At 40.2% G+C, this 288358-nt stretch overlaps 2 protein-coding genes, 1 long non-coding RNA gene and 1 other non-coding gene across 11 annotated transcripts; 1 reads left to right on the top strand and 3 right to left on the bottom strand.

Annotated features, from left to right (window-relative positions):
• Positions 1–77343: 77343 nt before the first annotated feature.
• On the bottom strand, positions 77344–237974 carry CLCN5 (chloride voltage-gated channel 5). Of its 8 annotated transcripts, none has more exons than XM_074029481.1 (16): positions 237847–237974; positions 237158–237233; positions 236898–237054; positions 235312–235456; positions 128823–128969; positions 106868–107019; positions 104270–104369; positions 100898–101085; positions 96150–96272; positions 95009–95215; positions 90817–90897; positions 90006–90548; positions 88030–88216; positions 86038–86436; positions 85666–85882; positions 77344–84438 (listed from the first exon to the last, which is right to left on the bottom strand). In XM_074029481.1, the coding sequence occupies exons 4-16, from the start codon at positions 235325–235327 to the stop codon at positions 84348–84350; spliced, it is 2451 nt and encodes an 816-aa protein (XP_073885582.1). In that variant the 5' UTR covers positions 235328–235456; positions 236898–237054; positions 237158–237233; positions 237847–237974; the 3' UTR covers positions 77344–84347. The 8 variants fall into 8 exon arrangements, with proteins under 8 accessions (XP_073885582.1, XP_045240092.1, XP_015298990.1 ...); XM_045384157.2 differs by lacking the exon at positions 236898–237054 and adding an exon at positions 213652–213747; XM_015443504.3 differs by having other exon boundaries at positions 236898–237233.
• Positions 219455–219561, top strand: LOC123571446 (U6 spliceosomal RNA). Its single transcript, XR_006695609.1, has one exon. It is a non-coding gene; the product is annotated as a U6 spliceosomal RNA (small nuclear RNA).
• A 1802-nt stretch (positions 237975–239776) lies between the features above and the next one.
• On the bottom strand, positions 239777–245076 carry LOC135969151 (uncharacterized). Its single transcript, XR_010584219.1, has 3 exons — positions 245000–245076; positions 240541–240625; positions 239777–240418 (listed from the first exon to the last, which is right to left on the bottom strand). It is a non-coding gene; the product is annotated as an uncharacterized lncRNA (long non-coding RNA).
• Positions 245077–282767: 37691 nt separating this feature from the next.
• USP27X (ubiquitin specific peptidase 27 X-linked) lies at positions 282768–285947 on the bottom strand. The gene has a single exon (XM_045383474.3). The coding sequence runs from the start codon at positions 284976–284978 to the stop codon at positions 283662–283664; it is 1317 nt and encodes a 438-aa protein (XP_045239409.2). The 5' UTR covers positions 284979–285947; the 3' UTR covers positions 282768–283661.
• Between the last annotated feature and the right edge of the window lie 2411 nt (positions 285948–288358).

Below are 288358 nucleotides of genomic sequence, written 5' to 3'. Positions count from 1 at the left end.
GAGGTTGCCTAGGCCACGTGGGCGGAGATGCCTTGCACGGGGCGGGGACGGAGCAGGGGGGCGGGGATACAGGGCGGCGGGGAGGAGGCAATGGGTTTTGGCCCCTCCCTCTTAAAGTTGCAGCTTCATTGAACAGAAAAGTAAGGTTCTTCCTTTTCATTCACTTTTGGCTTCTGCAGTTTCCCATCCCCGGTTACTCTTTGCCTCTGCCACCACCTCAACTGTGGGACTGCCTGCTGACAGGGGTGACAGACCACAGGGGAAAAAGTAAAAACAGCACCCGTGTATTTCCTCCACTCTCTCTGAGCATTTTGGATCTCCCCTTTCCACCCCTCCAACCAGAAGTAGAGGGTTTCTACTGAATCTCTGTCTGCACCAGAGACCTCACTTCTGAGTTTCAGGTTGTCTTGAGGTCCTGCTGGGGGATGCTGGAGGAACAAAAATAGTAAACTCACTACCAGTTTGGTGGCACTTTTAATTCTAGCCTCCTCTGGTCTGTCTGCTAATATTTACTTTTCAGAATTCTCAAATAGTTTGGCATGCATTCTGTACAGGCTTTGTACTCAAGTTCAGTAGGCAGTAAAGGGAGGTGTGTGTTTATTCCATCACGTACGGAAAAAAACTCAGCCCTCACTTTTAAACCCATGCCATTGCGCCTCTCCACATGAATGTCCATAGACACTATGAACTCATCATGTGCTAATTGTATTCATCATCTACTCACCTGCCTTATCTCTTCCAGTGTTCCCTGTATCAACCAGTCCCACCATCCTCATTTACCCAGTTGTCCAAGCTGGAATCCTGGGCATTGTCGAGGACTCCTCTCTCTGTCTAATGTCTACATCCAATCATACATTCATTCCTGGCTTCCCTCTCCTTATTTCCACTACTTTAAATTATTCATGCCTTCATTCTTTCTTGCCTGGATTATTGCTTGTTGTCAGTTAATTGGTGTGAGTAGGAAATTGTTTTTCTTTTGTTGACTTCCTACTTTGTAAACACTGTATTGGCTATACAGAGAAAACTGAACAAAGTTATAAGTTCAACACATTATCAATCAATCACCACAAACTGAGCCCACCCATTGTCAAGAAACAGAACATTCAAAGCACTCAAAAGCCCCTCTTGGTTCTGCCTTATTTTTTTTTAGACAGAGTCTGTTGCTCAGGCTGGAAGGCCGTGGTGCAATCACAGCTCACTGCAGCCTCAACCTCCAAGGCTCATGTGAGGGGGGCTCCTTCCACCTCAGCGTCCCAGGTAACTGGAACCACAGGCATGCACCAACACACTGGGTAATTTTTGTTTTGTTTTGTAGAGATGAGGCTTCACTATGTTGGCCAGGCTGAGTTCTGCCTTTTACAACACTTCATAGCTAAATAGAATCACACTGTATGATTTTTTGTGTGTTTGGTTTTCTTTGCTCAACATTATGCTTGTGAGATTCAACTGTGTTGTTGTATGTTGTTTTATTCTCATATTGTGTAATATTCCGTTATACTTATTGTATAGTTGATGGACACTTATTTAGGTTGTTTCCAGTTTGAGCCTATTAGGAAGAGCGCTGCTATGAATGCGCCTATGCATGACTTTTGTTAGCCACAAGCACTTATTTTATTGGATACACACCTACAGGTGATATTCCTGATTATGACTGTATTCAACTTTAATAGATCGTGACAAATCCTGCCACAGTGTTTGTACAAATTTACTCTTCCATCAGTGGTATAGGAGAGTTTCTATTGCTCTATATCTGGATAATATTTTAGGAGATTAATATTTTTTTTTTCTTCCTGTACATTCCTCCTTTTCTTTCCTTCCATCAAGTGGATAGCTGGCTCAGGTCCTCTTGGCTACCAGGAGGTTTGTAGCAGGGCAGAAAATATGGCAGAAAAGTGACTTTTCCTACAGCACTTTAAAAAAATAGAGAAGGGGTTTCACCATGTCCCCCAGACCGGTCTGGAACTCCTGGCAATCCACTTGCCTCAGCCTCCGGAAGCGCTGCGATTACTGGGGTAAGTCACTAGGCCTGGCACCCTACAGCACTTTCTGATTTTGGTTCACAACAGCCTTGAGCCTCAGAGGGGGAAAGTTTGCCAGTAAAGAAACAAAACAAAAACCATCTTGGAGGAGACATGAAGGGAAAAGGATTTTTTTCCACATCAAAAAAGTGATTTCCCTGATAAAAGGGGAGAAGTGAAAGTTCCAGAGCAGCAGAGCCCGGGCTGGCTTCTGGGCAGTGTGCACGGGAAGGCAGCAAGACCCCAAAGAGAAATGATGAGGTGGAATCTAGGAGGGTGGGATGTTAAGCAGAGGACTTTTGCAGAATCATCAGAGTGCTGTTGGGCCTGAAGGGTCCTGCACAGGGGCCAGTAGCTATCTCAGCATTAGCCACTGTGAGTAGACGACTTGATGACCAGAGAGGGCCATACCCCTATGTCCTGGTACATACAAAAATCAGAACTCAGGCACAACTCTGAGTGAAGAGTCCCAAGAATAATTGAGGTTGAGTTTCCCTCCAGACTGTGGGTCCTCAAAGTGGAATTCACTCTGACTTGTAAAAGGATGTGCCACTTCTTACCTGAGTGGTGGACTAATACGTGTACCTGCTACATGGGCCTAGCTTTTCCCCAAGGCTAGTGCTAGCACATATAGCATCTTCGTGAAAGTTGTGTTTGTTGTTGTTGTTATTGTTGATTTTTCTGAAAGGAACTACCTCTGGGCTGACTCATCAGGAAAAGGCTCACTTTCCTCTGAGCTGGCAGTGTTGTGCCGGGGTGCTTGGCTTCATATGTAGAATTATTGGGCTGCATTGCAGCCCACATTCACGTCCATTATACCACACACGATCTGCAGAAATACACATAGCAATCTTGAGTGGCTGGATCTTTTTCTTGCTCTGCTCCGCATTGCCTAGGTCTGCACTGACAAATACACTAGTCCCTAGTTACATGTGGCCCTTGAGTTACATGTGGCCTTTGAGCATTTGAAATGTGGCTAGTTCAGATTAAGACGTGCTGTCACGGTAAAACTACACACCAGATTTCAATGACTTTGTATTCAAAAAAGAGTGCAAAATGTCATTAATCAGTATTCATTTTGATTACATGTTAAAATGATAATATATTTGATATAGTAGGTTAAATGAATTACAATATTAATGTTGATTTTACCCATTTTTTTCATGAGGCTGCTAGAATATTCAAAATTGTGTATGTGGATCACATTATGTTCTTAACGGACAATGCTGATGTAGGTGAAGTTCAAACTCCTGACTTTCACAGGAAAGCACATTGTGTGCTGGTCTTTCCTTCTTTGATAGCCTTATCTCCCCTCCAGTTTCCTCTTTTTCCCTCTCGCTCTGAAGCGTGTACATGCACACTAACTCATCTGTTCTTGCAGCCACTCAAAAATCTCTTATAATTCCCTTTCATGACGTTTGCTTTTGCACAAGCTTTTTCATTTTCCTCTAATGCACTTGTTTCCATTGGGTATTGGGTTCCTCATGTGTCAGACTAAGAGAGAGCAACAGATCTGGAACATTCTTTTCACCCCAGTGGTTTTATAATTTGGTCTTACAGAAGTATACAGTTGCCTGGATGATCCAATGGTCATTTGCATTTGCATTTGCATTCAATGGGAAGAAATAAGGATAGATACTCTGCACTGGTGGCCTACTGTGTGTTAGGCTCTGTTCCCATGGCTTTCCATACCACTTAATCTCATTAGCATTCCTATGGGATGGGTACTATCATTAACGCTGTTTTACAGATGGGAAAAGCTAGAATCAGAGAGGTTCCCTGATTTGTCAAGGTTAATAGAGACTTCAGAGCTCATACTCTTATCACATATACCGTGTTTGAAAAGCTGGGAGTTGATAGCACTTTCCATTCACACCAGGCATGGGGCTCCAGCCTGTAATTCCAGCACTTTGGGAGGCCACGACGGGAGGATCCCGTGAGCCCAGGAGTTCAGGACCAGCCTGGACAACATGGAGAAACCACATCTCTACAAAAAATACAAAAATCTGCCAGGTGCAGTGGCACATGCCTGTAATCTGAGCTTCTCTGGAGGCTGAGGTGGGAGGATCAACTGAGCAGGGGAAGTGAAGGCCACACTGAGCTGCTATCATGCTACTGCACTCCAGGCTGGGTGACAGAACGAGATCCTGTCTCAGAAATAAAAAAAAAGAAAAGAAAAAATTCACACAGTGAAAGGATAACTCAGGAAAAGATGGTGAGCTACCCAGACCTCTTGTTCTGTCCTTATTCTTTCAACATCCCACTATCTGGTCTCCCTTAGACACTAGCCAACAGGTGTCTCTCTGGCTGTTACTGTCTGAACTTCCTTCCATGTTTCTAGTCCTGTAAAAGCTCAATCTAGAAGCTCGGCCTGCACTCCAGGTGGACGCTTTTGGATGCTTTCTCCCCATTCTTGTTCAGCTGTCCCAAGAATCCAAAGGGTCTGGCAAGAAGGGGAGTGTCAGTGTGCCTCAGACCCCTCTCTTCAAGTTTCAGGATTTCCCTGTGTTCTCTGGAGTTAGGTTTCTCAACAGGAAGAAATACATTCACCTGAGAATCCCACCAAGTCATAGGTAAACATGGGAGAAATATGCACATACAAGAGCAAAAGTCCATCCATGCTAACAAGGCCTCTCCTCAACACACACTCATGTGCTCTCACACACACTCATACTTTCTAGATAACATTCTAAAACCAACGTAATGGCAACATTAAACGGGAGTTGTGGGGAAAATCATCTTGGGTGATATAATAGAAAGGCTGTGGAATCCATCAGACATGGGCTCCACTCCTGGTTTTACACACACTAGCTCTGTGACCTTGAGCAAGATGACCGCTCTGTCTGAGCTGTTTTCTAGGAGACACACATGGACCTCTTCTAAACTGTGAAGCCCCCATCATCCCTTCAATCCGCCACCATGTCTCCAATCATGTAGCCCCTCCTGTTTTGGATTCTTTCCCAAACCCAGGCCTTCCTTTAGCTTTTTTTTCTTTTTTCTTTTTTTTTTTTTTTTTGAGACAGTGTCACTCTGTCACCCAGTCTGGAGTGTAGTGGTGCGATCCTGGCTCCCTGCAACTCAGCCTCCCGGGTTCCAGCGATTCTCCTACCTCAGCTTCCTGAGTAACTGGCACTAGAGGCAGGTGCCACCACGCCAGGCTAATTTTTTGTATTTTTAGTACAGATGGGGTTTCACTGTGTTAGACAGGATAGTCTTGATCTCCTGACCTCGTAAGGCACCCGCCTTGGCCTCCCAAAGTGCTGGGATTACATGCGTGAGCCACCATTTCCGGCCTCATTCAGCTTCTTTTTTCTCCTTCAAAGAGTCTCAGGCTTCACCTTTCCCAAGACTGAATGAAGTGTGGGATCCAGGCCTGAAGGTCCCCCCTTCCTTGCTGCTCCCGAACATAAGCAGCTATGGCCTGGCACATGGGAAATTCTGACGAATCCAGTACTTTTCATCATTTTCATTCAAGGATTTGGCTGTTAGCCCCTTCAAGAAAACACAGAGGGATTCACAAAAATCAGTAACACTGGAATTTGGACAAAATTTCCAGAATAATAAAAAGTCTCGACATCACATCCTACACCTTAAATATATTCAATACAAATAGACACAGATAATGGATGTTTGGATGCATAGAAAAGGGGAAAATAGACACATGTATTTTTTTAAAAGAAAGCAAGAAAGCTCCCTGAGTTTCTGTCCCTATAGTTTTGTCTGTGCTGCTCCTGCTAGATGCTACCTTGAAGCTCCAGGAGCCTTCTGTTCAATTCTATTTCTCAAAATAGAGTTCGGGAATTATCTCACTTGTCACTGACTAGCTGCGTAATCTTGAGCAAGTCACTTAACCCATATCTCAGTGGACGTAATATCTCCTACTGCTTATTTCCACTCATGCTTTCTTCTTTTCTCGAAAACGATATTTCTCTATTTCATTGTTCCCCTCATGTGGAACAATCACCCCAACTCGTATTCCCAGTCTTTGCACTTCTAGCAACTTCATCTTTAGGTCTCAATTTAAATATCTACTCCCCAAAGAGGCCTTCTCTGCGTGCCAAGTCTAAAGTGCACCCTCTACCCTGTTAATTTCTCTCTGTGTTTTCTTCCTAGCAATTATCACAATCAAATAGCATCCAAGTTTGTTGTTGTTATTGTTGTTGTTGTTTTTAAGTAACTGGGCCAGGCACGGTGGCTCACGCATGTAAACCCAGCACATTGCGAGGAGAAGGTGGGCAAAGGCTCAAGGTCAGCAGTTCAACACCAGCCTGGGCAACATAGGGTGACACTGTCTCTACAAAAATTTGTTTTAAAAATTAGTCAGGCATGGTGGTACGCAGCTGTGGTCCCAGATATTCGGGAGGCTGAGGTGGGAAGATCGCTTGAGCCTAGGAGCTCAAGGCTGCAGTGAGCGATGATCCTGCCACTGCACTCTAGTGTGCGAGACAGAATGAGGCCCTGACTCAAAATAATAATAATAATAGTAATAATAATTGATGGGAGGAAGTAGAATTTCTTGAAGATGGAGAGACTGAAGGAAAGGTCATACTTTCTCCTCTCTCCCTTACTGTTTCTCTCCTGAGCTATATGCTCTGGCTGCCCCAAGCTCCAAATTCTTCTCTCTCTCTCATCAGAATTGCCTGACCCCCACGTTTACCTCAGTTTTACAGCTTCTGGAGAGTCTTTTTTATCCTGTAGATAACTATGTTAAAACGAACACAGCCTCATTTGCTTCTTTCCTCTGTCCCATTTTCCCTACCCCCACCAGAGGCAAATATTATTATGCATGTGGGATGTAATGATTTGATTCAAGACTGTGGGCTTCCTGAGGACAAGGACTCAACTCTTTCATCCTGCACATCCCCCACCCCAGGCACAGGGCTCAGTCAGTATTTGATGGATGATGGGAAGAGTGGACTTTCTGTTTTCCCTCGCACACTCTTTGTTGGTTCTCCTCTCACAGGGGCAGGGGAAGGTGGGCTCATTCCTGCGAGGGACACAAGAGCAGTGCCTGCCCTTGAGGTACTTAGGATTAATTGAGAAGAGAAGAGAAATGCACAAGGCAGTGTATTCTAAGGGCCGCATGAAGGGACCAAGTACTGTTGGAGTTCAGAGGAAAGACTGGGCTAGGCCCAGGAGGCCTCAGAGCTGAGATAGGATCTAAGTTGGGTGTTAAAGGAAGGGAAGATTTTAATTAATTATCAGGTAAGTAGGGAGAGTATTAGAGGACAAAAGCAACCCAAGCAAATATGTGGAAGAAGGAATAGAAATACTTCCTTGGACACAATGGTGTCTGGTAGGTTTCTCTCTGATATATCATCATCTACAATTAACTGCTGATCTATGCCTGGAGTTCCCAAGGGAGCCTGTTATTCAAAAGTAGCTCCTCTGATCACCACTTGGGGATTCTGCAGGCCAGCTCACAGGTCACTAGTTTCATAAGTTGCCGTAAATTGTATTCTGGATTTATTGTATGAGTCCAGTGGATGTGTACTGAGGTATATGATGGGCTGCTGCACAGGAAATGCCTATCCAGGAGCGTTTATAGCAGTATGACTCGATATTTTATTTAACAAACACTTATATGTTTATCTATAATATAAAGATACAAACACATGGCGTTTACTAGTGCTAGGCATTGTTCTAAGTACTGTATTATGTTAACTCATTAACAAATATCAACCTTGGCCAAGCATAGTGCCTCACGCCTCTAAACCCAGTACTTTCAGAGGTTGAGGTGGGAGGATCACTTGAGGCCAGGAGTTTGAGATCAGCCTGGGCAACATGGTGAGGCCTCTTCTCTGCAGAAAATTTTAAAAATTAGCTAGGTGTGGTGGTGCACACCTGTAGTCCCAGCTACCCGGGAGGCTGAGGTGGTTGGATCACTTGAGGCCAAGACTTTGAGACCAGCTTGGGTAATATTGTGAGACCTCATCTCTACAACAAATAAAACAAATTAGCCCGGCATGGTGGTGGCTCCCTGTGGTCCCATTTACTCAGGAGGCTGAGATGGGAGGATTGCTTGAGCCCAGGAGTTCCAGGATACAGTGAGCTGTGGTCACGCCACTGTACTCCAGCCTGGATGACAAAGCAAGACTTTGCCTAAAAAAAAAAAAAAAAAAAAAAATCAGGCAGCTCCAAGTGCAGTGGCGTTTACAACTAGTGACCACAACCAGTGATAGATTTCTTTGTTGCTTCTTTACTCCCACTGCTTCACTTGACTAGCAAAAAAAAAAAAAAATTAACCTTGTATTGGGCCATAAAGTAGTTGCTATTGTTATCCTCGTTTTAGAGATGAGTAAACTGAGGCACGGGGGGTTAAGTTACTTACTCATGGACTCATGGTCACACAGGTAGTAAGCTCTCGTAGAGCTGAGATTCAGTCAAGTCTTAACTGTTATACCACAGTGCCTGTCTCCACAAATACCTTTGATGAATGGTTGTATTAAGGTCCTTTAAATCCCGTTAAAGGAATCTTGAGACTACTCCTTTTCTTTTTCTGTCTTCCTTCTTCTTTTTTTTTTTTTTTTTTTTTGTCAACTTACTAACCAATATTTGTTTCTTTAAACACACTTCTTATTTTGAAATAATTTTAGATTTACATAGAAGTTGCAAAGATAGTACTGAGTATTCACGTATACCCCTCACCCAGTTTCTGCTTTCTTAACCTGTTACATAACCGTGGTCCTTTCATCAAAATTTAGAGATCAACATTGGTGGATTACTGTTAACTAACTACAGACTTTATTCATACTTTACCTGTTTTGCCACTAATGTCTTTTTTCTGCTCCAGGATTCAATCCAGGATACCACATTTTGTTTAGTCACTATGTCTTTTTACTCTCCTCTGGTCTGTTTGTCAGTTTTTCCTTGGTACTAACGACCTTCACAGTTTTTAAACGTATTGGCTAGGTATTTTGGGGAACGTCCCTCAATTTGGGTTTGTCTGATGTTTTCCTCATAATTAGACCAGGGTTATGGGTTTGAGGGCAGAATACCACAGAGGTGAAATGCCCTTCTCATCAAATCGTGTCATTGGGTACGTAATATCCACATGACTTATCACTAGTAAGTTATTCTTGATCACCTGGCCAAGGTAGTGTTTGTACAGTTTCTCTACCATAAAGTTACTATGTTTCCATTTCTATATATGTTTCTACTTTATGGATGCATTAGTTTGAAGTGAGTTATTAAGTCCAGCCCACACTCAAGCGGGAGGGTATCAAGCTCCACCTCCCGGAGGAAGGGATTATCTACATATATTATTTGGAATCATTCTGTAAGGAAAATTTGCCCTTTCTCCCCCATTTATTTATTTGTTCATTTATTTATATCATCATGGACTCATGTATTTCATATTTTGGGTTATAATTCAATACTATGCTATTTCTTCCTTTTTGTCCTTTCTGCACTTTTGAAAGGTTATCGACTTGCAAATCCACAATTCCTTATTTGGGGGTTTGTTTAAAGCAGAAACTATCTGAATTACATTCTGGTAGACAGTTTGGGGAGGATGCGCATGCATGCACCCACTTTACAGATAAGGAAGTTGAAATTGGTAATGTTGAATGAGTCAAGCATGCTTATACAGAATGTGATGGAATCTTATACAGGAGTCGTCTCTCCAAAATTCTCAATAAGTAGATTTCCATCGTCAGCCTTCGCATTTCTGGTGACATGAAGATCATTAGCTCACAAAGCATCTCTTTTGCTGTAGGGTCTGCTCGATTCCTAGTGGGACTGCGGGCATCCAGGTAGTAGGATTGGGAGAGGGAAAGGGAGATGGTAGCCTTGGGGGAGCAGATTGTGATGGAGCAGCTGGCAAGAAAAGGGATTTGACTAGAGAGGAAGTAGCAACTGAATCTAGGACAGTACAACTGAAAACTGGTGTGTTTCCCAGGATTTCAGGGAAGTAGTTGTCTGCCAGGCTGACAAAATGTATTTAGGGAGAAGACCTGTACTGACCACCCCCTACCACAGCCCATTCCCATCTAGCTGTCCACTGTTCCCCTCGGCAGACAACTTTCAGTTATTTTATTACTCTGTTGGCCGACCCCCTGTATATCCATTCTTAGATATAAAATATATTCACCAAGGTAACAAATATTTCTTAAGCATCCACTATATATGCCGCTGCCATGGGTGAGTTGGAAGGGCAGTGTGTGTGTATGTGTGTGTTTAGGAAGTGTGTAGGTAGGTGTGTAGGAGGTGACAAAAGACTTTCTGTTGCTCATATACACTTGGAATAAATTAATTTAAGTATTTCCCCATCCTTTTATACTTGATTTTAAAATTAAGTATAGCTTTATTGAGACATAATTCACACAGCATACAATTTGCCCATTTAAAGTGTACAGTTCAGTGGTTTTGATATATTCACATATGTGCGTAACAATTGCCACAGTCAATTTTAGAACATTTTCATCACCTCAAAAAGAAACCATTTAGCTATCATTTCCCTATCCATCTACCTGCTTCCCCAATCCCTAAGTAATCACTAATCTACTCTCTGTCTCTATACATTTCCCTATTCTAGGCTTTCATATGAATAGAATCATATAATGTGGGGTCTTTTGTGACTGGCTTTTTTCACTTAGTATGTGTTCAAGGTTCATCCATTTGAGAACATATGTATCAGTGCTTTATTCCTTCGATAGCTGGATAATATTCCATTGTATAAGTATATCACATTTTGCTTATCCATTCTTCTGTTGATGAACATTTGGTTCATTTCCACCTTTTCACTATTGTGACTAATGCTGCTATATATATTCATGAAGAAATGTCTGTGTGGGCTTATGTTTTCAATATTCTTGGGTATATATCTAGGAGTAGAATTGCTGAGTCATATGGTAACTGTATATTTAATTTGGGGGGAACCACCAGACTTTTCTAAAGAAGCTGGACCATTTTGTGTTCCCATCAACAGGTTATGAGGGCTTCCACTTCTCCACATCTTCACCAATACTTGTTATCTGCCTTGATTCTAGCCATCCCAGGCGGTATGCAGTGGTACGTCATTGTGATTATGATTTGCAGCATCCTCGGTGACTCATGATGTCTGAGCATGTTTTCATGTGCTTATTCACCTTTCTTACATCTCATTTGGAGAATTGCCCATTCAAATTCTTTGCCTGTTTTTGAATTGGGTTATTTGTTATTTTATTATTGAGTTGTAAGAGCCCCTTGTGTATTCTAGGCACAAGTCCCTTATTCTTTGTTCCATCACTTGGCTGAGATCCATGTCTGGTAGTAAACTTTACAAAACCTACCTTGCTTTCAAGATGATAGTGTAGAGAGGAAACAGCCTCAAACACAGAGAGCTGGAGATGTGGAGAAAGGACTTTCAAGAAGTCTGGCAGCCCATGAAGGGGTTCCCAGGCCAAGGGGAGTCTATATCTAACTAGCTGGCTAGCAATGCTACTGTACGTAGTTAAAAATCATTTGACCTGCTGGGCACAGTGGCTCACGCCTGTAATCCCAGCACTTTGGGAGGCCGAGGCAGGCAGATCACGAGGTCAGGAGATCGAGACCATCCTGACCAACATGGTGAAACCCCGTCTCTACTAAAAATACAAAAATTAGCTGGGAGTGGTGGCACGTGCCTGTAATCCCAGCTACTCAGGAGGCTGAGGCAGGAGAATTGCTTGAACCAGGCAGTCAGAGGTTGCAGTGAGCCGAGATCACGCTACTGCACTCCAGCCTGGCAACAGAGCGAGACTCCATCTAAAAAAACAAACAAATCATTTAACCATGTCCAGACTTTATTAAGTGGTGCTCTGTATGAGGTAAACCTCACTCTCGCTAGTGCTCAGTAGTCTCAGCTCCTCATCTTGGAACAATAGTGCCAATGCCCTCCCTCCCCCACCCACCAGATTTATCTTCTCCTAGACTAATTTTCCATGCCAACTTCCGTGTGGGTATAAGAGTGTGTAAGTCAAGGGAGAGGACAAACACTCTGCTAAACCAGTGTTCGATTTAAGGGTTTCAAGGAGGGCCCCGGAACTCCGTTCATTCTCTCACCCCTCATTCCTACCCCCACCCCAATCCCCAGCTCAGGCCAAGCTGTCAGTGGTATTACGGGTCCCACAGCAAAGACTTATCTGCCTGCAGGCTGGATACTGGCAAGGGCCAGGAAGAAGCAGCCAGGGAGCCTTGGCGGGGGAGGGAGAGCCAAGTCGAGCAACTCCTCAGAGTTCACCACTTCAACCAAAGCTATTTGGGTGCTGCAGGTCACCTGCACCACCTGTCTCTTTGTCTGTTTCCATGTCCGTTTCCCGCTCAGGAGAGCTGGAACCCTGGAGGATGGACCCCTGGTGCCCCAGGGAGGGTCTGGCACTGACAGGGGTTAATCTTCTCATTCTTGTGGGTCTCATTAGCCCCAGCCATAACCTCGTTTCCTCCATACTTTTCTCCAGAAGGATCTGGGTTTCTGAGTTTCCCTCCTTATGGCCCAAATGCAAATTCAGGTAGGCCAGGGTCTCAAAATGGGCTTAACTGTAACCTAGTGGATGGCTTGTAGTGGGAATGGGACTAAGCTTGTTTGGCCCAGAAAGGACCAATGCAGCAAAGTGGGGCCTCTGGGCAGTCTGTATGCTTCCACCCTGCAGGTGGGGACATTACATACTGCCACATCCTGGGATTGAACTCTGCACCTATGGGCAAGAGCTGAGGATGCACTCAGCATCCCAGAGAACAAACACTTCAGCCAGACTACCTGGGTTCACATAACAACTCCATCACTTACTAGCTGTTTGACTGCAGGAAGGTTACTTCAACTCTGTGTCTCAACTTTGATTTCCAAGGAGTGAAAATCTCTCACTCCACTTCTGACTTGTTGAATAAAAATCTGGTGATTCCCAAAGCGGAAGAAATATTATTTGAGGAGGAAGAGATCAAGAGCAAAGGAAGAGTGGCCCCATCTCTATATTCCCAAACATTTCTGAGCCCTTACCACTCTCATAGGGAAGTAGGAATCTGCCTTTGACTAATACATCAGTGGGGCCCACAAAAGCTCAGAGATAACTCAAATGGAGAATAGCAAAACTCAAGGCTACATGTATAAAAAAAACTAGCTTTTGGTTTTTCCCTCACAAGACATTCCCTAGAGAGAGGAATACACATGCCTCCTGAGATGACAAGCCAGACAAATTTCAGCGTGCATTTCACCCTCCACTCTCACACCCTAAACCAAAGCTAAATTAAACCTATTTATGCCTAGTGTTCCATTATTGGAACACTAAGCATGGGGAGTTATTTATATCCTACTGCTCAATGTCATCGCCAAGGTCAGATTGCAAAAATTCAAAAAAATTGTAACCTAAGGCATAAATGGGTTAAGACTATTTGTTAATATTATAATGGGGGGTAGTTAGTGGTGGTTGTGGTGGTGGTTTGGATGACCAACTTTTTACAAAGAAAACTAGGACACAGTCACACCAGACAAAAGAAAACCGTAATGATATAATATGTAATAAATAATTATACATGTGTTATTACCTTAGCATAAAATATTAAAAATAGGTGTTTATTTAGAATTATACATTATTTATTATTTTCTTTTCTGTGTATCAATTCTGTCATTTAAATGAAACACTAGTAGGACTAGTTAACAGTGGCAATTAGTAGTAATTAATAGCAAGACTAATTAAACCAATAATATGGGGAACAAAAATATAACAATGTTTTTATAATGTTTCTGCCCAATACAGCTATTTAACTCCTTTTTTTAGCTTCTTACTAGATATTTAAATTTTGTAGGCTATAATATTCTGTATTCTTCAGGTACATAAATATAAGACTTATTAAAAAGGAAAATATAAATACAAGAGGACTAATTGAACAGATATTGCCTATATTTGATTTTTCAAAATAGTAATGACATGTTTCTTTTGGTCCATGATATAGTAGGATATATTTATTCTTTCTGGTTTTTTCTGATAATAATTCAGAACTGCCTGTGACCATTAGAGCATTAAAAAAAATTTTATTTCATATAGTAGTAAAATTTCATACAATCAAATAAAAAGTCATTTTGACCTGCAGTTCTGCGCTGATTTTTGGTGTTTGCCAGGCTGCATAGCCTTTCAACAACAACAACAACAACAACCACAAAAATGTGAGCATTGAATACTTAGAATTTTACTTACTAGCAACAGCAGGTTTTTAGATTTTTAGAAATGTCCCACCACTTTCTGTCTACAGGATTGTTTTGGTAGGTCAGCTGTTTGTCAATCAGGCCTCTTACATCTATAAATACATCATATCCATGAGGCTATCCATGTTTTAATATGCTTACCATTTTTAAATGCTCCTGTAGTGTTATGGTATATATTGGTTTGTGTCCACGGTTCCTAGCTCATAACTCCCATAACCCTTGTTCCAGTCTTTTGTTAAAATGTTGGGTGTGTTAGGCTTCAGTAACAGGCCTCTGACCTCCTGTCCTCTTTTTACTCTGATGTTCCCCCACCTTTCTGATTGTGGGTCTTAAGACCTCCCATGAGAACATCCCACCCTATACCTTGGGAGAAGGGAGAAGAAATGCTAATATCATGAAGTTTCCATAAAAACCCGAGGACGGTGTTCAGTGAGCTTCCAGAGAAACGAACACACGGAGGTTCCTGGAGGGTGGCACATCCAGGGAGGGGAGGGAAGCTCCACACCCTTTCCCCCATAGCTCACCCTGTACATCTCTTCATCTGTATCCTTTGCAATATCTTTTATAATAAACCTGTAAATGTGTTTCTCTAAGTTCTGTGAGCCACTCCAGCAAATTAATCAAACTGAAAGAGGAGATCATGGGAACCCCAACTTGAAACCGATAGGCCAGAAGTTCCGGAGGCCCAGACTTGCAACTGGTGTGGGGAAGGCAGTCTTGGGGATTGATCCCCCAACTTGTAGGATCTGACACTATCTTCTTGGAGAATTAGAGGATACCCAGCTGGTATCCACTGTTGGTGTGTGGGGAAACCTCCCCCTACATTTGGTCACAGAAGTTTTCTGTGTTGATGATTTTGGTGGTGGTGAGAGTCGAGGAAGAACATGGTTTGTGGAGAGTTTTTCCCTGCACAACTCCCAATAAATAGATGTTACCACAAGCTAAACTTCTCTTTCAAAGGGAGAATGGTCCCAAGGGGCAGAGGTAATTTGAACTTTTTGATTGCTTTAGGAATCCAGTTGGATTCCAAATAAGTTACAGTTTTATTAGAGAAATTGATGAAGTCTTATTTCATGTTGTTGCCTTTTCCTGGTAACTTTTTTGTTATTGTTGTTCTGAAGCAGTCTTATGATTTCCTTATGAATGAGTCATTTTTTGCCATGTGGTTTTTTGTTGAGGTCTACTCATAAAATGTAACAGCTCAGCTGTAGTGTGCCCATTCTTTCCTAGGCTCCATATAACCTCTTCAATGGTCTTCAAACAGTTTTAGAGGAACAGCTGATAAATTTCTGTTTTATTGTCATCCTTTTCTCCATTTTTATTCTCAATGTATTTCCAAGTTACAGAAGGACATTCTTCTCATACTACACTTTGAAATTATGGTTTTATGGCAGGCTGACATTTTAACATTTTTTTTTTCCTATGGCTGGCAACAATGATAGACATTGTAGGCACCTGTTAAGGAGGCTATCTCCTCCCATTTCTATAAAGTAAAAAAAAACTCACTACATACTTCTGCATATTTTGAAGAAATTAAAAAGTCATCAAAAACTTGCATTATAAAACCTTTAATTTTATAGAGAAGCAGAATGTATCTGTTTAGCAGGATCGTGTGCAAGGTGTGCATGACATTTAGAAGGTAAGGTCTTTTCATTTTTTTAAATAAAAAGTTTATAGACTGAATGGAATTTCACACAATTGACATTTATGCTATCTGCTAAATGTGCAGATAAATGAGAAAAGTCTTGTTTGTATTTTTTTTCATATTTTCTGTGGTTTTATTAATATCTTCAATGAAATCGAGAAGATAATATGAAGCATCTTTTTTTTTTTTTTTTTTGAGACAGGGTCTCGCCCTGTCACCCAGGCTGGGGGTGCAGTGGAGCATTCTCGGCTCACTGCAGCTTCTACCTTCCAGGCTCAATTGATCCTTCCCCTTTCGCCTCTGTAGCTGGGACTACAGGCATGCACCACCACGCCTGGTTAATTTTTCTATTTTTTGTTGAGACAGTGTCTCACTATGTTGCATACGCTGGTCTCGAACTCGAACTCCCGGTCTCGAACTCCTGGGCTCAAGCAATTCTCCCACCTGTTGTCTGCATTCTTACAAAACATTGTAAGAATGTGTTATGTGTTATGGTTGAATTGTGTCCCCCCAAAAGTCATACACTGAAACCTTAGCCCCCAGTATCTCAGAATGTGACCGTATTTGGAAATAGGGCCTTTAAAGAGGTGATTACATTAAAATGTGGCTATTAGGGTGGGCCCTCATTTAATCTGTCCAGTGTTCTTATACGAAGAGGTAATTTCTACACACAGACACCAGGGATTCACAAGCACAAAGGAAAGACCTGTGAGGACACAGAAGGAAGGTTGCCATCTGCAAGCCAAGGAGAGAAGCCTCGGAAAAAAACAAACCTGATGACACCTTGATCTTGGACTGTCAGCTTCCAGAACTGTGAGAAAATATATTTCTGTTGTTTAAGCCACCTAGTCTGTGGTATTCTGTCATGGTAGCCTTAGCAAACTAATGTACATGGTCACAATACTCGTGATGTCAAAGGTTAAACTATCTTGATACAAATCCCAACAGTTGATCCACAGGCAAATACAAAGGCGAACTTATTAATGCTCACAATGTCAATGCACTTAAGTTGCACGCTAAAGTGGCATCAGTCACTGTGATGCAACAATGGATGATCATTGTTGTGAGCTGCAAATTATGGTTGTCAACATCAGCAGTTGGGAAAAAAAATCGTCACAGCAACTACAGAAGTCAGAGAATCTATGCCATATCCATTTCACACTAAAAACTGTGCTGTTTTCACTGCCTGTTTGGGGAGGAGGGCAGGTCACCATATGGGTTTTGTACTTTTCCCCCAATCTTCTGTACTTATCACAGAAAACTGAGACTTTTCACATCCCAGGGAGGAGTTTCCTTGGGATTTGAGCCTTTCTGTGCTAAAAGTGGAACAGTCCAAGGCAAACCAAGACACCTGGCCGTCTGAGGTGGTGCTCCTGGGATGCCGCAGACAGTGTTCTATTTCTTGCCTGGGTGATGGTTACATGGTGTTTACTTTATAACAACTTTTACTTGTACATTTATACTTTATGCAATTTTGTGTATGTGTATTGTTTTTCAGAATATGGATACTTTTTAAACATTTTTTAAAAATCTTTTGTAGAAATGGGGTCTCACCATGTTGCCCAGGCTGGTCTTAAACTCCTGGGCTCAAGTGATCCTCCTGCCTCAGTCTCCCAAAGGGCTGGAATTATAGGCGTGAGCCACCAAACCTGGCCAGAATACATATACTTTAGAAAAAGTTATGCCCACCACTTCCTACTCCATATGTAATTCAAAATAAAATGATACTACACCATAAAATAGATGGAACAAAATCTAACCAACTCCTTATTTTCCCTTGTTTTATATATAATATAAAGTTGATTTACATTTTTGTTTTACCCCTGCTTTGCTAATGCCCTAGGCATCTGACTATTTAGGGAACCCAGTACTGCCCTAGGTAAATGACACATCGAGTTACCAGATGCCACATTGGCAGGCCTTCTGGCGCCAGGCCCATGTGTCCTCTTCCTTTTTATGACTCTTCCAGGTAGAGTTAGTGGTTCCTTGCCACCGAACTGTGTTCCTAGTGCTGAACACAATGAATTGGAATTAGATGTTTATTGTGTGTCTCCCAACATCAGACAACTTTTTGTGAGAAAAATTGTACCTTGTTCCTTTCTGCACCATCAGCACTTTGTGGTTGGGACTTGGTAAACATTTGTTGAATGAATGATGGGCTTTTATTGGGGCTATCTATCAAAGTCATCACTCCCTCACAACCTCCTTCTTACAACTGCATTTTAAGCCTGGTTATGTTGGCTAAATCCTGAGAAAATAAATTTCTGTTGTTTAAGTCACCTAGTCTGTGGTATTCTGTTATGGTAGCCCAACAGAATGACCCAACTGACACCATTTGGGGTACAACTGACACCATTTGTTTTCTGAGCCGACCTATTATCCTAGAATGTAGAGCTGGTACAAAATTCATTTCTTTAGGATGTATTTATTGACTGTCCGTTGCATGCCCTGACCTATCCCTAGAGTACAAAGAGGCAAAATCTAAATTGAAAACATAATCAAATGCTGAATTTCTGGCAGGGAAAATTGATCTCGGTGAGTTATTTACTAAACTGTCTGCATTTGATTGTTCCTGAAAATTGTTGTTTGGCATCATCTTTTCTAGTTAAACATAGCTGAAATTTGAGAGTCTGGACAATGCCTGGGAACATTCACATTCCAGAGGCCTCTCACTGGGTCCTCTTACTGCCATAATTCTCTTTGCTGGTAATAATAATGGATGACCTTCCACAGAGAAGCCTGTTATACCATTGAGGGTAGAGGTTGAGGGATAGGTACAAGCAAAAGGAGGGTGACACTAGAACTGTACAGAGGCTATTCTTGGGTCACCAGACCAGCTTAGGACTTGTATAGACAGGACATTTTTTTAAATCCTAGTTTTAAGTGGTGAGGATAGAGATAATTGCAAATGTCTAGAAATGGGTATGCTTTTATTTAGCTCTGGTTTATTTCTGCTACATAGACTGGCTCTTGGCCAAGCACAGTGAGTCACACCTGTAATCCCAGCACACCTGTAATCCCAAGGCAGGAGGATTGCTCGAGCCCAGGAGTTCAAGACCAGCCTGGGCAACACAGTGAAACCCTATCTCTACAAAAAAATACAAAAATAGCCAGGTGTCGTGGTGCATGCCTTTAGTCCTAGCTACTTGAGAGGTTGAGGTAGGAGGATCAATTGAGCCTGGCAGGTCGAGGCTGCAGTGAGCCGTGATCCCACCACTGCACTCCATCCTGGGCAACAGAGTGAGACCCTATCTTTAAAAAGAGAAAAAATTTAGACTGGCTCCCACAGCCCTGAGTGTAGTGTCAAAGGCTCAAAGAATCCTGTGTGATCTCAGTTTATTTTCAAAGAACAGAATCTTTTCTAGGTAATGTCAGCAGAAAGTAATTTATGGTATTTAACTGGCTTACAGAACCATGGGTAGGGATGAAGGAAAAGGATCTAGGTAGAGCTTCCAGGAGTGCTTCCAAATCCATACCACAGAACTGAGCTACCTTAGGTAGCTGCTATTCCTGCTATGATCAGGAAGCTGGAAAGCCACCATCAATAGCAGCTGATTCCCAGACTGCACAATCTTTGCTATGATCTGCACTAGTAAATGTTTGGCCTTGAGTATTGTTTTTCTCCGCTTAACTCACATCCAAATTCAAGTCTTGAGCTAGTTCTGATTAGTAGAACTTAAGTCTCATCCAGAACCCCAGCTGCAAGGAATTGTGAGAAATAGAAGTTTCAGCTTTCCAGACTCTGAAATACAGGAAGGCATGCAATAAGGGGATTGGAAAGGGTATTGAGTGAGTCAGTCCATAGGATCTGTCACAGGCCCTGATAACTGAGATTGGTGAAGGATTATTGTGTTAGTCAACATACTTCCAATTGCAAGTAACAGAAAAACTCAAACTCGTTTAAAGAAAATAGGAACTTGAACGGCTCATGTGACTGACAAGACCAGAGGCGGGACTGGCTTCAGATGAGGCTTGGTAAGTCAGTGTTTCCTTAGTGTTGGCCCCATTCTCAGGCAAGTTATCCCCTCGTGGTCCTAAAATAGTTGTTAGCAGATCCCAAGTACATGTTTCCTTCTTCATGGCCAGAAGAGAGAGTCTGTGTCCCACCCAGCATTTCCAATAGAAGTGCTAAAGTTGGACCAGTTTATGTCATACGTCCACTCCTGAATCAATCACTGTGGTCAAGTGACTTTTAGTTGTTGAATGACTTAGGCCAGGGCTGAGATCTTATTCCTGAACTTATCACTGTGGCCAGAAGGGGTGTTTGGAGGAAGAGAGAAGAATGGGTTCGTTATTTTAAAAATTATTGTTCCCACATGTAATGCATAAACGCATTATTTTATTTTCTTGTGGAATTTGCTCTTTATTTTGGGACCAGGGAAGGACCACACACAACCCTGCAGCCCAGGGGGAGGGGGCACCGAGATGCGGGTGGAGGGCCCCACCCAAATCCTGATGTGGATGGCCAGGAGGGGAATCTGGGTTTCCCCAGTAGGAAGTAGATACGCAAATCAGGTGGGCGTGGTTAGCAGATCCCCAAGGAGGCCTCAAGGGTCCTCACCACATGTCTGCACCGTCCCACCACTGTCTGGTGACCACGTTGAGGTAGTGGCACAGGGAAGCATAATAGTGGCTCAGCTCCTCCAGGGACTCGTCTTCAACAGGAGCCTCGGGTTTGATGGGGTAGGCATCGACCAGCGCCCGCAGGCAGACCAGCAGGGCCAGAAGTGCTGTGGCCACAGCAGGCCACGGCCTGCACACTGACACCATAGGGACAGCTAGTGAAGCAGATGAGCAGGAGGTGGAAGGCGAGGGAACTCCCAAGGGCTGGACTGCCGGAGGTCAAGCTGAGGCCTCCTCTGCTTAAATACATTCTTATAAAATTTAATAGTTCCTGCGAAGTTGCCCTTCAGAGTGGCTCAAATGTACATACTCCCCATCAGTGTATGAGAGTATACTTTACCTTCACCAATACTTGATATTAGCAAACTTATTGAAAAATCTAGTTATTTTGATTTGACTTTCACTGATTAGTACTGAGATTCAACAACTTTTCATATTCCTTGTGGTCATTTTTATTTTCTATTTTATGAATTTTCTATTCATATCTTTCATTCATTTTTCAATTAGGATGTGTAGAAGCTAAAGTAACTCCATCTTGTATGCCAATCTGCCATGCTGACTTTTGATTAGCCCCAGTTCCAGGAATGCCTCTGAGATTTCCAGTTTATCTATTGTTCCTTGTGTATGAAAGAGCACATTCTTACCAAAAATCCTGGCTTTAGACCAAATCAACTTTGATAAATTCATACTTACTGTCAATCCTGTCCTTAGATCAAACTCTAACCCATTCCCTCTGAAGCACATGTACCCTTCCCTATGGTATATAATCCCTGGGTCTGGGGAGTAATGGCACAAAGATCTACCTGTCTTCTGGCCACCCAAGACCACGCTTCTGTCACTATATTCTGCAGTAAAATCACCCTGTGATGACGAGCTGGACTTGTCCACCTCCTTTGGTTTCTCAGCTCCTTCTGCATTTGGGGATTGCTTTGCATACACAGCTCTTTCACAAAACAGGTTGTTGGTCTTTTCCTTATTGATTTTTAGATGTTCTTTTTAGCATAGTAAAACATTTAATATGGACAGTGAAACATTTTCAACCTTTTACAAACTCTAAAACTAAAGGCAAGTTCTGAAACTGAATACGTACAGAATTCTATTCCAAGTCAGGTATGCCATGTGCATGCACACACAAATATTTCATATAGGCTCACATTTTTGTTTTTCTGGAAGACTTCCTTACAACCAGGTTCAGAGATCATGGGTAAACTAAATTCATACAAGTGATTTCGGCCGGGCGCGGTGGCTCAAGCCTGTAATCCCAGCACTTTGGGAGGCCGACGCAGGTGGATCACGAGGTCAGGAGATCGAGACTATCCTGGCTAACATGGTGAAACCCCGTCTCTACTAAAAATACAAAAAACTAGCCGGGCATGGTGGCGGGCGCCTATAGTCTCAGCTACTTGGGAGGCTGAGGCCGGAGAATGGCGTGAACCCGGGAGGCGGAGCTTGCAGTGAGCCGAGATCACGCCACTGCACTCCAGCCTGGGAGACACAGCGAGACTCCGTCTCAAAAAAAAAAAAAAAAAAAAAAAAAATTCATACAAGTGATTTCTATTATTGCACAGAAATCTTTGAAAAATAAAAACAAAACATGAGTTGCTACAATTGACATTACTTATACCATATTCCAAAGTATGCTTTATATTTCATGTTAATTTGCCCTAACAGCCATTCACTGTCCATACTGCACAACCTCATTGGAGCCTTCCTTTTTACTGGCCCACAAGGTCTTCCTCCCTCATGTCCCCTAGGAAAAAAAGGAAAACAAAACAACAACAAAAATCAGGGCAAATTAGTTATTTCTTTCTATCTATCTATCCCTACCCCACACTAACTGGCTTCCTCAAGGGCTAGTCATACGGGTGTTCATACTAGTGCTATATCTGTTCTATAAATGCTGCCCCCAATGTAAATGTGAAACTGTCTTTGCAAAAATTATAACAATAGGAAAAGTATGACTGTGACAGAGATCGGCCTTCGACTCCATCCTGCTTCTAAAGCTGCCCTTGTTCAGTCCTGGGCATAGGCTGAACTAACTGTGGGAGAAACTCAGTTTACAGTTTAACTTTGAAACAAAGATGATAACAGTCCTTTGCTGAAACAAACCCATTCTTGCGTGGGGAAACAGACTGCTTTTATAGGACTAATAAATCAACTACAAGATTTTCAACTTCCCCAATTACTGCTGCAGATAACACCACTATTACAGAACCCAAGATTGGCCTTTTGAGATGTCTTTTCAGGTTTTTGCATTTCTGACTGCAGATGGCTCCACCCTGAACTGCCAGCTGGTCCTGTGGCCCCACCCAGCAATAGACTTAGTGTGCACTTGAGAACCATTTTGCACATCTTCATGATTACTTCCACAACCAATCAGCAGCACTCATTCCCAAGCCACTCCTCCTTCCCACAAACTACCCTTGAAAAACCCTAATCCCCAAATTTTCAGAGACTGATTTGAGTAATATATCTCTGGTCTCCTGTTTAACAAGTTCTGTATAAATTAAATTGTTTCTCTGTTGCAATTCCCCCTCTTGATAAATTGGCTCTATCTGGGCAATGGGCAAGGAGAACGTGTTAGGAGGTTACAAATTCTCTGACAGATACAGTTGTTTTCCTGCAAGGGATCCATGTTCAAAGACCAGGGGAGTGGCCTCTGACATTGTGATAAAATTGTGAATATATATTGGTTCTTTATCCTTGGTACAGAGTTTATCCTTTATTCTTGGCACAGAGTTTCTAAAACCCTTGAACTTTCCTGAGTGATTGGAGTGAGAAGAGCAATTTTTTTTTAAATTTACAATAAGCTCATTTCGGCCATACCTGAGTTTATGCTAGTGAGGTGACTCTTGGAGGATGGGGGCTGGATGCCACAGGAACCAGAATATGATTAGAGGGTGGGAAATTTCAGCTCCATCCCCAACCTCTGGGGAAGGAAGAGGGATTGGGGATTGACTTAATTGCCAGTGGCCAATGATTTAATTAATCATAACTACACGGTAATGAAGCCTCCATAAAAACTTTAAACAATGAGGTTCAGACAGCTTCTGAGTTGATGAACACATCCATGTGCCAGGAAAGTGGTGCACTCTAACTGCATGGAGACAGAAGCTTCCGCGCTAAGCATCCTTCTGGACCTTGTCCTCTATGCCTCTTCATCTGGCTATTATCTGTATCCTTTGTAATATCCTAGGATAAACTGATAAATGTAAGTAAATGCTTCCCTGAATTTTGTGAGTCATTCTAGCAAACTATAAACATGAGGAGTGGCTTGTGGGAACCCCTGATTTATAGGTCAAAAGTACAGGTGACAGATAACCTGGAACTTGTAACTGGCACGTGATGTGAGGGCAGTCTTGTGGACTGAGTCCTTAACCTGTGGAGTCTGAGCTAACAGGGGGTAATTAGTGTCAGAAATAAATTGTAGGATACCCAATTGGTGTGTGGAAAGTTGAAGAATTGCTTGGTGTGGGAAAAATTCCTGCGTATTCAGTGTCAGAAGTGTTGTGAGTAAAAGAAAAAGTTTTTCTTTTACATGAGTGGACACAATTGGCATCATTTATATCATTTTCCAAAAATTATTTTATATTTTATGTTAATTTGCATTGATTTAAAAAACTTAACCATTCATTCTTTGTACTACACAACCTCAATGGAGCCTTCCTTTTGAAGGTTCACGGCATTTTCCCCTCATGTTCCATGGTAGAAAAGAAAAAAAAAACAAAACATGCTGCTCGTTTCACCATCTGTTATTCCTCAAAGGACAAAAGAATGCAGGACTTTTGCCAAACTGAAATCCTACACTAATAAGAAATTTAGTGAAAAGATGAGTTTCCCAGACTCAACTTAATTGAATCCATAGTACCAAAGTTCTTTTTCTCTTCTCAAATTAAGATCCAACTCTGATCTGGGCACCCATTCCCAAAGGATTTATGGTCTAAACTCTTGTAGCATTGTTTCAGGAATAGAGTGAATAGAAACAGTGACTGCACTAGAAACCAAACTGAGGCAAGCAGCGATCAACTTTGAAGTTAGATATCAGAACTTACATACTCAAATGCCTAACTGCAGCCATGTGGGTCACCTAAATAAATGAAGCTTATAGGGTGGAGCTGGCTTGTGTTGAACTACAGGGCTCAGACCCTGTCTCAACAAGGCAGGGACTTTTCACCTCCAGCCAGTTCTTCCTAGGTGGTAATATGGGCCAATGATGCCATGTCTGCCAGTTTTTTTTAGGAAAGCCAGAAATTTGAATTTGTATGTGAAATCCTCTGACATTTAGATATAGGCAGCTATTTTTTGTTTAATTTTTTTTGGCTTTTTTTATGGACTGGTTCTCACTATATTGCCCATGCTGGTCTTGAACTCCTAAGCTCATGCAATCCTCCCACCTCGGCCTCCCAAGACAGCTAATTTTTTAAAAAATGCTTTAACATACTTTCCAAGCTAAACAAAAAGTGTCTACTAGGCCTTTGTGGTACATGAACAGCCAATTTCTGAATGGTGGTATAGAGCAGAGTAGCTCAGGGTATGAATTAACTACAGGAAAGAGCTGAGTTCAAGGCTGTATTGTTTTCTATTCTGCATAACAAATGACCACAAACTTAGCAGGTCAAAACAACACCCATTTACTATCTCACAGTTTCTGTGGTCAAGACTCCGAGTACAGGTTAACTGAGTATCTCAGTCAGATCAGGGTGCTATAACAAATTACCATAGATTTGAGGCCTTAAACAACAGAAATTTACTGCTCACAGTTCTGGAGGCCGGGAAGCCTGACCACAGGGTGCCAGCATGGTCAGCTTCTGGGGAGGACCCTCTTCCGGGTTACAGACTTGCTGCCTTCTCAGTATATTCTCACTTGGCAGAAAGAGGGTAAGACTCTAGTTTTCTGGGGTTTCTTTTATAAGGGCACAAATCCCATTCATGAAGGCTCTACCCCCATGAGCAATTACCTTCCAACAGTCCCACCTTCTTATACCATCACATGGGGATTAGGGTTTCAACATATGAATTTGTGGGGGAACATAAACACAACATCCAGTCCATCAACCTGGGTCTCTGCTCAGGGTCTCACCAGGCTAAAGTCAAAGCATTGACTGGGGCTGTGATCTCAGCTGAGGCTTGAAATCTTCTTCCGTGCTCACCAGTTGTTGGCACAATTTACTTCCTGGCAGTTGTAGGACTGATAGCCCTGTTTTCTTACTAGCTGTCTACCGGGGACTGCCCTCAGCTCTTAGAGGCCATCCCCAACAGGGTCTCCAGTCATGTGGCTCCCTCCATAGGCCCTCTCACAAATGGTATTTTACTTCCTCAACACGAGACTCTCTTTTTTAAGGACTCACTTGATTGGGCCAGGCCTGCCCAGGATAACCTTCCTTCTTATTAGCCCAAAGTCAACTGATTAGAAACCTTAATTATAGTGGCAGAATACCTTCACTTTTGCCATTCAGAGTAACCTAACTATGGGAGTAATTTCCCATCATGTTCACAGGTTCTGTCTAAAGTTAAGAGGAGGGAACTATACAAGAGGTGTATACCAGGGACAGGAATATTGGGGGCCATCTTAGGATTCTGAGAACCACAGCGACCTAGCTCTGTCATTTGATGTCATCAATTTATGTAATTATTGCTATGGATGCATTTACATCTGCAGTTTTGCTATTCCTCCCAAGTAGCTGGGATTACATGCACCCACCACTATGTCCAGCAAATTTTTATATTTTTAGTAAAGATGGGGTTTCACCATGTTGGCCAGGCTGGTCTCAAACTCCTGACCTCAGGTGATCCACCCACCTCAGCCTCCCAAAGTGCTAGGATTACAGGTGTGAGCCACCATGCCCGCCCAAGTTGCATACTTTTTAACGATCTATCTTTAAGTTCACTGATTCTTTCTCCTGCCAGCTCAAATCTGTTGTTGAGCCCCTCTGGTGAAATTTCATTCCAAGTATTATACTTTTCAACACCAGCTGGTTATATATATAATTAAGCACAACTTCCAATTAATCGTAGGCTGACCATTAAGCTATGCTGGCTCAGTGGTAACCCCTAGAAAGCTTAGCTTTAATTTTAAAATGTTTAAATTTCTAGGGTTTAAATGTGTAAAATAGTAGAAACTATGTTTAAAGAATTAAATAAAAGTATTAAGACATATATATAGACTCTACAAAATGAGTCCAAGTAAGCCACTGTATTAGTCAGGGTTCTCTAGAGGACAGAACTAATATATATGTAATATTATACAGATTATTTTATATATATATATATACAATATATTGTCTAAAATATCCAATTTTCAACCAAAAGATGAGATTTACAAAGAAATAGGAGACTGCTAAATATACACTATGTCATCATACTTTTCTTTAATTCTTTAATATTGATTTTGGGTAGGAGAATATTTTCCATGCTCCTCACTTGGCCATTCTGAAAATCCCCACAATGTTTATTAAGAAGTAGAAAATATATATATATAACATAATTATACATTATGGAGTAGAAATTTTATACATAAAATACAATTATATATATAAATTATAAAAAACTAGACATTTTATATCTATAAAATTTCTTTTTAAAATATCTTTATAATTATATGTAATTATATTTTCTTAAGAAATTATAAAGTAGGAATTTTATATCTAAATATATTGTATATTTATTTATATATTTATATATAATAATATATATAAAATTTCTATTTCCTTATAATTTCTACTTCTTTATTGATATTCTCTATTTGATGAGACATTGTCATCATACTTTAATTCTTTAAATGTAGTTTCTACTAGTTTTTAAAACACATTTTAAAAATCTGCTTTGAAATCTGTCTGCTTTGAAATCTCTCTCCTAAGTCAACATCTGGGTCCTCTCAATTCTATTACCTGCTTTTTCCTATTTCTTTTCTTTTCCTTTTTTTTTTTTTTTTTTTTTTGAGATGGAGTCTTGCTCTTGTCGCCCAGACTGGAGTGCAATGGTGCGATCTCAGGTCACTGCAACCTCTGCCTCCCAGGTTCAAGCGATTCTCCTGTCTCAGCCTCCTGAGTAGCTGCGACTACAGGCACCCACCACCACACTCAGCTAATTTTTGTATTTTTAGTAGAGATGGGGTTTCACCATGTTGGCCAGGTTGGTCTCGAACTCTCGACCCCAGGTGATCCACCTACCTCAGCCTCCCAAAGTGCTGGGATTACAGGTGTGAGCCATCGTGCCTGGCTGCACTTTCCTATTTCTTTGTAAATCTCACATTTGGTTGAAAATTGGATATTTTAGATAACATATTGTACAAACTCTGGATTCTGATTTCTGTCCCCAGTGGTTATCATTTCTGTTTGTTTATTTAGTGGCTTGCTTGGACTCATTTTGTAGAGTCTATATTGTCTACAGTATGTAGCTGCTGATGTCCGCTCATTTTTTTTAAAAAAAGAAATTGTATTCTTAAGCCTGGCTTTCTAGAGGTTACCACTGAGTCAGCATAACTTAATGGTCAGCCTATGATTAATCAGAAGTTGTGCTTAAGCATTTTTAGCCTTTAAGACTTCCACCATTTGCCAATTACTTTGTGTGTGGTTTGGTAAATGTGTTCAAAGTTCAGGCAGTCTGTGCAAAGCTTTTGTTTTCTTTATGTGCAAGACCTCATGTTCAGCATGGAATCAGTAGATGCTAGAGCCCTCCCTGTCTCCCCTGAGCAAGTGTGCTACCTTGTGCAAGCACATAGATTTACAGACCACCAGGGATACATGAAAACCCACTATGCCTGTCTTGTTCCCCAGATCTCCTTGTTAAATTTCTCAATAGTCTGTTAGTCTGTTGCTTTCTCCAGCCTGTAGAGAAACCTCAGATCAGCTGTGATGTTTGCCAGACTCCCACCGTTCAAACCAAGGCTTCATGGTTTTTCTTGAATAACTGCTTCTCACTTTGTTGTATGCATTAAATCTCATCTCTAATGTTGTATTTGATCATGTTCCCTAGTTTTACTGTTGTTTTTTGGAGAGAAAATATTTTCCAAGCTCCTTACTAAGCCATTCTGAAAATCCCCACATTTATTTATTAATTCTTGTTCAAGATTCCGTCTTCATGAACACAGGTATTGTAATTTTCAAGTAGCACCAAAAAACAGAGTCATTGCTGTCTAAAATCATAAGGCAAGATGAGAAATCTCTGTACCTTCCACTCAATTTTGCTGTGAACCTAAAACTGCTCTAAAAATTAAAGTCTGCTAAAAAAAAATGTAAAGTTTGTTTCTTCATTTCTTAAAAGCACAAAACAAAAAAAACTGTTAAAATCATTCTTTAATATTCAACTCATAAAAGACAAATATTAGGAGGCCAGGCGCTGTGGCTCACGCCTGTAATTGCAGCACTTTGGGAGGCCAAGGTAGGCCGTTGCTTGTGCACAGGAGTTCAACACCAGCCTGGGCAACATGGCAAAACCCCATCTCTACAAAAAAATGCAAAAATTCACTGACTGTGGTGGCGCATGCCTGTAGTCCCAGCTACCTGGGAGGCTGAGGTGGGAGGATCTCTTGAGCACAGGAGGCAGAGGTTGCAGTGAGCCAAGATTGTGCCACTGCACTCCAGCCAGGTCAACAGAGTGAAACCCTGTCTCAAAAATCAAAAGCAAAAATAAAAACAAAAACAAGTATTAGGTAATCCGATGGTTCTTGGCCACTGTGAGATATCTTTGTTTTCATGTTTTTGTATTATAGATGACTTTTGTTGTTGTTGTTTGTTTTTTTGGTTTTTTGAGATGGAGTTTTTCCTCTGTTGCCCAGGCTGGAGTCCAATGGCATGATCTCAGCTCATTGCAACCTCTGCTTCCAGGGTTCAAGTGATTCCCCTACCTCAGCCTCCCGAGTAGCTGGGATTACATGTGCCCGCCACCACACCCGGCTAATTTTTTGTATTTTTAGTAGAGACAAGGTTTCACCATGTTGACCAGGAGGGGCTCGAACTCTTGACCTCAGTTGATCCACCTGCCTTGGCCTCCCAAAGTGCTAGGATTATAGGCGTGAGCCTCCGTGTCCAGCCGTCTTGATTTTTTGATGCAGTCAAAATTATTTAGCACTCCACCCTGGACAACAGAGTGAAACCCTGTCTCAAAAAACAAAAAAAACATTAGGTAATTTGAAGGTTCTTAGCCACCATGAGATACTTTTGTTTTCATGTTTTCGTCTTACAGATGCCTTGTATTTTTGATGCAGTCAATATTATTTACCTGTATCTGTATGTTTTATGCTTAGCCTACCTCACAGCTTACAACCCTCTCCTGTATTTTTTTTTTTTTTTTTTACTTATACAATTTCATATTATATGTTCAGGCCTTTAATCTATCTAAAATTTACTTTTATGAAAATTGTGAGGTGAAGATCTAACTTTACTTTTCCTAAATGGATAACCAGTTTTCCTAATACCATTTATTGAATACTTCATCTTTTTTCGTTTGTCAAAAACTGGATTCCTGTACATATTTGGATCTATTATGGACTCTATTCTGATCCATTGATTTATTTGTAAAGCTTGTTCCATTATCACATCATTTTAGTTACACTTTTTTTTTTTTTTTTTTTTTGAGATGGCGTTTCAATCTTGTTGCCCAAGCTGGAGTGCAATGGCACGATCTCAGCTCACTGCAACCTCCACCTCCCGGGTTCAAGCGATTCTCTTGCCTCTGCCTCCCGAGTAGCTGGGATTATGGGCGCATGCCACAACACCTGGCTAATTTTTTTTTTTTGATTTTTAGTAGAGACGGGATTTCACCGTGTTGGTCAGGCTGGTCTCAAATCCCTGACCTCGGCCTCCCAAAGTGCTGGGATTACAGGTGTGAGCCACCACGCTCGGCCTCATTCTAATTACTACTCTTCTATTCCAGGTTTTGAAATCTGATATGGTGAGTTTCCTCCCAATATTCTTTTCTCAAAATCATCTCAGCTATTTTTAAATATTTTCTCTTCCAGGTGGTTTGTAGAATCACTCTGTTGGGTTCTATTTAAAAAATCATTAGAATTTTTACTGGGATTAAATTTACAGATTTTAAGGTAGTTGACATTTTTACAAAAGTGAGTGTTACCGTGTTGAATTATAACATAGCTGTCACTTCATTCAGATATTATTTTTATGACCTTCAGTAAAGTTTTATATTTTTCTTCATCTAGATTTTGTACATTTACTACTAGGTTCTTTCGCTAAGCATTTTAGAGTTCTGGAAGTTATTGTGACTGAGATTTTCATCTATTACACTTTCTGGTATATTATTGCTGATGTATAAAAACATTTCTTTGTATGTTGCTCTTGTATTTTGCCACTTCACTGAATTATATTTATTGGTTCTAATGGCTTCTATGTTAATTGCCTTGACTTTTTAATGTAAATAATGATATATTTAACAAATAATGATGATTTCATATTTTTCTTTTTAATATTGGTATCTCTTTGGCCAAAGATAATTTACTCATTCATTTGATATTTATTGGGTAGCTGCTATGTGCCAGGCATTGTTCCACACTCTGGTGATACAAAACAGACAAGGTTTCCACTCTCTAGAGCTTATATTCTATTCAGGAGAAACTAACAATCTAGGAAAGGCATAAAAAGGTCAGTCACCACTGGCAAAATATTCCAAAACTTAGTGGCTTAAAATAACAACAAATATTTATTAATGGCCAGCACCATGGCTCACGTCTATAATCCCAATACTTTGGGAGGCGGAGGCAGGAGGATTGCTTGAGACCAGGAGTTCAAGAGCAACCTGGGCAACAAAGCAAGATCTTATCTCTACATAACAAACAAACAAACAAACAAACAAAAACACGAAACTAACCAGTGTGTGGTGGCGCACACCAGCTGAGGTGGGAGGATCACTTAAGCCCGGGAGTTTGAGACTGCAAGAAGCTGTGATCATGCCACTGTACTCCAGCCCAGGCAACAGAGTGAGAACCTGTCACAAAAAAAATATACATTTATTATCATACACAGTTTATGCTGGTCAGAAATTTGGGGAAAGCTTAACTAGGTGATTCTGGCTCCGTTTCTTATGAGATTGTAGTCAAGATGTCAGTGGCACTTGCCACCCTCTGAAGGCATGACTGGAGCTGAAGGATTCATTACCAAGATAGCTCCCTCATATGGCTGGCAAATTGGTGCTGTATGTTGGCAGGAGGCCTCGGTTCCTCATAACATGGACCTCTCCACAGGGTTGCTTAAGTGTCCCCATCACATGGCAGCAGGCTTTCCACAGAAAGAGTAGTCCGAGAGGGAAAGACAGACAGAAGCCATAATGTATTTTATGGTCTAGTCTTACAAGTCACGCTCCATCACTTCCACAATATACTATTGGTTACACAGGCCAACCCTATACACTGTGGAATGGGGTTACACAATAGCATGAATACCGGGAGTCAGGAATTATTGGGGGCCATCCTGGAGGCTAGTGACATAGTTTGGATTTGTGTCCCCACCCGAATCTCATGTAATCCCCAGTGTTGAAGGAGGGGCCTGGTGGGAGGTGATTGGATCATGAGGGTGGATTTCCTCCTTGCTGTTCTTGTGATAGTGAGTTCTCATGAGATCTGGTTGTTTAGAAGTGTGTAGCACCTCCCGCTTCACTCTCTCTTCCCCCGTCTCATGTAAGATGTGCCTGCTTCTCCTTCACTTTCTATGATTGTATGTTTCCTGAGGCCTCCCTAGCCGTGCTTCCTGAACTCTTGCAGAACTGTGAGCCAACTAAATCTATTTTCTTTATTAGTTACCCGGTCTGAGGTGCTTCTTTATAGCAATGTGAGAACGAACTAATACAGGTGGCTACCACAGACTATCCACAAATTTTTAGGGAAATGTAAGCTATAAAATAGAGTGTCAGCAGTGAAATGCAGAGAAGTAGAGGCCAGGACATAGCCTCATGAAGAAGAAGGGAGGATTGTAAAGGAAAGAAACTCCAAGATAGTGATTCCTAACCACTATCCAACTTTTGATGGATAGTGATCCACCAAACTCAATGTGTTTTTATAGTAAATAGTTTGTAAAACCCTTTCGTTATCCTGAAGTGAAATCTGTGGATAAATAACCTACCTATCCACATAATTTGAAAAGATGAATACTTGAGGGACAGTGAGGAGGCCAGTGTGGCCAGAGAGAAGTGAATGAGGGAAAGAACAGTAATGGAAAAAGCAAGGCTAACAATGGGGATCAGCAGGTGGGGAAGCACCAGATCAGTGAGGGTCACCAGATCAGTGAGGGTCTTGGAATCCAGTGTTAGCACTTCAACTTTTCTAATAAATGAAACAGGAAACCATCAGAGGGTTGTGAGTGGAGGAGTGATGTGACTTGTCAACTTACATGACATATGCTTTAAAAGGAACACTCTGGCTGCTCTATGGAGAGACACACTAAAAGGAGTCAAGGGTGGAACAAGGAGTCCAGTTGGCAGGCTCTTGCAATCATCCAGTTAAAGGTGATTCATGGTGGCTTGCAGCAGAGCAATGGCATGGGCATGGTCAAAGTGGGTTGATTCTGGATAAATATTTCGAAGACAGAACATTAGGACTCGCTGACAGACCAGATATAGAGTGTGAAGGAGAGAGCATGCACTTACAAATATATGGCCTTTTCTATAAGTTCATGAAATCCCAGGTCTCTGTCCCTTTAGATGCCCTGATAGCACTATGCATGTGACATATTTTAGTGGTAGGATTAAGGCAACCATCATGCAGTAAGCCTCTGAACACTGGACTGCTTGGAAAGCTTAAACCAAGAGGAATCCGTCCACTAGGCTGGTTAAATTCTTGTAGTCTATGCATATACATGTGGAGTGTCTGTATTATATTTCTAACCAGTCCACATGTCTTGAACATCATCAGTTGAGCATAATTCATTTCACCAAGGAAAAGTCACTTGTGATTTTCCTTATTCTATTTCACAGCCTCTGGTGTTGGTGGCAGCCCACTGAAGTATGGGCTTCTTCAAAGAAATAACATATGGAGTGTGTATTCCTAATTAAGATATTTTGGATGTTAACCAGATATCTGGTTAGTGTTAACATCCTAGAGGCCTTTGATAACAAGGCTTAGGTATAACAAGGATATAAATATAACTGGTTAGTGTATATATAATATATATTATGTATAATATTATATCCTATTATATATATTATAGATATCCTATATTAAGTAAATAATATTACATAGTTAATGTATTATAATATGTATATATTATATATTATAAATAATATAATAAGCTATCATACTATACTGGACTATATTATTAATATAATATAATATGTTATAATATTTATATATAATATAATTTTCTATTATAATTATATATCACATATAATACATTATATCATATTATAATATTTATACATTACATTATATATTATCTAATATATAATATTACCATCTTAATATATTAACATATAACAATATAATCTTGATATATATATAAATGTGTGTATATATACATATAAAAGACAGAAAATGTGTGTGTGTGCGCATCCCATTAAATTCTCTTTCTTGAAGTATTTACAAGCAAGTTTCTGTAAAATATAACTCCACTTGGCCTCACCTCCATGGTTCAGAAGCTCTCCATTTCTATAGATCTTGATGCTGTCACAAGTTTGGCTCTGAGAACCTACATTCTTATTGGGAGGATGGGCTCGTTAACTGAACAAGCTTGCAATCCCTTCCCACTTTGTGTTAGTCTAAAGTCCAAGAGTTCTCAGAAAAAACTTCCCAGTGGTGTTTTCCTGCACCACTATCCCACCTCTGCTCCATGCCCATCTCCATCAGGGCTTGTTTTTCCACTTCCTTTGCAAGAGCCAGGATGAACTCTGCAATGCATCGGAGGGGCAGCTGGCTGCCATTCCTCACTCCTCTCTGCTCACCTCCCTCTGGTGCCCTGCAGCTCCACCTCTCTGGGTGGGAGAGAATGTGAAGGGTGGGATGGATTTGCTTAGGTAAAGAGGAGGGGAAACAGCAATTTAAGCTGGGGAAGAGCACAATCAAAGGCACAGAAGTGGAACCGTGAATGGGCCGGGAGACTAAAGGATCCCACAGGGTTGGAGCCGAAAGCCCCCACAAAGAAGTGGGAGATAAGGCTGAAGCAGAGGGAACGGCCATGTAATGGAGGGACCTGAAAGCTTAGCTAAGGTATATGGCCTTCCTTCTAGTAATAATAGTAGTAATGTGCTTGTTGAATGTCTCCAGTGTGCCAATCTCTGTCCTGAGCACTTTTCCTGCCCTTTCTCATGTAATCTCCATATTAAGGTAGAGATTATCTTCCCAGTTTTACATTTTGAGGAGACTGAGGTCCAGAGAAGTTAAAACCCCTTGCTCAAGGTTACCTAGCTAGTGAGCGGTACAGACCAGACTCGAACCTAGGCTCTCTGGTTCTTGTCACAATTTAAACAAGTCACTCTCCTGGATTAGAACCTTTGAGACTTTGGAAAGCCGAGGCCAAGACTTGAATTGAATCTGAAGATTCGATGGGATTGTAGGTTGATGATCTCCCTCATCCTTAACAGCCACCTGCTTCTCTTCCATCCCCTCCAGAAACTCTGGTCCATCCTGAGGAACTACCCCAGTCCTAGCATTATTCCTGCACAACTGGAAGCCCTGAGACCTGCTGTCTCACCTGTACAACCTCATCTCACCTACCAGGGAGAGGCATTCCTGCCCAGCCAGGGTGGCAAGTACTATCTGTATTCCTAGGTCCACTTTACTTCAGTAGCAGGGATGAGAACAAGGAGCCCTTCCTGATGGACCAGCAGCTGATATAATGCATCAATCACTGCACTGATTACCTCCATCCCATTCTACCTCTCAAGGGTATGGTCACAAAGTGTTGGTCACTCAAGATTGGCCTACATGCTGTAGTACAGTCGGACATCTTTGAGCTCAGAACTAAGAGGAGTTCCTTGTGTCTTTCTCATCTCCCTCTTTAGAGTTCCCACACAGGACACCCAATCATTTGGGGGCTTTCCATCTGGCCATGTGATCAAGCTCATGGCCTGGAGGCAGAGAGTAGCCCGACTGGATCACACACCCTTCCTGCACTGTGAGCCCCTAGCAGCAGAACTAAAAGATGTCCAGATGCTCACATGCCAGCATCCAGGCCCACCAACTGGGGCTGGCTTCTGGATCCCCTTCTCAAGACCTCTCCCTCAGGAATCCAATCTATGAGGTCCTGAAAGCCCAGCGTTGTCTTGTCTGCCTATGTAGAGCCTCAAGTCCAGAGGGAACAAGGCTGAGAAGAGAGATGAGGATGAAGAGAGGCAGGAGGCCTGTCCCAGAGGAAGACAGCAGTTCTCACCTGCATCCCCACTCCTAGGGCAGCAGAGCACAGCTGGGAGCTGAGAGCTACATTCGCTGGGAGTGGCCTATAAGACTGATCCCGCTGGGTACCTCCTGTTGGCCCATGTCGTGACAACCTATATACCCTGTCCTTTTCTCCAGGGTACGAAGGGCATGGAATAGGCAAAGTGAAGGGCAAAACAGTTGTTTCACAGCAGGCAGTAGCACGTAGATTCTGTAGAACAGGTAGATGCTGTTGCTGAGGGAAGAGGACAAGTAGGTTCTTGCTGGCTCTCAGCTTGAGACTTGTGCAGCCCCTTGTGTTTATATCCTCTACTATTGATTATGTATATTAAATCAATATGTAAGGCTACAGAAAAGACTTTTGTTGGTGGTGGTCTTTTTTGTTTGTTTGTTTTTTTGAGACAAGGTCTGGCTCTGTTGCCCAGACTGGAGTGCAGTGGCAGGATCTCGGCTCACTGCAACCTATGCCTCTTGGGCTCAAGCCATCCTTCTGCCTCAGCCTCTCAAGTAGCTGGGATTACAGGTGCACACCACCATGTCCGGCTAATTTTTGTATTTTTTGTAGAGACGGGGTTTTCCATGTTGCCCAGGTTGGTCTCGAACTTGTGAGCTCAAACGATCTGCCCGCCTCAGCCTCCAAAGTACTGGGATTACAGGCGTGAGCCACTGCACCCTGCCTAAAAAGACTGTGGTTCCTTGACTCCTTCTTGTTACTTCAGTCTTTCCTAGTAAAACTGACACTGGCCTCCAGATTGTAAGCATTCCCATTGCCTTCATTTCTTCTGTAATTCTCTTTAGACCCCAGGTATCAACTTACTACAAAGGCCTAGTCTTTTGCCTTGGTTTTTCCACTCAATACTCCAGCAACATGCTGGAACTGGGACCCTCTTGCAACTTTACTCCAGTCCCTGAGTTGATCCCTGATCCTCTGCCTGGCTCTCACCAAATTTTCCCCAAGTGGGAAGAATCCTGCTGCCATTTTTCCAGGGCTCTCCTGTGAGTGGGCCAATCATTAAAAACCCCAAGTCTAGCACCTTCTTACCTTAGAAAGAAGATGGAATGAGGCCGGGCGCGGTGGCTCACGCCTGTAATCCCAGCACTTTGGGAGGCTGAAGCGTGCGGATCACAAGGTCAGGAGATCGAGACCATCCTGGCCAACATGGTGAAACTCTGTCTCTACTAGAAATACAAAAATTAGCTGGGCGTGGTGACGCGTGCCTGTAATCCCAGCTACTCAGAGGCTGAAGCAGGAGAATCGCTTGAACCAGGGAGTTGGAGGTTGCAGTGAGCCAAAGTCATGCCACAGCACTCCATCCTGGTGACAGAGCAAGACTCTGTTTCAGAAAAAAAAGAAAGGAGATGGAATGAATATCAGGATAGTTGTTTAATAGGATTTCCATGCAAGAAAACCACGATAAGAAGCATCTGAGAGAAGAGTGAAAAGATGGTTCATGACTCGGGCACAAAGTCTTAAGGCCATACTCCAGTGATAGAAAGTCCCTCTGACATTTGTCGTGGAGGTGAGGAATAAGTTCCTTGAGATTTTATGTAAAGTAACTGACAGTCGCAGGTGCCTAACAAATGCTAGCTTCCTTCCTCCTATCTTCCCTATGCCTTCAGGTCAGGTCCACTATTTTCACCATCTACCCTAGCTTCAGCCTTACTCTGCACAGTAGGACACTACTGTGTCCTAGAAGTGTCCTAGAAGCCTAATAACTTCTAGCCTAATAACTGTTTTGTTTTGTTTTGTTTTGTTTTGTTTTGTTTTTTGAGAGGGAGTCTTGCTCTGTAGTACAGGCTAGCGGCTAGAGTGCAGTGGTGCAATCTCAGCTCACTGCAACCTCCACCTCCCGGGTTCAAGCAATTCTCCTGCCTCAGCCTCCAGAGTAGCTGGGACTACAGGCATGCCACCACACCCAGCTAATTTTTGTGTTTTCAGTAGGGACAGGGTTTAGCCATGTTGGCCAGGCTGATCTCAAACTCCTGACCTCAAGTGATCTGCCTGCCTTGACCTCCAAAAGTTGTGGGATTACAGGTATGAGCCACCTCGCCCAGCCTGCAGTCTGGTAACTCTTGACCCAGTCCTACCCATTCAAAAAGTTCAGTGGTTAGCATCCTCAGCCTTCTTTGGCTTAGCTAAATTCAAATAATCTGAACTTAATTATCATTATATTCTCTATCCCTATATGCTTTCAGTTTTGCAAAATATTTTCCCATCCATCGTTTCATCATTTTGTCCTAGGAATGCTGTGAAATACCAGCTGAGACATTCCCCTGCTTGAGTGTCGTCTAAGAGGTATAGTGACTAGTCTACACTTTAGTTGTGTTGACAGGCAGTAGCAGGTAGATTCTTCTTGATAGTTTCAAATGTCTCAACTTAAGACCTTTCTTGAGCTTCATGTTTATGTCAGGGTTTGAATACTCATTTTTAATGAGATATCTTGTGTTACATTCCCATTGTTTCAAGCAGTACATGCTCATTGTAGGACATTTGCATACAGAACAGTATAAGGAAGAAAATTTTTTAAATCCCCTGGCATCCACCATTTGGACACAAGTATTGTTTCCTTCCAGACTTTTTGAGTAGCATGAAAAATAGTTACTGTAATAAGTCGTGATATTTAGTGAGTACTTACTATATGCAAGCACTATACTAAGGGTTTTGTATTTATTATCTCATTTCAATCTTCACAAAAACCCTATGAGGTACATACATAGTATTATTATCCTTGCTAAAACTGATGAATTAGGCCAGGCGCAGTGGCTCACACCTGTAATCCCAGCACTTTGGGAGGCCAAGGCGGGAGGATTGCTTGAGCTCAGGAGTTCGAGACCAGCCTGGATAATATGGTAAAACCCTGTCTCTACGAAAACAAACAAACAAACAAAAAAAAATCAGCATGCCTTGGTGGCACACACTTGTAGTCCCAGCTATTTGGGGGTGCTGAGGTGAAAGGGTTGCTTGAGCCCAGGAAGTCGATGCTACAGTGAACCAGGATCTTGACACTGCATTCTAACCTGGGTGACAAAGTGAGAACCTGTCTCAAAATAAATAAATAAATAAATAAACTGATGAATTGAGGCACAGAGAGTTTAAGTTACTTGACCTAAGTTACCACAACTATTGACACTAGAGTCAGAATGCAGGAGATCTGTCCCTGGAGCCCTGCTCCTACCCTATGCTATGCAGCCATGCATGTCAGACAGATACTACCTAGTTCTTCTTGCAATAAGGTAGGAAGGTCATGCAAAAAGCGACTTGAAAGTATTCATTTACCCTTCTTTGCTACACCCATTCCTTTTCACCAGAGCTACAGGGTCTCAGACATGTTACCCTTCTAGGGAATAGGCTAGAAGTCATGAATTGCCCCGAAGCAAGCAACAGAAGGAGGACAGAGGAAGGAAATTAGAGGCTGCGTGAGAAGGCCTGCAAGTTGAAGGAAACCGATAGCAGACAGAGTAAACCACAAGAAGTCCATGTCTTCCTAGAGGTCACAGTCTGGAACAGACACTTTTAGCAAGCATTCTCTCTCTCTCTCTCTTTTTTTTTTTCTTTTTTTTTTTTGAGACAGAGTCTCGCTGTGTCACCCAGGCTGGAGTGTAGTGCCACAATCTTGGTTCACTGCAGCCTTTGCCTCCTGGGTTCAAACGAGCACATCTGGCTAATCTTTGTATTTTTAGTAGAGACGAGGTTTCACCATGTTGGCGAGGCTGGTTTCAAACTCCTAACCTCAAGTGATCTGCCCACCTCAGCCTCCCAAAGTGCTGGGATTACAGGCGTGAGCCACCATGACTGGCCAATTTTATTCTTCCATCTTCTTGTTAATAGTAGCCCAACATTGATCAAGTGTTTGACAGAGATCTCTTGATCTCAGGAGGTGAGTCAGCACTAGATGGGCCAAAATCAGTTTACAACAGTTACTGCAATGTTCTTCCCCCTCACAGTGATTGATTCCAATTCCAGCCAGTGAAGTATAAAGGGAGGTCAGCTATGAAACTTCCAGGAAAGGATTATGTCCCCAGGTTGTGATCCAGAGGCCTCCCAAAAGATTTCCCTGTATATCTCATTAGGGATATGTGGCTCAAAGTCAGTAAAGAACATAAAATCCTTCCAACTGTGTAGGACTGACTATAAACATTACTGAACCTGAGGTAAAGCCTAAAAGGGTGGGAGGCCAGATTATGGAGAGGGAGAAGGATTCCAAAATGATGCTAAATGGAACGAGCATAGTGAGCTTGGCTAGGGTATGAGGTGCTATATCAATCCAACTTGGATCATGTGTCCATCACTCATAGCCCAAAAAAATAAAAACTATTAGCAGAAAAAAGGAACAGGTACAGGCAGGCAGAAAAAAATAGATGGCCATTATTGGGATCCTCCACTATTCCTTTTGTCATGCCTTCTCATATATTATCTGCTTTGGGGGTCTGCCAAGCCCCTAATCCCCCTTCTCTAAGAACTGGATCTCTCCCAGCCACCAGCCACAGGGGTGGGTTCCTGGCAGCTGTGTCGCAACCCTGACTCCTGGGTGAAACTGATTGAACCACACAGCATTGATCTAAACTGGGACAAGCAGATTCCATCCTGAAAATTTAGAATTGGATTCAGAGATGCCAGTCAGCCACTTTTGGTCACTTAAACCCGGGACTTATAAATCCAATAGCTGTGGAGAAGCTATATTTAGTCAAGGTCATGGAAAAGCAGAGAAATCAGGATCGTGAAGAGACTGGAGTGGATATGGATAGATAAAAGAACACACGGACTGAGAGGGTGATTAAAAGAAACAGAAGTGCCTTGATTCCTGGTGAGTTTCCAGTTCATGGCTTTAGTCCTTCCTGAAACATGGCTACACTTACTGACCTTGTGTTCCATGAAATTCCTTATATCCTATAATAAGCCTTCCTATTAACTAAGCTAGCTCAAGTAGGTTTCTGTTGCTAGCAACCAGAAGAGCCTTGATGAAGATATTACATTGTTTGGTCCTCAGATCAAATGAAATCAGGGTAGTCATCATCCTCATTTTACAGATGAAGAAACTGAGGACGCCCAGAAGTCAGCCATACAACAGAATATGGTTTCCAATGAGGTATGCCTCATGGAGGCTGTGCAACATTGGGCAACTTCCAGAACCTCATGGGACCTATGTCTGAAAATGCCTGTGAGTCATCTTTATATTGCTTAAGCACCTGAAATTAAAGACCCATGTAAAATCCCAGGAATATGCTATTTAGGTTTTTTCTGATGGAAAACCTCCCATAACAAGAGTTTGACACCATTGGATCCTTCTCTCTATTCCCAGGGCTACCTATGCTTCTCTATTTTAGCACTTCTAACATTGTATTGAAGTTGCCTGTTTACTTGTCCATTTCATCCCCCAGGCTGTGATCTCTGGAGATCATTGTGTAGCTGTTCCTAGCACACATCTGTTGCTCAAGAAATTTATGTTGAATGAATAAAACAACAAATACCAACTTTTGTTTAGTTTCCTTCCTGAGTACATCCTGTCTGAATATTGCATATGACACAGTTGGACACTTGAGAAACAATGCTTGTTGGTAGAAAGAGCATCGAAGGGGCACATGGCTTCCAGGGTCGGCTCTGTCACGAATGAGAGAGCTGTATGACATTAGGAAGGTCAGTCCCCATCTGAAAACCTAGGGGGTTGGATTTTATGGTCTCTGGAGTGGAAATTTATCATTTTGTGACATCTTGGAGCCTTCTTCCTTTGTCTGAGTCCTCTGCTACTTTATAAGCCCACATTTTCCCAAAGCAGGAACCAGACATCTGCATTCCTGCTTCCCTTGCCAATAGGTTACAAGCTTATGACTTCGAGCCTACTGAACCCAATAGCGATTTGGAAGAGAATTCAATTTGGAAGTGCATGCCATGAAAGAGGCCCTGCTCAGAGTCCACTGTGGAGGATGTGGAGGACAGACAGCCAGCTTTCACAGGCAGTGGTGCTAAATTGCCTTGCAGTGATGCATCAGGCCTGCATTGGTGTTGAAGCTACACTAAGCCTACCTACAGAGAGCAATAGTGCCTCTCTCAGAGAAGCTCAATTGGGCTATTGTTTCTGGAGACAAAATTTCTTTGGTTCAGTGGATAACTCAAATTTTCTGAGTTACTTAATATACTTAAATTCTTATTTTTCTACTAAAACTAGCTAGAGTGAGTTTGCTTGTTTGTCACCAAGAACCCTGACCAATAGAGTCTTTGAGACTCCTACTAGCGCTAAGATTTTTTCCTAGGCCCTCTCTCTTCAGAAATGACCCCACAAGGCCGAGCATGGTGGCTCATATCTATAATCCCAGCACTTTGGGAGGCTGAGGCAAGAGGATTGCTTGAGCCCAGGAGGTTGAGACCAGCCTAGCAACATAGCAAGACCCCATCTCTACATACATACATAACCCTACAAGTCCCCAGTGTTTGTCCCAAGAGGCAGAGACAGTTGTACTAGTTAGGGAAACTGTAAGCAGTTCTGTATAACTAGACTGGAAACTTCTAGGGGGCGGTGGTCAGGCCAATGAGTAGGCAGGCATCAGATCAGAAAAATCTTGGTAAGCCTTGGTGCTTAAGGATTTTGGACTTTACTTTTCAGAATAGCAGTTTTCAAACATTTCGGCTTTAGGACCCCTTCACAGTAAATGCCTAAAAATTATTGAGGACTCCCAGAAGCTTTTGTTTATATGGGCTGTATCTATTGATTTTTACTACATTAGAAATTAAACTGAAAAACATTTTAAGTATTTACTTACTCATTTTAAAATAGCAAGAATGGGCTGGGTATGGTGGCTCACACCTGTAATCCCAGCACTTTGGGAGGCCGAGGCAGGCAGATCACTTGAGGTTAGGAGTTCGAGACTCCTAACCAGTTCGAGACACCTAACCAGCCTGGTCAACATGGCCAAATCCCATCTCTACTAAAAATACAAAAATTAGCTGGGTGTGGTGGCGTGCCCCTGTAATCCCAGATACTTGGGAGGCTGAGACAAGAGAATTGCTTGAACCCAGGAGGCGGAGGTTGCAGTGAGCCTAGATTGTGCCACTGCACTCCAGCCTGGGCAACAGAGTGAGACACTATCTCAAAAATAAAATAACAACAATAAACTATATATTAGCTATATTTTAGCATGAATAGCATTTTGTGAAAAATAACAATATTTTCTGTTTTCCAAAACTGAAAAGTGAGAAAAGTGGTATTGTTTACATATTTCCAAATCTCTTTAATAGAAGACAATTGGATTCCTATACCTGCTTCTAAATTCAGGCCAGGTGTGGTGGCTTATGCCTGTAATCTCAGCACTTTGGGAGACTGAGATGGGTGGATCACTTGAGTCCAGGAGTTCAACACCAGCCTGGCCAACATGGCGAAACCCTGTCTTTACTAAAAATACAAAAATTAGCTGGGCGTGGTGGCACACGCCTGTAATCCAAGGTACTCAGCTACTCGGGAAACTGAAGCAGGAAAATCACTTAAACCTGGGAGGCGGAGGTTGCAGTGAGCCAAGATCGTGCCACTGAACTCCAGCCTAGGAGATAGAGCAAGACTACATCTAAAAAAAAAAAAAAGAAAGAAAGAAAGGAAGAAAAATAAATAAGTAAATTCAATCTGTTGCATTATGTTGTTTTGGTTAAAGTATATGAAAAATAATCTGGCTTCACACAGATAGGTGGTTAGAAAAAGGAGGACCTTGTGGACCTGCTTAATGAATCTCAAGGACGCTCAAGGATCCTTGGATCCTATTTTGGGAACTTTTGGTTCAGAGTTAATAGGAATTCAATAAAAGCTTCTAAAAGGGAGTGGCAAGAGTGGATTTGTTTTAGGAAAGTGATTCTGGCCGCAGGGTTCCTGGGACAGCACACATTGTATTCTATGTGAATGGCACCCCCTAGTAAGACCATAGCCTTGGCCTAAGAGAATTAGAGGGAAATCAAGAAGAACAATTAAGAGATCATTGTGTTAGTCCATGAAGGAGATGCTCTTGCCTTGTTTGGCTGTAGATATGGAGAGTAGGGGACAGAAGTTGAATTCAGATCCTTCTGACTTCAATACCCATGCTCTTCTCTCAATACCAGTGACCTCCAAACACAATCAGTTAAAAAATATTGAGAAACGAATTGAGAATATCTCAATTTGAAATTCTAAAATAAGATAAAAATGAAATAAATATTATTTTTAGGTATCTTAACTATCATGATAGCTTCTTACTATCAGTAACTGATAATCTCAAGTTACAAAATCCAAGCACTTAGGGCAAGATTTCTTTTTAATGATCATGAGTGTATATCCAGATTTCAAAACATCTTAGAAGTGCTGAATGTATGCCAAGATTTCATAATGACAAAAAAAAAAGTGCTGAATGTTGGGGTCAGTGTCTTGTCAGATCTCATTAGATTATCAATGCCCTTAACTTGTAGTGTGACTGATAAAGTTCTCTTACCAGAAGTATAAGTGCCAGCTCTTTGCCATGATTGGTTGTTTTGGGTTTTCTTTGTTTTCTTTTGTCTTGTATGAGTTTACATCATCATTATTATTATTATTATTATTATTATTATTATTATTTTGAGACAGAGTTTCACTGCTGTTGCCCAGACTGGAGTGCAATGGCGCGCTCTCGGCTCACCGAAACTTCCACCTCCCGGGTTCAAGCGATTCTCCTGCCTCAGCCTCCCAAGTAGCTGGAATTATGGGCATGCGCCATCATGCCTGGTTAGTTTTTGTATTTTTAGTAGAGATGGGGTTTCTCCATGTTGGTCAGGCTGGTCACGAACTCCCGACCTCAGGTGATTCGCCTGCCTTGACCTCCCAAAGTGCTGGGATTACAGGCATGAGTCACCGCACCCAGTCACATTATTTTATCTTTAATCCGTAGTTTCTTTGCAGGTCTCTTTTGAAGCAATTTGTCCATTTTGTGAGCATTAGTTTTAAAAAACCAAAGTAAATAAATAAATCCATAATTCCATTTACCTGAGCTCGTGTGAATAGAAAAAAGTTGCCATAACATCAGAGAGAGTGTGGCACTCTTAATCCCTATCCCAGTTGGAACTCCCACTCTTTTCTGAAGATACCTCACCTATAGTATGTAACAGGTGGCCATCCTGCATAAGGGCTGAGTGAAAATGCTACTATCAATCAATCCTTATTTTAAATATTAATAATGTATAGTTTCTTATACTTTATTATTTATTTCTTATACTTTATAGTTTCAAGTTAAAACTGAGTATTAAACAAATTCTAATATTTACTCACTACAATTCGATGAATTGCCTTGAACTCCTCAATTTGGAACCCTCTGTTATGTGCTATTGTAAACTAAAAGTAACATCCTAAGCCCCTCAACTGACTGAACAGACCTCCTCTTGGCCAAGGGAACCCCAGAAAAAAACAAAAACTGAGTTCCTGGCCATGATAAGACGGGAGGTCAGACTTAACTCGTTACACCCCCTCTCTTTTATGGTTTAGACACAACAACTGACCAGCATTAATGTTAAAATAGAGATCGTAAGACTGACAGGATAGGCTTTTTGTGACAATAAGATACAAAATTATAAACAGGACCTAAGGCCATGCCAGGCAAGGGTGAAGTCATGCACTCCTCACACTTAAAGAATCAACTCTGTTCTCACTGCCACAAGGTTTTTCTTTTTCTCTAGCAACTAAACAAGCACTGGCCTCAAAATAAGCAATATTAAAACAATTGCAGCTAATCCACCACCAGACACTGACTGACCCCTTCTTCCACAAACCATAACTACAGCTTATTGAACAAGAGACTGATTTCAGTAACTTTCTCCTGATAAGAGACCATTAGCCATAGACTGGTTCTGGCTGGTTTACAGAGGCTGCACACTTGAGCACCTCCATGTCCCTGGTTCAACTTTTCAAGTATGGGGCCTAATTATAATACATTTAAATGTTAAGTCTCCACTACAAAGTGACCATGGATTGTATGTTATATACATGGTTTGTTCAATACACATGCATCAGGACCACCTTCATGAATATTCATAGCTCTTCATGTAACCTGTTAAATATGTATACTTGGCCAACTTGTTCACCTTAAATTCCTGTACAAACCCTTCTCTTTTGAAGTGCCTGCCTCTGGTCTTTGCCACGGGCTATGTTTCCCAGCCCTGTAATGCCCACTTTGCAGGCTGTAATCCCTTATAAAAAATGGTCTCCTTTTTTGGCCAGGCGCCGTGGCTCACATCCCAGTACTTTGGGACGCCTAGGCGGGTAGATCATTTGAGGCCAGGAGTTCAAGACCAGCCTGGGCAAAATAGCGAAACTCCATCTACAAAAAATACACATATACAAAAAGTAGTCAGGTGTGGTGGCACGTACCTGTAGCCCCAGCCCCTTGGGAGGCTGAGGCACAAGAATCACTTGAGCCCAGGTGGTGGGGCAGTTGCAGTGAGCTGAGATCACACCATTGCACTCCAGCCTGGGCAACAGAGGGAAACTCTGTTGAAAGGGAAGAAAGAAAAGAAGAGAAAAGAAAAAAAAAAGAAAGAGAGAGAAATAAAGAAAGAGAAAGAGAAAAAAAGAGAAAGAAAAGAAAGAGAAGGAAGGAAGGAAAGGAGGGAGGGAGGGAAAGAAAGAAGAAAGAAAGAAAGAAAAGAAAGAAAAAGAAAGAAAGAAAGAGAAAGAAAAAAAGAAAGAAAAGGAAGAAAGAAAAGAAAGAAAGAAAGAAAGATCTATCATGCTTAGAATTAGCATTAGCTCTGATGCTTATTTATTCTACTACAAGTGCCTCTCTCACCAGAGATTTTGTTTTTCAGACCTACAGGTATTCTCCCCCACTGACACTGATACTGAATTCAGAAATAAACTAACAGCCTTTTCAGAGGTACCTGCTTATCTTTGAGAACCAAAAGCAGCAAAAGTCAATGTGGGTTTCCGAATAAAACAGGTATGTCCTTGTTCTGTGCCTATCGTTTGCTCTAGGCACTTTCACACATATTAGCTTTAATCACACACCTTTAATCTTTGCAACAGGTCTGTGCAGTAGATGTTCATAGTACATAGGGAGTACAACACAGCTCTCCTAGCACAATGCTGGCACAGGTGAGTGCTCAACAAATATTTGTTGACTTAATCTTTCATTCAAACGTAAAGTTACCCTGCATGAGTAACAATTGGAAGAATTAAACAAAATGCATGAGATCAGCAATCTGCAGAAATAAACCCTTTCTCAGAAAGTGGTATGATGTTAGTAGCTTCTACAATGGAAAGATCCAAAATAATAGTGGCTTCAATAAGATGGGAGTTTATTTTTCCCACACATAAAGGTCTAAGCCATTATAGTGGCTCTACTCTTTAAAATTGTCAGGATCCAACCTGCTTCTGTCTTCTTGCTCCATCCACTCTCTGGCGTTACTCTCATCTTCATGGTCAGATTGGCTCACCACTTACCTTCATTCTAGTCAATGAGAAGGGTGAAAGCTGACATGTATACATTGTGGGGAAAAACACCCTTAGAGTGGAGATGGCTGCATCAGGATAGTAGAACTTGATAATAATCTCAGATCTTGTTACACAGCTCCCTTTGTTTACTACTGTGGAACAGAAGCAGCATTTGTGATTTCTGAAGTAATCTTTCTTTTTGAGGAGAGAATACACTGAGCAGTGAATCCGTATATTCCACTGACTTCGCAGGTATGTTCCCCAACATTGCACCTTGCTCTGTTTGGCAGTCTGTTGGGATTTTACCCAGTGCAAGTCAGGCTCCCAGATCTCTTTTCTCATTCATTCATCCATTCATTCAACCAATATTTAATAAGCATCTCCTATGGGCCAGGTGTTGTTGCAGTCACTGGACCACTCTGGGATTGAATAAGAGCATTGAATTCTTAACCCACCTAGCTGAAGATGGAGCTTGGCTTTTAATGATCACTGAAAGCATGGAATTTGGGGGGATTTGGTACAGAAAGAAAGATCCATCAAGCTGGTGGCATTGACTAATTGTCACATCCACAAAGCACAGCACTTAATCCACTTCTAGTGGAATCCTTGTGAAGGGTTCTAAGCATCACCTTCTTCATACCTCCCAAAATCTGAAAGGTTTTAATACCTTCCTCATGTTATGTTTAAATAAATACATCTGTGGCTCATCCTGTAGTCCCAGCACTTTGGGAGGCTGAATGGCCAGGATCACTTTAGCCTAGGAGTTCAAGGCGGCAGTGAGCCATGATGGAAGCACAGCACTCCAGCCTGGGTGACAGAGTAAGGCCCTGTCTCAAATAAATAAATAAATTTGTGAAACCCATTTTAAAATTATACACAGTTGCATCCCAGAGAACTTAAGGTGGCACTTTATAGTATCGATTTGAGGAGATTTATGTGATGCATTTAATACAACTGGTAACTGCAAAATCTATTTTGTTTGTGTAAGTGAAAAATACAAGCAGTTATCTGGTTAACTCTATGAAACTCTATGCACATATTTAGTGTATAATCTATCTCCATTACATCTGGCAAGATATTCTGCCTTAGCACTCAATTATAATACTCTTTTCCTCTCCTTTTCTATTTGCTATGCTTTAATTCTAAGGACCATATGAGAGTGGAATATATTACCTTTTTGAAATGACAAAAATCTGTGTAGGCAAATTATTTCCTTAAATTGAGCACCAAATTTTTTTTATATCATTTATAATCTTGTCACAGTCCACTTAGCAAAGTTTGGTTGGATTTTAGTAAGGATTATCTTCCAGAGTAGACCTACGTTTCCTCTCACCCTTGGATAGGTGAGGAGTAACTATATTGGTACAGAATTTCATGCACATGAGATGTGCCAAACAGTGAGATAATTTAAGATTTTGTAAACAAATGCACATACTCCTGGTTAGATCAAGACAGCCTCTAGGATCCAGTTTCTTTTACTAATTCACTGATTAGTAAATTTTACCAATCTTCTGTTACATGGGATGAAGTCCTGACTTCACCACTTATTAAGAACAAAAATTGCCCACTTACCATAGGCAAGTAACTTAACTATACTTTGCCTCAATTTCCTTATCTGTAAAATGGGGATAATAGTAGTGTCTCCTGTTAAAAATAAAAAAGATAATGCATGTAAAGTGCTTTGCATAGTACATGATAATGAGTAAGTACTTAATAGATATTAGTTATTATTATTATTGAGTTTTCAGCAAAGGGAATCTAGTTGATCGCTAGATTCAAAACAGTGTGGAGCTGTTGGTCATATATAATAGGACGAGGCAGACTATCCCTATAGATCACTGGGAACAACAACTAAATTAACAAATGATTTTAGCACTCTAAGGAAAGGATGTGTCAACAGAAGATGAGGGGCCAGCATAGAAAAATTAGGGTTCCAAAAGATAAAATTAGATTGGGTGTTTATCCAGTACTATCCTAGGGAAAAGAGATGCTGGATATAGGAGATGAATGTTTTAATCAGTGTTCTTGTTTCTCAAGATCCTATGTGACAGAGCCTCTCCAAATGACTCCTTTTCTCTTGTTTTGACTCCACATTCACCAAGCAAACTTCTGAGTTTACTTCCCAAGTACCTTGATTCTAATTTGGGGAATGGCCCTGGCTAGGGCCACAAACACTGTGGTAACTACAAGGGGATCCTCACACATGTGGAGTAATAAGTGGGTATTCAGGTTTAAATCACCTGTCTAGTGTTAGTGGAAGCCATCACCAAAAGGATAAGAATCTGTGGATGTACTGAAAATGTATTTGGGGGTGGAGGAGTGATGAGAGATAAAACACAAGACCCTTGGTTGATAACAAAATTGGGGTGCTGCCCTTGGGTGTCCCAGATTAAGTGGCCATCCTCCCCCTTGAAAAACAATAACATGATCTGTACTAGGAAATGCCTGCCTCTTAAGCACCTGAATAATGAGGGCTACCTACGAACAACACTGTATTCTGATTCATTTCAGGTCAACAAATATTTTCTGAGTGCCTGCTCTATGCCAGGCTGGATACTTGAACACTACGAATACAAAATTCTTGAAGGATGACCAGGAATTTCCCAGGCAATAAAGGGCTGTAAAGGTGTTCCAGGCAAAGGAACAACATAGGCAAAAGCATGAAAGTATGAAACATCATGCAGGGTGCTAGGGAATTACAAGCATTCTAGTACCTGCACTTATAGGGTCCGTTCAGTTATTCACACATTGGGAGCCAGTGTGGTGGAGCAAAAGGAGTATAGAATGCACCTGCATCAGTGAATGACGTTGGCAAGAACCTGCCCCCTGGCCGGGCGCGGTGGCTCAAGCCTGTAATCCCAGCACTTTGGGAGGCTGAGACGGGTGGATCACGAGGTCAGGAGATCGAGACCATCCTGACTAACACGGTGAAACCCCGTCTCTACTAAAAAATACAAAAAGCTAGCCGGGTGAGGTGGCGGGCACCTGTAGTCCCAGCTACTCGGGAGGCTGAGGCAGGAGACTGGCATAAACCCGGGAGGCGGAGCTTGCAGTGAGCTGAGATCCAGCCACTGCACTCCAGCCTGGGCGACAGAACGAGACTCCGTCTCAAAAAAAAAAAAAAAAAAAAAAAAAAAAAGAACCTGACCCCTTTGTGAGCCCAAGTTTTCCTTGTAAGTGAAATGAAGGTGAAAATCCCTCCCTTAAAGGATTGCTGTGGGTGTGCACTAGAGGTAATGTATGCCCAACACATGCCACATAGTGGGCACTCAATAAATATCAATGATACTGGTTTTTTAAACTTGTCCTGACTTTTTTACATTTGAGCTTTACTTTTTATTGTAAATAAAGAACAAATCTACTTTACAAGCACTTAAAGGGCAGTCTTGGCCACTCTATTAATCATTATTATTTTTTTTTATTATTAGAGACAAGGTCTCCCTATGTTGCCCAAGCTGGTCTCAAACTCCTGGGCTCAAGCGATCTGCCCACCTCAGCCTCCCAAAGTGTTGGGATTACACCACGCCAGGTCAGCCACTCTAAATTAAATACAAAGGCACTGATGAAATGAAGGATATCTTTGAGTTATAATGGGAGAGTTCTGAAAGTGGTTGCTCAGTTCTGAAGAGGTCTCTTAGGTACAGAGAGTCCCACTATAACGGGACATATACAGTCCTCAAAATCACAATGCTATGCAGATTTGTGCAATACAAACCACAGGGCTTATGGGGAAAATAGGGTTAGGGGTACAGCGTTCAAAGCCTTCATTCATGATACACACGAAAAGATAAGAACCTTGGCCGGGCGCGGTGGCTCAAGCCTGTAATCCCAGCACTTTGGGAGGCCGAGACGGGCGGATCACGAGGTCAGGAGATCGAGACTATCCTGGCTAACACGGTGAAACCTCGTCTCTACTTAAAAAAATACAAAAAACTAGCTGGGCGAGGTGGCGGGCGCCTGTAGTCCCAGCTACTCGGGAGGCTGAGGCAGGAGAATGGCGTGAACCCGGGAGGCGGAGCTTGCAGTGAGCTGAGATCCGGCCACTGCACTCCAGCCTGGGCGACAGAGCCAGACTCAGTCTCAAAAAAAAAAAAAAAAAAAAGAACCTAATAAAAATGGTAGCCCAGTTTCACATAGGTTAAATACTTGAGAAATAAGGAAATATTGCAAGTAGCCTCGAAAGCTTGCTTGTGGAAGCAGATGTTGAAGGGATGTAGTTTGTGAGTTGTGAAATGAAACAAAAAAAAAACAGGTCATCTGAAATCAGAAGGAAAGTTGTAATACCAGGTGTAGATGGTATCTTCCCCCCACCGTCCCCTAGACAGTATTTTTGTACAGTTTTTGGTTTTGAACTGTTTTGTTTTTGTTTGTTTTAACTTATTGCTCTAGGGATCACAGTATATACATAACTTGTTACATCCTCCTCATATTGATATTTTACCTCTTCGAGTGAAATATACGTCCATTTAGGTTCTTTTCTGCTCCTACTTTATCATTTACTTATCCTAAATATTTCCTCTACCTACATTGTGAACCACATCAGACAACCTAATTTTGCTTTCAATAATCTAACATAATCTTTAAAGCTCAAGAGGAGATGGCTAGTCTATGGTATTTACATGTATCTTTGCCCATTCTGTTGATCTTTCTTCATTCTCAATGTTTCAAGCTTTCTTTCATTGTCATATCCTTTCTATATGAAGGACTTGTTTTGGTCATTCTTTTAAGGCAGTTCTGCTGGTGGAAAATTTTGCTGATTTTCCTTTATCTGAGAATGTCTTTATTTCACTTTCATTCTTGAAGAAAACTTTTGATAGATAAAGAATTTTAGGCAGCTGGAGGCCATCATCCTAAACAAATCAACGCAGGAACAGAAAACCAAATACTGCAGGTTCTCACTTAAAAGTGGGAGCTAAACACTGGGTACTCATGGATGTAAAGATGGGAACAATAGACACTAGGGACTACCAGACACGGGCAAGTGTTGAAAAACGACCTATTGGGTACTATGCTCACTACCTGGGTGACAGGATCATTCATATTCCAAACCTCAGCATCATGCAATATACCCTTGTTACAAATCTGCATGTTTTACTCCCTGAACCTAAAATAAAAGTTGAAATTTTTTTACAAAAACAATTATTGGTTGACAGTTCTTTGCTTACAGCACTTGAAAAGTTTTGCGCCACATCCTTCTGGTTTCCATGGTTTCTGATAAGAACTCCACTGTCATTTGAATCTGTGTTCTTGTGTAGGACTGTTTTTTAAGATTTCTTTTGTCTTTACTTTTTAGAAGATTTAGTATGATGTGTCTGGAATTGATTTCTTTGAGTTTATCCTGCTTGACTTTCTCTTGGCTTCTTGAATCTTCTCTTCTTCTTGAATCTTCTTTACAATTTTGCCAAAATTGTAAAAATTTCAGCCATCATTCTTTGAATATTTTTCAGCCCCATTTTTAGCTTTTCCTTTGGGACTCCGATGATGTGGATGTTAAATCTTTTATTATTGTTCCACAGTTCTCTAGGCTCTGCTCATTTTTTAAAAAATCTGTCTTCTGTCTGTTAGTTTAACTGGATGATTTCAATTGATCTAAGATATTGACTCTTTCCTTTATTGTCACCATTCTGCTATTCAGTCATTACAGTGAGTTTTAAATATTTTGGTTATCATATTATTCAGTTCCAATAATTCCATTTTGTTCCTTACATCTCGTGTTTCTTTGCTTGAGACTTTCTATTTTGTCATTTGTTTTAAGACTATTTGTTGGCTGGACATGGTGGCTCATGCCTGTTGTCCTGGCACTTTGGGAGACTGAGGCGGGTGAATTGCTTGGGGTCAGGAGTTCCAGACCAGCCTGGGCAGCATGGTGAAACCCCGTCTTTACAAAAAATACAAAAATTAGCCAGGTGTGGTGGTGTGTCCCTCAAGTCCCAGCTACTTGGGAGGCTGAGATGGGAGGATCGCTCAAGCCCAGGAAGCAGAGGTTGCAGTGAGCCCTGATGGTACCACTGCACTCCAGCCTGGGTGACAGAACAAGACCCTGTGTCACAAAAAAAGATACTATTTTCTGTCTACAAAAAAAAAAAAAAACCATTCCAAATATAATCATAGGAGTAGGTTAAAAATAAATGTATGGAAAAATATTCACCAATCAAAAGAAAGCTGGCATTGCTATACTAAATGTCAGATAACATAGACTTCATAATGGACAAGTCTCTTGAAAAACACAAACTACCAAAACTCACCTGAGACAAAACAGATAATCTTAATAGTTCTATAACTATTAAAGAAATTGAATCAGTAGTTTTTAAATCTTCAGAAAAAGAAAGATTCAGGCCCAGATGGTTTTTCCAGAGACTCCAACCAATCATTTACAGAAGAAGTGCATTAATTCTCTACATTCTCTCCAAGGGAAGAGTTCTTATTCATGACATCAAAAGCACAATCTATAAAGAAAAAATGAACCAACTAAATATTTTTAAAATTAAAAACTTTTGCTCTGTGAAGAATCTTAAATGGATGACAAGACAAACTATCGACTAGGAGAAAATATTTTCAAATCCCAGATCTGACAAAGAATTCATATTACAGAATATATAAATAACTTTTTAAATTCAACAATAAGAAAACAAAGGATGCAATTAGAAGATTGGCAGAAGGCTTGAGCAGACATTTCACCAAACAAGATGATAAGGTTCGAAAAACACATGAAAAAGATGTTCAGCATTACTAGTCATTAGTGAAATGCAAATTAAAACCACAATGAGATATAACTACATACTTATTAGAATAGCTAATACAAAATGTACTGACAATACTAAGTGCTGACCAGGATATGGAGTAACTGGAATTCTCATACATTTCCACTGGAAATGAAAAATGAGAGCACTACTATAGAAAACAGTCTGGTGATTTCTTACCATATGACCCAGCAATTATGCTCCTAGAAAAATTTATCCTACAGAAATGCAAACTTATATTCATACACAAAAAACCTGTACACAAATATTCATAGCAGCTTTATGTGTAATAGCCAAAAAACTAGAAACAATGTAATGTCCTTCAGTGGGCGGATGGTTAAACAAACTGTACATCCATACAATGAATTACAACGCGGCAATAAGAAGGACCAAATTGTTGATGCAGGCAACAACTTGGGTGAATCTCCAGAGAATTATGCTGAGTGAAAGAAAGATAATCTGGAAAGATTGCATACTTTGTGATTCATTCATATAACATTCTCAAAATGACAAAATTAAAGAGATGGAGAACATCTAAAAATAGAGAAGGAGCGGGAGTATGTGTATAAACAGCACAGGGAGTTCCTTTGTGGTGACAAAACACTTCTGTGTCTTGATTGTGATGGGAGCTAGAGCCATCTGTACATGTCATAAAATGTAATGCAGTTATACACAAAGACATATAAAAATGAATACATGCAAAAAATGTAAAATCTGAGTAAGGGCTGTGGTACATAATTCTATTGAGTCACTTCATTTCCTAGTTTTGAAATGCACTTTAATTACCTAAGGTATCACCCTTGGGGCCAGGTGTGGTGACTCATGCTTATAATCCCAGCACTTTGGGAGGCCAACGAAGGGAGATCTTTTGAGTCCAGGAGTTCAAGATCCACCTAGGCATCATGGCAAAACCCTGTCCCTATAAAAAAATTTAAAAAAAAATTATCTAGGTATGGTGGCACATGCCTCTGGTCTCAGCTACTAGGGAGGCTGAGGTGGGAGGATCGCTTGAGCCTGGGAGGTTGAGATTGCAGTGAGCTGTGATTGTGCCACTGCACTCCAGCCTGGATGACAGAGCAAGACCCTGTCTCAAAAAGTATATATATCCCCATTGGGGAAACTGAGTAAGGGGACACGGCTCTATGCTAATTCTGCAATTTCTTGTGAATCTATATTAAGAAATAAAAAGTTATCTCATTGTGGTTTTTGATTTACATTTTTTCTGACGATTAGTGATGCTGAGCATCTTTTCATATACCTATTGGCCATTTGTATTTCATCTTTGGGAAAATGTCCATTCAGATCCTTTGCCCAGTTTTTGTTTGTTTGCTTGCTTTGTATTTGCTATTGAGTTGTTTGAGTTCCTTATATATTTTGGATATTAACCTCTTATTGGACATATGGTTTACAAATATTTTCTCTTATACTGTAGGTTGTCTTTTATTTTGTTGAATTTTTCTTTGCCATGCAGAAGCTTTTTAGTTTGATGTAGTCCCACTTGTTTATTTTTGCTTTTGTTGCCTGTGCTTTTGGTGTCAAATCCAAAAAGTCATTGCCAAGACCAATGTTAAGGAGCTTTTTCCATAGGTTTTCTTCTAAGAGTTTTACACTTTCAGGTCTTATATTTAAGTATCTAACCCATTTTGAGTTGATTTTTGTGTATGGTGTAAGAGGAAGATTCCATTTCATTTTTATTGCATGTGGATATCCAGTTTTCCCAACATCATTTATTGAAGAGACTATCCTTTCCCCATTGTGTATTCTTGGTGCCTTTGTCTAAAATTAGCTAACTATATATATGTGGGTTTATTTCTGGGCTTGTTCTATTCCCTTGGTCTATGTGTCTGTTTTTATGCCAGTACCATGTTGTTTTGATTACTGTAGCATTGTAATATAGTTTGAAATCAACAAGTGTGATGCTTCCAGCTTTGTTCTTGCTCAAGACTGCTTTAGCTATTCAGGATCTTTATGGTTTCATACAAATTTTAGAATTGTTTTTCCTATTTCTGTGAAAAATGCCACTAAATTTTTGATAGGGATTGCAATGAGATATCACCTGACACCTGTTCAAATGGCTATTATATAAAAAAAAAAAGGTAAGTGTTAGCAACGATAGAGTATAGAGAACCTTTGTACACTGCTAGTGGGAATGTAAATTAGTACAATCTTTATGGAAAACAGTATGGAAGTTCCTCAAAAAATTAAAAATAGAATTACTGTGTGATCCAGCAACCCCACTTCTGGGTATATATCCAAAGGAAGTGAAATCAGTATGTCAAAGAGGTATCTGCGCTACATGCAGCATTATCCACAACAGCCAACATATGGAAACAACCTGTGTCCATTAACAGATGAGTGGATAAAGATAATGTGGTGTGTATATACACAAGAGTATTATTCAGCCTTAAAAAAGAAGGAAATCCTGCTTTGAGACAACATAGATGAACTTTGAGGACATTATGCTAAGTGAAATAAGCCAGACACAGAAAGACAAATACTGTTATGATCTCATTCATATGTGGAATCTAAAAAAAAGTCAAACTCATAGTAACAGAGAGTAAAATGATAATTACCAGGGATTTGAAAGTGGGTGAAGGTGGAGAGATTGGTCAAAGGGTGCAAGATTAATATGTACTAGAGACTTAATGTACAGCATGTTGACTATCGTTAATAATAATGTACTGTATACTTGAAAGTTACAAAGATAGTAGATCTCAAGTGTTCTCACCACACAAACAGAAAAGGTAACTCTGTGAGGTGATGGATCTATCAATTAGCTTGATTGTAGTAATCATTTCACAATGTATACATATATCAAAACGTCATGTTTTACACTCTAAAGATATACAATTTTTATTTGTCATTCATGCCTCAGTAAAACAGGAAGAAAAATGTTAAAAAAGAGAGAAGAAATCTACAGTTGGCTAGTTAAAGCTATCTCCTAGTGTTCTAATAGTCACTTGGCCCTTGTTTCCCAAAGAGTATTAGTGCAAGGGTGGTGTACAAGGGCATTAACCTTCCACCAGTGTCTCAGTGTCCGGAGAGAGCCTTTAATCTTGAGGCATTACCAGACTGAAGAAATTGAACATTGAATATTTGGGAAGGTTCTTTCCCCTAAGATAAGGGTTCTTAACATTTAGTCCATAAACCAGGCTTTTCAAGTCTGTCAATGACCCATTTGATGTTTTAGAATGGTGTTTTGGTGTTTATTTAAAAGTTATTCAGGCACATGATAAAATATTTGCAAAGTACTAAAAGTTAAAATTTAAAATTAAAAGCTCCCTTGTCCCAGAACTCTAATCCTTCTACTCAAATATAATTTTACTTTTGACAGTTTTTGTGTATTCTTCCAGGAAAAAAAAAAGACACCAATGGTAGTATGTTATATTCAGAGTTTCTTGCAGTTCTACTTAACAGTGCATCATTGAGATCGTTCTACTTCAGCACTACACTCTGCCTTTTGCTTTTAAATAGTCCTTAATATTCTTAATATTACTGGATGAACTGTGTTTTATTTAACCAAACGTTTTTATTTTTTTGAGACAGGGTGTTGCTCTGTTACCCAGGCTGGAGTGTAGTGGAACAATCATGGTTCACTGCAGCCTCGACCTCTCAGGCTCAAGTGATTCTCCTACCTCAGCCTCTCAAGTAGCTAGGACTACAGGCATGCACCATGATGCTGGACTGATTTTTTAAAATATTTCGTAAAGACAGGGTCCCACCATGTTGGCCAGGCTGGTCTCAGACTCCTGGGCTCAAGCGATCCTCCCACCTCAGCCTCCCAAAGTGCTGGGATTACAGGCATGAGCCACCGAGCCTGGTTTAACCAAACTTTAATGATGGACATTTAGTTTTTGTCATTACGAAAAAATTCTGCAGTAAACATTCTCACATGCTTACATCACGACATGCTTTTGAGCATATATCCACACAGTAAATTCCTAGTAGTAGTATTGTTGAGTCAAAGATAAATACATGGTAAGTTCTGATGCACACTGCAAAATTGTCCCCAAAGAACCTATACCAAGATGAACTTCTTGCAACAGTAGAGGTTCTTGCAACAATAGAGTAGCATCTATTCCTCCTCAGGCTTTGTCAAACATGAGCATTATCCAACTTTTTTGTTTTTTTACCATTCTGGTAGGTAACAAACGGCATCTCCTTGCTTATTGCTGGAGAAAACTAGCTTTGCATGATTATGATTCTTCTGTAGCTCCTCTCTAATCTTTCCTATTTGTTGTCTTTTATTTTAAAATAAATAATTGTATTGCTTTTTCTTACACAAGTAATAAATAACATTCATTGTAAAACGAAAAGTGATATAGAAGTATAAAGAGTCGAAAAGGGAAAGCCCTTTCTCTCCCCAACCCTACAGTCTCACTTCCCTCCTTAGAGCTGCAGAGACACTGCTGTGTGCCCAAGTGTGACTCTGCTAGAAACACAAGAACCAGGCACTCATTCTGCTTCCTCTGAGCCATGATTGGATGCTTGTGACAGGGGCATGGCTAAGGTTCAGTTTTTACAATATCCAGGAAGGAAGGGTTTGCCGAGCAAATCAGCAGTAATAAAGACTGCAGAGAACTATTTACAATGGCAAAGACATGGAATCAACCTAGGTGCCCATCAACAGTGGAAAGGATATAAGGAAATCTGGTACCTACACACCATGGAATACTATGCAGCCATAAAAAAATGAAGTCATGTCCTTTGCAGCAACATGGATGCAGCTGGAGGCCATAATCCTAAGCAAATTGATGCAGGAACAGGAAACCAAATATTGCATGTTCTCACTTATAAGTGAGAGCTAAACATTGGGTACACGTGGACATAAAGATGGCAATAATAGACACTGAAGACTGTTAGAGGCAGGAGAGAGGGAGGGGGTAAGGGTTGAAACTATCTGTTGGGTACTATGTTCACTACCTGGGTGATGGGATCATTTGTGACCCAAACCTCAGCATCATGCAATATACCCATGTAACAAACCTGCACATGTAACCTTTAAATCTCAAATAAGAACTGAAGAGAAAGACTGCAAAGAAAATGACTAAACAATTTATATGGACAAAATGGCTTTAAAGTCCTTCAAAAGCTTTAAAGGTACCATTTCCCTACGATCAACATGCAAACTATAAATAACGTGTTTATGAAGTCAGAATCCAGAAACACTTCAAAGAATCAAAGTTTAGTTAATGTATTTCCCATATGCTTTGAAAGTAGTAAGATGGTATTTAAATAGGGAGAAGGAGAAGGAATCAGTAATAAAAGACAAGGGCAGAGTCCACATATCTAGAAACAGACTGGGATAAATTATTTGAGCCTCAGTTTCCTCACATCAATGGGAATAATTATAAGATATCTAGCTCATAGGGCATTGTAATAAATAATTATCCATGCAAGTGCTTCACAGAGCTAGGCATAGAATAAGTACTCAATAAATAGTAGTTACTCTTAGCTATTGTTAAAACTCTTTCCTGGATGAGAGAAGGTCCTGTGGGTGGGAAGCTCAGAATGAATCAAAGTGTCAATTCTGGATTGTAACGGCCCAATGAGTTTATTTTGCCTGCTGCCCAGATACAGTCGATTTATCAAGACAGGAGAATTGCAATAGAGAAAGAGTTTAATTCACACAGAGCTGACTGAATGGGAGACTAGAGTTTTATTATTGCTCAAATAAAAAATTTGGAGACTAGGGTTTTTCAAGGACAAAGGCAGGGGACTAGGGAGTAGGGAGTGCTGCTTGGTCAGGTCAAAGATGAAATCATAGGGAGTTGAAGTTGTCCTCTTGCACTGAGTTGTTTCCTGAGTGGGGTCACAGGACCAGTTGGCAAATCCAGGTGGAGCCATCAGCTGTCAGAAATGCAAAAACCTGAAAAGACATCTCAAAAGGCCAATCTTAGATTCTACAATAGTGATGTAATCTGCAGGAGTCATTGGGGAAGTTGCAAATATTGTGGCTAATTTGTTAGTCCTAAAGGCAGTCTGGTCCCCAGGCAAGAAAGGGGTTTGTTTCAGGGAGAGGTTGTTATTGTCTTTGTTTCAAAGTTAAACTATAAATTAGGCAAGGCACAGTGGCTCATGCCTGTAATACCAGCACTTTGGGAGGCTGGCAGGTGGATCACTTGAGGTCAAGAGCTCCAGACCAGCCTAGTCAAGATGGTGAAACTAATAATGTAGCAGGAGTAGTAATGGTCTCCTTCCTTATGTCCCCTCTTTGAGAATTTTCACTAATTAGTGGGAGTTCTCACTTTTATTTTTACTTTCTGAGTCTCTTTGTGAAACAGAGCGATAGTGTTTTATGTAATACACTTGTGCTGAAGTTTTCTGATGAACCATCGTAGTTACAAAACCTTTTATCACTTGAAGGAGGAAGTGTAATACACAGGAGAGCAGCAAGCAAGTTTCTATTACTAGTAATACACTTACAGTGAGGGTTTTACATTTTCTTATAGCTGGAAACTATTTTCTAAATGAAGACCTAGGATCAAACCTGTGTTAAACCTGTACAGGCACATGTATCAACTTTGTCATGTCCTAAGCAGGTTAGTTTTTTTTTTTTACTGGGCCTTAAACCCTTTTTCTTAGCAAGTAACACAGTATTTTTTTAATAACAGAAGTTTTTAAGAGTCATAGGCTTGAACTTGGGGCGTCTGTTTGGGGAAAGAGTTAAAGTAAAGTTATCTTGAGGCATTAACTCTTTTGCTTCTCAAGGCCACTGGTCTCTTATGTTAGCCTTTTTATAAACATAACCTGAAGAAACATCCAGGCTGCCAGCAATGTTTTCAGCCACTGTGTTGATCCTCCGCGGGGGCCTGCTGTGCACTGCTCTGACGAGGCATTCCAGCAGGGCAAACGCCTACCCGGGAGCGCTCTCAGGATCCGCATCGCTCAAGCTGGCAAACGCCTACCCGGGAGCGCTCTCAGGATCCGCATCGCTCAAGCTGGCCGGAGTCCCCCACAGGGATGCTCTACAGGGCAGGTATAAGCTGCCTAAGGGGCTGCCTCGACCATCTGTTAATCACCTCGCTTCCCGGTCAGGGAACCAAGAAATGTAGCAGGAGTAGTAGTGGTCTCTTTCCTTAATAATAAATAAATCTCTACCAATAATAAATAAATCTCTATAATAAATAAATCTCTACTAAAAATACAAAACTTAGCCAGGCATGGTGGCACACACCTGTAACCCCAGCTACTTGGGAGGCTGGGGCATGAGAATTGCTTAAACCCCAGAGGCAGAGGTTGCAGTGAGCCAAGATTACACCGCTAAACTCCAGCCCGGGCAAGATGGAGTCAGTTAGGTCAGATCTCTGTCACTGTCATCATTTTCTCACTTACAGTTTCTGCAAGGGTAGCTTCAGAATGAGGATGGTGTACTTAGAAGGACAACAGTGAGATAAGACTAGAAGTGGAAGATTCATTCATGCAGTAAATGCGGAATGGAATGATTGTGGAAAGATACTAAAGCAGTACGGGAAATGGAGATGTTTTAGGCAAAAATTAATGTGAACAGTGGGCAGAACAGTTTAGGGTGTGGAAATTGGTGGGTGGGGGGCAGTAGGAGGCTGCTGCAGTACAGGAGAGAGCTAGAGGCTATACTAACAAAGGAGGAACCAGATCACCAAAATGTTATGAATTAACAGTCCCAGGCCTTGCTGCCTGTCTGTATGAAGTAGGAGAACGGAAGGAAGTAGAAAACCCTATATTTGTTTGTTGAATGGATAGAGTTAGTTGGAGGGGCTGGTTTTACTCTAGGTGGAGATCTGAGACTGTGTCACCCGTGGAGGGTGTCCAGGTTCTTGGCGTTCTGAACAAAGAATTGGACAAAATGCACAAACAAAGCAAGGAAAGAATGAAGCAACAAAAGCAGAGATTTACTGAAAACAAAAGTACACTACACAGGGTGGGAACGGCCCGAGCATAAGGGCTCAAGAGCCCCATTACAGAATTTTCTGGGGTTTAAATACTCTCTAGAGGTTTCCCATTGGTTACTTGATATACACCCTATGTAAATGAAGTAGTGGCCCAGGATCAGTCTGATTGGTTGTGGAAAGCAACTATCTGAGGCTGAAGTAAAGTTACAAAGTTATACTCCTATGCAAACGTCTGTTCTGCAACCAATCAGAGATATTTTCAATTTTCCATCTGCCAGGCAGAATACTCGGAGAGGGGGATGGGGTGGGGCAGTACGTGGAGTAGGGGGAGGTTGCAAAAGGAGTAGCCTCCTATCCTTTTGTTACTTAGGTGTGGAAAGTTGGGGTTTTCCTTTTGATTTAGTTCTAAGAAGTCAGCGTTAATTGGCCTTAGGTTCCCTGCTTCCAGGCCCTACTCTCCTGCCTCAACTGGAAGTCTGTCCCCTACATATTGAGTATGTGTGGGGTGACTGCAGAAGACTCCAATTAGTAAGGTTTGACTAGAGGTAAACCAACAAGGCCAAGGTCTCTGAATCTCCTTTCCAGAACTCCTGGAATCAAAACAGTTCCAATTCAGAATGACTGACATGGCTGTACATGAGACGTCCCATTAAACTCTCTTTTGTTATGAAGTAATCGCAGATGCTAATTTGGAAACACTCACTACCTCCCAGTAAACCACAAAGAAAATTCTAAGGCCCCCCAGCCAGGGCGCTCTTATAAACTTTAACCTGAGAGACTGGTTCAGGCCATGACAGAAAGTGGGGGGGTGGGAGGGTTGGACATGCCTTGATGTCTTGTTATACCTCTCCAGCGTTAACATCAACACAGACCTCTAAGTCTGATAAGAAGCATTTACAATCTATTCTCTCTGAAGCCGGCCACCTGGAGACTTCATTTACATGATTGAACTTTGGTCTCCACAACCTCTTAACTTTCCTTTCTATTGATCCCAGGTCTTTAGATAAACTCAGCCAATTGTCAACCAGAAAATTTTTAAATCTACCTGGAAGCCTACCTCCCCCACCCCCGCTTTGAGTTGTCCCGCCTTTCTGGACCAAACCAGTGTATTTCTTAAATGTATTTGATTAAAGTCTCATGCCTCCCTAAAATGTATAAAACCAAGCTGCACCCCAAACACCTTGGGCACATGTTCTCCAGATCTCCTGAGGTCTGTGTCACCGGCCATGGACACTCCTATTTGTCTCAGAATAAATCTTTTCAAATATTTTACAGAGTTTGACTCTTTTCATCAACTTTTTTTTTTTTTTTTTTTTACCTAAAGAGCCAGACAATTTTTTTTTTTTTTAACCTACAGATTCAGCACTGTTTTAAACCCTCAGTCCCATGCCTATTGGAACGGGAGCTTGTTACATCAAGAAGGCTGCTTCAAGGGCCTGACTCCAATATGGTTACTATTCCAACCTATGGCCTCTGGCCTCAGACCAGTTACAGTTCAGAGAGCTAGACCCTTGCTGCCCAGAGTATGATCCAAGAACCAGCAGCACTGGCATTACCTGAGAGCTCATTAGAACCCGCAGAATCTTAGGCTCCACCCTAGACCCACTGAATCAGAATCTGCATTTTAACAAATCCCCACATTAAAGTCTAGAAATACCAACCTAGAGCATGGTTTTGAATTAGTTTTTAAATTTTTTTTTTTTTTTTTTTTTTAGTGAAGAAGAAAAACAACTTAAAATGTAAATGTAAAATGACGGTATGATGAATCCCAGTTTCAGAAATTAGCAAAATAGTAAATCATAGAATTGAGGAAACCTGGTAGTTATATATTCAATAAATCAATTCAATAAATGTATTACTTTTAGGCTGGGCATGGTGGCTCACACGTGTAATCACAGCACTTTGGGAGGCCATGGCAGGAGGATCACTTGTGTCCATAAGTTTGAGACCACCCTGTCTCTACAAAAAATAAAATAATTAGCCAGGTGTGGTGGTACATGCCCGTGGTCCCAGCTACTTGGGAGGCTGTGATGGGAGGATCACTTGAGCCTGGGCGGTCGAGGCCGCCGCGAGCCATGATCACACTACCGCACTCCAGCCTGGGTGACACGACACCCTGTCTCAAAAAAAAAAAAAAAAAAAACTATTACTTTTGTAACACGGGTAGTGATGATGATGATAGTTAACATTAACATTGATTGAGCACTTAACATTGTCTCAGGTACTATACTAATTGTTTTCCAGATATTATTTCATGCAACCTTCAGAAATATCTATAGCCTCACAACAAGCCTATAAAGCAGGTACTATTATCATCCCCATTTAATAGATGAGGAAAATGAGGCATGGATGCTTAATTGACTAGCCCAAGTTCACAAAGCTATTAAGTATTGGAGTCATGTTTTCAATGCAGTATATCTGACTTCAGAGGCCACAGGTTATAATCGCTATACTGTATTGCCAGCTGAGATCTCACTGATCTTCAGAGAGTTTGGTAAAATCAGATCAAACACCCTCTTTACATGCCCTTACAATTCCTGCCCCACTCCCCTGCCGTTGGTGTTTTAAAGTGCCCTCACCCTCAAGTCCCTTCCTGTAGCTCAGGCTTAAGATACACCCTCCACCACTTGAAGCTCCAATTGCATTATTTCTTTGAGATGTTCTGTATTATTTATTTTCTGTCATTCTTAATGTGAAAAGCAGGCTGCCTTTTTAAAAGTTATTCTGTTTTTTAAAAAGTCATTCTTTCAAAGACTATTTAATGAGATGGAAAACACAATGGAATGTTAATGCAACCATTCCTCAAGAAGTTCAGAGCACTACAGTCCCACTTTTGTGTAACCCATGCATATGTTTGCTGAAGTTGAAATCACAGCTAGGGTGTTATTTGGTGCCTCACTTTTGGCCTTTCTCATTGGATCATTATTAATCTCAGACTTTTGTCATCATCCCAGCGTCGATTTGCATTCCCTTTCTCCCTCCACGCAAATCATACAGCCTATGGTTTGGGTTCTACTGCTGTGCTTTAGTAAAGGAGAACTTGACTCTGTGATTTGTGGGCGTCACAGGTTCTAGTTCACTTCTTCTACCTGCTCCCGACAGCCATCATTTCCTCTCACCCCCCTGAGGGAGTTTGCAGGTGAAAACAGAGTTGCTGAGAAAGTCACATGGCCTGGGGAAAGTCTACAAGGGCAAAGCTCCTTTGGGCTTAGAGCCAGGCCCTGAAACAGGCTGGAGCTGACTCAAAATAGGCTAGAGATGAGGAAGTCAAAAGCCCAGGGGAGAAATCATTCTGAAGGAAAAGACATCTGTGGAAAGCAATTCGCTCCAAGAAATGTTAAATGAGAGGAAAAAAGAATATAAGGCACTATGGTTCAGCATTATTCCAATTCTATTTGTGTGTGTGTATACACTGTCATATATAGAAAAATAATAAAAATAAATTTACCCAAATATTAACCATGGTATCTCTGAGTGAAGGAACTGCAGGTAATTTTACTTTCTTCATTATGATTTTGAAACCTTTTAGAACTTTTCTTCAAAAATTTCAAATTTTTTCTTACAATGAACCTACTTTTCCTCTTTATTTTTTTTTTTGAGATGGGGGTCTCACTTTGTTGCCCAGGCTGGAGTGCTGTGGCATGATTATGGCTCCCTGCAGCTTTGACCTCTCAGGCTCAAGTGATCCTCCTGCCTCAGCCTCCTGAGTAGCTGGGACTACCACTGTGCGCCACCACACCCGGCTAATTTTTTTATTTTTAGTAGAAACAAGGTCTCACTGTGTTACCCAGGCTGGTCTCAAACTCCTGAACTCAAGAAGTCCTTCCACCTTGGTCTCCCAAAGAGAGGCAGGAGAACAGGGCCTGGAGGCAAGGAACCTATGGACTTCCTAGAACTAAATCAAATGGAAACACTTTACCTATGACAGGAAATATCCTGTTCATTTACACAGGGCATACACCAAGTCACCAATGGAAACCTCTAAAGGGTATCTAAACCCCAGAAAATTCTGTACCTCTATGCTCAGACCCGCTCCCACCCTATGGAATGTACTTTCATTTTCAATAAATGTCTGCTTTTATTGCTTCATTCTTTCCTTGCTTTGTTTGTGCATTTTTTCCAATTCTTTGTTCAAGACGCCAAGAACATGGACACCCTCCACCTGTAACAAAAGTGCTGGGATTACAGGCATGAGCCACCATGCCTGGCCCAATATGTTTATTTTATAATCAGAGAAAAATGACCACAATTGTTTTTAAATGCAGGTTGTTTCCAGGTGTCCCGATGCCATCTGTTGAGCAGCTGCAAACTGAGAAGAGTGGGTTTTGATCTGTAGATTATAATGGCTTCACCCAACGAAGGTGTCTTAGTCTGTTCATGCTGCCAAAACCAAATATCACAGGCTAGGTGACCTAAATAACTGGAATTTATTTTCTTAGAGTCCTGGAGGCTTGAAGTCTGAGACCAAGGTGCTAGCAAAGTTTATTTCTGATGAGGGCTCTCTCCTTGGCTTACAGATGGCTATCTTCTCACTACAGAAACCGCCTTTGCAAAAATTATAACAGTAAGAAAACTATGACAGTGAAAGAGATTCGATCTAACCAACTCCATCTGGCCTCTAACCTCCAAACTGCCCTCGGTTATTCCTAGGCATGGGCCAATCTAACTTTGGGAGAAATTTATAGTTTAAATGACAACAGCCCTTCCCAAAAACTGAACCACTTTTGTAAAACAAATGAAAGGCAACCAGATTTCTGGTGGTCACAAGATTTGCAACTTCCTCAATTACTCCTGTAACTAACATTACTATTGTAGAACCTAAAATTGGCTTTTTAAAATGTCCCTTCAGGCTTTTGCTTTTCTGATAACTGGATGGCCCCACACTGACCCTCAGCCAGTCCTGTGGCCCTCACCCAGAAGCAGACTCTGCACACAAGGACCATTTTTCACACCCCTGCCCTCCAAACTGTCTTTGAAAAACCCTAGCCTCCAAATTTTGAGGAGGCGTATTTGAGTAATAATAAAACTCTGGTCTTCCATTTAGCTGGCTCTACTTGTATTAAATGCTTTCTCTATTGTAATTCCCCCGTCTTGATAAATTGACTCTATCTGAGTAGCAGGGAAGAAGAACCTACTGGGCAGTTGCACTACGTCCTCATGTGGCCTTTCTCAGTGCCTCCCTGGGGGTGAGGGGGAGAGAGAGAGAACATAAGAGTGAGGAGTAAGCATATACTCTGATGTCTCTTCCTATAGGAACACTAATCCTATTATATCAAGGGCCCCATCCTATGATCCCACTTAACCTTAATTCCTTCTTTGTTCCAAATACAGCCACAATGGAGGTTAGGGCTTTGCCATATAAATTTTGGTGAGGCACAAACATTCAGCTCACGACAGAAGGAAAGGGAAGGGATATGCAGACTGTAAACCAAAAAGTTTACACCTGAGACAAGTCTCAATCAACTTAGAAGTTTGTTTTGCCAAGGTTAAGGACATATCCGTGACACACCCTCAGGAGATCCTGACAACATGTGCTCAAGGTGGTAGGGCTACAACTTGGTTCTATATATTTATGGAGACATAAGACATCCATCAATACATGTAAGATGTACATTGGTTCAGTCCAGAAAGGTAGGACAACTGGAAGCAGGGGCTTCCAGGTCACAGGTGAATTCAAAGATTTTCTGATTGGCAATTGATTATTATCTAAAGACCTGGAATCAATAGAAAGGAATGTCTAGGTTATGACAGGGGGTTGAAGAGATCAAGGTTTTGTCTTGCAGATGAAACTTCCAGGTAGCAGGCTTCCGAGAGAATAGATTGTAAATGTTTCTATCAGACTTAAAGAGTCTGTTCTATCAGACTTAAGGTCTCTGTGTTGATGTTAGTGCTGGTCAGCTGTGCCTGAATTCCAAAGGAAGGAAGGAATAATAAGGTATATCCAAATTCCCCTTCCCATCATGGCCTGAACTAGTTTTTCAGGTTAATTTTGGAATGCCTTTGGCTGAGAGGAGGGGTCCATTCAAACGGTTGGGGGGCTTAGAATTTTATTTTTGGTTTACAGTACCTACTATATGTCAGGCAGCTTCACACATAATCTCATGAAATTCTCACAACCATTTCATAAGATAGGTGTTACTGTTTCCCATTGTGTATGTTGTAATAGCAATAGTAAAATTTATTAAGCATGTACCATGTGGCAGGCACAGGGCTATGGGGGCTCCTTGTTAAGTAGTGGAAAAACGCTTACTGAAACTGTTGCCTGCGATTATGTGGAAAGTAGAGTGTAGGTGATGAATGTGGTTATTTAGTTAACAAGATTTCCAAGCGAAGTGTTGAAGCTGTGGGCTGGTTTTTTCTTGATGCTTATAGTCAAATGTGAGAGGAGAGACATAAATTGAGGGAAGCACTTTTAAACCAAAAAGAAATCAGTACTTGATTCTCAGCCTCTCCAGATGGCAAAATATGCTAAAATTAAGAAATGGCTTCCAAGCACTGTTAAGAAAGCATGGCATAGAGAAAAAAGCCAACAGCAACTGGACAAGCTTCTGTTAAAATCTCAGAAAGATCAAAGGATCAGAGTAGTATTCAGTCACACAAAGGGCCCTTTCGAGAGTTTAAAGGTGTGACTCCAAGAACCTCTCAAACAATAAGGCCTCTCAGGATGCATAAGAATTGTGTACCTAAGCCATGCAGAAGGAGTCCAAAGTAAAGAAGGGCCTATCTCGAACAGATCTGTCGGTATGTCTTTTTCTAAGGGAGCAAACTGCAGTTAAATCCACTGAAGATTCAAAGTTTTAGAGGAAGTTATTTAAGCAGAAACACTGTTAGCTTGGATGGAGACAGCATACAAAATTAAAGCTAGCTGCTGGACCCCCAAAATTCTACTGGCAGGGAGCAGTCTGATAAACTACTTAGCTGCAAACATGGGCTACATTTCATGGAAAAGGAAGGACAATTCAGAAGGCAGAACTAAGAGACCAAACAGGACTTAAGAACTAACGAAGGAACACCCAACATTTGCCCAGCTGGATTTCAGAATTGTCATGGACAAGTGACTCTTGCATGCCTTCCATTTTCCCCCTCCTTTTCAAATGGAAATGTCTATAGCAGTTATCTTAAGCCTTCCCATCATTTTATGTTGGTTTTATGGGAGGTAGATTACATGTCTCTTTCATTTTACAGATCAACAAATTGAGAAGAATTTTGCCTAAAAGACTGCATCTATAGCTGGAACTGATTTAGATCATGAGATCCTAGACTTTAAGCAGATGCTACAATGGGATGAGATTTTGAGGAATATTGAGAAAGACATAAATGTATTTTGTGTGTGGGAGAGACATGAATCATTGGAAGTCAAGGAGTAGACTGTGACAGAAGGACTCTAACATGGCCTGTGTGATCTCTGCTTCCTGGAATTCATGCTCTTGTGTAATCCTCCTCCCCTTGAGTGTGGGCAAGATGTCACTTCTGTGATTATGTTCCATAATCTTGCAAGGTGTCTCTTGTTAGGAGACTCACTTCCTTGCTGACTTTGATGAAGCAAGTGGTCATGTTGGGGAGGTCCACTGTGACAAGTATGATGGTTAATTTTTTTTTTTTTTTTTTTTTAGTTTTCCACATTACACTAATGTAATGATGGTTAATTTTATGTGTCAATTTGGCTATGTTATGGTATCCAGATATTTGATCAAAGTTTATTCTGGATGTTTCTGTGAGGGTGGTTTTAGATGAGACTAACATTTAAATCAATGTGCTTTGAGTAAAGCAGATTTCTTAATGAGGGTGGGCCTCATCCAATCAGTTGAAAGCCTGAATACAGCAAAATCCTGACCTCCCCAGAGCAAGAATGAATTCTGCCAGCGCATGGCCTTTGAACTTGAACTGCAACACCAGCTCTTCCCTGGGTCTTCAGCCTGCCAGACCACCATGAAGATTTTGAACTTGCCAACTTCCATAATCACATGAGTCAATTCCTTAAATCTCTCGATATACACATGCATATGCACACGCACACACACACACACACACACACACACACACACACACATCCTAGGGGTTCTTTTTCTCTGGAAAACCCTGACTAATACAGCAAGAAACTGAGAGTGGCAACTGGTCAACAGCAAGCTAGGAACTGAGGCCTTTGGTCTGGTAGCCCACAAGGAATTTAGTGCTACCAATAATCATATGAGCTTAGAAGTGGATTCTTACCCAGTTGAGCCTCAGATGAGAGACCAGCCTGACCAACACCTTGACTGCAGCCTTATGGAGGACCCAGCTAAGCCATGCCAAGACTCCTGACCCACAGAAACTGTGAAGTAATAATTGTGTGTTGTTTAAAGCTGCTAAGTTTGTGGTAAGAATGTTACACAGTAACAGATAACTAATACAAGAAGATATGGAAACTTGAGGATTCCCATCTATAAACTGAGTGTGATTGGCCTTTACTTTTTCTTTCAAGGGCTCTCCTAGGTTCCAGCAAGGCAGCCCTGTGTAATGCTTCCTTTGCAGAAATATCCTGTGGAAATATCTGAAACATTGTGGTATTGTAGAAAACGACTCAGGAGTCATACAGCTCTGGACTTGAATGTCATCTCACCACTTACTATCTGTGTGACCCAGAGCAAGTCACTTCACCTACCCACTGGCATACCCTTCCTTTATCTGACATAAACGGGTTTAATAACAGTATCTACTTCTCAAGGTTGTTGTGGGGGATTAAGCAAAACCATGGATGTGAAGCAAGAAGTCTAGTGCTTGAAACAGAGCGCTCAATATGTAGAACTTTTAAGAATAAATTGCAGAGAGTTCCTAAGCCTGTAAAACTCCAAGGACAAACATTTTCTCTCCGCCTGCGCCAGATCCAGGGCCACTTGGTCATCTGGGGCAATGGCTGGTAGTGGTATGATAAAAGTCTTGTTGCCATAGTCACCATTTTCTCAAGCCAGAGAAAGCCTAGAACTGCCAGGCCCAATAAATATTTACTGGAGGCATACAGGGAAAACAAATCAACAAAAACTTCACTAGACTGCAAGTACTGTGAAGACGAGGCCCGTGTCTGTGTTGTTATTTGCTGCTATATTCCTAGCACTCAGCACCGTGCCTAGAACAGAATATACATTCAATAAATAGCTGCTGAATAAATGAATGAACAAATGAATGAATGAATGGCTACCTCATATATGGAGCATGAAGAGAAATACGCTGGGTGTTTATTTCCAACATGGGGCACCTCCACCTGAATGGCTCCTCAGGGATCCCTGATAAGAGCACTGGAGTAAGCCGGGGGCTCCCCTCAGGCCAAATTATTTCTACTGCTGTCCTGGAGAACTGCTAATTTCCTCCACAGAGGCAGACAGCTGTGAGAAGAGGAGCTTTGGTTATCTCACTAGAGGGAAGTAGAAAGGGAAATTCCCTTTTTTGAGAACCTACTGGGTATCAACCAGGCACTGCTAAGCTTTTCACACACATTACATATCTCAGTTATTTCTTACCACAGTTCTCTGGGTTAAGTATTAGTATCTCCATTTGGCAGAAGAGATAATTGAGAGACAGAGAGGTTAGGTGCCTTGCCCAGACCACACAGCTAGTAAGTGGCAGAACTAGGATATGAACTTAGGCCTGTCAGACTCCAAAGCCCATGCTCTTTCTACTACACCAGTATTGGAACCTGGCAGGAGCCACAGCCTTTTAGGAAGTCAAAGGGCAGGAGCCCTATCTTATTAGACTTTGTATGTCAATTTCTATCATAGTAGCTGTCAAATAGCAGAGACTCAATAAATGTTTAATGAATGAGCCTGTCAGTGAAGAATTCTTCCCATTCACTCAATACATATTTATAATGTTTATAGTGTGTCTGGTAAGTCTAAGTAGAATCTGGGGATACAAGGGTGAAAAAAAACCTATGGAACTAGCAGGGTGTGGTGGCTCACTCCCACAGTCCAGTCCCAGCTACTTGGAAGTTGAGGTGGGAGGATTGCTTGAGCCCAGGAGTTGGAGGCTGCAGTGAGCTATGACTCCACTGCACTCCAGCTTGGTGACAGAGTAAGACCCCATTTCTGAAACAAACAAACAAAAAGCCTATGGAACTTACATGGTAATTGGGGAAGATATACTATAAACAAACAAGAAAATACCAGATAATGATGACTTCTCCAAAGAAAAACATGAGCATGATGCAATTAAAAATGGCTGGGGGTGGGGGGGCGGTCAGGGAAGCCCTCTGTAAGAAAAGACATTTAAATTGATTGACAAGAAGGAGCCAGTCATGTGAAGGTCTGGGGGAAGTACATTTAAGAAAACTAAAACATACAGTGCAAAGATCCTGGGGTGGAATAAACTTGGTGTGTGTGTGTAACTGGAAAAAAAAAAAAAGATACTGCGCTGAGGGCAAGTGAGAGAAGAGGGTAAGTGGTAAGAGGAGGCACGTTAGTTTGCTGGGGCTGCTATAACAAAGTACCATAAACTGGGGGCTTCAACAAGAGAAATGTACTGTCTCACAGTTCTGGAGGCTACGAGTCCAAGATCAAGGTGTCAGCAGAGTCGGTTCCTTCTGGGGGCTAGGAGGGAGAATCTGTCTCACGCCTCTCCCCCAGCATCTGGTGGATTTTTGGTGATCTCTGCAGTTCTTTGGCTTGTAGAAGCATCACCCCATCTGTGCCTTCATCTTCACATGACGTTCTCCATGCATCCAAATTTCCCCTTCTTATCAGGACAACAGTCATATTGAATTAGGGGCCCACCCTACGTCAGTATGACCTCATTCTAACTTAATTACATCTGCAACAACACTGTTGCCAAATAAGGTCACATTTTGAGATAATGAGGACTTCAACATGAATTTTTGGAGGACACACTTCAACACATCAGGTTAGCAAGCCATACCACATGAAGGACATGGAAAACCTCAGAGAGCAGGGGAAGGGGTTGGATTTGCCTTGGATATAATGGGAAGTCACCAAGAGGTTTCAAATCCGGCAAGTGACATGATCTGATTAATGTTTTAAAAGGATAATTCTGGCTGCTGTGTTAGATTATGAGAGAAAACAGCCCCTGATGCCTGCATGAGTCATATGGCCCCCCTGCTAGGGATGGAAATTCTCGTCATAACATCCACTTACTGGACCTGAGGCTTTAGTTTTCATTGTTCATCATTAGTTCATAGGAAAAACAAATTTAGCTTCCAATTGATGAGATGAACACATCCTTACAATCACATACAAAAATATTATTTTCTTTCCTGCATCTTTACTTCTAAAAAATAAGAAAAGTAATACAAGCTCTTGGTAAAACTCCAAGTAATACTAAGGGAGACAAATTAATACAGGACTCCAGACACTGCTCCTCATCCCCTACCCATTCCTGCTTCTCAATTTCTTCACATTCACATTTTAAAAGAAATCTCTTTGGAGATCCCCTTCCTAGAATTGTTTCTAATCATCTATATGTCTCTATGCAGATTCTTACCCACAGCAAATTTCTAACACTAGGCCAACTGCCCAACTTCACCAGGCAAGCTTCTGTTACCTTCTTCCCATAAATTGGCCTGAAAATGTTCAGGATGAACAGAAGCACTGAGCCACAAAATTAGTAGTAGATAATTGGGCTTGGGGTCAAAGACATCGAGTTCCAGTTTCTGTTACATCACTTCCTGCCTCTGAGTTACTGAGCAAATCACAACCAAGTCTTGGTTTCTTCATATTTTGCCTATATTGCAGGATTGTAGTAAAGTTCAAGGATGTGTAATAAAGCACTTCCGGTATATTCTTGCTAATGAAGACAACCCTCATTTCTACATACACACAGCCATATTTGTTTACCACTTATAGACAAGGGAGTTTTTATTTTGTAACTAGAACTAGCAAGAGGCATCATGCTTGAGGACAAGGTGAGGGCAGATGGGGTGCAAGTGACTTTGTCAGGCTGGGTGATCTCTGGGGCAAGGGTTTTCTGTCTTTGCAGGCTCAGATGTGGCCAAATGGGAGTTGGAGCAGGGGGGAATAAAGTGAGTGTGTCCCTCTTGAAAACCATAAATGACAAGACTGGTTTGAGTGTACCTGGCATGCCCTGATTTAGAGACATGTTCAGAGTCTCAGAGGGAAAAATAGTCGGGAAACGTTTTGGTGGGAGAGAGATGCCCTCCAACACCCACACAGGGTTGTACTTCAGTGGTGATGATCAGGTCGTGACTTGTAATATAAGAATCAGAATCCCCTGTGGCTGGGTAAGTGTGGTGTACCCAGAAGGTGGTATATGACCAGGTAAGAGACATATCTCCAGGCAGGAAACAGGAACTAAGCAGTCCTGTTTTGCACCGCCAGCCAGCGTTCAGCAAGCACCGTATTCTCTGAGGTCCTGCTCTGTGCTAGGCACTACACTTGATGCTTGGGATACAATAGTGAACAAGTAGGACAATGAGTTCTCTCAGGTGGTGGCAGGTGTTAAGATGGTGCCCATACACAGGAGGCTGATAAGACTTTAGGGTGAGATGAAGCCTGGAATGCTCTTCCAGGGTTTTCCAAATACTAGGTCAAGGTCTGAAGCCAAACTGTCCAGGAATCTCATTTTTAATACCCAGATGATTCTGATGCACAGCTAGGTTTGGGAGCCACCAATATGGGTGAGCTGGGCTGATTTCACGGCACATCACGATGGCTCTGTCTCATTTTTCCCAGACTTTTAGATGAAAAGTTCTACTTTCAGTTCAGCTGGGCTCTGGAAGCACACTTGAGCCAGAATATTAAAAAGGGGGTGATCTCCACCACACCCCTAGGCCAATGAGGTAACTAGGAAAACTGCCTCCAAGGCAAGGAGAATCTTGTGGAACACAAAGCCATACTGTGAGATGCAGAAGCCCCTTTTCAAGAGGAGACTACTTATCCAAGGCCAAACGTAGAGATCCTGAGTTTTGTTTCATCAAGGAGGGTAGCTGGTCAGTGGTTCATGCCTGTAATCCCAGCACTTTGGGAGGCTAAGACGGGAGGATCGCTTGAGCCCAGGACTTTGTAGACCAACCTGGGCAACATAGTGAGACTCTGTCTCAGCACACCAACATGGCACATGTATACATATGTAACAAACCTGCACGTTGTATACATGTACCCTAGAACTTAAGTATAATAAAAAAAAAAAAAAAAAAAAAAAGAAAGAAAGGTAGCCAATTCCTCAAGGTAGTAAACCTTGAGTCCAGGTCCTCTGGTATCAAATCCTATGCTTTTTCCATCTTCTCTACCTTCTCTTCCACCTGCAACCTCTGGGGTGAAGATGCTCAAATGGTCGATTTAGAGACACTAGCAGTGGGCAACATATAGGTATGGAAAATCCTCAACCTGGCAGCTTGAGGAGGCCCCAGTGAACCTCTTACCCTGAATGTTACTCTCTGCTCAGAGCTCTATTTTTGTTTTTGAGATATGAATTTTTTACTTGAGGTTATTTGAGCATTTCTCTTATCCCAGATCCCAGTAGCAGTTGAGAGTGCTTATTATGAGGGAGGAAAGAGAGTCCAGGGGAGGGGCCTTGGGAGCTCAAGGGGAGGGCAGAGTCTGAGATGCTAGGAAAGGAGCTTGGAAGGCCTGGAGTTAGAGTCCAAAGGACAGGAGCTGAAGATCCCTGAGGAACAGAACCACTGTACTTCTTGGTTGCCCTGGGAGAGTCCTAGTTTATGCCTGTGGTCCCTCCCACTATCAAAAGTGCCCCAGTCATAAAGCAAATTATATGGCCACCCCTACTGAGGGAGGAATTAGAGCCCTTCTTTCCTCATTGTTTTCACCTGGAACATTGCTTTGAAAAAGAAAATACAACTTTCAGATACCAGGACAGTAAGCTCCTCACAGGCAGGGACTGCCTTGTGATTGATTTCTTTAAAAACAATAAGAAAAGCATAAAGTGTATTATGTACATGAAGAGAACGTCTGATAAAGGAAGAAATACTCATGTGATTGAATTTTGCATTCCCAGCACCTAGCTACATGTATGAACTAACGCTTTCTGCCCTGCCTACCCCTCAGACACAGTTCCCCTCCGGCCGGACCTCAGCCACATCAGTATTTTAATGATTGCACTGACACCTGGTGGCTATTTCCAGCTTTTTCTCTGGGCTGCGCCTGTAAGAGATGACGGATAGGTCTGTACCTCACATTTCATCAAAGCAACTTTTATCTGAGCTCTATAGTGACTAGACATGACACTCCGATTCATAGCAAGTTGTTGATAGCTGGTAACAGATGTATTGCTATTTCTTAAAAGGTATAGAGATTAGAGGCAGGAATGACGGTAGTGTGGAAGGGGTACAGTAAAATGATAAATAACATCAATAACTGAAATTTCATGGGATTTTAGGCTTATGAGGGAGTCATTTTCTTTTATTTATTTATTTATTATTATTATACTTTAAGTTGTAGGGTACATGTGCATAACGTGCAGGTTTGTTACATATGTATACTTGTGCCATGTTGGTGTGCTGCACCCGTCAACTCATCATTTACATCAGGTATAACTCCCAATGCAATCCCTCCCCCCTCCCCCCTCCCCATGATAGGCCCCGGTGTGTGATGTTCCCCTTCCTGAGTCCAAGTGATCTCATTGTTCAGTTCCCACCTATGAGTGAGAACATGCGGTGTTTGGTTTTCTGTTCTTGTGATAGTTTGCTAAGAATGATGGTTTCCAGCTGCATCCATGTCCCTACGAGGGAGTCATTTTCACATAGAGGTGTCCTTCCTGAAATGATACCAACTAGGCCAAAGTCATTAAAGTTCTCAGTAGCAACAAGAAATCAAGTCAACACCAGTGCAAGTGTGATCAAATGTCAACTAGGGAAATTCTTAAAGTAAAACTTGGATACATGGTACACTGTCTTCCTAGTACTGTCTGGCTAACAAAGAGCAGGAGGGAGTGGGGGAGTCAGACACAGGAAAAATAGAGTGAGAAAGTAGGAAAGCTGTACTTCAAAGTGTAGCTTTCCGTGTTCCAGCAAGGCATGAAAATGTCTGCAGATACAACAACCTCCCCATAGCTCACCCCACTTTAATCTACAGGGTAACTTCAGAGGATTTCACACAGAAGACATTTTAATCCCAATATACCATAAAGAGGGTACTAAGAATCCTAGTACTCATGGGAGGACCGTTTTGGTCACCCATCCTCTGCCTTGTACAAAGAAGCTGTAGGCAAGAGGCCTGTCAAAGCCCGCGACCTTACATCATTAAGAGCTCAAAGAGAGAGAAAAATACAACTCCCAGTCAATTCTCACATCATCAGGAAAGTATCACCAATGTATGAGACAGGAACATTTAAGTAGCCATAATGAATGAGGTATCTGGGTATCTGGAACATCTCCAAAAACGCAAGCTGCCTCTCATTTGCCTCCTGACGGTAAAGAGTATTAATGAGTCTGTAAATGTGAAAATAAGTATTTAATAAATCTTTTTAAGCAGTGGGCCTGCCAGTAGGGGTTTGCAGTTGTGTTTTATGCTACCCTCCCCTGAGCCTTCCACTTTGCCCCTGTGGTTTTCTGATCAGAAATCAATAGCTACCAAGTTTAGGGTCTTTAAAAACACACCAGACACCAGGGTGGATAAGGCTGTGCTTTATTACATGCATAATTACAAATCTGTGCTAAGTGGAAATGTATAAAGCAATGGCGACCTGGGTTTAAGCCACACAGAGAAAGGGCTGGACAATCCATTAACCCTTCTGCCAATGTCCATTCCATTGCCTTTAACATGATTGTTTCCATTTCTTACAATTTGCATAGCACTTACTTGTCAACGTACTTTGAATTCATTGTCTCAGTTTATCCTCACAACAACCCTGTGAGGTAGGTAGGGCAATTAACACTATCCCCATTTTGCAGATGGGAACACTGAGGCACAGAGCGGTTAAGATCTCGAGGCTAGTTAGTAGAAGCATAGGGAATAGAAATCAGGTCTCCTAACTCCCCAGTCCACATCTTCCTTTTTAGACTATGTTGTTCCACATGACTAGGGAGTAGACTAAAGCGAGCAGTGAGCCATAGCTCTGGTTCAGGCTATGCCTAAGAACAGGCGAGAACAAAGCCAAGAAAGCATGGCTAAGGGATAGCAACACTCAGATAAACAACTGCTCTAGGACAGCTCAGCACCAAACCTCCTGCAGAAACTTGGGCTCTATTAGCTTTGGTTGAAGCTACTTTCTGGATGCCTACTTACTGCTGATGTCTAGACATTAGCTTCAGCTGAACTTTCACCAACTCTCAGGCATTAAAATGTCGAGTCAGACAGGTTTTCTTTGGCTACTGCAGTTGGAGCCAGCCCTACAAAGCGCTTACTACAGAGAAATTCAAATAGTGGCCCATGGGCTGTAACCCAGCCCCTCTGATCTTCCTGGCCTCATTGGCTCACCCAACAGGTGGTAGTTTTCCCATAGCCAGAAATGAATGGGCAGAGGTAAGAGCAGGAGGCTGGCCTTGGTCAAATGAGGAAGAGTCACCCACATGACATCACTGTCCCCCTTAGCTGATGTGACCAAGGTACTGACAGGGCCACCTCCTTTCTGGCCTATACCTGGTTAGCAGCATAGCTTCAAAAGACAGTTTAAGAGAACAAAATATTAAACACATCATTTTAAAAGCTTGAATGGAATAAATTCTTAATCATCACATAGTCCTAAAGGACCAAATACATAATAAAAAGTAAATACATACTTATATAAAAAGCTGAGTGCTAAAAAGGCAGGACAATGGGAGAGAAAGGAAGAAGAGGGGACAAAGTGAAATGGAGGGAGGAAAAGGAACAAGCTGGAAGGACCATGTATTTTGAGGTACCCTTAATGTGATACTGAGGCTGAACATTCCCCTCTCAGGCCACACCCTCTTCTCAATTTTGCCAGATGGCATTTCACTCACCAAATCTTAGACTGCCCCTGAATTCCAACAGATTTGAACTAGTAGGTAATACAATTTAGCAGTAAATACTTCATATGTCTGCCTTGAGATGCTAAAGCCCTCATCACCCCCGACAAGTATCAATGGCTTTGGCCCTCACAGAGGAGCAAAGCCCTGTTGGTCCCATCAACTCAGAAGTATCTTCCAGTTTCTGTTCTCAGAACAATCATCTCCCTCCCACAAAGTCCACATTCAAAACAACATGCCTGTAATAAAACAAAGAGAAATTTGAATTCAGGGCATGGTGTGGGGAGAGAAAGAGAACAAGACAAATGGCAAGGTGGATGAGGCAGAGAGGAGAGGCAGAGATCTTTTTTAACTCTCATATTTTTATATTATTACATACTGTTTTTCTTCAAAAGGCCAAATTTTAGGCAAAGCATTCATTCAATGAGTGTGCACACAGAGGCTGAAGGCCCTTTGGCAGGAACTAAGAGGTAGGAATTTATGACTGCAAGACTGGGCTGGCTGATCTCATAGGTCCCATCCAAGAAATGCAAACTCCACACGTCATATACTTTCTTTCTTGGGTGATTTGGCAAAATTAGACTACACCATGGAAAAACCAATTTTGTTCCCTACATCTATTCAAACCTTTACCCAGATCCAGATGTTTAGAAATGAGAATATGGCCAGCAAACGTTTGGGGAGTAACTTAAAGTTGCTAACAGCCACTGTTCTCAGAACTTCTCTCCTTGGAGCAAGCAACTGAAATATGAAACAGAGCAGAGTCAGCGATCACCTCAGAACAACTACACCGATTGAACTTCAAATTGACACAGCTCCTGAGCTCTGATCTGAGGAACTCTCACTTTTTTTTTCTATATATAATAAGGACATACGAGGAGGCAAAAATATATATTTTTTAAAAATTGCTATCAAAATTCAAGACAGTCTATCTAAACCTTATAGTTAAGGAAATGGCAACAGATACCACATTTCTTCATGAGCAGATGTCTTAGGTCGGCCCTATCCATAAAACTAGACTGCCCTTGAGCCAAACACTGCTTTGAACCACTCATTTTCGTAGAAAGCCTGGCCTTTGGAGGATTACTTGACTTTTTTTCCCCTTGGGGCACACGATCAAGCAGTTTATAAATGCCAGAACATGTTATAGGGGTGTGGGATGGCTTTCCTTCCACCATCTTACACCATTCAAACATTTTCTTACCAGGGCTTTCTCCATGGCCATAACTCTTAGTTTCTTCTCCAAAGGGAACCCAGGCAATCCCAGAGGTGGCTAAAAAAATCAAGGTTTGGCTGGGTGCAGCGGCTCACGCCTGTAATCTCAGCACTTTGAAAGGCCAAGATGGGCAGATCACGAGGTCAAGAGATCGAGAACATCCTGGCCAACATGGTGAAACCCCGTCTCTACTAAAAATACAAAAATTAGCCGGGCATGGTGGTATGCACCTGTAGTCCCACCTCCTTGGGAGGCTGAGGCAGGGGAATTGCTTGGACCCGGGAGGCAGAGATTGCAGAGAGCTGAGATTGCACCACTGCACTCTAGCCTGGCAACAGAGCAAGACTCCTTCTAAAAAAAAAAAAAAAAAAAAAAAAAAAAATCAAAGTTTTAGGACACTTAAGTTCAGACCACATATTTAGACATCTATTTTTTTTTTTTAAAAAGGACTCAATATTCTACCTCCCACTTACTTTCTAAATTCCTAATTTTTCTCAGGGTTTTTAAGAGCTCAACGTTCTATGAACCACCCAAAAGATGTTCTCCTGCTTCCTCTGAACTGATGGGTGGCTTGCATTTGGCTCTGATCCAGTGTAGGGGACCCAATTCCTCACAAAACAGTGTGGTCAGTCATCAGTAAGTACTTTGGCAATATAAAATATGCTAGCTGTTTCAAGTTCTCACCATTGTCTTCGCTATCATTATTAAAAACTCAACTTCAAAGATTGCACTGTTCATTATTTTAAAAAAACAAAACAAAACAAAACAAGAGATAGTGTGGGATAACAAGTACATCTTCCTACTCATCACTTAGCAAAATAAACAAAAATCAAGACCAAACCACAACAGGTGATTGAACTACTTAAAACATACAGCAGTGGTTAATTTCTATAATGGACTCTATTGCACACGAAGTTTTTGAAAACATATTTGCCCCCTCACACCTTAATGCATTCATAAGATCTTGGTTGTGAATTACTTCATGGCCTTAGATCTCACTAAGCCCTGGTTACTTCATCATGTTCAAACAGAATTGAAGATTTGCTAAGAAATGTATACTATGCTCTGCTCTTCCTGTAAAGGGTTTAGATTCAGCCTTTGGTGCCAAAACAATTCAACTGCTTTTCAGTTCAATCACAAATTAATCGTTTGCTTCACCAGCTGGCAAATTCAAAGTATCATCAATGTCAGCTTATCTACCAGAGGATATCTGTTCTGTGGATCTTACCACCTCTACTCCACAGCTGGGCTGAGCCAGGATGCTGTGGCCAGAGAAAGAGGAGAGCATTGGAATATGTTTCTAACCAAACATCCAAGTAGAAATGATCTTTAAAGTTGCCATTATTTTGTATTATCAGTCCCCTGTTTTTTCCCTTCAATATAACGAATCACGCATTAACTGTTTCAGGTTCTTTAAATTCTTTAAATTGAAGATTTGAAGATACAAAATATAGTAGTTTCACTTTTACAAATCTATAGACTCTCATTCATTTTATCCCTGGATGGCTACCAGCTACTCTTCCTTGGAAAATCCTAACTCCGTTGAAACACTAATTGGCATTCTTTTGTAAACCCTTCCCTTGTGTCAGGCAATTTTCTCATTTAATACCAAAATAGTCTCATCTCGACTCATTAATTTTTAAATCACAAACCATCTAGTCTTCTGCCATTGAGGTATGTGGCCATTTGATGCTACTGACAGTCCTCTCCGTACTGGCTGTATTTGTTGCTTAAGCATGTCCAACTGTTAAAGTGGCAATGGCAGAAAGAACATTTTCCTTTTCCACAAGACAAGAAACAGAGTGTCAAGGTGCTGAGCTAGCAGTTGAGAGCTCTAGCCGCAATTAGCCAAACTTTGAGCCAAACCATAGGATTGGATGTATAGTGGATACCATATACTATAGCTACTTCTAGCATATAAGCTACAAGGATTCCTGAGAAGCTGAAGTTAATGAATGAGATTGATCAGGAGTGAGGTATCAAAGGGATATTGTCATTCTCTGGAGGGCCAATCAGTGCTTAGCATCTACAAAGTATACCTTGGCACAGTGTTATCTGATTTCTCGAATGTATTTTCTGAAGTAGCACCTTAACACTGGCTCATCTGTCTAAAATCAAGAACAAAGCCCAGAAGAAACACAAAGGCAAACTTAAGACACCCTCCTTATCGCTACTGCACTATGAAATATGACCAAACCTTTCATTGTCATTAAATACCAGACATAGTAACATTTTCTGTTTTGCAAACTTTAGTGGGGAAGGACAACTAATAAGACAGGTATTGGACCAGAAAGGTACAGATAAGGACTTTGATTTCTACACAATATACAGGGTAGTCAGTCAAATAGTCTCATATGAAGGAATCAGTGGCATGGAAAGGACAAAATACATAGTTACTGAGCCATGACTATGATATAACATATCCCAGAGAGATTTTTTCTTTTTCATTAAAGTGCTAGAGTGATCTATTCACAAGGAGAAACTCTAGCGACCGCCTTGATTATTTTAAAGATAAAAATAAAATAACCCTTGGCTACCCAGTTCTGAGCCAAGAAAGGAATTTCAGATTTTGGAAAGATAAGAACTAGGGGTAAAAATGTCCTAGAATCAGGGATCAGTAACTCTTAAAATGAGGTACACTGAAGTGTTTGGGGGTAGAGGGTTGGTGGGAATATGCAGAATGACCACCGATTCTGGGCTGGAAGGATGGTGGGAAGTGCTCGGAACAGAGCTATAAAATGATCCAGGCTGAACTCTTACCCCGGCAGTGAAATCTCACTGCCGTAGGCATCCAGTGTGGAAATGGAGGCATGGCAGCAGCAACGGGGCCACATGGCAAAGAAAATGGCTGTGTGTCACCTCTGGTCCACGTGTTGGGAGACTGCTGAGCCTTGGTTTACAATTTAACTAGGCCTGGGAGTTATTTTTTTGTAGTAGGAATGATTAACCAGGAGCAGTGCTCAGCCCCAAACAGAGGATTTGGTACTAGGATAAGAAGTGGAACAGAATGGAGGGGGAGTAATTGCACATAGGTAAAATTACAGAAAATGAAATAGTGGTTAGAATGATGATGGTGGCTCTGTAATTCCACCAAGTGTCCCCAGAGTGTGATTTTTTTTTTTTAAACTGCAATAAAGGTGGTATGAAATTGAGACAGGCACCTTTTCAATTGGATACAAGCACCTTTGGTGTCACCAGGCCTTGTCCATACTCCTGGGTCTTAGGATGGCTCTGCATTTTATTTAGAATTCTAAGGACTCTTGAAGGAGTCACAGCTGCCTATCCTGTTCCAACACCTTGAATATATTTGGAAGTATCCCAAGCCTAATTCATGCTCATGGGGACAATACACTGGCCTGCTACACGTACTTATCGCTGGGAGGTGCAATGAGGTGTCCAGTTATTTTAGTACTGGTGGTCTTTACAAAGGAATGCATGAGGATGCAGATGCAGTTCTGAATCTTCCCTGGTTTACCAGTATGCAGTCTAGACTTGGTTCCCTTTGCTGTTCTTACATATTCCAGAAGCCTAAAGCACCATCATTCATGGAGGTGGCATCTGGGTAAGAGAATTAGTTAGGACCTCACAAAAATGTGAAACTCCTACTCATTGACTTTGCTTAGAAGTTTACTAATTATTCATTTCAAGGAAGCTGGAAGAAATAATTCCTTGCTACTAACAAATTCATGGCAAAGTCCTTGTGTACCAGCTAACAAATGCCACCTGGAAAATTACCCTTTTTGCAGACAAGGAGAAAGCTCTATAACTTATCTTTGTGCACTTCAAAAGAGTACCAGGAACAAGCAAGCTATAAAAGTCAATCTCTCTAAATTCATTTAGAAGAGATTAACCAAAGCAGCATTGTCTTATAATCAAAATTAAAATTAACATGAACATACATACATAACAAACTGATAATGCTAAATATTGTAACAGGAACAAGGATAACATTTGAACTGAATCTTCACAGTCTAGAAAATACCATTACTCTTTTCCTTCTGGCTTTCCTTTCTCTGGTTTGAAAAAGCAAAGCCCCTTAGTTTACACTTTGTCTTCCAGTAACAACAGTTAGATCCCAAGAGTGACGTTTTCATCGGTTTCCTACAGGTTATAGGTCAGGACGGCTGGAATTTTTCTTGCATAGTTTTCAGTGATTGCATATTGGCTAACTACTTTTTAAGTTAAAAAATTCTTTAAAAAAACCAAATATAATTAAACCACAGCAATCTTATTTATTCTTTCATGAGATCTTCCTAATGTAACATCACGGAAGCCTAACTGTAATTTCTCCTAAAGAGAAAATTAATTTCCAGAGATTATGTAGTGCAACTGGTTAACTTGTAGGAAAGAGACAAGACACTAATGTGACTTCACCATCCAAATATGGAAAATATGTTTTGGGTACCCAGTTAATAAAACATATCCATGGTCTGTAATGTCCTTCCTGCTTTATATCCAGAACTCTATGATTCTAGTTGAAGAGAATGGAATCAGGATCTTGGTTCGCCATCTGTGCTATATGCTTTAACACATCCTTTTTGGTAATGATTCCAAGCAATCGCCTAAAAGACAAACACAACACAACAAAACAAAAATAAATCTGTACTTAAAATAGCATTCCCAAAGGTGATACTTGTCCTCCTTTTCAACTTTGTCTTTGATCACTAGCTGCCCTTCCAGTATGGGATCACAGGAGTAGGACATGTGCTCCAGGCAAATAGGATGATGTGTGGGTTCCTCAACGTATGCAAGTGTTTCTACCTCTAGGTCTCAGACCCTGTGATTTCCTCTGGTTTAAATACTCTTCACTACATATCTGAATCTTATCTACTGCAGCCCAATTCAAACGCCCCTATTCCAGAGCACCTTCCCTGATTCTATGAGCCAGCAGGAACTCTGCCCTCCTCACAGCAACAGCATACACATTCTTTGCAGGCCTCCTCAGTGGCACTTGTCTTCTTTGCTATTGTACTATAACCACTGCTAGGTTCTTGCCTTCCCTAAAACACTGCATGCTCCTTGAGGGCACAGAAGAGTCTTATTCATTTTTGTGTCTCCCTGGAATCTAGTGGAATACCTTCTTACATGGAGCAGGGATTCAGTAGATGTTAAATGAACCAGTTAGGGAAGTCCCCTTATTGATTTAAATCCTGCAAGGCATCTGTCACATCATTTAGAAATTTCAGAGGTGAAATTCTTATATAATTGCTGGATTAACATAACATGTTTGGGAAAAAAATCCACCCCTCTCCTCAACCTCCCTTCTTTTCCAATAAAAATAGAAGGGTTCCCTTTACTGGATAAGAACTGTCCCAGGAAGGAAAGAGCCTTGGGTTTGGCAGTCAGAGACTTGTGTTTAAAGCCTTTTTCTACTATTTGTTAGCTAGGGAACCTTGTATAAATCTCACCTCACTGAAACTTGGTTTTCTCATCCTCACGTAATAATAACAAGGAGATTGCAGGGAACAAACACCCAGCAAATATACTACTACCTGATGCTATTGTAATTTTAGTGCTGCCTATGCACAAAACACAGCTGTTTCCTTTGTCAGGGAGGAACTGAGTTATTTATAAGATGCAACCAGCAGTTCATATCTCTCAAACACATGTTCTTTCCCAGACTCCTTTTACACTAATTATGATTTTGAAAACCTACCCACTTTCATCTCAGAGCTTCAAAAAGTCCTAAAAGTGCTACTAATGTTCATTTAAACTGGATTCTACTTCTTTCTCTCTCTGCATTCTCTTTTCTCCCACAATCCAATTTGCCTTCACTCAAGACTTCTTACCCGTTGTGTGTAACCAGGCACTGCCGCAGTCCCAGCTTTCGGAAAATATCCACTACGATCTCCATGGGTGTAAGATCAGTCACAGTGAAGGGGCTGAGATCCAGGATGTTCCGAAGCTTTAGAGTGGGTGGAGTGTATGGTGGCAATGGAGGAGAATGCTCCGTAAAATAAATGATGGAAGTGCTAACAACCCCGTCCTGTTTCTTTCGAGCATTTTCTATTCAAACAGAAAGAAAAAGTAAATTGAAGATGGACGTGCTAGTTCTATCCTTCTGGCTCCTAACCAGTCCCCTCTTCCCTGTCTTCCCCCATTTCATGCATACTTATTGAGTTCCACAGTGGATTCCACTATCCCCTTTCTGAAATCCTTACCAATTGAAATAATGAGATCTCTTCGGAGGACAAAGCCCACAAGTCTTTGGGACTCCCGGGATACCACCACTGGGAAGCCACTGTAAGTGGTTTCACTGATTATGGTCTCTACATCCTCCACAGTCATACTGTCCTGAGTAAGGACAGTCAACAAAGGATCATTTCTCCGGGGTTTCATCACATCCATTGCCAGGGTCTTATGAGCAAACTCTTCTTTGGCTTCAAGAAAGGGGTATCCATTGAGACGGATGTGGGCATCATAGATGCCCTCCCGCCCAAGAGCATCTGCCACCCACTTGCTTGTCATGGCTGCAGCCATCAGAGGCACGATGTATTCTAAGCCACCAGTCAGTTCAAACATTATGACAACAAGAGACACAGTCATTCGAGTCACCCCACCTGCAAAGAAATAGACACAGTCTACTCAGGCAGGCAAAATACAGGATTCTTACAATTATGGGCCTTTCCAGGAAAAGCTGACCTACCAGAAACAATGAGGTCTCACCTACAACTGTGCAGACTCCAGAGATCGCAAGAAAGCAAGGTTACAATGGACACGATTGAGAGTTCTCAAAATAACATCTACAAGAAGCCTTCTGTTTTTCCTTTTTCTTTTTTCCTCTTTCTTTTTTCGAGACAGGTTTTGTGCTCTGTCACCCAGGCTAGAGTGCACCGGCGTTATCACTATTAATTGCAACCTCCATCTCCCAGGCTTAAGTGATCCTCCCACCTCAACCTCCTGAGTAGCTGAGACTACAGGCACATGCCACCACACCTAATTAACTTTTTATTTTTTGTAGAGTTGGGGTTTCACTATGTTGCCCAGGCTGGTCTCAATCTCCTAACCTCAAGCGATCCTCCCACCTCTGCTTCCTAAGTAGCTAGGATTACATGTGTGAGCTACTATGTCCAGTCCAAGATGCCTTCTTGTTTCTTTGTTCTTTCATTTTTCTGTTGCTTCTTTTCCCTAATTAGAAAATACATGCCCACTGTGGAAAATCCAGAAAATATAAAAGAAAGTCACTATCTTATTAGCTCACTGCTGATAAATAAGCAGAGTAAAAATTTTGAATGACTTTTTCACGTTTTTTTCTATGCAAAAAACATACGTTTTTAAATAAGTGAGCTCACATTATATGTTTAATTTTCTGCCATGTTTCCCCCTCTACTTTATGTTGGGAACATTTTGCATATTATTACAAATTTATATATCATATTTTAAGATGTTAAACATATTTACATTATATTTTAAGATGTTAAACATATTAACATCATATTTAAAGGCTGCATTGTATAACATCATATGGATGTACCATAATTCATTTAACCAGTCCTTCATGTGCAAATTTAGGTTGATTGTAATTTTTTGCTCTTATACTATGATACATATTCTTGTGCAGATATCTTTGTCCAAATTTCTGATTATTTCCCCAGTATGAGAGAGTAGAATTCCCTTTTTTTTATTATGATTATGATTTTTATTTTTTATTTTTTTTAGTTTCCTCATCTGTATATCAGATGCTTTCTTTTTTTTTTTTTTTTTTTTTTTTTTTTTTGAGACGGAGTCTTACTCTGTCGCCCGGGCTGGAGTGCAGTGGCCAGATCTCAGCTCACTGCAAGCTCCGCCTCCCGGGTTCACGCCATTCTCCTGCCTCAGCCTCCCGTGTAGCTGGGACTACAGGCGCCCGCCACCACACCCAGCTAGTTTTTTTTGTATTTTTTAGTAGAGACGGGGTTTCACCGTGTTAGCCAGGATGGTCTCGATCTCCTGACCTCGTGATCCGCCCATCTCGGCCTCCCAAAGTGCTGGGATTACAGGCTTGAGCCACCGCGCCCGGCAAGATGCTTTCTTAATGTGCTTGGAAAATGGCAAACTTAACTGGAAAGTGATGGGCATTTAAATTTTCCTACAGTCAATTGTGTTTAATAAACTCTTCTGTTGTATGTCACCTGGGTAGCAACTTCTTTGAAATTAATGCAAACACTACTCACCTAAGCAGGCTGCAGCCCCAACCATTGCATAAAGGCCGGGGGTGATGCAATCAGCTCCCTGACTACACCAGCTATTGAAGATGGTCCATTCCTGGTGGTAATAGGCCAGTTGTTCCATTCCTACTCCTAGAAGTCGACCTGCTATAGCACCAACAGCCATGCTAGGGATAAAGAGGCCAGAAGGGATCTGCGAAGAGAAAGCAATAGATGGTTAGTGAGAAATGATGATTGCTTGGCACATGGCAAGGGCTGGAGGACTGACCCTCTGCAAAGCAAACAGGCCATTGACAATTTAACTATGCACTATGCTAGCAAGTGGCTGTAAAGATTTGTGTAACACTACAGGGACTAGAGGTTCTCTGGGACGTGCAGGCAAGGACGACTGCAAAGAAGCTTACCCTGATTCGGGGTCCATCAGGCAAGAGCCTGAAGTCTCCAGACCAACACAGAACTGGAGGCAGAAATTAGGCCTTTCCCAAAGAAAAAGGAAAATAGATGGAGTTTCTCATATATGCAGACATTTCCACCAATTTGAATTCTTATCAACAATGACTACCGTTTATTGAGTACCTACCATGTTCTATGCTGGATGCTCTACATGCAAGATTCATGGGTTCTTTATAACCCCAGGAGGCAGGTATTATTATTCCCAAATGCCAAAGAATCTAAGGTTCAGAGAGGTTAAGTAGCCCACCCAAGGTCAAGATTTAGTGAAGACTGGTGCTGGGATTTAAATGGAATGCTCATAACCATGCTCATATATTGAATCTTAGCCCATTGCTCACACAAAAAGGATATAGCACATGAAGTTTCAGTCTATTTTGTAACAATATCAAGAAAGATTAAACAATCAAAAAGTTTTAATGAGATCATGACTATGGCTACATGATTAACCAAAAAAGGAAAGCTCATCTATCTCCCTACTGTTTTTCTTGACTCCTAGGATACTATAGTAAATTCTTAATATTCTGTACTGAGAGAGGGAAATGATGATAAGGACAACCAAAACAGCAGATTCTTTTTAAACAGCCTGTGTTTGATTTTTGAATGCATTTGAATCTGGTGTTCTGATGGCTTACAAATTCCCTTTAAGTGAAAGAATGCAGGCATGAGGTGAAAATTAACTGAAGAAGCACTGCAAAACTTCCCAGGGTCTCCATCCCTTCCCCGTATTGAGGGGATGGATGGCGTCATCTTAGAGATTACAGTAATGCCTAAACTGAGTTGCTATCTCTTCTGGCTTGAATCTCCATTTCTCTAGAGAATAGAGGAAAGTAACTTGGTAGTTAGGGTGCTAAAGAAAAGAAACAAACAAACAAAAACCTAGAAAGGAGGAGGAAAATACTTCAACAAATTTTCTTTTCTGGCTTCTTCTGAAACATGGAAATAGTAACAGGTACTGAAAGTAAAACATGCCAGCCTGATGTCCACTTTTGATAGCTTAAATATTAACTAAGGATAACTTGTGAAGTGGATCCCACTTCTTGACAATTAAACATTGATACCAACTGTAAAAACTATATTTAGCTATATATTGGGTTGAACCACAGGAAATTGCCATTTTAGCAGTCAAAATGGTCGAATCCCAGCAACTTCTCTGCTTCAAGCCACCCTATAAGGAGTAACACTGTGCTGGCCAGATATCATTTTAATATAAAACGTACTGGAATAAATACCTCACCATCGTTTTTGAGTGGCAAAATATGTTTTCCACAGAAAAGGAGAAAATATTCTTCCTAAAATTTCATCACTGAGGCTGGCATTTGGATAGCTTAAGGCTTAGACAATTTGAGAGAGAGCACTGTATAGCAAATTATGAGAACATGTGGGGTAAAAGAGGCTTTAGGGGTGGGGGAATAATGTGAGGGGGATTTGAAAGCACCATATGAGCTATCAGGATTGTATGATACCTGAGCTCTGCCCTCCAAAACCCACAGCCACGCATGCAGCCACTGAGTCCCAAAAGAATTCCTCACCTTCATGCCAAAGGTGAATATAGTAATGACAATTTTCAGTATGAGTGTTAAAGCCAGCTGCCACATTGCACTGTAGACTCCCACGCCAGCCGGTCTGTCAGGCAGTTCACCCCCCTTGCTTGTGTTGAAACGGTTCTCATAATCACAGAGCTTGGAGGAGTCCAGAAGGCCACAGTCATTAAACAGCTCAGAAATGAGCTCACTTGTGCTCATCCGAGTGTATTCATTGGGGAAAGCCAGGATGGCAGTGATGGCTGTCACGACGAGTACTTCTATGACAGGATACTTGCCCAACTGGGTGGTCTTTCGTTTCCGACACCAGGCAATGTTTGTGCGGATAAACAGCGCTCCCCACAGACCACCAAATATGCCCAGCAGAATGAATGGTACGAGCTCAAAGAGATGCCATGGGGTGTGAAACTCCACATAAAATAGTACCAGGCGGCTATTCCCAAATGGATTGATGGAGCGTAGAGTGAATGCTGCCACCAAGGCAGCAAAGAATGAACGCCACAATGTTTTGAGGGGAAAATAGTAGCTGACCTAGAAGAAAGAAGGTGAGAAAGCAAACTCAAGTCAATACATATAAACTGTTTCAGGTGAAAAGCTGTGCTGCAGACATTAGAGTCAACTCATGGATGAAAACTGCCCATTGGATTTCTAGTCACATGGTAAAGCACCAAGCTGGGGAGAGTGCTCAGGGACTGGGATATACACAGATATTGTACATTATGTACAAAATTATTGCGCTGCAGTGTACAAAGTTCCTGACACAAAAACATGCACATGCTGTACAATGAAAAGTTGTTACCTCTTCAAGGCTGAATAATACTCCACCTATAGGTGCTCCAAAGGCTACAGATACACCAGCTGCTGCTGCAGCCGACAAGACCTACAATCCAAAACTCAAAATTAGTGATAGAATAATGCTGCTTTCCTCCACTCAATCACATTTTTAGAAGAAATGTTAGTAGTTACTGAACTTTTAAAAATACCTTCATATGCTCCATATCATCAAAAACAAAATTCAAACACTGTATGCTGAATTTTGAATACACATGCATAGTTCACATGCTTGACCAGGTAAGAGGACCTTTCCTTTGTAATTCATTTAGCCATGTGCTTTATGCTAAACTATGCCCCCCATCTTCCATACTCCCAATTCAGTAACTGCATTTGAGTTTCTAGACCTATTTGTTCACCATCTAAATGATGTACTTACAGTGATGTATTTATATAGCACTTTGTAAAGGAATGCTTTTTAAATGAGATGTTCAAGAAGGCGCTAATGACATAAAACTGAAGTCACAATTGGTTCACAGTTATTCAGCAGCTGCAAGAATTCATGCAATAGGTATTTAGAGTCTCCCATACCCTGTGTCCTACTCCATGCCTAATAACCTGTGGACACAGAAATAGGGAGGTGACTAGGTTTTTAAGAGAAGACTTAAGATATGGCAAGGAAAGGGACTAGGAGAGAGTGGGAGAGGAAGAAGGAGCCAAAGGGAAAAAGTGATAAAGAAAGAGAATAGTGATACTTAGAGACCTCCACCTCTGTGTAGGTGTGTGTGTACATGTAAAATGTACATGACAAACACTAGTAATGGCAAACAAACAAAAATTAACAGATGGACCAAGTCCTTTCATTGGATTCTGGTTGCTATGGAGAAAGATGATTTGAAGAAGAAATATTTTAAAGAAAGTTGAACAAAATTATGAGTTTTGAAGAATGAAAAGGTCCTTGGCAAAATAAGCATACTGGATTATCTGGGAGAGTAGGATGGCTCAGGAAAATGATGGGGAGGAAAGAGTGAAGTCTCTGGTGCTAGCTGTAAGGGCTTTGAAATTCCTAGCTACAATGGCTTTCATTTAAGATGAGGACAGCCAACATGCAACTCGAGAAGGGGGAGTTCAGTGACTACATTTAGGATGAATTAAGAGAAAGAAAAAATAGGGGTGGCTAGTTTGCTTTAATTTTATATTGCAGAGTTCAGTCTGTCTACACCCTTCTTTCTCAAGTCTGTTTTACTCTCAACCATCTGCCCACTTTGACAAGGCCATAAGACAAAAAAGGTTGCCACTGCTGATGAAAGCAACAGGAAAAAATAACTGGAAAGTCTAAATAAGTACTAGAAAGTAAATTTAAGATTCAAATACTAGCCGGTTGTGGTGGCTCATGCCTGTAATCCCGGCACTTTAGGAAGCTGAGGCACGAGGATCACTTGAGCCCAGGAATTCAACACTAGCCTGGGCAACGTGGCAAAACCCAGTCTCTACAAAAAAAATTCTAAAACTTAGCTGGGTATAATGGTATGTGCCTGTAGTCTTAGCTACTTGAGAGGCTGAGATGGGAGAATTGCTCAAGCCCAGGCGATGGAGGTTGCAGTGAACTGAGATCACACTACTGCATTCCAGCCTGGCCAACAGACTGAGACCTTGTCTCAAAAAAAAAAAAAAAAAAAAAAAAGATTCAAATACTGTCATGCACCACATAACAATGTTTCAGTCAATGATGGACCACATACAACACGGTGGCCCCATAAAATTATATTTTTACTGTACTTTTTCTATGTTTAGATGCACAAATATTTACCATTGTGTTACAATTGCTCACAGTATTCAGTATAGTCGCATACTGTACATGTTTGTAGCCTAAGAGCCATAGGCTATAAAAGCCTAGGTGTGTAGTAGGCTAGACCATCTAAGTTTCTGTAAGTCCAATTTATAATGCTTGCATAGTGAGGAAATCTCCTAACAATGCATTTCTCATAACGTATCCCTGTCATTGAGACATGACTATATTCATATGAGCCTAGCTGGAGAAATATATGGCGTCTGTGTAGAGAAATAGCCAAATCAAATTCCCCTCTTATTTTATTAGAAACTATTTGAACAAAAATGTCAATTTTTAGAATGAAAGTCCCCAGCAATCTGTAGTTTCAAACTCACCTTCATCCATGCAAAACCAGCAACAATCACCACTTCACTGTTAACCATTATAATATTTTCTTTAAAAATTTCAAACACAGAAAAGGTGATAGAACAGCACAAAGAATTCCTACATATCTTCATGTAGATTCTGTAATTGCTACTATTACTGCATTTGTTTTATGATTCTCTATTTTTTTCTGAAGAATTGGAATTTCACTCAGAAAAGTCAGTTGCACATATAAGGCTCATGTACCTTGAAATGTTTCAGTGCATTTAGGATATAAATGCTTTTTTGTCCTAAAAGCAAAGACAGTCTCCTCCATAATCACAGTTCAATGATCAAAATAGGAAATTTACACTAATAACTGTTATATGATCTATAAATCTCATTCAAATTTCATAACTGTTCTAATAAAACCTTTCTAAAAAAAAAATGTTTTTTCAACTCTTCCCTTCTGTTGAACATCATTCCCATTTAACAACCTCACCAATTTAACACTGCCTTTAAGTCCCTCTACTGCATGACAGTTAGTTAAACAATCTATTTATATTTCCCCATCTTCTCTTCTGCTAGCTTTCCTCTCTTTTCTAATTGTGCCAGGACCTTTCTCCCTTGAACTGAACCATCAAAATTTATTCTGTATTTGAAATCTCAGTATCTTTGAGTTTCCTTCTGGGTCTTGTGGTTAATTTTTTTTTTTTTTTTTTTTTTTTTTTTGGTTTTCATAAGAAATCATTAGGTTCCTGTTTTGTGAAAAATCCTTTTAAATGAAATGACCTTGATCTTGACCCATTCCATATATTACTTCTTTGTAATTCAAAGAAAATAAAGCAAGAGCCATTATTTTCTTAGGCCCTTAATTATAGCAAGAAAAAAGTAAACCAATGACTTGGAACATTTTTTTTAAAAAAGTCCTTCCTCCTCAAAACAGCATACATTAACAACTGAATAAACATGACAACCACTACAGAGTTGCCGTGGTGGGACTAATTTAGCTGGGCTGAAACAAAAGGTAGAGAGAGGTCCAATACAGAGAGAAACTAATTCAAGTATAATGTTAGCTAGAAATAGAAAGTGAAAAAACCGACATCTGAAACATACACTGCACTTATATGTACTATTCCATAGCAATAAACAACTTCTTTTAAAATCTATTCTTTCTGTTACTTATTTTGTAAGAGAAGCAATATATACTTGAATACAATTATATACAATAAAAAGTTAAAATTCTTACTTCTCCTTCATTACCCCTCACTCTCCCACTCACCATAGATAAACATTTTTAACAGTTTGGCATAGGCCAGGCATGGTGTCTCATGCCTGTAATCCCAGCACTTTGGGAGACTGAGGCAGGAGGATTGCTTGAGCGCAGGAGTTCGAGACCAGCCTGGGCAACATAGTGAAACCCCGTCTCTACAAAAAATACAAAAATTAGCTGGGTATGGTGGTGTGTGCCTGTAGTTTCAGCTACTTGGGAGGCTGAGGTGGGAGGATCATCTGAGCCCAGGGAGGTCGAGGCTGCAGTGAGCCATGATCATGCCACTGCACTGCAGTCTGGGTGACAGAGTGAGACCCTGTCTCAAAAAAAAAAAAAAAAAAAAAGTAAAACCAGTTTGGGGTAAAGCCACTTTCCAGACATTTTCTATCAATAAGTGCATGTACACTTTAAAAAAATATGAATTATATTATATACATTATTCAGAAACTGGCTTTTAAAATCTAATGGTGTTTCATAGCCAGAATTCCAAGTCTATATATATAAGGTTGTCTCATTTAATGGTTGCAAAGTATTCTACAGTATGAACAGAATAGTATTTATTAGATCAGTTCCCTGTTGACGGACATTTTTGTTGCTTCAGTTTTTTACTATGTTGACAGATGCTGCACTATCCTTATACACCTTTGTGCACACACATGCTAGGATGTCTGTAGGATAAATTCCTACAAGTGGAATTGCTGGGTCAAAGGGTGTTTGCATTAACATTGGTAGAACCCTCAAATTCTCACCCCCTAAGACTGTATCATTTATGGTCACAACCAAAAAGAGACTATTAAGGCCATTCATTATTACCTCTCTGCGCTTGGCTTCATTCTTCCTGTATTTGTTGAAGCAGTGGCACAGGATGTTCCCACAGCAGCAAGCCACGTGCACTAGAGGGCCCTCTTTGCCCAGGCTCAAGCCAGACGACACTGCCAGCACCAAGGTGATGGTTTTGATAACCAGAGTCCACTTACCCAAATAGCCCCTAATAATGAAACCACTCAAGATAGTTTTTATCTGCAGGTCAAAGAAAGAAAGATTGAATATAGACTAAGGAAGTCAACAAGGTTAAGAAGCAAAAATCTGGACTTCATTATAGAAACTGCACCTTTGGAACAAGTGACATATAAATGCTTGACCTACAGTGATCCCTGTTTGGAAGGGAGCCCAGGAGCCAAAGAAAGCAAGAACTCTTCTTTAAGCTTTCATGTTCTCCCTATTTTTAGGGGGAGGGGAGTGATAGTTGGACAAGGATGTATTGTAAGTATGAGAGTGTGCATATATGAAGGAGGAGCTGGTGAGGGAGGGATAGGTGTTTGCCTCATGTTACAACGTGGTAGCCCAAGAGGCATGTTTTGAGAAGATAAGGCTAATGTCCCTGAAACAACCTTAAAGGTTAGGTATAGTCTTGATTCCCTGGCTTTAAAAAAAAAAAAAAAAAAAAAAAAAAAAGTGACTTATTACCTGGTCAGGAAACGGGGAAGGGCAAAGTCATCCTGGTAATCTAAGTCTCAGTGTCTTCAGTCACTGTCAAGCAATCTAAGCCAAAAGTAGTTAGAAACAGGGTTTTAACCACCCCATGTAGCCTAAATCATACTGTGGGAAAGGTACCAAATGATTTTCTTTCTTTTGCTCTGAAAAAGCTGACAATAACACTGTTTTTTCAGAATCTTGGGATATACTCTGGAAGCTTTTTGGATAGTGAACAGGGGAGGTTTTCCAGCGCCTGGCTCAACAGGAACCCTCAGGAGGCTAAGAATCAACTTCCTTTAATTTCCAGGTAGCCCAGGCTGAGAGGGACTTGTGGAAAGACCTAGGCCTTAAATGGCCTCAGGATCCGATCCTGTTTAACATTCATCTAATTGTGGTATGTGCTGGAATACATATTAAGAGATTTTAACCAAAAAGTATTCATATTGTAACCATTTATAAACCATTTTAACAGACTCACCTCAGGGATTCCAGAGCCACAGGCATAAGGCGCAAACACCTTGACAAGAGATACGGCAAGGAAGGCAAATAGGAGAGCCCAGAGGACGTACATGAAATAATTGACTATGTAGGCAAAGGCTCCCTGGAACAGGGGGAAAAAGAAGCTTGTTTTAGCCTAGACGGCTTCAGTGAGACATGCAGCTCTTCTGAGTAATGTTTTTTTCAGGGAAAAAAGTCCAAAAAAAAAAACAAAAACACCACCACCAAGATTAAATCGTTCAAGACGTTTCTTTCTGAATTGTCAACTACTGAAACACTGTCAGGCCACTTAGTACTGAAAATGAGATGCTTTGCTATACCCAAAGGAAATTTACCATGGATTCTAAGGATGAACAAGGAAAAGAGCAAACTGAAAACCTTGAAACAAAATTATCTTTCTATATGAGTGCTTTGATGGGTTTTGTAGTCAAATATATATGATTCCATGTCATTTTACCAAGAGTCTTAAGAGCACCCCCTCCCCCTTTTTTGGAATGGCTGAACCTTGGCTTCACATTTCAAGTGAAGAGCAGATCTAAAGTTCCACTAAATTCACCTTTGGCTACGTACCTTGGTGTCAAATTCTCATAGTTTATAGTAACAAAATTTTGAGTGTTTGGTTTTTCTTTACTTTTTTACATTTTTTATTGTATGTATTTAAGGTGTACAACATGATGTTTTATATACATACATAGTGAAATTGTTACTACATTGAAATAAACTTACATGCATATCACCTTCCATAGTTACCTTTCTTTGTATGTGCAGTAAAAGCATCTAAAATCTACTATACAGCATTATTAATTCTACTGTACATTAGCTCTCTAGACTTATTCACCCTACCTTACTGCAAATTTGTACCCTTTGGCTCACTTCTCCCCATTTCCTCCTCCTCCATACCCCACGTAACCACCATTCTGCTCTCTGGTTCTGTTTACTCAACTTTCTTTTATAGAGTCCACATATAACTACATCTTCAAGAAAATTTTAGTACCACAGACTCAGCAACAACCATATAAGTAGAAAGTTTTGGACCCTGGCAATACCAGATACAAATAAATAAAATGGAAACAACTATTTTTAAAATGGAAAGAATATACTTTTTGAGACTATTCCCCTGTGATAAACAAAGCATGCCACAAAAGAAATCTAGCTCTGACCAGCAGGAAAGATTCATCCATATTAAAGGGCCTGCAAATAGTCATGTCTTACAAAAAAAGCAATTTTGATTAGGAAGTTATGCTTACTGGTAGAAATATTAGGAATTGCAACTCACTCAACTTAACATAAAATACAAAACTCAATGGACTTTTGACTTTTCAAAACACAAAACACTATTAAAGTAACTCACTGACCTAGACAAAGAGAACCAGAATGCTCAGGATTTTTCTGAGTTGTAAATTTGACACAGGTTTTCCATTATCTTAGGCCCTCAGAGGAACACATGATTGCTATTTCTTTGCCTTTCCAATGTCGCTAAGGAGGAAGAAGACTGCAGAGGTAGGAAACATAGAGGGTAAAGGAGTGAAAGGAAAAGTAACTCAAACTGGCCAGAGGCAGAGACCAGGAGACCAATTTCCCGCCATTTGGAGAAGGCTTCTTAAAACCTAGAGGAGGCCGAGGCAGGTGGATCACGAGGTCAGGAGATCAAGACCATCCTGGCTAACACGGTGAAACCCCGTCTCTACTAAAAATACAACAAAATTAGCCAGGCGTGGTGGCGGGCACCTGTAGTCCCAGCTACTCGGGAGGCTGAGGCAGGAGAATGGCGTGAATCCGGGAGACGGAGCTTGCAGTGAGCCAAGATTGCGCCACTGCACTCTAGAGCCTGGGCGACAGAGCAAGACTCCGTCTCAAAAAACAAAATAAAACAAAAAACAAAACCTAGAGGACTCTTTCCCCAGGGAAGGATTTCATTCATAAAAAGAAGAGCTGGAGAAATTTGTCACCAGAGCAAATCTCAAGCTCCAATTTTAAAGTAACTGTTGGAACACTTACACACATATAAAGGGGCAGCATGAGGGAGCCCTGCAGTGATAGAACAGTTCTAAATCTTGACTGTGGTGGTGGTTAAACAAATGTCCACATGGGATAAAATTGCAATGAACTACATGTGTGCGTGCATACACACACACAAAAATACATACATAAATCAATGTGTGTACAACTGGTGAAATAAAGCCTGTGGATTGTACCTATGTCAATTTCCTGGTTTTGCTGTGGTACTACAGTTATGCAAGCTGTTGCCACTGAGGGAGGGAAGGCTCGGGGGAAGGGTACTGAGGATCTCCTTGTACACTGTTTTGCAACTTCCTATGAATCTGTAATTACTTTTGTGTGTGTGTGTGTGTGTGTGTGTGTGTGTGTATGTGTGTGTGTGTGACAGGATCTCATTCCATTGCCCAGGCTGGAGTGCAGTGGCACTATCATTGCTCATTACAGCCTGGATCTCCTGAGTTTAGGGAATCCTCCCACCTCACCTTCCGAGTAGCTGGGACTATAGGTGGTTGCTACCATGCCCAGTTTTTTAATTTTTAGACACAGGGGTCTCGCTATATTGCCCAGGCTGGCCTCAAACTCCTGGCCCCAAGGGATCCTCCCTCCTCAGCCTCTCAAAGTGCTGGGATTCCAGGCATGAGCATGAGGCACACCTCACTCAGTCCTTGGAGGAGAGGGTTTTTTTTTTTTTTTTTTTTTGAGTTGGAGTCTCACTCTGTCGCCCAGGTTGGAATGCAGTGGCGCAATCACAGCTCATTGCAACCTCTGCCTCCCAGGTTCAAGTGATTCTCCTTCCTCAGCCTCCCGAGTAGCTGGGATTACAGGTGCTCACCACCACACCTGGCATCTATATATATATATATATATATATATACACACACACACACACACACATACACACACACATTTTTTTTTTTTTTTTGTAGAGACAGGGTTTCACCATGTTGGTAGGCTGGTCTCAAACTCTTGACCTCAGGTGATCCACCCACCTCGGCCTCCCAAAGTGCTGGGATTACAGACCACCATGCCTGGCCAATTATGTTTAAAATAAAAGAATCCCCCCAAAAGCAAGGGAAATACTCTCTCTCTCTCTCTCTCTCTCTCTCTCTCTCTCTCTCTCACCCTAAGTCGCAGGACTTCTCAAACTTTTCTACCTAAGTTCTCCTAATCTAGGAGAGAGTAAACAAAGGCATCAGAGTATGGGACAGGGTACCCGGGAGCAGAGCTGAAAGATTTTTTTTTTTTTCTTAACAAGTATGACATTTTGCATTCCATTTTAAATGATTATTTACACATAACTTTTGAAAAAAATGCCAAATATTCAGGAAAAAGTAATGCTCTAGGAAGGCAAATAACGTTTGTCCTATGGTTTCACCTACCCTCTGGCATGCTGACCTTACCCTAGTTTGAGAAGCATAGACTTAAACCCTCTCAGACATACAGCATGTATCTATCCCTTTTATTGAACCCTTTACCTAAGCCAATATGCATAGTCATATATGTATATAAACACTCCTATTTCTATCTTTATTCTTTTCCTATCTTCCTTTTCCCTGGACTGTTTGTATTTCTGTATGTGTGTGCACATGACACCTCAAATTGTTTGTAGACCAAGGTGGGTAATATAAATGTTTAAAAGTACAAATATACATCCTAGTCTTGTTTCCCTCACTAACAAAATAGATGAGTAGTGAACTAAGATGGTACCTGTCTTTGTTGGCAGAAGTCAGGGTGGAATTGGGAGCTGAGAGTTTTTTTGCTTTGTGTGCTTTTGTTTTCAGTGGGAGAAATCAAACATATAACTGAGTGGTGTAAGAAAGGTAAGGAACTGAAAAATAAGCAAAGTTACCTTAGCATCAAAAAACGTATGCTAGGCCAAGCACAGTGTCTCATGCCTGTAATCTCAGCATTCTGGAAGGCCAAGGCAGGAGGGTCACTTGAGCCAAAGAGTTAAGAGACCAGCCTAGGCAACACAGTAAGACTCCATTTTTACAAAATAAATAAATAAATAAATAAGTAAATAATCTAGGTGTGTTGGTGCACGCCTTTAGTCCCAGCTACTCCTGAGGAGGATTGGTGGGAGCATTGCTTGAGGCTAGGAGGTCGAGGCTATAGCAGTGAGCTATGGTCGTGTCACTGTACTCCAGCCTGGGTGACAGGGAAAGACCCCATCTCAAGAAAAAAAAAAAAGTGCTAGAAGACAAGGACAAATTAAAATATTGATTTGATCACAAAATGGGATGATAGGCAATTTTATTTCTGGGTTTCTGTTATTTTGACATGGAATGCATTGTACTTTTTTCAATGTTCTAATGTAATGCTCAGGGAAAATCACTTTTTGTATCTACATGCATAAACACATTTTTAACCCACTCCATCCTTCATTAGAAATTATAGCTCACCCGTTGGCTGCCTCTGACACTTCTTTTGAAATAATTAGAAAAAAAGAGAAATTCAGTCACACTATGTACTAGTACCAAAGAAGAAACACCAGGCTTATTAAAGCTAACAAAAAACCATTTTAAACATAAGCGTCAAATGACTCCACACATCAGCAGAGATGGAAATAGAGCTGCACTTAAACCACAGAGAAAGGCAGCTGGTACTGGTTCCCCTTTCTGTGGAAAGGAAAATAAAGGAAGATTCCGCAATTGCTGTGAGCACAGTATAAGAAACAAAATAAATGTAAGAATAAAAGTCAATGGCTCATAAAACATCACTACACGTTACCTCATCTGTGCTGATGATAAGCTGGGACCAACTATTCCACTCTGGACATTTGTCTCTCTCTTCAAAGGTGACATGATCAGAGTTCCAGCAACAATGTTCATGGTTAAACCAGAATCCCCCTGTGCATATACCTTCTTTTAAGTCTGTCATCCAATGAGCAGAGATGTCTATCAAACCAGCTAATGAACCTGATTTGTGGGGAGGGAGGGAAAGGCCAAAGTTAAACTGAATCTCAGAAACTGTTCTTTGGTCCTCAGAATAAGCTTTGTCAGAGAAAATGAGGGGAAAGGAATCAAAGCAAGAGATGAGCACATACTTCCCCATTCCACCTGTAACCTCTTTCTCATTGTGTGTTTGCTTGATTTTCACTTATTATCTCTGCACTAAACATTGCCATCTGTAGAATTTCTATATAGAAGGGACTTAGGGAAAGCAAAATGGGTGAGTGGGAGCAAGGGGCTAGTGGGCCTGTCTTTAAGCTGAACTAAGAAGACAAAAACACTATTTTGACTTCAACTTTATGAATACTGATCCATAAAGAGTCAAGTTTATTAAAGATTCTTTTATTCTCACCTATATATATATATACAAGATTCAGAAAATGTGAATTGCCCAACATTGAGGAATATTCTATGATGTTTATTTGAGATTGCTTAGAGAGGAGAGCTGACGAAGATTATGGGGAGAAGGGCTAAGCCCTGATAGCAGGATTGTGCTCCATGGACAAGGGAATTTGAGCAATGGCAGGAAGGCATTCTAGGCTAAAGGAGCTTAATTTATCAAAGCACAAACTCTGATGTGCATGGAAGGTGAGATGAAGCTATAGACATGTTGAAGCCTCCTGAACCTAAGACATGAACATCCTGAAGTTTTCTTACTGAGAAAGAGCAAACAGTATTATACACAGAACATTCACCAAAGAAAATGATGAGGAAACGGAATCGTGAACTGGGGTCTTATGCACTGTGGCTAATAGACTGATAGGGTTAAGACAGTTATAGTACTTTAGATTCTGGCCTTCTCATCATTTCTGTCATCCAGATGAAGAAACTCTAGCATAAAGAAATTAAATGGCCCAGAATCATGCTTTAGGGAAACAGTAAAGCCATCATAAAATTCACAGTCTCTGAATTCCCAGACTGTTCCAGCATTCAGACACACTGCTTCTATTGTTGCTCTCCAATGCTTAAAAACAAAATACCCTGTGTGTACAAGGGAAAGAAAAATATTCACTGACCACCTAGTGACAAGAAATACATTAAAAGTTTGAGGATATTATGCCTACATTCCAACAGGCGGGAGGCCATGTCATGTGTATGTTTTGGTAGGTGCTAAAAGTATTAACACAGGTTATTTACATATTTGAAGAATCTAGTCAAATCTAACACATTGTTTGACACCTACTCTTGGCCACTCCGGTCCACAATCTTCTCTGCCTTCTAACTCTTACTGCCTGGATTCAGAAAATTACCATGATGTTATACAGTTTGGCTTATTCTCTGGTTGTTTCATGTGTGCATGTCTTATTTCACCTAACACTGGTACCCTCAATCCTGTCTTCTCCTTCTACCTCTCCTCCTCCCCAGAGTCAGTTCTTTCTTCTCTGGTTACAAATTTTATTAGGTTTCCCCTACCCTGAAGAATAAAATGCTGTCCCTTGTCCCATTTCAAGCCTTTACCTTTCCTCTCTCTCCTATGACTACCAAAACTTCTACAGTGGTTGCCTTCCCTTGAAATCTATTAGGTTGGTGCAAAAGCAATTGCGGTTTTTGCCATTAAAAGTAATGCAATTACTTTTGCACCAACCGAATAGATTTAGCTCCTAATATTTTTCTGAGATGGCTTTTCAAGGCAACTGCTGTGTTCCTAACTGCTAGGTCATATAATCTTTTCTCAGCCATCTTCCTTCTCCTCGGCCTCTCTGCAATACTTAGCATTACAGACCACCCAGTCTATTATTAGGCAGCTCCAAACAGCCAGACCATGTTCTCTCTCCTGTAAGAGCCAGAAGGGGCAGAGTTAACACCCCAGGCCATGGGTTGGCAAACTATAGCCCAAGTGCCAAATCCTGCCTATCTCCTATTTTTGCAAATAAAGTTTTTCTGGTCACAGCTAGGCTTGTTTGTTTACCTATGGTCTATGGCTGCTTTCATGCCACATCAGCAGAATGGAGTGGGTGCTACAGAGAACACTTGACCCACAAATCCTAAAATATTTACTATCTGGCTTCTTTACAGCATAAGTTTGCCAATCCCTGCCCTACACAATTTTTGAAAACCCAGCTATAGATAAGCCATTCCTCATTTGCTACAGTCACGTTCTACTTCATGGCTCATGAATTATTCTCTCTTGGTAACGGCAGCGGCAGCAACACTAACAACTGGCTGCTGTGCTTAATAAGTGCTATTATGTGCTATATCTCATTTAATCCTCACAGCAAACTTCTAACATAGGGACTTTATCACCACTTTACAGAGCAGTAAACTAAGGCTTCCAGGGGTTAAGAAACTTGCTCAAAGCCACAAAACTATCAAGTGGTGGGGCTTGGATTCAAATCCAGACGCCTAAAACTAGAGCATCTACTTGCTGTTAACTACCACTGTATACCTTCCACCTCCAGGTTTCCACCTAACTTCTCTTTCAGCTCAAGATTACAGATTTGCCTAGGCCCTATCCTTTAATGCCATAAGGACACACCTCTTACCATCTCTACCTAGTGTTCTTGGCCCTCTGCTTCCTCCACTGGGTGAGAAACCTTCTTGGGAACTTGGTTGAAAGCTGTATTTGTACAGCAACTATACCATTTTTAGTGAGACTGTATATTATTTGGAGTGGCGGGGGAGATTGATGGAGTTTATAGGGCAAGGTGGCACCATTCCACCCCCAGCCACTATGAAAGAATGAGATCATAAGCTTCTTGGGAGTATGAGCCATATCTTACATGCTTTTCTGCATCACCAAATGAGAGAGTAGATGTTTAAGAAACACCCACAAAATGTCTCAGGAAGTCCTCTTCCACATCTTATCTCCTAAAACCCATGCAGTATATATTTAAGAAAAAAAAAAAACTGTCTCCAACAGAAGGGCTCTTCCTCAAAACAAGCACCAAAGGGCTAACATCACCTTAAAATGGATACAGTATTTTATAGTGTACAAAATACATTTAAATGCATTTCCTCATTTATTTAAGGTAAGAATTGCAGGTATTAGTACCCTTTACAGATGGGGACATTGAGCTTCTACAAGATTCACCAGCAATTCATTTAAGGTAGAAAAATAGGAAAACACAGTACCTGACTCAGCTCAGGACTTATGGGAGAGACATACCACAATTTTAGGAGATTTGTTTTGAAAACTAACAGTTTACCATACCTGATAAAAGCCCAATAAGGAGCATCAACAACCAGCCGGAAAAAGCATCACTCACACTGTGAATTAAGGCCCATGTTGACTCTTTGCTTTTATTGGTAATCTAGGGGAAAATGAGAAAACATTGGTACACTCTACACACACCCTTTTTTCACTTAAAAACTGTTCAACAAAGAAACACAAAGACAAATCACTGGAGAATAGAGACCAATTTAGAGCTACTTTTCACATAATCTTTAGCTCAACCAGTTTCACTAACAACTTTTGAGGTTTACTGAAACCCCACCTTCATCTACAGTATTGTAATGCCTGCAAAACCCTTATTCAGAGCTTCCGCCCAAGCTGCTCATTTCTTACAGCATCAACTTGTTTTGCTTATTGCAGTGGTATCTTTCTGTCCTGGACATCAGATATTCCAAGGACAATCTCTTGACTCACAGCAAATAGTTTCAATGTTTTTCAAATAATAAACAAGCACAGGCTTATTTGAGTGATAAAAGTACAAATTGAGGCTTAATACCTGGGGGCTGTGGTTCAGGTCAGGCAAATTCCCAGACTTAATCCCACAAACCTCTAATTGTACAGTGGTCACAGATACTAAGTGATAGCAACAATGTATCAAAAACCTGCTGGTAACATCAAGGCTATCAGGAGGTGCAGAAAGTTTTATCTTTTAAGTCCTAGACTTAACAATTTAACCCTTCAGGGCCTACATTTTAAAAATCAACATTCTGACAGTTTTGTCACTGGTACCTCCCCTTTCTCTGTACCTCTATTTCTTATCTTTGAAATGGCAACTTAGTTACCCCACCTCATCTACAGTAATGTCACAAACAATCAATTATTCTGAAAATTTCAAAAGCATTTTTTAAAATAGTTTTGACCTGTGACTCTAAGTTTCCAATTTCAGTACTGGAAAGGAACAGTTACATTTTTCCCTGTGACACTGTTTCCCTTCTGATAATGAACAGTTAATGCAAAAAAAAAAAAAAAAAAAAAAAAAGCTCCCTTGGGCTATTTGATAAACACAATTTAACTGGTTTTGGATTACTAATTGGCATAATTTGCCTCAGATGCAACCATTAATATAAAAGGAAGTGTGCACTTGTCATATCACAGGTGACTCTCATAATCTGGATAATATGTTGAATATGCAACTGATGACAAACTGGTAAATTACAGATGGCAGAAATTCTAAAGCCTGCCTGATGAATTGATACATAACGATAAAAAGAATATGTGTATATGTTCCCAAATGGCAGAAATCTTATGAAAAACATGAAATGCTTTATAGTGATCAACTTTTCGAGTTGTGGCAAGAAAACTCAGTGGAATCACCAAATATCCAAGGATTAAGAAGGAATTTCTCAAAACCTATACTTGGGACAACCAGACTCCTGGGTTCAGGTGGTCGTGAGAAAACCAGTCAGGAGCTGGAAAGGCTTAAGAATGAAAGGCAATCTCCATCTGACTACTCAAGACATTTGCTTGGTTCTAAGAGGAGGAAATCATGAACTTGGGAGAGAATGGGGCAGCTTAAAAAATCACATTTCAAATCTGGAGTCCAAGCAGAAATAGTAAGAAAGAAAAAAAAAAAAATAATATCTATTGTGGGTTGAAGAAGTGACTCACCAGAGAACCACCTACTGAGAATCTCTGGGGTTGGACACCTATTTTTTTTAATAAGCTCTCCATGTGGCCCTTCTACAAACCAGAAATTGTGATTCCCTAATTTAAATGATACACAGCAACAAGTTAAAGGCAAATGACCTTGGCAGGTCTCTGTGAGAAGTTTTCACAGTACTTCAAAAAGAGAGAAGTGGGGAAATCCTCTTGCTAAATTCAAAAGAACCTGTGCCATAGCAGGTACTTATGTACCATAGCAGGTACCACAGATGGTACTTACGTACCATCTATTACCTATCACATTAAGTTAATGTCCCCAATTTGAATTTAACTGGTCTTGTGGTTTTGTTGGAGTTGAAAGCATAAGTTTACTTTGGTTTTATGGTTGCACAAGAGCAATAATCACAAGGAGTTTACTTTGTAAACTCAGTAAACACTAGGGCTCTGAGATTTTTTTTCTTTTATTCCTTTAACAGAAAATCATTTACTTTTCTTTGTTATGAATATCCTGCATTAAGGAAAAAACCATAAAAGAGAGATGAGATGGGAAAGGAAGATCTTTGACATTTATTTTGCCACCTTCCTCCAAGTTTGTTTTCACCTCTCTTCAGAGGCATCTATATCCCTTTTTGCTGTAAGGATCCTTTTCAACTATTTACTATAGGAAGATAAATCATTAAATACAATTTTTAAAATTTAGGATAAAAATTATGTGCAAGCACCAACATGGCACATGTACATATGTAACAAACCTGCACGTTGTGCACATGTACCCTAGAACTTAAAGTGTAATTAAAAATATTATGTGCAAGTTGTCTTTAAAAACAAATTTAAAAATGAAACCCTATATTGCCAACAGAAACCAGATTCAGTCACACCCAGGGCTGAAGAAAGGAAAGAATAGAAAGAATATGTATCTTCAATTTCTTCCCCTGTATTTCCTAACACTTACCCAAGTGTCATCTTTTGTCTTACCTCTCGGTGCCTATCCCGGTCTCGAGACTTCTCTCTCACCCAGTCAATTGTATTGAAATCATCATAGGTCCCTACACCAGGGATTGGCTCCTCCAAGAAGTCCATGATCCTATTTGAATAACCTATTCCTCCACCATTGTACGACTTGTCCTCTGTATTGAACAAGAAACAGACATTAGTACTTCAGAAACTCTTAACATTTTTAACACGTTCTTTTTGGTTCCAAAAGGCAGGCCCTTAAACTATCAGATGACTACAGTTGGGGTTGATAAAGAAATACAGTCACCTGGTAGGAACATCCATTACATTCAGAGATTTCTGTGGTGTAGGCACAAAATGATGAGTGGCTAAAGGCAGTGTGAATGGAAAGCGACAGATGAGAGTGACAGTACAAAGAGAGAAACAACAGGAGTTGATGCGCAATGGGAAAGGATTTATGAAACAAAAGACAAAAAGGAGGTTGGAGCAGCTTAGGTATTTCAGTTTATGGAAGGAAGCGGAAAGGGTCAAAGGCACTTGCAGCCATATCACATCAAGAACCATTTTACATTTATAAGGCAATAATTCAATCCTATGAAGTGGTTTTTGCCTGACTGGGGACTCCAAATAAAGCATGTGGGCCTCTTCACAAGTTAAGTTCGCTGGAATGTACAAATTTCCCTTCAATAGGTATAAGACTTGATCTCTGACGTAACAGGCTTGTAGGAACTCTAAGTATGTCAGCACAGTCTAAGATTTACAAGCAGAGATTTAAAGAACAGTGCATGATTCAGTGATTAAATGTCCCTCTCTGATCCTTCAACTGGAAGAAACATATCCACCTGCCCACCCACCATAGTCCCTTATCTACTTTGCTTTGGGTACTTTTATTACAATTACTTCTGTGCATGCTTTATCTTCCTTTCTAGACTAGAAGCTCTTTGCTGGTAGCCCGATATCTGATTCATCGTTCCCTTCTCTACGGTGTCTAGCACATATCCAAGAATGAGTAAATATCAGCTGAACCAAAATTTGTTTGATGAACGGTGGGAATGGGGGAGAAAGTTTTAAACTCACAAGCTATACTCACACAAGGCTTAAACTTGACAAAATATTTCAGCAACATCATCTGATGGAATAAGATTTTGCTATTAAACACAAAATACAAAACAGTACTTAGGAATCTATGCAAATGCACACTGGGGAAAAGTACAGAGTAATGTCATCATTTAATTCACCCAGCCAAAGCTCACATTTGCAGCACCAACCTTGGCAGGGACAAGGCTTCCTCCAGACTGTTTGGTAATGAATCCCTCTGCAGAGGAGGCCCAAGTGGGCCTGAACTGACTCCCTCTCCTCCCATCTGTATCCCCATCTTCACTGTAAACTCCAAACAGACAACTTTAGCACTCTTATGGGGAAAGTTTGAAGGAACACCCCAAGCTGTACTTACAATTGTTTGACCAATTGTAAGTCTTCTGAATACTTAAGTCAGCACGCCTTTCACAGGCAAGGTGCATACTTGAAAGAAAAAACTCTGCAGAGTCCAAATCATCTGTAGGGTGGGGGTGGGGTGGGCGTGGAGTGGAAAAGGTGAGCAAGTTAATCTTAAAACCCCAAACCAAAGTCCTTTCCATATCTTCATTCGTACCTGACTGTAAAATGGATGGCTGCTGAATCACCAGCCCAGCATTTCCTATCATGTCAGTGTCATACCGATAAAGATGAAAGCTGGTGTGTTTCTTGAGAGCTTAGAGGGAAAAAGCCAGCTAGAAAATGAGCGCAGAAAGAGGATAAAGTATGTATGTGTGGAGGTGGGGGAGGGCAAGCTGTTTCAATTCTCAAGTCCCATGCTGACATGAACACAGGACACCAAACAACCAGATATTTACTTTTTAAGGCAGGTTAATGCTCCAGTTGAATTTGCTCTGGTTTAAGAGTTTTCCTTTCAGAAGGGGAAAAACAAGATTTTGTCAAACTGATTTTAAAAATCATCTGACAGCTGTCTAATGTTACACTATCTATCAAATGAGGCCCCCACCTTTAAGAATATTAAGGCAAAATGAAGATCTGCAACAGCTTCTAGCAGGAAAGAAAGAATCCTATTACATCACTAGGTAACATGAGCACCGCATCCTCCTCCTTTGTAGTCTGGTTTCCTTAGAAACGCAATTGTCAGGCCCCTCTCAAAGAGCAGGCAGTGATTAGAATCCTACAACAGACTGTGTGCGATTCTCCAGACCCCCTGCTCCCGGGGGGCATGCTTCAGTCCTTGGTTGGGCTCAAGTCTGCTTACCTTCAATCACAGTTTTCTTTTTTTCTGCCTCAAGGAAGAAATAACCTTGGCAGCCCGCATTTGGTCATTTAGGTTGGGGAGCTGTTACAAAAGAAGCCCCAGTCTGAAGTGCTTTAGAAGGGCACTTGCTGCATTCTCTGCCTTTCACAGCAACAAACGCCACCTAAAGAACTACCAGTGTTCCCTGGCGGTCAGAATGTGATGTCACTGCTGGAGTCACGTGACCAGACCTTTGGACCAGCCTGGGAGAAAGGAAGATTTTTAACCAGGCACAGAAGCCTTAAAGATGTAGTCTCATCTAAACAAATGCCATCAAACTGGTGGCAGTCGGGTCAGCTCAGGAAACCTGGGTCAAGACAAGTCTTAATCTTCATTTAGCAGAAAGTCCAAGAAGGCAAAGTAGAAATACCCAAAAGAATTTAGAGTTACAGGGGTCCTAAGTATAAAAGGGAGAAAAGCAAATATAAAAAAGGCTTTTTAAAAAATACGCTAGATAGCAACAACGTGGGTAAAGTCTCACAAACCTAATGCTGAGTGAAAGATACCAGACACAAAAATGCACATAACATTCATTATGATTCTATGCCTCTAAGTTCAAAAACAGACAAGCAAGTTATATCATTTTAGAATACAAACGTAAGTGATTACATTTCAAACAGAAGCAAGGAAATGGCAAAAGTAAAGACAGAAGCTATCCAGAGTAGAGGACTGCCGTGTGGGAGGGGCACATGGCAAGGGCAGGGCTTCTGGAATGCTGGTCATTTTTCTTGATCTGGGAGGTGGTTTATCTGAGCGTTCACTTAATAATTATTCTTTAAGCTGTACACATGTTTTATGCTTCATGTACAAGTCATAATTAAAGAAAAATGTGAAAAACTGAACTGCATGTGAACTTACTATACAAGGTCGGTTCTTTAACAGCACCTCATCACTTTGAAAACCCAGAGTATAGTCAAGAAAATGAGTTGTTTCTGAGTAGTAATGCTCTACCCAGGAAGCAACGACAACTCTGATACTCATTAATCCAACCTGGATGAAAGTAGCTATTTTAGCCTGACAATAAATTCACTATGATGTTTCCATGGTTTTAAAGGGTTGTGAAGGCTATTTTAAAGCAGGTCTTAATTAATTGCACAATAAGGCCAGTTCGGTAAAGAAGAATAAAACTGCTATCTCCCAACTCCCTAAATTGGGAGGATTCCCTAAGGGAACGTGAAGGACAGCCACTGTTAAATATTAACCCAGTCACAGTGTGCTGTAATAATTGGACCCTATGTGTAGAGCTTTGAAATGGTATTACTCGCATCAATTCTTAAGGTTCGATATGCCCTGAAATGTTAATACAACAAAACTTTATGAAATGTGAGGCACTGCATGAGACCTGTATGCTTTCAGTTCATCATTGTTACATTATCTCACCCACTTGATGAACTAATCTAGCATTAATTAAGGAGAAGGATTGAAAATGAAGTGGCAACTGACTGTATTAAGTGGCCATGAGCTACATTGCTTCTTAAAGCAAAAACCATTTGTGGCCCAACTGTGACTGTCTTATTTGATTAAACTTTTAGAAAAGTATGTCTATCTCACTCAAAGAGGGTAATGTGCCCAACCTCTAAAGCCTCCTTCCAAGTTGCTCATTTGTAAACACAATTTTACCTGTAACAGTATCTGAAGACCACTACAGAATTCACTTGTATTATCTAGTATGATTTACATTATCTGTTAGATTATTTTACACTTTAGCAGCTATAGTATTTAGCAGTCAATTCAGCAAAGATACTATCTTTTTTGATACATAAAAATGTATAGTTCTATGGATTGCATGGCTGGTGCCATGTTATTAACTTTTAATGAAAGTTCATGTGTTTCTCAAATGCTTTATCAGCACTTCCAAGGGAGGCACTTTTTTTTTTATTCCATGTACAGTTACTTCCTTTGAGCACTAGAGGGCTGGTGGTTATGATTCAGTCCTCATACTAAATAAGATTAAATTACAATTTAGATTAAGAAATAAGGCACCAGTATCAGAGTTTGACATGCTTTATTTCTTTTATTCTTTTCTACCCTCCATGCTTTCTCTGGCAAATTTGCCATCTTTAGTGTGTGTTCATTATACAGACTGCTCAGTGGAGGTCAATTGATATTATTGTGAAAATCAGATAAAGAAATTCTTACCAATTTTTAATGCATCCTATGATAAAAATGCAATAATAGAATATTTTGAGATAAGCAGAATACTTTCTGAAACACTGATCTGACCAGACTATTTCCCAATTTTTACAATGCCAGTGGCCCCTGCGCAATATTTTGAAAACTTTTAGCACATGAAGACCTCTAAATGGTTAACTGACACAAGTGCAGACTGTGAATTTAAAAATATTCATCCTACTTTTTAGAATAGGAAAAACAATATATTTTAAAATGTATAATAATGATGATGATGACAGCCATTGCTACTATTTTAGGTTTCATCAATGAAAAGGTTTAACTTGTTCACACACTTTCATCAAGATATCTATAGCTGACTTGATGACAAACAGCTTAAGTCGTTGGTCATATTCCACATCTAGCTGGTTTCTTTTCTTAGCATTTTTAAAACTTAGTAGAAAAAAATAGGCCGGGCGCGGTGGCTCAAGCCTGTAATCCCAGCACTTTGGGAGGCCGAGATGGGCGGATCACGAGGTCAGGATATCGAGACCATCCTGGCTAAAACGGTGAAACCCCGTCTCTACTAAAAAATACAAAAAAACTAGCCGGGCGTGGTGGCGGGCGTCTGTAGTCCCAGCTACTCGGGAGGCTGAGGCAGGAGAATGGCGGGAACCCGGGAGGCGGAGCTTGCAGCGAGCTGAGATCCGGCCACTGCACTCCAGCCTGGGTGACAGAGCGAGACTCCGTCTCAAAAAAAAATAAATAAATAAATAAATAAATAAATAAATTTTTAAAATTTAACTGTCAAGAATGGCAGCAGAAATGATCTACCCATCAACTAATGATGCGCAAAGTAACGAAATGCAAAAGGTTTTTCAAAACACAATGCATTAAGAGCTAAGTTTCTGGCGTGTAAATATGCTGCCAAGGAAGGCAGAGTAAAATTAAACAATGAGCCCACGTGTCAGGTTGGGGTACTTAGGTGAGTTTAGATTTTTGACTCTATAAGAAAAAAAAAATAAAACTTATTTCAAATTTTGAAGGCATAGTAAATGTTATATATAAAATAACTTAATGTTCTAACAGAAAAATTATTCAAGTTAAAGTACAATTAGATCTCAACTTGAATGACAGAACAAAAAGCCCCCAAAAGGCTAATTTGCATTGCCTGAGTCCAGGAAAAACGTACAGTAAACCAGTCAGAGAAAAAAGTCAACATTGAAACAGCTTTCCCGTAGGGTTATACTCAGGTCTAAGACTTAACAACAGGTCTTTAGAAACACACTGCTTGAATGAGCAGGCATATAAATGAATGTATTTAACTCAGTTCCCATTATGGAAACCACTTTCTAATTTTTTTTCTAAAAATCACATGATGCTTTAAACTGGAAAACCCCTTAAAACAAGAAAAAAAAATCTGTTGAGAATAATGTTTATTTAAATCCCTAACCAATATGCCATTAGAAATTTACCTAGGGGGCTGAACAGTAACTGATTAAGTGAACTAGTTAAACACTAACAAAAACACAAGGGGAAAAAGGATAGGAAGAAATCTCACGCACAGACCTTGAAGTACTGCTTTAGTAATATTACAGCTGCATGAGGGCTCACTAATTGGCAACAGCCTAAGGAAATAAATAAGCACTCAAAGAAATGGGGCAGGGCTATTGGTATATATCACAGGACTTGAAAATAGTCCCGTTAAAAAATGTATTTCAGTTTTACAGGGATATATTGTATTTTTGCAAGGCTGAACCACATGTATAAAAAATTCAACATCATGCCTAGCACACATCAGCAGATATTCATCCTGTGGTCATTTAAACTTTACTTGCATTCAACAGCAAATACTAAGAGCCTATTATATGCCACTTCTTACTTCCATACCTGCACCCTGCTTCCCTTCTTGTACTGGTTCATCCATTCTAGATCTTCCAGTAAGTCACATAAACTCTTTCACATCCCATTTCACCTATTTGTCTGATAGTACATTATAGCAGAAGCCCTGATAATTAATCAACATTTGTAGGAACTTTCTATCTAGCAACTTGTGCCTTCATTTTGCTTCTATTTTGTTTTCCCACTTAACTAAGTCCAGGGTCAAAAAGCAAATGTTGTTGGAGTAGCCCTCCTATCTAAGTCCTGGATAGTATCTATCCAAGACCACATTATGCTTTAGTATACTCTTAGTCGACCCCTGGGACACTTATTCAGGGCAGCTATACTGTTGGTATGCATCTATATGCCATACCAGTTTGCTAAATACTGAAATACTTCAGTAGCTACAGATAAATAACCACTTTTTTCCTGAGGACTCTCCTCCCCCACCTCACCCTACCCTAGAAACTCCTGAACTTACCCATGATCCAGCAAATGGAATACCAGGAGGCTCCAGGACACTGCCCCAGTGCTATGTCTGACAGCCAATCTGATTGGGCAGTGCCTGCGTTGTTTTGAATCTCATCCCTGCACTCATTTCATTTAGTGATCCACTGCTTTGGTTCCTGTTTATAGCAAGTTAAAACTTGGAAGGTGTCTAACACGCAGGAAGGACAACAAAGAAGAGACTCTATCCCGACTCTGCTGAGAACTAGGCAATAAAAGGCGTGGTGAAGGCTGTGGGAAATGGAACTGCAAGAACCCCAACAAATCTATTATATCGAAATGAAGTTTGAGAGTTATGAGAAAAATACAGGAAGGTTGGGCACGGCAGAAAGGCATAGGGAAAGCTGTGGAGACAAGCATGAATTCAGATTCTAACACCTCCTTCTGACTCTTTATTCCCAGTGGATACAGCTCCATCTTCACTGGGTTGTAGATATTTGCTTGGGGTGTATCTCTTGTAGCCCTCTTATTCCCAGCATCTGCTCAAATCTGGAAGTTCCTGACTCAACTCACTTTCATGGCCAGTGGAACCAGGGTGCTAATTGACAGAGTTATCAAAGTAACCAAAACAGCATGAGGACTTTGGCTTGGTATCTGCAGGCTCCCACTGGACTAAGATGCCACAGAAAGCAATGTAGCAATGAAGTAAAGGGGCTAGATTTGACAAAATTGCTGAGAGGGCTCTCCACAAAAAGTAAACAGTGCCCTACTCCCTTACTTATTCTTCATTCCTTCCTTCTCAATTGTACACAATTATGGGACTGTCAAGAGAATGGGGAATGTCATGGGTAGGGAGACACTGCCCTAAAATGCCTATTACATACCACAGTGTTGGGAAATCCTTTGGGTAGCATGATCCTGCCTAATAACTTCTAATTATTGTTTAGAACTGGAATTCTCCAGTTCTGTCCTAAGTCTACGTTAGTTTCTATCAATTTCCAAAAGGAAACTGGGCACACGAGACTAGCAATTATTCTTTAGTGGCGGGGGAGGGGGGGTGGAATTTCAAGAGAGAAAAATACCAATCGTGAAATTCTCCTTGGATTCATAGGAATTGTGTGATGTCATGGACAGAAAAATAAATTTCAAAAAAGCATATATATATCTCATGTGGGAATTACCCTTAAAGACACAGTTGCACCCGTGCACACCAGTGTATGTGTGTTATTCATTGCAGCACTGTTTGTAGTAGCAAAAACCCAGAAACAATAGAATTATCTACTAATAGGGAAATAGTGCAAGGAAAGAAGTAGACTGGTGTGTAGTGAAATAGAAATGTATTCCAGACATATTATGTGAAAAAAGCAAGTCACGAAATAAGAAGAATATGTCTTTTTTTATTTTTTTATTTTTTTAATGTGTGTCTGTATATGTGACTGGATAGAGAAAGAACTGGAAGGATCATACTGAATTCTTTTTGGTGGTTGTCTCTGGAGTGGGAAGAACAGGGGAGACTTTCACATTTTAAAAACCTGTGTATTGTTTGAATCTTTTATAGTGAGACATATTTATGAGTTATATAAGTGATTTTGAAAAGAAAAAATACTAGCAATGCAACTGGAAGAGTAGAGACAGGACACTGCAAGGAGCAGACCTATGTTCTGGAAGGCAGATTACTGGGATACTTGTGGACAAAGCAGGTGATAGTTTCTGGTGAACACCAAGAGGGAAAAAGCCCTGAGAGGAAGGCGGCTTATTCAGTTTTTAAACAAGAACAAAGTGTGATCAGACCTATTATCCTGCAGTGAGAAGATGTGGATTCCAATCCTAGCTCCATAACTCACTAGTTGTGTCACCTCGGGCAACTGCCTTACTCTCTGTGAGTTTACAGGTTTGCCATCTGTAACATGAAGGGATATTAGCAAGTATAATGTTGAGGTCCCTTCCAAATTCATACTCTATCATTTAAGAGTTGATTTTTTGTTTGGTCACTCATATATTGGATTGAATGACTTCTGAGAGGCCCTTATCTTTAAGGAATTCCAAATGATATTTTGATTGCATAGCTAATTGAGAATGCTCTACTGGCAAGATCATAAAATGGTGCTACCAATCATTAGAAAAGAAAGGTAAGACTCAGCTCATCAGCGAGGTACAGGACTATCTAGTATCACACTGAGACCCAACATTTCTGGCATATGGTTAAACAGAGCTATACCCATATGGCTACAGTATCTCTGGATTACCTGGTAGCCTCAGATCTTAGAAACATATGGTGCATACCCCCTGAGGCATTACAGCAACCCCTTCCTCTACCATGTGTCATAAATTGGAACAAAGTGGAGCCAAAAAATATATTTCCTTCAAGAAGGGACCAAAGTGGTTTTATCAAATGAAAATGGGGAACCTCTGGATTCAGCTCCTGCAAGCAGAGCTTAGAAGTTATTACTCTCATCCTTACAACAACAAAAGGTTGGATAAACCAAAAAAAAAAATCAATGATCTTCCTTGGACCCATTGGAGAACTGAGGATGCAGAGGAAACTGCCACCCCAAAATCTGAAGAGACAAGCTTATTCAAAGAGACACAGCTGAGATCTGCTTACCTGGAGTAGAAATGGCTGGAGCTGGTAGAAACACAAATGGCAACTTGAACAAGCTGCTGAAGGCTGAGTGTGGACTAGTGTGAGTACAAAAAACTCCTGGGGACCACAGTCTTAGCGGAGCTCCTACACCAAAGCTCTACCTCCAGGAATCCCACCAAGTTTTCACAGTGAAGATCTAAGAATCCCTCCTGGCTCTGACAAGGGGAGGGAAAGAGATATCATTGTGAAATTTGCCAGAGATTTCTCCGTAACAAAGGCCTCAGGGGAAAATACTTTGCCTGAGCCTTATCCTGGTTGGGAGAAGGACATTCCTTCCACTCCCACCCCCTCTAGCCTTCTTATCTCACCTAAAGCAGGGGAATATACTCAACAGGGTGCAGGGCTTCAAGTAAACACATTGGGAATGTTGCAGTCAAAGAAGAGAGTAGAGGGCAGGGAGGACAAAAAGCTATACTACTGGAGAAAAATGTATGAAGGTCATAGCCACAAAACACAGTTCCATCAAACAGTGATGTTTAATCAGAGCATTATAAAATTACCACCTCCCCCATACTTCACCACCACTTCAACAGGGCTCAAGTATACTAACAGTGGATCACAGTTGAAAGAGCTGCAAGACACAGACTCTCTAGAGGAATTGTCCTCAGGGAAACTCACAATCAAGAGGAGAGACAAAAACAAGGACACTAGAGGAATTTGAAGCCTCTGGTGCCTAGTTACACCAAACATGAAATACAGCCCAAGTCCTAGCCAGTTTGCTGTAAATCCCAACACAATGGAATTGAACTATTAATAGGAGCGAAAAACAGAAAAATAGCTGGAAAATCCTCAAATACCTGAAAATTAAACAACACATTTCCAAATAACCTGTAAGTCAAAAAATTCTCAAGACAAATTTTAAAATATTTTGAAATAAATGAAAATATAACATATGTGAGACGTAACATTGAGGGATGCAGCAAAAGCAGTGCTTAGAGGGAAATTCATAGGATTAAATGTATATATTAGAAAAGAAGATCTAAAATCAATAAACTAAGCTTCCATCTTAGGGAACTAGGAGAAGAAGAGAACAATATAAGCCTAAAGCAAACCAAAGACAATAAGAAATTTAGAACAGAAATCAATAAAGTTGAAAAAAATAGAGAAAAATCAACAAAAGCAGGTTCTTTGGAAGGATCAACAATTGATAGACTACTATCCAAGCCAACCAAGAAAAAAAAAGAGTGGAGACACAAATTACCATATCAGAAATGAAGAAGAGGTCATGACTCCTGATCTCTCAGACATTAAAAGGATAATAAAGAAATACTATGAACACAAATTTACTAACAAGTGAAATGGACCAACTACTTGAAAGACACAAACTGCCACAACTTACACAGGAGAAACAGAACATCTGAATAGCCCCATATCTATTATTATCATCTTTTTCACGGATTAACTGAATATAATTGACATTTATCAACTTCTTCATCCAACAACAGCAGAATACACAGTCTTCTCAAGTGTACACATATTTTCTAAGATAGATCACATCCTGGCCCACAAAACACACTTAAAAAAAATTAAAAGATTAGAAATCATACAAAGTTTGCTCTCTTACCAAACTGGAATTAAACTGGAGATAAATAACAAAGAGAGCTAGAAATCCCAAAATACACAAAGCTTAAACAACCCACTTCTATTTTTTCTTCACCTCTATGAAGGTATAACTGACAAACAGAAACTGTATACATAGTTAAGGTGTACATGTTTTTATATATGTATACATTGTAATTATTAAATCAAACTAAATAACACATTCGTTATCTCACATGCTTATTTTTTGTGGTGAGAACATTTAAAATACATTCGCTTAGCAATTTTCAGGCATACAATACCTTATTATTAACTATCATCATTGTGCTGTAAAATAAACCTGCAGAACTTAAATGTATTCAGTATTATTATTTTTGAATCAAAAATTAATAACCTTATCAAAAAGAAAGCACCAGGCCCACATGGTTTCACTGGTAAGTTCTACCAAACATTTAAGGATAAAATGATACCAATTTTCCCCAATGTCTTCTAGAAAATAGTAGCAGAGAGAACACTTCATAAGTTACTCTATGAGGCCAACATTAAACTATATGAAAACCAAATAGAAACATTACAAGAAAGGAAAACTACAGATTAATACCTTTCATGAACATAGATGTAAAAATCCTTTTAAAATATTAGAAAATTGAATTCAACATTGCATAATATCAATTAACTCCAACCAAGTGGAATCCCAACCAAGTGGAATTTATTCCAGGTATGCAAAGCTGGAGCAACATTTCAAAAATCAATGTAATCTACCATAACAATAGGTTAAAGAAGAAAAGTCATATATCAATCGACAACAAAAAAGCATTTGACATAATTCATAATTCAACATCCATTCATGATTAACTCTCAGCAGAGTAGGAATAAAGTATAATTTCCTCAACTTAATAAAGAACATCTACCAAAAAAAGCCGTACAGCTAATATAACACTTAATAGTGAGAAACTAGACTCTTTTCCCCTAAAAGCAGGAAGAAGGCAAGGATGTCTTCTCTTACCATTCATTTATTCAACACCTTAGCTAGTAAAGTAAGACAACAAAAGGTAATAAAAATTATACAGGTTAGAAACAGAGAAATAAAACTGTCTTTATTTGCAGATGACATAACTGTCTATGCAGAAAATCCCAAAGAATCCTAAAGAAATCCTGAAGGGGAAAAAACCCAACTTATTAGAACTAATAAAGACAACATAGTTACTTGGGAGGCTGAGGCAGGAGAATGGCATGAACCCGGGAGGTGGAGCTTGTAGTGAGCTGAGATCGCGCCACTGCACTACAGACTGGGCACAGAGTGAGACTCCGTCTCAAAAAAAAAAAAAAAAAAAAAAAGACAACATAGTAAGACTGCAGGATATAAACTCAATATACAAAAGTCAATTGCTCTCCTTATACCAGTAATGAACTAGAATTGCACATTTTAAAAAGCAATACTATTTACAGTAGCCCCCCCCCTCCAAATTAAATACTTAGAGGTCAAAATCTAAGAAAATATACACAAGATCTATATGCAGAAAACTACAAAATACTGATTAAAGAAATTAAAGATCTGAATAAATAGTCTATGTTCATGGGGTGTAAAACTCAGTATTATCGAGATTTCAATTCTTCCCAGTTTGATCTATATATTCAACACAATCCCAACAGAAACCCAAGCAAGTCATTTTGCAGCTACAATAAACTGATTCTAAAGCTTCTGTGGAAAAGCAAAACATCTAGAATATCCAACACAATACTGAAGCTGAACAGTTGGAAGACTCACACTACCTCATTTCAAGATTTACCATAAAGCCATAGTAATCAGGACAGCATGGTATTGCCAAAAGATGCACAGATGAAGAGAACAGAATAGAGAGCCCCAAAATAGACCCACACAAATACAGTCAACTGATCTTTAAAGAAGGTGCAAAGGCAAATCAGTGGAGAAAGGACAGTGTTTTTAACAACCACTGCTGCAATGACTAGGCATATAAGTATGTTAAAAAGATAATCTAAACAAAGACTTTCCTCCTTTTATAAAAATTAACACAAAATGTACCATTGACCTAAATGTAAAATGCAAGACTATAAAACTTCTGGAAGACAACACAGGAGAAAATCTACATGATTTTGGATTCAGTGATGACTTTTTATATACAATACAAATAGCATGATCCAAGAAAGAAAAAAATTAATGTTAGACTTCATTAAAATTAAAAATTTCGGTTTGCAAAAGCTACTGTAAAGAGAATAAAAAGACAAGCCACGGCCAGGCACAGTGGCTCACACCTGTAATCTCAGCACTTTGGGAGGTTGAGGCGGGCAGGTCACGAGGTCAGGAGATGGAGACCATACTGGCTAACATGGTGAAACCCCGTCTCTACTAAAATACAAAAAATTAACCAGGCATGGTGGCAGGCGCCTGTAGTTCCAGCTACTCGGGAGGCTGAGGCAGGAGAATGGCGTGAACCCAGGAAGCAGAGCTTGCAGTGAGCCGAGCGAGATCGCGCCACTGCACTCCCGCCTGGGCGACAGAGCGAGGCTCCATCTTAAAAAAAAAAAAAAAAAAAGCCAAGAAGACAAGCCACAGACTAGGATAAGACATTTACAAAACATCTATCTGATAAAGGACTGGTATCCAACATACAAATAACTCAAACTCTAAAAAAAAAATCCCAAATTAAAAATGGGCAAAAAACCCAAACCTCACCAAAGAAAGATGTACATATGGCAAACAGCATGTGAAAAGATGCTCAACATCATTTGTCATTAGAGAAACGCAAATTAAAGCAATGAGATACTACTACATACCTATTAGAATGGCTAAAATCCAAAACACTGACAATACCAAGGATTCAAACTAACAGGAACTCTCATTCATAGCTGGTAGGAATGCAAAACGGTATAGCCACTTTGGCACTTTGGCAGACAGTTTGGTGGCACTTTTTTTTATGAAACAAAACAAAACATAGTCTTACCATATGATCCAACAATCGCACCCCTAAATACTTACTTGATTTGAAAATTTATATCCACATAAAAACCTGCACACAGATGTTTGCAGCAACTTCATTCATAATTGCCCCCAACAGTAAGCAACCAAGATGTCCTTCAGTAGGTGAATGGATAAACAAACAGTAGTATATACAGACAATGGAATACTATTCAGCAATAAGAAGGAATGAGCAATAAATCCACACAAAGACATGGATGAATCTTAAATGCATATTGGTAAGTGAAAGAAGCTAGTTTAAAAAGGTTATATTCTGTATGATTCATTTTACATGATATTATGGGAAAGGCAAATTTATGGAGACAATAAACAGGTCAGTGGTTGCCACGGACTCGGGGGACTTGTTCAGGCAGTGAAACTATTCTACATGATACTGTAATAGTGGATACACTATATATTTATCGAAACTTATAGAACTTCACAGTAGAAAGAATGAACCTAATGTATGCAAATAAAAAAAAATCATTTAGAAGATTGAAGATCCCAGGATAGAATGCAGCATGTGAGAAAAGAATTTAATTGCATCACAAATTTATAAAACAGCCTCAATGAAAGGGATAAAGGGGAAAAATGTAGACCCAGGTAACTGTGAAAATGAATAAAATTTGTAACACTAAAGCAAAAGGGGCCGGGCGCGGTGGCTCAAGCCTGTAATCCCAGCACTTTGGGAGGCCGAGACGGGTGGATCACGAGGTCAGGAGATTGAGACCATCCTGGCTAACCCGGTGAAACCCCGTCTCTACTAAAAAATACAAAAAACTAGCCGGGCGAGGTGGCAGGCGCCTGTAGTCCCAGCTACTCGGGAGGCTGAGGCAGGAGAATGGCGTGAACCCGGGAGGCGGAGCTTGCAGTGAGCTGAGATCCGGCCACTGCACTCCAGCCTGGGTGACAGAGCGAGACCCCGTCTCAAAAAAAAAAAAAAAAAAAAAAAAAGCAAAAGGAATGATGCATAAACACTGAACTCTTGATAAAGTTGTTTCTTATGGAGGGTATGGGTTAACAATTCTGAAACCACTATACATGTACAGTCATGCATTACTTAATGATGGGGATACATTCTGAGAAATGTGTTGTTAGGTAATTTCATCATCGTGCAAACATCATAGAGTGTACTTACATAAACCTAGATGGTCTAGCCTACTACACACCTAGACTGTATGGTATAGCCTATTGCTCCTAGGCTACAAACCTGTATAGCATGTTACTGTACTGAATACTGTAGTCAACTGTAACATAATGGTAAGTATATGTCTAAACATAGAAAAAGTACAGTAAAAATTTGGTACTATTTATACCACAAACTATTAAAATGTGGTATCATATATGCAGACTATAGTTGACCAAAATGTCATTATGCAGCATATGACTATATACCAGAAGTAAACAGTTAAGTAACAGATGGTGAGTGGTAGGAACCAGGTTTCTCACTGTTCGGAGGTTATAGACAAGCAAAGGGAGGAGGCTAGAGTGATCCATGTGGTAATAGATTAGAATTAGAGACATGAGTATGATCTCATGTTTGGTTTACTGTAGATACAGGTGGTTACATATATATATATTCATAGATATGTGTGTATGTGTGTATATATGTATGGGTCAGTATACACATATTTCCTTACTGCATTGGCTAACAGGGCCTAGAAGCAACAAATGCCATCAGCAGAAAGGAGCATACCTAGTATCCATATCATGGTTTCTAACACCATTCTCCAATAAAAGGAACCAGGGTTCCTTGGAGAAATGGCTGATTCTAGCACTGGGGGAGGAAATATATAATATGAGCCTAGAGCATGCTGTAATGCCAAAAAATAAGGATATGCTCAAAAAAGACCCCACAATGATAGGAGTTTGTCACAATGATAGGAGTTTGTCAAAGGGAAATGGAGCCAATTGAAAGAGTTCCCCATAGCCAAAGTTGGAACAATTTGAGCAACAAAACTTAGTAATGGATTATAACTCAAAGTACAAGATAAATAAGTCCATACTGATATAAATGATTTAATAGATAAATAAATGGGAGAGAAAAGACAAATCTCCCATGTAAAACAATTCCAAATAATTTCTGTAGATATTTCACCCTCATGGAGGTGAAACCTAACTTCCTAGTCCTATGTGTGATCTAAACCAGGGGGTCCCCAACCCCGGGGCCATGGACTGATACCAGTCTGTGGCCTCTAAGGAACCAGTCCGTGTAGCAGGAGGTGAGCAGAGGGTGAGCAAGCATTACTGCCTGAGCTCCACCTCCTGTCAGATCAGTGGCGGCATTACATTCTCAGAGGAGCACGAACCCTATTTGTGAACTGTGCATGCGAGGGATCTAGGTTGCGCACTCCTTATGAGAATCTAACTAATGCCTGATGATCTGAGGTGGAACAGTTTCATCTCAAAATCATCCTCACCCCCCACCACCGGTTTCGTTGAAAATGAAGTTGTCTTCCATGAAACTGGTCCCTGTCCCTGGTGACAAAAATGTTGGGGACCGCTGGTCTACACAGTGACTTCCTTCCAAAGAGTACAGTATGGAAAGAGGAAAAAATAGCTTTACAGTGGATAAACCTGGCAAACATTACACCTCAGCCAGGTGATCAAGGTCAACATCAACAGTGATAAGTCATATTGATGGTATGTGCTCCTTAATAAGACATAATGAGAAAGACACTTCACCTCTGTGGTCTTCCTCTCCAAAATTCTATTGTAATCATGAGAAAAACATCAGATAAATCCCAGTTGAGAGACATTCTACAAAATACCTGACCAGTACTCTTCAAAACTGTTAAGGTCATCAAAAACAAGGAAAGTCTGAGAAACTGTCACAGCCAAGAGGAACCCTTAGCTCCTTAGAGACATGATGAATATGTAATATAGTATCCTGGATGAGACATTTAGGTAAAAACTAAGTAAATCTGAAGAAATTATGTACTTTAGCTAATAAAAAAAAAGTAAGTGGGGGAAAAATTAGAGGATATCAATTCTAAAATTTGGCCGTTTTCCTAATTAAGTAACCTAAATGAACCCTTTAAAGCCTGTGGACATCATCATAGGTTTCATTTTAAAGATTCAGCATATTAAACTGATGTGGTTTATAGCCCTGCAGAGCTTTCCATATGGGCCACTTTTTTTTTTAAGTTCAAAAGGCAGCATTAATGTTTGCCACTCTTCCAGGCTAAGTGTTTAGGGAAGTTCAAGTGTTATTAAGAATGATAAATTTCAAAATACCTTTTCTTTTCGTTCCCACACAATCCACACAGTTGCTCTAGTCAGATAGCTTGAGGGAAGCCTAACTGAAGTGATGATAGTAGATTTCTCCATGAGTTGGAACCCAAGATATTTTACTTTGTTTTCAGTTTCTCTCTGGAGGAAAACTATGACATATTTTTGTAGTGTGGCAAAACAGATAGAAATGTTTCGCAATTTACTTCGTAAATTTCAAGTACCCTCGGGTTTTTTATTCTATCATATTTCAGTATTAAGATTTCTTTTCCTCTCCTGGATTTTGGTAGGTTATGTTGAAATTCAGCAGGCGGTATGGGGAACCCAATAATATGCTTAGGCTTTGAAGTCATCCCTGACTCTTTTCTATTTTATTTCCCATATCTAATTGGTCCTATCAGTTCCCCCTCTGAAATTTGTCCAGAACTTATTTCTTCCTCTACATTCCTGCTGTCTTCATTCAGGCCTTTTGATCTTTTGCCTAGATTATAAAAAAACAAGTTTCACTCACTGGTCTTCCCGTCTCCAACCTACACTACTCAAGCCACCCTCCACACTGCCAAAAATTCTCTAAAACTCAAATGTGATCATATCATTCCTCTGCTTTTAAGTCATTTGATGGTGCTTTGGTTACAAATGAGGTCAAAAAGTGTACACAATCTGGACCCCACCTAGATTTCTAACTAGATCTCCTCCTACCCTAGCCCCTGCAGTCTTCCTTCTTGCTCCAACTGCCACCATCCTTCCCACCCCAGGGGCCTTAGACCTCAAACATGCAGACTCTGTTTCTTGAATATAAAAGGCTCTCTCATGCTGCTGGACCTTTACCTGTGTTACTCTCCTTGCCAGGAATGTCTCCTCATTCAACAGTTAGGGAGTAGCAAGGCACACTAGGTAGAAAGACAGGGAGGTGAGGAAAAAAAGGGAATCGAAGAGCATTATTAAAACAGCACAGTGCTAGGCTCATATCTGGGTGTTCCATAAGTATCAAATGAATAAGTGAATGAATGAATGAATGCACTGCTGACCACAGGTGCAGGCTGCAGAGGCAGGGAAGTGAGAACAGATGGACTATGAGAACAGTCCTCCGTGTTTTTCTGTTACTCAAACTCTTTTTCTATTCCCTCCACCTTCTTTCAGATCTCCATGTTTATGTTTCTTCTAATTTACAGACTACTATAACACTACCTCAGATGCATTTAACCATGCTATGCATAATTTATTTATTCATTCCTCATAAATCAAGCCCTCTAGCCATCTGGAAAACAAGAACCACTTTTATTGCCTTTCAAGCCCCTTCTCGCTAATCTTTTTAGTGCGTGCTATTGTGCCTGGTACAAAATGTAGTATTTTATGCAGTTTCACCTCTGAATATCAAGGACATTGTGACCTTTTTGTTGTTATTTTCTTTATTAGGAAATCCCATGTGAAAACATTAAATAAAGTAAGAGCAATTAGAAAGCAAAGCAAGAAAGTTATATCACTACAGAGTGGGCTATAAGTGGGCTGCTTTTCATGTGTGTTTCATGAAAAGCAGCCTCATTATTTTACGGTTAGACCTTGTAAACTAGAAGCAGTAGTTCTCCTGTAAAGGCTAATGAAAAGCGATGAAGGACTATTCACGTGAAAACACATTCTATAGTCATAGGTAATGTCAAAATCTCATTCTGCTTCAGTTTTCTAGTCTATGAAATGAGAATAATACATAGTCACTTGCCCCAATCATCTACTGAGAGCAACATGAACACACAAAGTACGTTGCAGTTATAGATGATGGATACCATTTTCTATTAGAAGTAACAATGATTAGCCACTCTGGTTTAACCAGAAGGCTTTAAGTAGAGGTAGCCAATGTAAGTTCATGAATCCCCCTAACTGACCACTTCACTAAAGTCGGTGATTGGTATAACTGACTCAGGATGGTTATGACTACACCTAAGCGGAAGCAATATGCTAACACAGTTCTCTTTTGTAGAAGTAGGCAGATGACTACCAAATACTATACCATCAGTACCTTTCCTTTATGAACTTTAAATTCAGGGGCCCTCTCCTACTGTCACTTTCCTGACATATCTTCCCCAAGGCAAATTCCTTGTTATTCTTTTTAACCTGCGGCTTTTATACTGGTATGTTCACCCCAAATTAGTCACCTCCTCAGAGAAACCTTCCCTGACCTTCCTAACTAAAGTGTCATTCCCCAGTTATAATCTATTGTTATTCAGTTTATTTCCATCCTAGTACTCATCATGATGGGTAATTAACTAAGTAACCTTTTTACTCGTTTACTGCCCTCCCCACTTAGATCTAAGTTCTAGGTCAATATTTGTCTTAATCCCACCACTGTATCCCCAGTGCCTAGAATAGTGCCTGGTTCACAGCAGGTGCTCTAAAACTATTTGTTGAATGAATTGATGAAGGAGTTTCATCCTTACAGTGACAATAAGGTTAATTCAAACTTATTAGCATGACATTCAAGGCCCTGACTGTAAGATTCTCTGAGCTGGCCGCACCATGGTCAAGCCATTGTGACATTCCCCCACCCTTGTGATAACATACTTTGTGATATTCCCCATCCTTGTGAATGTACTTTGTAACATCCTCCCCACCCTTGAGAATGTACTTTGTAACATCCATCCCCTGCCCGCAAAAAAATTGCTCCTGACTCCACTGCCTATCCAAAACCTGTAAGGACCAATGATAATCCCACCACCCTTCGCTGACTCCTTTCTCAGACTCAGTCCACTTGCACCCAAGTGAATAAACAGCCTTGTTGCTCACACTAAGCCTGCTCAAGTGGTCTCTTATACAGATGCACGTAACACCAACTAAGCTATCCGGACTTATATTCTGCCTTTTTATACCTCCATAGATTCTGCCTGTTGATATCTCTGTAAAAACATACTTTCTGCCTGAAGCATTCTTCCTACCAAATAACTAATCTTTCAAGACCTCACTCCAAAACACCTTCTCTATGAAATCTCCAGTCCTTCGCAGACACATCCACACATGAAATGCTTATTCTGCTAAATTCCTATAAGAGCTATAGAACTTATAATACAGGGTTTTAGCAATAATAATAAAATAATGATACTGAACATGTTATTGAGTACTTAACTCTATGCCAGGTATAGTTATAAGCACTATATATGTATTGTCTCATTTAATCCTGAAAATAACTCTAAGGGGTAGGAACTATCATAAGTATTTATGTGGCTATTTAGCTAGCTATAATCAACTTCATGAAGGCAGGGATGGTATCTTCAAGCCTTGCTAATTCCCAGAGCTCAGCAAAGTGTCTACAATGTCATATGTACTTAATATGAGTTTGCTAAATAATGAATTTGACAGCAGTTCCTTGTCCTCTGTCTACTTTGACAATGGCAACCCCAGTTAAAGAACCAGACAGAGTTTTAAAGTAACTATACAAATGTAATCTTAAAGTGATACTGTCCTTTCTAAGTACAATAAGGAATTCAGAAGTCATAAAGGAAAGGGGCAATATACATGGCTATATAAACATTTTAAATATCTGTAAATTTAAAAAAACAAAGTTAAAAGAGACAAACTAGAAGTGGATAAAATACATTAAACTGACATCAGACAAAAGAGTAATAATAGTATATGAAGGACTCTGATAAATAAATAAGAATAATCAGCCCATTAGAAAAATAGGAACATCACATGAACAGGAAACTTCCAGAGAAAGAAATCGAAATGGTGTGTAAACATATAAAAATATGCTCAACCTCATTAAGTAAAAAAATGAAAATTAAAATGCTGAGATCTATTTATCCTATCATATTGTAAAGATAAAAAAGAATGGTAATGTCAGCACTGGTAACTTTGTGGGGAAATAGGCACTTTCATACACTCATGTGACAAAAATTCTCTCATATGCTTAGAAGAGATGGATACAAGGTTGTTCGTTGCAGCATTGTTTGTAACAGCAGAAGATCAGAAACAACTGAAATGTGCATCAACAGAAGCTTGGTTAAATAAACCATGGCACAAACATACCATGAAACTGTATGCAGCCATTGAAAAGAATATGTAACTAGGTAACCAGATAACCAAGGAGGGGGATTTTAATTTTACAAATGTATTCCAGTTAATAAAAAATCCAGTTATAGAAAGAGGAAAGGATTTCAACATACACTTCATCAGACAGTAGATAAGGTGGGCAGATATGCACATGAAATGCTATTCAACATCATTAGCCATTAAGGAAATTAAATTGAGACAATGATGAGATAACACTACCTACGTATTATAATAGGATGGCCAAAACACCAAGTGCTGTTAAGGGTGCAGAGCAAGTAGGACTCTCATACATAGCTAGTTCAGATGCAAAATGGTACAGGCACTCTGGAAAATGGTTTGTCAGTTTCTTATAAAGTTAAACATATTTACTATATGACTAAGTGATCCTACTCCTGGGTATACTACTGAGCAAGAAAAAGAAATGAACAACTTAGATAAATCTCCAAGGCACTAATCTGAGTGAAAGCAGTCTCAAGAAGTGACATACTATGTGATTCCATGTATATGACATCATTGAAAAGAAAAAAAACTATAAGGACAGAGAAAAGATCACTGGTACGGGGGTTAGGGAGGAAGGAGGTCTGACTGCAAAGGAGTGGCAAGAGGGAATTCTCTAGGGAGCTGAATTGTTCTGTATCCTGTCAGTGGTGGTAGTTACAATAATCTAGCCATGTGTTAAAAACTCACAGGACTATGTGCCAGAAAATAAATGAATTTTATTGTACATAAAGTAAAAAAAATTAAGATAAATTATCATCACCAATAATGATACCTCCTACTTCTCGGTCTAAGGGAGGAACATCATCTCTCATGGAGAAATCCATAGCGGTTGCTGGAATGTCCATCAGGTCTTCATCACTGGAGCTGTTCTGGAAGCTACTAAAACTCCCCTGCTGAAAGCCTCTGTTATCCATGGCACCTGTGCAGAAAGAAAAATAGGAGGCTTATAACAATTATCTTCAAGTTCCTTACATGTAATGTTTGCCATCTGAACCATTTTGAAGTATACAATTCAGTAGTATTGAGTACACTTACAATGTGCAACCATCACCACTATCCATTTCCAGAACTATTTCATCATCCCAAACAGAAACTCCGTACCCAACAAACAGTAACTCCCCATCCCCCAGGCCCTGGTAACCTCTATTATACTTTTTGTCTCTATAGATTTGCTAATTCTGGATATTTCATATAAATGAAATCACACAATATGTGACACTTTGTGTCGGGTTTCTTTCACTTAGCATAATATTTTCAATATCCATCCATGTTACAGCATGTATCAGCACTTCATTAATTTTTATGGCTGAGTATTATTTCACTGTATGGATAGACCACATTTTATCTATTCATCAGTTGATAGACATCTGGGTAATCTTCACCTTTTGGGTTGGGACTTAGTCTTATGTCTTCTTTCATGCTATATAAACTAAATATATTCAGTTATCCTCTAGATATAATGTACCTCTAGCATTACCATGTAGTTGATGGCAATATTTGAGAATCATTCAAATGAGTATAAAACCAAATGAGGGCACATGTACAAATGTAACGGTAGTTCACAAGTAATCAACTGAAATAAAAACTAGACATCAGTATTGAGAAACGTGCTGGCCATTTGGGAATGGGGAAAAAAAAAAAACATTATCTTATTCTTCTGACTCTCCCAGATGTCTTAATACAGTGTACATGCACAGAAATACTAGATGACTGACATGGGGAAAAGAAACATAGTGTGCCATTCAATGCTGTTCTTAAGAATTCAATATTAAAGATGAAAAATGTTCTTCATCCCAAGTGTAATTTTTTCAGATTATAAATTTTACTTAAAAATATTAGTATACTGATTTATTTAGTTTTTAAAAGCATTATGGCCAACTTTACGTAGGTCCACCCTCCCTATTTTTTAAAGGAAATCTTAGTCAAAAATCATAGCCAGCAAAGTTCTATTACACAAATATTATTTGTTTTAAACTTTCCAACTCTTTTAAGAAACTTCTTGTCCTAGGTTGTCAGAACTAAGTGTGATAAATGTGGTAAAAAACCAAATAGGATAAATTAAGTAAGAGGCCTAAAAAGTAGGCCTTAAATATTCAGCAAAAAGGAGAAAGAGCCAACATTTACCAGGTACTTGTCAATTTCTAGGCACTGGGCTATGTGGTTAAAATGAATTATTTCCTTTAATGTTTCCTACATTCCTATGCTATGGCATTATCACTCCTAGTGCAGATAAGGAAACTGAAAGCTGCAAAAGGCTAACTTGCCCAGTTCGTGTTGTTTTTTTAAAGTTAAGGTCCAAATCATGTGTTCAATTTCACAATACCTCATTTGTGATAAAGAGACCAGCTTGACTGAAGTGTGAGTGACATTTATGAACACCTACTATGTATGAATCATCGTGGGATAGTGGGTCAGATACAAAAATGATGCTGGATAGGCCAGATGAGATGAAGACTGAGAGGCAAAGACTTGGGAGTTAACAACATCAAGGTGATGATTAAAACCAAGAAAACAGATACCCCAAGGGAAATTTCCTGTATAAATGTTTGAGGTGATAGATATGCTAATTACTTTGATTTGATCATTACACAAAGTATACATGTATTGAAACATCACACTGTACCCCATAAATATGTACAATTATATATCAATTTAAAATAAAATTAAAAAAGAAATGCAATAATGTTCTTCTTTAGCATGCACAAGTAACTTGAAATCTGTGCAAACGTGAACTAAATAATAGGTTATACTGGAACACTACCATGCATACATGATGATATATGGTCAGGTAGGGAAGGATACAAAGTTACCCCAAGGTACTAATAATGTACAAAATTATTGACCATAAAACCATTTCCTCAGCTACAAAAGCTAACCTTGATGTGTGGATCAAATGGGTGCTGGGATACTAAGAAGCCATGTTTTATAGTCTCAGCCAAGCTCCCTTGCTGCTCACCAATCCAAACTTGCTGGACTTTTCTGCCCTTCATTATCCTGCTTTCTTCAATCCCTTTCTCCTGAGAGGACTCTCTCAGTAAAGGACTCACACCAAATCCTGTCTCTGCTTCTGCTTCTAGGGAACCAGGCCTAATACAGGATTGTTAGCAGGTTTTTCCTATTACCAACAACACACGAGAAATTGATTCCGTCTGTCTTCTCGCCTGTCATTCAGGAAGAAGTGCCTTTACTTTTTATTTAAGAAAAAAAAATCAGCCGGATGCTCACACCTGTAATCCCAGCACTTTGGGAGGCCGAGGTGGGCGGATCACCTGAGGTCAGGAGTTCGAGACCAGCTTGACTAACATGGTGAAACTCTGCCTCTACTAAAAATACAAAAATTAGCCAGGCATGGTGGTGTGTGCCTGTAATCCCAGCTACTCATGAGGCTGAGGCAGGAGAATCACTTGAAGCCAGGAGGCGGAGGCTGCAGTGAGCCGAGACTGTGCCACTGCACTGCAGCCTGGGTGACAGAGTTAGATTCCGTCTCAAAAAAGAAAAAGAAAAAAGGCCGGGTGCGGTGGCTCACGCCTGTAATCCCAACACTTTGGGAGGCCAAAGGCGGGTGGATCACGAGGTCAGGAGATCGGGACCATCCTGGCTAACACAGTGAAACCCCATCTCTACTAAAAATACAAAAAATTAGCTGGGCGTGGTGGCGGGCGCCTGTAGTCCCAGCTACCCAGGAGGCTGAGGCAGGAGAATGGTGTGAACCCGGGACGCGGAGCTTGCAGTGAGCTGAGATCACGCCACTGCACTCCAGCCTGGGCGACAGAGCGAGACTCTATCAGAAAAGAAAAAGAAAAAGAAAAGAAAGAAAAGAAAAGGAAGAGAAAAGAGAAGAAAAGAAAAGAAGAGAAAATTTCATTCTGTGTTGATGTTGGTCAGATGAAGAGTGCATCCAAAGCATCTTTACTTGGGCCTTTGGGCACATGTTGGCTCATATAAGTTTATTTTCTTTTTTAATGATGAAACTATTTTGTCTGCCTTACAAATAACTGTACCTTATAGTGAATATTGCAACACACAACATGTATAAGATCAGCAAACATTGTTGGGTAATATTTAAACAACATTTGGATCTCCTAAGCAAGGTTAAACAACACCACACAGAATCACATAACAAAACTGCCAATATAAGGGCCTGTTTCACTTCTGAAGCTTGTTATTTCTTGGAACACCACTCATAGGATCTATATAAAGTATACTATGCATATAAACATATTACTATTTATCTTTTTTTTTTTTTTTTTGGTTTGTTTTTGAGACAGGATCTTGCTCTGTCACCCAGGCTGGAGTGTGGTGGTGCCACTACTGCTCACTGCAGCTTTGGCTTCCCACGCTCAAGCAATCCTGCCACCTCAGCGTCCCAAGTAGCTAGGACTACAGGTGTGTGTCACTGTGCCCAATTAATTTTTTGTTTTGTTTTGTTTTGTTTGTTTTTGCAGAGATAGGGTCTCACTATTTTGGCCAGGCTGGTCTTGAACTCCTGGACTCAAGCAATCCTCCCACCTCAGCCTCCCAAAGTGTAGGGATTACAGGCATAAGCCACTGCACCCTACCTACTATTTATCTCATTGAAAGAATGACTCACTGTTAGCAGCAGACAGGACCATGGACATAAACATACAACATGTAACAGCTATAACTAAGGGTAACTAATTAAATCATGACTTTCTTTTTTATAAGCCCCTGGACCTCTTCCTGGAAATGTTGACCTCAACCTTTGACTCTATGTATCAATGTTTTCTGTTCTTGCTTTGAACGTAACATCAGCAGCTTCCTTCAAACCAGTAACATTTCTATGTTGATTGCTAATTTGCTCCCACTTTCCCAATTTCTCAACTGATTTTTGGGGAGAATCAAAATTTGGAAAAACATAAACTTCCTGAAAAGTGCTGGAAGGAATACCCATATGTAATTGCTACTTGGAACAGATCCTGTTCCATGATTATGAGGTCCATGATCCTGACACTCTTGAAGATTACAGGCCAATTATTTTGCAGACAATATCTCAATTTTGGTTTGTTTGATGTTTCCTCATGAACAGACTCAGGTTATATACATCTTTGGCAATATATCAGAGAAGTGACATTGTGTTCTTCTGTTTGCATCCTGTTAGAGGGCACATACTTTTTATTTGCCCCACTAATGATGATACTTACTTGATCACTTGATAAAAGTGATATCTTCCAGGTCTTTACATTGTTAATATATTATTTGTCTCTTTGTAATAGTGATTATTTTATGATGAGGTACTTTGACACTAAGTGTTTACATTTCTTATAAAACATTTTCATTCGATCATTTATTTATATATACATAAATCCTAATTTTTTCAATGGGTTATAATCTATTGCTATTGTTTTCATACTCAAATTTTCCAAACTTGTCCAGTGGGAACCTTTTCAAACTGGCTTCTATGTTCTTTTGACATATCCCCATCATGCTTTGAGAATTTCCTTAATTTGTCACAAAAGACATTCCAGACTCATCTTGTATTTTCACGCTCCATCTCCAAAATCAGCCATTTCTCCCAGAAACTCTGAGTCCTTTTAGTTGGGGGTGGTATTTAAAAGACATGATCTGGGTGCTCATTGTTATTCAGGGTTGCTGCTCCCCACTGGACATAGGTAGGGAACACACACACACTTTCACATATATTTTCACATCCACCTATATATATTGACAACATATGTTTTACATATATGAATATTTACACATATGAAAAATGTAAGTTTTCACTTATATCTCTGATTCCAATCCAACATAACAAGGCTCAATCTAGTCTTTTCCTGTAGCTGTACCTTCCCCTTCATTAACAATGAGAAATCTTTTAATTTTTTTACTTTCTTGAACAACTCCCCTGTATATAACCAGTCTCCTATCTTTTCCTCAACTCTTCTCTGCACAGATGCTGTCCTCATACCTGTCAGGTTGACTCACACAACTGAACTACTACTGCATGTAGATTCCTTCTTTACCCTGCTCAGCCTCTGACACCCACAGCAAGCCGCATATCCATGTGGAAATCCAGATGTCATCTTCAATGTGTTTAAGTTCTAGTATTCAAGTCAACCATCTGAGTGGGTGCCCTTCTCATATCACTTAGGCTCTGACTCCCTAAGCAAGGCCACCTACATGCACAGATGTCCTCTTTAAACAAACAAAATAAATACAAAGAAAAAAGAAAACAAATAGCCCCTCCACTTTGTTCTGGATCTTAGTTCCTACGTAACTCAAATAACAGATATTTCCCAGATTCAATCCGATTTATTAAGGAAACTTACTATTTCTAGCTCTCATTTCTCCCTCAAGCTACAGTCCTGAATTACCAAGAACTCCATTAGACACTTTCATTGCTACTTTAAACTTAAGAGCAGGACAAGGGAAAAAACAGTGAAAATAATATTAACCTAAACACAAATAATAAAATCCAAACAAGACAAATCAACGTTCCTTTATAAATGTAGGCAGCATCAGAGTCAATATTTACGGTTAATGTTTGTCTAACTCTGAGATTTACATTTGACAAACCTACAAAAAGCACTCAACCTCACAAGTAGGCGCTCAAGGTTTCTAGAAATCTTAGCTAAAAACAAGAACCATTTTAGCTGATGAGAAGAACTGAGGCTAAGAGAGTAGCACAACTCAATAAGTTTTCTTTTAGTGTAAATTTATTAAATGCCCATGAGTCCCATATGGTGACTAGCACAGAAAGAAAAAGCAAGAAAATTTGCAAAGTAATGCAGAATTCCCTTCCCTCTCTCCCCGGGCTGGTTATGTTTCACTCAGGAAGTGATTTAAAATACATGGTTCCAGCAACTCTACATTAGCCAAACAAATCATAGGAAGTAAAGGTACAGGGAGTCCAAAAATAACTTATCTCTGGCTTTGGAATGTGTCCTGTAGCCATAGTTTCAGATGGGCGTACCTATTGTTCTGGGAATTCATTGAAACAAAATAATGACACTATAAGATGAAGACCCAACAAAGGAGAAGCTGGAAAACTTTTTAGTTTCCTCATAGGCACCTTACGAACTTCTTCCTGTAACCCACTGACAGAACAATCCAGCTAAATTGAGCTGCCTCATTTCAAACATTTCCTGCAGCAGCAATCTGGTTCACTGTTTGGGTTATAAAGTGTCCCTTTAATAAATGTATAGAAAGAAAGGGTCAACAAAAGAAAATTAGAAGAAGCAAGTAAATCAAACAAAACATATGTCATGAACACAATCAGTAAAAGTGAAAGTGGTATTTGCCCACAGTGCAAGTGATATTGCCCATTTTGACACAGTCTTTAGAATGTTCAAGAGAAAAAATTAAAGCTGCAGAGTAATGAGAAACCAATTCAATGTTCCTTAGAGTTGACATTTGAATCCACATCTAGTTGAACTCCAAGCCCAGTGCTCTTTCCATAACACATTGGGGCTGCACTATGACATGTCAGTCCAGAGAATGGCACATCTGGAAGAAATTAAACTTCTAGATGGCCACAAGCCTGAGGTCAGCCAGAATTTGGGGTAGGCCAGGAACAAATGTAATGGGATTTGATTTATTTTCCCAACTAGAGGATTACAGATAGGATTTGTCATGCAATTGAGAGCGAAGGAGGAGAGTAAACAGGAGAAACTGTTGTTTGGCTGATATTTGTGTTACAAAGCTTGCATACCCTTTGTCAGTTTCTTGCTTAAAATTATAAGCTGGTTCCCCATGCCTATAGAGTTAAGTTTAAACTTCTTTGCATGGCATTCAGGGCCCTATCAAATCTGGATCCCATCTACACCAACAGACTTATCTCCTGCCACAAATTTGTTATATCCTACCTAGGCCATGTACTTTCAGGCCTCCATGCCTGTGCTCAGGCAAGCTGCCCTATGTGGAATCCCACCCACCCCCACCTCCATTCTTTTTCAGCATGGTGAAACCCCATTCAACATACCTAGGGCCAGCTCAAATAGGCTTTCCTCTTAACATTCCCTTTGTTCACATATCTACGTTGACTGCATAATCTCTTCTACTTGAGTCTTGTGACTACACCATGTCCTTCTCACTTCCATTGTTCTAGCAACTCCAGTGTTGTCTCAGAGTAGGTGTTCAATAAATGCTTACTGAGGAGTATTCCAGTTGGGGAGGAAGGGTTAACAGGTAATCAACATATTTATATGGCTGACACCCAATAAATCTTTACCTTGCCCTATGAGGGAAGGGAATTAGGGATATAAAAAGAGTTTATTACTTCATCATTACTCTCAAGGAATTTATGATCTAGTTGGGAAGAAAACCTTCACACCATGCAAGTACACAGCAGCTAGGTGTTAAATTGTTACAACTGGCATTCAGAAAATGGAATGGGAGATTGTAAGCTAGAGACTTCGGGGAGAAAAGAGGGTATTCCAGGCCCAGGAAACAAAATGGTCCAAGACTTGAAGATGAGAATGAAGGTGGCATTCATGCTTGGCTAGAAGACAAGGAAGGTGTCTATGAACAAATGGATAGAGACAGGTCATGAAGGACCTGGGAAGTCAGTGGAGTCACTGAGGTTTTTGAGGAGTAACATGACAAAAACATCATTTTAGGAGGTAAGTGTGACAGCAGTAGTCTGGAAGAGAAGAGGAGGAGAGGGCTGGTAAGGCAGTGTGTCATTTCCAATTTCAACGTAGGTGATTTAGGTTGGAGGAGAAAGAAGGAAAAGGGAAGGAAGAGTACACATTCCCAATAATTGTACTAAGATCAAGGCAAGAGCCCTTGGTGGGGATGGACGGGATTATGCTAGCTTGTGGTATGGCTTACTGGCATCCTGTTTTACTAGTGACATTGACATGTGTTGGTTCAAATAAATTAATACCATCTCAACTAACCCATTTGGCAAAAACAAATGTATAAAACAGCAGGTGGGCTGACACACATGACCCCACAAGTGAAAATATAAAGCATGGCACATATTTCAATGCTAGCGAGCACAGAGAAGCAATAAACTTTTCTATTTCTTTCTTATTTTTGCTCCACGAAAGTATCTGTTGACCTATACATGGCATTCTGGGTAAGTAATATATGCCAGATACTGCAAACACAGAAAAGGGAGAATGCAAGAGGAAGAAGGGGATTACAGATGCATTATACAATTAACGAAGATACAAGTATTGTCATATCATTTAAAATAAAACATTAAGACAATCCAAAGTAAAGCAGTGAAAGCAATAGGTGCTGGCACACACATAAAATCACCTTCTACCTACCCACTATACTTTGAGCTACTCAAGGACAGAGTTACTTAAATCTGTGTTCCCAAGTGCCTGACACAAAGAGAGGGCTCAGAAAATAATCTAGTTTATACTCCATTTCCAGTTTTAGTTACTTTATTTTGAGAAATGGAAATGAAATGCAAATTTGGCATGTTAATCTCTGAGTGCCATAGAACGTGATTATTTCAGAGGCTTGGACTAATTCTTAACCCACAGTACTTTCTCCACCTGTTAGAATTTCAGATATTTCAGGCTAGAATTCCAGAAGGAAATAATAGTGCTTCTTCTTACAGAGTAGTCTTCATCTGGGAGTCATCCTTACAGATGAATAGGGGTTATGAGAAAAAGATGAGAACTCTGAACAGGCAATACCAGAGCAGCAGTTCTCAAACTTTTTGCTCTCAGGATCCCTTTAGTCCTAAAAATTACTAAGGACCCTTAAAGAGCTTTTATTTATATGGATGACGTCTATAGATATATATTGCATTTGAAATTAAAACGGAAAAATGTTTAAAATATATAATGATTTATTGAAATGTCACAATACTCAACTGTCTGGGTTAATAGAGGATTACTGGATTCTGCTTAACATATTCTACTAGTTCTCAGAGCAACGTCATCTTCAACCATACTACAGTCTCTAGAAAATCCCACTGTATATTCACGAGGAAATGAGTAAAAAAGGCAAATAATATCTTAATATGAAAATAGTTTTGACCTTAAAGACTCCCTAAAAGGGTCTCAATAACTCACAGACTATACTGCGAGAATGTCTGAAGTAAAGAAAGAACTCAGCATGGACAAACTGTACTTGGGCAACACCTACAGTTGATGAGAAAGAGGAAGAGGACAAATTAGTCAGAAGAGACATGTGGACAGCTGGGAAAGTGAAGCAAATGACAAACTAATATTTTCCGTAAATTCTCCCAAAGGAGTAACAGCCTATAGAGAGAGATTGTTTAAATCATTAAAATGGGATTCTAGTAGATGAATAGGCAAAAGACATAGGTAGATAATTTGTTTTTTAATGGCTTTAAAAATTCAGGTAAATTAAAATTAAAACAATAATATGCTATCTTCCCTTAGCTAATCAGCTTTTCTTTGGTGTTATCTCAGAGATTCTTCAGATATGATAACAAATATCCTGTTATACAGGCTTTCAAGAGTACGATAAATGGGAAGTGTAGAGAAGCACCCTGGAGGATCAAGCACAAGGGTCTACCAGGCCTGACGAAGACAACACCAGGAGCTGGTTTTTTGAAAAGATCAACAAAGCCGATAGACCACTAGCAAGACTAATAAAGAAAAAAAGAGAGAAGAATCAAATAGATGCAATAAAAAATGATAAAGGGGATATTACCACCGACCCCACAGAAATACAAACTACCATCAGAGAATACTACAAACACCTCTATGCAAATAAACTAGAAAACCTAGAAGAAATGGATAAATTCCTGGACACATACACTCTCCCAAGACTAAACCAGAAGAAGTTGAATCCCTGAATAGACCAATAACAGGCTCTGAAATTGAGGCAATTATTAATAACCTACCAACCAAAAAAGGTCCAGGACCAGACAGATTCACAGCCAAACTCTACCAGAGGTACAAGGAGGAGCTGGTACCATTCCTTCTGAAACTATTCCAATCAATAGAAAAAGATAGAATCCTCCCTAACTCATTTTATGAAGTCAGCAACATCCTGATACCAAAGCCTGGCAGAGACACAACAAAAAAAGAGAATTTTAGACCAATATCCCTGATGAACATCGATGCAAAAATCCTCCATAAAATACTGGCAAACTGAATCCAGCAGCACAGCAAAAAGCTTATCTACCATGATCAAGTGGGCTTCATCCCTGGGATGCAAGGCTGGTTCAACATATGCAAATCAATAAACATAATCCAGCATACAAACAGAACCAAAGACAAAAACCACATTATTATCTCAATAGATGCAGAAAAGGCCTTTGACAAAATTCAACAGACCTTCATGCTAAAAACTCGCAATAAATTCGGTATTGATGGAACGTATCTCAAAATAATAAGAGCTATTTATGACAAACCCACAGCCAAAATCATACTGAATGAGCAACAACTGGAAGCATTCCCCATGAAAACTGGTACAAGACAGGGATGCCCTCTCTCATCACTCCTATTCAACATAGTGTTGGAAGTTCTGGCCAGGGCAATCAGGCAATAGAAAGAAATAAAGGGTATTCAATTAGGAAAAGAGGAAGTCAAATTGTCCCTGTTTGCAGATGACATGATTATACAGGCATTCTTATATACCAATAACAGACAAACAGAGAGCCAAATCATGAGGGAACTCCCATTCACAACTGCTTCAAAGAGAATAAAATACCTAGGAATCCAACTTACAAGGGATGTCAAGGACCTCTTCAAGGAGAACTGCAAACCACTGCTCAACGAAATAAAAGAGGACACAAACAAATGGAAGAACATTCCATGCTCATGGATAGGAAGAATCAATATTGTGAAAATGGCCATACTGCCCAAGGTAATTTATAGATTCAATGCCATCCCCATTAAGCTACCAATGACTTTCTTCACAGAATTGGAAAAAACTGCTTTAAAGTTCATATGGAACCAAAAAAGAGCCCGCATTGCCAAGACAATCCTAAGTCAAAAGAACAAAGCTGGAGGCATCACGCTACCGGACTTCAAACTATACTACAAGGCTACAGTAACCAAAACAGCATGGTACTGGTACCAAAACAGAGATCTAGACCAATGGAACAGAACAGAGCCCTCAGAAATAATACCACACATCTACAACCATCTGATCTTTGACAAACCTGACAAAAACAAGCAATGGGGAAAAGATTCCCTATCTAATAAATGGTGCTGGGAAAACTGGCTAGCCATAAGTAGAAAGCTGAAAGTCCCTTCCTTACACCTTATACAAAAATTAATTCAAGATGGATTAGAGACTTAAATGTTAGACCTAAAACCATAAAAACCCTAGAAGAAAACCTAGGTATTACCATTCAGGACACAGGCATGGGCAAGGACTTCATGTCTAAAACACCAAAAGCAATGGCAACAAAAGCCAAAATTGACAAATGGGATCTAATTAAACTAAAGAGCTTCTGCAAAGCAAAAGAAACTACCATCAGAGTGAATAGGCAACCTACAGAATGGGAGAAAATGTTTACAATCTACTCATCTGACAAAGGGCTAATATCCAAAACCTACAAAGAACTCAAACAAATCTACAAGAAAAAAACAAACAACCCCAACAAAAAGTGGGCAAAGGATATGAACAGACACTTCTCAAAAGAAGACATTTACGCAGTCAACAGACACATGAAAAAATGCTCATCATCACTGGCCATCAGAGAAATGCAAATCAAAACCACAATGAGATACCATCTCACACCAGTTAGAATGGCGATCACTAAAAAGTCAGGAAACAACAGGTGCTGGAGAGGATGTGGAGAAATAGGAACACTTTTACACTGTTGGTGGGACTGCAAACTAGTTCAACCATTGTGGAAGACAGTGTGGCGATTCCTCAAGGATCTAGAACTAGAAATACCATTTGACCCAGCCATCCCATTACTGGGTATACACCCAAAGGATTATAAATCATGCTGCTATAAAGACACATACACACGGATGTTTAATGCAGCAATATTCACAATAGCAAAGACCTGGAACCAATCCAAATGTCCATCAGTGACAGACTGGATTAAGAAAATGTGGCACATATACACCATGGAATACTATGCAGCCATAAAAAAGGATGAGTTTGTGTCCTTTGTAGGAACATGGATGCAGCTGGAAACCATCATTCTCAGCAAACTATTGCAAGAACAGAAAATCAAACACCACATGTTTGCACTCAAAGGTGGGAACTGAACAATGAGAACACTTGGACACAGGAAGGGGAACATCACACACAGGGGCCTGTTGTGGGGTGGGGGGCTGAGGGAGGGATAGCATTAGGAGATATACCTAATATAAATGACGAGTTAATGGGTGCAGCACACCAACATGGCACATGTATACATATGTAACAAACCTGCATGTTGTACACATGTACCCTAGAACGTAAAGTATAATAATAAGAAGAAGAAATGTAAAGATCACTTTCACTTTGGAATATACACATCAAACTCCTAAAAAAAAAACTTTAACAAACTAAATATAGCATCACCTTGAAAGATTTGCCTGCTATATATAAGAAGGAATTATTCCAAGAACGCAAGACCGGTATCACATGGGAAACTACCAACATAAGTTATCAGATTAACAGATAAAAATTTAAAATCCATAATTATCTCAACAGATGTCAAGAATTGATTTTTAAATTTACAGTCATTCTGTATTTAAAAGTTTACAATGTTCCATGTAGAGGATTTCTTTCTTGACATGATGTAGAATATCCAAATTAAAAAACCAAGAAGCAAAATACTATTCCCCTTAATACAGGAAGGCAATGATACCTCTTGTTGCCAATTATATTTAACACGGTACAAGAAAAGTTTTAAAAGGACAAAAATGAGGAATGTATATAGAAAAGGAAGATATATGGTATTCCAGTTTGGATTACATGAATGCATACCTATACAACTCCAAAAATACTAACTAAAAATAGCCAAAAGTAATATATGAACTCAGAAATTAGAAGGTAAATCTACAAAAAACTGCATTCCTACATATAACCATAGAACTAGAAAATATGATAATAAAAGAATTCATATATGATAGAGACATAATAGAGACATAAACCTGAAACACAATATTACTTTAAAATTTATAAAAAGCCAAATAGGAATGAAAAAAGGAAGATGTAAATCAACAGAGATGTATTATGCTCTTGATTGGAAAGTCTAAATATAGCAAGAATGAAATAGACTCTAATTTGAATTATGTTACATCTATATATTAATCTAAAGTCCCCATGGCATCCTTTATATAACTTGACAGACTGGTAGTGATATTCATCTAGAAGAATAAGTAGACACAGATACTAGCATATGTATTTCCTTACATGTAAATATGGCAAATTTATCTGTAGATTTTGTTCTTCTACAAAGAAGCAATCATCAAAACCTTATGGCACAGGGTTAAGAATAGAAAGTTTAGCAATGGATCCAAACTATTTGAACTTAATAGTTGATAAATCAGAAGCAACACAAATATAAGGAAAGAATCACTTTTTAGTAAATAGTTGAGGAACCGCTCGGTATCAAAATGGAGAATATAGAATTACAACATGTACCACAGTGCAAAGGTTCCAGACGGGTTTTTTAAAAGTTGATTTTTAAAAAAACATAGAATAGTATATTTGTCCCAGATGTGAACAGACAAAATTAGTTCTGATCTAGAAAGATATAAAATTGATTAATTCATATATACTAAAATAAAGAAATAACTTCTTGCATCAGGGAATGTATGCAATAAAATGAAGTGAAAGGAACAGAAAAAGGACATATCTGCATCATCATTGATAAAGGCTAAAGAAAAGGTGGATGCAAATATCCAAGTAAAAATCAAAGGATGACTTCCAGTTTCTAGCTCAGTATATAAGGAGCTTGGAAGTCATCATTCCCATCCCCACAATACAAACTGGAAATCAACAACTCTTCTCAACAACTCTTCTCTGGGCTCCATCAGAGAACTGAGATCACAGGGCAAACTGCTGCCCCCAAAATTAGAGAAAAACCACAGGTCCAGGCAGGAAGCTCAGAGAACACTAAGGAGGATGAATACAAAAAAAATCTATACCTAGGCATATCATATCCAAACTGCAGAAAATCAAAGGGAAAAAATCTTGAAAGTTGCCGGGGTAAAACAAATACCTTACCTTTTACCTATGGAGGAGCAAGGACACAATTACAGCAGACATCTTCAGAAATCTTCTCTTCAAGGATACGGAGAAAGATATAACATGCTACTACTAGTCAAAACAAATGTGGAGTAGGTATATTAATTTCGTACAGAGCAGACTTCACAGCAAGGAAAATTATCAGCGATAAAGAGGGGTACTGCATAATGATAAAGGGGTCAATACTCTAAAAACACATAATAATCTCTAATAAATATGCACCTAATAACAGTGTCAACATATGAGGCAAAAACTGATAGGGATACAAGGAGAAATAGATGAATGTACTATTATAGTTGGAGACTTCACCATCCCTCTATTAGTAATTGACAGATACAGCAGACAGAAGATCAGTGAAGACATAGTTAAACTGAACAGCACCATCAATCAACCAGATCAAGTTGATGTCTATAAAACACTTCATTTAACAACAGCAGAATACATATTCTTCTCAAGCTCACACAGAACATTCACTAAGACAGAAAACATTTGGGCTATAAAACATACTTTAACAAATTTAAAAGAACAGAAATCATGCAAAGTATGCTCTCAGAGGACAATGGAATTAGACTAGAAATCAGTAAGACAAATCTGGAAAAGTCAAATAGTTGGAGATTAAACACACTTCTAAATATCACATGGGTTAAATAAGTCTAAAGAAAAATTTAAAAACATTTTGAACTAAATGAAAATGAAGAAACCACTTATCAAAATTTGTGGGATGCAGTGAAACCAGTGCTTAGAGGGATATTTATGGTATTGAATGCATATATTAATAAAGAAGAAAGATCTATAATCAATAATCTAAGCCTCCACCTTAGGTAACTAAAAAAATTAAAAGAATTGAATCCAAAGTAAGCAGAAGAGAAGAAGTAATAAAACTTAGAGCAGAGAGCAGAATTTAATGAAACTGAAAACAGGACATCAATAGAGAAAGTCAACAAAACCAAAAGCTGGTTCTTTGAAAAGATCAATAAAATTGATAAACCTCTAGCCAGGTTAACTAAGCAGGAAAGAGAGAAGGCACAAATTACTTTTTGTATTTTGGTATTAAAAAATAATACCCTGATCTCTTTGCTATACATTGTATGTATTAAAATGTCACTGTGTATCCCACAAATATGTATAATGATATGCCAATTTAAAAATAATTAAGGAAAAAAAAATAGAAACCATCACTATCGATCACATGGATATTAAAAATATAATAAAGGAATATTAACAATTTGATGCCTACAAATTTGATAATTCAGATGAAATGGATCAATTCTCCTTGAAATACACAATCTACCAAAACTCATGCAAGGAGAAACAGATAATGTGAAAAGGCGTGTATCTATTAAAGAAACTAAACTACCAAAAAATAAACTTCCAAGACAGAAAGCCCTAGACCCAGATAGATCCACTAGTGTATTCTACCAAACATTTAAAGAAGAAATTGTACCAGTTCTCTACAATCTCTTTCAGAAGACAGAAGCAAAGGGAACACTTCTTAATTCATTACCCTAATACCAAAACTGAATGGAAAGATTGCAAGAAAGCTAAACTACAGACCAATATCTCCCATGAACATAGATGCAAAATCCTGAACATATTAGCAAATTGAGCACAACAATATGTAAAAAGAATTATATGTACATCATGACCAAGTGGGATTTATCCCAGTTATGGAAGGCTAGTTCAACATTCAAAAATAAATTAGCGTAATCTAGCATATTAACAGACTTAAGAAAAAAAATCACATGATCACATAAATCGACACAGAAAATATATTTGACAATACCCAACACCCACTCATGACAAAAACTCTAATTAAACTAGGAATAGAGGGGAACCTCTTCAACTTGATAAAGAACATCTACAAAAACCTACAGCTAACATTTAATTGTACAAGACTCAAGGCTTTTCCAGCAACATTAGGAAAAAAAAGCAAGGATATCCCTTCTCACCAACTCATTTCAACATCATACTGAAAGACCTAGCTAATGCAAAAAGACAAGGTAGGGAAGTAAAAGATATACAGAGTGGGAAGAAAGAAATAAAACTTTTTGTTCGTTGATGACATGATCGTCTATGTAGAAAATCCAAAGAGTCAACAAAAAACTCCTGAAACAAATGAGTAACTATAGCAAGGTTGCAGAATATAAGGTTAATATACAAAAATCAACTGCTTTCTCATACACTAGCAATGACAAACTGGAATTTGAAAAATCAGAACACAATGCTATTTACATTAGTCCTAAAAATTAATTAAGTATAAAACTAACCAAAATACGTACAAGACCTACATGAGGAAAACTACAAAACTCAGATGAAGCAAATCTAAATAAATAGATATTCCATGAACATGGGTAGGAAGACTCAATATTGTCAAGAAGTTTTTCCCAACTTGATCTACAGGTTCAGTGCAGTTCCAATCAAAATTGCAGTAAGTTATTTTGTGGGTATCAACAAACTGATACTAAAGTTTATCCGGAAAGACAAATGACCCAGAATAGCCAACACAATTTTGAAAGAGAAGAACAAAGTTGGAAGACTGACACTATCCAACTTCAAGGCTTACTATAAAGCTACAATAATCAAGACAGGATGATAATGGCATAAGAATATAGATCAATAGAACAGAACAAATACAGAAATGTGGCCACAAAAATATAGTCAATGGATCTTTGGTAAATGAGCAAAGGCAATATAATGACACAAATATATTCTTTTCAATAAATGGTACTGAAACAACTTGACATGCACATGCAAAAACAACGAATCTAGAGGTAGGTCTTCAACTTTCACAAAAATTAACTCAAAATAGATCACAGACATAAATGTAAAACACAGAACTATAAAACTCCTAGAAAATGAAAATAACGCAGGCTAAAATCTAAGTGATCTTAGGTTTGGTGGTGACTTTTTAGATACAACACCAAAGGCATGATCCATGAAAGAAAAAATTGATAGACTGGACTTCATTATAATTAAAAACTTCTGCTCTGCAAAAGCCACTGTTAATTGAATGAAAAAGCAAATCACACATGGGAAAAATATTCGCAAAAGACATATCTGAGAAAGAGATTGTATCTAAAATAAGTAAGAAACTCTTTAAGCTCAAGAATAAGAAAACATACCTATTAGAATGCCGAAAATCCAAAACACTAACAAACCCAAATGCTGATGAGGATATGGAATAACAGGAACTCTCATTCACTGCTGATGGAAATGTAAAATGGTACAGCCACTTTGGAGGACAGTTTAGTGGTTTCTTACAAAACTAAACATAGTCTTACCATATGATCCAGCAACACTTCCTGGTATTTTACTCAAGTGAGTGGAGAACTTATGTCCATACAAGATCCTACACACAAACGTTTGTAGCAGCTTTATTCATAATTGCCAAAATGTAGAAGCAACCAAGCTGACCTTCAGTGGGCGAAAGGATAAATAAACTTTGGTGTCTCCAGACAATGGAATACTATGCAGTAATAAAAAGAAATAAGCTGGTTACTATATGGGATAAATGGGAAAAAAAATGAAAGAAATGAGCTATCAAGTCATGAAAAGATATGAGGAGCCTTAAATGCATAGTGCTAAGTAAAATAAGCCATTCTGAAAAGGCTGCATAATGTATGATTCTAACTATATGACATTCTGGAAAAGGCAACACTATGGAGACAGTAAAATGATCAGCGTTTGCCAGGGGTTTAGGGTGGGGGAGAAGGGATAAATAGGCAGAACTCAGAGGAGTTTTAGGGCAGTGAAACTATTCTGTATGATACTATAATGCTCATGCATGTCATTATATACTTGTCAAAACCCATAGAGTATATAACACAAAGAGGAAACTCTAATGTAAACTATGGACTTTATTTAATAATAATGTCTCAACATTGGCCCATCAATTTTAGCAAGTGTACAACACTCAGGCAAGATGTTAATAGTGGAAACTGGGGTGTCTCGAGAATATATGACAACTCTATACTTCCCATTAAGTCTTTATGTAAACCTAAAACTGCTCAAAAAAAGTCTATTAATTTTTAAAATATGAAAAGAAACTAAAAGAGCAGTTTACACATAAGGAAATTTTGATGCAAAAATCATCCTGCGTAACGCAGAAATCTCCCTAGTAATGACAGAATAGACATTTTAAGTCATTTAAACCAATAGTTCTCAAACTTTAGTGTGCATCAGAATCACCTGGAGGGCTTGTTAAAACACAGATTGCTGGGCCCCACCCCTGACTTTCTGATTACCTAGGTCTGAGGTGAGGCATGAGAGTTTATTTCTAACAAGTTCCTGGAGGATGCTGATGTTGTTAGTCTTGGGCATCAAGAGAGATGTAAAGTCTGATAAAATAAGACTAAGGCTGAGCAGTAACCAAAATGAGATTTTAGAATATACGAAAGATAAGGAGCATGTATTAAATAACCTGAATCTTTACTGCAGATTAGATTGGGAGAATCTGGGAGAGAAGAAGGACCAAGGATCAGAATCTGTAAGTCCCAACTGTTTAAGAACTTGAGAAGGACTGAAACGGAGTGTCTGTCTCTTTCTGGCTCTGTTACCACTACTTATAATATTGCTACGCTGACCTGACCATCACAAATTTGCAATGGGCAATGGGCAAAAATGATAAGAAGGGTAGGAATGAATAGATCAGCTTAGCTAAGTAAACAGTAACAATTGAAGAACACTGACGAGGTCACAGTAGAAAGCCCTCAGGCTCAGGCGCTAAGGATGGGAGGAGGGGAGTGAATCAGATCATGGGCACCTGTACTCCCTAGGTGATAGAGACAGAGAGACTGACAGAGAGAGGGACAGACTGAAACAGAGACATATATAGTCCATCTCTATTTGACTAAAGTAAGATAAATATAAAGATATAAGCTGTTCTCATTTCCATATTGTGTGGCGTGCATACAAGATCAGCAATAAGAAGGGCCCCTTGCTCTTCATCGGCTCTAATTCAAGAAGAGTCTGTAGCAGACATCTAAAGGCAGCTCATAGTTCTGCTCGGGATGCCCTGGAAGATAAAGGGCAGCTTACAAACTCAAACTCCTATACATTCTGTAAGTGCAAAGCTTCATGAACGTGTGCATCTCCCTGTCCTCAGAGGGGACAGAGTGGGGGGAATAGGAAGACTCTCTCTTTGGCTCCCATCATTTGTGCCCACCTGTCTGAAGTTCATTCTTCTAAAGCTGCCCATCAGAGAGTACATCCAGTGATTCTGACTCTTGTTTTTCGCTGCATCCTTAACACTAAAAAGAGTACTTGTCACACTCTAGAAACTCAAGACATACTCAGGAAGGCAAGAAAAGAGACATATATGCACTCAGTCCATATATATACATATAGGTAGGCAAGGCTCCATCTCATTGAATCCTTGACTTAATACTTGAAACAGCACTCACATCTAGGTTGGAAGGAAGTGAGCGAGCAAATCAGAAGGCTCTGGTTCCTGCCCACCACTGTGTGTGGACAGCAGGTGGGGAACACAGAGAAAGCTCACTCTCACTCTGGATACCTGCACACATGGACATTATTTAATAAGGCCATTTATTCTAACACACAGACAAGCCCACCAGAGCACCTGAAATCCCTAACTGTTCTGTTCTGTGCTTCCCCAACACACACCCATCACTCAAAAACTATGACGGGGAGGGTGGGAGGGATGATGTCTAGGCTCTCTGTCCTTCTTGGTACAGTTGAGCTCCCCCTCTCTGAATCCTTGCCCAGGTGCATTGCATTGAGACAGCACTAGCACCCAGATAGCAAGGATTAGAGAGGGAGAACAGGGCAGAAGGCTTGGGCACCTGCTGTGCTCGAAGCAGAGAAGGTTCTCTGTTGCACAGGTCTGTGTGAGAACAGGAATGTCTTGCATTGTGTATATGTTGGGAGAGGGTGTCAATAAGAAGTCCCATTTTGTGGCCCACACAAACTCAGCACATGCAGGAATATTAGGTAACAAAAAGTCAATTCTACACATACTCTTTGAGGCAAGAACCAAGTCCATCTTGTGTGGTACCATATGCCCATTGCCCTGGCAGCACAGTGTTAGCATGTACTAAGTACTCAATACTTGTGAAAGGGAGGTAGAGGGGAAGGAGAGGAGGAGGTGTGACTCACAGGCACTTTGTCTATGGGCAGAAAAGGGCCCCTCTGAGAGTCCTGGGATAGGTGTTGCACTGAGACAGCATGCACATTTAGGTGGCAATGATACAAGGGGAAGCAGAGCAGCAGGCTCAGGATGTGCACACCACATGCATCTGCACAGGTACCCATGTCTGTGTGAGGGAATAAAGAGAAGCCTGATTTCTGGCACCCTGAGCCCATGTATCCACAGGGAGCTGGATGACATGAGAATGTTTATTCTCCATGAGCCTGCTAAATAGTAAGGTCGGCATCTCTGTCAGGTTAGTTTACTGTGGCATTCTCTAACAGCAGGAACTCAGCAAATTTGTTAAAGGAATGAATAAATGAATGGACCAAAAACATGCACACACAAATGACTGACTGAAAGAATGAGCAAAGGAAAGAGAAGGGATGGACAGGCTCTGTCCTACACATAGGCAAGGCTCACGAGCTGGTATCCTTGCACAAGCCCATGGCACTGCTAAGACAGCACTTGTGCCTAGGCTGCAAGACTAGGAGAGGGCAAGCAAAAGTCAAAGTCCAGGTACCTTCACACCAGGCATGCATCTGAGTGTGTATGGCAAGGAAGTTCACATTCTTGCAGGCAAGTTTAGATAATAAGAAGGCTCCTTCCATTCAGCTTTGTAGAGAAATGTTTCTACACTTACACATGTATGTGCACATGCATGCACAGTGCGAGCATATATATTCATAAGAGAATGAGACGGTTCAATTCCTGACACACCTGTGTGTCTGTTGTCTAGGCCTGGGGAAGTTTAGGCACCTAACATCTCCACTAGTTAGGAAGTCCCGGAGAGAGACACTGTCTATTATTTAGCAGGGTACTCCCAGCACAGCTCATGGCACATCAGAAGTGCTCAATAAACACAGGCTGCTTGAATTGTTCAGCAGAAGATTCACGATGACAAGGCTCACCCTCCTGTAATCCATGCACACAGGAGGTGTTTTGAGAATTTACAACTCCGATATGCAATGGGTATGGGAGAAGGAGCAGTTCATTCTTCTGCACATGGGAGGGGGCTGGGGGGAGGGGGGGGGGAAGAGAGATGAGAGAGAGAGAGAGAGAGAGAGAGAGAGAGAGAGAGAGAGAGATTAGAAGCAGTGCCAGTGCTATTCCCTAATAAAGTACTTATTGTGGGTTCACTTAGCCTCATGTGCTCACCGAATGTGTGGTTATGGAGGAGATGGAGAGAGTAATGAAATGATGGCTTCCCTGCCACAGTCTGCATGGAGAACGTACATGAGCAATGCAGGAGCTCATTCTCTTCCACCCTTCACCTGACGAGCTTATCATTGTCCCTAGCTAGCACTTACACTAAATCAGTGATTCTCAAACTTAAGTGAGAATCAGAATCAGCTGGGAGCCTTGATAAAGTACAGATTTCCATGGTTTATCATGAGCCCAAGAATTGGCATTCTGAACAAGTTCCTAGGCGATACAGATGCTGCTGGTCCAGGGACCACACTGAGAACCACTGCTCTACACATAACTTAAAGAAATGAAAGAATGGGATATAGGGGTGTGACATAAAGACTCTACACTTTTAAACATGGATGAGATTCCCTCTCTGAATTTTTGTACAAGGCAATGGACTGGAATAGCATTTGTACCCAACTACCAAGAATGAGAGGGACAATAGAATAGAAGGCTGAATAGAAGGTTCAAACATCTTCAAATCTGTTGTGTTTGTGTGTGTGTACAAAAGAAACAGCACTCTCTGGCTCACAGGTGATTTTCCTATGACCATACAAAGGTGAAGTGTCTTTTCTTCATATGCATGTGTGAGATGAGTGACAAGTAGGACCACCTTCCTTCAAGCTCTGGGGCGTAAGGAGCAAGTAGAAAGCCTACTGCCTTGCACACCAGACATGAGTGAGAAGAAGCTGCTAATGACACTCATTATCCTATGCACACCATGGCTGCAGCTCTGTGTACGGGGGGATACACCTTTTGTGGTTCTCTAGCTGAGCACTGTTTGGGGGTTGGGGAGGGGATGATGGGAAGACTCACTCTCTGCCACATACGTACACATGAACAATGTGGGCAACAGAAGTTCCTTCTCTTAAACATACTCACTAGGCATGTGAGTATGGGTTCTGTGTCTTTCTTGACCACCCTGTCTCTCCATGTCTGGTGCATGACAGGAGCTCCACCTCTGCTTGTTAAAGGCATGAATGAATGAAGGATGGGGATTATAAACAGGTGTTCTTCGCTCTATGCAGAAAAGGCTCAGCCTTGGAATGCTTGCCTGGGTGCACCCCATTGACACAGCACTTGCATCCAGGTACCAGGATTCAAGAGGGGGAGGCAGGACTGAAGGCCCAAGCAGCCACACAGAGTGTGTGTGTGCAGGTGTGCATGTGTGTGCATGTGCTCACATGGGTTTACAGGGAAGGCTCACCGCATATAGTGTGCTCATCTGTGACTGTACAGAAAAGTAATGAAAAGGATCTCTCCCATACAGAGCAGCAAGAAGGAAAGTAGCAGTAAGACTTCCCTCATTTAATCCCTATCTATAAGGGAGTTAAGAAAGCTCACTGGTTTGCATGCTGAGAATGGGAGAGAGGAGAGCACAACAGGCTCCATCTCCTACCCTTTCAGTAGGTGGGGTTCTCTGCATGCAGGGCCATGTCTCTGAGTGTGTCTGGGTGTACAAGGATGGGGGACATTTGAGAATTTCACTCGAGCAGAACCTGCAAATGGTCATGCATGCAGACTGGGTGGCAAGGAACATATAGATCTACTTCATTATTTTGAACAGTGGCCTATCCATCCACAACATTCATGTATAGTGTGTTTATGAGTCCCAACCAGAATGTAGGGTAGCCACCTGTCCATTTTGATCCCTGCTATATCCTTGGTGATGAACATAATACCTGCTGTCTAATAAAGACACTTGAATATCTGTGGAAGGAAGAGGAGGGAGAGTTGATGTGCAAAAGCTCTGTCCTTTTAAATATAGACAAGGCTTCTTCCCTTGGAGTTCTTGAAAAGGGACAGTGAGTCAAGGCAGTACTGGCACACAGGCTGAAAGAATGTGAGTGATGCACCAGGTCAGAGGGACCACTCTGTGAGGACGTGTCTCTGTGTACGTAACCATATCGGCCCTTTCTCTTGCACACAGCGTATTTATGTGTGATTGTACTGAGGTTTAGTAGATTCTCCAGCACGTATCTGTGTGACTCCACGAAGAGTGATTGTGTGTGTGTGTGTGTGTGTGTGTGTGTGTGTGTGTGTGTGTTGGGGGGTGCTCATCAAGTCCCAGTCTGTACCCCACCCACCCTCAGGACATGCAGGTATAATGAATGAGAAGGAGTCCATTCTCCTCCCTGAACTGTACACTCCACGAAGGTAGGGAATCAGATGTGGCTCATTCTCTTGTGGGCCAACTGCCCAGGACAGCACCTGCAATAGGGTAGGCAGGTACTCAACAAATAGTCATAGAAAGGATGGAAGGAGGAGGTAGAAGTGCTCTGTCCTATGCGAAGATGTCACTCCCCCTTGCAGAATCCTTGCCTGGGTGCACTGCATTCAGAAAGCACTCTCACCCAGGTAGCAAGGATTAGACAGGGGGAGCCAGGACAGAAGATTCCAGCACCCATACACCTCACATGTGCATCTAACAAGAAGGCTTGCTCTTCTTGCCTAGTGCATTTGCCTTGAATTGAACTAAAGTAGAGAAAAGTTGCTTTGACAAGTATCAGGCTGGGTGCAGTGGCTCACACCTATAATCCCAACACTTTGGGAGGCTGAGGCTGGTGGATTGCTTGAGCCTAGGAGTTTGAGACCAGTTTGGGCAACATAATGAGACCCCATCTCTACAAAAAACAAACAAAAATTAGCCAGGCATGGTGGCACAAGCCTGTGGTCCCAGCTACTTGAGAGGCTGAGGTGGGAGGATCGCTTGAGCCCAGGTGGTTGAGGCTGCAGTGAGCTGTGATGGTGCCACTGCACTCCAGCCTGAGCAACGGAGGGAGGGAGGGAGGGAGGGAAGGAGTGAAGTAGTGAAGGAAGGAAGGAAGGAAGGAAGGAAGGAGGGAGGGAAGGAGGGAGGGAACGAAGGAAGGAAAGAAGGAAGGGAGGGAGGGAGGGAGGGAGGGAGGGAAAGAAAGAGAGAAAGAAAAAGAAAGAGACAGAAAGAGAAAGAAAGAGAAAAGAAAGGAAAGGAAAGAAAGGAAGGAAAGGAAAGAAAGGAAGGAAGGAAGGAGTATCAATGTGAGAGCAGGAATGTGAAGGCTCACACTTATGTGTGGGTTAAGGTGGGAAGAAGGTAGATAAGAAGTTCCTGACTTCAAACTATACTACAAGGCTACAGTAACCAAAACAGCATGGTACTGGTACCAAAACAGAGATCTAGACCAATGGAACAGAACAGAGCCCTCAGAAATAATACCACACATCTACAGCCATCTGATCTTTGACAAACCTGACAAAAACAAGAAATGGGGAAAGGATTCCCTATTTAATAAATGGTGCTGGGAAAATTGGCTAGCCATAAGTAGAAAGCTGAAACTGGATCCTTTCCTTACTCCTTATATGAAAATTAATCCAAAATGGATTAGAGACTTAAATGTTAGACCTAAAACCATAAAAACCCTAGAAGAAAACCTAGGTAATACCATTCAGGACATAGGCATGGGGAAGGACTTCATGTCTAAAACACCAAAAGTAATGGCAACAAAAGCCAAAATTGACAAATGAGATCTAATTAAACTAAAGAGCTTCTGCACAGCAAAAGAAACTACCATCAGAGTGAACAGGCAACCTACAGAATGGGAGAACATTTTTGCAATCTACTCATCTGACAAAGGGCTAATATCCAGAACCTACAAAGAACTCAAACAAATTTACAAGAAAAAAACAACCCCATCAAAAAGTGGGCAAAGGATATGAACAGACATTTCTCAAACGAAGACATTCATATAGCCAACAGACACATGAAAAAATGCTCATCATCACTGGCCATCAGAGAAATGCAAATCAAAACCACAATGAGATACCATCTCACACCAGTTAGAATGGCGATCATTAAAAAGTCAGGAAACAACAGGTGCTGGAGAAGATGTGGAGAAATAGGAACACTTTTACACTGTTGGTGGGACTGCAAACTAGTTCAACCATTGTGGAAGACAGTGTGGCGATTCCTCAAGGATCTAGAACTAGAAATACCATTTGACCCAGCCATCCCATTACCGGGTATATACCTAAAGGTTTATAAATCATGCTGCTATAAATACACATGAACACATATGTTTATTGCGGCACTATTCACAATAGCAAAGACTTGGAATCAACCCAAATGTCCATCAGTGACAGACTGGATTAAGAAAACGTGGCACATATATACCATGGAATACTATGCAGCCATAAAAAAGGATGAGTTCGTGTCCTTTGTAGGGACATGGATGCAGCTGGAAACCATCATTCTCAGCAAACTATTGCAAGAACAGAAAACCAAACACCTCATGTTCTCACTCAGAGGTGGGAATTGAACAATGAGATCACTTGGACACAGGAAGGGGAACATCACACACTGGGTCCTATTGTGGGGTGGGGGGAGGGGGGAGGGATAGCATTGGGAGATATACCTAATGTAAATGACGAGTTAATGGGTGCAGCACACCAACATGACACACGTATACATGTGTAACAAACCTGCACATTGTGCACATGTACCCTAGAACTTAAAGTATAAAAAAATAATAATAAAGAAGAAGTTCCCTATGTGGTCCACTCACCCTCAGTACATGCAGGGGCAATGAGTGGTGACAAAGTCCATTCTCCTCTCAGGCTATAATATCCAGGAAGGCAGGGGCCAAGTCTGCCTTGTTCATTTCTGTGTCCAATGCCCAACACGGTGCCCAATACATATTATTTGTGGAAGGAAAGAATGAATGAGGGTCAGAGAGCAGGCATGCAAGTAGCAAGCAGCTGAGAGGTGGCATACAGATCTTCTGTTCTCCACGCAGAGGAGGCTCACCCTCTCAGAATCCTTGCCTGGGTGCATTGCATTCAGAAAGCACTCTCACCCAGGGACAAAGGATTAGAGAGGAAGAGCAGAGCAGAAGGCTCAGGCACCTGCACCCTGCATGTATATCTCCATGTATATTTGACTTTCACGGCCCCATCCCTGCAAAGTATCTCTGTGTGCATTTGCTAAGACAGATGCCTCTCCCCAGGGATAGTATATGTATTCATCCCCATGCACACGGTCACATGGACATGCCCTCTCAGACAAAACCTCAGACTAGAATAAAAGATGTGAGTGGCATCTTTTTCAGCTCACACTTGAGGGTCTGCATGTGCTGGATGTATTTGGGGCCTAGCAAGGAGGTTGGGACAAACCGTGTATGTGGGCACACATGTACACGCACATGTTGGAAGATGGTACAGAAAATTGGGATACTTTATTCCCTTCTGTTCCTCTGGTAAACTATAAGCTCACTGAGAGCAAAGACTGGCTGTGCAAGTCTCATCACCCAATGTGTGTTTCCCCATTACAGTATCTGACACATAGTAAGCTTGGAGTAAACAGAAAGCTCATGCTCTCAAAGAGGTGTAAGCTTGTCCAGGGCAATGATGAAATTCATTCTCCCACAGGTGCCCTCTACAGAGCCCAGGGACCTTAGCTGTCTTATTTACCATTGTATCTCCACCACCCACTGCAGGATCTGGCACCGCACAGGAAACACAAACATGTGAAAGAAGGTGACAGGTTGTTGGTCCTTCTACATGCAGACAAGGCTCAGCCTCTTTGAATCCTTGAATAGGTGTGTTGCACTGAAATAGCACTCACACCTAGGTTCCAAGGATTCGAGAGGGGGAGCAGACAAGAAGGCTCTGGTACCTGCCCTTTGTGTGTTTGTATGTGTGCATGTGTAGCTATAACCAAGTCTCACTCTCATATATACAGAGTGTCATTTACTAGGGACTTTACAGAAAGGCAGAGAATCTTTTCTCCTGCAGAGTTCCATGTGAGATCAGAGAAGATTCATGCTTTTGTGTATGTCTGTGGGTGACAGTGGTAATGAGAAGTCCACTCTGTGGCCCACCCATTCTCAGGGCATGTAGGTGTAATGGTTGATGAGGAATTTCATTCTTCTTCCTCAACTGTAGCTCCATGAGGGTAGGGGCCAGGCATGTCTTGTTAGCAACTGTATGCTCATTACCCAACTTAGTATCATATACAGAAAAGGTGGTCAATAAATACTTGTGGAATGGATGATAGGGGGATAGAAAGACGCTCTGTCCTACATGAAGATGAAGCTCTCGCTCTCAGAATCCTTGCCCAGGTGCATTGCATTCAGATAGCACTCTCACCCAGGTAGCAAGGATTAGAGAGGGGGAGCAGAGCACAAAGCCCTGCGAGGGTTCAGCAAGAGGGCTCATTCTTCTTCATACAAGGTACTTACTTGTGATGATACAGAAGTAAAGAGAACAGTTCTTGAGCTTTGCATTAAAGATGTCTAGTTGAACACATATTTTGTCTGTTCTCTCAGATAACAACAACAAAAATATATAAACCTACAAAGACATAGAGACTGGGAGGAGAGAGGAGTGTGAAAGGGAGGAAAGAGAATGAATATAACACAAAAGCTCATGATCCCGCAAATGCTTTGTGTGGCTATGCAACAAGAAGGCAGCACAGTTTAGCACAGTTGTTCTCTAACATGCACCAGAATCACCTGAAGACCTGGGTAATATACAGGGTGCAGAGGTTTCTGACTTGGTGGGTCTGGGGTGAGACCCAAGAATTTGCATTTCTAACAAGTTCTCAGGTGATGCTGATGCTACTGGTCCAGGGACTACACTGGGTGAATCACTAATATAGTGGAAAAACCATGCACTTTGGTATCTACGAACCTTGGTTCAAACGCACACTCTACCACATATTAGCTTAGAGAATCGACCTGATTTTCCCAAGATCAAGTTAAACACTTTTGAAGAATGAGGACAATTTAAAGCCTACCTCTTAAATGGTGTCAAGAAAATGAAATAAAGTATAGTACCTGGCACACAGCCATCAATATTTTTACCTCTTACTCTCCATTTTTATGTATATATGTGTTTGAAAGAATGTGCATTTTTAAGGGGGATGGTGAAACCCCTGCATGCAAGAGACATGTGGGAGAGAAGAGGTCTGAATATCTGTGGGTGTGAGTGCCTGCACAAGCGGGACACACAGATTCATCCTCTTAAATTCCTCATGTGTGAGTTGATGAGGTTCTCCTTCAATCTCCCTAGGTCAACAAAGTTCACACCCCTTCACATAAGGGATATGAAGGAAAACATCAGAAGTTTCACTCTGTGTGTGTGTGTGTGCGCGCGTGTGTGTGTGTGTGTGTGCGCGAGAGAGAGAGAGAGAGAGAGAGAGAGAGAGAAAATGAGTAAAGATGGGAAGATGGGGGCATCTGGCCCTGTGAGTATAAATCAAAAAGGCTCCTGTCTCTCCTGTCCCTGTATGCTCACATGTCTGCATATGCTGGGCATCCAGCCACATGTGGGCCTCCCTTGCATGCTAATTCTCCTGTCTGCCTTGCTTGTGCACATGTGCACATACGAATATTTGTGTATCTGTAATTGTGAGAAAGAACATTAACAAGCAAGTGCATCTTCATTCAATAGCTACCTAAGGGAAGAATGCCGAGACAGCTCACTGCCCTTTCTGGGAGGACAAAGAGAGTAGAGTTAGGGTAGGAAGGATCCACCCACAGCTTACCTGATCAGTGGGACTCCGTGTACATGGGTCTACATCCCTAGATGCCTGACCATCCTGGGGGACAAGGTGGGGCGCTTGGGGAGTGGGAACTAAAGTAAATTCATTCTCCAGTATCCCCAGCATGTGTGCACACCTGCACAGTGAGTACAAATGAGCTTTATCCTCCTATATGTGCAGCCAGGCAGTACACTCAGGGGACTGTGGCTGTCCTGTTCTCTTCTGGCTCCCTACAGGAAGTAAATAATACTGGCAGGCAGCAGGAGAGGGAGGTGATGTACAAGGGCTCTGTCCTTCCATCTGCAGCTAAGGCTCACCCCATCCGAATCCTTGCCAAGGTGCATTACATGTGGAGAGCACTAGCACCAGTATCAAGGATTAAAGAGAAGGAGCAAATGAGAAGGCTCAGGTACCTGCACCCCAAGGATAACATGGGAGGAAGGAAAGAAAAAGCTCCCCTTTTCCGGCCCCTTGAACACATGAAGGCAGGCTGAATGGGAATGATGAACTGTGTTCTCTGGCACAAGCTCACCCCACAGTAAACCCAGCATCCCTGATGCTCTTCCCACTATCGGATCCCCAAATCCAAGAGGCATTCAAAAAGCTCTCTGAAAGGAACTAGGAGAGGTGACAGGCACTCTCTGCTCTGTGCGTAACATACTATCTGTGAGTCCTAGCCCAGGTGTACTGCACCGGGACAGCACTTGCATGCAGACGCTACAGATTAAAGAGGCAGTGTCAGCATATGTACCCAACTCATATGGGACAAAGAGGGAAGACAGGGCTCAGTCTTCCAGTCCTCTTTCTCTCACACTTCACATGCAATGTATCAATAAACTCAACTGGCTGTAACTTTAAAATATATCCATATTTAACTACTTTTTACTACCTTCAGCACGATCACTCTGATGCAGGCCTCCATCCATCTCTCAATTGAATTATTTCAATGGCCTCCTAATTGATCTCCTAGTTTCTGCAGTTTCTCCTCCTATTTGCCATACAACAGTCAGAACCACACTTGTGAAGCAGAGACACAGAAAACTGTAATCCTGATTTTGAATTGGAAGTATAATGGAATCACGATATATTTATCTAGAAACAAGAAAACACAAAAACAAAACACTGTTCTGTTCTAATCACTGGAGAAGCCTAAATACAATGACCAATCCAGAGGCAAATATGGTCTTTAAATATCATGTCTGACTAAAAGAAACCAGGGCTTCTTGAAGACATGGCAGATTCCAGGCCTGGGGAACGTATCTGCGATGAGCTTTGTACATTTTTTCATCTCTGAAAGCAGAGAAGCTACCAGATAACTATGGAGGCTATGTCAAAGGACTGAAGAACCAATTTGAAGAAGCTCCTACTGGCTAAAGATGGGGCATTGGAGTTTCACTAAAGGAAAGAACTGCAATGGATTAAAAGTTCAAATATATTTAAATCTATGAGTTTATTATAATAGATTTTTTAAAAATCCTCTTTAGAGTAAGCTAGTGAACCAACTCATTATTCTGAGTACTGATAAATAAAGAGAATCAAACATTTATCCTATCTTTCCTATAAAGACTGTAACACTGGGTGATCAAATAGCAGATGAAGGGAAGTTTTTCTTTACAGAAGTATTCCAGCTAATAAATCAAGAGAGAATAATGGGATTAGAATATCATCATTTTGCAACCCCTAATGAAATAATGGCTCTATGAATTGAGCATCTGTGGCAACTAACATCACAGAGAGATGACCATCAGTCATTTTGTGCCTCTTAATGGAAGTAGTTCTGCTCCCCCTTCCTCAAAATTAAGCCTGAATTTGATCAGGCTTCCAGATGCAACTATCAATTTACAGGAAATACAAACAAGGAAAAGGAACATGTAAACTACATCATAGGGATGTGATCACAAAAATCCAGACTATGGAGAACTGTATAGGATGAATGGCCCACTTTCTTCCAACAAATAAATTATAAGGAAAGAAAAAATATAGATGGAAGGGAACGATACAATTCAAAGCGACTTAAGATACGTATCAACCAAATGCAATGCACGGACCTTATCTTGATCCTAATTTATGATATTTCTGAGACAAGTGGAAATGAGAACAGCAGATATGTGATGATATTAAGAAATTGTTGGTATTTTTTTTTTCTTTTTGAGACAAAGCCTCGCTCTTGTCGCCCAGGCTGGAGTGCAGTGGCACGATCTCGGCTCACTGCAACCTCCGCCTCCGACGTTCAAGCGATTCTCCTGCCTCAGCCTCCCGAGTAGCTGGGATTACAGGCACCTGCCACCAGGCCCGACTAATTTTTGTAGTTTTAGTAGAGACGAAGTTTCACCATGTTGGCCAGGCTAGTCTTGAATTCCTAACCTCAGGCGATCTGCCTACCTTAGCCTCCCAAAGTGCTGAAATTACAGGCATGAGTCCCTGGGCCTGGCTGGTAATTATTTTTAAGTGTGATAATGGTATGATTTTTTTAAAAAGAGGCCTTACATTTTAGAGATACATAGTAATTATCAGCTTTCCCCTTTTTCCATTGTATCTTACTACTTCCCAGCCGTATGCTTCCGCCACAGTGGCTCTTTGTTGCTCCTAGAACACAGTAGGCCTTTCCTGGCTACGCTATTTGATATCGAAACTTCTCTACCACCATCTCTGCTGTAACTGCCCCCACCCACTCCTTGTCCCCTTTTCCTGCCTTATTATTCTCCAGAGCACTTATCACCAATTGGCACACTATGTATTTTACTTATTTTGTTCATTACCTGCCTCCCCTCACTAGGGCAAGGATTCTTGTCTTTTGATCACTGGTGTATCCCTGGTGCATAGGGGAGTACCCAACACACAGTAGATGCTCAATAAATATTTGCTGAATGAATGAATGGCTCACCAAATGAATCAGCTGCAAATCCTGGATCTGGGGAGATAACAGAGAAAACTCACACTCTGACTCATATCTACATGAGTATTTAAGAAGACAGATCTTCACACACCCTCTTGTGCAAACAAGTATGCATATGGAAAGGCAGGCATAGTGAGTGGATTCTACTTCCTGAACCAAAAATGTGTGTGCATATTGCATCCCTGCATATGGTTATGATATAGACACAATTTTCCTCACAAACTGGGTGAGAATTAGCTAGAAGGCTCCCTTTTCATCATGCCCCATGTATAGGAGTCCTGAGAAGGTTCTCTCTCCTCCTCTGGGTGCTGGCAAGACAGAACCAGGTCAAAAGACCCCCCTTCCTTCTAGACTGTGCCTACCCCTGAGTATGAGGGGCTGCACCATGTACAAGAGAAAGCTAAGAGAAGTCTCCCTCTCCTGCAGGATCCGTGTAAGACTGAGATGGGAGAAATGACATGGCTGAGAGTCATTCTCCTACCCACCACCTGGGTGTGTGTTTCTCTTTTGGTGAAGGGGTGCATATGTGTATGTGCACATGCACAAGAGAGCAAGGAAAGCTGAGGCTCACCATCCTGCAAACCCTGCATGTGGGAGGGGTTTTCATAAAGCTCACCCTCCACCATGCAAGGGATGTGAGAGAGGGAGCAGGGAAGGGCTCGCTCTCTTGGCATGACGTATGGGTATGTTCTAGGAAGCAAGGGGCACTGGCCTGGGGGGTGCAAGTGGGCAGCAAGATAGCCACTGGAGGAGTGCTGATGGGTAAACTAGGAGGGGTGGCCATGGAAACAGGACAGTCATCCAGATGGGATGGCTGGTAACAATGTACCCCACACACAGAGCACGTAAGAGAAGGTCTACATCCCTTTGGTGTACCTGTCCATGTGCTCATGCCTATGCACTGGAGAGGGAAGAGAAGGCTTGCTCTTCTGCAAGCCTTGGGTGTGGGAGGGTAATTAAGATGCCAACGGTCCTACACTCAAGGCATGGAGGAGAGAAAGCAAGTCGGGAGGTCTGCTCTCCTGTATACTGTGTGCATGTGTGTCCCAGATGCCTTGGACTTCTATGACTATGCCCCAGACATGCTGTAATGAGAAGGTGTGTTTGTGTAAATTTACATATGTACCTTCAGAAATGTTCACTATCTACAACATAGTTGTTTTCCTTCCTTCTTTTCCTTTATTTTTTATTCCTAACACCAGTATAGTATTTACATTTGCTGAGCACTGTTCTAAGTGTTTTTCACACATAGCTCATTTATTCTCATAAAATATCCATGAGGTGATTATTATCCCTATTTTACAGAAGAAATAACACCAGACCACACATACAAGAACAGATGGTAAGAAAGCTTAGAATCTGGCATGCAAGTCATTAGAAAGAGGACTCAAAAAAGAAAGCTCAAGCCCTCAGCCACCAACCACTTTGTGTTCACACACCACACACCACACACACACACACACACACACACACACAGAGAGACAGACAGACAGACAGACAGACGCAAGAGAACTTAACTTGTCAGCCCAGGGAAAAGCTGGATTAGTGTGGAAATGATAGAGGACGTGAGAAGTATGAGAAGTGGCTGTGTGGTCAGATTAGAAATGTATTTTGAAAGTAGAGCCAACAAGATTTGATAGCGGTTTGTATTTGGAGAATGGAGGGAAAAAAGTGTCAAAGATGAATCCAAAACCTTTAGCCTATTAAAATTCTCCATATTCTTGGCCTATGCAATTGGGAAATGCTGTTTGCTGAGTTGGAGAACACGGAGGGAGGAGTAGGGCTTTTTGAGAGAGGGGGAGGAAAACCAGGACCTCAGCTTCGGATGTGTTAAAGTTTTGAGATACTTAGTAGACATCCAGGGGCAGATGTCCAGCACATAGTTGGACATAGGCATCTGGAATTCAGGAGAGAAGTCCAGGCTGGAAATACAAACACAGAAATCATCCACATAAAATGGTACTTAGAGTTGCAAGACAAGATGAGAATAGCTGAGGACTAATGAGAAGAAAAAAAAAGTCTGAAGACTAAGCCCTATATCTCTTTAATACTTAGAATTCAGGAAGAGGAGGAGAAACCATCAAGCGACTGAGAAAGAGAGGTTTGTGAGGTAAGAAAACAACCTCATGAGTGTAGAATCCTGGAAAGTAGGTAGAGTCTCAAGGCAGAGGGAGTGATCAACTGTGTGTTGATCTGTCAAGTAAGATGACAACATTGCCCAGTAAACTGGGAGATGTGAAGGACACTGGGGACTTTGACCAGGGTCATTTAAGTGGTGCAGGTTACAGTTTTACATGGAGGGTGTTCAAGAGTAAATGGGACTAACATTTAAGTCTTTAATCCATCTTGACTTAATTTTTGTATAAGGTGTAAGGAAGGGATCCAAAGACAGAAAACCAAACACCGCATGTTCTCACTCAGGTGGGAATTGAACAATGAGAACACTTGGACACAAGGTAGGGAACATCACACACCGGGGCGTATCATAGGGTGGGGGGAAGGAAGGAAGGATAGCATTAGGAGATAGACGTAATGTGAAAGACGAGTTAACGGGTACAGACACCAACATGGCACATGTATACATATGTAACAAACCTGCACGCTGTGCACATGTACCCTAGAAATTAAAGTTTAAAAAAAAAAAAGAGTAAATGGGAGAATAGAAGTAGAGATGGAGTACAATCAGCTCCTTCAAAAAAAAATTTTTTTTTTTTTTTTGTAAAGAGGAACAGAGAAATTAGTAGAAACTGGAGGAGCTTTTTGGGTAGAGAAGGTAGTGCTTTTTAATTTTTAAAATTATTTTTAGACGGGATATGTGATAGCACATTTAAATATTGGTACAAACACTCCAGTATACAGAGAACAGTTGATGATGCAGTAAGTAGAGGGGGATCAGTTGCAGGAGCAGTGTCACTGAATAGGTCACAGGGGTTGAAATCTAGTATACAAGTGGAGGAACTGGTCCTGGCTACATGTGCCAGTAATTCATCTACAATAATGGGGAGGAGCTCACACTTAGGGACATGCACAGGTAATGGAGGAGAGGTCAGGGGAACTTCGGAGGGTCCCTTCTGATGGCTTCCATTTTCTCAGGGAAGAAGAAAGCAAAGTCAGCAGCTGAGAGTGAGGAGGAAGGAAGGGAGATGACACTGCAGATTTGAGGACAGGAAAGGATTATGAAACAGTCATCCAAGGCAGTACTTCCCAAACATTTTCAAATAATGGGGCCAAGCAGCCTAGGTGTGAGTTTTCTTCGAAGAATCAGTTGCTCCAGGCAAAGCATGTGGGTCAAGGAATTTTATTACATGTTCATCTCAATACATGCATTGCCTCCTTCAGTGCCTATTACAAACCTATATGGTTGGCACAATTAGTTATTCCATTTACATACTGTGGAAATTGAGATACAAGATAAGTCACTTGTCTAGGATCACAAAGCTTATTACAGATCAAGTCAGGATTCCACCACAGGCAATCTGACTGTCGAGACAGTGGGCCTAACCACTGAAGTCTACAGCTGTGTGTACTCACATGTGTATGAGAACTGAAAATGATAAGGACCCACTTTCTGGCACATCCTGGGCACACGCATGTGGGATGAGGGAGGAAAAGGAAGACAGAAAGAGCAAGGATGGAGAATAAGGAGGCTCAAGCTCCTATCATCAATGTGTGTGGGGGCATGCACAGAAAAGCAGTAATAAGGCGGCTGACACAGTGGCTCACACTCCACTGTGGCCCAGCCAGTGTGTGCATTGGGAGGTTGTAATAACCTCCCACTCGGGAGGTCAGTTTTATTTTAGGTTAAGCCATGCGTGGGGTAGGAGAGTGGCAGCAATAGACAGCTCACAGTCCTGCAATGCTGGATGCAATGGAGCAACTCAGGGGTCTCCCTTACGTGCATAACATGAGTGTGTGTGCATGAGAGAAAGAAAGAGAAAAGCAGGATTAGAAAGGGAGGCTGCAGCAGGAGGGGGATGGGGAAACCCACAGTCCAACAGGTTTGGAGCAGCATATTTAAAATAAAAAGCTCACTGTATTCCTGTGTGGTCAGGGTGGGATGGGATAGCTCGAGAGGCTTCAGGAGAGCTGGGGGAGTAGAGAGCAGAGGCAGAGACAGGACAGATATAGGAAGAATGTTCACTGATGAATCCTAGCAAACTTTTTAAATATCATAAATTTCATGCCATTTTTACAATGTAAATAATTATCATTCAAACAATGCTCCACAACCTTTAAAACAACTTAAAAAAACAAGCAGCTTTTAATGTACAGACTAAGAAAGCAAACGTATTCCTTGTAGCACAATTTTCATATTCTATTCCTCATGTACCAGCTGCTTGACAACACTAACTATAGTGAAAAGAGCCAAATATGTGTTCACCTTGACACTTTTTCTTTAGTCTTTAAACTTGCTGGCCAACAGAGTGTAGCTTAGAAACTGCCCACCATCCTTAATGGATCAACTGCCATTTCTGAACTTATTTTTCCCCTAAGCTACAAGGGGCACATTACTTTTTTTATTCCTCAACACATCTACCATACAAAGCAAACACTAACAGGCCGAAGGATTCATCTCCCTCGTGGTGTACGTGTGTGTACACATGTGAAGGCACATGTGCCAGTGGTCAGAGCCAGTTTTTTTAGGCCCACTATCCTTCAAATCCTTCAACTCAGCAAGTTAAAAAAAAAAAAAAAAGAAAAAGAAAAAAAAAGCAAAGTCCACTCTCCAATAATGCATGCTTGTGGGAAAAGCACTAAGAAGGCATGCTGGGTTTAAGAGGCAGGGCACAGCTCAGAAAGCTTGCACATCTGGAAACCTCGCACATCTGGAAACCTCATGTGTGGGAGGGAACTGAGACAGCTCACACCCCAATGTGAGAGGCATGTGAGACAAACAGGTAAGGAGTCACCTCTTCTCTCCCTCACAGACAGAGGATGTACACAGACGTAGGTCTAAGGAGGCGTGGGGTGATCAGGAGCCTCATCCTTTTGTACTCCTGTGTGCATCATCTGTGTCGGGGGTGGGGAGGGTGTCACCATAGTAAAGCTCACTCTTGCCAACAAGGCCTGTAAGAAAGGCACTAAACAATCTTGGCCCTGGATGCTAGGTGAAAAAAAACAAGGGGGCACATAGCCTATGGGGGGGGGGCGGGCGGGTGGCACTAGAAAGTTAACTCTCCTGTAAGCTGTGTATATGAGAGTGGAATTAAAAAACACACACTACCATTCAAGGCAAATGGGAGGGTGAACAAATCAAATGTCTCAGACTGTGTGTGTTTGTGTGTGTAAAAGACTCAAGCCAGCAAACCCTTTGCAGTGTCATGCATGTGTGAAGGAGAGAAACAACAAGAAGGCAAGACGACTTGCTCTCCTGCAGACCCCACAGGTAGGAGTGGGATCCAGAAAGCTCTCTCTCCTACAGTCAAAACATAGACGGGGGGTAGTGTCAGCAGGTTCTTCTTTCTGGCAGAGTGTGAGAGGGAAGGACGGAGGGAAGGAAGTAGAGAAGGCACATTAAGGTTCATTTGCCTGTAAACTTAAAATGTGGGAGGGGGATTGTGAAAATCCACACTCTGACACTTTGGGCCCAAGAGGTACCAAGCAGGTCAGAAAGCAGGCGTGCTATAGGCCTGAGGTAGAAGGCTTGTGTATCTGCACATTTTGTGTGGATCTGCTCAAAGGCAGGTTCACTCTGCAGCACTACGTCTATGTGGGTGCCCAGGAAATGGCAGGAGCAGAGGGGGTGGTGAAAGAGTGAGAAGGGTCCAGTGACCATACCCCATAAGTATATATTCCTGTGCATGTATGAGCAGGAATGTGCAAACAGGAAATGGGGCTCAGGCTCCCATACACCTCCTACACCTGTGTCGTTTGAGCAGTACAGTGTAGTTTCAGCTTTGGAATGCCTGGTTCTGCCATTAACAGCTGTGCCTAATCTCCCTATGCCTGCATTTCATCATCTGTAAAATGGGGAGGGTAGGAGTCCCTGATTCTTAGGGTTGTTGCAAGGATTAACAAGGACACTATGACCAGTGCTGAGCTCAGTGTCTGGACACTGTGAGTGCCAAATGTTAACTATCATTGTTAGCATCAGCAACAGCAAAATATCACTAGGGAAATATCACTCAAAGATCCCCATGAATGCCCCTGACCCCAACTGTTTAGCTTCTCTCTTGTTTGGGGCCAGAAAGGAACTGCTAAAGAATAGTGAGTTCTAGACTTTATGTTCAACAACTTGGGGCTAAGGATAAAAGAAAGACAGAACTAGGGAGACAGACACGGATGGGATCTTCAACAACAAAAAAAGTTTATTATTGGCCAGGCATGGTGGCTCGTGCCTGTGATCCCAGCATCACACTTTGGGAGGCTGAGGCAAGATGATCACTTGAGCCAGGAGTTTGAGCCCAGTCTGGGTAAGACAGTGAGACCCCATCTCTACAAAAAAAAAAAAAAATAGCTGAGCATGGTAGCACACATCTGTAGTGTCAGCTACTCAGGAGGCTGAGGCAGGAGGATTGCTTGGGCCCAGGGGTTCAAGACTGCAGTGAGCTATGACTGTACCACTGCACTCCAGCCTGGGCAACGGAGTGAGATCCTGTCTCAAAAAAAAAAAAAAACAAGAGTTTATTATTATTATTATTATTATTATTATTTGGAAGTAAAGGAGAAGGTAACAAAATGGATTGAAAACTGGGAAGGCTAAATGTATGTCAGGAGGTGAGGAGGTACTGAGGGAAGGTGTGAAGGGTGGAAACTTACAACAGGGACAAGCTGGGGGCAAGATAATAAAGGTATGACTTTGGCATTTCTGGTGGAAAAACTGTTGATCAGCAGAATGAGCTAGATAAAATAACTCCTGAAAAATCCTGAAATAATGGTATAGTCAATGACTTCTGGAGTCAGAAAAACCCTAAAAGAGAGACACACATTTGGGGCTTGATAGGAATAATGTGATTGCTGTCCTCAAGGAGCTTCAAGGGTCTATATCCAGTAAGAGTCCTATGAAAAGTTCTCTGAGATACATCTTAACTCTGACACTGTATGATACAATGAGGATAGAACTAGGCCAGATAAAATGAAAATGCTGAACTACTGATACAAGGCAGTAGATGCAAAATGCCAGAATTTAGAGAGGTGGAGGCACTGCTATAGATAAGATGGGTTGGAGTGAAGAGTGACCAAAGGGGATGGGAAAGACAAACACAGATCAGGAGGAGAAGGAGGAAGAGGAGGTAGAGAAAGGTATTTCAGAAGCTAAGGAGGAGAATATGTAAAGTTACTACCTAAGAAGGCCACAAAGAAACCAGTTTGGCTGGAGTGGAGAGTTCTGACAGAGAGAAGAGGGTGAATAATGTCAAGGCCATGCTGTGGTCCTTAAATGCTGCAATAATAATAACGAGGTGGACTATCAGTGTGGTGAGCAACCTCTTAGGAGAGGGAATTTTAGGTGGCTCACCAATGTTGTTCCTCTTACTTAATGCGTCCATTTGACTGTGAAGAGGAATAAATTAAAACTAACCCTGACTCATGTTTACATGGAGTTTATTGCTTGCAGTGAGGCTACATGTTTTAATATACATGTTTTAATATTTAAAATGAGCTGATTTAAAAGAAGATAACAAGTCCAGATGGACATAAGACTGTGAAGACACTATGCAAATCGTGGGGTTCGATGCTGCAAAACAGAGCTACAGACAATGGGCAGTTACCAAAGTTTTATAAGTTGAAGAGTAAAATGCTTCTTCAGGAAGTTTAGTCTAGCAGCAAGTGGAAATATGGATTTGCACCAGGGAAATCAATTTAAAAGCTCAGCTCTCACAACTAACAGATGAGAGAGTTCAGGAGGGCCTGAACTAGGCTGAGCAGAGGTGAGAACAGAAAGGAAGGGATGGGGAGCGATTCAATAGATTTCAAGAGCGGAAACTGGCAATTCATCCTATGTGGTGTTTTATGAAGATGAATCTTACACAGTCTTCAGCACAAGGGTTGAATGAGTATGACAGCTGAGCCGATAGATGAGATAAGCACAAGGGACACTTTGAACAATCTACAGAACTTGGGTAATCAAGCTTGGGCATGATTATGTCAGAAAATGCCAAGGATTCCAGCATTAACACAGAGACAGATAATGGCTTAGGCCAAGAATTAAGTATCTGGAGTCTTAGCACCCTTCACTGAAATGGCCACACTGTATTGCAAAGCACTAAACAACAGAATGCCATATGCCACGTGGATAACAAGGCATTTATTTTGCTACTCTTCATCCTATCCTGTGCTGGTGCTCCTAATATGAAACACTCATATTTCCCTCATTTCCCAACCCCTGCAGCTCTAAAGCCAGTACATAACACATGATAAAACTGGCAGTTGAGTGAATTTTACTTTATTGCTCAAGGGAAATTTAAACAAAAATGACAACTTGGAAGGACTTTACTCATAAGCTCAAGTCCCCTGTAAAAATAGACACAGTTACACTATTCATTTGGTAAATAAACTTATTACATCTTACCATTTGGTAGATTGGCAAAATGAATAGGTTCATTATCTCTTCATTGATGCTTTTCTTAGGAGCTGTCAAGCCTTTACACTCTACATTTCCTCCAAGAGCCCACTCTAAGAATGTCTCTGCTATGACTCGCTCACATAGTACTTAGACACATCCTGCCTTGCATTCCAGTTACTTGCACTGTGCTTTATCTCTCCCTGAGGGAAGGGACTGACTTTACCCTTGCTGGGAAGCTTCAGCTACAAGGTAGAAACTCCGTAACTATTTTCGAAAGAATTCTGTTTGCTTAGTTTAGTACAGCTACTCCCATTCTGTTTGAAGTATCGCCATTTCACAGGGCCCAAAAATGTCTTATCAGCAGCTATCCAAATTACTTCCCCTTCACCATTATTGTGCAAGAATATATGGATAAAGTGACTTACTAATTCAGGAAGATTTCAGGGCGTGTTGGGTTTAGGGACACACACTCCATCCTTCAGTCACTGTTCTGCCCAGCCACCCACCCAAGGCGTGGTGACTACTAGAATGACAAATGCCGCCTACACCTTACTCTGTAATTCTAAAATGTAAGCTTAGGAATAAGTCTTGATCTGAATTTAGGTCCAGGAGACCAGATATATTGAGCTGAAGGTTAATCTTTATTTTCTCAATGGGTTAGAGAAGAAAAAAACAAATTAGACAATCTGGAGAACTGGATTATAGTTCCAACCCCATTTGACTGACCTAAGTTGAGCCTCAAGAGCGAGAGGCGAATGCTTCTGCATCTTAGTTTCATCATACCAAAGTTGATATGAACAAATATTTGTTTGGAGGGGTAAAAAGCCTGCTAAAACTTGGTGGAAGAATTCACCCAATCATGTTTAACTGCTGTGGCCTGCTGTATATCTTTTAAGAGAATATGTATAAACTTCTATCTTACGCAGTCCCTAAGGGTTTATGCAGCAGAAGAGTCATGGATAAGATGTTTCCAGGAATATCTATCCTCTTGGAATAGAGCACAAAACTAAATAGTAGTGTATCAAATTCTGTACTGTTGCAGGTTGTGTTATAATGAGATTCTAACTTTGCATGGCAAAGGGGCTTAATATACACTAGACTCTAACACAGCTAAAAGGATTTTTAACTTTCTACTCTCCTCAATTTCTTCTTTTGGCATCTGACACAAGATGACTCCCTAATTCCTGAAATACCCTCATTTTAGCTTATATTATATGTTACAGTATTCTGGTTCTCCTACTACCTCTCTGATCCTTCCTTCTTTTCAATATTTGTTGCCACTTCTTCCTTCCTCAAGGTTCCTACTGTGTCTAGCCCCCCACCACTACTCCACCTTGCCCCACCATACATCTATCCAATTACCTTTCTCTGAATTCTATTATGGGTTACAGACATTATTCTCAAATAACTTCCAAATTCTAAAAATCTATTCCTGCTCTCCCTTTCAAGCCACAGCATATTTTAAATAATTGCCACCAAATAAAAAGTTTGACACTTGAAAAACATCCCTAAAGCTAAACTCATTACTGCTCCCCAAAGCAGATTTCTTTCTCCCCAAATTCTCTGCAATCACAATTACTATTTTGATATCACCTATCTAGAATGTTGATTCTCTTTTGCTCCCTCCTCTTTTAACCCCTATATTTAATTTGGTACCAAGTCCAAACTTTCCTGTTTGCAGTTATTTTGTATTTATTCCTTTACTTTCTATCCCTGTTTTTCTCACTGATGTCCTGGCCTTTTCCTTAGGTTATTACTCTCCAAGGTCATTCCCTGTTGTTGGCCACATTCCATCTCTAACTCCCCTGCCCTGCTTCCCAGCTGCCGCACAGATCTCTTCTCAAGTCAAGCCAATTTCCTCATGGTCAGCCTCCGCACCCACCTCTAACCAGACTTGTGTTACTGGGACAGACTGGCCCAAATATTAACCGTCTTTAAAGGCTAGCTCAAGTCTCACTTCTTTCATGATATTTTCCCTTTTCTAAACTCCCCTAGGACAATGCCACTCACTACTTTATTGTATTCTCATTGAATAATAAGCACAAGGGAACCAGGATTCAGGCAAATTTACTCAGACCCTCCTTCACAGTGCTAGACACACAATAGTTGCTCAAGAAATGCTTTTGGATTATATGACGATTACTATTCAAACTATATTATTTATTTTAAAACCTCGGCTCTTATTTCTCTCCCTAGTGATTACATATTGAATCTGGAAGAGCTGATGAGAGGACACTCTGGACCCCCTCCCGACTCCCGTCCTGCCTTTGGAATTTAGCACATGAAAAACACATATCACAGGATACTAAAAGTCCACAATTTTAGAACTTTAGTAACAAAGGACCACAAAATCCAGCTAGATACTTCCCTTATATGTGGAAAAACTGCTTTTTCCCCCTTGAATTCAGGTTTAAACAAACCCCTTAAATTAAAAAGCAAGGACAACCGGAAACCCTTCCTCTCCAGGTCTCTTAGGAGATGCTGCTCTGAGGCTGACCTTGGTGGTGGAGAAGGTGGGTGTGGGGAGGAAACCTTAAAACGCCTAGAATCCACAGCTCAAGCCAAGGAAGGAAGAGACCCAAATCCACTGGGGCCAGCACATCTCTCTCTAATGCCAGAAGTTCACAGAAGTCTCACTTCCTAACTTGTCTGGCTAGATTCTTAAATCTGTTTAAACTATTGTATTGCTTAACCCATCACCCAGCCACCAAATAACAAGTTCTCCCTAGTTAGCTCAAGGAAACGACAGCATACCAGTTACACACCCTACTGTACTCTGCCTAACAGTAACTGCAACAGTTAGATTTTTGTGGGTCAGCAGAACTTTATAAACTACTTTATAAACCAAGGAAAAATTACAGCTCTACATATATGCAAACCTTTATAATTGAAATATATCCCTTAATTAATCATATGGGTAAGTAAATTACTTGCATTAAAAGCATCCTAAAAAAGTTCTTGGCTTGCCTCAAGGTTAATGGAACATTGAGTTAAGAAATTATTGCTAGGGGGAAAAATAAAGAAAACAACATGCAGAACACTCAGCATATTGTCCTAGCGAAGTGTTAGTTAAGCTGCAATAGACTTTAGCAGTGTAAGCATTTTTCTCCTCGACACAAACTGTAAGTACAATATTTAAGTGTTTCTTCTCTTCTTCCTTTGTTATTGCTAAACTTTGGTTTGGAGATTCTGCCAGTGATGCACCTGGACAGTCACTGGGAATTTTAAGGGGGGTAATGATTAAAATGTCAACCCTACAAACCACGTAGGGCTTTTAAGGAGAAAACAGGCAGGTTTTCTACCCACAGGTACTTTATGAGACTAGTGTATAATCCTAGGGTAGGACATGAAACTGCATGTCAGAATTCATCCCTTGAAAGCTCAAAGAAAGCAGTAATGGTGGGAAAATGGGGAGCTGGGAACATTTTTGTTATTTTTCCAAGCTGAAATTTGGAAGGCAAAAAAAAAAAAAGAAAAAAAGAGAGAGAGAGAGACCCCAAGAGAGAGACCCCGGGACCCTTTTGCAGATTCTATGGCACAAGTCAAGAAGACGTAGCCAGCCAGCTCATAAATTTACCACTAACCACAACTAAATATAATTCAAAACACCTGGAAAGCTTTTAAAAAAAAAATAAATGAACTGAAAGACCCTATAGATTTGGGCAGTTGTCAGAATTTGTGCTGCCAGACAGATGGCGTCAATGCTCTCAGGACAATGAGACAAGTCAAAGGCTTAATTCATTCAACTGAGCAGCACCTCTGCACATGGATTACTATTTGCACTTCATAACATACACTCCCACTAACGCCATATGTTTAAGAAGCCATCATTGGGGCTGTGAAAGAAAGGAAAGAAAGTTCCCAGTGAAATTCTCACCACCCTTGGTTTACATGGGTGTCTTCACTTTGTGGTAAATCATGGGGCTGTAACTCTGGATTTGCACACTGTTTTGTAGATGTGTTATATGTTAATAAGAAAGTTTTAAAACCCCCTGACATCCTTTGGCTAAACTTGTAGCATTACTGAACACCTTGCCAGAAAAACTCTTCTAGACATTGGCTTAGGCAAAGAGTTCATGACCAAGAACCCAAAAGCAAATGCAACAAGAACAAAGATAAATAGACAGGACTTAATTAAACTAAAAAGCTTCTGCACAGCAAAAGAAATAATCAGTAGAGTAAACAGACAACCCACAGAGTGGGAGAAAATTTTCACGAACTATACATCTGACAAAGGACTAATATACAAAATCTGCATGGAACTCAAACAAATCAAGAAAAAATAATAATCTCCTCAAAAAGTGGGCTAAGGACATGAATAGACAATTCTCAAAAGAAGATATACAAATGGCTAACAAACATATGAAAAATGCTCACCACTAATTATCAGGAAAATGCAAATCAAAACCACAATGTGATGATACATCTTATTCCACCAAGAATGGCCATAATTAAAAAATTAAAAAATAACAGATGTTGGCATGGATATGGTGACAAGGGAACACTTCTACACTGCTGGTGGGAATGTAGACTAGTACAACCACTATGGAAAACAGTATGGAGATTCCTTAAAGAACTGAAAGTAGATCTACCATTTGATCCAGCAATCCCACTACTGAGTATCTACCCAGAGGAAAAGAAGTCACTATATGAAAAAGACACTTGCACACGCATGTTTGTAGCAGTACAATCTGCAATTGCAAAAATATGGAACCAGCCCAAATGCCCATCAATCAACAAGTGGATAAAGAAAATGTGGTATATATATACCATGTAATACTACTCAGCCATAAAAAGGAATGAAATAATGGCATTTGCAGCAACCTGGATGGAGCTGGAGACCATTATTCTAAGTAAAGTTACTCAGGAATGGAAACCAAACATCATATAGTCTGACTTATAAATGGGAGCTAAGCAATGAGGATGCAAAGGTATAAGAATGATACAACGGCTGGGTGCGGTGGCTCATGCCTGGAATTCCAGCACTTTGGGAGGCCGAGGCAGGCAGATCACTTGAGGTTCAGGAGTTGGAGACCAGCCTGGCCAAAATGGTGAAACCTCATGTCTACTAAAAATACAAAAATTAGTTGTGTGTGGTGGCAGGTGCCTGTAAGCCCAGCTACTTGGGAGGCTAAGCCAGGAGAATTGCTTGAACCCAGGAGGCGGTGGTTGCAGTGAGCCAAGAATGCATCACTGCACTCTGGCCTGCGCGACAGAGCCAAGACTCCATCTCAAATAATAATAATAAAAAGAATGGCACAATGGACTTTGGTGACTTGGGAGGAAGGGTGGGAGGGGAGTAAGGGATAAAAGACTACACATTGGGTACAGTGTACACTGCCCAGGTGATGGGTATACCAAACTCTCAGAAATCACCATTAAAGAACTTACCAAGCCCAGCTACCTGGGAGGCTAAGCCAGGAGAATTGCTTGGACCCGGGAGGCGGAGGTTGCAGTGAGCCCAGGTTGCACCACTGCACTCCAGCCTGGGCAACAGAGCAAGACTCCGATTAAAAAAAAAAAAATTACCCATGTTACCAAACACCACCTGTTCCCATAAAACTATTGAAAAACAATTATAAATAAATAACTAAGTGAAAGAGGAAAATACCCACCTTGCCATACAAATGCTTATTCCAGGAATTTGGAATAAACTCACTGGTTGAGATGGAAATGCCACTGCTTATTGACTACCAACCCTGAAACTACATAATGGAGAAATGATTCATTGATCAAGGAGTGTGCAGACTGGACAACTTAACCTGAAACAGGTTAATTCAGCAATTTCCAAATTTTGGGCAACTGTAATACTCTCTTAAAGGTTCCTCTAACCTCTAAAGAGAAAAAAAACATTGCATCGCATGTGGATATGAATGTTAATAGAAATTTGGGTAAACAGAAAACAATGTTTAAAGTTTCACAACATTCTCAACATGTGACACTCCATGGAATCATAAAATCAGATCCGGCAATAACTGGTCTGAATCAGCAGAAAAATGACTATGAAAGGCACTAAACGAAAACCTGTGCCATAGTCAGCACTATAGAGTAGCCAAAAGGTTATGTCACAGGGCAATGTTGGAAAGTAGGTGCTCTGTATGTTCCCAAAATAACCAACCAACTTAATATACTTTTTAAATAAATATTTTAATGAAGTGCCTCCTATGTATTATAGAAGACACATCTTTTGGAGGAGAGAAAAATATTTTTATTTGGATAGAAGATTTGTTTATTCATTTAACCAATATGTATCAAGGGACTTATAAGGCTAGGTGCTAGGATATAATATGTTTTTTTGGGGAAGGACACACACTTTATACCCTTTAGTATCTCCGGCTACTTGCAAAGGCATTAAGTGGGTGGGACTAACAGAGATGGAACAATTACAGAAAAATAAAAATATGAGCCTGGGCAACATAGGGAGGCCCTATCCCTACGAACATTTTTTAAAAAATTAGCCAGATGTGGTGGTGCACGCCTGTGGTCCCACCTTCTCAGGAGGCCAAGGCAGGAGAACTGCTTGAGCCCAGAAGTTCTAGGCTGCAGTGAGCCATGATCATGCCACTACACTCCAGCCTGGGTGACAGAGCGAGGACCTGTCTCAAAAATATGGTGTAAAATCAGGCACTAAGAGGTATGATATTAAGTATAAGTAGAGCAGCAGGAGTTCAAGGAAGGGGTCTATTAAGTATAGCTTTGTATAGTTGCAGGGTGAACCCACCTGGGGCTCTCTAGCATGGGCAGGTGAGGTTGCTGAAAAAGACAGGGCATTCCAAGCTAGGACAGGGAGAGTCCAAGCAAAAGGCAAGGCAGTGTGAAGGAACAGGAGGCAAAGCAGTGCTAATCCTAGTATGGCACAAGGACAGGTGCCAGCCCCCACACTCTTATTATCAGTGTTTATAGAGATAAGAACAGAAATTAATAAGCATTTAGGGACTTTTATACCAATTTGACAGAGTAATTTTATGTTCATTAATCTAATAAAAATGAAGCTTATATTTTATATGGCTTTATAATTTTCTTCTTCTAATGATTTTTATTGTATTTTGCAAAAGTATCTGTCTATGATGGTTTACAAGTTAAAAAAAAATTAAAAGAGCAGGTCTTTCAGCACAGCTGCCTTGAGAAGCAGTGGTGGTACTATCTGTCATTCGAGGGGCTAGGGTGTGTATAGAGAGCCGGGGGAGGTAAGGATGGATAAACGAGGTGAGGCAAGATTACCAAGGACTTGAAATCCAAGCACACAGAAGAATTTATACTGGAGCCAATAAGCACTGGAAAGTCACCCTAGGTTCATAAATAAGGAAGTGACATAAAGAATGCAGTTATTTTATAGGGCAGAGTCTGGCAGCAGTTTCTTGGGTTTGATTGGAAGGAAGAACAATAGCTCAGGAACTAAAGGGATTAGAGTAACTTGGAAATAGCGGTGAGGAGGCTGAACCTGAATCACCCCTGGCCTGGGTGATGGACAATATAGCACTGGAGAACAAGGGGCAAAGCTTAGATACGCTGACTTTCTGGGGATAAAAAAGAAAAAACAGGACTCCAAGGTTTCTTGCTGGAGGCCAGACATAAAAAGGCCTCGCTTCTCTAAAAGAAAAACTTAAGCCTTGACAGAGAATGACAAGTAAAGACAGACTAATGAGGAATGCAGGGGACTCAAAACACTGAAGTACCTGGAGGATGGAGGAGTTTTTCTGCAGTGGCAGGGGGCCTAGGGGTATAGCCATAGAAAGCAGGAAAGGGTGTAAAAGTATCACTTTAAATGGCGAAACTCAAGTCTATATAATCTGCAAATGAATCTATCACATTTCTACCCTGAGATTCCTTTGCACAGTAGTGAGTATATTAAAATGGCTGATTGCACACGACCATGATTGAGGGAGGGCCATTCTGTAAAGGTCTAAATAGCAATGCTTTCCTGGACTTCCCTTTCACAGGCACAGGCAACAGAAACATTACCCAAGATTTAATAGAGCCTAATTAAGACGCCCCCTCTGTTTAGGAGACTTCCAGGAAGAATGTTTTATTATACCTTGAAAACACCATCATATAAAGTTTACAATTACAACACCAGTGGTCTGTGAACATTCAGTTTGTGGCACATAAGTACTTCCAAGGGTATCTTATAGGAAGGAATATGGTTTTTCCTCCTTGCCATACTTGTACCTGTCAGAGGTTGATTCTTAGGGATTTAATAAGCAGTATTTAATAAACTTTTTATACAAGTGTGTTGCTGTTCGTAATTTTCTAAAAGAACATACAGATAATCTGATTGAGAGATGGTCTTACTGGATAAGATACCATCCACCTTGTATGAGAAATGTACTGTTTACTCTCCAAAGGGGTTATCTTGACCTAAAGGTGGGGGGACTACCAACAACTTTGGACAAGTTTAGAAGATAGCAAAAAACTATGTGGCTGCAATCTCCTACAGAGAGGTCATACTTCTAGAAATTTCAATAAACAAGGGATATCAATGGACTTTGGCCAATGAAATATTTTAGGAATATAAGGTGGGATGGGAGTACCTATGAGAATAATAATATGTCATTTCAAAAAATGTGTTGGGCAATATAAGCTAATTCTCTCATCAGCATTCTGATGCTTTGGGCTTTTGGCTTAATCTATACCTGTGTTAACTGTTCCTGAACATGCCATGCATTTTTCCTTATTACATAATCTTCCGTTTTTGAAGATTATCAAGTTCAGCAGCCTCTTCTAAATAAAAGCAAGTATATATACCTACACCAGCATTTTCTAAACTGTGAATTACGTAACACTTGGTTCTATCATTAAAAAATGAAATATGATTGTCCCACGGTCACGAAAAAATTGGGGAAACATACAAATGGATTAAAAGCCATGAGAAATCCCACAGTAAAGAAACATTACATTTTTCATTTAACTCATCATTTTGGAAATAATCTGCTAGTGGAAAGAGGAAGGTAGATTCCTAAGCATTTTCTTCAATAACTGACTTTTTTTGTAAATTAAAAATGAGAAAGGATGGAAAATTAAACCATACATACAAAGGAAACTCTTAACCATCTGAAAGTTTTACAACATACGAATGTGCTAAATATCATATCTGCTAACATAAAGATTAAAAGACCCAAAAGATTTTAGAAATTTAGACAAAAAATCTTTATATATGTTTAGCTAAGGAAAAACAATTTATTTTCATGTCACTGAAAGAAAATTTCATGTAGGTGTTTTTAAAACATGTTAATTGTTAATAAAGAAAATGACTAAATAAACAAGCCAGACATCTGGGCAGATGGCAAACCAACAGTGCCTTTGAAATTAAATACACCATTTTTTAAAATCTGGAAGAATAACAAGGATTATTAATAAAAAATAATCAAGATAGGACTCAATTACTATAATTGTTTAAGAAGTAAGCCAGGTCCAATTTTAAAAGCTTTACAATACTAGAAGTAGATAAGCAAAGTCACCATGATAGGGTGAAGAGAGCATCAATTAAGATAACATAGGAAAGACCACAAGAAAAACAAACAGAGTAAGATGGACGGCCTAACAAGTACCTAAGAAAGACTACAGTTCTATGGCAAATAACCAATACATTATTACAAATAAAAGAAAGCGTTGTACATAGCAAAAAAAGGAATCAAAGCCACAAGATAAATTAAGAAATTAAGGCTATCTTTTCATATCATTAAATCATCCCTCAAATTTACTAGAGTATGAATTTAAAAAGAAAAGTTCACTGCTAAGTTAAAAATGTAAGATAATTATAATGCTAAATTTTATGCATTAAATGTTAAAATAATTAGAAATAAGATTAATAAAATCTGACTCTAGTTATAAAAATACATGTTTAAAATGGTTACTCTCTCCTTGAGCTCTAGGTATTTGAAAAGTAAATAATAAATTAATTAATTAAATGGTTACTCCCTTTAAGTTTGCTAATGCAAATAAAAAGAGCAAGACATTAGTCACAGAATTGGAAAAAAGTACATCTTAAACCAAAACACAAGGACACTATAAAATGATAAACAAATGAAACAGGAAATGATTTTTTAAATACCCAGTAAATTTTTTAAAAATCTAATGATTTTTTTATAAAACAAAACCCTGATCAATTCAATACGACAGAGACAAACACACTCCTAGTTACAGAATTATTCCATTAGCTGAATGTGGAATCAAATTAGCAACAAAAACAACAATGAAAGAATTCAGTATATCTAAACAAGACAATACAATATAATCATCAGGTTTATATGATTTGTTTCATGTAAAAATATTTGGGAAAATGTTATTTTTCACAATAATTTGTCATATACTCAAACACAGACATTCTCAATATGAAACAGCAGGATTTCTACACAGCACAAGGCAGTAAGATAGGAAATGGGATATAAGAACACAATCCAACCACATAGAAATCATAAAAATATCTTCTTAAATGGCAACTGAATAAAGAACTAATTAAAATACAAACAAGGAATCAAAATGTATCCATAGCTCTACAAGCCTATCTTAAGAAGTTTGAAAAAACTAATAAAATTGATAAACTGCTAGTACAATTAAACAAAGGAGAAAAGCAGATAAATGATTCACTTTAAAGATATATTTTAGTTATACTTAATAAAAAACTATTTAAATCATTAGGGAATTCCATATGTAAATATGCTACAAATCACAAAAAGGAGTAAGTTTCTCAAACAAACAAAAACAGCCCAAGTACCCAAAATGAGAGAAAGAATCTAAATATACCAAAGAAATAAGCAATATTGCCAGGCACAGTGGCTCACACCTGTAATCCCAGCACTTTGGGAAGCCAAGGTGTGAGGATATTTGAGCCCAGGAGTTCGAAACCAGCCTGGGCAACATAGTGAGATCCTGTCTCTACAAAAAAAAACTTTTTTTAATAGTTGAGTGTGGTGGTGCATGCCTATTGTCCTAGCTACGCAGGAGGCTGAGGTGGGAGGATCACTTGAGCCCCAACATTTGAGACTACATCGAGTTATGATTATGTCACTGCCTACTGCACTCCAGTCTGGGCAACAGAGTGAGACCCTGTAGAAATAAAAGAAAAAAACGAAAGAGAAGAGAAAGAAAGAAAAAGAAATAAGCAATATTATCAACAAACTTCAAAAGAAACAAAAAAGACACAAGCAGTTCAAATATTAAATCAATAATAATCTTATAATACAAATGGTTCCTAAAAGTGCTCTATCAAACTTATTTTCATGAGACTAAGGTCAGCTTGATTACTAAACCTGATCTATGGCTAAAATCTCACAAGGAAAATTATAGATTTTTCCTATTTCTGGACACTGACGCAAAATTCTAAATACAATATTAGCAAGCTATACATCAATACTTTAAAAGAATTGTTTGTCATGATCAGTTGGATTTTAGTCTGAGGTTGCATGGCTGATTTTAAATAAAGACAACAATTCAGAAGAAGAATAGTAAAAATATAATTAAGTGAATAAATAGGGTAAAAAATCTAAAAATTCAACATTTGTTTCTAATTTTAAAAGTAGAAGGATTTTCTTTTATTATCACAAATACGATATGTCTGAAAGAAGTCAACATTATTCTTAAGGGAGACATGTTAGAAGCAGTCATCTAAAATAAAGAAGAAAACCCCCCCACAAAGATACCCAATCATCATTCCTAATTAACTATGTTAGAAAATGTTGACCATTGTAATCAAGTAGGAAAAATAAATGAGTAATGTAAGAATATAAAATAAAAACAACACCATTTGCACAATATATAATTAATTACATAACCTAAAAGGCCAAGATGTTTGATAAACAAAGTTAAAAATAATGAGTTCAACAAAGGTGCAAATTATAAGATAAAACCACAAAAATCTATTGCATTCCCACTCCAATAATAAATATCTACTGAATACAATTAGAAGGGCAGAAATCCCTTTCACCACAGCAACAACCACTAAGTTTTACATTTTTAATATGTATTATATAACATATATTAACATAATATACATTATACATATTAATATATTTATATTAGTTTATAATACATTATGTATATTGATATATTTTAATATATCTCATATATATTTTACCCTGCATACATATACACTGTGGGGACTAAGTATGGCAAAGAGGACAACAGGTTAGGCCTTCCTTTCCACCTGGACACTTGCCGAATCCTGTCAATGTTACCTCTGTAATATGACAATATGACACACAAAAAGTTTCCCATCTAAATATAAAGTTAATGCCAGTTCCTCAGAATAAGAGGTTAGAAGCAGATGGTTTGTATAAAAGGAATGAATAAAATGAAGCACAAGTAAATGAGTATGAAGTACCATATTCACCCATTGTTAGTAAAAAAATAAAGAGAAAACAAATAACTGTGGGGCTAGGTGGATAATGAAGACACTCAAACTGTTTATACTACAGCATATACCAACTGCATTGTTCTGAGCCAATACTCCCAATTCAGACAGCAGTTGTCCCCCCAAATAGACCTCTCATCTTCCATCTTGTACAAAATATGTTCCTCACAGCTGTATTCATGATTTATTTTTAAAATCCCAGAGATGTGATTGAACCAACTCTGATATAGCATTTATTCTCCTCGCTCATTAATCATTCATTTTGAGTGATATGCACATGAACAAAGCATGCAGTCTCTGCACCAAATTGTAATGTTAATTACGTGCAGTTTTTTTTTGTATACCAGTTATACCACAATAAAGCTGGGGGAAAAACATACAGTCTCTGATCTCAAGAAATCTATGTGATATTACTTAATTTAGCTATTAAATATTGTAGCACACTAATATATGGAAATGAATGTACAAAATAACATTAGTTGGAAAAGTCTATAACAATAACAAAAAAACTGTATACCCAGTGATAAAAGCAATGTGAAAAGATTTTCTCTCTCTACACACACAAACAGAAACAAAGGAGAAAGACAAGAATTTGTAAGAGATGGACAATAATATATATAGTTGCCATTTTAAAAGTGTAAAATAGTTTTCTATACATGCACACAAGCTTGCACTGCATCTTTTAGAATGCTTTCAATAGCAACGTTTGGCATTATTTAGCAGCTTCTATTCTAGAGCTGTACCTCTTAGAGGGGGCCAGTCTTTATGTGTATGTAACTCAGTATACTCCTCTTTTTCTCTCTCCTGTGTTTCTCTTTTAATTGCCAATAACATAAAACTGAAGTACTTCTTGTAAATTACTTGTTGCATTTACTGAAAAAGGGGGTTTATGTTCTCTTTTCCTAATTTTAAAACCAGATGAATTGAACAAATTCTATTTCTTTACTTTGTAACAGTTGCTTTTTTCCCCCTCACCACCCTTAATTGAATTTTTTCAGTGGGTCAGTGGCCCTTGATTGAATTTTTTAAGAAAGTTCTTCAGTCTGGTTTTATATGATGCTATTTGCTGGAATATAAAAAGAAATCCTGAAAGCAGACATTACAAGTCTCCCATCAGGGGCAGAAGGCTCCTCTACATTTATGCTACCCTGGGCCCTTCAAGTCATTCAAAGGGATTTTATAATGTTTATTCTTAAAATTTCCAACTGTTTTGTTTTGTTTTTTCCCTAAATGTCACCTGCATTAAAAGCAATGTTTTGTCTCTGCTGCTGCTTTGCAAAACAGCACAAAATTAGCAGGGCAAAACAGAGAACGAAATGAGCAGGGTTGATAATGGCAGTAAAAGGGAAAAGAGTAACTGCCACTAAAGCCAGGATAATCGCCCCCAGATCCCCTCCAACACAGGCTGACTGGCTCTAGTTAGAAGCATTACAAAGTCCTAAGACTCAGAGGCAAAAGTACACTGGGTGCGAAGACTTAAACTGATTTCCTTAATGATGTCACTAAGTGTTTGATGAATTGAATCTTGAGTACCTTTATTGTATTGGTTTCAGCTTCATATTTAGCTTATACACAATTAATTGTAGTCCAAATACGTTATTTTCTGAGTTCTTTTCCTTTTCTCTCTCTCAAAAAAAAAAAAAAAAAAAAAAAAAAAAAGTTTAATGGCTGCTGCTCTCTGGCTGCTGGTAATAAAAAGGAATAAATTTAGTAATATTTAGATTTAAAGGCTGAATCTTGAAAGACTTGACTTTTGTACTTTAAAACTTCACTTAAAAATAAGTAAATAAATATAATTAAACTGCTAAGACTGAGACGCTGAAGCTGAGGCATGGAAAAATGAAAGAAAATATCCATAGTATTTTCTGATGCAATTTCAACATGTAGTTTTGTTTGTTTGTTTGATCACCATTTTGTGGTTGGGGTGTAGTATAAGAGTTGGGTTTCCAGATTAAAAAGTAAAGAAAGACATGTGTAAGGCTCAGAGACAGGGGAATGCATTAACCATGAAATCAGAAATTAGAATAAGATTCAAGCAACTTCAGCTGTGTAGGAGAATGGACTCTGGAAAAAGAATTCACAGAACATTTTTGGATTACAGTGTAGAGAAATGATGGCTCATTGGGGAAAAAAACTTTTAATAAATGTTATTGGGGAAACAATTAAAATTCATTCCAGATGAGTCAAGGATTCAAGCTTTTTTAAATTATGAAAAACTATAAGAAAATGCAATGGTGCATTTACATTCGATGTGTGAGAGAATTTCATTAATACCAAAGCAAAAAATGAAACGGTCACCTATGCGTGATGCATATGACTACATAAAGTACATTTTGCAATTATAGAGGCAGTAAAGAAAAGTACATTTAAAAATTAAAAAGTTTAAAAGGAAAGCAATATAGATAGGAAGTAGCCATGATTTTGATGGAGAAATAACTTAATATAGAAAATAATAAAGTTCTGATACACCCTTATGGTTAATACTACTTTCCCCTAGATAAGTGTTAAAGATATAAAAACATTACACCAACAAGAAAGGAACACTAGAAAATGTTCAGCCTTATCAGCAATGAAAGCCCGGTATACCTATTAGCTTCCTAATACAACTAAATGGTATATCATATTTTATTTTCCTGAAAAGCAATACCAGTTATTAAGTATACAGTACTCTACTGGCTCTAGATGAATTGGTGAAAGAAACAAATACTGGAGAAAACTTCGTATTTTCAGTCACTGGCATTTTATATACTGGTCATTTCCATGCACCACTAGGACAGCTTTATAACTTTCAATGCATATTTTCAGCAGCTCAGTTTCTTTCAGATTTTTTTAAAATTTCAGATTCATTTTTAGTCATTTATGCCTAATCTATTTGTTAGGCAATCTTTCATACATTTTTCTCCATTTTATTTCAGCCATTAAGTGAAACTGCTTTTGGAAATTTGGCTGACATTAATGTTTCCAATCACAAGTCCATTTATCCATAAATAGTTTTTGTATACTTTCTTGTTATTTTACAGTATTTAAAACATACTTTAAAAAAAGCATTTTGGGCTGTTTTAAATTATTTTGCTTCACTAAAGCCTATATTCTAAAGAGAAACGAGCTTTCAACAGAGTTGAGGGAATGGCTGAATTTTTTGTTAGGTATTCCTAAAAGTAGCATTAGATTTTAGATACTAATTTTAACACTGTAGTGTAAAATTAAGGGAGACATATATAGACATATAATTAATTCAGCATTCCAGTAATCATAGATATATTTATATCTTTAACCCTAAATACATTAGACAGTACTAGGCTTTTAATATGACTAGTTAGTATTTATAAAAGTAAAGTTGCTTCAATATGCAAGAATTATAGAAAAAATAAAGTAGAGAAAGCAGAGCTTAAAGAGGTAAAGCTAGCAAGGCAGCAGAATTTTTTTTTAAAATCCTGTTGGTCAAAGGATACAAAATTTCATTTAGATAGGGGAAATAGGTTCAAAAATCTATCGTACAACAGTGGTGACTACAGTTAATAACAATGTAGTCTGTATTCTTGAAAATAGCTAAGAGACTACATTTTAAATGTTCTCATCACAAAAAAAGTGTAAGTGAAGTCATACATATGTTAGCTTGATTTAGCCATTCCATAATGTACACGTTTAAAAGCATCACGTAGTACATGATAAATATATACAATTTTTATTTCTCAATTAAAATGAATCACCTGAAAGTTTACCTAATATTGGAGGAAAATTTAAATTCCAGGGAGATATTGACAAATTGAGTTGGCTGTCAGAAAATGAATTATATTTTGTTAAGTAGGAAGAATGAACAGAAATTATTCAAAGCAGGTAAAAAGCTTCAGAACTACCCTGTGATACACAGAAATGAGCAATATATCAGACTTATAGACAAGTTCATTATTTCAAACAAATCATCTTCTTTTCAAATGTTTTCTAATTGATCAGTGATTAAATAACCTCTGGTATATTTGTGAAGGACTAAACTCTAGCCATCAAAAGTGAAAAATGATCAATGTGTGGCGTATGGTGGGGAATGTGGGAGAGGTGGGCTGCAAGCAAGACTTTACTAAAATAAAGGGAGAAAAGAAACATCTTTTTTGGTAAAAACAACAAGGATACAAAGAGATTCCAGAGTTGTATAAATAGTAGGTACTTTGTAGGGAAGGTATTGCCTTCTTTCTTTTAAGGTATTTCAGCATACAATTAAAAAATCATGGTATCTTCAAGCTATTTTTGCTTATTTCAGAGGATGACATTCCCCTTATCCTCTCCAAAGTTGGCCCCCTGTCCTGTGTTTTGATTATCTTCTTCCTCACCTTTGTGGAGGTTGTGCTTCAACTGTCCCCACCAGACCTCTACATCTCCAGTAATGTATTTAAAGCAAGACCACAACACCCCTTTAATCATGCTATCCCCTCTGGCAATCCCCCACCCTTCCACACATACTTTGTTCCTACCTTTATCTTACACATTGGTTTTTAAAAAGTCCACCCTCTTGGGAAAGTCTATAGGCCAAGCCCACCCCTCTCTCAACATTACATTCACTAAATAAAAGGCACACTTAAAATAGGTTAAATAGAGGTTAAAATCATTCTGTAAGAATTTTCAAAAAGAGATTTTAAGACTAGTAGGCAGCAGCTACAAGGAGAAACAATTAACATGGACATGTTTTTTTAAAAAATCGAAACTGTAAAGAAAGGAAATGAAGCCTTACATTATGTTTTTCAAAGTGTTTTCCTACTGGTTAGAGTGAAGGAAATCTTGTAGGTACACTGTATTTGTAGAAGAAATCTTAGACATGCTCTAATATAACACTTTTATTTTATAGATGAAGACACTGATGCCCAGGGCTGTGTTAATGCTGGCTACTGAGCCCGTGCTCTGTGCCAAGCAAGTGCTTTACATGCATCCTCTCATATAAGTCTCAGGACAATTGCCATTCAATGGTTGAGGAAACTGACTCAGAGCAGTTAAGTAATTTCCCAAAGGTAGTATGGGACAAGCTACATAGTCTGTGGGGCCCAGTGCAAAATGAAACTGTAAGGTCCCTTACTCAAAAACTATTAAGAATTTCAAGACGGTGACAGCAGAGGATTAAACCCTGCACACACATGCCCTTCCAAGTGCCCAGCCCTGTGAGACTGCACAGGTTGCATGCCCATGAAGTCCACCCTGGGTATATCATTAGTAAACGTGGTAGAGCTGGGGCTGAAACCTACTTCCCTCAGATCTCAGAGTCCTTACCTGTACTCACTATTCTGCCTCCTGGGGAATTTAAGGGATCCTCTTACCCAAGGTCATACCGTTAGTTTGCAACAGAGATAAAATCTGAACTCAGGCAGCTTGACTCCAGTTTGCCTGTGGCCACAAAAGACCCTTTTGCGCCCTGTCTCTCTCCCAGGTGATTGAGATCAGCTAGTTACGGGCAGCTGGGGAGGAGCAGCTGTCACCGTCACAGCTGAATCGGCTTGCTGCTGCTGGCTGGCCCAGCCCTGCCCACCACCTGCTCTACAACTCTAAAATCAGCCTGTGTACAGCCTGGGCTTCTAGGGGGGGAAAGAAAAGACACTAGGAGATGAGAGGGCGAGTGTTCTTTTAATTTTTTTTTTTTCTCACTCCAGAGGTCCTCTATGGCGGGAGTCTGGACACAGATAATTCGAAAAAGTCCCCTTATGGTCCTCATATACAACCTTGGGTAATGACTACATATTAGTCTGATGAGAGAAATGAAGGAGTCTCAGATACCTCTAAGAATGTGACAACATATGGCAACTGTGTCACTGTGGAAATTACACTAGATTTGGAGGGAAACATACCAGGGTTTAGAATTCCCACCCAGACACTTATTTGATGTCACACTTTGGCCACATTGTTTCACTTCTTTGAGCCTCAATTCTCTCATTTATAAATTGCATATACACCATTGATTTCCCTGGGTTGTGAAGTGTGCACTACATTCACTGCACTGTGCTTGACACGTATATATTCATAAAGTTTTTAAAAGACTGAGAAAAAGTCCCCTATGCACAATAACTTTTTTAAAGGGTATATTCAACGTTAGGGAGCATTGCCCTAATATATTCATTTTATAAGGGAAACAAATCCCTAACCTCAGCGCCTTGTTTCAATTCCCCCTCCCTCAAAATAGCTATACTCTAAAATCTCTCCCTGCTCTTCAACTCCACTCAATAAACAGTTTCTTTAGCAAATAATCCAATCCAAAGGAACAATCCAGATAAAATCTAGGAAACCACAGGGTGGCTCTGAGACACCATTTTGGATATCTGCTATTTATGATGCAAGCTTATTCTGCTAAAAGAGACCTTTTCTTCCACTTTGTCTTATCTGTGTCCTTGCTTCCTTAATGAGGCTTAAGAAACATTTCTGTACCAGAGGGGTTTTTATTGTTTCCTTCTCAAGTAACCAAAATTAGCCTAAGTGCATCTGCCTTGCTTTTCCTAGAAATTCCACCAAACAACCCTCCCCTCAAGCAGAACAAACTGACAATGGGATCAAGTTTATCTTTGCTGCCATATCAAAATGCTGTCTCCTGCTGTCCTAACCTTTGAAAATGCCTTGGTATTTATTGTGACAGCAGAACACTCCACTGTAAAAATAGTTATGTATATAGACAAAGCCTGGAAGAAAACACAAAAATAATGAGAGCTGCTGTTTTAAAGGGATGATAGTCCTGGCATGCTATTCCCACATGCCTGACATTAAATAGAAATTTTAAAAGCAGTTCTTTTACATAGATGACTACAAATTAAAAGTTTTCAGCACCCTCTCCTTGCACAAACCCATGACTTTGTAACAATATCATCCTTACCTCCTTCCATTTCAGGAGTCTTAACTATTAGTGGCAGTCTCCCCTCTCTTTGCCTGTTCTCATACCTAGCAATATTTGATACCAATGATCACTTCACCCTGGAAACCATCACCTCCCGTGGGTTTTTCTGACATTATCCCTCAACCACTCTGTGCTGGCTCCTCTCAGAGTTCTGGTGCTGGCCTTGTTACCAACCAGATTTTTCACTTTAGGAGCGGTTCTCAAACTTCAGCCTGCATCACAATCCCCTGGAGGGTTTGTTAAAATAAAGTGTTGGGCCCCATTCCCAGAATTTCTCCTTCAGGGATTTGGGGGTAGGACCCTAGAATTTTCCTAACAATTCCCAGGTAATGCTACCACGGCTGGGAGCCACACTGTGAGAATAATTGCTTTAGGTAAGAGAGAGCTAAACAAGATTAGGCCAGGATTTCTAGGACCTTGACACTACTAACTTTGTTGCGGGGGGCTGTCCTGTGCACTGTAGGATGGTTACTGTCATCCTTGGGCCTCCACCCACTAGATGCCAGTAAATACCCCCAGCCAATTTTGACACTGAAAAACATCTCCAGACATTCTCAAGTGTTCTCTGGAAAAGCAAAATCACCCCTAGTTAAGAACCACCAAGTTAGACTAATAACCAAGTTCTCTTTCCATGAAGCGACGAAGCCTCTTCTACCTGTTCAAAGGACGCAGGTCTTTCTCATTATTTGGTCCTTTTTGTTTAATCATTCATGCATCCATCTCACTATGTGTCAGGCACTGTGGGGATACTTGGATTGATGAACATGTCCCAACTCTTAGAATACTCACAATTAATAGATGAGACAGTGTGATCAAGTAGGCCCAAGAGACTGTGGGGACATGGAACAGGGGGTCATGGTAAGCTTTCTGAAACATGATAATAAAGATAGGAAGGAGTTGGCTAGACAAAAGGGATGGGAGATGAGAACTCCAGAAAGAGGGCAGGGCATATGCAAAGATGATGAGCAGAGGATGAGAGTCAGAAAACCGCCAGCTGTTCCATGTGGCTGCAGGCAATCCTATTTTCTTCCCTTATAGGAAGAGGGTAAATGGAGGAAAATAATATTATCAACTCTTTACTTTCTTTCCTATGAATGACTTTTAAATCTTTTTATCTCCTATATCCATCTCTGGTAATTCTATGTCCCCATTTATACTGTAAGCTATGGCTACTTTGATTTTCTTTCTAGTAGCCTCAGACCCTTAAGAAACACTTTCATCAGATGCTTCAATTAACCCACTTATGCCTAGTGTTCCATTATTGGAACACTAAAGATATAGGAGTTATTTATATCCTACTGCTCAAGGTCATTGCCAAGGTCTGATTTTTCACCCATGCAAAAATTCAAAAAATTGCAAACTCTGGTAATGGGTTAAATCCTCCTCCTCTCCTATCATGGCACCCATTACACTTGATTACCATTGTTTTTGTCTCTCTGCCTTAATAAGACCACAAGTTTCATTAGGGCAGTGACCATGGCTATCTTGTTCTTCAGTGTATCTCCAGCATCCTGTACTGTGCCTTGCATAAAGAAGCCAATGAAATACCAGCTGAATGAGTTATGTCCTCAAATTCCATTTGTCCAAAACTGAACACTCACCAACTCCTTCCTTCCCCAAACCAGGTTCTACCTTTGTATTTAATATCTCAGTTATGGTACCTACCATCCTTCCACCTCTTGCACAACCCATTCCCACAGGCTCATCAAAATCTTATCATCTTTCACTTCGTTTTCTCCCTTCACACATCCATCTTTGATGTCTCAAATGAAAGGCAAGATATGTCCTCTGAACTTCAATAAGCACTTCATCTGGGAGACAGCCTATGGAAAGAGCTTTGGAATCAGGTAGAGATGGGCTTATCTCACTTCTGCCTCTTAAGGGCTGGGTGACTTTGAATAAGTTAATTACACTCTCAGAGCCTTATTTTCCTCATCTTTAAATGGGTTTCATAGCACCAACCTCATAAGGTTGTTACAGAGCTAAATGTGCGCTTCAGTGTTAGTCAATAAATGTTTCTTTTCCCCAGAGCATCCCTGGCAGGAGTAAGAAGTGGACAGGAAAACAGGCAAAAAAGACAAGTAAAGAGTTAAATAGGAAGGTCAATAAAATGGAGCAGAGTGAGAGGAATAACATGTAAGGTGAAGAATTTCATCTCCTCCAAGAGCCACACTTACTTTTCTATTGTTTTTCTCTCAAAATTTAACACATGGCATTTATACTAATCTAGGAACATAGTTCTACCCAAGAGAAATGAAAGCATATGTCCACCAAAAGACTCATACACAAATGTTCATACCAAATAATAGCAAAAAAGTGGAAACAACACAAATGTCCATCAACTGATGAATGGATAAACAAAATGCTGTCTATCCATACAATGGAATATTATTAGACAATAAAAAGGAATGAAGTACTGATACATGCTATGACATAAATGAACCTTGAAGATGCTATGCTCAGTGAAAGAAGTGAGACACAAAAGAACACAAAGTTTATGATTCCATTTATATGAAATATCCAAAATAGTCAAATCCATAGAAACAGAAAGTAAACTGATGGTTGGCAGGGCTGGAGGGTGACTACTGATGGGAAAGGAGTTTATTTTTGGTAAGACACAAATGTTCTGAAATTAGTGCGAATCAGATGCTCCTTAACTTACGATGGGGTTACGTCCCAACAAACCCATAGAAAGCTGACAATATCGTAAGTTAAAAATGCATGGCTGACTAGGAGCTGCGCCTGGCTGCCACGAGCCAGCACTGCAAGAAGAGTACTGTTTCTACTGATTGCTATTGCTTTCACGCCATCATAAAGTCAAAAAAACAGTAAGTTGAGCCATCATAGGTCAGGGACCATCTGTATACTTAAGATCATTGAATTGTACACTTTAAATAGGTGAGGTGTATAATACGTTAATTGTATCTCAATAAAGCTGTTAAGAAAGATACAGAGAATAAAAAACAGAGAAATGGCAAAAAAATACTAATTATTTTCTTCCTATATTCCATTATCTTGTATATTCCACCCTGAAGACTGCTGATTTCAACCACAGAGAAATCATCTGGCTATAAAGTCTCTCTGACACTAGCCATGACAAGAATTCATGAGCATTGCCAGAGAGATGGGTGAGGGGACAATGAGAGCCAGGTTTGTGCAGAAGTGAAGCGTAAGTGCTCTAGAGGAGTGCTTCTCCAACTTTAGTGCATATTCATTACCTTGTGATCTTGTTTTCACCAGGTTATTGTGGCTCTAAAATGAAAGAATGAATTACAATGCACTGTAATCAGTAAAGCACCATATAAAGGTTGCTAAGCAGACAAGTCAAACATTTCTGAGGATGTATGGGGGGTATGATTTTGAGTGAAGGAAGAGGAATGACAGTAAGGTTTCTTTTTTCCTACGTTGCTTAAGGGAGGGTTTAAGAATGATGACCACTTAACCTCACTGAACTACGATGTCTTCAATTCTGTATGTTGGAAGCATCTGGCACAATTTTTAGAATTATATGATCTTAAATTGCCTTAAAACTCTTAAAGTAGAAAAGTCACATGTAGACAGCTGAGAGCTTACTCAGCAAGGTAATTTGGCAGGGAAAGAGTACAGACTCTGGGGTCAAAAATCGTGGGGTTGAGGCCCATATCTAACACTTGTTAATAAAAGCTTTATATCTTTAGTAAATTCCTTAGTGTTTCTTCATATGTGATATGAGTAGGGAAAATAAATTTTGCCTGTGTCATGAGGTGACAGTAGGATCAACTGAGCTGATACAGTGAAAGCATTTTGTCAACCTCTGGATTGGTTGCTTCATAATTTTTTTTATCGTACATGTCTGTCAGTAGAAAAACATTTCAACATTTACTCCCATGTATGTACCATTGTACTAATATTATGTACAACATAAAACTTATACAAAAACAGAGGGAGGAAGGATGATAAAAATAATTTGAAGATTAGAATTTCTATGGTAGAGGAGAGAAATAATCCATGTTAAATTTACTGAAATTGACAACTGTACTATAGTTGTGTAAGAGAATGTCTCTATTCCTAATAAATACATACTCAATTATTTGGGGATAAAGGGCCATGAGGTATGAACCTTTATCCCCAAGTGTCTCAGAAATATGTACACACACACACACACACACACACACACACACACACACATCAGAGAATGCATATGATAAAGCAAAGAGGGTAAAATGCTAACAACAGGTAAATCTGAAATCTGAGTAAAGGGTGTAAGGGTGTTTTTTGTACTTTTTTGGACAAATTTTTTTATAAGTTTGAAATTATTTCCAAATATATTTTTAAAAATTAGTCCTAATAATTGACTGAGAGTTCCAGAATGGAAGAGTAAGGAACTTGGCAGATTCTCTCCCTGGTAAAGCAACAATTTAACTGGCAAAAAATACTTGTTAAAGCAATCATTTAAAGTTTCTGGAAATTATCCTAAGGACATACAGCAAACATACATTCAACAAAATCTACTAAATCTTAGCACGAACAGTAGAGCAGGGGGTATCTGAGCATTGAACTACTTCCTTACCACTTCCCCCAGCTCTGGGTTACAGAGGCTTCTCCCTGGCTAGCCAAGAAAATGGCAGCTCCTCCCCCTAATCTCCACTCCAGGCACAGCAGGCCAAGGACACTGGGTCCTGATCACCCTCATCCCAGTTCACTCCCAGGGCAGAGGCTGCAATATCCTTTCATGATAAAAATCATTCAATAAAGTAGGAATAGAAGAGAACTTCTTCAAACTGATTAACAACCATTTCTGAAAAACCCAGAGCTAACATAATAATTATTGGTGAAAAACTGAATGCTTTCCACCTAAAATCAGGAACAAGACAAAATGTACAATCTCACACCTTCTATTCAATATTGTTCTAGGCAGGAAAAAGAAAGAAAAGGCATCCAGATTGGAAAGTAAGTAAAACTATTTCTAAATACATATAACATGATTATATATATATATATATATATATATATATATATACACACACACACACACACACACACATATATTCCTAAGGTATTCACCAAAGAACCACTAGAACTAATAAATAAGTTCAGCAAGGTTGGAGGATACAAGGTCAGTATACCAAAAAATCCATGCATTTTTATATACTAGCAATGAATAATCTAAAATGATGTTAAGAAAACAATTGCATTTATAAATAATGGCACTAAAATAATGTCATATGTAGGAATAAATTTAACAGAAGTATAAAATTTGTACTGCAAAAACTCCAGAACACTGTTAAAATAAATTAAAGACCTAAATAAATGGAAAGATATCTCATGACAGACAATAACAAGTGTTGGCAAGGACACAGAGAAACTGGAACCGGAACCCTCATGCATTGCTGGTGGAAATGTAAAATGCTGCAGCTGCTTTAGAAAGCAGTTGGGCAGTTCCTCAAAATATTAAACACAGAGTTATCATAAGACCCAAAAATTCCAGTCCGAGGTATATAGCCAAGAGAAATGAAAATATATGTCCACCCAAAAACATATGTGTGAATGTTCATAGTAGCATTATTTGTAATAGCCAAAAAGTGGAAACAACCCAGATATCCGTCAACTGATGAATGGATTCTTTTAAATGTAGCATATATCCACATAGAGGAATATTATTCCGCTATAAAACAAATGAAGTAATGAAGTACTGTTTGCTACCTGCTGCAACATAGATGAACTTAGAAAAAAATTATGTGGAGACCACACACTGTATGATTTCATTTATAAGAAATTTCCAGAACAGGCAAATCCACAGAGATAAGAAGTAAATTAGAGGCGATAGAGTGTGCTCAGGTGCGGGTAGGGGGAGTAGGGATTGACTACTAATGGGTATAGTGTTTCAAGGTGATAGAAATGTTTCAAAATTAGATTATGGTGATAGTTGCACAACTTTAAATATAATAAAAACCATTACATTGTACACTTTAAATGGGTGAATTAGATGGTATGCAAATTATATCTAAATAAAGCTGTTTTGAAGTATAAATGGTGTAAATGAACCAATTAATGGCAGAAATCTGTAAACTAGATTTAGAAAGCAAGAACCTACTAACTACATGTTGCCTACAAAACACCTGATTTAAATATAATGACATAAATAGGTTAAAAGTAAAAAGCTAGGAAAGGATACATCACACTAACACTAACCAAAAGAAAGCTGAAATGTCTTTATAACATCAGAGAAAGAAGATTTTAGACCAAAGACTGTTACCATGAATAAAAAAGGTCATTTCATGATACAAGAAGGAGCAATTCATCAAGAGTACACAGTAATCCTAAACATGCATGCACCTAACAACCAAGCTTCAAATATATAAAGCAAAAACAGAACTCAAGCAGAAATAGATAAATCCATAATCACAGACAGATTTCAACACCACTCTCTCAATAATTGATAGAAGAAAATCAGGATATAGAAGACTTAAAAAAATACTGGCAAACAATTTGACCCTACTGACATTTCTAGAACACACCACCCAACAACAGCAGAAGCCACATCACTTTCAAGTGCACATGGAACAATTTACTAAGATATACCATATTCTGGGCCATAAAACAAGTATGAACGAATTTAAAAGAACCCAAACTATACATAGTCTGTTCTCAGGTGACAATGAAATTAAATAAACCAATAACAGAAAGATAGCTGCAAAAGCCACTAAATGTTTGGAAACCATTAACATGCTTCTTAATAACCCATGAATCAAAGAAGTAATCAAAATGAAAATTAGAAACTATTTTGCACTGAAAGAAAATGAAAACATACCATATCAAAAATAGGGATGCTGCTTAAGCAGGAAGCATTCCCTTTGAAAACTGGCACAAGATGGGGATGCCATCTCTCACCACTCCTATTCAACATAGTGTTGGAAGTTCTGGCTAGGGCAATCAGGAAAGAGAAAGAAATCAAGGGTATTCAGTTAGGAAAAGAAGTCAAATTGTCCCTCTTTGCAGATGACATGATTGTATATTTAGAAAATCCCATCATCTCAGCCCAAAATCTCCTTAAGCTGATAAGCAACTTCAGCAAAGTCTCAGGATATAAAATTAATGTGCAAAAATCACAAGCATTCTTTTTTTTTTTTTGAGACGGAGTCTCGCTCTGTCACCCAGGCTGGAGTGCAGTGGCGCTATCTCGGCTCACTGCAAGCTCCGCCTCCCGGGTTTACGCCATTCTCCTGCCTCAGCCTCCCGAGTAGCATTCTCATACACCAGTAACAGACAAACAGAGAGCCAAATCATGAATGAACTTCCATTCACAATTGCTTCAAAGAGAATAAAATACCTAGGAATCCAACTTACAAGGGATGTAAAGGACCTCTTCAGGGAGAACTACAAACCACTGCTCAGTGAAATAAAAGAGGACACAAACAAATGGAAGAACATACCATGCTCATGGATAGGAAGAATCAATATCGTGAAAATGGCCATACTGCCCAAGGTAATTTATAGATTCAATGCCATCCCCATCAAGCTACCAATGAGTTTCTTCACAGAATTGGAAAAAAACTGCTTTAAAGTTCATATGGAACCAAAAAAGAGCCCGCATTGCCAAGACAATCCTAAGTCAAAAGAACAAAGCTGGAGGCATCACGCTACCGGACTTCAAACTATACTACAAGGCTACAGTAACCAAAACAGCATGGTACTGGTACCAAAACAGAGATCTAGACCAATGGAATAGAACAGAGCCCTCAGAAATAATACCACACATCTACAGCCATCTGATCTTTGACAAACCTGACAAAAACAAGAAATGGGGAAAGGATTCCCTATTTAATAAATGGTGCTGGGAAAATTGGCTAACCATAAGTAGAAAGCTGAAACTGGATCCTTTTCTTACTCCTTATACGGAAATTAATTCAAGATGGATTAGAGACTTAAATGTTAGACCTAATACCATAAAAACCCTAGAAGAAAACCTAGGTAATACCATTCAGAACATAGGCATGGGCAAGGACTTCATGTCTAAAACACCAAAAGCAATGGCAACAAAAGCCAAAATTGACAAATGGGATCTCATTAAACTAAAGAGCTTCTGCACAGCAAAAGAAACTACCATCAAAGTGAACAGGCAACCTACAGAATGGGAGAACATTTTTTCAATCTACTCGTCTGACAAAGGGCTAATATCCAGAACCTACAAAGAACTCAAACAAATTTACAAGAAAAAAACAAACAACCCCATCAAAAAGTGGGCAAAGGATATGAACAGACATTTCTCAAAAGAAGACATTCATACAGCCAACAGACACATGAAAAAATGCTCATCATCACTGGCCATCAGAGAAATGCAAATCAAAACCACAATGAGATACCATCTCACGCCAGTTAGAATGGCAATCATTAAAAAGTCAGGAAACAACAGGTGCTAGAGAGGATGTGGAGAAATAGGAACACTTTTACACTGTTGGTGGGATTGTAAACTAGTTCAATCATTATGGAAAACAGTATGGCGATTCCTCAAGGATCTAGAACTAGATGTACCATATGACCCAGCCATCCCATTACTGGGTATATACCCAAAGGATTATAAATCATGCTGCTATAAAGACACATGCACACGGATGTTCATTGCGGCACTATTCACAATAGCAAAGACTTGGAATCAACCCAAATGTCCATCAGTGACAGACTGGATTAAGAAAATGTGGCACATATACACCATGGAATACTATGCAGCCATAAAAAAGGATGAGTTTGTGTCCTTTGTAGGGACATGGATGCAGCTGGAAACCATCATTCTCAGCAAACTATCACAAGAACAGAAAACCAAACACCGCATGTTCTCACTCATAGGTGGGAACTGAACAATGAGATCACTTGGACTCGGGAAGGGGAACATCACACATCGGGGCCTATTATGGGGAGGGGGAAGAGGGGAGGGACTGCATTGGGAGTTATACCTGATGTAAATGACGAGCTGATGGGTGCTGACGAGTTGATGGGTGCAGCACACCAACATGGCACAAGTATACATATGTAACAAACCTGCACATTATGCACATGTACCCTAGAACTTAAAGTATAATAAAAAAAAAAAAAAATCTCGCAAACAGAAAAAATTGAAGTTCCTGTATCTAAAAAAGGGAGTCTATATTTGAACAAACTAGCTACTAACAAAACAACTATTAAAAATATTACCTAATGGTGAATGAGGATTATATTGGGAGAAAGAAATAAATTTTACCACAGTCAAAAAAAAAAAAAAAAGAAAAGAAATGAAATGAAGAAAGGTCTCAGGCCAGGTGCAGGAGCTCATGCCTGTAATCCTAGCACTTCGGGAGGCTGAGGCAGGCAGATCACCTGAGGTCAGGAGTTTGAGCCAGCCTGGCCAACATGGCAAAACCCTGTCTCTACTAAAAGTACAAAAATTAGTTGGACGTGGTGGCATGCGCCTGTAATCCCAGCCACTCCGGAGGCTGAAGCACGAGAATTGCTTGAACCCGGGAGGCGGAGGTTGCAGTAAGCTGAGATCATGCCACTGCACTCCAACCTGGGCAACAGAGCAAGACTCTGTCTCAAAAAAACAAAGAAAGAATGAAAAAAGAAATAAAGGTTTCAAATCAATGCCTCAGCTTGCACCTGAAGAAACTTAAGAGACGAAAAGCAAAAGAAACCCAAAGTAAGAAAAGATATAAAATATTAAAGATCAGAGATATTAAAATCAGTGAGAGAGAAAATATTTAAAAAGGAAACATAAAAATAAGAGAAAAATCAAGGAAATACTTAGCTAGTTCTTTGAGAAGATCCATAAAATTTATCAACCCCTAACCAGACAGAACAGACTAAAAAGAGAGACAACACAAGTTATCACTATCAGGAATGAGAGGGGACATCTCTACAGATTCTACAAATTTTAAACATGTAAGAAAATACTGTGAAGAATTTTATCACAAATTTTAAAACGTAGACGAAATGGACAAATTATGTGAAACACACAACTACCAAAGTAGACTGAAGAAAAGAAGTAGATATCTTGAATATACAACACCTATTAAAAAATTGAATTTGTAGTTAAAAACATTCCCCTAAATAAAACTCCAAGTCCAGATGGCTTCACTAGAATTCTACCAAACATTGAAGGAAGAAATAATACTAGTTCTAGGGATAGAGTTGTTCTCCACCCATTCTATGAGACCAATATTACTTGGATACCAAAACCAAGCAAAGATGTCTTGAGAAAAGATAACTGAAGTCCAATATCACTAATAAACATACATGTAAACATTCCTAACAGAGTTTTAGCAAATCCAACAATATATAAAGCCAATAATCAAGACCCAATGGGGTTCATCTCAGGAAGGCAAGATTGATTTAACATTTGAAAACCAATGTAATTTGCCATATTAAAAGACTATTAAACCATATGATCACCATAACAGATACAGAAAAAACATTTGAGAAAATCTAACATTTGTTTCTAATTTTAAAATACCTCTCAGTAAACTAGGAATTGAAGGGAACTTCCTCCAGCGGATAAAGGGCAACTACAAAAAGAACACCTTCAGCAAATATCATTCATGAAGATGAAAGACTGGATGCTTTCCCTCTAAATCAGGAACAAGGCAAGGTTCTCACCACTTCTTTTCAACATTATATCAGAGGTTCTAGCCAGTGCAATTAGGCAAGACAAAGAAATAAAAGCATCCAGATTGGAAAGGAGCACCTAAAACCCATATTAAGAGGAGACATGATCATCCATGTATTGAACCTACAAAAACCATTACTAAAATTGATAAGTGAGTTTAGCATGCTGCAAAATATAACGTTAATGTAAAAAATAAATTCTATTTCTATATACTAGCAACAATCAAAAATTGAAATAAAGAACACCATTTTAAATAGCATCAGAACCATGAAATACTTAGGAATAAATCTCAGAAGATATGCAAGACCTGTATGTACATTGAAAACTACAAAATATTGCTGAGATAAATGGAGTACAACCTACATAAAGATATCTTGGTATACTGTATATCATTATATCTCAATAAAGCTGATAAAAATTGATAAAAATCACATGTTCTCAAGGTGGAACAGAATCTCACAAATCATCAGACCCACCTTTGGCCCCTTTGTTACTCTGATGCTCCTGATTTTAAGCTGAAGAGGAGTAAGCTGAAGTGACCCCATCTGTTCACCTTCCAAATGGAATGAGCTACACAAAACTGCTGACTGACTTATTTCAACCTGCTGAGTGCCCTAGAGAGTACATATATTTTGTTGTACATGACACAATTTTGAGTCATTGTACATATTGATATAGTTCAAGAAAGGTTTTCCCCTGAACTTTGGAGACTTGGTCACTAACAAATTGAGGCAGAATAAAGGTATCCTATGTGCGGTCTGTGGGAGTCTGCTGCTGAAGGAGGAATGGAAAAGAGAGGGCTTGTGGAACTGAACAGTGTGATGGCAGAAAGAATGAGCCTCGGAGACAAGTGCCTGGTACACAGTAAGTGCTCTGAAAACTTAGCTTAAAATAATATTTTGTTTAAAAGTTAAAAATAAATACAATTCAGAATTTGCCATAATCTTGATTAGATCTGGGTAGAAAAAGATCTTTATATCGGGATGAGTTTGATAAACAGATTAATAGCATAAACAAGACTTCAGGGGACATGATAAATCCACTTAATTAACCTTATGGGCCACTCAGTAAGAACCTATTTGCAGCTTAGTATAGATCGCACAGACTGTGGAAATAGACTGCATTCAAATCCTAACATCACAAGTTAATAGCCACATAACCCTGGGCAAGACACTAAATCTCTGTGTGACTCAGTTTCTTCATCTATACAATGGAGTGAAAACAGTATCCGCCTCATAAGGTGGTTGTGAGGATTTATGAGTTAATATTTGTAAGCTGCTTAGAATAAAGCCTGGCACACAGTTCATCCTATTTAAGTAAAATATAAATAATTAAATTGCTACTTGTTCATTACAGCTGTAACTGAAAAAATCTATTTCAAGCTACACTTTTCACTAACATGCAGTGACTTTACTTACAATTGGATAGAATTCATGAAGTTTCTTTACAAAAAGTAATCTCTTACCTACTCCTCCTGTGATAACTATTTCTGAAGAACATATCTTAGAAGTAGTTTACTGCTTCGATTTGAACGAAAGCAGCTCTATTTTTCTCAACATTGTTTGACATTTTCTGGCACATTGCTGGTGCTCAATAAATGGTTGCTGGACAAACATCCTTCCAGGCCAAAGCAACTGTACCATACTTTATATTGTTATTTATATAGTCAGAGTTAAAAATGCAACATGCATTACCTCCAAATAGGGAATAAAGAGGACAGTTACCACCTAACTGGTTAACAAGTTTCAGTGAATTTGCCCAAGATAAGAAAGGTGCTAGTTTACTTCAAAAGCAGCAGAATTAAAGTTTTGGTTTCTGTCGAAATGATGATGCAATGCAGGCATTCCTTAGCTCTTCTTAGTGATAACAAGAAAAAAAAGACAGACTTAAACCTGGTCCACAAACAAGAAGAACATATATTTACTATATCCTAAACGGCCTCAGTAGAAAACAGCACAGGTCTTCGGAATAACTCTGACATGGAATTCACTGGTCGTCCCTCTTTTGCAGGGAATACTGATTTGTAATATTTGTCCTGAGATGGCCTTCTAAGGATGGAAATCAAATTCCCTTTTTTCAAATATAAGGCCAGAATTAAGAAACAGGAAATATCTTCTTGCTCTGAGTGGTCAAGGTGAGAAGTTAAAAACATCTTCTCTCCAGATAACAAGTAAAGTACCTTCAAAAGAAGCTGTCTGGTTTATGTACACATATGTACACATATATGGATTGGGGCTTTTCAGCACAGAGCATGCTATCAGTTACATATGGTTACCACTCTGTCCCACATACTGCTCGATATATCTGTTCCTCCTCTTTTCTAGACTAGTTTTCCATTACTATGACAGCCACCTGTTTTAACAGTATCTTCTGAAATCCTAATCAGCTTCTCATTGGCCCTTAAACCACATACTTCCCAAAAAAGAGAGATGAATAAATGTAAAATGTCTTGCTCTTCGCCTCTCCAGTCTCAAAGGAAGGGCTGTTTTAACATGACTTGTTCGTTCTTGCACCTATCCTTTTACACAAGTCATCCTAATCTGCCCAGAGTCACTTGTTCTTACCTCTCTACCCTACCTCAATTCAAACACTTCCTTAAAAATATGTTTCAGGTCAATTTATGTCTCTCACTTCCTTCACCTCTCAGCTCCTTCTGGAGTCACTGGCTGCTCATTAAGTCTGTACCCCTTTTACCACCATGTATAGGACTGACCCAGGTATGTCAATTCCCTATTATCATTCTAATATTGGATTGTTAGCTCATGCTACAGCCCCTAGGCTTAAGATGGCACCAGATCAGTCTGTTATTAGCACTATACCTGGACTGGGCCAAGAAGAGGGTGGGGGCTTTCATTGTCATGGCAGAAAATACGGGACTGGGCCAGACTTGAAATTAAATAGGTCAAATTTTCATTTGGGGGAAGCTCAAGGTGAGAATGACATTTAAAGCCTAATCAACTAAAGACCACCAAGGACAAGCCCGTAGTCTGACAGAGTCTGATCTGTTCACTCTTTCATAAGGACAATACTCCAGAGGAATCATGGAATGTGCTCAACAAGAGGGAGGAAAAAGCTTCTTATAGGTTCCTGGTGAAAGATTCTGAGGAAGGCCTAAGAAAAGCAGGGATCAGTTCTGGACTGGTTATGATTTATGAGGCAGGAACAGGAGAAGCAGGAATAAAGTAGGGATTTGCTGCTGTTATGGGCAATTGCAGCTCAGCAATTGGGAATCTCCAGTAATACATGGGAAGAGCCAAGTGGGTCTTGAAGCATCATTGATAAGAAAGCAGTAGCCATTGAAAGAGGGTGTCTTCATGGCATTTTCCAGCTGCTGCGTGACATTGGGAGAAATGGTGTTTCCTGTTAACCTTGCAATTGTCTCAGCCCCATTAACAGCAGAAGCTGCCTTTTTATTTTTCAGTCCCAGTTGGATCCTTATGTCATGTACCTTTTTGACTCTTTCAATAAAATAGACATGGATGTTATGCATCTTTTACTTTATTTTTATTCATGCAAATGTTTAGATCTGGGAAAAATTATATAACCAAGAAGGACCTGTACTGTATCTCTACTGACTTTGAAAGCTTAGGTAGAAAACTGAAGACTTAAAGGACACACGGAAGCTTTTCACTGCTTCTTCCTGTTGAAGGTCATGACTTTTCACTAGGAGAGAAGATATGGGAAATGAATATCTTGCTACTTAGATGATGTCAAAGAATAGGATGTAGTTTTTCTGGAGAATCACTTAAGATCTTAGAATAATGGACTTCTGGCCATTATTCTGGCCAGACTAAATGGAGGAAATTTCACAAAGAGCAGGAAGAAATGATTTCGCTGTAGATTCACTAACATGATAAATATGGACTGAAAGGGAAATGTTAAGAGAAGGAAAAAATACCACCAACTGTGACAAAGAAAAACCATACTGGAAAGGATATTCACTGCTTCTCAAGAGAAAACAAGGCAAAAAAGCCAGAAATCATACCTAGGGCTAGAGAAGTCTACATACTGATTTAATAGGACTGGTAACAAAGTTATTAGGATGCTTGAAACAGCAAAAAGCAAAAATAATCTCACAGTTATGATCATCAAGAGCTGGTGAGATGGCATCTGGCACTCGATTATAGAAGGCAATAGTGTAATGGTTAAGGGAGGTGCTTTCAAGCCAGGCCGACCAGGGTTCAACTCTCTGTGTTGCCTCTTGTCATGTGATCTTGGTCAAGATATTTGCCCTCTCTGAACCTTAAGTGACCCATGGATCAATTGGGTATTAGAATACTTACTTCACTAAGCTGTTAATGAAGATTGAAGTTTAGAATGCATTTAAATATCTATCATAGAGTATGTCACACAGTAGGTGGCCATTATCATCATCATCATCATCATCTGTAATAAAAAGGTAGCACTTCCTTATGGAATTTAACAAACCAGAAGGTAAAAACATTTGTCAATAATAAAAGCGAAGAGAAAGAAGTAATGTGTTACTGGATCACACTACGAACTACCCTGGAATAGAAGAAAGATGTAGTATCGAATTCTGTTCCTCCTGCTTCATACTTCTTTTCTCATCTAAACAGGCATGGGCAACCTGGTGTGCGTGGACACACATGTTTTCCCTCCTCTGTTTTGTGTGTCTTGGGACACATAATCCCACCTAATCTGAATTTGGAAGTCATGCTGACCTGTGAGAGGTCAGGTTTTAGTAGAGGGAAGGGTACAGAAGCCAGATTTCATGAGCTGAAGACTGAAAGATAAGGAAGTATAGATGGCTCTTTTAACATACTTTGAAATAAAGTATGAGAAAAAGATATCCCATTAGCCTATGGGGACTGTAGGATTAAAAAGAAGATTTTGGGGGAGGAAATGAAAGAGGGATTCTTGGACATGTCTGCAGGCAGAAGTAAAAGCTCTTTGAGAAAAACACTAAAGATACGAGACAGAGAACGGAGATGATTAATGGAACAGAATATCTTAAAAGATGCATCAGGGGATAGGTAAAAAGGAAAATGAGGTTAGCTTTGGAAAAGATGATATTAAAAGAATAAAGGTGAAAGTACCCATGGAAATAAATGTTTGGATGAGAAAGAGAAAGTTTATGACCAATGGGCTCTCCCTTTTCTCCAGTTTCCCTCAGCAGGTACTCTATATAACTATATATCTATATAACTAGATTACCTGCTGAGAGGAAGCTGGGGATAGAGAGGACTAAGTTAGGAGGCCTGAGGGGTGTGGTAAGAAAATGGAACAGTTGCTGTGGGAAATTGGAAAATAAAACAACCAGGAATGTGTAAAAAAGGATTAGTGAACAGCCGTTGAGGATCCAGCTGTGGTTAGAAATCACAGTTTGGTCATGGATATAATCAGCATGGTGAGGCAATTTTCCCTAGTACTTACTCAGCGGCCTGGGAACAGAACAGAAAAAAACAGATGCTGAAGTCTATCTAGGTTTGGAGATTGGCAGGGCAGGTGCAGTGGAACAAGAAGGACATGAGGGAATTGAGGATACTGTGGGAATTAATATCAAATGGTTGGCAGGGTCAAGTGGGGGTGGGAAATGCTTGCTGGGTGGGAAAGAACATACAAGCAGGAGAAGGCTGGAAGACTTCCTGGGAGAAAGGGGAAGGAACTAGAAGCACTGATGATGTCAAAGAGGTTCTGTGAGAGTCAGGGAATAGGAGATGTGAAAGGCTAGAGGTTTTAGTCAAAAACCTGAATTTCAGAGTTTAAGTATCAGAAGTAGAACAGTTCCAGATGGTGACATGATTAATAAGTGTGCCCATATGAAGAGGTTGCTGAAGCAGAGTGAAAATGGAGGTCATATTATCATAGGTCAAGGAAATATCATGCTGGGACATCTGATGATGCATCAAGGAGGCCACTGGCATGGTCTGGGATGATACAAGGAGTCAGAGGAGCATAGAAGACTAAGCTAGGTTCCAGAGGCCTCATAGAATGAGAGCAAGTAACCTAAAGATAGGTCTGTGCCAATGAAAAGAATAGGCATAATAACTGATAGCATGCATGTCAAAGAATAAGGGAAAAGGAAAGTCGTTGAACAACATTCTGGCACAGAAGCTAGCTTAAGATTGAGGAATTATCAGCAAATGAACAGGCTCCACTTAAGATGGTTGTGGAGAAAACAGTGTCATCAAGGGAAAGAGTTCTGGAAAAAAAATGGCTGCAAATATACAGACATGCTTGACCAAGGAACAAGAGTTCTGGGAGGGCGCAGGAGATCTGAGAAGGGAATGTCAGCCAGGAAATACCATGCTTATGAAAGGGGAAGGTCTGTGTTGCATTTATAAAAGGAAAATTCCATCCTTTCGGATGCTGAGGAAGCAATGAGAGGAACTACAAACTTTGTAACTAAGTTTGACCAAGAAAGAAGAACTGATTGGTAAAAGTAGAAGTGAAAGAAACTTTAGGAAATATGGCCATGTCATTTTAAGTATTGTTGGGTAATGACCACAAACAAACAAACAAAAACAATAGGGAATGAAGGTATTCCCCAGATACTGAGAATGAGAATTTCTACAAGAGACCGCAGTGACCCTTAAGTGGACTAATGTGTAAGAGGAATAAAATATTTGGGAGGATAGGTCTCATAATAGTATCAATTCCCCATGATCTTGAAGGAAAAAAAAGGAGAAGTGACTAAAGAACACAACATAAGCTACCCAGAAAACATGCTTTTACACTACAGGAACTAATGTAGCTATAGCAGGTGCAGATTTTTCAAACTAAGATCATCTACCCTAAGTAGAAGATATATGTGAACAGGTGACGACAGAGAGAGCAAGTGAGCAAGCAAGTAGAATGACTCAGTTCCTATTTCTATTTCATCTTAAATGATAAGAATAATTTTTCAAACTGGAAACAATAGCACGAATGTGAATAAGAGTTCATCACAGCCCACCTGATGAAGAGATAATGAGAGTAGCAAGCAGTTTCAAATGAACTTGGACCTGTGGGCCCAGATAAAGTATATCTTATAGTACTGAGACAACCTACTTTCCTGATTGAGAGGCCACTGCTGGTAATCTCTGAAAAAAATCATAGCAGACTAGAAAAATTGGGCTGTTACTTGTAAAACTAAAAAGCTGGGGCATTTCTGAAATGGCTCAGAAAACAAAGACTGCTCATCTTGATGGGAAAAAATCAGTTTATAATGAACTAGTAAACAGATGGTTATGAACAATGATCAGGTCATGAGAATCATAGATTGAGGTAATGGAACGAAGTGTTTTTGAGTTTCAGTAAGTCACTGAAGACATTTTTTCCCTATAGAATATGTTCATATGAGACAGGTATGTCCTGTCCTGAACAAGGAGGATGATTTATGATTGATCAAATAACCTTACTCAATAAGAATGCCACCAGAACAAACTATTGCTAAATGCAACAACTGGGATAAATCTCAAATAAATTATGCTGAGAGAAAAAAACTAATCTCAAAAGGATATATACTGCACAATTCCATTTATGTGACATTTGTGAAATAATATAATTGTAGAGATGGAAAACAGATTAGTGTTTGCCAGGGATTAGGGATGAGGAGGAGGAAGGCATGTGGCTATATAAAGGGATAGCAAAAGGAAATCTTGTAGTGATAGTAAAGTCTCTTGATCATAGTGGGGATGGTTACACATAGCTACATGTGATAAAGTTGCATGGAGCCTCTCTCATTTCTTTCTCTCTCCCTCCCTCCCCCTATTCGCTTTCTCTCTCCCTCTCCACCTCTCTATCAATAAGCCCAGTCCCGTGGATTGTATCAATGTCAGTTTCTTGGTTTCAATATCGTACTATAGTTTGTAACATGCTATCAGTGGAGGAATCTGGAGGAAGGGTACATGAGACTTCCCTGTACATTTGTTTGCAGTAACCCTAATTATCTGAATCAATTACTGTGTTTAAATAAAAAGCGTTTTTAAAGAATACCAATTAATGGATCAATGTCAACCTCACAAAAGATCAACTTGCATGCTTCAGGGCTCTATACTTGGCATTACTGAAATACCGCCAAGTTAGAAAAGACAGTGGAAGCATGATCATAAAATTCATGAATGATATAAAACATGGAGACACAGCTAATCTGTTTCAAATAGAACTAGAATCCAAAAATACCAACAGGCAAGGCTAGGAACTGAAAGGTAATGGAGATAAAGGTAGAACTCACCATCATACCCGCAGCATGCAACACAGTGCCTGGCACAAAGAAAACTCAAAAATTATGTAGTGAAAAAATCAGTGGATGCAAGTTTTAAAATGGTTAAAAGGGTTTAATGGGACTTCATCTAAAAAGCTCTTCAGTCAACAGAATGATAATATTCCCTCAAACTGGCGGAATATTCCACTTTATTAACAAGGTATGTATTTTTTTTCTTTTATAGAGATAGAGTCTCACTTTGTCACCCAGGCTGGAGTGCAGTGGTGTGATCTTGGCTCACTGCAGCCTCCACCTCCAGGGTTCAAGTAATTCTCATACCTCAGCCTCCTGAGTAGCTGGGATTACAGGCGCATGCCACCATGCCCAGCTAATTTTTTGTATTTTTAGTAGAGACAGGGTTTTGCCATGTTAGCCAGGCTAGTCTCGAACTCCTGACCTCAAGTGATTCACCCGTCTCGGCCTCCCAAAGTGCTGGGATTACAGGCATGAGCCACTGCGCCTGGCCACAAGGTATGTATTTTTTAAGAGAGAGGAGAGGTAAACATTATACTATTGTTGTGCTCTGTACTAGCTCAATTGCCTATACAGGACCAAGTCAATTCCTGAGGGCCACATTTTAATGAAGACATGAATGAACTTGAGTGTATCCCAAATAAGGCAACTAAGATGGTTAAATATCTGGAAATCGTGTCATATAAAGAACACTAGAATGAATGGAAGGTATGCAGTTTAAAAAAGATAAGACGTGGCAGATAGAAAGGACAATTTAGATAATAATTATAATGTAGGCTACAATATAATGATAATATTAAATACCTTGTTGTACGTAACATATCACTTTACCGCTTACAATGTGCTTTCATACATATGTCCTTACCTGTCCCGTATCTGAAAGGCTAGCAAGTGGGGAAAGGGTTATACCTTCTTCTGTGCAGTCACAGTGGTTAGAGATAAGAGACAGGTTTCAGCTCAATATAAGGAAGGATTTTCAAGCATTTTGATCTCCATGACAACGGAATAACAACAGCAAAACCAACAATAGGCTAGTAGACATTAGTACTATACATTTATTAGCTGATTTAATCATCCCAACAGTCCTGTGAGGCAGATACTATTGTCTCCATTTTACAGATGAGAAAACTAAAGCACAGAGGAGTAAAATGTGGCTATAACCACAGCTGGTCAAGTGTCAGAGCTAGAATTCAAATCCAAGCAGACCCACTCCAGAGTCACTACTTGTGGGGTAGCTGGAACAATCACCTGCCAAGGCCACTGCAGGGTGAGTGGCATGCCAGCCTTAGTCAGAGGCTGCACTAGATCAAAGGTAAGACAATAGGATTTTAGGAATCTTGGAAGATTCGGCCTGTATGGATTCAAAACCCAGTGTTGAACCCTTCTGGAAGTGGCATGGCTCCAGTCTAAGGCTGATATTAGCTCTAATGTCCTAAAGCAGATTGGTCCTAAAGCAGAGTGAAGGCAAGAGCATCAGGCTCAAAGAATTAAGACAGACCTTTGGAATAGTGGTACAGTTCTATACACATTGGGATTGGTTTTTGGCTTTCCCAGAATTTGTCAATTTGAAGATCCATTACAAGATCAGTCTCATCATAACCAAATCACAAAAGTATCTGTGTACTATTTACTATTCCAACCCCTGCCCCCATCAACTGATGCAACATATATTAAAATAGCAAAATTCACTACAGTTTGACAGTTTTAATTAACAAGTTCTCCCAGTTCAAACAACATAAATTGAGATTTCTACCTCTGGGGAAATAGAGCAGCAGGGTTTTCCTTCATTAAATATTGAAAAAAGAAAGAAACCTGCCATGTTGAAAGTCAATTTAATAGTTGTTAGGTTGAACTGTCTTTGGAGTATACAGTAAGTACATCATTAAAAGTAAAGACAGAATGTAAGATACTGAGTCAAATCTAGATGAATGTTTGAACAATAAATTGAACAGTGGAAAACACATTAAAGTCATTATAATAAACAATGAGTATTCAAAAGCAGTCAAATTATCTCAGACTTTTAACAGTGGCTATGCTTATGGTACCTCATGGGGGAGTCAAGGGCTGAGGGGTGACTATCTAAACAGCTAATCGGAAGCTGTAAAAAAAAAAAAATGCCAACTCTGTAAAACACAAATACTTTGTTGGGTGTCTACAAATATGTGTATTCCCATCCTCAGGGTTCTGGTTGGAGCTTAAGGGGTACAGGTTTCAACTAAGGGCCATAGAGCTTTGACTGTTTTAGAAACAGAGGCAACAGTCAGTCCACAAGATGAGACACAAGGCTGAGGTCGACACTGCCTACAAGGGGCATAACCTGGAAAATGCAGCTAGTTGGGTGGAATGGTGGTAGCACAGGGAGGGGTGGTGGGTAGGATTCTCTTATTTACTTAATTAGAGACTCTGAGAGGTTAAGTGACCTGTCCTGCGTAACACATGAAAGGCAAGTTAGTAACAGATCCCAGAGTTAAACCCAGGTCTATTTTCCTTTAAAAAAAAAAGAGCACTAGTCTATCAGTCATAAGAAACAGCTCTGCCACTAACCAGCCCAGTAACTCTGGACCAATTACAGCCTAAGGCTCAGTTTCCCCATCTACAAAAGAAGAGGGGTGGCATTTGGGGGAAAAGTTAGTTTTTTGATCTCATCTTATCCCAAAGGAAATGCCACAAAGATCCAATCTTTAACTGTAACTAAAATTATAACTGTTGCTATGAGAAATAGGTCCATCCCTAATATTTACAAGGCCGGGGCAAAAATACAAATATAGGCTCTTAATTCTCCTTCCTTCTCTCCACTACCCCACTCCTTCCTACACAGCTAGGAGCCTTGGCCGCCTGCGTGTAGACCACTCAGTCCACATAGCCAAGCTCCATCCATACATTTCTCCCACCACACAAGCACCCCCTTAGACCTAGAAGAGCTCACACATATGGCACAGTCTCTCCTTGAGAGGACAGATCCAGGGCAGAGGCCCTCACAAGCCCTGGAAGCACATTGAACAGAGATTCCTCAGCTTCCAAGTACCTAGAATATGGTCTAGAAGAGGGGTGTCCAATCTTTTGGCTTCCCTCAGCCACAAGAATTGCCTTGGGCCAGACATAAAATACACTAGTGATAGCTGATGAGCAAAAAAAAAAAAAAAAAGTTAAAATCTCATAATGTTTCAAGAAAGTTAATGAATTTGTGTTGGGCCACATTCAAAGCTGTACTGGGCTGCATGTGGCCCACAGGCTGCGGGTTGCACAAGCTTGGTCTAGAAGAAACAGGCAGGAGTTCTGGGTAGGCGCATCTCCTTGGCCCTTAGAATTCCTTGCTCTGTGTTGAGATATGTGTAAAGTACAAACCACAGAGGAAAAGGCTGATACATTTCACTACATAAAAGTGGAACACTCATGGACATTAAAATCAATTAAAAAACAAATATCAAAACTGAGAAGAAACCTGTGCAACATTATGAGAGTCACTATCCTTAAAAATAACTTATAAATAAATTAAAAAGTGACTGCCAATAAAGAACTGTCAATAATATAAGTATATGAAGAAAGTCCAACATCGTCATAAAGGAATACACTACAACAAAAAGCCCTTTTTGACTTACCAAATTGACAAGCATTTTCCAAACGAGAATACACAGGATTGGCAAGAGTTCAGTTGACTACTGGGGATAGTATACATTGATCAATCTTTACCCTCCTACCTATCCAATTCTACATTTTTAGAATTTATACTAAAGGAACATTAAGTATATACAGAAAGATTTAAGTATGAGGACATTCACTGTAGCACAGGTAATGATAGGGAACTATGGAAACAACTTAAATATCCAATAACAGTGGATTAAATAACTCGTGGTACATCAATAAAATGGAGTAGTCAAGTGTTATTGTAGGCTGGGCGCGGTGGCTCACACCTATAACACTGATGCTTTGAGAGGCCGAGGCGGGAAGATGGCTTAAGTTCAGGAGTTCAAGACCAACCTGAGCAACATAGTGAGAAACCATATCTACAAATAATTAAAAAATTAGCTGACCACCGGTGGCCTGCACCTATGGTCTCAGCTACTTGGGAGTCTGAGGTAGGAGGATGGCCTAAGCCCAGGTGGTCAAGACTGCAATGAGCTGTGATCGCACCACTACACTCCAGCCTGGGCGACAGAGTGAGACCTTGTCTCAAACAAAACAAAACAAAACAAAACACAAACACAAAAAAGTTATTGTAGATGAAGAGGTGACAATATAGAAACATATCTACAATGCAAAGATGAAAAAGATACTTTACAAAATGATGTGATCCATTTTTTATTAAAGTGACACACACACGGCCGAGCACGGTGGTTCACGCCTGCAATCCCAGCACTTTGGGAGGCCGAGGCAGGCTGATCACCTGAGGTGATCTGGGAGTTCAAGACCAGCCTGACCAACATGGAGAAACCCTGTCTCTACTAAAAATGCAAAATTAGCTGGGCGTGGTGGTGCATGCCTGTAATCCCAGCTACTCGGGAGGCTGAGGCAGGAGAATCACTTGAACCCAGGAGGTGGAGGTTGTGGTGAGCCGAGATCGTGCCATTGCACTCCAGCCTGGGCAAGAGCGAAACTCCGTCTCAAAAAAAAAAAAAAAAAAAAAGTTGCACACACACATCTAGAAGTCTATATGCATGGGTGTTAACAATGGTTCTCTCTCTTTTTAAATCTGGGATGTTAAAATTTTTTGTTTCTTATTTATATTTTCTAATTTTTAAAACTGGTTAAATACATATTACAATAACATATTACATTTATTTTTAATTTTTTAAAGAGAAGAACTACATTACCATTTTTTAACTAAGGGACTCAGCTACTGCAACATTCTATAAGAGTATCCATTTGTAGCTTTAACATTTTAGAATTCTATAAAAGGAAAAGCCAATTAACTGTGCGGGTGTCCTCTGGAGAGCAGGAAGGAGTCACTGAAGCATATTCTATGTTAATGGGGCAAAACTCTATTGGCATAAAACAAACAACTGAAAAAAAAAACCCACCTGGAAGACAAAGTCAGCCCATCTGCAAATATAGACTGGAGAGTTCTTCCTACTTAAGGGTATAGGTTCTTTTCTTTCCAGGTTTTATCTTGAAAAAATAGTCTTTTATTTCCCAATTTTTTTGTAATGCCAAATGACCTCCAAACAAAACCAAACCAATCCAGCTACAATCGGTAGCTGGAAGGGAAGGCCAGACTTGAACATAGTGGTATTGGTGGAGTGAGGAGAGTATTTTTTTTCCCACTTTTCCCACTTTAAGGTAGAGATACTTCTGTTAGAGTAACATTCCCAGCCTCTTTCTGCCCCTTTCTTTATTCTTCCCCATGGTAGGAGCTACAATTATTTGCCCAAGAGATTCGACAACAGAAATTCAAGTTATATCTAAATTTCAAGATGGGGCCATTTCCACTACAGTTTAAAAACAATTTATCTGCCTGCCCATTCAACTATGCATAACTAGAAACATATGCACAGGCATGAGCCATGTGTTTCATCACTTGCTGCCTGGCTGATCCAGGATGTCAGAAACCAAAAGACTTAGATAAGCAGTGTATTCTATGATTGGAAGTTTCTATGTATATGCAAGACAGAGGTCTGATGAGAACGGCATATCAACACAAATGGGCCCTTAAAAAACCTACATGTCAAGGTCTCTGACCTCTCTCCATGTTGTGCTGTACAGAGCTTCCGTTTTGTGAAGAGAAAAGCATGTCAGTTCAGTGACCTGTCACCCAGTTCTGCATGTTCCTTTGAGTATAGAGGGGACCTCTACTGAAATCCTATCCATCTTTCTCCAACCAGCTCAAATGTCACCTCCTTCCTAAACCTTCCACCCTCATGCTAGCTGCAAATAACCTCTTGTTCTCTTAAGATTCTAAGCCCTTTGTTTCTACCACTCCATTATATATGATTTTATGAACAGTCGCGTGTATACTGATGGCAAAGTCTAAGTCACTGATTTTTATATGAGCCACAGTATCAACACAATGTCTTACACAGTTATTCAATAGATGTTTATGGGACTAAAACCCTACAATGTACCTAAGTTTAACAGCTTCCTTGTTCCTTACCCCTTAATAATGCAAACATTAGAGAATAGGCCTAATGTCACCTTAGAGACTTAATGGCTACAACAGCAAACTTTAATCCAATGTATCTAATTTTTTGGCTTCTTCAGCTTTTAGTCTCATGTACATGATATAAGGATGAGATTATCACCCACCTCCAGGAGCTAGATGAAACTCTCTAGAGCAGTGCTGTCTAACAGAAATATGAAAATGTGAGCCACATACGTAATCTGAAATTTTCTGGATGCCACCTTAAGAAAAGCACAAAGAAACGGGTGAAATTAACTTTAACACTCTAATTTATTTGACCCAATATATCCAAAATATTACTTCAATGGACATAGAGAGTAAAAGGGTGGTTACCAGAGAATGGGAAGGGTAGTGGGAGACTATGGGGAAGGTAGGGATGGTTAATGGGTACCAAAAATAGCTAGAATGAATAAGACCTACTATTGGATAGCACAACAGGGTGACTATAGTCAATAATAATTTAACTATACATTTTTAAAGAACTAAAAGAGTATAATTGGATTGTTTTTGTAACACAAACAATGCTTGAAGGGATAGATACCCCATTCTCCATGATGTGATTACTATGTATTACATGCCTGTATCAAAACATTTCATGTACCCCATAAATATATACACTTACTATGTATCCACAAAAACTAAGAATTTTTTAAAAAGCAAAATATTATCATTTTAACATGTAATCAATACAGAACATTGTTGAGATATTTTACATTTTTTATCACACTGTCTTTGAAATCTAGTGTGTATTTTACACTTACAGTATATCTCAATTCATACCAAGAACTACTTATTAGCTGTGAAAGCTAGTTACTTAATTTCTCTTTGCCTCAGTTCCTCAACTTTAAAAGAGGGGTAATAATGGTATTTACCTTATAGAACTATATTGAGGTTTAATAATATAATATGTGGAAGGGCTTAGTACCTGATAAATTGTAAGGATTCAATAAATATTAACTACCATAATCCTCTACCATATCATCTACTTATGAAAAAACTTGAGCTAAAAAACCAAGTATATTTCCCAATTTCATAAAGCAAAGCAAATGCTGGTTCTACTCCCTGTCTTTTACATAGTTGTCTATTAAACCATGCAGGGCAGCTGGGAGCAATGGAAAATCATATTTTTTACCCATTTAAAATTCCAAAGTGCTAGCCAGATGGAGTTTGGGAGTCAGTCCAAAGAGCAACATTCTTCAAAATGGTAGCTTAGAGAAATGCCATCCAGCTGTGTTACACTAATGGTCCTTTCACCCTACCACTTCCTTTAAGCTCTGTCCCCATTTGCTGTAATATTTCATCCATGTTACTAAGTGAAAAAGTAACATAACTTCTTGTGTTTTACTCAGCATTATTTTGGGTTATTTTGTTGCTTTTTTAAGATGACTGGTAATATTGAATATTCTTGTATAAATGTGCAAAACGTCCAGCACCTAAGATGATTCAATCTTCGACATACTTGATTGTGCTCTTCAGGAAACTCAAAGCAGAAAAGATGTTATACAGAAGCGATAGCCAAATCAAAGGAATAATGGCCTGGGAATCAAGGAATCTGATTTCTGGCCTTGGGTCTATGAATAAATCACTACATTACCTTAGCCAACCCATTTACACTCCTGAGCTATATCTCAGTTTAAGATACATTTGCATACAGTATTTAGGACTAAGTATTAATATGCAATAACTCAACATAAAATTTTATCAAGTCTCAGCATTTTTGTCTGTTGCTCTTTAAACGTTCTGGCGGTAAGTTCTCCTTGAAAAAAAATCAGCATTGACAAAGTCTGGGGATAAGTTACTTTAATAGTCAAATAACCAAAACACCTAGAAAAGAAAATAAATGGGTCCATCTATCTGATATGCATGCTGTTACTAAAAGCCAAACAATTGTCATAACCTCTAGCTTTCAACTAGGTAGCAAGGTTAAGAATTACAGGACATCAGCATTAATACAAAGGGGCATCAATGGTCACCTCCATGGGTCTCCTGCCCTACCCAAAATTCCCTTCATGAAGATTCCTCAACTTCAGCATTACTGACATCTTGGGTCAGATAATTCTTCGTGGTAGGGAGTTGGCCTGTGCATTGTAGGATGTTTATCAGCTTACCTGGCTTGTTCCCACTAGATGCCAGTAACGCCTCCCCACAATTGTGACAAAAATGTCTCCAGACATTGCTAAATTTCCCCAGGGGGTAAAATTGCCCCCAGTTGAGAACCACTACTATGGATCCTGTCCATGATTACCCTAAATTTCTTTGGAATTAAGCTTTTACAGAGACTGGCAATTTTCAGTGTGTAACTGCTTATGCGATACAGCCTCATTAATACAACATGCAATGATACACTCTCATTGGCAATCTTTCCAATTAATTTGCATTTAATACACATACAGTAGAACATACTTTTGCAAAATGACCCATTACACTGCAGAGATTATCCATGTATCTTTTTCAGAGCCAAAATAATGTTTTCATATGAACAGTGATTTTGGTAGCTAATATTTTAGATTAAGATATTTATATTTTACAACCCATGATATATTTATTTAATGTTAGCACCCTGGCTTTAATTTACTGTCCAAAGTTTTCAATATACTACCCATCTACCACCCCATTCTCCTCCATCAAGCCCCCATACTTACTGTTACCATTGAACTGCTCATGTGTTCTGGTTCCCAGTGATTAAGCCCTATACTCAGCCACCCACCTTTTCACCTAAAGTACTAACAGAGGGTTATTCTATTTCCTTGGGTCTATGCATATAAGCAAACCGGGAAGGAGTACTAATGAGCCGCAAAATAACAGAATCAACCAAACATGTAAGGAATGTCTACTGTTTAATGCTATGGAGACACAAAAAGAAATAAATACAAGACATGAAAGAACCACAGAATTTAAAAAAAAAAAAAAAACACCATATCAACCACATGCCCAAAGTCATTCAGCTAGCTGATTTTATATGCTGATAGTGGAGCATCCAAATAAAAGTATCCTGATTACAGCTATTGATGAAAACTAGAGTTTAGAGCTACCTTTATAGATTTGGGACTCAACACCTGGAGAAAGAACACCAATCAGATAATGGTGGTTACGTCTAAGGATGAAGTTGAAGGGGCATTTTCACTTTTTACTCTAGATGCATCTATATTATTTTTTAATAGGAACATGTAATTGTGTGTTACTTCTATAATTAAAAAAAAAAAAAAGGTAAAGCCAGGAGTGTAGATGAAATCTCTGATGCAGTGAGTATAAAGAGAGAAAAGGCAAAGAACTTGACACCCCTGAATATGGACATAATTAGGAGGCAGGAGGAAACAAAAGTAATGGAGAAGCAGTGACAGAGGCAGGCAGAAAGGGAACTAGAGGAGTACAACTCTGTGGCCCAGGGAGGGAAGTTTCAAAAAGGAACTGAACAGTCAACACAACCCAAAATGGGGAAAGGTAGAGAAATAAGATGGCAGAACAAAATTTAGGTCAGAAAGAGGCCTCTTAAAAATCATAACCTCCTCCCTACATCACGTCCCTCAATCTCTGAGGAAATTGAGGCCCAGAAACATTAAGTGGCTGACTAGATAGGTATTGGTAGCCAGAAGATACAGCAAAGGGAGACCAGAACATGTTTATGGACGATAGCGAATGGGTCCAGTGGAAAGGAAGAGCAGAAGAAACCAGAAGAAAAGAGGTATAATTAAGTAAATAGTATCTATAATAAACAGACAGAGAAGGGACTGAAGCAGAAGTAGACAAAATAATACAACTTTTCCTCTGAGACTGGATAACTTGTTTCCTTTTTGTTTGGGTTGTTATATAAGGAGGTGAGAGAAGTCCCTCAAACTGAGTACCTGGATTTCCCCCAGAATTCTACCTTTGGCACCTTTTCCCTCTCAAAGTATACTCAAATCCTAGGCTTCATATATCATCTATACATGAAGAGTCCCCAAATCTCTACTAGAGACCAGACCCTCTCTATACCCCAGGCCACGGGATACATGTGGATATCTGATAGGCATCCAAATTCAAATCATCTCAACTTTGCTCCCACTCCAGCACTCTGTCTCAGTGGAAGGCCTCACACAATGAATGACTTCAGGCAAATTACTGACATCATCTCTCATTTTATCTTTGTAAGTAGATGAAAAAAAATGTGGTGGATGACAGTAAAGTTAGAGTCACAGCTGTTAGAAAAGCCTTACCCAGTGAGTGTTTGTTGATGGATAACAGTAAGTTTAAAAGTCTTGGCTGGGCGCGGTGGCTCATGCCTCTAATCCCAGTACTTTGGGAGGCTGAGGCGGGCAGATCACCTGAGGTCGGGAGTTCAAAACCAGCCTGACCAACATGGAGAAACCCCATCTCTACTAAAAATACAAAATTAGCCAGGCGTGGTGGCACATGCCTGTAATCCCAGCTACTCGGGAGACTGAGGCAGGAGAATCGCCTGAACCCAGGAGGTGGAGGTTGTGGTGAGCCGAGATCATGCCACTGTACTCTAGCCTGGGCAACAACAGGGAAACTCCATCTCAAAAAATAAAAATAAAAAAAAGAAAAAGAAAGTATTCAATTAGCCTGATTCAGAGCTATGCCAAATATAGCAGACAGACCATAAGGTGACCCCCAATGATGCCCACCTCCTGATATTCATGTCCTTGTTTAATCCCCTTTCCCTGAGTATGGGTGGGACATGTGAGTAGGTTCTAACCAATGGAATATGGCAAGGGTAATTGGAAGTCACTCCCATGACTAGATATATATGTGTATATTATTGATTCCTTCTTGCCATTGTGAGAGACAAACTGAGACTTTATCCCTCGCAAGCCTTGAAAAACAAGGTGCTGTTATATGAACTGCCTATGGAAAGACCATGTGACAGGGAATTACAGGCAGCCCCTAGGATCTGAGGGCCTCAATCCCACAACCACAAAGAACTAAATTCTGCCAACAATCACATGAGCTTGGAAGAGAACCCTGAGCCTGAGATGAGACCACCGGTTCTGCCAACACCTTGATTGCAGCCTGTGAGACCCTGAGCAGAGGACCAAGTTGAGCCATGACCATCTCCTGACCCATGGAAACTGCAAGATAATACATGTTTGTTGTTCTGAGCAATTAAGTTTGTGGTAATCCATTATGCAGCAACAGAAAACAAATATAGCAAATGATGTTTTATTAACTCCTTGAATAAAGGTATTTATGAAATATATGTGATAATAAAGCTAAAACTAACAAGAACAATAAATAAAAATTTAATTACATTAATATTTAAGTAAAGGCATAGAAAGGTTCTTGTTTAAAAAATTAGGACGGGCGTGGTGGCTCATGCCTTTAATCCTAGCACTTTGGGAGGCCGGAGTGGGTGGATTGCCTGAGCTCAGGAGTTCAAGACCAGTCTGGGCAACACAGTGAAACCCCGTCTCTACTAAAATACAAAAAATTAGCTGGGTGTGGCAGCATGTGCACGTAGTCCCAGCTATTCAGGAGGCTGAGGCAGGAGAATTGCCTGAACCCAGGGAGCGGAGGTTGCAGTAAGTGGAGATCGTGCCACCGCACTCCAGCCTGGGAGACAGAGCAAGATTCTGTCTCCAAACAAAAAAAATCAAAAGAGTAGCCAGGCACGGTGGCTCAAGCCTGTAATCCCAGCACTTTGGGAGGCCAACGCAGGTGGATCATGAGGTCAGGAGATCGAGACCATCCTGGCCAACATGGTAAAACCCTGTCTCTATTAAAAATACAAAAGAAAAAATTAGCTGGGCGTGGTGGCTCACGCCTATAAATGCAGCTACTCGGGAGGCTGAGGCAGGAGAATCGCTGAGGCAGGAGAATCGCTTGAACCAGGGAGTCGGAGGTTGCAGTGAACTTAGATCACGCCACTGCACTCCAGCCTGGCAACAGAGTGAGACTCCATCTTAAAAAAAAAAAAAAAAAATTGAAAGGGCGCTTATTTCAGCAGCACATATACTAAAATTAGAATGATACAGAGAAGATTAGCGTGGTCCCTGCACAGGGATGACATGCACATTTTTGAAAAAATTAGAAGAGAAAGGGACAGACAGAAACTTGGAGGGAAAAGCGGGTTCTGGGATCATTATGAGTTCAGAGTAAGAAATAATTATCCAAAATCCAATACTATTTGAGACCATATTAACAGGGTATAATGTACAAAACAAAAAGTCTTATTGTGCCACATGAACTGGTTGAATCAGATCAATAAATACTTCCTGGGTGACTCTACCTAAGGAATTAGGAGGAATGGAGGGATGTATAAACTATGTTCCCATCCCTAAAGTATCATCCACCCTATTGGGGAGCTAAGATAAACATATAAGAAAGTTAAACCATAATAAAGAAGTTAAATAACAGCTGAAGACAATGGCAGAAAAGATGTTATAAAGCTGGCATTACAATTTATCTGGCAACTAGTTAAAGGTAATAACAGAAGCAGGAGTTCAGAAGAGGGTGATAACATATCACATGATAAATATTATTAGTGTTTTGCAATATGATATAAAAGTGGTTGTATTTAACACTAGGATGCAATTTCACATTATTGAGCATAAGCACTCAAATTTTGAAAATGTGGAGATAAAGAAGCATTCAATCTGTGCTAGTTCATGGGGCTTTTGTAGTGGGAGACAACATTATGTTTTAAAGATGAGTAAATCTGGGCAAGAAAGGGTTAAATAATTTGCTCATGATTACAAGTCAGTAAGTCAACTATACTGAGAAGCAGATTTTCTCTTAGTTTAGTACACTAGTGAAAACACACATTATCTTTCTAAGTTACCTTAGTGGCTACTTTTGGTTAACAAAATATTTTCATTAAAATAATTTGAAATCCTACATTACCTTTTACTCTTCTTCTCCATTCAAAGTTGCCCAGTAGTCTAACTTTGTCATTTATTCCTTTGTGCTTTGTGATATCTCTCACATTTATCACTTCCTTTAAATTCCAAAGTTGACATCTTATATACAGGTCCTTAGAATGTTCTACACGAATCTTATTCAGCAATCTCTTAACTCATCACCCCAATTCCAGTCCTTCCTTTCCATCCGTCCTGCATAGTTCTGACTATGACAGTTCTCTGCTCAAAGCCCTTCAATTGCACCCCACTGTATATGGAATGAAGTATGAATCTTTTAGTTTTGAAGCCAGGATTGGATTCAAATCCTAGCTCCACCAATTCCTAGCTATGTGATCTGTGGCCTCATTTTCTAACGTGTTAAATGGGAATAATAACAACTGCCTCATAGGTCCTGGTGTTCCTGAGCCCCTGTTTATTCCTATTCCATCTGATTAGTACTCCACTCTCAAAAGTGTCCTCGTTTTGACAATTAAATCATTTGGTCAATAAAGCATTGTTACAAAGAGTTAATGAGACAATGTATATAAATATAACAGGTCTGGCATGCCACTTTCAAGTTCCCTCAAATGTACCTGGTACTTTGCTGGCTGAAATCATATCTCTGACATCTCCAGCTATAGAAGAACCTACCCATACTGCATGGTCTTCCCCACATGCCACCTCCTCACCTTTGTCTAACTTCTGTGGTAGTCCATGACTCTCTAACCATGTCTCTAACATAAGCTTGGGTTATGGTTATTAGTGCACATGTTTTAACTTCCTCAGAGACTAGCTTTTGGAAGGACAGTATCTGCTTCTGAATCTTCTTAGTCCCACACATAATACCTAATAGTGTCTTCCACACAGAAGATACAAAATCACTTATTTAAATTTAGAAAGAAAACAGAATTTTGGCTACAGAATTGTACTTCACTTACCCACAGGCTTTATTCAAGCCTCTGCTTTCTTACTCCCTTGAAATCATTTCACTTGCTCATTAGGGCCACAGCAATAGTACTCTAATAGGAAATTTCCTTCTTTCACAGCTGGCCATTACCTTGATTGATTGGGGGTGGCAGTGAAGAAGGGATTCTGGGAGCTACGGTCCTAGAAATACAGAATAACTAAAAGCACAGGTTCTAGAGGCAGACTGCCTCAGACTCAGGCTCTACCAGTTACAATTTCAGAATACGACCCAACCACTTTATGCCTCAGTTCCTATCTGCTACACCGTTACTGGAAAGATTAAATGAGATAATCCATGTAAAGCACTTTTAAAAGCACAATAGGCTGGGCATGGTGGCTCATGCCTGCAATCCCAGCACTTTGGGAGGCCAAGGTGGGCGATCACTTGAGGCCAGTTTGAGACCAGCCTGGCCAACATGGTGAAACTCTGTCTCTACTAAAAATACAAAAACTAGCCAGGCATGGTGGTGCATGCCTGTAGTCCCAGCTACTTGGGAAGCTGACGCATGAGAATTACTTGAACCCAGGAGGCAGAAGTTGCAGTGAGCCCAGATCATGCCACTGCATTCCAGCCTAGGTGACAGAACAAGACTCTGTCTCAAAAAAAAAAAAAGTACATGGTAAGTACTCATAAATGGTAGCTATTATTATTGGTTCTTTTCTCTTTCTTGACCTCAGTCAACTCAGAATACTTTATTATGGAGTAAGAAATGTAAGCAACATCCTCCATGCAGGGCAGTCAAGTACAGGCTTTGAGCACATACAAAGTCCAGCCCACTCAGAGCTCAGCATCTTCTCTGTCTTTCTAGGATGTCTGGTTTCTTCTCCCAATTCCTCCCTCCTTCATGCCTGGTCCAAGCTGGGGCCAGTTCTAACAGCTTCTGTGATCACCAACAAAGATAAGAATCTTTATGCCTCGTTCTCTAGGCATAACCTCCAGGTCCAGGTTCAACTGCAAACCAAATTCCAGGCAGCTCCTCATATTCTGGTTCCCACAACCAGAAAAAATATTGCAAAAGTTGCATTCTTTATGATTCCAGTCTTTCTACCCCTGACTCCAGTCTTTCTATAGCCTGAAATTACATAGCCTTTTCTTTTCTCACAATTGTTCCCATTACTCCAGTCTCTACCACCTGCCCGATTATATATCTTTCTCAATCAACATCCTAGAGTAAAACCTGTCTTGTGTTCTACCACCTATCTCCTGGCTAAAACCCCAAATGTTAGAGAAGGAGGGTCACTTAACACAGGATAGTGACTCTTGTCTCTGAACATCCACAACTGGGTGAAGGAACTCTTCATTATGCCAAACCAAGAGGACACTCTGACAGACAACCCTTTGACTTCTTGTGTCTCAGACAAAAGCCCTTTTTGGGGGGAGACTGAGCTAGAAGGGGCCTTAAGAATTTGAAGATTTAACTTAATCCAAACATTATAAGGTAAATATCAGGTAATTTATATCTTCTCTACTTCAAGCATAAGATTATACTTGCATTTTTCCTCAGGTCCTTAAGTAAAAAGCTCAAGAAACTGTAGCTTAGCATTCACTTGCAACATTTAAACAAATTGAACAAGAAAAACAGCTATCATTCTACACGTTGAAACATTTAATGTTTAAATTGTAGTCTGGAATACAATTACTATGCTGTTTAGGTATTAATATATCCAGAGATCAAAACTAATGACATGATTACAACTGTTTCATCAAAAAACTAATAAAGTAATTTTTACCCAATTTAATCTTACTTGTTTTCTTAGCATTATGCTTTAACAAAGCAACATCTCTCCTAAGTCCTCTGGCCACAGAGGTAGCTTTTAGAGGCCCTTGGTTTTATCAGAGTCAGCCTCCTTTGCTTCAGACCTGATCTCTCACCTCAACCACTAATATTCCTTTTATTTCTTAGTATAAATTGTTGAGGAAAGAATCTAGTGAGGTACAGTTTTTATTTAAATTTTAGTATTTAAAGGTTTTACAGGTTGTTGTAAACAAGTCAAGCAGTACAGAAAGGTGTCAAGTGAAAACTAAAATCCCTAGCCTCGCCACCTCTAATCTCCAAGGTAACTGACAACTATTTCTTGTGCGTCATCCTAGAAATTTTCTAAGCATATGCAAGAACACATATACACGAATTCTTATACAATACCTCCCTTCTTTGTGTTGAACAAGTGGGATCCTATAATATATACCATTCTGCACCCCTTTTTTCACTTAAAAATTTATCTTGGACACCATTCCCTGTCACTATATGTATACCTACTTTACTGTTTCATTTTCTTATTTGAGACAGGGTCTCACTTTATCACCCTGGCTGGAGTGCAGCGGCACATTCCCTGCAGCCTCAAACTCCTGATCCCAAGTGATCTTTCCACCTGAGCCTCCTAAATTGCTGGGATTACAGGCGTGAACCACCACATCCAAGCTACTTTACTCTTTTAAATGAAATGAACAGCATACCATAGTATGTAAATACCATAATTAGCATAACCGGTCTCTCATGCTGTACATTAATAAGACTGTTGATAGTAAAAAAGATGGCAACAAGAAGGCAACCAACATCCTTGTAACAACTAACCTTTGTGCAGTTCGAGAATAGATTTATTGGGACAAAAGGTGTACAAGTTACATTTTGAGAAAGTCTTTCAAAGTGCCCTCTAATGGATTCTATCAACCTATATCCTACCAACAGTACACAGAGCTGGGCTTTTCAGTCAGTCCTCTGAAGTTCCTGCAGTTTAAATAGGGAACAGATATTTAACACAAAAATAGCAAAACACTGATCATTTTGTTACGTCTTTTAACAGTCTAGAAAACCAAGTGCCATAATTGGTAGCAACCACATCCTGATATGATTAGCCTTGCCCTTATCCAAATGCAAATTCAGAGGGTGCTATTCCTCAGTATTAATCTAGCTCCTAAATAATGAATTATATAGGTTGAGAGATTTAGAAGTAGATTTAGCACAGAAGAGAAAGCTATACTGCTCCTGGCACCACTACCCATAATTATCTCTAACACCAGGAGTGTCACATAATGGTGTGATATAAGGTAGTTTCCACTCACCCATAATTAAAGGCATTGATAAAAGAGACACATTGAATATGTAAGAACACAGTACATCAGCATATTCATGGCATGGGATGAACTAATTGAAAGATTTTGCTAGTTTAACAGAATATGGAGTTGGGGGGATGTGGTTCCTAGCGACAGTGAATATCTGTAAGCATCACTACATAGAATCTAGTGAATTATTTTGCAAAGCATCTTAGCATACCTTATCTCATTTCATCTCCATGGCAATCCTGATAGGAACACAAGGCAGTTATTACTCATTAAACAAAGATTCAATGAGCACTATATGCTGGGCACTCTCTGCCAGGTATTCGGTATAAGATGAATGAGATACTCCTCACTCATTCACTGGTCACTCTGCCATATCCAATCTATCTCCAAGGCCTTCATGTTACCAAGTTAGGGTACTTGGTAACATGGCCTACAAAACCCTGTATGACCTGTCCCCTGCCCATCTTTCCAATTTTATCACATGTCCCTTTATGCCTCATTCACTATGGTCCAGCTGCAATGGACCACGCTGGGAAAGGACCCAGGGATTCTTCCCACCTCAGGGATTTCCACCTTGTCTCCTCTGCCTGGGATGCTGTTCCCCCAACTTTTTGCCTGGATAACTCCTCCTCATCTTTCAGGTCTCAGATGAACTTGTCACTTCCTCCCATTCCCTTCTTCTCTCTATAAATTCAGTCTCTACTATTCTTTTTCATAGGACTTGACTTTTCTAGCACTCACAACACTTTATAAGAAAATAGCTGTGTATTTATTTGCACTCCAACTCCCCCATGAGACTGCAAGGCTTAAGAGGGCAGGGATCATGACTTTTGTGTTCACTGCTATAACCCCAGCATCTACCCAACACAATGCCTGCCTGGCACAAAGCAGATGTGAGAACAAAAATATTGAACAAGTGCAGTCACTGCCCTCAAGGACCATACAATAGAGCCAGAGGCTAATTTTACCAGAGGATGGGGGAGGCTTCAGGAAAGCTCATGGCTGAAAGGTAAGCAGGTGCTTGCTAGGAATGCTACCTACTGAAATGATCTAGGCCAGCAGGGTCGGACTGCAGCTAAGGGGGAACAAGAAATGTATGGTGTCTCTTAGAATTTGGGCTTTGACATCTGGGTCCACAGTGGTATAATTATTCAATACAGAGAAATGTAAGATAAGGAAACTCTATTATTATTACGTATTACTGGGGTACAGGACCCAAGGAAAAGAACAGCTTGACAGAGTTGAGAATTTGGATGGCAAGAACTCTCTTGCCTACCTGTCTCTCACCATTCTCAAAGCTAAATAGGAAAGATCATTATTTCAACCTGGGAATATTCAGTGCTGAGTCACAGGTGGCCACAAGTAAGGCCAGACCAAAGGGAGGGCAGTGGAAGGACCAGAAGATTTAGCATAGACAGAGCCAGGGTTTTCTTCTGCATCTGAACACGTTTTTGGCCAGAAGATGTCAACAATGTAACTTATTGTGTTTATCTTTTGGAGGGAGGGACACAGAAGAAAAGAAAGAGAAAACTTCAGTGTCTAATATCTCACATGCCTAGTAATATCGATTTCATTTCCACTGGATGGTCCCTGTCCTGCATTTATTTCTAATTGCTCTATGTTTTAATTTCTGGGTTGTTCTATGTTCCTCCTGGATGTAGTCAGGGCAGAAATCCCAAATAAATATAATAAAATGCCACCTAATGCCAGAATGGTATTGGGTTGAAAATCATCAAAATATAACATTATTAAGGGAGATACTTCATACTATTAACTCCTCAACAGCTTCTTTGACCTGACCATGGGTCTATAAACACTGGGTAGTTAACAGAAGGTAGGAAGGAGAAGAAGAAGAATCTGGCATTTGTAGCCACCAATAGTGAAACTTTCTAGTCCCGCCTCCCCCAACCCTTGACACACAGAACAGCATTACATGAAACAGGAAGCTGAATCATAATTCTGGTCAAATAATAAGAACTTACAGTTTATTTCATAAGCTAACATAGTGAAAAGGGGAAAAAAAAACATCCTGGAAGCCTCAATGAAAAACCTATTTTTGAGGGGAGAAAAAAAAACTACACTTTTCATGGTAGCAATAAAGCATAGTAGGAAAAGACTAAGATTCAACAGAAAACTGTAAGATACCCAAGCCTGGGGAAGGCAGTGCAATGCAGTAAGACCAAATAGGTAGACAGACTGACAGAGAAAGAGCGGGCTGGGCAGCATTGATTATCAGGAGCCCCAGGGTCTAATCCTGGCTTTGGGTACGATGTGACAACTATGTGGCCTAAAATAAGTCTCACTGGGCCTCAGTTTCTTCCTTTGCAAGATTATACATCTGAAACAGATCACCTCTGAAGACTCCTTCCAGTTTAAAAACATCTCTTTCATAATATACCTAATTTTATTTTTCATGCCAAAACTTACAATCCAATCACAACAGCTATAATGGACCAGGCATTTTGATGACTGACTCTCATCTAGAAGCATGTGCAGTAAATATTATCATAACCTTTCACATATTATAATAGTAAAGGCCAGCATTTGCAAGTGTTTTGCTGCATTTGTATTCACTCACTATATCCTCCCAATAATCCTGAGTAGGTATTAGTATTAACCCCATTTTACAGATGAAGAGGGTAAGACACAGAGATTAAATAACCTGCCCAAAGTCACATGGCTAGTAGTGACAGTCAAGATACAAATCCAGCGAGTCTGTCTCCAGACATGACACTTGACCCCGGATGTGACAATTGAGGCTTTTGGAGTTTAAATAACTTTGGCTACCAAATGGCAGACCTGAGTTCAGATTCAGGTTATCGCACTCCAAGACCTGTGCTCCCTCCACAACTGCGTGCTTGGGAAAGAATAACTGACTCTTAGAGAATAATTTTTTGAAAGGTTGTTTTCGTTTACCCTCTATGCAATGCCTTCCATCAGAATCCATTCCCCACCAATTTCTCCCCCTTGGAGAGTTATGGAAAGGCAAAAGGCGAAGAGAGACAAAAAACTCATTTCTTTTTAAAAATTATTTATTTATTTATTATTTTAATTGACAAAGAACTTGTTTCTTGAGTACCTGCTATAGGTGAGGCACTGTGTCAGATAGAGGAAAAGGGGATGGGGGTGTGGGCTGCCTGCTTCTTTATTCCTGCTCTAACAACCTGACTTTCTTTCAAGAGTTACCTACTTTTGTTTCGGTCAACAGGCAGGACCAGATGGCTTCTCTTAGGTGATAGTGGTCCAATTAGCAAGCCACATGGCCACCCAGATTTCACACTGAAGCTTTCGTCAATTCACTGACTGCTTTGTGAGGCTCCCTCTTGCTCCCCACCCCCCATGTGTTAGCTAAATCACCAGAGTGTTTACAAATACACTGCAATGTGCCAAAAAAAATCTGCACAGTCAAAACATATACTTCCTTTCAATTTGAAGAACAGTTTCTCGTTGCAACTATTTTATTATGATTTTCCTCTGCCTTATTTTCACACTTAGCCTGATGTATATTTTGCCACCTCACTTTATTCTGCAACCTCTACATTAGATGCAGTGTAATTTCCCATCTTTTGCACATCTTCCAAAAGAGTTTTTTGTAGTCAATGGGAGAGACAGTGAAAAATTACAAGAGTACTTGAGGAAGTATTAATAGCAAAAATCCTGTTCTAACCAAACCCTCAGGGGCCTGGTTTCTTCTCTTTTGCTCTTCTGTTGGAAGGCACAAGGGCACAGAGTGACTGAAGCAGTTGTCCAGGGGGCCACACATGCTGTGCTCCTTGCTGCCAGGTACTTGTTGAGAGTCTACTGACTCTTATATCTCATTTTCAAATCACTTGTTTTCTGGTTATAAAAGTTATACACATTCATTGTATAAAATTTGAAAGTAAATAAAAGTATAATAAAAGGAAGATAAAAGTAACTGTATCCTATCACCTGGAGACAGCCAGTGCAACAACTTTGGATCATTTCCTTTCTTTCTGTATTTATCTTCACTTAATAGGTGTATATGCAACATGTAAACACATAGAGATACATAAACCCACACTTGAGTTAAAAAGAGAGAGATGGGTCCAGGCATGATGGCTCACGCCTGTAATCCCTGCACTTTGGGAGGCCAAGACAGGTGGATCGCTTGAGCTTAGGAGTTCGAGACCAGCCTGGGCAACAAGGCAAAACCCTGTCTCTACAAACACTACAAAAATTAGCCAAGTATAGTGGTGTGTGCCTGCAGACCCAGCTACTCAGGAGGCTGAGGTGGGAGGATTGCTTGAGCCTGGGAGTTTGAGGTTGCAGTGAGCCAAGATCCTACCACTGCACTCCAGGTTGGGTGACAGAGGGAGTCCCCACAGCATCAGTCTTGTTTTTTATTTTTTTGTTTTGTTTTGTTTCTTTTTTTTTTTTTTTTTTGAGACAGGGTCTCACTCTGTTGCCCAGGCTGGGGTGCAGTGGCAAGATCATAGCTCACTATAGCCTCAATCTCCTGGGATCCAGTGATCCCATGTCGGCCGTCCGAGTAGCTGGGATGACAGGCGTGCACCACCATGCCTGGCTAGTTAGCGAAACTCTGTCTCAAAAAAAAAAAAAAAAAAAAAAAAAAAAGTTTTATTTTAGTAGAGACAGAGTCTATGTTGCCCAGGCTAGTCTTGAACTCCTGAACTCAAGCAATCCTCCTGCCTTGGCCTCCAAAAGTCCTGGGATTACAGGTATAAGCCACCACACTCAGCTAGTCTTTATTTTTAATGGCCAGATATTATACTGTTCAGAACTATCATAATATACTTACATTCCCCTAGTATGAAAACTATGTCTTCAGTTTTTTCACTATAAATACCTTAGTATATAAAGCTGGGTACATATATCTGATATTTCCTTCAGAAATTATACTTTTTAAAATTAACAATCCATGTTATTTACAGAAAAATGGAAAGATACATGTAAGCAAAAATAAAGTCAACTATAATTTCTTTTTTAAAATACTTTTGTATATATCCTCTCAGACTTTTTTTTATATTATCCATACATGGACACAAACACATAAATTAAAATAGGATCACACTATTAATAATTTTTAAAAAGCAACAATAATAATAGTTACTATGTATTGAGTACTTACCACATGACAGGCACTGTGATTTTCTCATTTAATCCCTTCAACAATCCCCTCAACAACTGCTCGGCTTTCTCAAACTTGTTTGCACATTAGAATCACCTGGGGAACTTCAACAATACTGTTCTCTTTCCCATCCCCAGAGATTCAGATTTAATTGGGCTGAGTGAGGCCTGGGCTTGGGAAGTTTGGAAAGATCACCAGGTGATCTTTGGGCACATTAGATAGGAACTGGTAGGTTAGCTACTATTTTATCCCTATTTTACTGATGGGGAAATCAAGGAACACTAAGACAAGTAATACACCCAATAGTACGCAGCTGATAAAGGTGTAGCTGGGATTTGAATTCAGATTTAAGCCCAGAGTCCATAGTTTTAATGACAGTTGACCCTTGAACAATACGGGTTTGAACTGCACAGGTTCACTTACACGCAGATGTTTTTCAACCAAATGCACAGATGGAAAATGCCGTAATCTCAGAATATGAAACCCACGAATATGGAAGGCCAAATTTTCCTATATGCAGGTTCTGTAAGGCCAACTGCAGGACTTGAGTATGCTAGGATTTTAGTATATTTGGGGTCTTCAAATCCCCCGAGTACATGGAGGGATGACTGTATCGACAGTTGGAATCTGCTTTACCCTGCTCCCCCACTCCCTGACCCCTGGGTTTAACATTATGTCATGAACCTATTTCTATGTTACTAAATAGAACTCTACATTATTATTTTTGGAAATTACCATATTCTGTTGTATAGATGCATCAAAATGCAAGTGTTTTCAATTTTTCCCATTATAGAAAATGCTACAATTAATATCCTTATTGATACATCTTTGTGCACACCCTTAATTACTTCCTTAGGATAAATTCCAAGAAAATGAATTGCTGGGTCAGAAAGTAAACATATTTTTTAAAGCTTTTAATAAATATTGCCAAACTGACATTCCCACCACGAGTGTATGAGAACATCTGCTTCCTTGCGTCTTTGCCAACAGTGAGTTCTGTCATTCCTTTTTAATCTCTGCAAATTATACTGGAGAAAATGGTATGCCATTCTAATTCCCCTTTATTTGACTACTGCTGAGATACATGTTTACTGGCCCTTTGCATTTCTTCTTTGATATATTTCCCTTTGCACATTTTCCCTCGACCTTTGTACATTTTTCTAGTAGAATATTTGTTTTTTCTTATTGCCCTGTTAAGTCTTTGTGTTACAGATAATGAATCTTGCTGCAATTGTTTTTGTTTTCTCATTAACTTTATTTATGGTTTGTGCAGAAATTTTAAATTTTCATATAATTGATTATATTAATCTTTTTCATTATTCTACCTTTGATATTATGCACACAAATATCTTCCCTATCCCCAAGATTATATACATAGTCTTCCATATTTTTTTAGTTCCTTTATCATTGCCCTCTCTCAAAAAAAAAGAAAAAACTATCTATTGCCGTAGTTCTAAAACAGGATTGCAATGCTCAGGTCTTAAGACTGAATCACAATTTGGGGGAATGGGGACCTGAGTAGGAATATTTTTTAAAGCACTACAGGTAATTCTGATGCCCCCTCCTCTATTAAGAAACATTATATTAACCCTTCTAAATTTATGCTGTCATTTTTTCCAAATTACTTCAGCACACGTGTTAAATAAATCATTTCATTAATTTGAAGTGCTACCTTTATCATGGTTGATAAGTTCCATGATAGTAGAGACCATACCTGTTTCCACTGACCATTGCGTTTCTAGGGCCCAGCAGAGTGCCTGCTGTACAACTAGTGTTCAATAAATGTTAATGGAATAAATAAATAACACCTGACAACACAAGTCTCCAACTTCAAACTGGCTGGAGGTTATTAATGATAACCCTGAGTTATCAAAAATATTAAATTATGCTCAGTACACTGTTTAAAGTGGCCAGAAAAATATATTAGAGGGCTCCATTAAGTGAAGTCAAAATAACATTGGCCCCATTTAAGAGGTATGGGAATTCAGATCAAATTCTCCACGGAGGAACCAGACAGCAATGAGCCAAGAACCTAAGGAGATTTGGGTTCCTGTAGTCCTTAAGGTTCCTCAACAAGCTCTAGAGACTGACTCAGAAGCTTCCTCGAGCTGAGAACAGACTCACGCATTCCCTCTTCCATGAGCCCACAGAAAGAATACTGGAATAGGGAATTAGGTGACCTGGATCTTTTTTTTTTTTTTTGAGACAGAGTCTCGCTCTGTCACCCAGGCTAGAGTGCAGTGGCGTGTGCCAGCTCTGCCTCCTGGGTTCACACCATTCTCCCGCCTCAGCCTCCCAAGCAGCTGCGACTACAGGCGCCCGCCACCACGCCCGGCTAATTTTTTGTATTTTTAGTAGAGACAGGGTTTCACCGTGTTAGCCAGGATGGTCTCGATCTGCTGACCTCGTGATCCAGCCCCCCGCCCCAGCAAAGTGCTGGGATTACAGGTGTGAGCCACCGCGCCCAGGCGCTAGATGTTTTCTAAGGATCTTTTCAAGTCTAAACTTCTATTTAAAGACCCAAACAGACAACCACAGGACAGGGCTTCCGAGGACAACCTGAAATTACCTCCACAGAACAAGGTCCCTGTCACACCCCAGGTTATAGGAAAATAATAGTGACAGTAGTAATAACAGCTATTGCTAAATTTTACTGAGCACTTACTATATGCTAAATAATATTCTAAATGTCTTACTAATAATGGCACACACTTATATGGCATTTACTATGTTCCAGTAAATGTGATCTGCATATATTAGCTTAATTTGTCATCACACCAAGTCTATCAGGTGTTCTGCTTTTCCCCCTTTTCAAAAATTGATATATAATAGCTGTACATATTTTGGGGGTATATGTGATATTTTGATACATGTATACAATGTGTAATGATCAAATCAGAGTAATTGGGATATCTATCACCTCTAACATTTACCTTTTCTTTGTGTTAGAAACATTCCAATTTTTTTCTTCAAGACATTTTGAAATATATAATAAATTATTGTTAACTGTAGTCTCCCTACTGTACTATTGAACACTAGAACTTTTTCCTTCTCTCTAGCTGTATGTTTATATCCATTAACCCACTTCTCTTCCTTCCCCAACCTCCTTCCCTTCCCAGCCTCTGGAAACCACCATTTGACTTTCTACCTTCATGAGATCCACATTTTTTAGCTCCCACATATGAGTGAGAATATGCAGTATTTATCTTTCCATGCCTGGCTTATTTCACTTAACATAATGACTTCCAGTTCCATCCATGTTGCTGCAAATGACAGGATTTCATTCTTTTTATGGCTGAATAATATTTTGTTGAATATATGTAACACATGTTTTTTATCCATTCATCCAGTGATGGACACTTAGGTTGATTTCCTATCTTGGCTATTGTGAGCAGTGCTGCAATAAACATAGGAGTGCAGCTGTCTCTTCAATACTGATTTCCTTTCTTTTGGCTATATACTCAGCAATGGGATGAGTTATATTGCTATCTCCATTTCGTAAAAGAGAAAACTTGCACACAGAGGGATTAAGTGACTTGCCCAAGGCCTCGTAGCTACCAAGTGACGGAACCAATGGAGTGGAACTCAGACCCACACATATAACTATCATACCACACTGCTTCCAAACTATCATCGTATTTTGCTGGTTACTTCAGAGGTTACCCAAAACAAGGGATAAGCTGCAGTTACCCAAATAGCTTACTTATACGGAACACTCCCCTCTTCACTAATGCTGGAAAAATGAGGTTTCACTTCAATGTAATTTTAAGCACATCTGATTTCAGGACCTGGGCTTGCAAAATACATTATTTACTATGAAAATATGACATTATGATTAAGAGTTGTTAAACATTAAAATGTGTTTATTATAAAATAAATCATTAACTAGTAATGACATTTCCATTAACTACAGAGAAAAAAAATACAAGCTCTTTATGCACCATTAGGGACAAAACTTTAGATCCCCATTGTGCCAACCTCAGTTCTGTACTTTCAAAACTGTCTTTGAAACATCAACCTGACAGCCCACAGGTGTCTCAACCCAAACAGGTCATCCAAATTCAGTGTACCATCCCCATGCCCATCAGCTGCCTCTCATGCTCCCCATGCCAGAGAATGGCACCAGTGGCCCCCAGGCACCCAAGCTGGTAGTTAATCCAGGCCCATTTCTTGCCACATCCACTCACAGAATATTCTAGAATCCCATTCTCTCTAACCTTTCTGCCCCTGCTTCTGTTCAGACCCTTACCATCTCTCCCCTAAACTATTCCAGAAACCTCCTGACTGACTCCTAGTTTTCACCATTTCCAGCTCAGCACTGCTGCCAAAGTAATCTTTCTAAAACAAAATCTGATTATGTTACTTCCCTGTTTAGAATCTTTGTCTTCAGGATAAAGTGTAAAATCCTTCCTAGAACATACAAGGCTCTTTATTATCTGGCCTCCAACTACCTTCCCTGCTTCGTCTGAGGTCGTGCCCCTACACATCTCACATGAGGCGAACAGAGCAACTTGGAACTTCCCAAACAGTGCTGCTCTGTCTGCCCGCATTCTCTCATTTGCCCATCTGGCAAACTCCTACTCATTTTTTTAGACCAGCTCAAAACTCAGACTTCATCAAGCTTTTCTCGGGGCTTCCCTTGCTTTTTGTACCTCTCTATTCTAACTTATTCAGCGTGGCGAAATTATTTGTTTATGTGTCTGTCTTTAGATGACAAGGAATCTTCTAGCATCCTGCAACTTATTCATCTCTGTATTTCGCTTGTTGAATGAAAGAATGTCTCAGGATTTAAGCAAGAATATCCAAACTGCTCTTGATAAATGCCCATTGTGTGAGTCAAAGCAAGCATACAGGCCAAATCCCGTTTCCATAAATGTCTTCAAATTGATAATCTTTATACATGGAAACTACTTGTTACATTTGTGTGCCTACATAAAGTCACAACCAACACAATGCAACATTTTTAAAAGATACATCAGACCACCAACTAACCAACCTGCTGAATATTTCTAGATATTCAAGCTATTTCATTCTACTCCATTTAAGTGGTCTTTAACTTTTTATGGGTCACAGGCCAATTTTGGTAGTGTTTGTCATCATTTCTTAAACCCACACTCACTTTTGATAACGATAAAAATCCCACATAACCCTGGAGATTCCTAAACCCTCCAAAGGGCACAAGCCTCAACCCCACTAAAAATAAAACATAATTTTGTATGTGGTAGGAATTCACAAGTTCATGAGAGATGTAATACATCAGCTAAGATACTACTGAGCTTTGCTCTCAGGTAGTTCATATTATTAAAATAGGCATTTTCCTTCTCAATGTTTATATTGTATCAAATATAAACACTGTAACATTAAATATGCTCTTTCAAACTGCATACATCACAAAGTTTTTATTGGGAAGATGAAGCTGGAGAGGCACTGACATCTGTCTCCCCAATCTTATGGTGGGGAATCTTATGATAGAAATTTGCCAGAAACAAATGAAAAACACAAATGGGAAAAAATATCCTGTCTCCTGGCATATAACCCCCCAACGATCACTTGTTTAAATGAAGGGAGTTCTTTTAAATGTTGCTGGCATGCCATTTTCCTACTTCTCCTCCAACCCCACTTTTAAATAATTTAAACTTATAGCTAGCAGCAGCTTCTTTTTAAACTAATGTGTTTTGTCCTTGCAAAGACAAAGGGTTAAATTAAAGAACAGCTGGCTGCCTGCCATTGGCTGGGTGGGGAATGGCTGGGTGAGGGTAGAGAATAGAGTAGGAGGAAAAACCAGTTAGAAGAATAAGTGCTAATTTCTTACCCTGCCACATGGCCATCTTGATCCGATCTTCACCCACTCTGGGGTCGCAGGCTGAGTTTCCCAGAGCCACTCAGTTTTATAGGGAGACTTGATAAGAAAGGCAGCTCTGTGGCTCTGTTTTCTGCAAGGTGCTAAAGCCCCAAACCTGAAAATGTAAACAGAAAAATGAATACCTAAAAGAAACTATACACTTCAAATGCTTGAAAATTATCTCCTGCCCCTCTCCGAACCTCTCTAAGATATGCAGGCATGGGTAGTGTCAAGTTTCCCTCTAAGCAGCAAGGTATCTCTGAAGAGAGAGAACACCAGAGATCTGGAGCGAGTTAATGCTGCCACTCAGTGCTATACAATGCTGCATGAATCACTGGAGCCTCAGTAAATAAGTTCTGAGTCTCAGTTGGTGAGATGCTGCATGAAATCACCGTTAAGCACCTTTCCTACCTTGAAGTTTCATGCTTTGGAGACTGAAGAGCAACATTAATATCCAGTGCCCTAACCAACCCCCAAAATACCCAAAATACCCAACTTTACATTTAAAAATCAGTAGAAGGAGAGGAAAGTTTATGAATACTTAAAGTTTGGAAACAGATCTTGTATGGGGGGAAAAAAAGAAGCGGAATAAAAAGTGAAGACTGATGATACCCTTTGAGTAGTAGTTCTTTCTCTTTGTGTCATTATACTTTCCCACCCTTTGCAAATTTCCTATAGTGAGCATATATTGCTTTTATAATCGGGGGAAAATGAACCAAAGAAGAAGAAAAATGTAAAAATGGAATACCAGTTCAAAGAAAACCAAATTAATTCAGCTAATTCCGGTTGTTAAAACTTCAAATCCAGTCAAAGGACAATACTATTTACAAAGATATTAAAGGAGTTAGGGGCCGCGTGTGGTGTAATCCCAGCACTTTGGGAGGCCGAAGCAGGCAGATCACCTGAGGTCAGGAGTTCGAGACCAGCCTGGCCAACATGGTGAAACCCCCGTCTCTACTAAAAATATAAAAATTAGCTGGGCATGGCGGTGCACTATAATTACAGGTGTCGCCTGTAATCCCAGCTACTCGGGAGGCTGAGGCAGGAGAATCGCTTGAACCCGGGAGGGAGGCGGAGGTTGCAGTGAGCCGAGATTGTGCCACTGCACTCCAGCCTGGGTGACAGAACGATATCTGTCTCAAAAAAAAAAAATAGGAGCTAGGAATGGGAGAAAAAATGAGAGGTCTGACGACTTAGTTTGACTTAGAGGCTTAACACTCTGCTTGTCCATTTAAACAAGATCTCAGTTAATAAATTGGTCTTCCCTACTTAGCATACAAGCCAATCTGTTTTTTCTAAAAGTCTTCACCTTTTTGACCTGGTGAACATTAAAGTAGATTGCTATTTCCATATCTTTTATACAACCAACGCCTCCGCCTCCTAAGTGAAAGCGCTAAAGCACAAACACTGAAGGCTAATACTAACGTGAGAATCGTGTTGGCCTTCTTTAATGACAAAAGGGTTAATGTGTACACCAGTCCCAAAACACCAACAGAGAAAAGACAGTGCTTTGGACAAGGAGAAGTTCGCGAAGTCCAAGAAAACTAGGAACTCACAAACTCCTAGGGTGAATTCACCAGGAAAAAGCGCTCCGATGACTTATCTGAGACCTGAGACAGTCTGTTTTGATTTGCCTTTTTTTCTTCTCCTGTTTCGCGTGCAGTTAAGAAGTAATGATCGTCGTCCCGTGGGACTAGGCGAAATTCAACATCTCTGAAATTAAACCCGAGCAGTTGCTAATAAACGTATGAAGTTTAAGTAAAGTGGATTCGTGCTGGTTTTTTATGCTCCAAACTTCTAGATTTCCCGCACTTACTCGGGGCAGCTTCCACTGACGTTATCGCACGGGCACAGGTACAACTTCGCTGGGAACTCCGGGCAACTGATTTGCTCTGAAATGTTAATCAAAGGAAATGTGCGTCAATGTAAAGGTAAAGCTTTTCCCGTATGGGTCAAGGGGCTCAAGAGCAAGGCTCGAAAGTCTGGAGAGAACCAGCTACGCTCGTTAAATGGCAAAAGGAAAACAGCGCAGCGACTACTTTTCCGAGAGTTTCTCTACTTCGCTAAGACCCATACAAAACCAGCGGCAAGTCCAGAGCCGGAGGGAGAAGAGCCGGGCCTCGGCTGAGCTTTGCCAACCTCAGTTACCCTACCCCAGTCCGGGAAAGGGGACGCAGGCGGCTAAACACTCCGATTCAAAAGCGGGGCGGGCTTGGCGCCGCTCCGCAAGGAAACTTCACTCGGGCAGCCCAGGGACCTTACTCGGAGAATAGGGCTGGGCTCCCGGGAAGACGCCGCTCCGCACTGGCTGGAACTAGCCTGTCTAGCTCTTCCAAGCGCCGGGCTGCCGCCGCCGGGCGCGAGAAAGCCCCATCTCCGGGGGTCCAAGCCAGCGGGGTTGCGCTTCCCCTGTGTCGCTGCGCTTAGTGGGTGCTCCGGCGGTGGGCCGGGGGCCAGCGGCCCACCAAGGACCTGTTGGGGAAGGGACAGCCCGTTTGCCTTTACCTATCGCCGAGGTCAGGAGCGGCGGAGTCCGTGTCCGCCGCCGGTGGGCAGCGCGCTCGGTCGGCTCTGGCGTCCAGGACACCAAGTTGAGTGAGCGCCCCACGTAGCCGGCAGAGATTCATTCACACAGCCCAGCCGGGGAGGAGGGGGAGCGAAGCGGGCGCGCGGCTCATGTGACAGGGCGCCTCGCGAGTATCGGCTCAGCCCAGCCAGCGTCTGCGCGTGCGCGCCACGGCAGGCTCACACCCGGCACCTCTGCCCAGCGGAGGTGAGGGGAGGCCCACCGGGGAGGAGCTGACAGGAGGAGTTTCAACTTGCGCAGCCGCAGTACGTCGCCCCCGCTCGCTGCCATATTTAATGAGTACTGGGTGGGCGGGTCCTATCCCAGTGCTGGGCGTGTCAGTTGCCTTTGAAAACGCAATGCCCCATTGTGTTTCACTATTTCCAGTTTTCAGCGCCTTTTTTTGTTGGGGAGAAGGGTTGTCCTTAGAATAAAACTGTCTATCCTGCGCTTTCGGCCCACAGAGTAATTAGTAGTACAAATCTAATACTAATAACATTAGATCACATAATTTAAGCTTCTTCTTATGTGTCAGGCACGCTCCTAAGCCCTTTACTTTTTTCGTCTCATTTGGTGTTCACAATAACCCCGAGGGGTATTTCTCCATTTTTACTCATAAAAATACACAGGTACAGAAAGGTTAAGTAACTTGCCTAAGCTCATATAATAGTAGGAATAGGAACAGTGATGGAATGTAGTGATACTTTTAATAGCCAACTTGATGCTCTCAGCAACGCTGCAAAAACTATACTGCAGTTGTTAGTACTGCATTATCTAAGAGGCTCAGAAAAGAAAAAGTCACAGGACTAGTAAGTGGTAGAACTGGGAATCCAACCTAGGTCTAACTGACTCCAAAGCCCTTACCCTAGGTTTGAAAGAAATAGCACCCCGTTTTGCAGAAGAGAAAACTTAGGCCAAATGGGGTGCACTGACTCACTTAAGATGATCCAGCTAATTAGTTCTTGGCAGACCTGAGACTGGAATCCATATAATCAATCCAAGTAATCTAACTAGAACCCAGGTACTCTACTGCAGTGAACAATTTGGAATGCCTACTTTGGACAAGCTAAGTGGTCAGGGATTTAAAAACCCCTATCCTAGCCCAATCAGCATAAGGCTACCAGGGACAAATCTGTAATCCAACATAGTCAGGCTTTGACCCATTGCAATATGAGAGACTGCACACCAGAGAAACCATGGGCATTTCATCAAACAGAAAAACATAGAGTCATTTATAGGATTGGAGAGAAGAGTGGAGTTTAGGTGAATTTTAAACAAAGCAATGTTTTTGGTAAGCTCAAAGCAAAGCAGTACTGTCATTTGGGGTCACCATCAGGTCTGAAGTGCAAAGTGAACCCAGAGTTGTGTTTCCTTGGGAACCACAAAATAAAGATAGATGTGGAATGTTGTGTCCAGATATCCCTTATCTGAAGCTCCGCACCTGGGTTGGAAATTGAGGCTGCTTCTCTGTGTCAAAGAAACTTATGTCCTCCAGATGCATGTGGGATGTTTCATTCTTACTGATATGATTTCAAGCAGAAGAGTTTCTGATAATCTACGATTTTAGGGAACAAAGTCTCTCAGTGAATAAAAAAGTGGTGGTCACTGAAATAAAAACATCTTTACCACTTTACAGCTGCAATATGTCCGCCAAAGAAATATTGTTCTCTGTTAAATTTGCATCTGGTTTTATCTGTGTGTTATTCCAGCCTGATGAATGGCTGGATTTTTGTTTTCTCAGTCCAAAATAATTCTTGCTTTCTTCCTTCCTTCAGGCACTCATGGTGTATGGGATAGCCACAAATGACTAGAAAATATTAGTATCAGAAAATATCAGTACAGGCCTCTAATAAAGGTAAATCCAAGTGGAGGTAACACCAACGGCAAAGATGAGCAGGCAGGAAGTTTTATGAGGACCCATGAGTAGTCCTTTGTGGTTGAAGTTTAGGGTAGGGAAGTACAGGGGAATTGTGGAAGATAATACCCAGAAGGTAAATTGGGGCCCAATTTTGGAGGTCCTGAATATTGGACTAAGACTTATACTTAATTCAGAAAGTGACTGACAAAGAATTAAGGTTTCTGAGCAAGGCAATCCCCTTTTGGAATTCATCTTTAAAAAGGTGAATCTAGAGTAATTGTTCAAAGAGAGGTCTGATTGTTTGCTTGATTTTTTTTTTCTCTCATTGAAGTAGAAGAAACTGGAGCTTATATGTAGGTCGAGCAGAAAAACTACTGGTGAAATCAATACTAAAGAGGCAAGAGGCCGGGTGCGGTGGCTCACGCCTGTAATCCCAAAACTTTGGGAGGCCAAGGAGGGTGGATCACCTGAGGTCGGGAGTTTGAGACCAGCCTGGCCAACGTGATGAAACTCCATCTCTACTAAAAATACATGACTAGGCATGGTGGCCAGCGCCTGTAATCCCAGCTACTCAGGAGGCTGAGGCAGGAGAATCACTTGAACCCAGGAGGCAGAGGTTGCAGTGAGCCGAGATTGCGCCATTGCACTCCAGCCTGGGAAACAAGAGCAAAACTCTGTCTCACATACACACAAAAAAGAGGCAAGAAAAGGAGGGGAGAACTAATGGAGTAAAATAATTGAGAGGAGAGAAATGAGATTCAAAACACAAACTAACCTCAGACACCTCTTCCTCTGATACAGGAAAAAACGGGTTGAAGGATGGCAGTCTGGTTGGAAGGAGACATGTCACGAAACTGCCTCTGCAAAGCAAACGTATTGGCTTTACTTAAAGTACATACAGGTTTATTTGGGAGAGCTGGGGAGCGAGTGGGAGGGGGTGGGAGGGAGCAAGGAATTGGGGGGGAATTGGGAGTTATAAGAGGGCTGCAGTACATCCATGTTACCACTTGGTGTCGCCACTGACCGATGACAGCTTGGAGGGCTCCAGTTGGGGACCAAATCTCCCCCTCCCCCAAAAAAATGTGCGTTTCAAAAAAAGAACATTTTATCTTTTGCGAAGAAGATAAATTCTTTTATGTTTTGCAAAACAAAACAGAGAGTGAGCTCCAGAACCAGACTGCCTGGGCTCAAAGCCAACCATACTCAGACGCTTACTAGCTGTGTCACCTTGTTCAAGTTATCTAACTTCACTGTTTCAGGTTTCTTACCTATAAAATGGGATAATAGGAGTAAATGTATTAACAGATGTAGAACAGTTAGAACAGATTAAGCACTCAATAGATGCTAGCTTGTATTACTATTGATAATGATAATGATGATAATGAATATTATCCTTCAGCCTTTGCATCCCCAAGTTTTTCAGAAGCTATTTGTGTGGTGAGTATAAATGCCTATACAATACCTTCCCAAGCGACGTGGTGAGAGTTTGGTGCTAATGTGGCAATATTAACAGTTCAATCAAGAGGTACAGATTCTGACTGTCAACTTGTTTTCTTTCCCATGGCTCAGACCACTCTCTACAGAAATCTAGCCAGGTGTCCCATGTGTTTGTGCCCATGGTCATGAGTGGGTTTGGCCAAGAGAGTGAAGATAGATCAGCATAATGAGTCCTCTGCTCTCCTCCCCCTACCCTGGAAAAAACTGAAAAGATGTTCCCACCCCACCTCCCATGACGGTCAACAAACTGTTAACAGGTCAAGAGCCATTTCAGGTCTTATAGAGCAAAGAGTAAATACATTGTGATCTTAAAGCTTATTTTAAAAATAAAAAAAAAACAGGGAATTTCTCTGTATAACAAAAGGTAACACTTTAGACTTAATATTGCAAAAGAAAAAACCTTTAGAACAATAGATCACAGTGACACCTAAACTATCATGTCTAAATGCAGCTTTAACTTTCATTTTAAAATTGGCATTGCAAATAGAGACAGATAGTTAGATGAATACGTAGCCATGTAGAGTAGTGAGTGTTTCTTGTATGGTTCTTATTTATTTGTTTCAGATTTTTTGAGCCCTTACTATTATGCTAGTCATTGTGCTAGCCGCTAGAAATAATGATTTTAAAGTAAAATTTCCCGAGTGCCTAAGAAATGCCTGGGATAGTTCTAGAAAAAAAAAATGGGGCAGAATAAAAGAAAATGAACAAAGTTCTCTAGCTCAGGGGATCTGTCAAAACAGTAGGTTAGGAAATCCTGATAACAAAGTGATCCGAAGTCATTTGTAGTTGCCCTGTGCCTGGAGAGCAGGGTATCAAAATTAGCAGGTGGCTTCTATACCAAAATGGATAGCCAACCTCATAACTGGAGAAATGCTACTGAAAGCTACCATGAGATACCATTGGCAAAGTTTTAAATATTTATAATAGTTTGTGTTGGCCGGGCACAGTGGCTCATGCCTGTAATCCCAACACTTTGGGAGGCCAAGGTGGGCAGATCACTTGAGGCCAGGAGTTCGAAGCCAGCCTGGCCAACATGAAGAAACCCCATCTCTACTGAAAATACAAAAATTAGGTAGGTGTGGTGGTGCATGCCTGTAATCCTAGCTACTCGGGTGGCTGAGGCAGAAGAATCGCCTGAACCCGAGAGGCAGAGGTTGCAGTGAGCCAAGATCGCACCACTGCACTGCAGCCTGGGCAACAGAATGAGACTGCTTCAAATAATAATAATAATAATAATAATAATAATAGTAATAATAATACACTGTGTTGACAAAGCAGGGGTGGGAGGGTAAGTCCTCTCATAAATTGTTGGTTGGAGTGCAATTAGTCAATTGAGGGCAGTTTTGTAATAACTATAAAAACTATGAATATATGGGACTTTGATCCCAAAATTTCATTTGCAGAAATTTCTTCTTCAGTTATGTTTGCATGGGTGTAAAATGTTATATGAACAAAGTTATTCACTTTAGCATTGTTTGTAATAATAAAAACTGGGAAGCAACCAGATGTCCCTCAATAGGGGACTGATCAAATAAATAATGGTGCATCTCTCCAGTGGAAAAAAAAAGAATGAGAGGCCGGGTGCGGTGGCTCACACCAATAGTCACAGCACTTTGGGAGGCCAAGGTGGGAGGATCGCTTGAGCCCAGAGGATCAAGACCAGCCTGGGCAACATAGTGAGAACCTGTCTCTAGAAATAATACAAAAATCAGCCAGGTGTGGCATCACACCTGTGGTCCCAGTTACTCAGGAAGCTGAGGTGGGAGGATCGCTTGAATATGGGAGTTCAAAGCTGCAGTGAGCCTTGATTGCACCACTGCACTCCTTCCTGAGCAACAAAGTGAGACCCCATCTCAAAAAAAAAAAAAAAAAGAATGAGAAAGCTTTTTATGTACTTATATGCAAAATTCTCTACAATACAGCATGTGGATGTAGAGCTCTGCACCTTCTCAATTTTGTGCCATGGATGTGTATTAACCATTCAATTATATATCTTTAAAAGTAATATAGAAAAACAAGAATAGTGTTTGATTGAAGAATACTTTTTGACAACTGGCTTTCATGAGAAATTTTACTTTTTAAAAATTCCATGTCAGGCCAGGTGCGATGGCTCATGCCTATAATCCCAGCATTTTGGGAGGCTGAGGCAGGTGGATCATTTGAAGTCAGGAGTTTGAGACCAGCCAGGCCAACATGGTGAAACCCCCATCTCTACTAAAAATACAAAACATTAGCCAGGCGTGGTGGTGTACGCCTGTACTCCCAGCTACTTGAGAGGCTGAGGCAGAAGAACCACTTGAACCCGGGAGTCAGAGGTTGCAGTGAGCCGAGATCACACCACTGCACTCCAGCCTGGGCAATAGCGTGAGACTCCATCTCACAACAAGCAAACAAACAAAAAATCCCATGTCAGGCTGCCCTCCACGTGAGAGAAGTCCAAGTCTAGTTAGAGTTGCTACTATTATATGGCAGCAGATATGAGGGTTTGTTTAGGGAATATTTTTGAGGATTTGAAGATCTTTCACTTATAAGTTCATCAGCTCTGTATAGACTTCTGTTCCACAGAGGAGTTAAAGCACAGTGGAATAGTGGTAGTGGTGTCTCTGAACCACTCTGCTACCTGTTCACCAACTAGCCTGCAAGCTCCTTGACGGCAGGCCCATGTCCTATATTTTACTTTATATTCCTTACAGCAGTGCTTTTCAAACTATTTGTAGGAAAAACTCATTTTCCCCAAAATATATCATGTATAAATACTTTTATAAAACACAATACAAATAAATTACTAGAAAACTGAAATAAAAACACAAAATACAAGTGCAACTCTTGCATGATTATATTCAACACACATAAAATTACTCTGTCAAATTGTTAAGGTTTTGAAACATTTTCTCTCCATTTTATTCCATTTGATTCAAACCAATAACAAACAGTTTGTGGACCAGCAGTGGGCCATGGTCCACACTTTGAATAATACTACCTGACAGGACTACCGCAGCACCCAGCTCATTGTAGGAATTCGATAAATCTTGGGTTTAATATGGCATTCCTATAGAATGTTTTCTACTTTGTGTTTTCACATCTATTTCCCTCTGCTATACTCACACCACTTTCAGAGTTAAGTGGAGCTGATTTTGTCATTTCCATTTGACAGAAGAGGAAGTTGAGGCACGCAGATTAAACGATTTCCCTGATCTGAAACAGCTACTTTGTGTCAGAACCCCAAATTCGTCTCTGACTCTCACTGCATCTTGTGGCAGTGGCACTAAGAAAGCTTTCCAGTCGAAGAGTCCCACCAATTAGAGTAAAACCTGACTTAGGTTTTCCAAATAATAGCAAGTTGCCTGCCTGGTACCATAGAAAGAGTAGAGACTCAAATCCGGGCTTGGGCCAGTTTTACCTGTGATACTGTCTCCCAAAGTTGCACTAAGAACTATATGGTGAATTAAATAGCCAGGCACGTAGTTCAGAAAGAATAATTGTTATTAATATTAGGCTCGGTTTAGAAGCCCTGCCTTGAAGAGTTTGCTCCTTGATCCTCATCACATGGAATGCGCGCCATCTGCTGGTAGAGTAGGGAACATGGCTCTAGGAAGAGGCTTTGCTCTCCGTAGGAACCATGCCCTTTATTTCTTTTTTTGCATTGGCTGCTAGAAAGCTTGGAACCAGATATTTGGTATCCCCCACCCCCGGCAAGTGAACAGGACTTTACAGATTGCATTTTATGTTAAACTTACCTCTAGTTGCATTATATTTTTCCTATCTGAAACTCTCCCGTGGCTCCCAAGCCATGGCTCAAGCAGGAGCAAAAGTCAAAGTCCTTACACTAGGACTTCCATATACACAGCTGCGCATGATCGGGTGCCCTGTTAGTTCTCTGACCTCATCACCAGCTACTCTCTTCATTGCTCATACTGTTTCATTTTATTTTTGCATTTTATTTTTTTCTTGATCGGATTATCTCATTTTTAAGTCTATTTTGTAGTACCTTTGAATACCCTTTAGAATATATAGAATAGTGATTTACTAAACTAGATAAAGTTTGACAAGAATATATTCTATTTTTTGTTATTGTTGGTCTGTTATCCTGGCAATCTCTGTAATCTAACAATAGATACAAGAGTAGATAAGTTAACTCTAAAATACAATACAGGTAAAATAATTACAATTTAAAATAAATCTTTATGACTCCAAGCCTATGTAGATTTAAGTGGCCACTGCCAATAGTACTGGGACACCACAACCTGAAAAAAGTGATATATGCATTTATTTATATGCTGAACACTTACTATGTGCCATTCACTGTTCCAGGTACAGAAAATTCATCAGTACCAGCCTGGCCAAAAGGTGAAACCTCATCTCTAATAAAAATACAAAAATTAGCCAGGCATGGTGGTGCATGCCTGTAATCCCAGCTGCTCTGGAGGCTGAGGCAGGAGGTGGAGGTTGCAGTGAGCCAAGATTGCAGCACTGTACTCCAGCCTGGGTGACGGAATGAGACTCCATCACAGAAAGAAAAGAAAGAAAGAGAGAAAGAAAGAAAGAAAGAAAGAAAGAAAGAAAGAAAGAAAGAAAGAAAGAAAGAAAGAGAAGGAAGGAAGGAAAGAACAGGAAAGAAAGAAAGGAAGGAAGGAAGGAAGGAAGGAAGGAAGGAAGGAAGGAAGGAAGGAAGGAAGGAAGGAAGAGAAAATTCATCAGTAAGCAAAAAGACAAAAGTTCAGGCCCTCACCAAGCTTACACTGGGGAAGGGTGGAAGTACAGAGAGATGAGAAATAAGATAAATAAGAATATTATATGGTATATGTAGGAGGTACATGCTATGAAAAAAAAATAAGCTGTGAAGATGTATATAAGGAGATCTGGAGAGTTACAAATTAAAATAGTGTAATCAGAGAAGGCCTTGAGGGAAAGTGACACTTGAAAACAAGGTGACCCATGAGAAAGCACTTGTGGGAAGTGAAAGTTCCTGAAGTTACCTGGAGGAAGAGGATTCCAGGTCAAGGGAAAGCAAGCGGGAGAGCTCTTGGATGGAAGCATGCTGGCGTGACTGGAAACAGCTGGTGTGGTGGAAACAGTATAAGCAAGGAAGCGAGCAGTTGATGATGAAGTCAGAGAAGTAACAGGGGCCCAATCATGTACAGCCAGTGGAAGGACTTTGACTTTTGCTCCTGCTTGAGCCATGGCTTGAGAGCCGTGGGAGGGTTTCATATAAAGGGTGGTAGAATCTGACTTCTCTTGTAAAAGGTTTGCCCAGGTTACTACGTTAAGTAGGAAGGCAAAGATGGAAGGAGAAGCAGCAGTTAGGAGGTGATTTCAGCAATGCAGGCAGATGACAGCATGGTAGCTTGGACCAAGGACACAAGACAGTGATCAGGAGTCAGATTGTGCATTTATTTTCAAGGTAGCACATCAGGATTTGCTGATGGATTGGAAAAAGTTGTTAGAAAAGTCAAGAATGACCTCTCTTGTGGCCTTAGGAACTGGGAATAATGAAGGACAAGAGAGTCTGGGGAGGGTAGAGATCAGAAGTGTCATTTTTAACATATTAAAATTTGAAATATGTACTAGGTATACAAGTGTAGAGATATTAAATAGGCAACTAGATGTACAAATTGTAATTTAGAGAAGAGGTTTGGCCAGAGATATAAATTTGAGAGTTGACGGCAGATGGTGTTTAAAGCCATGAGATCAGATGAAATGACCAAGGGAGAGAGGAGAGATGAAGACAAGACTGATTTCCTTGAGCACTCCCACCTTAGGAGATCAGGAATGTACCGAGGAACTCAAAAGAAAACTAAGAAAGTAGCCATGAGATAGGGGAAAATCCAGAACAGTGTCCTGGAAGCAAGTGAAGAAAAACGTTTCAAGAAGAAGAGCGAGATCAACTGAGTTAAATTCTACTGATGGGTTAAATAATATGAGAACAACATTACATTTGGCAATGTGGAAGTCACTGGTGACTTTGACGAGATCCATTTTGGTAGAGTCATGGAAGATGAAAGCTTGATACGAGTGCATTTAAGACAAAATGGAAAAGAGGGAACTTCGGACTGTGTACAAGATGGAATGAATGCACTCATCCCTATTCCTCTTGCTAAGAAAATCCCTGGAAATTATATGTAAAACAAACAAGATGATTCTGAACGATGAAGAGAAGGCAGACTGACCAGGGACCTTGGAACCTGAGGAATGACACAGAGTGCTATCAGTGGAGGCCTAATGGAGAGTTTGGATTTTCACCCTTTCCCAATAGGAATGAGGTGCCTCTCCTGTCCCATGGTGAATACATGGTCTTCCATCTCCAACTGGAAATAACATGGTGGTCCTCTTCCTGGCAGGGTGTCTGAGAAGGCCAGTTGAAACAGAAGATTTAAATAAGATCCGGAGTCTCATTGCATAACACCTAATATGTCCAGGATACAAACAAAAATCACTTGTCATAACAAGAACCAGAAGAATCTCAAATTTAAAAAAAATCAACAGACATCAAAACCTATGTAACACAGATGTTGGGATTATATTACAAGGGTTTTAAAGCATCCAACATAAAAACGCTTCAAAGAGCAATTATGACCAGACTTGAATGAGTGAAAAAATAGAAAATTTCAGCAAAGAACTGACATAAAGGAGAACCAATCGGAAAGTTTATAACCAAAAAAATATAATAACTAACACATGAAAACTCACTGGATGGGCTCAACAGCAGAATGGAGAATATGGAGGAAACAATGATAGAACTAGATGATAAGACAATAGAAATAACCTAGTTTGAGCAACAGACAGAAATAGACTGGGAAAAAAAGATGAACAGAGCCTGTGGAACTATAACAACAGATATAACATTCATGTTACAGGAGACCGAGAAGGAGAGAAGAAAAAAAAAGTGGAGCTGAAAATGTATTTGAAGAAATAATGGCACAAATTTTCCAAAATATGAGAAAAGACAACTTACAGATTCAATAACTGACCAAACCCCAAGCAGAATAAACCCCAAGAAACCCAGGCCAAGATACAGCAAACTTTTGCTAACTGAAGATAAAGGAAAAAATATTGAAAGCAGCAAATGAGAAATGACACCTTACCTAGGGGGAAAAGCTATTTGAATGAAGGCGTATTTCTCACTGGAAATCATGGAGGCCAGAAGGAATAGGCACAATGTTTTTCAAGTGCTGAAAGAATAGAATGTATAAAGAATACTCAAAATTGAACAGTCAAAGAAAACAAAAATCCAGTGGGAACATGAGCAAAAGACACAAAAAGGCACTCCACTGAAGAGAATATATGGTTGGCAAATAAACACATAAAAAGATATTTAACATCACTAGCCATTAGGGAAACGCCAATGAAAACTATGATGAGATATCACTACACACCTGCTAAAACAGCAAAGCTAAAACACAATGATAATATTAAGTGCTGGCAAGGATGCAGAGAAACTGGATTTTTCATACATTTCTGGTGAGAATTGTAAAATGATATAACTGTTATGGAAAGTAGTGTTGCAGTTTCTTAATAAACTAAACAAATACTATATGGTCAGGAACAAGTTCCAGATCTTGTATGGGAAGAAATTGAAGGGGCCCATAACTGTCCTGTGTCCTGCAATGGCCACCTGGTGTCAGTCATCAGCCAGAAGAGCTTCCTGTGGATCCTGAGGGCCAGTGAGCTGACAGGCATGGCCTTGGTGGACACCAGCTTTACATTCACCTGATGAGTAGCATGAAGAACTTCATCTGGCTGCAGATGTCACTACCAAGAGGAGAGCAAGATACCGAGCCACATGTCCCAGGACACCAAGTTCCTCGAGGTGTACAGCATGGACTTCACGGCAGGCAATGCCCAGCCAGTATCCTGGTGTCCGGCAGACACCACAACCTTATGGTGTACATGTACCCATCAGAAACTGCTAAGCTGGGCAGGCTTCCATGTAGCCACCTGCGTGTACACATTCTGGAAGACCCTATGCTAGGTAGTCCCCCAGAGACCCAGCAAACCATTGGTGCAGGGGTGAGGAGAACACACTGGTTGGTGGTATTGGGCGTCTGCTGCTGGTGAAGAAAACCTCCCAGGGGCTGCTGATGCTACAGAACGCTCCAAACACCATGCTGCCCCACCTTGCCGCCTTGCCGGCCTCAACCTCCTATGCCTTCCAGGTGCTGCACATGGACCGTTGCATCCTAGAGAACACCAAGTAGAGTGTCCTCAACCAAGAACTGCTCAACCTTTGCCTTTGCCTCAGCACCAAGGGGTGTGTGTGGTTAGCTGACGGAAAAAATCCACGCCACGCCTGACATTGTCCTGAATGACTGTAGGAGGCATACAGTGTCACTGCCACTTCTAGCCCATGGATGCTGCTGCTGTCCCTGTACGCTGCTTCCCAATCCCCTTTTGTACAAAACACAAAGAAAGTGGGAGAAAGAAAACAAATGATAGACACGTACATTAACAAATGGATCTCAAGGATATTACAATGAGTGCAAAAAGGCAATCTAGAAAGGTCACATATTATAGGATTCCATTTATATCATATTTTCTATTTGAGAAAATTACAGAGATAGAGAGCAGATTAGTGGTTGCCAGGGAATAGGGAAGGTGGGTGAGAGGGGAGTAGGTGTGGCTATAAAGGGGTAGCAGGAAGGAGTTCTTTGTGGTAATGGATCAGTTCTGCATCTTGATTGCTATGGTGGTTACACAAATCTACATGTATGATAAAATGGCATAGAATTATTCACACACATTGTACCAATGTCAATTTCCTGGATTTGAAATACTATAGTTTGTAGGATGTGACTATTGGGGAAATCTGGGTAAAGTTTACAAAGGGCCTCTCTGTACTATTTTTGCAACTTCATGTGGTTTATAATTATTTCAAAATAAAACGTTCAAAAAATGGGCAAAGAGAAATGGCAGAGATTGAATATAGAAAATTCTAGCGAGTAATTTTGCTGTGAAGGGGAGCAGACATATGGGCTACATAGTGAGCAAGGGATGGTAGCTCAAAAGATATTTAAAATTTTTGAATGGGAGCAATAATAGCATGGTTAAAGCTGATGAGAAATAAACTGTTGGTGGCCGGGGTTGGAGGGTGGTGAGGGTGGGATTTATACTACAAGGGCAGGAGGGGAGAAGACTGCCAGAAGGGGATAGGATCTAGTGAACAAGTACTGGGGTTGATCTAGCTAGGAGCAGAGACGGTTCATCCATCATAATGGGAGAAAGGGTAGAGTATATACACGGATTTAGGCAGCTGAAAAGATAAGGTGGTAGAAATTTGTGGGCTTTGCTTTCTGATTGCGTCTGTTTTCTCAGTGAAACCGGAAGCAAGGTCATGAGCTGAGAATGAAGATGTGTGCTGAGGCATTAGAGGTTTGAAGGGAGAGGAGAAGGTATAAAATAGTTGTCTAGGAAACCAGCAGGGTAAATGGACTAGGATAATATTATGTGATTTCCTGGCAACATTAAGTGCCCACTTGAGGTTTGTGGGCTTGAATTTAAAGTGAGAGTGTCATTTTGTGTTTTTCCCCAGCCATGTTCAGCTCTGCTGATGGAGGGGAGGGGGAGGAGTTATTGATAAGGACAAGAGAGAGGCAAGGAGCTGCGATTAGGTGGAGGATGAAACTGGAAGGGGATGTTTCAAGGAATTGAGAGTCTGGGATGTTGGAAGGATCAGGTATTGAGATATTGGGATCATAAAGAATTAAGACAAGATTAATTGAAGAGAGTGACAGTGAGACAGAAGCCAAAAGTTTTGAGAAACTGGAGGGACACTGATGGTCTATAAATAACAGCAAGGTAGGATGGTGGGTAATATACTCCGTGACAGGGAATTCAAAGATCGGGGATTTTTAGGGAGGAGAAAGGAAGAATGATCTGGAAGCAGCAATGAGGGGCCTCAGGATATGGAAGAAGAAAAAAACACTGCTTGAAAGGGCTGTAAAGTCCTTGGGTGGATCCAGATTTCAGTTAACTCAAGAAGGTGAGGGGAGGGAGCATTCAGCAAACAGGGAATGGATACAGGGGATTTTGCTGATGACTTTGGGTTCTGAATGAGGTGACTGTATAATTTATCATCCAATCTAGGACACTTTAGAGAATGACAGATGCATGACAGTGGTACACCATGTGTAAACTGAAATTGTCCTGGGCAAACCAGGACTACAGTTTTAGAGGACACAATAGAAGGATTTCAGGATCTGGAGAGGGCTAAGAGGTAAGAATAGGGAAATATACAAAGTTGTATGAGGATTAAAATATGAGACACACAGGTAGTGGCCAAGGAGCTCCAGGGTTCTTGTCATGACTGACATAAGCAAAGTTGAAAGGTATAAAGGACTTAGTTCTGTGATCTTAAGGCAGATCGTCATGGCACCTCGTGGCACCTCTGTGATTGTTGATGGTGAGGAAATGGGTGGGTGATCAAGGCTTGCTCTTCACTTCTGTTAAAGGAAATGCAGAGTCCTGGAGAGAGGAGCTTTATTCCTAGCCAATAAAGAGAGCAACGTGATCCTAAGCCCTGCTGAAGAAGATCTAGATATTTCTGAAATTCTTCAAGCTTCCAATATGAATTGTTTTAAAAACTGGGACTGGACTGACTACAGGTGAGGAAATTAACTGACCTAGTTGTGAGAAGCTAAAGATGGCAGAAACAAAAGACGTAGTGGTGTTTCCCACATAAACCATAGGAAAACACACTGACATTGACAAATGTAGAAAATACCAAGCTTAAGAGGGGAAGGAACAGGATCCATCACTTAGATCCAAAAACCTAAGTGATCAATAACAAAATGGTTGATACGCTGTTTAACTACTCAGGGTGCTCAGTTCTTATTTGTCTTTTCTTTTCTATGTTCATTCCTCAGGTTACTTTATCCAGTCCCCTGGTTTTAATTACCATCAAGAAGCTGATGGCTTCTAAATTTACCTCTTTAGACCTATTTTCTCCCCTAAATTCTAGATCATATATCTAACATCTCAACTTGGATGTCTAACAGATGTCTCAAACTTACCATGTTGAAAACTGAATTCCTAATTTTTCCTTAAAAACTTGTTCCACCCCCAGCATGCTTCATCTCAGTTGATGGAAAACTATCCTTGCAATCACTCAAGCCAGAATACCTTGAAACTACAGTAAGCCCTTATCCATGAATTAACCAACCTCAGATTGAAAATATTCAGGGGAAAAAACAAAATACAAATAAAATAAAAAACACAGTACAACAACTATTACATGGCATTTACATAGTATTAGATATTATAGTCTAGAGATGATTTAAAGTGTATGGGAAGATGTGTGTAGGTTACATACAAATACTACACCATTAAGACTGGGGCATCCACAGATTTTGATGGGGAGAGCTGGAACCAATCCCCCATAGCAGATATAGAGGGACAACTGTATCAGCAAATCCCTTTGCTTTCTCTTCAGAACACATTCAGAACTGAACCACTTCTCACCTTCTCTACCACTGCCACACTGTTCCCAGACACCATGATCTCTCACTTTGTTGCTGCAATATTGTCCTAACTGGCCTCCCTGAGTCTACATAGCCTTATCACCCTATATTCTATTCACAACACAAAAGTCAAAATGATCCTTTTATAACACAAATCAAATTATGTTACTTCTCTGTTCAAAACCCACCAGTGGCATTCCCATCTTACTCAAATGAAAATCTATACTCCTTATGTCCTTATGATAGCTTACAAGGAAGGCCCTACAATCTGTTCCATGCATAACTCTGTAACCTCGTCTTCCACCATTCTCCACTTCACTCACTCCTCTAGCCACAGTGACTTCATGTTGCTGTTTTTAGACCTGCCATGTTCTCTCCACCTCAGGGCCTTTGCCCTTGCTGCTTTCTCTGCCTGAAAAGCTATCCCCACTTACCCCCACTTTTGCAAGCTCCCCCACTTCACTTGGGTCTCTGTTATATGTCTTCTCCTTTCCTTCTACCACTTATTCTAAAATACCACCCCCTTTTGTCCTCCATTTTTTAACTTGATTTATTTTTCTATAATGCTGTATATTTTACTCATTTTATTTCTTATCCCCTTCTCTCACTAGAATATAAGTTTCATGAGGGCGGGAACTTTGTCTCATTCATCACTACATCTCCTAACAACAGTACTTGGCACATGGTGAGAACTCAATTTTGATTGAATGGAGATTAAAGTATAATTAAATAGATTAAATAAATTTTAGATGAGATCATTTTAATATATTAAGTAAAATATTACTTTTAGACTTATTCCTAGATACCTTATAGTTTTATTCTACTGCAAATGAGATCCTTCTTTAACAATTACATTTTAAGTGCTAATTGCTACTATGTAGGAATTCTAATGATACTATATGAAATTATTGTATCTAGCAACCTTGTTGAATTCTCTTATTCTAATAGTTCGTTTATAGATTCTCATAGATTTTATACATAACCGTATCATCTGTGAATTATATTTTTATATTCTTTTTGTTTTCTTTTTGTCATTTTAGTGCATTCGTTAGAACTTTCAGTATCATGTTGGAAAATAACGGCACTATGTTTGCTGTGGGTTTGGAGTAGCTATCCTTTTTCACTTCTGTGTCCGTTATGTTTTGTTGTTTACTTTTAAATTATGAATGAATGTTGAATTGTAGTTGCTTTTCTACAGCTAACAAAATCATATGATTTTTCTCCTTTTTATCTATTAATGTGGTGAGTCACATTAGTAGATTCTCTAGTTAAGCCACTCTTGAAATAAACCTTACTTGTTTATATATTTTAAAAAACATTCATTAGGGAATAAATCTGCTTGTATTTTAGCTAGGATTTTTCACTTATGCTTGCAATCAAGATTGGCCCATAAACTTTTCATGTACTGTCTCAGTCAGGTTTGGGCATCAAGATCATTTTAGCCTCAAAAATATGTAACATTTTCCTATTCACCAAGAAAGTTGAGGTTAGAAATTTTTTGAAGATTTGCTAAATAAAATAAAATAAACAGCAACAACAACAACAAAAACTATGATGAAGTCATTTCGGCCTTCTTTGAGGGGATTTTTTTTTTCTAACAGTCTGACTTATTTAATGTTTACTAGTCTATTCAGATTTGAAAGTTCTTTATATATTTTGGATACAAATCCTTTATATTGAGTATAAATTTTTAAATATTTTATACTAGCCTGTGGCGTGTATTTTCATTCTCTTAACTGTGTCTTTCTAAAAACAAGATTTAATCTAATTTGTTGGTTTATTCTTTTATGGACTCTGCTTTTAGTGCTACGTATAAGAAATCTGTGCCTAACCCAAAGCTAAAAAAAAAAAAAATTCTACTATGCTTTCTTCCAGCGGTTTTATAGCTTTTTTTTTTTTTTTTTCCATTTAGGCATATGACCATTTTGAGTTAATATTTTTATTTTTTTATTTTCTTTATTTTATTATTTTATTTATTATTATTATTATTATTGAGACAGAGTTTCACTCTTGTTGCCCAGGCTGGAGTGCAATGGCACAATCTCGGCTCACTGCAACCTCCGACCCCTGGGTTCAAGTGATTCTCCTGCCTCAGCCTCCCAAGTAGCTAGGACTACAGGCATGCATCACCATGCTCAGCTAATTTTGTATTTTTACTAGAGATGGGGTTTCTCCATGTTGGTCATGCTGGTCTCGAACTCCCGATCTCAGGTGATACGCCTGCCTCGGCCTCCCAAAGTGCTGGGATTATAGGCGTGAGCCACCATGCCTGGCCTGAGTTAATTTTTTAATATGGAAAAAGACATGCATCAAAATTTATTTTTTTCCATATGGATATTTAATCAGTTGAGCACCATTTGTTGAAAACACTATCATTTATCTAATAAATTGCCTTTCCATTCTTGTAAAAAATCAATTCTGTGGGCCTATATTTGAACTCTGTATTCTATTCCATTGATCTATTTACATATATTCATGCCAGTACCACACTGTCTTGATCACTGTAGCTTTATGATAAGTCTTGAAGTCAATTATAGGTATTCCAATGTTATTCTCCTTTTTCAAAATTATATTTGACTATTCTAAGTTCCTGGAATTGGTGTATGGATTCTAAAATCAGCTTGCCAATTTCTACAAACAAATCTGATGGGATTTTGGTTAGAATTGCATTGAATCTACAGAATTGCATTGAATCAATTGTCTCAATCTGGAGACAACTGACATGCTAACAATATTGAGTCTTCAGCTCCATGATCATGATACACCTCTCAATTTATTTAGGTCTTCTGTAATTTCTTTCAGCAATGTTTTGTAGTTTTCAGTGTGTAGATCTCACACACATTTTGTCAGATTTTTATCTCTAGATTTTTATATAGTTTAAGCTATAGTAAATGGCATAGATTTTTTAATGGAATCTGATAATTCGCAGCTAGTATATAAAAATGCAATTGATCTTTGTGTATTGATCTTATATACTGCAATATTGCTAAACTCCTTTAAGAGTCCTAGCAGCTTCGTTTGTGAATTCCTTAGCATTCTCTACATACACTGTCATGTCATGCGAGTATAAAGAGAGTTTCACTTCTTCCTTTCCACTCTGTATACCTTTTATTTCTTTGTCTTGCTTTATTGCACTGGCTAGAGCCTCTAGTAGAATAATGAATATAAGTGGAGAGTAGATATTCTTCCTTTGTTCCTGATCTTGGGAGCAGAGCAAAAATATGCTTTCACCATAAATATGATACTACATGTAGACTTTTTGTGGATGTTCTATAATGGGTTGAAGAAGTTCTCGTTTTTGTTTCCTAGTTTGCTGAGATGTTTTTTATTATGAAGGATGTTGGATATTGTGAAATGCTTTTCCTGAATATGTTGAAATGACCATATGGCTTGTTTTTTAAAAAATCTTTTAATATGGTGAATTACGTTGTTTGGTTTTTTAATGTCAAACCCTCCTGGTATGCTTGGATTAAATCACTTGTTCGTAATGTATTTGATGATTTACAAGAATTTTTGCATCTATGTTCATGAAGGATAGTGATCCATAGTTTTTGCTTTTAAATTTTTTCTCTCATTTGGGTGTTAGAGTAATGCTGGCCACATACCATTAGTTAGGAAGTACTCACTTCATTCCATCCTTTTTTATATTCTGGAAGCATTTATGTAGAAATTGTGGGGGGTTTTTCATAAATGTTTGATAGGATTTATTAGTGAAGCCACCTGTGACATGAGTTTGAGAAGGTTTGTAAATAAAAATTCAATTTCTTTTCTAGTAATGGGGCTGTTCAGATTATCTGTTTCCTCAGAGTTAGCTTTGGTAGTTTAGGTCTTTCAGATTATTTGTTCATTTTATTCATGTTGCTGGATTTATTGACATCATGTTATTCATAATATGCCTTCATTTTCCTTTTAGTATCTCTAGGATCTATAGTGATGTTCCCCTATTTCATGACTGAATACCAGTAAATTGCACTTTACTCTTTCTTTCTGATTAGTCTGAATAGATATATATGAATTGTATTGAATTTTTCAAAGAATCTACTTTTGGTTTCATTGATTTTTTTCTGTTGTTTTCCTATTTCATATTATAGCGATTTCTGCCCTACTATTTATTTCTATCCTTCCGTTTAATGTATGTTTGACTTGCTTCTTTTTTTCTGGTTTCCTAAGATGGAAGCTTAGGTCATTTATTTGAGACCTTTCTTCTTTTCTGATGTAAGTGTTTAATGCTATAAGATTTCCTCTAAGGGATGTGGAGAAATAGGAAAGCTTTTATACGTTGGTGGGAGTGTAAATTAATTCAGCCATTATGAACCACAGTGTGGCGATTCCTCAAGGATCTAGAGCTAGAAATGCCATTTGGCCCAGCCATCCCATTACTGGGTATATACCCAAAGGATTATAAATTATGCTACTAAAAAGACACATGCACACGTATGTTTATTGCGGCACTATTCACAATAGCAAAGACTTGGAACCAACCCAAATGTCCATCAATGATAGACTGGATAAAGAAAATGTGGCACATATCCACCATGGAATACTATGCAGCCATAAAAAAGGATGCATTCATGTCCTTTGCAGGGACATGGATGAAGCTGGAAACCATCATTCTCAGCAAACTATCACAAGGACAGAAAAACAAACACCACATGTTCTCACTCTTAGGTGGGAATTGAACAATGAGAACACTTGGACACAGGGCAGGGAACATCACACACTGGGGCCTGTCGTGGGGTGGGGGGATGGGGGAGGGATAGTATTAGGAGAAATACCTAATGTAAATGACCAGTTGATGGGTGCAGCAAACCAACATGGCACATGTATACCTATGTAATAAACCTGCACGTTGTGCACATGTACCCTAGAATTTAAAGTATAATAATAATTAAACAAATAAAGTACTATTGACCATAAAAAAAAGATTTCCTCTAAGCACTGCTTTAGTCGTCACCCTCAAATTTTGATATGTCATAGTTTTATTTTCATTCAGTCCAAAATGCTTTCTAATCTCCTTTTTTATTTCTTTATTTTAAAATCAAGAGGATTTTTTAAATTAAGATACAACAGAAAATATAAAGGAAAATATGAAATAATCTTATTTTCACTGAAGATAAGTAGTATCTGAAATGTAAGTTCATAGATGTCAAGATTCATATATTTTCGTATTTGTACTCTTGGTATCTAGCATAGATTATGGCATGTGGCAAATATTTATGTTTAATGACTTAAAACTTTAAAATAAAAATGAGTTTATGCTTTACATATTAAACTCCACTCCTAAATTTTGCATGCTTTTAAACGACTAACGACTTTTCCCCTCATTTTTAATATTTAAAAAACATGCTGACCGGGCACGGTGGCTCACGCCTGTAATCCCAGCACTTTGGGAGGCCGAGGCAGGTGGATCACGAGGTCAGGAGTTCGAGACCAGCCTGGCCAACATAGTGAAACCCCGTCTCTACCAAAAATACAAAAATTTAGCCAGGCATAGTGGTGGGCGCCTGTAATCCCAGCTACTCACACTGCTGAGGCAGGAGAATCGCATAAGGCTGCAGTGAGCCAAGACAGAGCCATTGTTCTCCAGCTTGGGGGACAGTGTGAGACTCATCTCAAAAAAAAAACTAAATAATGTGAGTTCTTAAAAATCAAGATATTTTTTAAATAAGAAAAAATATATATTTATTTAAGTAGTTACCTTTTTCAGTCCCTTTATATCTTTATGTAGATTTATTTCTTTAAGTAGATATTTATCTGTTTTTTTGTGTAGACCTGGTATTTTCCTTCTACCTGAAAGATTTCCTTTAGCATTTCTTGTGCTGGTCCACTGGTGATGATTGTTTCAGCCTCTGTGTGTCTGCAAAGGTCTCCATTTTTCCTTCTTTTTGAAAGTATTTTGGCTAGGTAGAGAATTCTAGGCTGACAGTACTTTCTTTCATTCTTTTAAATATACCACTTCATTGTTTTCTAGCTTACATGGTTTCTGATGAATAATATACTATCATTTTTAACTTTGTTCCTCTGTACATAATGTGTATTTTTTTCTGATGCCTTTTAGGATTTTTTTCATTATTACTATTTTTTGAGCAACTTGATTTTTACATCTTTGTATTTCTTGTGCTCGGAGTATGTTGAGTTTCTTATATCTGTGGGTTTATATATTTATCATATTTGGGGAAATTTTGGCCATTACTTATCCTAGTAATTTTTCTTTGCTCTCCTCTTTCTCCTCTCCTGGGAATTACACACATATAAAGCTGTTTGCAGTCTTCTTACAGCTCACTAATGTCCTGTTCGTTTATTTTCAGACTTTTTCCTGTTAATGTTCCTTTTTGGATGATTTTTATTGCCATGTCCTCAAGCTCACTAATCTTTTTTTATTGCAATGTCTAATCTGCTGTTAACCCCATCCAGTGTATTTTATGTCATAGACATTATATTTTCATCTTTACAAGTTCAATGTAGATCTTTTTTATATCTTCCATTTCTCTTCTTAACATGCTTATGCTTTCCTCTACATATCTGAAATATATTTATACGTTGTTTTAATGTCCTTGTCTATGAACTATATCATCTGTGCAATTTCGGGGTCTGCTGCTATTGATTTTTTTTCCTTATTATGGGTCATTTTCCTGTGTCTTTGCATACCTGATCATTTTTTGTTGGATGGCAGACATTGTGAATTTTATATTGTTTGATACTAAATTTTTTATATTTCTTTTAATAACTATTAGCTTTTTCTGAGAAGCAGTTAAGTTACTTGGAAAGAATTTAATCCTTTTGAAGCTTGCTTTTGATCTTTGTAAGATGAAATCTGGAAGAGTAAACAAAAATAAAATTGAACTTTTCTTGTTGCCAAAAGAGAAAAAGACCTTTTCTCTCTCCCTTTTCGGTAATATTTCCTTGAGAAACTTCGCATTTGTGAATCCTTCCTCTGTCCCTTTGATATGTATGTAAATCTCTTTAAAGACTAAATAAGCCTCTTGCCAGCCTTATAACTCAGGAATGTTTTTCTTAAGGGACTGGAAGACATCTCTTTGAAATGTAAACATCAAGGAAGATAGCAGCCCTATATCTCCCTGTCATCCTGGGAGTTTAGCCTAGGTGCCTTGCTCTAAGCTGTAAGCACCTGCTTGTCATACAGATATGAGAAGTTTCATATTTCCTTCAGATAAAGGCAATTAACTAGCACAGATGGCTACTCCAATTACCAGGTGAACTTAGGATGAACTATAAAAGAATGTATAGTAAACAGTGCTGTCAAGTTCTCTTACATAAGAACAATTTATCATTTATCTTAAGAACATGTTTATAATGGATACATTACATACATAAGAATGGGGTTATTTTTGTTTTTGCAATCTCATTAGCAGATTGCCTGTGATACAAGAGAGTCTGGTTCAATGCTTATTCAATAACAAAACTGTTTTCTTTATTTTCCTACCATTCATGGAAAGAATGTCATGGGTTGACAGGAAATTTTACTTTTAATTTTTCCCTAACAGATTAGAAGAGCAGTTTAAGGCTAATATTGCCCTCCACTGAAGCAGTACTTCTCTGAGTACTCAACCCAAAGCCTCAGCCCTATTTGAGCTCCAAAACGTGTCCTCCATGCTCGTCTTTTGTGATCCGTTCCCTGGCCTTGGGTAATTTTCCCACATGCATGTGGTGACTGGCACTCAGCTAAAGACTCAAGGGGACCCTGTGCATGTTTCCAGAGTGTTCTCCTTCACCCCCTTTCTTTCTCTTCACCACCCACGTCTTATCCTGTGAATCTCATCACTTTGTCCTCCTTCTTGAATTTGCTTTTTTTCCTGCTTTTCCCCCAGCTTTATTGAAATACGACTGACAAAAATTGTATATATTTAGCATGCACAGCATGATGTTTTTGTTTTTGTTGTTGTCTTTTTTTTAATTTGTTTTTTTCCTTTTCTCTGCCCCCTTCCATGCACCTCTTCTCTGCAGGCAGGGAGGGAGTGGGAGAGTGGTCACACCATGGGAACAACATGATGTTTTGATATGGGTGTACATTATAAAATGATTGCCATAATAAAGCCAGTTAACATATTCATCACCTCACTGTGTGTGTGTGTGTGTGTGTGTGTGTGTGTGTGTGTGTGTGTGTTTAGAACACTTGAGATCCACTCTCTTAGTAAATTTCAAGTAAACATTATTAACTATTGTCACTATGCTGTTGTGAAGTCTCCAGTACTCGGTCACTTGTGTCTCCTTGACTCAGGGAGTCCGCCAGATTCTAGTTAGATTCCCCATGCCTGTGCTGTGACCTGAAAGTGAGCTGAGATGATCATAGGGCTCACTTTGTTTCCATTCTTTCAAGGATCAGTGTCCTTTGCTGCCTGATGTCCAATGCCTGATAACCATTGTTTTATATATTTCATCCATCGTTTTTAGTTGTTTAAGACAAGAAGATAAACTTAGTTCCTTTTGCTTTATCATGAGCAGAAGAGAATGTTCTTGTGTTTTATTTTAACAATATTTTATTCTCCCACCACCCTTTCCTGACTCTCTTAGTTTAATCACATTTTAAAAATCCCTGCCTATTTCCCTAATGATTTTGAAATTATTAATTATATGCCCTTTCTTTTAGACATGACTATTTTTCCATTTATTGTCCTAAACAAATGGTGAGCTTTCTTGCCATATTTCTGGCCCTGAGGGTGAAAAGTTACCCATTTTCTTTGTATAAAAGGGTGGCTCATGGCTTAATGGATGGAACTCAGTTCCTGCTTTATGGCCTCATTGTTTGTCTCTGTGAGCATATTAAAACTTCAGCCCCTAAAATGTAATCATTCTCAAACTTAAAAATTACTGGGTTTTGTTCTGGGTAAAATGAAGTGAGTAAACTACACAGTGTCTCCCTCACTAAATACAGCTATAAAACATAGACAGAACACATGGAGCAGCTATTTGAGTACTTTGAAAATAAATAAAGAAGACTTTATTTATTTGGAGAAGACTGGATTTGGAGAAGACTAGATTTCATAATACTCTAAATTATCAGTGAGTTTACCACTTTATTTTTTCATGAGTTCTTTTGAACTCATGGCAGTCCCATATCCAAAAGTGTATAATAAAAACCACAAAATGCTGATGGAAGAAATCAGTGAATGCCTAAATAAATGGAGAGACATATCAGGTTCATGGATTGGAAAATTCAACATAGTAAGATGTCAATTCTCCCCCAAGTTAATCTATATACTTAATGCAATACCTGTCAAAATCCAAGCAATATTTTGGTCAATATTAACAAGGTATATTAGTCTGTTTTCACATTGTTATAAAGAACTTCCCTGAGACTGGAAAATCTATCAAGAAAAGAGGTTTAAGTGACAAACAGGTCCACATGACTGGGGAGACCTCAGGAAACTTGCAATCATGGCAGACGGAGAAGTAGGCACCTTCTTCAAAAGGCAGCAGCAGAGAGTGTGAACATGTGAAGGAGTAACTGTCAAACACTTGTAAAACCATCAGATCTTGTGAGAACTCACTCACTATCATGAGAACAACATGGGGGAAACCGCCTTCATGATCCAATCACTTCCCTTCCTCAACCCATGGGTATTACAGGTCCTTCCCTCCACACATGGGGGTTACAATTTGAGATGAGATTTTGGTAGGAACACAGAGCCAAACCATATCATTCCAGCCCTGGCTCCTCCCAAATCTCATGTCCTCACATTTCAAAACCAATCATGCCTCCCCAACAGTCCCCCAAAGTCTTAACTCATTCCAGCATTAACCCAAAAGTCCAAGTTCAAAGTCTCATCTGAGACAAGCCCCTTCCATCTAGGATCCTGTAAAATCAAAAGCAAAATAGTTACTTCCAAGATACAGTGGGGGTACAGGCATTGGATAAATGCTCCCATTCCAAATGGGAGAAATTGGCCAAAACAAAGGGGCCCCATGCAAGTCTGAAATCCAGCTGGGCAGTCATTAAATCTTAAAGCTCCAGAATAATCCCCTTTGACTCCATGTCTCACATCCAGGGCATGCAGATGCAAGGGGTGGGCTCCCATGGCCTTGGGCATCTCCTTCACCAGCTGGTGTTGAGTGCCTGTGTCTTTTCCAGGCACACATTACAAGCTGTTGGTGGATCTACCATTCTGGGGTCAGGAGGATGGTGGCCCTCTTCTCACAGCTCCATTAGGTAGTGCCCCAGTGGGGACTCTGTGTGTGGGCTCCAACCCCATATTTCCTTTCCACACTGCCCTAGCAGAGGTTCTCCATGAGCACTCCATCCCGCAGGAGACTTCTGCCTAGACATCCAGGCATTTCCATACCTCCTCTGAAATGTAGGCAGAGGTTCCCAAACCTCAATTCTTTACTTCTTTGTACCCACAGGCCCAACACTACATAGAAGCTGCCAAGTCTTGGGGCTTGCACCCTCTGAAGCAATGGCTCAAGCTGTACCTTGGCCCCTTTTAGCCATGGCTACAGCTGAGCATCTGGGATGCAGGGCACAAAGTCCCAAGGCTGCACAGAGCAGCAAGGACCCTGGGCCCTGCCCAGGAAACCATTTTTCCCTCCCAGGCCTCTGGGTCTGTGATGGGAGGAGCTACCACGAAGGTCTCTGACATGCCCTGGAAACATTTTCCCCATTGTCTTGGCGATTAACATTTGGCTTTTCATTACTTATGCAAATTTCTGCAGCTGGCTTGAATTTCTTCCCAGAAAATGGATTTTACTTGTCTACTGCATCATCGGGCTGCAAATTTTCCAAACTTTTGTGCTCTTCTTCCCTTTTAAACGTAAGTTCCAATTTCAAACTATCTCTTTGTGAACACATAAGACTGAATGCTTTCAGAATACTCCAAGTCACATCTTGAATGCTCTGCTGCTTAGAAATTTCTGCTGCCAGATACCTTAAATCATCTCTCTCAAATTCAAAGTTCCACAGATCTCTAGGGCAGGGGCAAAATGCTGCCAGTCTCTTTGCTAAAGCATAGCATGAGTGACCTTTACTCCAGTTCCCAATAAGATCCTCATTTCCATCTGAGACCACCTCAGCCTGGACTTCATTGTCTCCATCACTATCAACATTTTGGTGAAAACCATTTGACAAGTCTCCAGGAAACTCCAAATTTTCCCACATCTTCCTGTCCTCTTCTAAGCCCTCCAAACTGTTCCAACCTCTGCCTGTTACTCAGTTCCAAAGTTGCTTCCACATTTTCAAGTATCTTTATGCAGTACCCCACTCTCTGTGGTACCAACTTACTGTATTAGTCTGTTTTCACACTGCTATAAAGAACTTCCCTTAGACTGGGTAATTTATAAAGGAAAGAGGTTAATGACTCACAGTTCCACATAGCTGGGGAAGCCTCAGGAAGCTTACAATCATGTCAGAAGGGGAAGCAAGCACATTCTTCACAAAACGGTAGGGTAGAGTGTGAGAGTGTGAAGGAGGAGCTGTCAAACACTTAGAAAACCATCAGATCTTGTGAAAAATCACTCACTATCATGAGAACAGCATAGGGGAAACTGCCCCCATGATCCAATCACCTCCCTCCCTCAACACATGGGTATTACAGGTCACTCCCTCAACATGTGAGAATTAAATTTGAGATGATATTTGGGTAGGGACACAAACCCAAACCATATCACAAGGTGATACCAAAATTTATATGAAAAGACAAAAGAACAAGAATAACTAAAACTATTTTTAAAAGAATAAAACTGAAGTAATCATACTACCTGACTGTAAGACTTACTATGAAGTTATAGAGTCCAGACAGTGTGGTGTTAGTGAAGGGACACACACGTAGATCAATGCAGAACAGAGAGTTCAGAAATAGGCCTGCACCAGTATGGCCATTTGATTTTTGATAAAAGTGCAAAGGCGGCCGGGCGCGGTGGCTCAAGCCTGTAATCCCAGCACTTTGGGAGGCCGAGACGGGCGGATCACAAGGTCAGGAGATCGAGACCATCCTGGCTAACACGGTGAAACCCCGTCTCTACTAAAAAAATACAAAAAACTAGCCGGGCGAGGTGGCGGGCGCCTGTAGTCCCAGCTACTCCGGAGGCTGAGGCAGGAGAATGGCGTGAACCCGGGAGGCGGAGCTTGCAGTGAGCTGAAATCCGGCCACTGCACTCCAGCCTGGGTGACAGAGCAAGACTCCGTCTCAAAAAAAAAAAAAAAAAAAAGTGCAAAGGCAATTCAATGAAGAGAGGATTATATTTTCAACAAATGACTGAATGGTACTGGAACAACTGCACTTTCATATACCAAAAAAAACCTCAACCTTAACTTCACACCTTATGCAAACATTAATTCAAAATCAACAACATATATAAACGTAAAATATAATAGTGTGAAACTTTTAGCAGAAAACAGGAGAAATATCTCTATAATCTGGGGTTAGGTAAAATTTTTTGACATGACACGAAAAGTATGATCTATAAAAGAAAAAAGATTATAATTTGGACTTCATCAAAACCAAAATCTTTTGTTCTGTGAAAGACACTGCTCAGAGAATGATATGAGAAGCTACAGGTCAGGAGAATATATTTTCAAATTACATATCGGACAGAGGACTTGTATCCAGCATGTATAAAGAACTCTTACAACTCAGCAGTTAGAAAAATTAAGCACCATTTTAAAATGGCCAAAAGACTTCAACAATCAGATCAACAAAGGGTGTATATGGATGAAAATAAGCACATGAGGCCGGACACAATGGTTCACGCCTGTAATCCCAACACTTTGGGAGGCTGAGGCAGGAGGATCACTTGAACTCAGGAGTTTGAGACCAGTCTGGGCAACATGGTGAAACCCCGTCCCTACAATAAAAATATACAAAAATTAGCTGGGCATGGTGGTGCATGCCTGTAGTCCCAGCTACTCAGAAGGCTGAGGCGGGAGAATCACTTAAGCCCGGAAGGCAGAGATTTCAGGGAGCCGAGATGGCACCACTGCACTCCAGCCTGAATGACAGACTGAGACCCCATCTCAAAAAAAAAAAAAAGAAAAGAAAAAAAAGAAAAGCACACAAAATGATTATCAATATCAATAGCCATTAAGAAAATACATATTAAAACCATGATGAGATACTACTACACACCTATTTAAATGCCTAAATTAGAAATACTGACAAAACCAGGCCAGGCGTGCCAGCACTTTGGCAGGCTGAGGCGGGTGGATCACTTGAGGCCAGGAGTTTGAGATCAGCCTGGCCAACATGGTGAAACCCCATCTCTGAAAAAAAAAAAATTACAAAAATTAGCCAGGCGTGGTGGCAGATGCCTTTAGTCCCAGCTATTCGGGAAGCTGAGGTAGGAGGATCACTTGAACCCAGGAGGCAGAGGTTGCAGTGAGCCAAGATCATGCACTCCAGCCTGGGTGACAGAGCAAGACTCCGTCTCAAAAAAAAAAAGAAAAGAGAGAGAGGGAGAGAAAGAAAGAAAGAAAGAAAGAAGGAAAGAAAGAGAGGGAGAAAGAAAGAAAGAAAGAAAGAAAGAAAGAAAGAAAGAAAGAAAGAAAGAAAGAAAGAAAGAAAGAAAGAAAGAAAGAGAGAGAGAGAGAGAGAGAGAGAGAAAGAAAGAAAGAAAGAAAGAAAGAAAGAAAGAAAGAAAGAAAGAAAGAAAGAAAGAAAGAGAATACTGACAGAACCGTTGTTAGCAGGGATGCAGAGCAGCTGGAACTCTTACAATGCTCTTCAGAATGCAAAATGGCACAGTCACTTTGGAAAGAAATTTGGAGTTTCTTATGAAATTAAACATACACTTACCATATGCTCTGGCAATCCCACTCCTTTGTATTCACCTTGGAAAAATGTTCAAATGAAACCTGTACATGAATGTTCATAGTAGCTTTATTTGTAGTAGCCCCAAAGTGGAAATAACCCAAATATTCTTCAATGGGTGAATGGATAAATAAACTGTAGTAGCACTCAGCAATAAAACGAAACTATTGATTCACCCTACAACTTGATTGGATCTCAAAGGCATTATGCTAAGGGAAAGAAGAAAGTCTCAAAAGGTGACATATTATATAATTCCATTTATATGACGTTCTCAAAAAGTTGTAACTATAGTGATGGAGAGCAAATCAGTTGTCAGGGCTTGGGGTTGGGGTAAGGTGTGACAATGGAACAGCACAAAGAATTTTGAGGGTAATAGAACTATTCTTTATTCTGTTTGTGGTGGTGGTTACATGAACCTATGCAAGTGCTAAAATTCATCAAACTGCATGCCAACAAACTCAGTTTTACTATATGTTAATTTTAACATAAAAATAAATTATTTTGGACATCCTAAGGAACTTTTGTTTATGTGGGTTATATCTATCAATATTTGCCATAGTAGAACTTAAAAGTGATAAAATTTTTAAATATTAATTTGTTAATTCATTTAAAATAATACTGAAAACATGTTACATGTTACATAAATAACATACTTTCAGTGAAAAATAAGTATATATTCAAATATGCAAATCATTTAATTACATTGTTTTACATTTTTACAAATCTGGCTGGATTCTCATATCTCCTTCTATATTCAATCTGTTGTAATATCATAGCCCCAGGAAAACAGCACTATATACTTATAAAGAAAAAAAGAAATTCAAATAAAATATCAGTATTATTGTGAAAATAGTTTTGACTTTGTGAACCCCCAAAAGTTCCCCTCAGGAGTCCCCAGACCTCCCTTTCATTATTACTGCTAGTATGTACCGAAGTGCCATACCCTCCTTAGGTGGTTCAGCTTCAGCTCAGGGTCATTGATCTAAATTTGCCTGCCCTCTTTGTCCCTGGTACTCATGATCTCCTTTCTTGACTGTATGTTGCTATACTTATCTTATTTCCATTACATTTTATACAGAATTTATTTATTTGGGGTGAGATGAAGGATTTCTTTATTTGGGGTGAGATGAAAGATTTCTTTATTTGGGATGAGATGCAGGATTTCTCACACCAGCTTTACCTACCTTATCAGCTGTAGTTCTCTCTACAACCTTTATGGTGCTATTTGCTCTCTTCCATTTTGTCTGGTGTGATTTTCTTGAGCTTTTCCACAGCGTATCTGTTTTTTTAGCTGTGAGGTTTGTTTGTTTGTTTGCTTCTCATGTGGCTTTGTAATTTATTTTTCTTTTCTATTTTGTTCTGAGATTTACAAACTTGGTTAAAATATTATCTTAATTGTCTCCTTTGAGCTCGTATTTCTTCATTATGCCCTCTGACCCATTATGATAATATGATATCTATACACCATCATAATATTTATAATACTTCCAGTGTTTCCTTGGGTTAACTTTCTCATTTGCTCTTTGCTTATGTTCCTTTCTCTTTTCTTCATTTTCTCCCAGTTTCTATGCATAGGTCTTGAACTGGTTCCTTTCCAATTCCTACTCATAATTTGATGGGCTGGCTACTTGTTGAAAAATACTATAAAGTGGTCCACATCCTCGACATAAGTTTCTTATATCAAGGCTGGGCGCAGTGGCTTGTGCTATAATCCCAGCACTTTGGGAGGCCAAGGTGGGCAGATTGCTTGAGCCCAGGAGTTTGAGACCAGCCTGGGCAAAATGCCGAAACCCCATCTCTACAAAAAGTACAAAAATCAGCCAAGCATGGTGGTGCACGCCTGTAGCCCTAGCTACTTGGGAGACTGAGGCAGGAGGATCACTTAAGGCCAGGAGTTTGAAGCTGCAGTGAGCCATGATGGCACCACTGCACTTCAGCGTGGGTAATAAAGTGGGACCCTGTCTCAAAAAAAAAGTTTCTTGTATCAAATACTCTGTCTCTAATTTATATTAATTTATTTGTTCTGAGAGAACATCTTTATTTTTGTCATTCCCTACCAAGAGCAAGTGTGGTAGGAAGAGCCTTCTGTGCTAGGTGGCAAGGCAGTAAAGGGGTGTATTGCTCTTAAATACTTTTAACAAATAATATAAATAACTAAAATGTGGTCTGCTTTTTATTATCACCAAGCACCAGCAATTCTAAATAATATCAGTGATACATGGACATAAAAATGGAAATAACAAACACTGGGGACTCCAAGTAGGGAGAGGGTGGGATGAGGGTGAGGATTGAAAAATTACCTGTTGGATACAATGTTCACTATTTGGGTGATGGATATACTAGAAGCCCAAACCTCACCATTATGCAACACATTCATATAACAAACCTACATATGTACCGCCTGAATCTAAAATTTTTTAAAAAATTATATCAGTGATAAAATGCTCTTCTCCCCAAGGAAATGATCCCATTGCCTCTCTTCACCACCCTCCATGCTGTTGATTCATCAGCTCCATGTGATTCAAGTCCTTTATGACATAATATCTTTATAAAAGAGACCTACAGTTTTTGCTGGGCTGCTTATGTGTATTTGGGGTGGCAGTGGGGGCAACAGACTCAGTTGTTCCATAGACAGATCTTTAATCCACTTCCCCATTTTCAGTCCCACTTTTCACTCCTACCAACTGCCAAATCCTATCTAGAATTCCACTGCCAAGGTGGGCTTCAACCTCCATTCCACTTTTCTTGTAAAAGTATTCTGGTCGTGGGCATCTCCTCTTCTTTTGGACTGTGGTCTCCATGAAGGCAGGATTTTCATCTGTTTTGTTCACTGTTATATCCCCAGTGTCTAGTACAGAGTAGGTGATTATCTATCTATCTATCTATCTATCTATCTATCTATCTATCTATCTATCTATCTGCCATGATCATAGTTTTATCTGTATTGCTGTGTGGTGCATCTCAACAGATGGTACCATAGGCAGCATTATGAAAGGAAATTATATATCCCAAACTTGGCATGGATTCACCAGAGAGCCACCAGACTCCACGGGACCTTTAAGACTCAAGATTTACTCAGTGGCAAACTATGTGGACTAATAATTGAGGACTAGCTGTCAATCTCTCATATCCTGTCACTAAGATATTAGGATTGTGGCACCATCTTGGTGGAAGACTGGGATAGGTCTGAAATAGTATTACTGGTGAAATGAATTATTGAAAATGAAGTTATATTTATTTTCACACAGTTTGTGGACAGAAATTAACACCAGGTACACATATAGAGCATACATAATTGAAACCATATCTTTGGAATGGATAATATATTCACACGCAATGGTAGTATTTTATGCTTACTGTTCAGCACTTTACTTTTCCAGTTAATATATCTTGCCAATTATTTCACATCAGTACATAAAGTTTACTCATTTTTTAAACACCTGCATTTTCATCTATTGTATAGATGTACCATAATTTAACCAGTTCTCTATTGATAGACATTGGGTTGTTTCCAATATTGCAACAAAATGACCTTACACATACATCATTTTTGCATGTATGCAAGTATACCTGTAAGATAAAATTTTAGAAGTGGAATTACCTAGTATAAATATGTGCATTTGTAATTTTGGTTTATCCTCCTACTCCAACTCCTTTTCCCCCTCCTTTTCCCCCTTCCTCCTCAAGAGAGAATTGTAACTTTAATTTATTGAGCACTTAGGATGGTGCCAGAAATTATGCTAAAGACTTTGCATGCATTATCTCTTTGAATGTTCATAACTCTTTGAAAAAAATTATATTATTATAATCTACATTTTAAATTGAGATATAACTCACCTACCATAAAATTCACCCTTTAAAAATGTACAATTCAGTGAGCATATTTGCAACAATCACCACTAATTCCAGATCATTTTCATCACCCCAAAAAGAAACCCTGTATCCATTAGCAGTCACTCCCATTCCCGCCTCCTCTAACTCTCAGCAACCACTAATCTAGTTTCTGTCTCTATGAATCTGCCTATTCTAGACATTTCATATGAATGGAATAATGCAATACGAGGCCTTTTGTATCTGGCTTCTTCAACTTAGCATGACATTTTCAAGATTCATCCAAGTTGTATCATGTATCAGTACTTCATTATTTTTATAGCAGAATAATATTCTAGTATATAGATATACCAAATTTTTAAATCCTTTCATCAGTTGAAGGTCATTTGGGTGATCTCCACATTTTGGCTATCATGAATATTGCTACTATAAACATTCACGTACAAGTTTTGTGGGAACATATGTTTTCATTTCTCCTGAGTGATGAGAAGGTATATATCTAGAAGTAGAATTGCTGGGTCATAAGGTAGCTATGTTTAACTTTTTGAGGAACTGCCAAACTGTTTTCAAGCAGATGTGTCATATTACATTCTCACCAGCAATGTGTGAGGGTTTCAACTTCTCCATATCCTTGCCAACTCTTATTGTTCTCCTTTTTTTTGGTCAAATATTTCTCTGTGTCTGTTGAGATGACCATGTGCTTTTTCCCTTTCTATTTACATAGTGTTTTACGTTGACTGATTTTCACCTGTTGAACCAACCTTACACCATGGGATAAGTCCCATTTTGTCATGGTGTATAATTCTTTTAATATACGGCTGAATTTGTTTACTAATATTTTGTTGAGGATTTTTGCATCTATTTTCATGAAGTATATTGGTCTATTGTTTTCTTTTCTTGTCATGTCTTTGTCTGATATTGGTATGAGGCTATACCAGAGGCTATACCTCTGGTATTGGCACAGACTTCAAAGAATGAGTTGGAAAATATTCCATCCTCTTCTATTTTTTGAGTTTGTGAAGGGTTGTTGTTAGTTCTTTAAACATTTGGTAGAATTCACCAGTGAAACCACTTGATCCTGGGGTTTTCTTTGTGTGCAAACTGCTTTGTAAACAAATTTTCAATGAAGCCTCTTAGTTTTAGTCCCACTATCACTCCTACTTTCAGAGGTTCTTGGTGCCATTAATTTCTGAGGTTTTTTGAGAATCCCGTGGTATAAATTAGTTGTTTCTCTACGTGTTACACTGCCATTTTAGGATTCAACTTTCTTGGGGTTGCTAGGTTGGTTACATATCCATCTGCTTTCTCTGGCTTCCTTCAAGACTTTGTCTGGTTCTCAGCGGTTTGTACATGCCTGGGTGTGGGCTTTTTGAGTTTTATTTGGTTCTATGTTTATCTCGCTTTGTGTTCTCTGAGCTTTCTGAATCTGTGGTTTGGTGTCTGTCATTAATTTTGGAATGGATTTGGCCATTATTGCTTCAAGTATTTCTACTGCCTTTGTATTGGTCAGAGTTTTCCAAAGAAACAGAACCAACAGAAGATGATTGATAAATGATAGATACATATGTACATACATACATGCACACATGTATGCATGCATACATACATATGGGCTGGGTTTAATGTTTGCTGAGGCTACAGATAACAGAGGATTCAAATTGTCCTTTTAATTAATGTCCTTTTAATGTCCTCCAATGTCCTTATTTTTGTCTCCCTTCCTAACTTTGGGGTTTCTCTTTGTACTGCTCCTGAGAGAGAGTCTGTATCTTATTTTAGCTGTAAGTCACTGTTACACTGGAGGCTTGTTGGTGTGGTGGTAGGGTGCAGGGGAAGAGAATCAGTCTATAATCTTCTGATTAATTATCAGTCTTTGAGTGTGCCTGGGTCTCAGGGGTTGTGGCCTACACAAATGTTTTCATTCTTCCTTCAGGGGCCTAACTCCCCTCCCTACTCCCCTTCCTGATGGCAGCATTTCCAATCTATTTCCCTCAAGCCTGTTCCCTATTTACTGTTTTTTTTTTCCCTTTAGGTGATATGGAAAGCCTGGAATGGAGTGGAAATCCCTTCTCCAGGTGGGATAAAGTTTCAGTACTACCTTATGATGAAGGATTCCAAAACCCAAGGATAGACTTTTGTTATGGAGAAGTATCTAAGGATTACATAATAGCTACACTTCCCCCTACATCAGCCAGATCCTCAGGGGGATTTTTCTCAGATCCTTATCATGAGAACTTGGTGATGTTATTGGAGGGAAAGCCCTCGAAAGTGTGGAACTTCTCCTATGAGTGTGGCCTTCAGGCATTTCTCAGTTTCATGCTAGTCCTCACTAAGTTTCCAGCAACTTGTTAAAATCACTAGTCAAGTAAGTGGTCCTACCACTTAATGGCTGTCACCAGCTTTTATTCTAGGTAAGCACATCTCAGGTGCTGAATCTCTTTGGATCTCCCTGTCTCTCCAGATTTCAGGGTAGTAATTTGCCCTGTGACTTCAATTCTCTGATGGGTCTAGGAAAAATAATCTATTTTTAGTTTACACTACTTTCTTACTGTAAGGACAAGCATGATGATTTCCAAGTTTTTTACATGTTGGAGCTGAAACCAGAGCTGGTTCTAGACCCCCTAATTTTATTGTTGCTGTACACACACTCATTCTTCCTGTCTCTGTGGATTTGTTCCATTTTAAAATCCCTTTACTAGCAAATTAGTGAGGTATCGAGAGAGAGGAAAAGCTAATGTGGGATTCGGTCCTCTATCTTTAACCAAAAGTTTTAATACACTTTATAATACTAAGCCATCCTTGTATACCTGAGATAAATATAATTGGGTCATGATATAGCTTTTTCATATACATTGGTAATTCAGTTTGCAAGTATTTTTAGGGTTTTTGTATCCAGGTTTGTGAGACTGGTTGAAAAATATTCTTGTTGTGTACTATTCTTAACAAGTTTTGATGTAAAGATTATATACCAATTGCATAAAATGATGTGGAAGTGTTTCCTCATTTTACATTCCCTAGAACAGTTTGTATCAGGTAGCTTTGGCAGCTCTCACCTTAGAAACCTTTTTAAAAAATTTCTAGGGGAGAGTAGATTTTTAACTATTGATTCAATTTTTTAAAATATATATCTTTCAGTCTAATTTTTCTTAAATAAGTTTTGCAAAGTTATATATATATATATATATTTTTTTTTTTTTGAGATGGAATCTCACTCTGTCACACAGGCTGGAGTGCAGTGGCATGATGTCAGCTCACTGCAACCTCCACCTTCTGGATTCAAGCAATTCTCCCACCTCCGCCTCCTGAGTAGCTGGGATTACAGGCGCACACCACCACGCCCGGCTAATTTTGTATTTTTAGTGGAGACGGGGTTTCAGCATGTTGACCAGTCTGGTCTTGAACACCTGACATCAAGTGATCTGCCTGCCGCCTCGGCTTCCCAAAGTGCTGTGATTACAGGCGTGAGCCACTGCGCCTGGTCCCCTCTATTCATTCTTAATATTATTCACTTGAGCCTTTTAAAAATTGTTTCTTGTTCAGTTCTCACAGAATTTTGTCTTCAAAAAACCAAGTTTTGGTTTTATTGATCTTCTCTGTTTTCTTTCTCTTTCTTTCTTTTTCTTTCTTTTTTTTCTTTTTCTTTTTTCTTTCTTTCTTTCTTTTTTGAGACAGAGTCTCCCTCTGTTGTCCAGGCTGGAGTGCAGTGGTGCGATCTCGGCTCACCGCCACCCCCACCTCCCAGGTTCAAACAATTCTCCTGCCTCAGCCTCCCGAGCTGGGATTACAGGTGCCCACCACTATACCCGGTTAATTTTTTTTTTTTTTTTTTTGTATTTTTAGTAGAGATGGGGTTTCGCCATGTTGGCCAGGTTGGTCTCAAACTCCTGACCTCGAGTGACCCATCCACGTCAGCCTCCCAAAGTGCTGGGCCTCGCCTTCTGTTTTCTATTTTATCAATTTATGATCTTATATAGATTATACCTGCTTTCATTAAGTCTAATTTGTTGTTGGTTTTCTAACTTCTTTAATTAGATGTTTAAATCATTAAAATTTAACTTGCTTTTTAATTAAAAAAAAAAAAATTCAAGGCCATACTGCTCCCTTTAAGTTCTGCTTTAGTTCTATCTCACAACTTTTATATCTACATTAATATCATTCAGTTCTAAGTATTTTCTAATTTACGTTATGACTTTTCTTCAACCCTTGAGTTACTCTAATTTTTCAATGCTTCTTTATTTTTCCTCTTCTTTCCTGCCTTCAATTTGATTGATGGAGTTTCCCCCCATTTTATCCTTTGGTGGTTTGGAAGTTATATATTCCTTTTTATCATTCCATTGCCTCCCTCTACTAGTGTGTAAGTTAGGGCATTGTGCCCTCTGTTTCTATTTTTTAATGGCTAATTCAGAAATAACAATATGCATAATTTACTTACAAAAGTCTAAAATTTGAAAAGAAAATCCTTTACCCTTCTTTTAGATAATTCAATAACTTAAAACTCGTATGCCAATGTTGTCTTGCATTTCAAGTCTCCATTGCTTTTTCAAATCCCACTAGCAATGATTGTGATTGGTTTATACTTCAGTGTTTATTTGTCCACATGTTTACCATCATCTTTACTTTTCATTCTTTCACCCATCACAGACCTTCTACTTGAGATAATTTTCCTTCTGCTTTTTACTGAATTTCCCTTAGTGAGGACCTGCTGATGAAGAATTATCTCAATGTTTGCCTGAAAATGTCTCTATTTTACTCCCATCCTTTATAAATATTTTTGCTGAGTATAGAATACTAAGTTAACAATAATCAAATTGAAGATCATTTCATTATTTTTTGATTGTTGAGAAGTCAGTTGTCAGTCTAATTGCTATTCCCATGAAATGAGCTGTCATATTCCCCTGGCTCCATTTTCTCTTTCTCTTTGTTTTTCTGCAGTATCTGGGTGTAGATTTATTTTTATTTATCCTACTTGGGATTTGTTGGGCTTCTTAAATGTGTGGATTGATTTCTTTCATTAGGTCTATTAAAATTCTCAACCATTATTAATATTTAATATTAACTTTGTCAACTTTTGAATTTTTGAATATTAAGTATATGAATAGTAACAGTATTCATAGTCATATTATCTTCCTCTCATATTGTAATCAGTGTATGCTAGATTTCCTCATTATATCCTCCACATCTCTCCTTGCTATCCCATATTTTCATTTCTTTTTTTTCCATGAGGCATTCTTGGTCATTTCTTCAGGTTTACCTTCTAGTTTATTAACTCTCTCTTCACTTATGCCCATATTTCTGCCAGATACATTCATTGAGTTGGCATTTTTCACTTTTAGAAGTTTTTCCCCCTCTTCTCCCCACAATATGCCATGTCACTTTTTGTGGGTTCCTCTTCTCTGCAGATATTTTTAGATTAACAATCTGTTTCTTTAAACATAGAACACGTGGTCATTTAAAAATGTGTCTAATAACTATATGACATGAAGCCTGTGCAAGTTTGTTTCTGTTGTTTCCTTTCCCTGCCGGTTCTAAGTCAAGTTACCTTGTTTCGCTATGCAACTGACTATTTTAGCCTGCTTTCTGATCATTGCCCATGACAATTTTTTTGTGGGGGTTCCCTGAGGCCTGAGATGGATTTATTCTCCTCCAGAGACTTTGTATTTGTTTCTATGAGCACCTTGGAGTACTATCTGTCTGGGAGCCACCCATAACTAAGTTCATGGTTTGAAGTTCTGTAGCCGACCCAGGCCATGGATAATAGGGGAGTCAATCTGTCTGAGGGCTGGAGTGTGGCCTCATCTTTTCAGGAATAGATTTTGTAGCCTTCTTTTTAACCCTTTCTTTTTTAGCAAGAGAGCTCTACTTAGCACCAAAGCAGCCTTCTGTATAGTTCTCAGGGATTATTGGGAACAGAAGCTCATATTATAATTAAATCTATAATAGGCTCAGTTCTGGATGGCCCTCAGGCTGCAGAGATAGTCCCTTGGGGTCTCAAGTTAATGTGGAGAGGGTCTCCTATTAAACTTCTACCTTGGGTTGGTCCTGAACCTTGCCTTCTTTCCCCCAACCCTGTGTGGCCATTGAATCAAAGCTCAGGTGGGCAGTGTAGGCAAATGCCCTTAAAGCAAATTGGCTTTGGTGCCTCTATATTCTGTTTACTTGTTTGGTTACAGCTGTCATCCAAAAGTTGGCCTGGAAGTTTTCCTTTGTCCTCTCAGTTCTTCAGTGCTTTTAAAGTAGTTTCAAAATATTTTATTCAGCATTTTTTCATTAATTCAATAATAAAGTCAAATCAAATAACTAATTCTCCCATTGCCAGAACCTAGAAGTCCATACTCTTAAGTGGTTAAACATTCATACTTGACTTAACAAGGTCTAAATTCAGGCAATATCCCTACTGTCTTTCCAAACGATACAACCACCTTAGAATGCTTTAAATATGAATAGTGCCCTGCTGTCTTACATGTTTATTTATTTTTCTTTTTATGAATACATAATAGTTGCACATATTTGTGGGGTGTGTCCTACATGTTTTTGTGTGCTTCTGTTTTTAGTGCCAGCTTGTTTTTATACTCCCATGTTCTTTAGCATTATTATTGCCTTATATAATTAATGCTTATTTAGAGTTCCCCACGTTTACAATTTTTGTTCACTGTTCCTTGCCTCCTATTCACCCCTTCTCTCTACTTTCATGTTCCTCCTTCCTGAAGTATCTCTTATGGTAGTTATTCTTGTGAGACGCTATTATTGCTAAATGTTCTTAATTTTGTTTTGTTTTTTTTTTTCCCTGAAAGTTTCCTCATTTCACTCTCAAAAAAAGAGAAGCAGTTCTTCTCAGCAGTATTTCTTGGGGGTACTAATTCTCCTTATGGCAACTGGTGACTCTCCTTCATGGCATATCATTTATATGCAAGGACTTGATTTCTACTGTTGCTTATTTCTGAGCCCATCTTCAGGAGATCCTTTCTTTTTCTGTGGCGTTCCATTACCCTGGATCACAAAAATGTATTGCGTTTGCTTTTGCTGAGATTCTATAAGTTTCAATGGTTCTGTCTCAACTTTTCACTTTTCAGCAAGTGGTTCCCATACCACATAGTAAATTTTGACCCCACATCCACATAGAACATAGGCCTGAGATTTTTATTTCTCCTTGTGGTTCCACAGACAACATAAGCCCTTTCATTGTTTATTCTCTAACCCCCTTTTAATGGACAAGAGAAGCTATTAAAGGCTTTACCCAGAGGTTTCAACTATAGCTTCTCTGCCTGTGGTGGACCTGAAGCTGTGTTGTCAGCACCTGGATGGGTATTGGACTCCCAGCTCCAAGTCCCTAGCCATTAGGGCCTGATATCTGGAACCAATACCACACAGGACACTGCAGTGTCTGTTTACAATTACTACACTGCCTTTTGTTTTTCCTTTTGTTTCCCTACAGCTTTTGCTTTTTATTTTTTTAAAGCTCAGCTAGAAATGTAAACTTTTGTTCTAGTTGATCTAGTGTTAGTCTATGTTTGTATGGGGAACGAGGCACTAGTCTTATCATCTTAGTGTGCTGTGTTGCCAGAAGAAACCATGTTTTATACACACAATTTGGCACCTTTTTATAATTAAGCATTCTTCCTTATCATTTCCATCCTCATAAATATCCACTTCTTTAAGTTCTAAAGAAATTAAGTCTCCCCTCAGGACCATCTAGATTGTGAGCACACATGAGGCCAGGCTTCTGTAGCAGGCTGGATTACTTTCCAGACACACCACCATGTCGTTTAAGTATATCATTCCCCTGGGGTCTAAAATTTCTTACCACAGTGAGTTTCAACTTTAAAATATTTTAGTAGCAGAACCCTTTCTGCAAGTATTACCCGGAATCCCCCCAAATACCAAACAAGAGGAGAGCTTCTCTGGTTGAAGTGGAGTTGAGAGTTCTGATCTCACCAACTTAGTCTCCTTGCTCCCTGAAGTGCTCTCCAAGGCGCTCCCTGGGCCATCTTCATAGACTCCTTGGACTCCAGGAAGGTGTGATAACGAATAGATCAGCGGTTCTCAAAGTGTGGTCCCAGAACCAGGAGTATGGGCATCACCTGGGGATGTGTTAGAAATGCAAATTCTCAAGCCCCCATCCCAGATCTACTGAACCAGAAACTCTGGGGGTGAGACCCAGCAATCTGTGTGTTAATGAGCTCTGCTGGTACATGAGGACCTCTGATGCATATTAAAGTTTGAGAAATTGCCAGAATATTGTACTCAGGAGCTACTGGAACAAGGCTGAAGTGTTGCCCAAGATTAACATTTCTTGGGTGCTTAAATTAACCCAAGCTTCTTTGGAAGGTTATTTCCCATCCACCATTTTCTTTTACCTGAGTGATATTACAGACACTCTTAAGACACTTTCTTGTACCTGAGTGAGATTATAGACATTCTCAAGGCAAAGACACAACTTTGCAATGGCCTGAGTCCCTCTGAATTGATTCAGTATCAGGAGGCCGAGGTGGGAGGATTGTTTGAGCTCAGGAGGTCGACGCTGCAGTGAGCCATGATTACACCATTGCACTCCAGCCTGGGTAGCAGAGTGAGACCCCATCTCAAAAGAAAATGAATAGATGAATAAATAAACAAACAAATAAATCACAGAGACGAGTAGGGATTCCTATCCTTAGTTCATTAGACAGAAATAATGAAGTTCCTCCTAATTTTTCTTGACAAAAAGACTTCAGGCTGATCTCATTTCACAGAGGCCGGCCCACTCTCTCCTCTTTTTCTTTAAAAAAATTTTTTTAAATAAATAAATTTTTAAGACTCGAGGTCTGAAGTTCATAAAATGACTATCGAACAAAAGAAGCCAGACATAAAAGAGTACACGCTGAACAACTGCATTTAGAGAAGATCTAAAGACAGACAACACTAATCTACAGTGAAAGAAGTCAGGATAGGTGTCTTTGAGTTCTGGGGGGTGTTTTGTTTCTTGATCTGGATGCTGTTTACAGGGATATGTTTACTTTGTAGAAATTCATCAAGTTATATATGATATGTGTACTTTTCCTGTTTATCTGATATACTTCAATACAAGAGTTTAAAAATGGCACTGGGTCACCTGCAGAGCAAGTGTGTAATGACGCACTGTGGTGAGTGCTGGGCTACATACTTTCAGAGGATCTGGGCCTTCATTTCTGGGTGTGAGACATACATTTGGAGGAAACACAGGCTTCTGGCACCAGGTCTACTGCATTTTGAAAGTAAGAGTTGCATGGGGGCCATTCTGTTTCTTGATTTGAAAAAGGCCTTTTGGTTGATGGCGTCCCTGATCAGAATTCCCTGTAGACAGTGAATAAGAGAGACAGTTACCAATGTGACCTGTAGGCCAGAGTCAGTTTTAGCATCTGGCTACTCCAGGAAATGGTAAATGGCAGGGCCCTGGATTTCTAACCAAATTATGCCACGAAATTGTGGGAAGGAATGTGTAATGGGTGACAGGGCAGTATCTCATTGTTTGGTACATGGTTCTGAACTCTATGGGTGGTTGATGCTCCCAGTTGTGAGCACCCATATTTCACCTGTGCCCTTCTGAATCCAGATCACAAATCTACATACAAACCAAGTCTCCCAGTCCTAACAGTATGTGGATGTAAATGAAGTCTCTGTTAAAGAATTAACTTAGCTTGGCGCAGTGGCTCAAGCCTGTAATCCCAGCACTTTGGGAGGCCAAGGCGGGTGGATCACCTGAAATCAGGAGTTCGAGACCAGCCTGGCCAACATGGCAAAACTCTGTCTCTACTAAAAATACCAAAAATTAGCTGGGCATGGTGGTGGGCGCCTGTAATCCCAGCTACTTGGTAGGCTGAGGCAGGAGAATTGCTTGAACCCAGGAGGTGGAGGTTGCAGTGAGCCGAGATCACGCCATTGAACTGCGCTCCAGCCTGGGCAACAGAGCAAGACTCTGTCTCAAAAAAAAAAGAAAAAAATTAGCTTAAATTTCACCGGTTCTTGCCCCATCTGCTCATCTAGGAACTCCAGCCCACATGAAAAATAACCCAATTGTGTCTGCAAGTCTCCAGTAGGTTACAAACCAATCCATTTTCACCATCTCCCATGTTCTTTCTTACTTATTCTGGGCCCCTATCTTTGTATAGTCTGACCATGAAGCTGTTTAAGAACTAGTTACCCCTTCCCTCCCCACCCCTGCCACTGCTGTACTTGTGCTCACCATCGGAATGTTGAAGAAGGTGCCAAGGGTGCTACTTCCTGATACCCCTAAAGGCCCTAATCGTAGAGGTGCCTGACCATGTGCCAGACATTCTCAAACATGCCTGGATCTCAGTTTGAGTTTAAGGTTAACACATACCTGCTGAATACATGATGCCTTGGGTTCCACCATGGTATGATCTGAAGGCAGGCACTGGCTGCTGTTACATTCCATTGCTCAGTTCGGGGGTTAGTGACTGGTAGGGGCATAGGGCTGGCCTTGAATGGTTGCCCTGTTGCTAAGGGACAATGCTGTTTTCCAGATAGAGGTGTGAGGTTCAATTAGGAAGTGCCCGGCACAGCTGCTCCCCCTGGCGGTCTGTGCCTTCCACCAGCGGAGACAGAGAGGTCAGGTTCAGCAATCTCGTGCCATTCATAACTCTCAGTGAGTTCCTCTTAGAACTATCGTTGAGTGCAGGGTATTTAAAAGGGTTTCCTGTGTCAGACAAACCCAAAATGAGGAATGTGCTATTAAAAATGTGAATGCCATACAAGATGAAGAAAGGTTGTGGAAATGTTCCAGATTAAAGGAGTCTTAAAGAGATATGACAACTAAATGCAATACTTCACCCTAGGCCAGATTCTGCAATAGAGTGGGACAATGCTATAAAGGACATTACTAGGTCAACAGACAAAGTTGGAATACAAATTGTAGATTAACGTATCGTATCAGTGTTAAATTTTCTGCAGTTCTACTGTAGTGATGTGGGGAATATGCCTATTCTTAGGAAATGTACACTGACGTATTTAGGTGTGAAGGGCCATGATATATGTAATTATCTTCATATGGTTCAAAAATATACACACCCCCATTTATAAGAGTGCACATGTGCAAATGATAATACAAATGAGGTAAAATTTCACAACGGGTAAATCTGGTAAAGAGCATACCGATGCCCTTTATACTATTTTTTATAACTTTTCTGTAAGTTTGAAATGATTCCCAAATAAAAATGTTTAAAAATTTTAAAGGTCACTTTCTGTGCAAGCAGTCAGGATCTGGTGGCACAGGCCTGCCTGGACTCTTCCCCTGGCAGAGATGAAGAATGAGGACATGGCTGTGTCCTTCCAGGTAGGGATACCAGACCCTTCCCAAAAGGTAGTCAGACACCCTGCACGAAGTTGCCAAGTGCCATCCAAAGTCACCCATCTCTTGATCTCTCCCATCCTACAAGACACCAAAAATAACAACTTTTTACATTTTTTCCTGAAAATTATGAGCCCTAGGTGTTAATGAAATCTTGGTTATGAAAGGAAGGTGTATTGATTCATTAACTCATCCATCCATTCATTCATTCAGTAAATGTTTTGAATACCTACTTACCATGTGACAGGAGTCAAGGGAATGAGAATGCATCCCAAGGTACAAGAGGAGACATAACTCTTGTCCTAAAAATGCCTATGAGCTAGTTGTGATGCACCCACAGCCACGTAAATAAACATGTATTTCCAAATGAGTGGACCATGAAGTAGACTTGGGAAGCAATGGGGAGCCCAGCCTTTTACCAGAGCCAGTGGATCCAAGCCCCATGGATCTGATACATGTTTAATTTCCCTCCAGGATTCTCTAGGTAATAATTACTTTTCTACCTGACACTGATGAGAGAAGGACTCATAGTGCTTACTCCACCCTGGGTTCATCCCACCTGTTTCAGTTCAGCTCTCTGCAGGCTGCTCTGCCCTCTGTCAGTATCAGGGAAGGGGCCAACAAGCCATTCTATCAATATCCCTGGGCTGATGGGTCAGTGAACTTTGGAAAACAGTCTTTCTACTGATCTATGCCTGTGAGTAAACATAGCAACTGAACCCATAATGTTTTTAGAAGACGAAGACCACCAAATTCCCTCATGTGCAAGCCTGGCAGCCTACTGGCCATGAGAGTCCCATCACTGGGATCTGAATCATGAAAGCAACACGACTGTCCTCCATAAGGACAGAATAATGACCTTATGGGACAGCTATGGTTCTTTCCACCCCCAATCCCAGGTGGCACCCACTGTGATGCCCTGCACACAAGGGACAAAAGTGGAGTTCATTGCCTTGGTACTCTAAATAGACAGCATTGGGGAGGGAGTTGTGGAGAATGTGTGTGTGACTGCATGTGACATGATGTGTGTCCCTTCTGTCCAGGGGTCTCAGGCGGGACTGACCCCCACCTCTGATGCATTCGGGGCCTGGTCCAAAGAAGTTTCAGGTTTGGATCCAACAAACGTTTACTGAGTCCCTACAAAGTTCCAAGCCTTTTACTTTATACTTTGACACATTTTTATATCATTTAATCTTTAACAATAACCCTTTAAGGTAGGAATTATCTGCATTTTACAGATGATAAAACAATCGCAAAGAGGTTCATTGATTTGCTCAAGTATATCACACAGCTTTTTTTTTTTTTTTTTTTTTTTTTTTAAACACACACACTATACTCTTAGCTGAGGCCTGTCTGCATTGGTTGCTTATCTTACAGCATTTCTTGTCTTCTCTACTTTTGGAGCGAGTGCTCCCCTTATACAAGCCCCCTTATTTCCTCTCCTTTCACTAGCCCAGGTGGGCTTTTCTTGTTTTAATACTGCATTTAATAGCACAAAAAATCACGAATACAAAGAAACTGGCAAAGGTGTTTGTCAATGATATCCCTGCCTCCTCCACTTTTCTGCTTTCATACCCATATATGTAATGGGCTACATTTTTTAGAAACTTTTCTTTTTCCCCCCAAACATATAACTGTTATGTGATTGGTCAATTGAAGCTGAAACACCCATGGAGAAAGATGTTTTACGGTTACAAGGGCACACCCCCCCACCACCCCCCTCCCCCCCACACTTTCCCACACAATCTTTTGGAGGAATATAGGATATGTACCAGTGTCAGCATTTTCCTGCTCCTGCCTTCCTTACCCAGAGTGTTTCTACCATTTAATTTCCCTTTCATCAACTGTTTAGACTAGAGCCTCTTCTCCCTCCCCTTCTATTTCTCTTCCAATCAGGGCCTTTTGGACACTGGGTACTGTTCAATTCTTACTCTGTCAGGCCCATGGGCCATGGTCAAGTAGGTCCTTTAGATCTCGATGCCAGTTGTAGTATTGGTGTCATCATCTTCCATTGCAGGTAGGTCTGTGTGTCACTTCAGTAGGCTTGTGTGTTCATTTCTTTCACTTTTTCTGACTCATGTTCCAGCACCTGTTTGTGATAGAACAGTAAATACCCTTCACTGTCCAGTACATCCTTAATACTGGCCTTAGTGATGACGGCATCATCACACTTGAACCACTGGTCCTTGTGGTGCCGGATGAAGCTGGTATAGTGGCCACTCTCCAAGGTTCCTTGGTGATTAACTACAGCAAACAAGGAATACTTATTTTCATTGTTTCCACTATTGGTTGGCAGCTGCAATTGTCCATTCATTCTGCTCTCTTTACTTGAGGCCATAAACGGTGTCATATCCAGCTCCAGAGGAAAGGAAATGTATGTAGTGATCTTGCGCCTCTGTTTGGCTGAATGTTCAAACCGTTTGAAATGAAAACAGGCAACGACAGGTAATTTATTCATTGTGAGCTGTTTGGTAGATTCCTGGTAGCTTTGGCAACTACCACATTTGATTTTGGCACTGCTTCCTAAGTGCTCTGGCCTCGTAAACCTCCGCAAGCAGTCCGTGAGGGTGGTGATTCCTGGTATGTGGCTTTCCCCGTTCACACTGCTCTCCCTCCCTGGGCTCATGGGCCAGAAGGAGGTACAAGAGCCAGGCAAGTCCAAACTAATGTCCCAGCATGGGTCTATCGTGGTGGAGACGCCATGGCAGGCTTGACAGGTGACATCAGACTGTAGGCCACCTGTGAAGATTTGGTCTATGATGCAGTTACAGTGGTTGGGATTGTTGGCCGCCTTCCCGACATCATCACCTTTGCAGTGCCTGTGCAGGACATCTAATGCTGCAATGAGGAACTCGTGGGCATCCTGTTGCCTGTACCCTGCTAAATGGCGGGCATGTATCCACACCAGGTGCAGTAACTTATAGGGCACATGAGGAGACGGGTTTCCAGAATACAACTCCCGAAACAGCGACGACATCTCACAGACCAGACACAACTCGGGACTCGGCATCTCACATCGGTGCCTGTCAGAGAGAAAGAAATCTCTCAGTATTGGCGTGTGGGTGAGGGCCTGGACGATGCAGTTCATAAAGCACGTGTTGCCAAGATTGATGAGTCCTCTTAAACCGATCGTAAAGCTGGACGTGATTCTTCTTCTCCTCGGGTTGTGCCCCAGCAGTTCTAATTCTGGTTTGGTTGTTTCCCAGGTTGGGAATTTCTCGCCAAGGCCTGGCACTGAACACTGCTGGTGAGAAACCTCTGTTGAGGTGGAGGCTTGTAATTTCAAAGCTTCTCCTTGCTCTTCTTTGGCAATTTGCTCAATGTCTTTGTCATATACATAGTCCTTACACATAAAGCAGTATATACCTCCGTAATACAGGTCTACGGCTAAGTTGTGTTGTTTCGTCTCGGCATGCTCGTGAATGTGCTTCTCCGTGAAGCAGCCAAAGAAGACACAGGAAAGGCAAGAGTGGAGTCTGTTCAGATGGGTGCCACACACATGGCAGATGCACGACTTTGCCTTGCTTTTCCTGGTCTCTGGGGTTCCACACCACACGAAGCACTGGTAGATAACCCGCAGTTCCTGCCTCCAGTTCTCTCCCACCTTAAAGCTGTTCACGTGGGAACAGCCTGGTGGCCCCACGGCAAAATCCACATCCAGGCATCCGCCCCCAGGGCCGCGCCGGGGCCGGGGCCGGGGCGGGGGCCGGGGCCTAGGCTGCGGCGGGGTACGGAGCCGGGTCTGGGGCCGGGGCCGGGGTCGGCGGCGCGGGGCACGACTGCGACGCGGAGAGGGATCGGGGGGCCGCGGTGGATCGGAGGGAAGGGTGGGGGGAGGAACCTCGTCGCTGCTGCCGCCACCGCCGCTCCGCGCTGGGTTCTCATCCTCCAGCTCCAGCTTCGGCTCCTGCTCCGCCTCCCGGACCGGCTCGGGTTCGGGCTCCAGCTTGAGCTCAGCCCGGCGGCCCGGACCCTCCGCCGTCTCCACCTTCCCGGCGGCGTCCACCTTCCCCGCCGTCTCCACCTTCTCGGTGGCGTCCACCTTCCCCGCCGCCTCCACCTTCCCCGCCGCCTCCGCCTTCCCCTCCACCTTCGCCTCCGCCTCCACCTCCACCTTCCTCTCCGCCTTCTCCGCGGTCTCCGCCGTCTCCGCCTCCTCTACCTCCTCCGCCTCCACTGGCGGCAGCTCCTCCCCCTGCTCGCAGGGCTCGAGCGGCCACTGGGCGTGGCGGCGCGGGGGCCACGCAGACCTGGGGTGTCCCCCGCCCGGCCTGAGGGAGCGCGGTGGCTGTGGCAGCTGGACCCAAAAGGGACTTTCACTGAAGGAGGCGGCGGCGGAAGCAGGCGACGCCCCCGGGAATCCTCCCGCCGAAGCCCCCTAGTGGAGGCTGCTTCTGCAGCCAGGCCCCGTTTCCTTTAATTCAGTATTTCCCAAACTTGCTTGTTCACGAGAATCACGTGGGAGCGTGTTAAAATTACAGATTCCTCGGCTCCACCCGCAGGCCTACTGAATCAGAATCTCGAAGGGAGGTACTCCGGAACCTGTATCTCTAACTAGGGCCCCAGAGGCTGCTTATGATCAGGCAAGTTTGGGAAACACAGCTCTAATTCATTGAGGCTGGCGGGAAGGGGGGCGGGGACCGCGCAGTCTCTTTAAGGCGCTTCCAGCTCTCGGCTCCAATCGCTGCTCTGACCCCCTTCATCGTCTCCTCCCCTCTCCTCGTCCTTCCCCTCGTCCGTACAGGCTTCTCCTAGCCACTGCGGGGCTGGGGGCCGAGCGGGTGCCAAGTCCAGAAATGGTTTTGAGGCTGTGAAATGTCCCCTCTGAGGGGGGTCCTGGGGAGCGCAGGCAGAAGCCGTGACAGGCCATCATTTCGGCGGCAGAGCCTGCCTCTAGCCCCGTCCCAGTCTCCCCTCCCACCCCAGGTCCTGCCCTTCCCGAAAAGGATGAAGCTCCAGCTGCAGTTCTGGGGAGGCCTGGACCCCAGCTCCGGAGGGGCCGGGCTACTAAGGCCGCTGGGCCTGGAGAGGCGTGTCCCTGGCCCATCTTATCAGCGCTCTGCAGGGTCTGGGCCTGCTGCTCGTGTCCTCCTGGGCTCCCAAGGCCACGGGTGGGTTGATGGCGTGACAGCCGGCCTCCTGGCCCAGCAGATGCTGAACAGCCCGAGGGCACAATCCAGCTCTTCTCTCCAAGGCCAGCTGGAGGGATGAGGCACGACAAGGCCATCCCTACAGCTGGCACCTCCCCTTCAGCTGAGAGGGGGCCTAAACTACAGGACACAGTCCCAAGACCCTTAAGCCCTGGCAATGTCCTGGGGTGGGCAGCAGGTGGAAGTAGCAAGAAGCCTGTGGAGCTACCAGCAGGGAGAGGGGGTCGGACATGGCACTGAAGGGCCTCTGGGAACCCCTGTGCCAAGGGGCTGCTGGCACTGGGCAGCAGCACCCCAAATCCCACGAGGAGTGTGCCCAGAGCAAGTGGCTCAGACCTTGGGCATGGCTCAGGGGTGTCGGGCTGTAGCTGCTGGTCCCAGACAGTGCAGCCCAGCGCAGGCATCAGGACATGGGTTGGAGGAGAAAGAGTGTTCTAGGAAGAGTCCAGTCCCCGAGTGCTGGTGGTGGCTGACCGTAGCTGTCTGGCTTGTGCAGCTGTGCTGCCTGACTCTACATACCCTAGCAACATTCTCCTTGCTCAGCACTGGACATCAGCTCTCCACCTGGCTCCTTCCTCCAGGGAAGGGACGGGGAGGCCTCCTAGGATTAGCAGCAGGAGTTGGTCCTCAGGAATCAGGAGCCCTTGAAAGGAGGATGCCTGGTTTCCATACAACTGAGGGTCACCCTGGGCCCTGCCCTTCCTGAGTCAGCTCTTGCTTCAATTCCTTGAAGCACCCCAGCATTCTTTCAATAAGTGCCTGCCCTTTGTGGCCTGCAACCAGAGGAACTGCAACTAGCACACTCACTGAAGGAATTCTGCTGCTGCTGCTGCTGTTCCTGCTGCTGCTGCTGCTAAAAACAACCGAGGTCATGGATGAGGGGATGGAGGATACTCTCATCCCACCTCCAGACAGACAACAAAAAGACCTAAAGATCTCTGTGTACCTGGGACTGTCTACCATTGAAGATTAGCCATGGTAACTTGTTGACTTAGTGATCAACTTCCTGCAGAAGCCCATAGGTCCACCTGGACTCTGCCCAGGCCAGTGTGTTCTGAAAAATGGAGGGCTGTGTCACCATTCACTCAACAAATGTTTATTCTGCGCTGATCCAGGGCCAGAGGTACTAAGAGCTGTGGACACAGCACTCCAACCTACCCCAGGGCTACTGAAATCAGGGATGGCTTCCCCAAAAGGCACACTAAGGAAAGTCTGTGTGACTAGCAGAGAAGAGGCATCAAAAACAAAAAATCAAAAAAGAAAAAATACCACAAACAGTTTGACATTTGATTTTTTTTTAAGTAGTCCTCGTGGGAAAAATCAGAACTTTGTTGTACTTCCTTACGTTCATTTCCTGATTACATGATGCTTTTGTTTTGAATCACGTGTGGAGGGTGTCACCAGAATCTTTAGATGCTTTGTCCTTATGTGGATCTGGACCCAGATCCTGGCAAATGTTACCATCTCTGCCTCACAAAGTTCTGACAGAATGCAGGCAGTAGGGGCTATCCTTAGGAGAGACAGCTCTCCTTCGCAGTAGATGCACCTGGGTGATAAATCCAACTCTGACCACAAGGTGGCA

This window comes from Macaca fascicularis, chromosome X, assembly GCF_037993035.2.
Source record: "Macaca fascicularis isolate 582-1 chromosome X, T2T-MFA8v1.1".
Lineage (NCBI taxonomy): Eukaryota > Metazoa > Chordata > Mammalia > Primates > Cercopithecidae > Macaca > Macaca fascicularis.
The sequence above is the reverse complement of the archived record's forward strand: the minus strand, read 5'-3'. Positions and strand labels throughout refer to the sequence as shown.

Coding starts and splice junctions, on each gene's coding strand:
- USP27X (XM_045383474.3), bottom strand. CDS start 284,978: ATGTGTAAGGACTATGTATATGACAAAGACATTGAGCAAATTGCCAAA.
- CLCN5 (XM_045384157.2), bottom strand. Junction 88,217..90,005: donor TATTCACCTTTGGCATGAAG/GTGAGGAATTCT, acceptor TTCTCTTCGCAG/ATCCCTTCTGGCCTCTTTAT. Junction 84,439..85,665: donor TGCCTGGTTACACACAACGG/GTAAGAAGTCTT, acceptor TTTGTCTTTTAG/GCGATTGCTTGGAATCATTA.